Source organism: Scyliorhinus canicula, chromosome 6 (assembly GCF_902713615.1).
Source record: "Scyliorhinus canicula chromosome 6, sScyCan1.1, whole genome shotgun sequence".
In the NCBI taxonomy this organism is placed as follows: Eukaryota; Metazoa; Chordata; class Chondrichthyes; order Carcharhiniformes; family Scyliorhinidae; genus Scyliorhinus; species Scyliorhinus canicula.
The window spans coordinates 30007876-30296233 of NC_052151.1; the positions used below are offsets into that span (position 1 = coordinate 30007876).

At 47.6% G+C, this 288358-nt stretch overlaps 2 protein-coding genes across 2 annotated transcripts in view; both read left to right on the forward strand.

Moving 5' to 3' along the window:
• The first annotated feature begins 9788 nt into the window (after window positions 1–9788).
• Window positions 9789–191537, forward strand: mertka (c-mer proto-oncogene tyrosine kinase a). Its single transcript, XM_038799109.1, has 19 exons — window positions 9789–10432; window positions 39394–39730; window positions 40641–40741; window positions 47237–47410; window positions 79978–80064; window positions 83136–83251; window positions 89606–89795; window positions 96393–96538; window positions 125152–125311; window positions 128855–129014; window positions 152594–152682; window positions 155795–155890; window positions 159130–159210; window positions 160955–161047; window positions 161593–161714; window positions 166821–166930; window positions 174725–174884; window positions 187263–187399; window positions 190009–191537. Exons 1-19 carry the CDS (start codon window positions 10375–10377, stop codon window positions 190469–190471), a joined length of 2880 nt encoding a protein of 959 aa, XP_038655037.1. The 5' UTR covers window positions 9789–10374; the 3' UTR covers window positions 190472–191537.
• A 56505-nt stretch (window positions 191538–248042) lies between these two features.
• The window catches only part of anapc1 (anaphase promoting complex subunit 1), a 309365-nt gene continuing 269049 nt past the window's right edge, over window positions 248043–288358 (forward strand). The window contains exons 1-12 of the mRNA XM_038799110.1: window positions 248043–248220; window positions 249922–250158; window positions 253252–253413; window positions 258838–258889; window positions 260356–260456; window positions 261118–261200; window positions 268857–268930; window positions 271435–271583; window positions 275659–275885; window positions 278168–278377; window positions 284012–284107; window positions 285160–285250. Of these exons, the coding sequence (XP_038655038.1) occupies window positions 249946–250158; window positions 253252–253413; window positions 258838–258889; window positions 260356–260456; window positions 261118–261200; window positions 268857–268930; window positions 271435–271583; window positions 275659–275885; window positions 278168–278377; window positions 284012–284107; window positions 285160–285250 (1458 nt within the window). The 5' untranslated portion in view covers window positions 248043–248220; window positions 249922–249945. The remainder of the gene's footprint in view (window positions 248221–249921; window positions 250159–253251; window positions 253414–258837; window positions 258890–260355; window positions 260457–261117; window positions 261201–268856; window positions 268931–271434; window positions 271584–275658; window positions 275886–278167; window positions 278378–284011; window positions 284108–285159; window positions 285251–288358) is intronic.

The window sequence follows — 288358 nt, forward strand, 5'->3', positions numbered from 1 at the left end:
AAAATACATGCATCTAAATATTGGCCAGGAAGCTAGAGATAACTCCCCAGCACTCCTTCGAAACAGCACGATGGGACCTTTTGCATCCACCGAGCAAGCAAATAGGGCCTCAATTTAACAATTAATCAATTCATCAAAAATGACACCTCCAATAATACAGCATTTCCTCAGTACTGCACTGGAGGGTCAGCTGTGCCTTTTGTGCTCAAGCCCTGAAGTGGGAATTGATTCAAAGGTGAGTGAACCACAGCTGACACAAGGGAAAAAAGTAATGCTGACTCAACCAAGTAACTATACACAAACAATAGAATAGATGCGAACAAGATTGCAGACCTGGAGATGGTTCATGATGGTGAACATAATATATCCTTAATTATTTGGATTTCTGTTTGTGTTTTTTGTTCGTAAAGTGCTGAGAAACTATGGAACAGCTCCAGGGACCCCGGGTTCAATTCCGGTCTTGGGTCACTGTCCGTGTGGAGTTTGCACATTCTCCCCGTGTCTGGGTGGGTCTCACCCCCACAACCCAAAGATGTGCAGGTTAGGTGGATTGGCCACGCTAATTGCCCCTTCATTGGAAAAATATAATTGGGTCCTCCAAATTAAAACAAAACACACAATTTTACCACAACGTTTGTAATGGTCCAGCTTTTGGGATTGGATCCTGTATATGCACCTCTCAATGATTCAGGCAAGGATTTGACATGTTAGTTGAAGGATTGACTTCCTTCTGCCGGTGCATCAGTGAGTTGTTGTCTTTCTCCTGGTAATTTGGAGGATTTATCTTGCTTGTCAATATTGTACTTTACTACTATTCAGTAACTACGTAGGCAATTTCTCATCAAGCTTCAGAAGCGTAGCTTATAACTGTCCAATCTACACCACCATATATCCAAAACCAAAATCACTCTAACCTCAATGATTGAGCTTCAGTATGCAGGTGACACTGTGAGTGCACCCACTCAGGAACTGAGCTCTCGGTCATTGGCAATTCCTACTCTAAAGCATATGAAAACATGGGCTTTTACAAAACCTAGGTCCTCTTCCAACCAGCTCCCATTGTACCAATATTTTGGAAAGGAGTAAAAGCAACAGGGTTGTTGTGATGGGAGACTTTAACTTCCCCAATATTGATTGGGACTCACTTAGTGCTGGGGGCTTGGACGGGTCAGAGTTTGTAAGGAACATCCAGTAGGGCTTCTTAAAACAATATGTAGATAGTCCAATTAGGGAAGAAGCTGTACTGGACCTGGTATTAGGGAATGAGCCCGGCCAGGTGGTAGAAGTTTAATCAGGGGAGCATTTTGGGAACAGTGACCACAATTCAGTAAGTTTTAAAGTGCTGGTGGACAAGGATAAGAGTGGTCCTAGGGTGAATGTGCTAAATTGGGGGAAGGCTAATTATAACAATATTAGGCGGGAACTGAAAAACCTAGTTTGGGGGCGGATGTTTGAGGGTAAATCAATATCTGACATGTGGAAGACTTTCAAATGTCAGTTGAAAGGAATTCAGGACCGGCATGTTCCTGTGAGGAAGAAGGATAAATACAGCAAATTTTGGGAACATTGGATAACGAGAGATATTGTAGGCCTCGTCAAAAAGAAAAAGGAGGCATTTGTCAGGGCTAGAAGGCTGGGAACAGACAAAACCTGTGTGGAATATAAGGAAAGTAGGAAGGAACTTAAGCAAGGAGTCAGGAGAGCTGAAAGGGGTCATTGGCAAATAGGGTTAATGAAAATCCCAAGGCTTTTTACACGTACATAAAAAGCAAGAGGGTAGCCAGGGAAAGAGTTGGCCCACTGAAGGACAGGGGAGGGAATCTATGTGTAGAGCCAGAGGAAATCGGCGAGGTACTAAATGAATACTTTGCATCAGTAATCACCAGAGAAGGAATTGGTGGATGTAGAGTCTGGAGAAGGGTATGTAGATAGCCTGGGTTACATTGAGATCCAAAAAGACGAGTGTGTTGGGCGTCTTGAAAATATTAAGGAAGTGGCGTGCAGAGGGGGGGGGGGGGGGGGGGGGGGGGGGGGGCGACGGTGCTTGGCCCCGGGCATCCATTGGATGGGGCATCCAATCAGAGAAGGAAATAATTTTTTTTTTTTTTAATTTAGATAACCCAATTATTTGTTTCAATTAAGGGGCAATTTAGCGTGGCCAATCCACCTACTCTGCACATTTTTGGGTTGTGGGGGCGAAACCCACGCAGACACGGGGAGAATGTGCAAACTCCACACGGACAGTGACCCAGAGCCGGGATCGAACCTGGGACCTCAGTTCCGTGAGGCGGTTGTGCTAACCACTAGGTGCTGCCCCAGAGAAGGAAATAAGATAGTAATTTTTAAATTTCAGCAGTGATAAATCAATTTTTGGAGGCTCACCACACTGCAGAGGCAGTTGTTAGCCCTTTATTCCTTTAACATGGTGTACCCTTTCTGTCTAGAGAAAATGGTGATTCTCCCCATCCCCCCACATGCATGCGCATAATGTACGTGGTGCAACCATCAAAAGCAACAAGCAGACGTGGCTGTTCGTTCCTGCGTTTCCTCGAGTCATAACTCGTCTTTTCTTCAGCTTTTTGTGCATCTAGATTAGTTCTTTTACCTACTCAGGTCAGTGAACAGCTCTAGAACAGGTGCAACTACGTTTTTAATAGGTTTTTTGGTGATATTTAATGAAATATTTACGTGGGATGTAGTAAGAGTGAAGCCTGGATGATCAGAGGACTGCTATGGCATTTAATCTCGGAATAGGAGACATTTATTCCTTAACATGCTAATATTCGAATACAGATACCACTAATTTGCAAGTCTATGATATAAATTGCACAAAATTATCAGTGGAGAATCAGTGTGAAATAATTTGATACGAAGGAACAAAGAAATGAAATATGGTTTATCCGTCTGCAACTGACCGATTGTTTACCATTTTCTTCCCATTTTCTCATGCGTCTTACGGTTTTTGAGATAGAAAATGAAATGTTACGAGTATTTCGTTGTACAACCGAGTGGAGCACAGAACAGGAAAAAAAGAGGGCCAGAGTCGAAGAAGAGTCCCATCAAAGAGGGGCATTAGATGCATGGATAAAAAGAAGTAAAGAAGAAGTAGGAGAACCTGGAGAAGTAAAAGATGATGTGGGTGCAGAGAAGGATTTTTCTGATACGGATTCAGCTCGGTCAGAACATAATACTCTCTCTCCTCAGTCTCGTTGTCAGGATGATGATCCATGTGAAGAAAATAAAGAAGATTTTAGCATATTTTTGCAAAGAAGCGATTTTGGCTGTTTGAAGAAACCGATTCCAGATCATTTGAAGATGACAATATTACAACATGGCCCTGAAAGATATCAGAATAAAAGTGGTCCATTTGCTGAGAAGGATGGGAGATCATTTTCCAAACAGTGGTTTGATAAAGTTTCCACAAACGGAGAAATTGTGGAGAGAAAATGGTTGTTATCCTCTCCATATCGGAAAGCATGCTACTGTTTTGTTTGCTTTTTGTTTTCAAAGGAGCATTTGTCGTCTGTGTCAAACTTTGGAAAGGAAGACGGTTTCTCCACTTGGAGAAAATTAAATCCAACAATACCTGACCATGATAAAAGCCCTTCTCATAGAGCTCACATGAGGGAATACCTGAACCTCGTAGTTCGACTCCATCATTCAACTACGATAGATGCTGAACTTCAACAGCAAATGTCTGCTGAAAATAAAAGATGGAAGCTATAACTGAACGGATTGTCGAGGTTATATCCTTTCTGGCAAAACAGAATCTGGCCTATCGTGGACATCGAGGAGAAGGAATATCTGGGTTATCAGAGCCAGGGGAGACAGTCAGTGAAAATACAGGAAACTTTCTAGCAACAATCAGACTTTTGGCCAAATATGATGACATCTTAGCAAAACACTTGCAGAGAGGGAAAGAGAAACCAAAAAGTGTCACCTACTTGTCCAACAGAATTTAAAACGAAATAATCAATCTTCTTGGTGAAACTGTCAAGAAAAATATAATTTCCGAAATTAAGGACGCAAAATATTTTAGCATAATGCTGGATTCAACTCCAGATATTGCTCATGAAGATCAGGTTTCTGAAATTCTGCGTTACGTTCATATTGATGAAAACAGAAAAGTAGAAATAAAGGAGACATTTCTGGGATTTTTTCAAGTCAACAAGAAAGATGCAGTCAGCCTGGTAAATAAAATTCAGGAAAAATTGGAAGAAGACAAAATTTCCATGAATGACTGTCGTGGTCAAGCATATGATAACGCAGCAGTTATGGCTGGAGTGAGAGGAGGTGTTCAACAAAAAATTCTTGACGTTAACCCAAAAGCTGTGTTTGTGAACTGCAAGAACCACAGCCTCAATTTGGCCTGTGTCCATGCAAGTGAGGTGCAGCCTGTTGTTGTTACATTTTTTGGCATTCTAGAAAAACTCTTTACTTTTTTTTCTTCATCTACTTCTCGTTGGGAAGTGTTAAAATCATTTGTCACTCAGACTGTGAAAAGACAGCGTGACACAAGATGGAGTTCCAGCCATGATGCTGTGCAAGTAATCCACGAAGAGTGTGACAACGCTATTGCAAGCCTTCAATACCTGCTGGAAGGAGAATTTTCAAGGGAAACTAAATCTGATGCAGGATCACTACTGAACTCTATTCAACAGTTCCCGTTTATAGCTTTATTAAATTTTTGGTAATCAGTTTTATCATCAGTGGAGAAAGTCTCAAAACGTTTACAGGATCCGAAAATGGGGTTACATGAAGCTTCTTGTGATCTGAGAGGACTTATTCATATCTTGAATTTGAAGAATGACGAAATTATCCACAATGCAATAGATTTAGCCAATGAATATTGTGAAAATTGGGGAATACCAATTGCACGAACAAGGAGAAGAAGAATAATGCCTGGAGAGTCAGCAAGAGATAGTGGACTGACGACACAAGAAGAAATGAATAGAGTAATGGTAGAGATTGTGAACAGATTAAAAACTGAAATTGAAGACTGCAGTGTCCATCTTCAAATACTCAGTGACCGATTTTCTTTTCTTCTGAACTTGAATTCAGTAGTGATTGAAGATGAACAAGAAAGAGAGAAATTAAAAAAGGAATGTTCAGACTTTGCAAATTATTATGACAATGATGTGGTTGCAATTCAGTTATATGACAAAATTATTGATTTTGTGATGCTCCTTCGAGCTGGAGGGAATAGAGTTCCCCCTGATCCTAAAGATGCTCTGGAGTCTTTACTGCAGTATGGGAGGGATGTCTTTCCGACGCTGTGTGTTTCATACAGATTACTGCTTACAATCGCATTTTCAGTCGCAAGCTGTGAAAGGTCATTTTCAAAACTGAAATTAATAAAAACATATCTGAGGTCTTCTATGTCACAGGAGCGACTGACCAACCTGGCTTTAGTAAGCATTGAAAAAGAATTTCTCACAGCTGATGTAAAAAGTGAAGTAGTTCAGGTGTTTTGTGACAGGAGGTATCATTTGGGGAAAAGAACTTAATACATTTGATTGATTTATATTAAAATCGAATAAAACGTTTATTTCATGTTTCATCTGTGTTTATATATTCAAAATGTTTTCCTTTCTCATAATATTTCTCAGTATATTAGGCCTTATACTTGCGTCTTTGGGGCATACAATCAAGATTTGCCCCGGGCATCACCAGACCTCTGCACGCCACTGGTTGAGAACCAAATGACACCAACTGAAATTGATTGGCAAAAGAACCAAAAGCGACATGAGGGCAAATTTTATGCAGTGAGTGTCTCAGAGCTGGAATGTACAGCCCGAGAGTCTTGTGGTGGCAGATTCAATCGTGGTCTTCAAATGGAAATGAATAAGCACCTGAAGAGAAAGAAATAGCAGAGCAGCAGAGTAAGTGGATCAGCTGAGTGGCTCTTGCAGAAAGGGCTAAATGGCCTCCTTCTGTGATGTAACCAATCTGTGTCAGCCAGGGTGGCAGATAGGTGAAAAATAGAAGGTAACTGAAGATGGTGTCTCCAGAAATAAGAGAGCAGAAATAAATATCATAGCATAAGATTTTATGGTTCGGACTGAACAGATGTAATTTCCAAACCATTTTGTTGTGACTGTCATCCTTTTATGTTCGATCATTTCTGCCTACTACTCTATTACAGACCTTCCCATTTGTTCTTTCCCAGTCTCTGTATTTGCTTGAAACCTATAGGCTCTGACAAGAAAAGGAGGACTTGTGATGCTGTGGTAGTGTCTTAACTCTGAGTCAGCAACTTTGGGTTCAAGTCTCACTTCAGGACTTGATGTGGACTATATAAGGTTGATTATCATCCTGTAAATCCTTCTAATATGTAAGAAAGTAACAGGGGAGTTTCTTGGTCAACTGCTCTGTCAGCAGAAGGCAAACAACTGCGTATTTTGCCAAGCATAATCATGGACCAATCCTACAGTGGTCACCTCTGAGCATGGTACCTTGGAGAGCACATTCTGAAGAAATACAATCTCTGCTTCTCTCTTTAACAACAACAAAATCAGAAAATACTGGACAATCATGGCAGGTCTGATAGCATCTGTGGAGGGAGAACGTTTCGAGTCTTGATGACTCTTTGTTAAAGCTAGAGAGAACTGGAAATAGGATCAGATTTATACTGTTGGATTGGATTTGTTTATTGTCACGTGTACCGAGGTACAGTGAAAAGCATTTTTCTGCGAGCAGCTCAACAGATCATTAAGTACATGGGAAGAAAAGGGAATAAAAGAAAATACATAATAGGGCAACACAAGATATACAATGTAACTACATAAGCACTGGCATGGGATGAAGCATAGGGTGTAGTGTTAATGAGGTCAGTCCATAAGAGGGTCATTTAGGAATCTGGTGACAGTGGGGAAGAAGCTGTTTTTGAGTCTGTTTGTACATGTTCTCAGACTTCTGTATCTCCTGCCCGATGGAAGAAGTTGGAAGAGTGAGTAAGTCGGGTGGGAGGGATCTTTGATTATGCTGCCTGCTATCCCCAGGCAGTGGGTGGTGTAGATGGAGTCAATGGATGGGAGGCAGGCTTGTGTGATGGACTGGGATGTGTTCATGACTCTCTGAAATTTCTTACGGTCTTGGGCCGAGCAGTTGCCATACCAGGCTGTGATGCAGCCCGATAGGATGCTTTCTATGGTGCATCTGTAAACATTGGTAAGGGTTAATGTGGACATGCCAAATTTCCTTAGTTTCCTGAGGATGTATAGGCGCTGTTGTGCTTTCTTGGTGGTAGCGTCGACGTGGGTGGACCAGGACAGATTTTTGGAGATGTGCACCCCTAGGAATTTGAAACTGCTAACCATCTCCACCTCGGCTCCGTTGATGCTGCCAGGGGTGTGTACAGTACTTTGCTTGACCAGCTCTTTAGTTTTGCTGGCATTGAGGGAGAGATTGTTGTCGCTACACCACTCCACTAGGTCCTCTATCTCCCTCCTCTATTCTGTCTCGTCGTTATTCGAGATCCGGCCCACTATGGTTGTATCGTCAGCAAACTTGTAGATGGAGTTGGAACCAAGTTTTGCCACGTGTCGTGTGTGTACAGGGAGTAGAGTAGGGGGTTAAGTACGCAGCCTTGCGGTGCCCCGATATTGAGGACTATTGTGGAGGAGGTGTTGTTGTTCATTCTTACTGATTGTGGTCTGTTGGTCAGAAAATCGAGGATCCAGTTGCTGAGTGGAGAGCCAAGTCCTAGGTTTTGGAGCTTTGATATGAGCTTGGCTGGGATTATCGTGTTGAAGGCGAATCTGTAGTCAATAAATAGAAGTCTGATGTAGGAGTTCTTGTTTTCGAGATGCTCTAGGGATGAGTGTAGGGACAGGGAAATGGCATCTGATGTGGACCAGTTGCAACGGTATGCGAATTGCAGTGGATCAAGGCGTTCTGGGAGTATGGAGGTGATGCGCTTCATGATCAACCTCTCGAAGCACTTCATTGCGACTGAAGTCAGGGCCACCGGACGGTAGTCATTGAGGCACGTTGCCTGGTTCTTCTTTGGTACTGGTATGATGGTGGTGGTCTTGAAGTAGGAGGGGACCTCGGAGTGGATTAGGGACAGGTTAAAGATGTCGGTGAATACCTCTGCCAGATGGTCCGCGCAGGCTCTTGAGTGCACGACCAGGGATCCCGTCCGGGCCCGTCGCCTTCCGAGATTTCACTTTCAGGAAGGCCGATCTGATTTCAGAAGCCGTGATGGTGGGTATGGGTGAATTATGGGCTGCTGGGGCACTCAACAGCGGATTGTTGGTTACCTGTGTGGGGAGAGGGGGGGGGGGGGGGTGGGTTGTGGAACAGTGGGGCTGGACAGAGGGCCAGTGACAGGTGGAGATTGACAAAGATGTTGTGGACAGAAAGACAAAGGCAATCTAAATGTACCGGCTGAGTATTTCTGAGTAGGGGCTGGTTCAGCTCACCAGGCTAAATCGCTGGCTTTTAAAGCAGACCAAGCAGGCCAGCAGCACGGTTCGATTCCCGTACCAGGCGCCGGAATGTGGCGACTAGGGGCTTTTCACAGTAACTTCATTGAAGCCTACTCGTGACAATAAGCGATTTTCATTTCATTTCTGGCTGGTTTACTGGGGACTAGTTTAGTTCTGTCGGCTGGACAGTTGGTTTGTGACGCAGTGCCAGGCCAACAGTGTGGGTTCAATTCCGTACCGGCTGAGGTGAGTCATGAAGGATCCACCATCTCAACCTTGCTCCTCACCTGAGATGTGGGGATCCTCAGGTTAAATCACCACCTGTCAGCTCTCTTCTTGAAAGTGGAAAGCAACCTCTGAGACTACGGCGCCTATTTTATTCCTGGCATTTTTGCATTTATTTCAAGTCTCCTGAATATGCAATATTTTGCTTCTGTTCATTGCTGTTGGTTTCAAAGTAGTTTAATTCAAACGGATTTGTTAAATCGCTGATTGGGATCGGTAACAAAATACGTTATACTGTAGTCCAGAAATGTTGATTCAAAAATGCAATTCCAATAAAGCGATTTAAACAAATCATCAGAAAAGCTATTAACGGTATTAACACGAATTACTGGACATCCGGATTTTTGAATGAACAATTACCAGTCTATAATGTATTTTGTTACCAAGACTGTACCGCGCAGCGCTTTAAATCTCCCAGCGATGTTTTGTTTTTACAGATCTCCCCCTTTCGTACGAAATTCCTCTGGCCGCTCTGAACCTGTTTATTTGAGAGGAATTAATAACTCGGGCCATACAGGACACGGATGTGTGCGTGTGTTTTTTTAAAGTTCAGTGTGCAGCGAGAGGTTTATTTTGGTCAGTCATGTGCATTTGTAATCTTTATTGCTGCAGTGACTGGCCTCCTTCCAGTCACCACATTCCTTATCCATACCCTGTCGCCACGTGTCTCGCTGATCTGAAAGGTTTCCCATCCTTCCTTCATCTCTAACGTGTGGAATCTCTTTGATCCCCTGATCTCTGTGCATGGAGCGGTGATCGGGACACGGAATTCCGATGGAAAAAAAAGCCAAAAAAAATCTGAAATGACTCTTGAAATCTTAACACACCGAAATTCGATTTCACTTTTATTTGCCGAAAGAGGCGGGCTACAATATCATTTGCACGAGTGTTCCCTGGAATCTGAAATAAAAACAGTGAAGTGTGCCAATAAAGCACCGTACACTGGGAAGATAGAACTCTCCACAGGTTTGCTGTCAGAGCCGGGAGAGTTTCTCCCGCACTTTTCAATCTCAGTCAGCGGTGCCAGGGCCCCCAGGGGAGGAATCGCTGACCCAGGTTAGCAGCTTGACCCAGATCTGCAGAGAGAGGGTGCACAGAGAGAGGGGGGTTTAACCAGCAATCCGGATTGATTGCAAACAACAATTTGTGGAGAAGCACACCATTGCTCAGTGCAATTCCAGCCAACTTCATATCCACTGTGCTCTCCTTATCCGCGAGTACGTGCGGGTACATCATTCCCAACTCACACCCTGGGCTGGGATCACGTGAATTTGCAGAGCCGCCTCTCTCGCCCCGGCGATAGTTGTGTTGCATTGAGAGGGTGAGAAAAAGCAGCATTCGCACAAACAGCGACCCAGCAGCGTTACGTTATAGTTGCTGCCTCGTCAGATGAGAGGGGAAAGGAGCAATCCCCACCCGGTGAGGAACGTTGGGACAAGTCTTTACTTTTTTCATCAAAAATAGGCGAAACCCAGAGGTTGTGAGGTGAAAAGTTTGGATTTTGCTGCATGTGAGTGATCGGTGCTGGGGGGAGGTTCTGTGCAGCTGGCTCAGGAGCCCCCAAGCGGCGGCGGTGGCTTGCGGTGTAGCCCTCCTCCCCCCAGCAAGTCAACCCAATCCGGGAGAGCGGCTGCGGGCAAACTCTCTCTCGCCCAAGATGAAACGCTCCAACCTCTGGACACTTACTTTGCTCCTTCACTTCGCCCGCGGATCCGGTGAGTTGCTGAGTTAAGATGTTTTCTTAAAGCTGAGTGGATTTTCCCTCTTTAAAAGTTTTCACCTGAGGCAGGGGAGTTATGCAGTGTGTGGAGTTTAAACTGCTGTTGGGTACTGTTATTAATGAATAAACCGCAGTAAGTGGGGAAGGGGAACGCCATCTCGATTTGAATTCAGATGTATCACTGTTAAATAAGAGAATAGAAAGAAATTTCAGTGTGTTCTCCAATGAATTTCCAGTGTGATTGATGGGGTGGTGACCTCGCTTATTTGAACTTAGGTTTTTATAATGGTCTTTTGTTTCTACCGCCTCTCCCACCGATCTGCAGGTTTGACATTAAAACATCAAAAAAATGCTGACCCCCACATTCAAGTTCTCCAAATCTTTTACCCTTTTTCGGATGCTGGCAGATCTGTTTTTATACAGCGCATTAACTTGGTGGAGCGTTTTTTTTCAAAACATCTGGTTGAAAAGTTTCACCACCACCTCTCTGGCTGTCCTCACTTGTTGATTTTAAGTTAGGGATATATTGCAGCAGTACGTTTTGCATTCCTGGACGAAAGCATTGCTCCACTTTCTGGATTTTGTTTTAATCGCTGGGAATGTGTTTAGATGGCTCCAACATTTGTTTGGGGGGAGTGGGGGGAGGTTAGCGAGGGCAGGAATCTGAATGAAAACATTGGAAGCCCATGCTTATGGTACACTACGACGTGTTGTGTGACTGACAGCAGTTAAGTGCCTGCAATGGGGGAGGGCGACTCCCGTTTGTTTCTTTGCTTGTTACAGAAGGCACGACTTGCCCCTTTCATGGCCTCCGGAATCCCCAAGGGTTTTGGACCCAATGAAGTAAATGTGAGCGTCGTCAGTGTTACATAGGGGAACCCAGCAGCTGATTTGAATGTAGGAAGGTCCCACAAGACAGCGGTGAAATGGAAAGCAACTAATAATAATCTTTATTGGTCACAAGTAGGCTTACATTAACACTGCAGTGAAGTTACTGTGAAAATCCCCTAGTGTCCACAGTCCGGCATCTGGTCGGGTACATGGAGGGAGAATTCGGAATGTCCAAATTACCTAACAGCACGTCTTTCTGGACTTGTGTGAGGAAACCGGAGCACCCGGAGGAAACCCACGCAGACACAGGGAGAACGTGCAGACTCCGGACAAACAGTGACCCGAGCCAGGAATCAAACCAGGGTCCCTGGCGCTGTGAAGCAACTGTGTTAACCACTGTGTTACCATGAATCATGTCAGGGTGCCTGTCCAGATAAAACCACATCATCTGTTTTAGCTGCTTGAGGGGTAAATGTTGTCCAGGTCCTCTGTTTTTCTTTGGGATCTTTATGCTCACCTGTGAGAGCAGTCAAAGCCTTGGTTGCACATTGCTCTCAAAATATGGTATCTTTGACAGTGCAACACTCCCTCAACATGGCATTGGAGTGTTAGCCCAGATTATATGCTCAAATCCCTGCAGTGTTTCTGACTGGAGGCACAATCTCTGAATTATGGAGGCATTGAACTGACAATGTGTATTTCAATGGGCTAACCACTGATGGTACCCAGCCTTTGGCATATTCTTGTAGCCATGGTATTTATGTAACTGGTTCAGTTTCTGGTCAATGATAACTCCCAGGATGTTGATAATAGGGGATTCCATTGAATGTCAAGGGCAGAAGGTTGGGTCCTCTCTTGTTGGAGATGGTAATTGTCTGGCACTTGTGTGGTGTGAATGTAACTTGCCACTTATTAGCCCAAGCCTGAACATTGTTCAGGTCTTGCTGTATATGGCATGGATTGCTGCAGTATCTGAGGAGCCATGAATGGTGCTGAACGCTGAACAATCACCAGCGAACATCCTCACTTCTGACCTTATGATGGAGGAACGGTAACTAAAGCAGCTGAAGATGGTTGGGCCTAGGGCACTACCCCGAGAAACTCTTTGGTGATGTTCTCGGACTGCAATGATTGACCGCCAACAATCACAACTGTCTTCCTTTGTGCTAGGTATGACTCCAACCAGTGGGAGCTTTACGATTCCCATTGACTTTCAGCTTTGCTTGAGCTTCTTGAGGCCACATTTGGTCAAATACTGCCTCAGTCACAGTCTCACTCACCTCGAGAGATCAGTTCATTTGTCCATATTTGGACCCAGGCTGTAATGAGGTCAGGAGCTGAATGACGTTTGTAGAACTCAAACTGAGCATCAGTGAGCAGGTTATTGCTGAGTAAGTGCTGCTTGATAGCACTGTCAACGGCATTTTGCCAAACCTCCAGAGTAGACTGATGGGGCAGTAATTGGCCGGGTTGAATTTGACTGACCTTTTGTGGACAGGACATACCTGGGCAATATGCAACATTGCCAGGTAGATGCCTGTGTCATGGCTGTACTAGAACAGCTTGGGTTAGGGGCGAGGCAAGTTTTGGAGTACAAGACCCCTATTTCTACCTCACTCACCACTGCCAAAACATTTTTGAACCAGCCATCACTGAGATGCTGCATTCCTCCTTCCTTGCTTCTATTCTCCACAAACCGCAGCGTATACAGTTTTACCTCTATCCTTCCACCATTTCCATTCTTCTGAAGTTCAATGACTCATTTTGAAATTACTATGCCCTGTCCAGTCTCCCAGTGCTTTCAAAAGCTTTACAAAAAAAAACTTTCCAAAAAAATAAACCCCATTCATGCTTTCAAAGTCCCCTCTTCATTTCTATCTTCTTTCTGCCCTGCTCTGTCATTCTTCTGTCTGCTCTGGAAAGCTGTCTGAGAAAGGTTTATCTCCCAGTGTAGAAATACTAGTTACGGTTGCTGAGGTGTCAGCAAGGTGTTTTATTTTCAAGCTAACGGGTTGTCTTTTCTGTCTCAACAAAGCTGCAGCGTTACCTTTTTAAAAAAAAATATTTATTGCAAATATCAAATTCTGACATAGAAAGACTACGTATCCTTTCTGCCGCATCATATCTCGCATGTCTGGTTCCAGGTGATCAGGAAGCTGATGGCTTCACACACTTAATTCCTGTCTGCGATAATCCTCACGAGGACCATGGGGGAATCATTGATTGATCTCCCCATGGGCTTCATTGGACACGAGTTCCCGTGGTGTGCGGGCAGGGTCCCGCCCAGCTAGGGCTAGTTAACGGGACCTTTTTAAGCGTGGCTCCCAGACCTGAACCGTCATTTCCCGATAGTCCTGGGCTGGGATGTTTGTTTTGTGTACTATGGTAGTGCCTTTTTTTTCAGTTTAAAATAAACCAGTTTGGTCTTCCTCACTACGCCTCCTGGAATTACTACATCGGCGACGAGAATCGAGCACGGGATTCTGAGCTGCCTTGAAACTCCTCAACGACAACTCCGATAAACAAAGCAAAAAGAAAAACCCGGAAATGCCCTTGTTTAGTAACCTCAAGCCTTACGATGTGGACATGTAGCACAGGCTCAAGCATGCCCAACGAATGTGCTATTTCTTCCAAGCCAGCGGCATAGAAGAACATAGAACATACAGTAGGAACATACAGAAGGAGGCCATTCGGCCCATCGAGAATGCACCGACCCACTTAAGACCTCACTTCCACCCTATCCCAATAACCCCGCCTCACCTTTTTTTTGGACACTAAGGGCAAATTAGCATGGCCAATCCACCTAACCTGCACGTCTTTGGATTGTGGGAGGAAACCGGAGCACCAGGAGGAAATCCACACAGACACGGGAGAAAGTGAAAATTCCACACAGACAGTCACCCAAGACCAGAATTGAACCCGGGAAGTCGGAAGTTGGAATTCAGAATGTCCAATTCACCTAACAAGCACGTCTTTCGGGACTTGTGGGAAGAAACCGGAGTACCCGGAGGAAACCCACGCGGACACTGGGAGAACGTACAGACTCTGCACAGACTGACCTAAGTGGAAATCGAACCTGGGACCCTGGTGCTGTAAAGCAACAGTGCTAACCACTGTGTTACCATGCTGCCTACAGTAGAGCATGTAGAGAGCAAAACAATGCAACTAAACTGCATCATCACCCCTAAGGTTCCCCAATAAAGGTAACACTCTTTGTCAATGGCCATTCTCTTGAAAATGGAGGTGGATACGGGAGCTGCCGTCTCCATCATCGGGCAACCGAATTCCGGCATCTCCGAAGGGGCATGTTGCCCCATATGCCTCCGAGACACCAGGGCCAGGTTGGCTACGTATACAGGGGAATCGTTGAAGATTATGGGGACCACTATGACCCTGGTTATCTATGGGCACCAGATGGTCCAGCTCCCACTCATAATTATATGAGGACCAGGAGCCAGCCTCTTATGACGGAGACTGACTCCAGTTCAAATATTCAAAAGAGAAATGAAGAAACAGCCTGCTGGTTCCCTGGATATGAAATTGGCCCAGTTCCTGTTTGATTATAGAACCATACCGCACATGATGATGGGAGTCGCACCAGCAGAATTGTTAATGGGCACCAGACTCAACCTGCTGTTTCACAACTTCCCAACAGTCATATTGATACTGTGGCTACCAGGGCAGGTCAAAGGCTAGGAATCCTATGGCGAGGAACCCGCCTCCTGACCCCCCAAAACTTGTCCACCATCTACAAAGTACAAGTCAGGAGTGTAATGGAATACTCTCCACTTGCCTGGGTGAGTGCAGCTCCAACAACACTTAGGAAGCTCGACACCATCCAGGACAAAGCAGCCGGCTTGATTACCCCCCCCCCCCCCTTCCACAAACATTCAAATCGTCCATCACGACGAACAGTGACAACCTTGTGTACCATCTACAAGAGGCACGGCAGTAACTCAAGGTTCCTTAGACAGAACCTTCCAAACCCAAGACCACGACCATCTCAAAGGACGAGCAACAGATAACTGGGAACCTCACCAACTGGAGTTTCCCCTCCAAGTCATTCATCACCATTCTTTCACTGTCACTGGGGCAACATCCTGGAACACTGTGGGTGTACCTCGCCTGAAGGACTGGAACGGTTCAGAAGGCAACTCATCACCATCTTGAGGGGAACTAGGGAGGCCGATAAATGCTGGCCTAACCAGCGATGTCTACATACCGCAAATGAATTTTTAAAAACATTGTGGGGGGGGGGTGTGTGTGTGTGTGTGTGTGTGTGTGTGTGTGTGTGTGTGTGGGGGGGGGGGGGGGGGGGGGGGAGGTGGAGTCAAAGCAGAAGACCCAAAAACGGAACTATGCACCAGAAGACCCAAAAGGAACTTCAGAACAGGAAATTGTGCAGACTTTGTGCAGAACATTGGAGATAGCTCCCAGGAATCATGCTGGAAATGGCTGGTCCAGTTTCTGACAAACTCAAAGCCCAAAGGAAGGTCGCTGTTTAAAAAAGGAGGTAGGCAGAGAGCGGCTAATTATAGGCCAGTGAGCTTAACTTCAGTAGTAGGGAAGATGCTGGAATCTATCATCAAGGAAGAAATAGCGAGGCATCTGGATAGAAATTGTCCCATTGGGCAGACGCAGCATGGGTTCGTAAAGGGCAGGTCGTGCCTAACTAATTTAGTGGAATTTTTTGAGGACATTACCAGTGCAGTAGATAACGGGGAGCCAATGGATGTGGTGTATCTGGATTTCCAGAAAGCCTTTGACAAGGTGCACACAAAAGGTTGCTGCATAAGATAAAGCTGCATGGCATTAAGGGTAAAGTAGTAGCATGGATAGAGGATTCGTTAATTAATAGAAAGCAAAGAGTGGGGATTAATGGGTGATTCTCTGGTTGGCAATCAGTAGCTAGTGGTGTCCCTCAGGGATCCGTGTTGGGCCCACAATTGTTCACAATTTACATAGATGATTTGGGGACCAAGGGCAATGTGTCCAAGTTTGCAGATGACACTAAGATAAGTGGTAAAGCGAAAAGTGCAGAGGATACTGGAAGTCTGCAGAGGGATTTGGATAGGTTAAGTGAATGGGCTAGGGTTTGGCAGAAGGAATACAATGTTGACAAATGTGAGGTTATCCATTTTGGTAGGAATAACAGCAAACGGGATTATTATTTAAATGACAAAATATTAAAACATGCTGCTGTGCAGAGAGACCTGGGTGTGCTAGTGCATGAGTCACAAAGTTGGTTTACAGGTGCAACAGGTGATTAAGAAGGCAAATGGAATTTTGTCTTTTATTGCTAGAGGGATGGAGTTTAAGACTAGGGAGGTTATGCTGGAATTGTATAAGGTGTTAGTGAGGCCACACCTGGAGTATTGTGTTCAGTTTTGGTCTCCTTACTTGAGAAAGGACATACTGGCACTGGAGGGTGTGCAGAGGAGATTCACTAGGTTAATCCTGGAGCTGAAGGGGTTGGATTACAAGGAGAGGTTGAGTAGACTGGGACTGTACTCGTTGGAATTTAGAAGGATGCGGGGGATCTTATAGAAACATATAAAATTATGAAGGGAATAGATAGGATAGATTTAGGACTGAGTATAGGAGGAACTTCTTCACCCAAAGGGCTGTGAATCTATGGAATTCTTTGCCCAGTGAAGCAGTTGAGGCTCCTTCATTAAATGTTTTTATGGTAAAGATAGATAGTTTTTTGAAGAATAAAGGGATTAAGGGTTATGGTGTTCAGGCCGTAAAGTGGAGCTGAGTCCACAAAAGATCAGCCATGATCTCATTGAATGGCGGAGCAGGCTCGAGGGGCCAGATGGCCTACTCCTGCTCCTAGTTCTTATGCTCTTATGAAAAAACACCTGAACCATCTGAGGAGCAGGAAACCCAGTCTAGCAGAGACAATGTCAGCAGAGATTATATTCTTGACGCCCGTTGCAAATAACTCCAACAAGGAGATCCATTCCGTCCAACGATTAAGATTTGGAGTCCGAAATGGAGACAGAGGAGATTGATCCTACGCCGATGGTCAGGATGGTGTTGGCTTGGAGTGGAACGTCCGCCTAGAGCAGCACAGTGAGTAGCACTGTTGCTTTACAGCTCCAGGGTCTCGGCTTGGGTCACTGTCTGTGTGGAGTCTGCACGTTCTTCCTGTGTCTGCATGGGTTTCCTCCGGGTGCTCTGGTTTCCTCCCACAAGTCCCGAAAGACGTGCTGTTAGGTAATTTGAACATTCTGAATTCTCCCTCCGTGCACCCGAACAGGCGCCGGAATGTGGTGACTAAGGGCTTTTCGCAGTAACTTCATTGCAGTGTTACATGTAAGCCTACTTGTGACAATAAAGATTATTAATTATTAGAAGTTGGAGGTGAATAATCATTTTCCTTCTCTGACATACTATCATCTGTTGAACCTCTGCTCAAAGGAAGAACTCCAGATTTCATTCCCTACTTCTCTTTGAAATAATCAGTGGTGTGATTACTAACTCTGTAACCTCTGTTCCTCTCCTCAACTTATTGGTCCAGCAAGGGGAGCCATTTTAGTGCAAAGGAGGAGGAGCAGGTATGTGGGCTTCATTTTAGAGTTCTTTTAAAAAATATATAAATTTGAGTACCCAATTCTTTTTTTCCAATTAAAGGACAATTTAGCGTGGCTAATTCACCTGCCGTGCACATCTTTTTGGTCTGTGGGGGTGAGACCCACACGGACAGTGACCCGGGGCCAGGATCGAACCCGGGTCCTTGGCGCCGTGAATTGTATGTTTCTTTCAAAGTATTATTAAGCATAATGCAGCATATAACTTCCATCTGTGTTCTATACAATCTGATTTGTTTACGTGTCAATTGACCCTGAATCAGCTACTTTGTCTGAGACTCTGTTATGTGTGCCTGCCAGGAAATGGATCAGCAAAAAGTGTTTCTTTCCCATTTTATCTTTGCTTATAAATATTACTTTTGTGTCATCCACCCTGAACATATTTCCCATTGAATCTCTTGCTTCCTGAAGTAATTTCATTCTACAACAGATGAAATGAGAGTACGCAAGCAGTGAAGTTAATAGAATCAGAATAGTATTTACAATACAATGCAATACAAAGCTGCTGGGAATTCTAAAACCTTGAGCTTTTAAATACAAATGTAGCTATAACATTTAAAGAGTGACAGGAAGCTCTATTTCTTTTTTTTTAGAAATGCTTTTCAGTGGGATTTTGAACAAAGTATATTTACCGTTATGTACACAAAATAGAATACATAAATATACATAGAAGAGAAGGGAACACGCACAAAAAACAAAACAAGCAACAACAACAAAAAAGTTAGAATAAAATAACTGGTAGGGTATTATGTGCTAGCTCAACAACAGCAGCTCTGTACAATTGTCAATATTGTTTTTAAGCACATAAGTAGGCATCTGTTTGTGGGGTGGGGGAAACTGGGGGGTACATATACATTTGGTGTCGGGGAAACAAGTACAGAACAATTACAGAGGGCAATACGCGAATGGATCTGGTGTTGGTGTTGTTGCTTGCTTCTCGCGGATGGTTTTCGCTGCCGTTGTCGTCTCGCGATTCTTTTGTTATACTCTTGACGTAGCATAAGCTGCTTCCTTGATGCGCACTCTGACAAAGGAAGGTTCAGACTTGGAGATAGCTTTAACACATTTATTGAACTGTTATCAATTCTCCTACTTGGATTCGACTCTCCTGTTAATCCTGCTATAGCTACTCAGACGGACGAACCAGTCTGCTACAATCCAGGTGGTGGGTGTGATGTTAAATTAATCCTGTGTCTATACTCACTGACTGTCTCCACTGGAAAGAGGAAGATCATGTGTGCTGTGCCCTTTTATATGGGTTGGTGTAATGCCCCCATGTGGTAGTGTCACCTCTGTGTGTATCGTGAATGCCCATTGGTCGTGTCCTATCTTACTGACCTATTGGTTGAATGTCTGTGTGTCATGTCTCTGGTTCTCCCTCTAGTGTCTAGCTAGTCTACGTGTATTTAGATTAACCACTTGTGTATTGACAGTGATGCATATCTCTCTTTGGAGAGATTCTGAGTGGTCGGACAGTCAGTCTGCAGCTTTGGGTGGTTCTGCTGACCGCCAGCCGAACAGGATTCTACGGTGGGCGATCAGGGAGGCAAAGGCAAGAGCATCCGCCCTCCCCAGGAATAGATCTGGCTGGTCTGATACCCCAAAGACCGCCACTTTTTGGCATGGCTCCACCCTCACCCCCACCACTTTGGACATTGCCTCGAAGAAGGCTGTGCAGTACCCTGCAGATCTGGGGTAAGACCAGAACATGTGGGCATGGTTGCCCGGGTCTCCTTGGCACCGTTCACATCTATCCTCCACCTCCGGGAAGAACGTACTCATACGAGTTCTTGTTAAGTGGGCTCTATGTACCACTTTTAGTTGCGTCAGACAGAGCCTTGCGCACGTGTAGGTGAAGTTAACCCTATGCAGTCCTCACCCTATTTCAATCCCCAGGTCTTCCTCCCATTTCTTTCTTGTAGCGCCAGTACGGTGTCAGCCCTTTTTACCAGTCGGTCATACATGTCGCTACAGTTCCATTTATCTGGGATGCTTGTGTCCAGTAACTCTTCCAGTAATGTCTGTCGTGGTTGTTGTGGATACGTCCTTGTCTCCTTTCGAAGGAAGTTTTTGAGTTGCAGGTACCTTAGCTCGTTCCCCCTGGCTAGCTGGAATTTCTCTGTCAGTTCGTCCATTGATGCAACCCTGCTGTCTGTGTATAGGTCCCTGACTGTCAGTGTCCCTCTGTCCTGTCCCCACTTTTGAAGGTGGCGTCAGTCAGCGCTGGTGTGAACCTATGGTTGTTGCAGATGGGAACTTTGTCCAACATTTTGGTCAGGCCAAATTGCTGCCGCAGTTGGTTCCAGAACTGGAGGGTGGCTGTCACCACCGGGCTGCTGGAGTGTTTTTTGGATGGGGATGGGAATGCTGCCGTGGTGAGGGCCCAGAGGGAGGTCCCCTTGCAGGAGGCCTCTTCCGCTCGCACCCACTCGGCTTCTGGCTCCTTGATCCATCCCCTTATTCACTCGGCCGTTGCCGCCCAGTGGTAGAATTGTAGGTTTGGGAGGGCTAGCCCCCCTCTGGATTTAGTTTCTTGTAGGACCTTCTTTGGGATCCAACATTCTTCCCTCCCCCCATACGAACGCCATGATTAGTTTGTCTAGTGCTTTGAAAAAGGCCTTGGGGATGTAGATCGGGATGGATCTAAGTAGGGAGAGGTACCTGGGCAGTACGTTCATTTTGATCGTCTGGACTCTCCCCGCGAGGGAGAGTGGGAGTCTGTTCCATCTTTGCAGGTCCTTTTTTACTTCCTCTGTCAGACTGGTGAGGTTCCATTTGTGGATCAGTTTCCAGTCATGGGCTATTTGGATCCCCAGGTAGCGGAATTTGTGTCGGGCTTGTTTAAATTACAGTCCTGTCTCACCTCCTTGTGGGTGAACCGGGAAGATCTCGCTTTTGCTCATGTTGAGTTTGTAGCCCGAGAAGGAGCCAAACACTTTCAGGAGTGCGATGATTCCGTCCATGCTACTTTGTGGGTCCGAAATGTGGAGGAGCAGGTCATCTGCATAGAGTGAGACTCTGTGCTCTCTGCCACCCATTTGGATCACCCTCCAGCTTTTTGCTCTGAGAGCAATTGCTAATGGTTTGATCGCGAGAGCGAACAGCAGCGGGGACAGTGGCCATCCTTGTCTGGTGCCCCTGTGCAGCTGGAAGTATAGGGCATTGGAGTTGGTCCGTGGGAGCGTTGTATAGGAGTTTTACCCAGGAGGTGAACCCTGTTCCAAGCCTGAACTGCTCCGGTACTGCTTTTCTGCGTCAAGGGAGACGATCACCTCTGGTGTTCTCTCCCCGGATGGGGTCATTATCACGTTTAGCAGGCGCCTGATGTTCGACGTTAACTGCCTACCTTTGACAAAACCCGTCTGGAGGAAGCTCTATTTCTGCATGTTGTTTTGGCAAGAGTAGTGAACCTCTCTTCAGAATGAAAGGCCTGTCATGGCCTTTCAACCAGCATTAAAGTGAAGATTTTTTAAATACAAAAATGTGCCCAAAGTTGTCGTCGAAACCTGAACCTAACAGTAATGTTATTACGTAGAGTGAATTCACACCTTCCATCCTCTCGAGCATGTCCTCTGACATAGACAGGAAGAAACTGTGTTTGCATATTACCTCCCTCAGGACATCTGAAAAGACAAGTGCAATTGCAGTTCTTATGCAGGCACATACACTTGCATGGTTTGATGGCCCATATGTTTGTGGGAGGCACAGTGGTTAGCACTGCTGCATCACAGTGCCAGGGACCTGGGTTCAATTCCGATCTCGGGTGGACTGTGTGGAGTTTGCACATACTAGCTATGCCTGCTTGGGTTTCCTCTTATAATCCAAAAATGTGCAGATTAGGTGGATTGGCCTTGCTAAAAAATTGCACCTTTAGTGTCCAAAGATGTGCAGGTTCGGTGTGCTGATGGGAATAGGGTGGGGGAATGGATTGGATTGGTTATTGTCACATGTACTGAGGTACAGTGTAAAGTACTGTTCTGCGTGCAGCTCAAACAGATCATTTAGTACAGGAAAAGAAAATACATAATAGGGCAAACATAAAATACACAATAGACACAGGTATCGGGTGAAGATGTGTGAAGAGATCAGATCAGTCCATCGGTCCATAAGAGGGTCATTCAGGAGTCTGGTAACAGCGGGGAAGGAGCTGCTTTTGAATCTGTTGGTGCGTGTTCCCAGACTTTTGTATCTTCTGCCCGATGGAAGAAGTTGAAAGAGTGAGTAAGCCGGGTGGGAGGGGTCTTTAATTATGCTGCCCGCTTTCCCCAGGCAGCGGGAGGTGTTGACAGAGTTAATGGATGGGAGACGGGTTTGTGTGATGGACTGGGCAGTGTTCACGACTCTCTGTATCTTCTGATCTTGGGCTGAGTGGGCCTAGGTAGGGGGCTCTTGGTAGGGTCCGTGCAGACCCAATGGCCGAATGGTCTCCTGCACTGTAGGGGTCCTATGGATTCTCTGGGGGGTGGTGCCTTTTAGAACTAGACTTTGCTGAAAGATGATTTCTTGTAAACTTGCTTCCACGAACTGACTATGTGATCAAGCTGCCTGGGAGGTAACATCAAATAAAAATAAACAAGCCTGGAGGACAAAAGCAGCCCACTTGATTTCTACCCGTTCCACAATAAGAACATAAGAACTCTGAGCAGGAGTAGCCCATCTGGCCCTTCAAGCCTGCTCCGCCATTCAATGAGATCATGGCTGTGGATACAGGTCCACTTTCCCGCCCAAACACCATAATCCTTTATTCTTCAAAAAAACATTTATCTTTATCTTGAAAAGGTTTCATGAAGGAGCCTCAACTGCTTCACTGAGCAGGGAATTCCATAGATTCACAATCCTTTGGGTGAAGAAGTTCCTCCTAACCTCAGTCCTAAATCTACACTAATATTCACTCCCTCCACTAATGGCAGCTGTGTGTGTTATCTACAGGATGCACGCCAAGATTCATTAGGCAGCAACTTCCAACCACACAACCACTGCCATCTTGAAGGACAAGAGCACCAGATGCCTGGGAACCCCACCACCTGGAGGTTCATTCTAAATCGCTCACTATCCTGACTCAGAAATATATCGCCCACTGTCGCTGGGTCAAAATCCTGGAACTCCCTCCCTAACGGTACAGTGAGTGTACCTACACAACAGGGGCTACAGCAGTTCAAGAACCACCACCATCTCGTGGACAACTAGGGATGGGCAAAGAACAATACAGCCCAGGAACAGGCCCTTCGGCCCTCCAAGCCTGTACCGGTCATGATACCAACCTTTGCCAAAACCCTCAGCACTTCCTTGTGCTGTATCCGTCTATACCCAACCTATATATGTGTTGGTCAAGATGCCTTTTGAACGCTGTTAATGTATCTGCTTCCACAACCTCCCCGGCAATGCATACCAGTCACTCACCACCCTCTGCGTAAAAAACATGCCTTGTACATCTCTAAACTGTGCCCTAAGGACCTTAAACCTATGCCCGCTGGTGACTGACCCCTTCACCCTTGGAAAGTGCAAGCCCATCCACTCTATCCATGCCCCTCATAATCTTGTAGACCTTTATCAGGTCGCCCCTCAATCTCCATCTTTCTAATGAAAACAGTCCGAGTCTATTCAGCCTCTCCACATAGCTAACACCCTCCAGACCAGGCAACATCCTGGTAAACCTCCTCTGCACCCTTTCCAAAGCCTCCACATCCTTCTGATAGTGTGGCGACCAGAATTGTGTCCACTATTCCAAGTGCGGCCTCATTAAGGTTCTATACAACTTTGGCATGACCTGCCAGTTTTTATACTCTGGATAAAAGCTTTGACAAAGAGTCATCGGACTCTAAACGTTAGCTCTTTTCTCTCCCTACAGATGCTGCCAGACTTGCTGAGATTTTCCAGCATTTCCCCTTCAGTTTTTATACTCGATGCCCCGTCCAATGAAGGCAACCATTCCGTATGCTTTCTTGACTACCGTGTCAATTTGTGTTGCCACCTTCAAAGATCTGTGGACCTGCACGCCCAGACCTCTGTGACTTTCTATATTCCTAAGAGTTTTGTCATTTACGGTATATTTCCCTTCTATGTTAGACCTAAAAGTGCATTACCTCACATTTGTGCAGATTAAACTCCCATTTGCCATTTCTCTGCCCAAGTCTCCAACCTATCTATGTCCTGCTGTATCTTCTGACAATCCTCAACACTATCTGCCACTCCACCAACCTTGGTGTCATCCGCGAATTTACTAATCAGACCGGCCACATTTTCCTCCAAATCGCTTATGTACACTACAAACAACAGAGGCCCAGATCCCTATGGAACACCAGTTGTCACAACTTTCCATTCAGAAAAACACCCTTCTACTGCTACCCTTTGCCTTCTGTGACCGAGCCAGTTCTGTATCCATCTTACCACCTCACCTCTGATCCGTGTGACCTTTTGTACCAGTCTGCCTTGTCAATGGCTTTACTAAAGTCCATGTAAACAACATCCACCGCCTTCCCTGCATCAATCATCTTTGTCACCTCCTCAAAAAACTCGATCAAGTTAGTGAGGCACGATCTCCTTCTCAAAACCATGCTGTCTATCGCTTATGAGTCCATTTGTTTCCAAATGGGTATAAACCCTGTCTCTCCAGTAATTTACCTACAACCGACGTGAGGTCCACCGGCCTATAGTTTCTAGGATTATCCGTGCTACCTTTCTTAAACAGCGGTACCACATTAGCTATTCTCCAGTCCTCTGGGATCTCACCTGTTGCCAATGAGGATACAAAAATGTCAGTGAAGTCCCCAGCAATTTCCTCCCTTGCATCCCTCAGTGTTCTGGGGTAAATCCCATTCGGCCCAGGATACGTATCTACCTCAGTGACTTTTAAAAGACCCAATACCTCCTGCAATAAATGGAGAAGGAAGCTGGCCAGGATTTCTTTACACCTTGAATATCACAGGATCTTTAACATCCGTTGGGAGCAAAATCTGAAGATTGTCGCTTATGACCAAGCAACACTCCTTTTGTATTATATACAAAAGTAGTTGGACTTAAGCCTACAATTTTCTGTTTTGGAGGCAAGACCATCTGAGCTAGACTGACCAAGAGAAATTGGCCCTTTTTAAAAATTCTACCTTTTTTCAAGTTCTTTGATAGGAAGATCTCTAAAATGGACTCCGGGTTCTATATTTTACTGTAACACAATTGGGAATTAAAAATATTAAATGCACGGAAACATAGAATTGTAAAAATCCAAAGGAAAATTCCATATTACGGAAACTCAACCAAATGTATTTTACTGTGTAAATTTCTTCATAGGTTTGATTCCCTAATGACTGGAACCTATTCCAGTGACTAGTTGAAACCTTTTTTAAAGAAGTATATTTATTGAGATTTTACAATTGAGAGAATATCGCGATAAAGTTACAAAGTAATACATCCCTATGCATAGGAAGAAGAAACCCTCTTAATATACATGAGTACAGACAGAGTGGAATATCACAATCTACTCAATACAATCATTAGACAGGATTAGATGTTCATATAACCCCACCAGAGACCAAGGGATAAACAGGATAAAGTCATAAAAACATGACAAAACGGTGCAATCCCTCCCATGCCACAGGCCTACAATCACCACAAAAAAAATCATAATAATAATAATCGCTTATTGTCACGAGTAGGCTTCAAATGAACTTGCTGTGAAAAGCCCCTAGTCGCCACATTCCGGCGCCTGTTTGGGGACGCCGGTAGGGGAATTGAACCCGCGCTGCTGGCATTGTTCTGCATTACAAGCCAGCTGTTTAGCCCACTGTGCTTAACCAGCCCAAGCGGCCCACAGCCTAGGCCCTGGGGAATGACTCAACCGGCGTGGCCACCTCCAAACTCTCATAATCATAGAGAACAGGATAATAAAGGACCAGTGATCGATGGGCCAACTGACCCCTGGTCTCGAAGACATGATATGTTGTGCTCCATCGAATGCCTCCAAATCAAGATTCCCAAAGCATGGCAGCCAATTTTCAAACTCAGCCGGGAACTCACCTCCCGCTTCTCGGCAGGCACTGGGCCGAGATCCTCAGTCAAGGCAACATCTTCAATGGTGGCCATCATCCTGATGCAGGCAGCACTTCAAAGTGAGAGACCGCTCAGCAGTAACTACGCCACTGCCCCACCCCGACTGCCACCAACAGACAAAGATTTAAAGATTTTATCTCAGCTCTTCCTCACAGAAACACCAATCAGGAACATCCAGTTACATGACATAAATGCCTTGTACCCCAGAAAAAGACAAAATGAAGTCTGCACCAGAGTAAAATGACAGATTAAAAGAGCAGAGCTGGAGCTCGTGGAAATATGATTGCTCCCCTAGTTGAAAGTGTAGCACTCCCCTCAGATTGAGTAGCACTCAATCTTCAGTCTGCGTTAAGTTAGTTAATCTCAGTTGGGGCACGTTTGGAAAATGAGGTTTTGCCCCCGCATGAGGGATGATTTGAGGGAAAGATCAACCAATGTGTCCACCTGAGAATCACACCCCTTCTCCCTCAAACATTGAAAGTACTTGTTTGGTTGTGAAGTGAAAATGGGATCAGGATGGCTGTACTGCCCTCACTATTAATTGTCTGGTGTCATCCGCTATCTAGGTTCATACTCCTTGTGTCGTGCTCACAAAGCAACAACAACGTATGCACAAAGCAAAATACTATGGATGTCGGAAATCTAAAATAAAAACAGAAAATGTTGGAAATACTCAGCAGCTCTGGCAGCATCTATAGAAAGAGGGACAGGACAGAATTTATTAGTGGCAGCATGGGTCCCTCGCACTGGTTGGAGATCTGGTAGGCGCCCCATGTTGCCTTTCCAGGGGAAGTCCAGTGCTGTCCTGAGGTAAACGAGCAGTTACTTGGCTTGTGTCAGACCTTCTATTGAATTACGACCCAGTAGGGCAGTAATCCCGCTCTGAAGCTGCTGTCCAATCAGAGGCTGGCCGTTCTGGAAGTGGTGGCCACTGCTGACATTGCACTGGGATCTGCACAGAGTTTTGGCAATGGATCCTCCAGAGTCTGGTAAATTGGGTGACATGGGAGAGGGCCAACAGCAAGGGCCAGGAGGTGGCTTCCTACAGACCCCCCTGACCTCCTCCCCTTCCCGATGCTGGGTCCCTCAATTGGGCATGAAGTGCCGTTGAACGTGGGACACCCTCCACCAGAAGCCTGGGCATCTGCCCCGAATGGCAAGTAACATGCTGGCTAAATATGATCGGTGGTGGGATGAGGTCCTTAGGTGGCCTTCAAGGTCTCCAATTGGCCTTGGTGAGGGGTTGGGGGGTGGGGGGTCCCTCCCTGGACTTAATCAGAGGGAGGCGGTGGGATCTCTGGGCTGTGCAGGATACCAAATTGGGGGAGAGCAGAGACCGTGAAGGTATTTGGGGCTGGATGAAGTTAGGTAGGTAGGGAGCGGCAAAACCATGTTTAACATGTCTTGTGCCCTTTAAATCAGTTCAGTTATTAAAAAAAAAAATTAAAATGCAGAAATAATTGTTCTATTTCTCACATGACATGTCAACAATAGTCATTTTATTGTCACACAGGAGCTTTATTTGTCTTTTGTCTCCTTTTTAAAAATGGGTTAAGAATATTTGGTCTGCAGAAGAGACAACACATTATTGTCCTGTTCTCAATCTCTCCGTTCTGGGAAAACCTGTAACAAGTGGTAACTGGCAAGCAAGGCTATAAAAACTATTAGCAAACTCTGAAAGAATGTGAAGTTTAATCCATTAGAAAGCTCTAAATTAATGAGGCTGCTTCCGAGCAGGATTGCTTTTTCCATCAATTTTCACCCATTCACCTGAGAATTGACCCAAGTTGAGGCTTGGATGCTAATCTTCATCCAATCAGATAGCTTACCACGACCTGCGTATACGCTTAGCTAATTTTAGCAGCAGAGTTTCGAGTCACAGGTGCATAAAGAAAATAAGAAACACTTGCATTTTTGAGTCCACAACCTTTTGACTTCCAAGATCAGAGTGTTGGCCCCCTGATAGCCGGCTTCACAGCCAAGCTCCCTCTACTCTTCGCTCGTGTCCATATACACATCCTTTAAACAGACATGAGTAGCTAGTAATCAATGGTGCACACTCTGGAAACACTCCCCCTCTCTAAACCAGAAACACTGAGTTGAATTCAAGTGCACCTGTTCCTGCTATACTGAGAACAACTAACCCAGCCAAGACCGAGATCAAACCCGGTACTCAAGGCCCACTAGTTAAACTCGCTGAATTGGAAATCAAGCAACCAAATTTACAGTGTAAGCCACGGCTCAGCTGGTGGCACACTCGTCTCTGAGTTTGAAGGTGTGGATTCAAGTCCCACTCCAGGGCTTGAGCACAAAATGAAGGCTGCCGGTCAAGGTAAATACTGAAGGAGTGCCGCAGTATTAGAAATGCCATCTTTTAGGCAGGGGGAGTTGGGCAAGGTAGGGGTAGGTCGGTGGGGAATTGTTGTTGGAGTGTTGTTTATGTAAGATATGTTGGCTGGGTTTTTTCCCCTTGGTGTGCGGTTGTTTATTGTGTTACAATTTCTTTTTTTTTTAATAAACAATTTTATTGAGGTAGTTTTTGGCTTTATAAACAGTTACAGACATCATCAGAAAGGAAGCAAAAAAGGCAAAAATGTGCAAACATCCACGTACTTTCAATACTTCCATCATACCGTATTGCACAAGCCCGCTCCCCTCCCACCCGTACTACCCGCCATATTTTCCCTCCTACTCTACTCTACCCCCCCCCCCCCCTCCCCCCCCCCCCCCTGCTGACGCTCACTCTCCCGCAAAGAAGTCAATAAATGGTTGCCACCTCCGGGTGAACCCCTGCACAGATCCCCTCAAGGCGAACTTAATTTTTTCCATCCCCAGGAAACTTGACATGTCCGCAAGCCACCACTCAGTCTTCGGGGGCTTTGAGTCCCTCCACGCCAATAATATTCGTCGCCGGGCTATCAGGGAAGCAAAGGCCAGCACATCGGCCGCTTTCTCCCCCTGGACGCCCGGGTCTTCCGAAACCCCAAAAATTGCCACCCCTGGACTCATCACCACCCTTGTTTTTAGCACCTGGGCCATGACCCCCGCAAATCCCTCCCAGTACCCCCTCAGCTCAGGGCATGCCCAAAACATGTGCACATGGTTCGCTGGTCCTCCCGCGCACCTAGCGCATTTGTCCTCTATCCCGAAAAATTTGCTCATCCGAGCCACCGTCATATGGGCCCGGTGAACGACCTTAAATTGGATCAGCCCGAGCCTTGCACATGTCGCGGTCGAGTTTACCCTACTCAGGGCCTCTGCCCACAGCCCATCCTCCATTTCCCCGCCTAGCTCCTCCTCCCATTTAAGTTTCAGTTCCTCTGTCTGGGACCCTTCCTCCCTCATGAGCACCTTATAAATACCTGAGACTCTACCCTCCCCTTCGTCCCTCCCAGAGACTATTCTGTCTAGGATCCCCATTGGCGGGAGGCGCGGGAAAGATGGGACCTGTCTACGAACAAAGTCCCGCAGCTGTAGGTATCTAAAATCATTTCCCCCTACCAACCCAAATTTCTCCTCCAAGCTCCTCAAACTCGCGAAGCTCCCTTCCAGGAACATATCACCCACCCTTCCCGCCCCTGCTCGCCGCCATACTCGGAACCCCCCATCCATACTGCCGGGGGCAAACCGATGGTTGTCGCAGATTGGCGCCCAGACAGACGCCCCCATCTCCCCCACATGCCTCCTCCACTGGCCCCATATCCGCAGGGTCGCCACCACTACCGGGCTGGTGGTGTACTTGGCCGGCGGCAGCGGTAGAGGAGCCGTGACCAGGGCTTCCAAACTGGAGCCCCTGCACGAAGCCGCCTCCACTCGCTCCCAAATAGACCCCGTACCCACCATCCACTTCCTTATCATAGCGATGTTGGCTGCCCAGTAATAATTGACCAGACTCGGCAACGCCAGCCCTCCCTCGCTGCGGTTCCTCTCCAACATCGCCTTCTTCACCCGCGGAGACTTTCCCGCCCAGACAAAGCTCATGATCAGCCCGTTAACTCTTTTGAAGAAGGACTGTGGGATAAAGATCGGGAGGCACTGAAAAATAAACAAAAATCGAGGGAGGATTGTCATCTTTACAGTCTGCACCCTCCCTGCCAGCGACAGCGGGAGTGCATCCCATCTCCGAAACTCTCCCTTCATTTGCTCCACCACCCTGGCCAAATTTAACTTGTGCAGCCTGCCCCAGTCTCGCGCCACCTGGATTCCCAAATACCGGAAATTTTCCTCAACTAACCTAAACGGTAGCCCTCTCAATCTGTTCTCCTGGCCCCTTGCCTGTACCACAAACATTTCACTCTTGACCGTATTTAATTTGTATCCTGAGAACTGGCCGAACTCCCTCAGCATTCCCAGTATAGTTCCCATCCCGGCCACTGGGTCCGACACGTACAGGAGCAGGTCGTCTGCATAAAGAGAAACCCTATGTTCAACCCCGCCCCTCACCATCCCCTTCCAACCCTCTGCGGCTCTCAGCGCAATCGCCAGCGGCTCTATGGCCAGCGCAAACAGCAGCGGGGAGAGCGGGCAGCCCTGCCTGGTCCCTCGGTACAACCTAAAGTACTCCGACACTTCTCTGTTGGTCCTGACGCTGGCCCTCGGGGCCTGATATAATAATTTGATCCAATCCACCAATCCCTCCCCGAACCCAAACCGTCCGAGCACCTCCCATAGATATTCCCACTCCACCCGGTCAAAGGCCTTCTCGGCGTCCATAGCCACCACTACCTCCACCTCTCTACCCGCCGGGGGCATCATTATCACATTGAGCAATCTCCTCAGATTGGCCGCCAGCTGCCTACCTTTCACGAACCCCGTTTGATCCTCCCCAATCACCTCCGGTACACAGTCCTCCATTCTACCCGCCAGTACCTTTGCCAGGAGCTTGGCATCTACATTAATCAGGGAGATTGGCCTGTAGGACCCGCACACCTCCGGGTCTTTACCCCGCTTTAATATCAGAGATATGGTGGCTTGTGACATCGTCGGCGGCAGGGTCCCTCTGTCCCTTGCCTCATTGAAAACCCTCGCCAAGACCGGGCCCACCAGCTCAGAGAACTTCCTATAAAACTCTACTGGGTATCCATCCGGCCCCGGGGACTTCCCCGATTGCATGGCCTTTAGGCCCCCCAATACCTCCTCTACTCTAATCGGGGCCCCCAGCTCTTCCACTCGCCCCCCCCCAACTGTTGGGAATGTTAACCCATCCAGAAACCTTTTCATCCCCTCCGGTTCTTCTGGCGGCTCCGAAGTATACAGCTTACGATAGAAGTCCCGGAATACCCTATTCAATTCTGCCGGATCCTCCACTTTGTGCCCCCCCTCGTCCCTCACTCTACCTATTTCCCTGGCCGCCTCCCTCCTCCTAAGTTGCTGCGCTAACAGTCTGCTAGCCTTTTCCCCATACTCGTACACCACTCCCCTCGCCTTCCTAAGCTGTTCCACGGCCCTGCTCGTGGATAGTGCCCCCAGTTCCGCCTGTAGCCTCTGCCTTTCCCTGAGTAAAACCTCCCCCGGGGACTCCGCGTGCTCTTCATCTATCCGGCCCATTTCCCTGACCAATCTATCCATCTCTGCCCGGTCTGCCTTGGCTCTATGGGCCCCAATTGAAATCAGCTCCCCCCGCACTACTGCCTTTAGCGCCTCCCACACGGTCGCCGCTGAGACCTCCCCAGTGTCATTCACCTGCAGGTAATTTTTTATACATTTCCGAAGCCTCTCGCAGATCCCCTCCTCCGACAGCAGTCCCACATCTAGCCTCCATTGCGGGCGTTGATACCTCGCTCCCCCGAACTGCAGGACCACCCAATGCGGGGCATGGTCTGAAATGGTAATTGCTGAGTATTCCGTGTTCTTTACCTCCCCCCTACAGTCCCTGCTTAGCACAAAGAAATCTATCCTGGAATATACTTTGTGGACGTGCGAGTAGAACGAGTAGCCCCTTCCTGTTGGCTGTCCCTCCCTCCAGGGGTCCACTGCCCCCATTTGCTCCATAAACCCTTTCAGCTCCCTTGCCATTGCTGAGAGCCTACCCGTTCTGGGACACGACCGATCCAAAGTCGGGTCAAGGACCATGTTAAAGTCCCCTCCCATTATTAGCCTGCGAGAATCCAAGTCCGGGATCTTCCCCAGCACTCTTTTAATGAAGTCCACGTCATCCCAGTTCGGGGCATATATATTCACCAGCACCACTCTTCTCCCCTCCAGCCTGCGTGTTACAATTTCTAATATAAATGCCTCAATAAAATATTTTTCAAAAAGAAAAGTGCCATCTTTTGGATGAGTTGCTAAACTGAGACTCCCATCTACACTTCCAGGTAGATGTCAAAAATAGCCTATCGCAGTATTTCAAAGAAAAATGGGGAAATTATTCAGAGTGTCCCAGACAATATTTATCCCTCAATCAACATTGCAAAGGCAGATTATTTTGTCATCATCATATTACTGCTTGTGGGAGCTTGCTGTGTGCAAATTGGCTCTCGTGCTTTGTACATCAAAACAGTGAATACATTTCAAAAGTGCTTTTGGCTGTAAAGTGCTTGAAAATGTCCTCTTCGAGCACCGTGAAGACACTACAAATGAAATATTTAAAAAAAAGTTTAGATATAATCCAACCAAGGTTCAAAACAAGTTTTAAATGCCAGGCACAGTCCGGGCCTCCATATTACAAAGGCACTGGTGAAATTGTGAAGGAGAGTCACAATGATGATACCATAATTGAGAGGTTATACTTACCAGAAAACATTGAAAGGTTATGCTGTTAAGAGGTGTGAGAGAGCTTGTGTGAAGTATGTGGGTGATTTGTGGCCAAATGCATGTCTCAATCAAGCGGGCTGCTTTGCCCTGGAAGTTGTCAAACTGTTTGAGTGTTGTTGGAGCTGCACTCATCCAGGCACGGGGAGAGTATTGGTGAGGCACACATCCAAAGGTTGAAGAACAGATGTCAGACCCCTGGTATAAAATGCAATTTAAGGTGTTATTCCTTCAGCCTCCTTGTAATATCAGTGACCATAATAGAGCTGAACATGTCCCACATGATAAGCTGTGTTCTTTGAGTATGCCATTGGGAAACCTATTCCACACATCAGTCTGCAACTTCACTCCATCCACATCAACTCCATGAATATGCACAAATTCTATGGCCGGGAACTTAATTTTCCATCAGCTTTAATTTGATTTCATTGGCTGAACAGGCAAGTATCATCGTGTCTTTTATCTTCTTGTGTACTGTGGTTTTCACGAGAACTGTTCTTCAACGTTTCCATGCCACAGTTCTGTTGCTGAGCATATCGAGAGGCGTCGTCAGTTTCATCCATGCTGTTCATGTGACATAATGGGTAGGCCTGTGATGCACTATCAATTACGAGAAGACGAGAGTAGAATGTAATCGAGGCTTTATTACACTGAGATGTGTGGCCTCCGACAGCAGCTGACGAAATGGCTGCTGTATGGGGGAGCACACATATTTATACTCCGCCTACTGGGCGGAGCCAGCAGGCAGGGATCTATCCCCGTACCTATATTACTTACCGTAAATATATATATATACATCAGTGGTGACTAGGCCTGTTTGTGCTGCTGCCTGATGATAAATCACAACTAGACGCTGGTAGTTTTTAGCATTGACAATTTTTAACAGGCTCTGAGTGATCTTGGATCGCTGGAAAGCTAGAAATTTCCATCCATAAAGATGCTGCACCAGCCAGCAGTTGCTCTAAAATCTTTACTGGACTCAGGGTTTCATTTGGCCTGTATTGCATTTCTGGTGATGATGATGTAAATATTGTGACAATTTCAGAGGACCCATTCCTTTACCTGCTTCTCTGGATTAGGCCATTAACTACTTCCTGTCCTCATGGCCAATTTTTGGCCTTGGGCAGCTTCTTTACAGCACATTCCTCCTGTTACCACGCAAGCTTTTCACTTACGCTGAATTCCCTCGCCATGGCAAATGAGTAAATGTTACGGCTTCTATTATGAAAGCAGCTTCGTATTTACAGGGGCTATATACAGGGGCTGTTTAGCACAGAGCTAAATCGCTGGCTTTGAAAGCAGACCAAGCAGGCCAGCAGCACGGTTCGATTCCCGTAACAGCCTCCCCGAACAGGCGCCGGAATGTGGCGACTAGGGGCTTTTCACAGTAACTTCATTGAAGCCTACTCGTGACAATAAGCAATTTTCATTTCATATTTCCTACTTTTTGCCAAATGACCCATTTTTGCTCGTCATTACCCACCTGGACGTGAATTAAACTCCCATGTTTGATAATAGCAGCATGGCCTATATCACTCTCTTGATCCCATGCGTTGACTTATAAGGTGACTAAAACATGAATTCCTGAGATGAAAAATGGATGCCCTCTCTAATCCGAGTACAGCATTTCTTTTACCAGGAAAGGAGACTTGTGTGGAAGAAGATCTGCTTGTATGCTGAGTATGGGCCTAAATATGATTTTTGGCACAAAACATTGGGTCATTTTTTTATGGTGGGCCACCTTGTATGGCACATACAGTTTGCTGATGCAAAATAGTGTCAGTGTATTTCTTTTTGAGTGGACCTTTTATTTTCTCCCTTTGGGTTGTGTGAAATCTTATTTTCTTACCAGTCCCCTTTAGTCTCTTTGGGCTCATGTTTCATCAGGCAGATGGGCTGGCTACTGGCCTTTACTGGTGCTTAGGAATTAGTTCCCCCCTGAACTTTAACCCCCCACAGTCCAAATCAGCAATCTTTCTAACATTGGCAGGAACTCCAGAAAGTTGCTAATGTTTGGCAACTTGCAGGTATTTGGAAAATTTCACAAAAACATAGCTGTTTTGCAACTGATGAAGCAAATCCCTTTCTCTACTTGTATAGAGGGTTTACTGTGTGTAGCTGTTACTCTATGGAATGTTCTTCACTGATCAGTCATGCATAATTGTTCACAAGAATACGGACAAGCCTAACGTGTATTGTGCCAAGTCTCTTGCTTTCAAGTAGATCCTCAATCTGAGAATATTGTACCATTGTGTCTCAGTCCTACAACCTGTAATGTTTGGTGCTGTAGATGTAGTCCATGTTTTATAAATTCTGATTGGTGTGGTCTTGTGACACATACATGTTTGTCTGAACTGTCAATTGCTGATGAACCATAGAATAGAATTACTACAGTGCAGGAGGTGGCCATTCAGCCCTATTAAATCTGTACCGACTCTCTGAAATAGCACCCTACCTAGGCCCATTCCCCTGCCCTATCCCTATAACCCTGTGACCCCACCTAACCTGCCCATCAATGGATGACTGAAGGACAATTTAGCATGGCCAGTCCACCTAATCTACACTTCCTTGGACTGTGGGAGGAAACTGGAGCATCCGGAGGAAACCCACGGGGAGAACGTACAAACCACACAGTCACCCAAGGTCGGAATTGAACCCGGGCCCCTAGTGCTGTGAGGCAGCAGTGCTAACCGCGGTGCTACTGTGCTGTGGCTAAATTGCAAATATACTCCAGAAGGTGCAGCATTAATACCTTGTCTTTATTTCAATTTAGAGTACCCAATTTTTTTTTTCCAATTAGGGGAAATTTAGCTTGGCCAATCCACCTACCCTGCACAAGTTTGAGTTGTGGGGGTGAGACCCACGCAGACAAGGTGAGAATGTGCAATCTAGGTGATGCACTTTCTTGAGTGGTAAAGGCTGGAGTAAATAAGGAAGGTGATTGAAACTATTATAGGTAATAAAGATTTAAGGAAAGAAATTATTTAGTGACATTATACTATTAAAAATCATATAATTACCATGACAGCAGAAAATTCTGAGAGCATGGGAAAAGATCTGATAAGAAAGTCAGTATTCAAACTGACTATCCGTGTTGCAGAATAGACTCATTGGGTGGGATTCTCCGAAATGGAGGCAGAGTGTCCGCGCCGTCGTGAACGCCATCGCATTGCACGATGGCGTGAAACGGGCGCGGGCACTACCGACTCTGGCCCCCATAGGGGGCCAGCATGGCGCTGGAGCGGTTCACGCCGCACCAGCCTCCCTTCCCGGTGCTGTGCCGGGGCCACGCCAACCTGCGTGTGCGCAGGGGACTTCCCCAACGCGCCAGCCCCGATGCAACATGGCGCGGGGGTTTAGGGGCCGGCCGCGTAACAAAACAGGGCCGGGGCTGGAGAGGCCGGCCCGCTGATTGTTGGGCCCCGATCATGGGCCAGACCCCCTCGGAGTCCCCTCCCGGGTGAAGGAGACCCCACCCACCACAGGTCGCCCCTCCTACCCTACGTGCAGATTTCCTGCCGGCTGTGAGCAGGTGTGGACGGCGCCGGTGGGACTCTGCCGTTTCCGATCGGCCCATCAAGGCTGGAGAATCGGTGGCCCGGCCGCGGACAGCGACCGGCGCCGCGCCAGCACAAATGGTGCCGATTCTTCGCTCCTCGGAGAATCGCGTGCCGGTGTCGGGGCGGCGTGGTGCGATTGCGGTGATTCTCCGGCTTGGCGCGGGGCTTGGAGAATCCCGTCCCTGGTTATTACTGGGCAAACATCCCAGTTCTGGAGAATATGGTGGGAAATGGGTGGTTCATTCACACCATATTATAGAAACATAGAGAAGTTTTCCCGTGCCATATTATCTCTTAAAACTTGGTAGACAGACATTTCGGTCAATTAGATGAATAATAATTATATTCACCCAATCACAGTCAGAAAGGGGACAGAACCTAAAAAAGATTATGATTTCCTTATGAGACAGAGAGAGAACCTTTTTTGCTCTCTCCAAAATCTCTCTTTCCATCTCTCTCTGAATTTATCTTTAACCTAACCGTTGAAACATATTTCTACTTTGCTTTGCAAACAGCTATGTACTTTCGTTTCATTTTTGTATCATGCACTTTGATCTGAAGAAATTATCCCGAACTAAATTGTATCTTGAATTCATCTCAACCATCTGTATTTGCATTGGACAAACAACCTTTTAGATTCTGTATTCGTATAAAATTTGACTTGATCAATAGACTTTGAAAGTGACATAAATAAAGATACACTTGACTTCACCCAAGAAGCTGAGTCTCGAGTTCTGTAAGATTGACATATAGTGCGGCAACACATAAAGATATTAACAAAATACAGATCCATCAGAAGGCATCTGGGATTTTCATCCAAACAATTCCCAACACTTGGTGCTGAGCCACAACTGGAAACTTTATCCTCTGTGCAAAAGGTTTCACATTATCACACATTCACTGACCTAGTCATTTCCTATGTAGGTGTGGTTTGAACAGGGTTTCAGATAGCTGTAGAATCTTTACACCTTGTATTCTAGTCCTTTCGATTTAAAGGCCTTCTTAATTATTTTCTGAACTTGTTCAGTAGAATTTAAGGATCACTGCACTGGGACCGTCAAGAATATTCTAGCTTTTCACCATTTGAAGCGTACTATGGTTTAACAAAGTGGATGACCACCCATTTCCTTACATTGGTATCCATTTGACACAGTTTTACTTAATTTATCAATATCTCTTTGTGATCAATCTATGCTGGTAATAGTCCCACTACCATTGAGTTAACAGCAAATTTAGATATGTGGATTTCTAATCCATCACCTTTAATAAAGCCTTTAATAAACACAATGGCCGCGATTCTGTAGGTCCACCCACCAGAATCGAGATTCACGATTGGGTGGAGAATAGCATGTCACTTCAAAAATGGGATTGGTGTTGGACTGGTTGCAAGTCTGTGGTCTGCCCCACCAGCCATAATTGGGCTTCCCACCCAAAGTGGGAACCTGGTTATTCTGCAACCCCCTTTTCTTTACGTGTAACTAGTGAGCTGTGGTACAGGTCCTGACAGGTGTGGACCTAGCGCATTGGACCCTGGGGCGGTGGGGGGGAGGGGTGTGTGGTGGTCAGGAGGTAAGTCCATTCGATCCCGGTCACTGTCTGTGTGGCGTTTGCACATTCTCCCGTGTCTGCGCGGGTCTCACCCCTACAAACCAAAGATGTGCAGGCTAAGTGGATTGGCCACGCTAAATTGCCCCTTAATTGGAAAACAAAGAATTGGGTACTCTAAATGTATAAAAAGGAAAGGAGGCAAGTCCAGTGCCCATTCTTGTTCTGACTGACAGCTGCAGGCAACTTCAAAACAGTTCATTGCTTTCAGTTCTAACTGCAATGTTTGGATGTTTAGAAACATTACAGTTTAACAATGATGGGTATCTCAGATGCTTTCAATCATGAAGGGAAAAATGAATGAACAAAAGTCCTGCCTGCTGTGTAAAAACTATTCAGCTATCAATCAATGGTTAGGTAAAGGTCTGGACCATAAAATTGAATGAAAACATAGGTTTTCAAGGGATTTCAAAGGGTTTCAAAGTTTTTGAGCTTTCTATGAAGGCTCAGAGACCCTTGAAAAAAAAAACTAGTGTTAAAAGCATAAAGTTTGGCAGCGGGACATGGGCACTGGATGCACCTTCTTAACTCCCCCCCCACCCCCCAGGGTCCAATGTGCCAAACCAGGGTGTCAGTGCCAGGGGGCAGTGCACTGTGGCACTGCGAAGTGGAGTGGGAATGGGGTTTGGTCATCCACATGTCTGCATGATGTGGCGGGACCGGGGGGAGAGGATGTCCCTTTTTGCTGAGGGGTTGGGGGGGGGCTCCTTTCGTCTCCGATTAATTTCCGTTGGGGGTGGGCGTTATCCGTGAATGCTGGAATCGCAGCGTCCTTTTAAAATGGCCTCCTGAAATCTGCGAGGGCGGGCTGGTTAGCGTGCTCCCCTATGTGCATATTTTAAATAATAAAGGTGGGTGAATCCCATTTGGGAGGCACTCCTACCGCCAGCAGGAAGCACTCCAGTTTTCCCACTGGTGGGAGCACTTAGTCTGCTAATGGAGAATCGTGCCCAATGTATATTTGAGGCCCCAGTGCCGATCCTTGCAAGACACCACTAGTCCTATGCAGAAATTTGAGTACCTGTCTATTATCCCCACTTCCTGTCTCCTCCCAGCCAGTTTATTGACCAGGGCAATAAGTTGCCTTTAATTCCATGCCCTTCAGTCGCTCAGGGACTTTGTGAAACGCTTGCTGGAAATCTCATGAATAATATCTGTAGACATTCCCTGTCCATTAATTCGGCCGTATCTTCAAAACATTCAAATGATTTTGTCGGATATGATCTATCCTCTACTAATCCATGCTGGCTGAGCAGTTGGAAAGATTCCAGGTGGTCAGTCACTCTCTCCTTGATTAACTGTGGAAATTATTAGAGTTTATATTAGATGAACTGGTCTATAATTCCCTGGTTTCCCTCAGTCGTCTTTCTGAAATATCAGTGACATGCACAATTTGCTCCTCTTTAAGGGCCCAATTCCCAGATACTTGAGCAAGGTCACGAATTTTTACCTTTCGGAAGTTAACTTTGACTGACATACTTTGTGCAACATATTTGGTGTCTGTGTCAGATTCCTAATGAAAGAAGACGTATTGAATTAATTATTAAAGAATGCAATTTGTTGTCCACCAGTTGTTCACCGTGTGTCTCCCTTAACCGATGTGCCACGGGTGAATGTGCCAACGCCAGGTGGAGAACTGCAAGTTGCTGCTCAAAGCAGGAGTGACGTTCTGATTGCAGCAAAGGTTCGTGAACAGATTAGCTTCAAGCCTGGAGCAGCAAACATTCTAATATCTCAAGGCAACCCTGTAAACTTCAACTGTTCCATTGATGTACCCAGTGCCCACCAGTATCTGCCTATTCAGTGGCTGAAGAATGGTAACGAACTAATGGATGGCCTCCGTTGTTACTACAAAGGGATTGCTTTTGCTGTCAGTGAAAGCAGATCCAGGATTCTCAGCAGCTGCAGGTATAGGAATGTTTTATTTTGGTTTTAGAAAGTGGCATTCTTTGTATTAAATCTCTCCCTCAATATTTTACATCACTCTGTTTAAAAAAAGAACTGGTGATTTTTTTCAGCAAGACAGCTTGTAGTGTTGTCTATTATTTCTCGCCTGAAGCCTCTTTTGGGATCTCTCTTGGAGTCTAATAGACTGTGCCCTGAGATTTCCGCACACACAAATTCCTACATCTGAAGCAATGTTAGGCTGAAGCCAGGTACAGCATTATAACAAGCTTGGGAGCAAGGAGGGGGAACAGTTAGGGAGGAGGTGGTCAGGGTATGAGCAATTTCTTGGGCAATAGAACGACGAGCCATGATTAGGAATATTAAGGAACAAAGGGTGATCGTTTCACTTTCAAGTAATGTTGATGTTGCAGAACATGTCCAATTTTGTGGGGATAAATGCAGGGTTCATGCTGAATTGCTCCACATGGCACAGTACAGTGAGAAAGTACATTACTTGTGGTAAATGGTATTTAGGTAAGACTCCCAATTTAAATTACTTGGCTGTGCAAGATCTTTTTTTTTCTTAAATTTAGAGTACCCAATTATTTTTTCCAATTAAGGGGCAATTTAGAGTGGCCAATCTACCTATCCTGCACATCTTTGGGTTGTGGGGGTGAAACCCACTCAGACACGGGGAGAATGTGCAAACGCCACACGGACAGTGACCCAGGGCCGGGATTCGAACCCGGGTCCTCAGCGCCGTAGGCAGCAATGCTAACCACTGCACCACCGTGCTGCCCCAAGTGCAAGATCTTTATTGTATTTCCTGAAGTGGAGAGTGCGTGAACTTCGAAGCAGGGATAGGAATGCTTTTGTAAAAATCAAGTTCGGTGCATCTTGAGAACAACCTATGCTCTTTATTTATCCACAGCATCGACAGAGTACAGCATTCTGATGCAGGTGCCTACAACTGTAGGATAATAATCTCCAACGTATCCATTGAATCAGAGATAATCAATCTTCAGATAGAAGGTATGACTTTCACTACAGTACATCACCTTGGAACCATCATGGGTGCTTGGTCAGTGATTTGTAATGACTTTCCGATCAGATGGAAAAAAGGGAATGGGGCATTTAATAATTGACGAAATGGTACCAGAAATCAAGTTATAGTTATGAGGAGAGATGTGAGGTGTAGCAGTCATCTCCATTTGGTTGGCGAAGACTCAGACTATTTAGTCAGGGCTTTTAAATTGTGGTGGATTTTGATGAGGTGAATGGGCAATATATTTATGTTTGGGATGTCATCGATGAACATCAGGTTTGTTAATTGAGAATGATCACCTAAGATTGAGGAGAGAGGTTGAAGACTTTCTTTGACAAAATGTGGAATGCTTTGCCGCAGGGAATGGTCGAGGAAACTGTTGTTGCATCTCTTAAAGGGACAGTTGCTTTAAAAAAAATTGCAGCTGAAAGAAATACAGGATACTGGAGTGCGCAGAGCAGTGGAATTGGTCTTCAATTGCTTTGGATAAGGGCAGGTACAAATATGAGAGGCTGAATAGCTTCCCTTTAGACTGTAAACTTCCGGCTTCGACAGATGTGCATTTTGAAGTTGACTACCATCCGCAATGGAGCTTAACTCACTAAAATCATGTTGCAGATACCATACTAAAATGCACTGCACTGACAGATTTGATTGTACAGTTATCATCATGTGCGGAATTCTAAATGTGAACCTCTGTTCTCTTGTACATTCATAGAAATTTATGGCACATCAGGATGTCATTCAGCAAATCAAGTCTGTGCTGGTCGAAAAGAAGTTATCCAGGTTGGTGCTGACTTGATGGGCTGAATGGCCTCCTTCTGCACTGTAGAGATTCTATAATTCTAACCCCACGATTCAGCTCTTGGCCCATACTGTGAAGCTACTGTGCTGCCCCTTTAGAAGAGATGCAACAACAGTTGCCTCGACCATTCCCTGTGGCAAAGCATTCCACATTTTGTCAAAGAAGTTCTTCACCCTCTCTCCTCAACCTTAGGTGATTGTTCTAAATTGACAAACCTGATGTTCTGGGCAAGTGCCAGTAAGTGTATATTGTCTCTACCTATTCTGTCACCTGAGGACGGCATTCATCCGAGGAAGGAGCAGTGCTCCAAAAGCTGGTGACGTGAAACAAACTAGCTTGACTTTAACCTGGTGTTGTAAGACTGTATTCTGTCACCATTCTCTGAATTTGCTGCACTCTCCTGCCTATTCAGTAGCCTATCCATGTCCTATTGCAGTCAACTGGAGGTATCATCCTCAACGTTTGTCACCTCTCCAAGTTGTGCAGTTTTATTCTATATTTCAATATGTACGGGCAGAATTTTATTGTTTCCCCCGTCAGTGTTCGCAAAGGGATGATAACGTTGGGAGATCCACAATGTTTCCCAGAGGTCTTCCAACCACTTTCCTGCCTGCCCTAACCTGCCCACAGTTTTACAGTTGAACAGGCCAGGCCTAGGCTGGCATTTGCCCAGTTGAGGCCCTCAAGTGGGAAATTTTCAGGGTGATGGGAGGGATTCGGGAGCAGAGGATTCCTGGCATGTTACTCTACTCTGCAGGCAGGAAGGGGAGGGTTGCTTCTTACAACAACGTACCTCTTTCCACTTCAGGTGCTCCCGCTTCCATTATCTGGGTGCTCGCCCCCAGACCACTCGATCAGGACCCCACTCAATCTCCTCACCACTCCACCTTGCTGTGAGACCAGCCACATATACCTGATCCAGGACTCTGGAATTCAGACCCTGGGGAGAGAGCTTGTAATCCCAGTCCTGGCCACTGCTGCTATTGACATTGCTGGGTCAACAGATTTGCTGGCAGCTCTCTGAGGTGTAGGCTGGGGTTCTCCGAGACCCCGCCCCGAAATCGCACTTGGGTCGGAGAATGGGGACTCAGATTGGGTCCAATGCCGGGAAGCGTTTTTCCACAGACCGGAAAATTACCACCAGCCGGGCATGCGCGGTCGACACGGCGCCGGGCGGGGGCCATTGAAGGAGGCCTCGTTCCGCCGGCGTGGTTCCAACATGGTTCCACCTGGCGGGAGCTCGGACTCGTGGCCGCGGTGGCCGCCCTGATGGGGGGAGCAGGGGATCAGACTCTGGGGGGGGGGCTCCTCGATGGCCAGGCCCGCGATCGGGGGCTACTGATCGGCGGGCGTGCGCGATCTCGGGGCGGGGGGGGGGGCCTTATCTTCTTCTGCACCAGTCCGCTGTGTGGCTCTGCCATTTTCCAGCACTTGATCCGTGCATTGAATGCAATTCAATGGCTTATCAAGTGCGAGTATAAATGCTTCTTAAATGTTGAGGGTTCCATCTCTACCACCCTTTCACGCAGTTCCAGATTCTCACCACCCTCTGGATGAAAATGATTTCCTGAAATCCCCTCTAAATCTCCTGCCCCTTATCTTAAGTCTTAATAACCTCCTGGTTATTGACCTCTCTACTAAGGGGAAAGGTTTCTTCCTATCTACCCGATCTATGTCCCTCAGAATTTTGTAAACCCTGATCATGTCCCTCATCAGCCTTCTCTGCTCAAAGGCAACTGCCTCTCTTCATAGAGGAAACGCTCCAGCCCAGGCGACTTCCTGGTGAATCTCCTCTGCACCCTTTTTAGTGCAATTTTGGACTCGACTTGCCATTTTCCCTTTGATCCAAAGGGCTTTTTCCTTTCCGTCCAGTCTGCCTTGTGGATCCTTGTTAAAATCTATGTTGACTGCACTAGACACACTTCAACTCATTGTTACCACAGATTAATGCTCTGAACGAGCTTGTGCCTCTGTCAGTTTAACCATTAAGCAGCAACTCTCTTCATTGAACAAATTAGGTTTGTATACTTATTTCCTGCCAAGTCAATGTGACAATATTAGGAGGGAAATATATGACTGAGCAAGCAGAACAGAGAGATTCTGAAAAGAAGGGGAAGGATCGAAGGGGAAAGTCTCCAAAGGTTCTTGTTCATTTGCTGTGAGGGACATTTGACTCAGAATTTGTGTTTCACTTCCCCTTCCTGTCATGGGTTATTTTCTATACTCAAATAACAAATCTCAGCAACAGGAATTGGAAATGCTGTTTGGTGGAGTCAGAAGACCGTGGGATCATTGAGGCAGATATTAGAAATAATTCTTGCAATTCTTTGTGAATAAGACTTTGGTGGTGAAGGTATTGGAGGTTGCTAATAGCTGTAGTGCTGTACCCCAGCATGAATTTGTGCCTTCTGATATAAGAGAGGAGAGAAGAACATTCAAACAATCTTTAATGGCCTTGTTCTGTGTTCAGTTGCCTGTATGGCGTGGAACCGCAGCTGCCTTCTCTGATTCTATGTTGTTTTGTAATTTTAGTGGACTCCACGACTCCCATGGACTCCCATGCAGACATGGTCGTCGTTGCAGAATCTTAGAATCTTACAGCACAGAAGGAAGCCGTTCACTGCATCACGTGTGTGCTGGCTCTTTGAATGAGGTGTTTAATCCTCGCCCTCCGACCCAGCTTTTTCCTCCATAAACCTGCAAAACTATTTCTCAACCATAACAACTTATCATAGAACCCCAAAGTGCTGAAAGGGGACATTGGGCCCATTGATTCTGCACCGAGCCTCTGAACGAGAGCCCCACCTCGGCCCACTCCTCCACCCTATCCCCGTAATCCCACTAACCTGCACATCTTTGGACTGTGGCAGGAAACCGGAGCACTAGGAGGAAACCCACGCAGACACAGACGAAATTGCAAACTCCACACAGTCACCCAAGGCCGGAATTGAACCTGGGTCCCTGGTGAGGCAGCAGTGCTACCGACTGTGTCAATAGTGCCAGTTAAGATAACGCAACATCCCAAGGTGCTTCACGGGCACAGCATGAGGCGCCACGGTACAACAGTGGTTAGCACTGTTGCTTCACAATGCCAGGGACACGGGTTCGATTCCCGGCTTGGGTCACTGTCTGTGTGGAGTCTGCACGATCTCCCCGTGTCTGCATGGGTTTCCTCTGGTGCTCCGGTTTCCACCGACAAGTCTCGAAGGACGTGCATGTTCGGTGAATTGGACATCTGGGCCGGGATTCTCCCCTACCCGGCGGGGTGGGGGGGGTGTCCCCGGGTCCCCGGCGTGTTGGAGTGACGTGAACCACTCCGGCGTCTGGCCTTCCCAAAGGTGCGGAATTCTCTATTGGTGGGCCCCGATCGCGGGCCAGGCCACCGGGGTCAGATTGCCTGCGCCCCCCCCCCCCCAGGACCCCGGAGCCCGCACGCGCCGCCAATCCCGCCGGTACCAGAGGTGGTTTAACTTTAAACCATGCCGGCGGGAAAAGCCGGCAGCGGCGGGACTTCGGCCCATTGTGGGCCGGAGAATCGCCGCAGGAGGCCCACGACCGGCGCAGCACCATTCCCGCCCTCGCCGGATCTCGGGGGGTGGAGAATTCGGGACATGGCGGGGGTAGGATTGACGCCGGCCCCTGAAAACGCACCAGAGTGTGGCGACTAGCATTACTTCATTGCAGTGTTAATGTAAACTTAATTGTGACAATAATAAAGATTGTTAAAACTAGAAAACTAAGTATGACACCGAGGAGTTATGAATTCCAATGATCAAATGCTTGATCAAAAAGGTAGGTTTCAAGAAGCTTCGTAAGGAGAGACAGAGAGGTGTATAGAGGTAATTCCTGAACTTGGAGCCTAAGCAACTTGGAATATCGACAGCAGTGGTGGAGTCATCATAGTTGGGCGTGCACAAAAGGCCAGTTAGCGGAGCTTATTTCTGCAAGTACTTGGGCGGGATTCTCCGACCCTCCGCCAGGTCGGAGAATCGCCCGGGGCCGGCGTCAATCCCGCCCCCGCCGTGTCCCGAATTCTCCGCCCCCCGAGATTCGCCGGGGGCGGGAATCCCCGCCAGTCGGCGGGCCCCCTGCGGCGATTCTCCAGCCCGCGATGGGCCGAAGTCCCGCCGCTGACAGGCCTCCCGCCGGCGTGGATTAAACCACCTACCTGATCGGCGGGATGCGCGGCGTGGCGGGCGCCGGGGTTCGGGGGGGGGGGCGGGGTGATCTAACCCCAGGGGGTGCCTCCACGGTGGCTTGGCCCGCGATTGGGGCCCACCGATCGGCGGGCAGCCCTGTGCCGTGGGGGCACTCTTTTTCTTTTGCCTTCATCATGGTCTTCACCATGGCAGAGGCGGAAGAGACCCCCTCCCCTGCGCATCTGCCGGTATGATGTCAGCAGCCGCTGACGCTCCGGCGCATGTGGGATGTACGCCAGCCGGTGAAGTCCTTTCTGCCCAGGCTGGTGTGGCGCCAAAGACCGTTCACGCCAGCCGGCGGAGTGGGAGCCACTCCGGCGCGGGCCTAGCCTGTCAATGTGAGGGTTTGGCCCCTAAAGGTGCGGAGACGTCCGGAGACTTCTGCACCTTTGGGGCGGCCCGACGCCGGAGTGGTTCATGCCACTCCAACACGCCGGGACCCCCCCACCTCGCTAGGTAGGGGAGAATCCCGGCCCTTGTCGAGTTGCCTGTTGAATGATCTTGTATCATTCATCACCGGTTCCAGAAGTGTTCCCAATCATAATTACTTATCATTTCTCCTGTAGTTCTTTTGTCAAATATTTTAACTTGCTGACCCGTTTGTAGAGCTGCTTCTCCCAACTTGCTCTATCAAGGTCCCTTATTTTGATTACGTGTATTGTGCTGATTTGAAAACATTCCCTGCTTCTCCAATCTCGCCACGTAACTGAATTCCCTCATCTCTGCTATCATCTTGGCAAACCTGCCCTGTATCCACTCCAAGGTGTTGACATCCTCCTTTCGAAAACGGACTTGGCCTCACCAGTGATTTGAAAAGGTTTCCTTTGTTTTTGTATTAAACATACCAATTTACAGAGCCAACTATTACACATGCTTTCTTACCGCCTCACTTTTGCTTTTCCACTTTCAAGGATTTGTGAATATATGCAGCACGGTAGCATTATGGATAGCACAATTGTTTCACAGCTCCAGTGTCCCAGGTTCGATTCCGGCTTGGGTCACTGTCTGTGCGGAGTCTGCACATCCTCCCCGTGTGTGCGTGGGTTTCCTCCGGGTGCTCCGGTTTCCTCCCACAGCCCAAAGATGTGCAGGTTAGGTGGATTGGCCATGATAAATTGCCCTTAGTGTCCAAAATTGCCCTTAGTGTTGGGTGGGGTTACTAGGTTATGGGGATAGGGTGGAGGTGTTAACCTTGGGTAGGGTGCTCTTTCCAAGAGCCGGTGCAGACTCGATGGGCCGAATGGCCTCCTTCTGCACTTTAAATTCTATGATTCTATGAATTACAAATGAACAGCCCTCATGATGAATACAGAGTCATAATGGGTAGATTTTAGGGCACAATTAGGTAATTCCAATGGGCTCAGGGCACAGTTAGCGTATGTTATGGATAATAAGGTTTTGACTACATTATGCACAGAATGTGCATTTAGGGTATCTCATTGTTAACTGATTTCATTTTTGCATGTTGCCACTTGCAGGATTGCCAAGTTTTATTGAAGAGCCTGAATCAAAGAATGCCACAAGAAATGAAGCTTTCAATCTCACTTGCAAGGCAGTGGGCCCACCATATCCTGTGGATATTTACTGGTTACAAAATGGCAATAAGATAAAAACGGTTGCAGACAGTTCCCCTTCTGTTCTTACCGTAGCAGGTAAATTGTCGTCAAGGACACTTTATTTTTCTATTTCTTGATTAATTTTGTTGGCAGCTATGTCTGATTGGATTCTGTAGCTTTACACACTTGTTTACTGTGAAAGATGCGAAGGAGCACAGTATTTCACTTTCCCAAGTGGCTGTTTTGTGAGCTGTAACCAGATCCAGCTTAATTGACACATTCAAAAAGGGGGACTACATGATTGGCGATGAGAACAATGGTTGCAAGAAAAACTACAGACTAGTGGCTGAATACACCACAGGATACAAAGGTTTCTGTGCTGTTGTAGGGAGGGTGACCAGTGTCTGTGACACACATGTGGTGTAGATGGATACATTTTGCAATTATCCTCCACTATTGTCATTGAGATTTGAGCAGAAAATGAAAGAATGGTAGATTGCATTACATCGAAGCATTGGAAATTGTGAACACGAGTGTGTCTTTTCTTATACTCTAGTCTTTTTTGTGTTCTTAATGTGGCCTCTTCGCAGTAATTACTGTGTATATTTTAGGAAGGCAACATTCGTGGCATAAACCTGGGATGTAAACTTGTGTGAAGCATATATTTGCCCTTAACATGTTAGTGGAATGAAGCTTTTGGGAGAACTTTCCTATGAACTGGCCAGACTCTCAACTGATTTATCAGTGCTTACAAACAATATCACAACTTTAATACATGTATGTGGAAAGAAACTAAAAAGGTATTCTCATTTTTAGTCACCAAAGCATAATTCTGTTGAGGTTTCTATTTAAATCATATTTTAAAAATAAATAACTTCCCTTTTTGAGTTGTCAAATGAGGAGTCCGTAGTACTGCCCTGGTTGGAAAACTGTTATAGGTGCAGATCTGTAACTGCCCTTTGAAAAGGTACAAATGCGCAGCCTTGGTGAAATTTGTATTGGAGTTTTCATCTCTGTGGGAAATGCCCCAGTGTACACTTGGAGCTCCAACAAAAATGTCTGTTTCTCATCAGATTTCTTCCCTCATGTTTTCTGGAAGAAATTAACTTGCTCAGCTGTCAAAGAAAACAACTTCTGAAAATTGATTTATTTCTCTGACACTCCAGTGTAGCAATGAGAGAGTAGTGCACAATTCGGCCGTAGCACAGAGAGAGTGCTGCACAATTGGAGCGTAGCACTGAGAGAGTGCTGCACAATTGGAGCACAGCACTGAGAGAGTGCTGCACAATTGGAGCGTAGCACAGAGTACTGCACAATTGGAGCACAGCACTGAGAGAGTGCTGCACAATTGGAGCACAGCACTGAGAGAGTGCTGCACAATTGGAGCGTAGCACAGAGTACTGCACAATTGGAGCACAGCACAGAGAGAGTGCTGCACAATTGGAGCGTAGCACAGAGTACTGCACAATTGGAGCACAGCACTGAGAGAGTGCTGCACAATTGGAGCACAGCACTGAGAGAGTGCTGCACAATTGGAGCATAGCACTGAGAGAGTGCTGCACAATTGGAGCGCAGCACTGAGAGAGTGCTGCACAATTGGAGCATAGCACTGAGAGAGTGCTGCACAATTGGAGCATAGCACTGAGAGAGTGCTGTACAATTGGAGCGCAGCACTGAGAGAGTGCGGCACAATTGGAGCACAGCACTGAGAGAGTGCTGCACAATTGGAGCACAGCACTGAGAGAGTGCTGCACAATTGGAGCACAGCACTGAGAGAGTGCTGCACAATTGGAGCATAGCACTGAGAGTGCTGCACAATTGGAGCACAGCACAGAGAGAGTGCTGCACAATTGGTGCGTAGCACTGAGAGAGTGCTGCACAATTGGAGCACAGCACTGAGAGAGTGCTGCACAATTGGAGCGTAGCACAGAGAGAGTGCTGCACAATTGGAGCATAGCACTGAGAGAGTGCTACACAATTGGAGCATAGCACTGAGATAGTGCTGCACAATTGGGGGTAGCACTGAGAGAGTGCTACACAATTGGAGCGTAGCACTGAGAGAGTGCTGCACAATTGGAGCGTAGCACAGAGAGAGTGCGGCACAATTGGAGCGTAGCAGAGAGAGAGTGCGGCACAATTGGAGCGTAGCACAGAGAGATTGCTGCACAATTGGGGGTAGCACTGAGAGAGTGCTGCACAATTGGTGCGTAGCACTGAGAGAGTGCGGCACAATTGGAGCGTAGCTCTGAGAGAGTGCGGCACAATTGGGGGTAGCTCTGAGAGAGTGCTGCACAATTGGAGCGTAGCAGAGAGAGAGTGCGGCACAATTGGTGCGTAGCACTGAGAGAGTGCGGCACAATTGGGGGTAGCACTGAGAGAGTGCGGCACAATTGGTGCGTAGCACTGAGAGAGTGCGGCACAATTGGTGCGTAGCACTGAGATAGTGCTGCACAATTGGAGCGTAGCACTGAGAGAGTGCTGCACAATTGGAGCGTAGCACTGAGAGAGTGCTGCACAATTGGAGCGTAGCACTGAGAGAGTGCTGCACAATTGGAGCGTAGCACTGAGAGAGTGCGGCACAATTGGAGCGTAGCACAGAGTGCTGCACAATTGGAGCGTAGCACTGAGAGAGTGCTGCACAATTGGAGCGTAGCACTGAGAGAGTGCTGCACAATTGGAGCGTAGCACTGAGAGAGTGCGGCACAATTGGAGCGTAGCACAGAGTACTGCACAATTGGAGCATAGCACAGAGATAGTGCTGCACAATTGGAGGGGTCGACTTTCAAATGAGATGTTGAACTGAGGTCCCCTCTGCCCCCATGGGCAGATGTAAAAGATTCCAGGCATTATTTCAAAAAGAAACGGAGGGTTATCCCTGGTTTCTTGGCCAATATGTAGCCCGCTGCCAACACCTCAAAACACATTATCTGGGTGATTATCTGGTATTACTGTTTGTTTAGTCCTGACGTGTGCTGCTGAGTTTCTTCTATGACAACAGTGACAAAAATGTTACAGTGGCTGTAAACATTCCCAAAGCTAGGGTAAATGAGGAGGTTTCTGGGATATGTGATAAACATAATTAATGAAGATGTGCTGGAAAGACTGGCTGTCTTTAAAAAGCCAATAGGTCACCTGTTTTGGATGGGATGCATCTTGGGCTGCTGCAAAAAATTGGAGTTAAAATTGTGGAGGTGCCGGTTTCGATCTTCCAATCCTGCAGGTCTGGCCAAAGGACGGAAGGATTGTCAATGTTGCACTGTTCTTCCAAAAATGAGTGCGAAGAATGAACCAGTCAGTTTAATGGTGGTGTTAGAATGTGGCAGCGTAAGCTCTCAAATGGTTACAGCACAGAAGGAAACCACTTGATCTTTCCTCCTTTTCTGCAGGAGTATTAACTCAACCAACCCTGTTCTAGGGCACTCCTGCTATAGCCGAACAATTATGAATGACTTTGACTTTGTTTGGGATGGAGTTGGGTGGGGGGTGCAGGGGGAGGGTGGTGGAATGTTCCGCTGACATGAATTCTGGAAGTGTAACAAACTGTGTGGAAAGTAGTAATCAACTCATCGAGGGGGAGGGGGCAAGGACGAATCCAACCTTCCATCTCCGAAGTCGGGCACGGAGGAAGGCTAGTGCTGAGGTGGACTGGTAGGAAAGGTTATGTAATTAATTAGATTTTAAGTAGCTGTGGCCCAAGCATCGATCCGTTCTGTACTCCACTTGCAGCAGCTTGTCAATGTGAAACTGACCTGTTTATTACTGTTTGCTGTCCATTCTTGCTAATATATTGTCCCCAACACCCAACTTGTTCAACAGCCTATTAAGTGGCACCTCAATGAATCCTTTTGAAAATCCACATCCAGGTTTCCCTATGGTTACATTCTCAAAAAACCTGAGTAGATTTGTCAAGCACAATTTCCGTCTCATAAAACCTCACCAACTTTTGATTATCTGAGTACCCTATGACCACTTCCTTAATAGATTCCAACACTTTCCTGATGACGATGTTCGGCTAACTGGCTCGCAGTTTCCTGTTTTCCGTCTCCCTCCTTTCCAGCATAACGTTGTTACATTTGCTACTTTTCAATCCACAGGAACTATCCCAGATTGTAAGGAAATCTGGGCAATCACAAGCAGTGTACCCAGTATCTCTGTCGCCAACTCTTTTACCTGGAATTTAAACCATCAGGTCCAAGGCCTGCTGTTCATTTTGCCTCTAAACCCCAGTCCTCAGACTAGCTACCGCTCTGGGTAATATTGTAAACCTCTGCTTTTAATGCCGTATTACCGTTAATCTTGCTACGCATAGATGGATCGCTTTTCCCAGGGAGTATATTTTTCCAATGGAACATTTTGAGAATTGTGAAACATTTCTTCAAAGTACTACTTATCTACTGTCATATCTTTTAACCATAAATTCCCAATCCACCTTAACCAATCAGCCCCTCGTATCCCTGTATTTGGCTCTATCTAAGTTTAATGCTCTGGTTTTGCCCAGGAGTGTAAAGGCTCTCCTCCTGACCTGGCAAACCCGCGCCCAGATGCGGCCGAGTTTCAGTTGAAGATGAAAATCTGAACAATAGTGAGGCATGCAACCGTATCGGATTTAACTTGCCAACATTTCACAATGGAACTGCTTGCACGCCCACCCACCTTGGTTAATAATCAGAAGGGAGCGATTGGAGACTCTGATCAGGCACCTGGGGCGGGATTCTCCCCTACCCGGCGTGACGGGGGGTCCCGGCGTAGGGGAGTGGCGCCAACCACTCCGGGGTCGGGCCTCCCCAAAGGTGGGGAATTCTCCGCACCTTTGGGGGTCAGCCCCGTGCCGGAGCGGTTGGCACCAGAAGACTGGCGCAAAAAACCGGCGGCAGCGGGGCTGGCCGAAAGGCTTTCGCCGGTCGGCGCATGCGCCCCCCCCCCCCCCCCCCCAAGGACCCCGGGGGCCCAGTCGCGCCGCCACCAGAGGTGGTTCAAACCTCGGCGGCGGGAGAGGCCTCCCAGCGGCGGGACTTGGCCCATCGCGGGCCGGAGAATCGCCGCAGGGGCCTCGCCGATCGGAGTGGCGTGAATCCCGCCTCTGCCACTTCCCGGGTGGCGGAGAATCTCTGCCACGGAGGGGGCGGGATTTTCGGCGGCCCCAGGCGATTCTCCAACCCTGCTGGGGGTCGGAGAATTTCGCCCCTGATTTTTAAAGAAGACTTTTAAACCCTCCACCTCACTCTTCCTCGCCCCCCAGCTTCAAACTTAAAATTTGTGTTTAAATGTTTACATGAAGAACTGGCTTGAAATAGTTAACGGGCTAGATTTCGGAATAGCTGCTCTGCCATTACCAAGCACTGTAATTATGTGGTGATCCTGTCTGTATGTGTTCAGTGTGACTGAACATGGTCGATGGCATTCTGAGCAAATAGAGCTCGCTGTTTGCAGCAAATCCCTCAATGCACTCAAAGACCTTTCTATTTTCAGTCCTCAAAATAGCCTTTATTTTTAAAAGTTGTCTGAATTTTATATCCATGAAGAGTAAGAAGATCGTATCACTGCTGAGGCTTACAAACAAACATACGAATTAGGAGCAGGAGTAGGCCACTCGGCCCCTCGAGCATGCTCCACCATTCACTAAGATCATGGCTGATCTAATTTTAACCTAAACTTCACGCTCCTGCCTACCCCCAATCACCCACTTGCTTATCAAGATCTACTTCTGCCTTAAAAGATATTCAAAGGCTCTGCCTCAACCATTTTTTGAGGAAAGAGAATTCCAAAGTCTCAAAACCCTCTGAGAGAAAATTATTTTCTTCATCTCTGTCTTAAATGGGCGGCGCCATATTTTTAAACAGTGGACCCCTCGTGCTAGATTCTCCCGCAAGATTCCCGTACCAGCCTCCCCGGACAGGCGCCGGAATGTGGCAACTAGGGGCTTTTCACAGTAACTTCATTGAAGCCTACTCGTGACAATAAGCGATTTTCATTTCATTTCATTTCAAGAGGAAGCATCCTTTCCACACCCACTCTTCAAGACCCCTCAAACGCATTTTTGCTAATTTTTTCAGTGTGCATCACTGACACAAAACGGAAACATTAGGGACCTTCAAGCGGCTATTGGATAGGTACATGAATTACGGTAGAATAATGGAGTGTAGATTAATTTGTTTTTAAGGGCAGCACGGTTAGCACAACTGCTTCACAGCTCCAGGGTCCCAGGTTCGATTCTGGCTTGGGTCACTGTCTGTGTGGAGTCTGCACATCCTCCCCGTGTGTGCGTGGGTTTCCTCCGGGTGCTCCGGTTTCCTCCCACAGTCCAAAGATGTGCAGGTTAGGTGGATTGGCCATGATAAATTGCCCATTATGTCCAAAATTGCCCTTAGTGTTGGGTGGGGTTACTAGGCTATGGGGATAGGGTGGAGGTGTTGACCTTGGGTAGGGTGTTCTTTCCAAGAGTCGGTGCAGACTCGATGGGCCGAATGGCCTCCTTCTGCACTGTAAATTCTGTGATAATCTATGATTAATCTAGGACAAAGGTTCGGCATAACATTGTGGGCCGAAGGGCCTGTTCTGTGCTGTATTTTTCTATGTTTTATGTTCTAAAACTTGCGTGATCCAATGTACATCCCTTCCTGAATCGCTTTGATCACCAGCAACCCTGTGACAAGGGTGAGATTGCCATGAATGGAGGATAGTTACTATCTGTACAGTTTTTAACTAGAGAACCTGGTTGAGAGGTGGTGGGGTAGGGGAAGGCTGTTGGTGTCTAATTTGAAGAAATGAAAAGATAGAGATCCAGTTTTCCAAAAGGGCCTCTTAAAAATGGCTGTGTACATTTAAAGATAAAAACTGTCTACTTAAAACTTGCTTGCACAGTACAAAATAGGTCTGAGTTCATGTGTGTGTAAACAAGGCCGTCGTACATGTACACATACATCTCTTGTTTCAGTTACTGGCGATCAAGTCACCCGTTTTAATACCCGCACCTGGGGGAACAGCTAGTTATCCTTGAATTATAGACAGTTTTGTATGTGGGCTCAGGGCCCTCAAGCTGAGACTGCTGATATCCTTGTCATTGTTGCAAATCATCTCCTGGTGCCTGAGGCCTTCTTCCTGTGACACTCAATTGGACACGGGCTAAAAGTACAAAGGTGAAAACTAAGCATTTTAACATCTGTTTTTATACAATCATAGAATTCCTACAAGTGTAGTAGGAGGCCATTCAACCCATCAACTCTGCGCCAACCATCCAAAAGAAATGTTCGGGAACGCCGGGTTGACTGAGAGGGAGCGTTGAAGGAACAGAACAACTGGAGAAATGGTGTTAGGGAAATTGATAGGATTAAAGGCCGTTATTTTCCCCAGGGCCTGATAATTTGCATCCCAGAGTACTTCAGAAAGTGGCCCTAGAAATAGCGGATGCATAGGCAGTCATCTTCCAAGATTTTATAGACTCTGGAACAGTTCCAGAGGACAGCTAATATAACCCCACTATTTAAAAAGGGAGATATGGGGTGAAAAAGGGAATTATAGATCAGTCAGCCTGACCTCGGTAGTGGGGAAAATTCTAGCGCATTATCAAAAATATTATAGCAGAGCTCTTGGGAATGCACTTGAGCATAGATTTGCAAACGGGAAATCTGCTTGATAAATCTACTGGAATTCTTCAAGGTCTAACTAGTAGAGTTGATGAGGGGGAGCCATTGGATGTTGTTTATTTGGACTTTCAGAAGGCTGTCAACAAAGTCCCACGTAAGAGGTTGCCGCGTAAAAATAAGTGCATGAGGGTAGAACGGTGGCACAGTGGTTAGCACTGCTGCCTCACGGCGCCGAGGTCCCAGGTTCGATCCCGGCTCTGGGTCACTGTCCGTGTGGAGTTTGCACATTCTCCCCGTGTTTGCGTGGGTTTCGCCAACACAACCCAAAGATGTGCAGGGGCGGTGGCTTGGACACGCCAAATTGCCCCTTAATTGGAAAAAATTAATTGGGTACTTTAAATTTATTTTTAAAAAGTGTACGGAATTTGGGGTAGTGTATTGAGATGGATAGAAAACTGGTTGACAGCCCGGATCAAAGAGTAGGAATAAATGTGTCTTTTTCCGAATAGCAGACCGTGGCTAGTGAGGTACTGCAGAGATCGGTGCTAGGACCCCAGCTATTCACAACATATATTAATGATTTTGGATGAGGGAACTAAATATAATGCCTCCGAAATTGCTGATGACACAAAGTTGGGTGGGTGGGTGAGCTGTGAAGAGGATGCAGAGATCCTTCAGTGTGATTTAGACAAGCTGAGTGAGTGGGCTGATGCAGTGTAATGTGGATAAACGCGTGGTTATCGACTTTGGTATCAAAAACAGAAAGACAGATTATTATCTGAAGTGCTATAAAGTAAGACAGGGGAACGAGACCTGGGTATGCCAGTCACTGACGGTAAGCATGCAGGTGCAGCAGACGGTAAAGAAGGCAAATGGTATGTTGGCCTTCATTGCGAGAGGATTAGAGTACAGGAGCAGGGAGTCTTTCTGCAATTGTACAGCCCCTTTGCTGAGGCCACACCTGGAATATTGCACCCAGTTTTTGTCTCCTTATCTGAGGAAGAATGTTTTTGCTGTAAGAGGGTGTAATAGAACATAGAACATTACAGCGCAGTACAGGCCATTCGGCCCTCGATGTTGCGCCGACCTGTGAAACCACTCTAAAGCCCATCTGCACTATTCCCTTATCATCCATATGTTTATCCAATGACAATTTGAATGCCCTTAGTGTTGGCGAGTTCACTACTGTTGCAGGTAGGGCATTCCACGCCCTTACTACTCTCTGAGTAAAGAACCTACCTCTGACATCTGTCCTATATCTATCTCCCCTCAATTTAAAGCTATGCCCTCTCGTGCTAGCCATCACCATCCGAGGAAAAAGGCTCTCACGGTCCACCCTATCTAATCCTCTGATCATCTTGTATGCCTCAATTAAGTTACCTCTTAACCTTCTCTCTACCGAAAACAGCCTCAAGTCCCTCAGCCTTTCCTCATATGATCTTCCCTCCATACCAGGCAACATCCTGGTAAATCTCCTCTGCACCCTTTCCAATGCTCCCACATCCTTCCTATGATGCGGCGAGCAGAACTGCACGCAATACTCCAAATGCGGCCGCACCAGAGTTTTGTACAGCTGCAACATGACCTCATGGCTCTGAAACTCAATCCCTCTATCAATAAAAGCTAACACACCGTACGCCTTCTTAACAACCCTCAAGAGACCCATGGGGACGACCCGATTGATCTCCCCATGGGGAATACGAGTTCCTACGCTAATGAGCAGAGGCCAATCAGCTGGGGCTCATAGAAATCTCCGCCAAAACAGCGGTTCGGGGGGGGGGGCGGCATGGCGGCGCAGTGGTTAGCACTGCTGCCTCACCGTGCTGAGGACCCGGGTTCGATCCTGCCACACCCGGGTCACTGTCTGTGTGGAGTTTGTGCATTCTCCTGTGTTTGTATGGATCTCATCCCATCAACCCAAAGGTGCACAGGGTATGTGAACTGGCCACGCCAAATTGCCCCTAAATTGGAAAAAGAAAGAATGAAATGAATGAATGAAAATGAAAATCGCTTATTGTCACGAGTAGGCTTCAATGAAGTTACTGTGAAAAGCCCCTAGTCGCCACATTCCGGCGCCTGTCCGGGGAGGCTGGTACGGGAATCGAACCGTGCTGCTGGCCTGCTTGGTCTGCTTTAAAAGCCAGCGATTTAGCCTGGTGAGCTAAACCAGCCCCTATTGGGTACCCTAGGGGTACCAGCCCCTATTGAAAGAATTGGGTACTTTAAATTTATTGAATAAAATAAAAGCCGGCCCGGATTGGTGTCGGCATGATGGATAGTCCCGGTTGGGATCTTCGTGCCGTGTGCCACGTTGTGGCCTTTCGGCAGGAAATAAATTATTGTTTAGATTTGCCTTCTTGGCTCTCCTTTTATAGAGAGAGTGCAGAGAAGATTTACCAGATTGATTCCTGGGATGGTGGGACTGGTGTACAAGGAGAGATTGAGTCGGTTAGGATTAGGTTCACTGGAGTTCAGGAGAATGATGGGGCGGGGGGGAGAGAGCTCATCGAAATCTGTAAAATTGTAACTGGATTGACAGGGTAGATGCAGGAAGGATGTTCCCAATGGCAGGAGTTTCCAGAATCGGGGATCACAGTCTAAGGATACGGTGTAAACCTTTTTTTTTTTTAAATTTAGAGTACCCAATTATTTTTTCCAATTAAGGGGCAATTTAGCATGGCCAATCCACCTACTCTGCACATTTTTGGGTTGTGGGGGCGAAACCCACGCAGACACGGGGAGAATGTGCAAACTCCACACGGACAGTGACCCAGAGCCGGGATCGAACCTGGGACCTCAGCGCCGTGAGGCGGTTGTGCTAACCACTAGGCCACCGTGCTGCCCTTGGTGTAAACCTTTTAGGACTGAGATGAGAAATTTCTTCACCGAGAATGTGGTAAGCATGTGGAATTTGCTACCACAGGAAACAGTTGAGTCCAAAAAATACTATTTGTTTTCAAGAAGCAGTTAGATATACGCTTGGGGCGAAGGGGATGAAAGGATATGGGAGACAGCGGGATCAGGCTATTGAGTTGGATGATCAACCATGATCATGTTGAATGGTGGAGCGGGCTCGAAGGGCCGAATGGCATACTTCTCTTATTTCCTATGTGTCTATCACTGAGATGAGCTTTCAATTCCAGATTTATTAATTAAATAATAATTTGAGCCCCATGCCCCTAGAGCAATAGCCTGGGCCTCTGGATTACTAGTCCATTCACCACACAACTAGCTTCCCAATGCATTTTGGGTAATACGGGGAGGACATATTTCAATTTGTAGAAGTGTAAACTTCCTATGGATGTTGGCTTTTGTTTTGAGCATGTTTTTGGAGGTCGGGAGTCCCAAGTTGTAACAACGACAACTCTCACAATGCATCAGGTCTGCATCAGTGTGTCAGCATCGACTCTCGGCTGAAGGCTGACTTCACGTTTCGAGTGCAGTCAATTGAGCAGGCTACTGCTTGCCATGCCAAATACATTTTTTTGTGCTAGTTTTGTTGCGTTCTCTTTGCAATACAATTCTATTTTGAAGCTGGTACACAGTAGGCAGTGTGGTTGACCTCTGACCTCAGTTGTGTTTTGGCTTGAGGCCCATCAAGGAAAGCGCAGTCATCTGGGACAGATGAGGCGAAAATGATTGCAGGAAGACTGAAGACTTCAGCTTGATCGGAAACAGATGACCAAAGTGCCGAGCACGTGCGTATCATGTCTGCACTTTGAAATTGAAGCCAAGTGCTGAAGTCTTGGTTAAATAAGAAAGATTATTATTATTAAAAGCAGTGAAATGCAGAACATTGAAAGAGAGAATTTTTGCATATTGCTGAACAGACATGGTGCCAAAGCTTTTTAGCTTGCGCTCGTCAGGACACATGCAAGAATGCCTTGAATGTGGCACTCTCTTGTTTGTCCTTTTTAAAAAGTAATTTTACGGGATGTGGGTGTTGCTGGTTAGGTCAGCATTTATTGCCCATCCCTAGATGCTCTTCAGAAGGCAATGATGAGCTGCCTTCTTGAACAGATGCAGTTCCTGCAGTGTAGGTACACCCACAGTGCTGTTAGAGAGGGAATTCCAGGATTTTGACCCAGTCACAGTGAAGGTACGGTGATATATATCAGTGACTTGGAGGGGAACCTCCAGGCCGTGGTGTTCCCATGTGGCTGCTGCCCTTGTCCTTCGAGATGGTAGTGGTCATAGGTTTGGAAGGTGCTGTCTGGATGATGAGTTCTTTGGCAGCAGGCCGCTTCTGCAACATTAAAAAATAAATTTAAACCAAGAGATGGAAATTGCAGGAAAATAATGGCGCGTTCACAGTATCTGTCATTCTATGTTCACGAAAATATTCGCAATTTGTGGTGAAGACATGAGCTCTGATTCTCCATAAATTGTTGGGTGAACTATTGGAATTTTGAATGAAATTTTGGATGAATTAGAACAATGAAAGTCTGGTGCCTCATTCCTGCAGTTAGCAAACGATTCCAAGCAGTTGGTTCAATGTTTAATATTTAAATTTTATTTACTCTTTTTTTTTTTCTCGGCCGACTTTCTCTTGTTGCCTCTTTCGATCTGATTCATTTTAATTACTTCTCCATTGTTAACTTTGTTTCTCCATTGTTAAATTTAATTTGTTAAGTTAATAGACCATCGAATATTCGGTTGGGCCCAGACACCCTGTTGACCTCTCATTTTCAGCACTGCAATAACACGAACTGTACCTGAAGTCAACCTCTGAACCCTCTACGCAGACTGCAGTCATAGAAGCTCATACAGCTGCCATTAATGGATATACAAGGAGCACGCGTAGACTATTCAGCGCCTCGGCCTGCTCCACCATTTAATAAGATCATGGCTGATCTGATCGTAACCTCAAATCTGCATTCCTGCTACCCCTGATAACCTTTCATCCCCTCGCATATCCACCTCTGACTTAAAATATTCAAAGACTCTGCTTCCACCACCTTTTCAGGAAGAGTTCCACCGATTCACGGTAACTCTGAGAGAGAGGTTTTTTGGCCACATCTGTTTTAATGGGTGATGCCTTGGGGGCTGGATTCTCCGATTTTGAGGCTATGTCCAGAGGAAGTGTCTAGTTCTACGATGAAAGAAATCGGCGAGGCCCCAGCACCGACCCTCCGATCGGTGAGGAGCGAGCAGCCGCCCCACATAAAACACGACATGGCGTTTATGAAATAAACAGCCGGAGAATTGCAGGGTCCGTGGCCACGCATGCGCATGGCGACGACCTGCAGCGGTCGTACCGTACAACATGGCCCTGGTCTGCGTGGACCCTATCTGCCAGATAGTGCCCTCCTGGCCACCCCCACCAGACCCTACAACCTTCGCTGAAGCCGGCCATCCCAACGGCATGTGGCGCACTCCCCAATGCCACCATTTTGGAGGGGCCGGAGCATCTGAAAACAGGCGCTGTCCCCGATTAGGCCATAAACAGGGATTCTCTGCCGGATCGGCAATTACAAAATCGGCGTTGGGAAATGGAGAATCTCGCCTCTTATGTTTAAACTGTGATCTCTAGTTCTAGATTCTCCCACAAGAGGAAACGCCCTCTTCACATCCACCCTGTCAAGACCCCTCAGTATCTTATGTTTCAATCAAGCCACCTCTTACTCTTCGAAGATCCAGCAGATACAAACCTAACCTGTCCAACCTTTTCAGTTATTTAGTCTGGTAAACTTTATTTGAACTGCTTCTAATGCATTAGCATCTTTCCTCAAAGAAAGTGAACAGTACTGTACTCAGCAATCCAAATGTGCGGCTGGATTCTCTGCCCTGTAGATTTGAGTTATTGGATGAATTTAATTTTCTGGATTTGGTCATCATGAAATGAGGTCAAGGAAGGCAGTGGACATGGTGTTTTTCGGGAGTGTGGGACTGTTGGTGCTTTTGGTGATCACAGTAAGAAGTCTTACAACACCAGGTTAAAGTACAACAGGTTTGTTTCAAACACGAGCTTTCGGAGCGCTGCTCCTTCCTCAGGATGAATGGAGAGGTATGTTCCAGAAACATTTATATAGACAAAGTCAAAGATGCCAGACAATGCTTGGAATGCGAGCATTTGCGGGTAATCAAATCATTACAGATCCAGAGATATGGGGCGATCCCAGGTTAATGAGGAGTGAATTGTCTCAAGCCAGGACAGTTGGTAGGATTTTGCAAGTCCAGGCCAGATGGTGGGGGGTGAATGTAATGCGACATGAATCCAAGATCCCGGTTGAGGCCGCACTCATGCGTGCGGAACTTAGCTATAAGTTTTTGCTTGGCAATTCTGCGTTGTCACGTGTCCTGAAGGCTGCCTTGGAGAACGCTTACCCGGAGATCAGAGGCTGAATGCCCTTGACTGCTGAAATGTTCCCCGACTGAAAGGGAACATTCCTGCCTGGTGATTGTCGCACGATGCCCGTTCATTCGTTGTCGCAGCATCTGCATGGTCTCGCCAATGTACCACGCTTCGGGACATCCTTTCCTGCAGCGTATGAGGTAGACAACGTTGGTCGAGTCGCACGAGTATGTACCGCGTACCTGGTGGGTGGTGTTTCCACGTGTAATGGTGGTATCCATGTCGATGATCTGGCATGTCTTGCAGAGATTGCCGTGGCAGGGTTGTGTGGTGTCGTGGCCGTTGTTCTGAAGGCTGGGTAATTTGCTGCAAACAATGGTTTGTTTAAGGTTGCGCAGTTGTTTGAAGGCAAGTAGTGGGGGTGTGGGGATGACCTTGCCAAGATGTTCATCAGAGGAGGATCTGCTCAGACGAGGAGGAGCGTAAAAGACATCTACAGACACTGAAAGATGCCCTCGTACGAACAGGATATGGCGCTCGACTCATCGATCGACACTTCCAATGCGCCACAGCAAAAAACCGCACCAACCTCCTCAGAAGACAAATACGGGACACAACTGACAGAGTACCCTTCGTCGTCCAGTACTTTCCTGGGGCGGAGAAACTACGACATCTTCTTCGCATCCTTCAACACATCATCAATTAAGATGAACATCTTGCCAAGGTCATCCCCACACCCCCACTACTTGCCTTTAAACAACCGCGCAACCTCAAACAAACCATTGTTTGCAGCAAATTACCCAGCCTTCAGAACAGCGATCACAACACCACACAACCCTGCCATGGCAATCTCTGCAAGACATGCCAGATCATCGACATGGGTACCACCATTACACATGGAAACACCACCCACCAGGTACGTGGCACATACTCGTGCGACTCGACCAACGTTGTCTATCTCATACGCTGCAGGAAAGGATGTCCCGAAGCGTGGTACATTGGCGAGACCATGCAGACACTGCGATAATGAATGAACGGGCATCGTGCGACAATCACCAGGCAGGAATGTTCCCTTCCAGTCGGGGAACACTTCAGCAGTCAATGGCATTCAGCCTCTGATCTCCGGGTAAGCGTTCTCCAAGGCAGTCTTCAGGACATGCGACAATGCAGAATTGCCGAGCAAAAACTTATAGCCAAGTTCCGCACGCGTGAGTGCGGCCTCAACCGGGATCTTGGATTCATGTCGCATTACATTCATCCCCCACCATCTGGCCTGGGCTTGCAAAATCCTACCAACTGTCGTGGCTTGAGACAATTCACACTTCATTAACCTGGGATCACCCCCTATCTCTGGATCTGTAATGATTTGATTACCCGCAAATGCTCACATTCCAAGCATTGTCTGGCATCTCTGACTTTGTCTACATAAATGTTTCTGGAACATACCTCTCCATTCACCTGAGGAAGGAGCTGCGCTCCGAAAGTTTGTGTTTGAAACAAACCTGTTGGACTTTAACCTGGTGTTGTAAGACTTCTTACTGTGCTCACCCCAGTCCAACGCCGGCATCTCCACATCATAGCTTTTGGTGATGGGAAGGATAGATCGCATGAAGTTCGCTGGGGTGAGTTGGCCGTGCGTCATTCTAGCAGTTTGGACACTGGTATTTGACAGAGAATCTGCTCTTCCCCCTACTCATTTTGTATTTCCCTATGGTTGTTGCTGTCCCAGTGGTGGCAAGAGTTTGTTCCTCATTAGTGTAAAGTTATGTAGCTCACTGCCACATAGACAGTCAATGCTGTAACTGCAAAACCTTACTGTATGGCATTGTTCGAGGATACCAGCTGACACTGCCATGTATCTGGTGGCCGCATGCTCTCATTGGTCATTCAGATTTGCAGTTTTGCCCGGGTCCATGACTGGATTCATTATCCACGTATGTAAGCAAGCGCCCATGTTGTCCAGGAATGAAACTTATGACCCAGCTGGAATAAAGACAACACGGAGAATTGGCACAGTTTCATTGCACTATGAATGCAATCCAAAAACAGGGAACAGACTGGCAGGATGTGCTGCAGGGTCACAAACAAGCTGGGCATTGAGGGAGTAGAATCTCTTTCAATTTAGAAAGACACCAGGATGACGATTGGGCAGTGTGCAGGGCAATAGGGGAAAGAACTACAGAACTGTAGACCCTGGTAAGGCCAGACAGTAATTAATGCAAAGTCTACTGCTCTCTTACCCAGCTGTGCTCTGTCTATTGGCAAAGTGATGTTGATGTTCCTCCTACTGTAGAAAGCTTTAACCACCCTCTTACAACAGAAAACAGCAAGCTCGGGGATGTTACTGATGTCACCTGCTGCAGCCTGGAAGCAGCCTATTCCATTAAAAGCTAAGGGCCATGGTGACCTTGACAGCTCCAGGAAATATTCCCCATGTCCTGGTCCAATGCTGGAGCAATGATGTGGTTCAGTGACAGCCTTGGGCAAGCAAACGTGTCTCCTGCATTTTCTGCTCAGTAATGTGCAGGTGAGAGGAGGTGCCGAAAGATCTGTTATGGGTCTTGTTCCCTGCCTGTATTGTCCCCTGGCCCCACCTCATACACCCTGCTCTCTCTTTTGTTGCTCTGCCTTGACCCCCAGACCCAGCAAACTAACCGAAGACAGCAACCAGTCCAGCACCAGAAAAATATTGTTCGCGGAAGTCTGGATTCGGGTGGAACTCATTAAACAGGCAACCAAAAGCTGTGAAATTAATAAACACTTGAAATAATGCTGAAATTTGCTTTAGTGAGTTTATCATGCGGTGAGCTAAATGCCTAGAGTTGGCCAGTTTCACAACAGAGTCCTACACAAATGCAGTACATTTTCGGAAATATTAAAATGACCGCATTTAATCCTTCCAGCGCCCAGTCTAATATGGTCAACAACATGCCTTCAGCATGGGATGAATGCATACATTTCATACATGAATTGATCGGCACAGTAGCAGTGGTTAACACCGTTGTTTCACAGCACCAGGGTCCCAGGTTTGATTCGCGCTTGGGTCACTGTGTGGAATCTGCACGTTCTCCCCGTGTCTGCGTGGGTTTCCTCCGGGTGCTCCGATTTCCTCCTTGTTAGGTGAATTGGACATTCTGAATTCTCCTTCTGTGTACCCGAACAGGCGCCTGAATGTGGCGACTAGGGGCTTTTCATGGTAACTTCATTGCAGTGTTAATGTATGCCTACTTGTGACAATAATAAAGATTACTGTTATTAGACAGGTGCACACCAGTCATGTGCACTACTCAGTGCCACGAAAATGTTGATTCCTTGTTGGCACAGGAAGAAAGGACAGAAAATTGGGGAGGAAAATGGAAATGGAAAACAGGGTTCCAGAGTAAATGATACAGAGTATTACAAGTCCAGAAAGAGACCCTTTGGCCCATCATGTCTGCGCTGGCCATCAAGAATCTTATCTATTCTAATCCCATTTTCCAGCTCTTGGTCTGTAGCCTTGTAGCTATGGCGTTTCAAGTGATCATCCAAATGCTTCTTAAATGCTGTGAGGTTTCTCGGCTCTACCACCTTTGCAGGCAATACGTTCCAGATTTCCCTCTGGTGAAAAGGTTTTTCCTCATATCCCCTCTAAATCTCCTTCCTCTTACCTTAAATCTATGCTCCCTGTTTATTGACCCCTCTACTGAGTGGAAACGTTCCTTTTCGTCGAACCAATCTTGTGTCCCTCAATTTTATACACCTCGATGGGGTCCCTCCTCAGCCTTCTCTGCCCGAAGGAAGACAACCAGCCTATCTTTGTAACTGAAACACTTCAGCCCAGGCAACATCCTGATGAATCTCATTTGCATCCTCTCTAGCGCAATCACATCCTTCTTTAGACGGCAGAGTGGTGAGCACAGATGCCACACAGCACCAGGGACCCAGGTTCAATTTCAGCCTTGGGTGACTGTGTGAACATTACATGTTCTCCTGTGTCTGCGTGGGTCATAATAATAATCTTTATTAGTGTCACAAGTAGGCTTACATTAACACTGCAATGAGGTTACTGCGAAAAGTATCGTCACACGACGGCATCTCCCCGTCACACAGAGGGAGAATTCAGAATGTCCATATCACTGAACAGCTCGTCTTTAAGGCTTGTGGTAGGAAACCGGAGCACCCGGAGAAATCCCACGCAGACACAGGAAGAACGTGCAGATCCTGCACAGACAGTGACTCAAGCCGGGAATAGAACCAAGATCCCTGGTGCTGTGAAGTAACTGGATTGGATTGGATTTTGTTTATTGTCACGTGTACCGAGGTACAGAGAAAAGTATTTTTCTGAGAGCAGCTCAAACAGATCGTTTAGTACATGGAAATAAAATAAAATAAAAAGAAAATATATAATAGGGCAACTGTGCTACCGTGCTGCCCTCCGCTCTCCGGTTTCCTCCCTCAGTCCAAAGGTGTGCAGGTTAGGTGGGTTTACGGGGATAAGGCAGGGGGCCTCAGTAATGTGCTCTGTCAGAGGGTCAGTAAGACACGATGGGCCGAATGGCCTCCTTCTGCACTGTAGGGATTCTATAGATTCCTACAATGTGATGATCAGAATTCCACACAGTACTCCATCAAAACCTCCCTGCTCTTATATTCTATGCTGATAAAGACAAATATTCTAGAGTAATAATGATCTGACAAATGAAGCCATAAGAATAGACCAAATGTTGCAGTAAACCCTCCTGTTACATTAAGCTCAGTCTGGCAAGTCAGTTATGGAATGGGAACATGTCAGGGCAAGAGAATCCAGGAAAATCCACAATTGGATGCGCAATCCAAAAGGTTGAAGATAAAATGGCACATGTTCAGCCCAGTTCACTCCTTGCAATCCTGCTGTTTTTCAGATCGGTGTTTAGCCAATTTTCTTGCCCTTTCAGGCTCTCTCTAGTTACCCAAAGCGAATGCTGTGTTGGTGACAGTGTTTAGAATTGATATGTGAGCCTTGGCTGAAAATTATATTACCCCAGTATCTCCTTAGATAGAAGTTGTGTTGTCCTGTTCCACATTTCTGTATATTTTGTCCTCGTGTAGCCATGACGCAGTAGATGATAGCCATGATGTGGAGATGCCGGCGTTGGACTGGGGTGAGCACAGTAAGAAGTCTTGCAACGGCAGGTTAAAGTCCAACAGGTTTGTTTCAAACACTAGCTTTTGGAGCACTGCTCCTTCCTCAGGTGAATGAAGAGGTATTACCCGGGTATTACCTCTTCATTCACCTGAGGAAGGAGCAGTGCTCCGAAAGCTAGTGTTTGAAACAAACATGTTGGACTCAGTAGATGGTGTTATTTACCTCTGCGTTACACGTTTCTGGGGTTGAGTCTCACTCCAGGGAATGAACACACAAATCAAGGCTCTAGTTCCAATGCAGTATTGAAGGAGTGCTGCACTGTCAGCGATGCTGTCTTATCGACGAGATGCTAAACCAAGGCCCCATCTGCTGCCTTCTCAGACCGATGTCAAAGATCCCACTGCACGATTTTGAAGGAGAGCAGGGAAGTTATTTTCTGTTTCCTGAGTCCCTCAATTACCATCGCAAAAACAGATGATCTGGTCATTATCGCATTGCGAGTTTGTTGTATGCAACTTGCGTATCTTACATAACAAAAATGAATACACTTTAAAAGGTTTTCCATTGGCTTTGAGACGTCCATTGATTGTACATGCAACCTCTCTGGGCTCTACACTAAGGGCGGTGTCAAGCTCTCTGGTAATACCCCATCGACAGGAACTTGCGGCAGAATTTGACCAATCGCATCTTCCCCCATATTTCCCTCTCCGACCTGCTCTCCACCGTGAAATAAATATGTACAAGCACACCCTGTGTGATCTCTGCCTTCAGTCGTGTCACAGGTTTCTCCAGCCTCTGGGTTAAATGCAGACCTTGAAACTAGTGACTAGTGCAATCAAGTCTCAATGCATTGCTCCCTTTACTAATTTAATGAGAAGAATGAGCAGAAATGTGGCTTATCAAACCTTAGAAATTGAATAGTCTTCCCAAGATCCAATATTGTAAACTAGTTAACCAGATTATAAATTTGACAATGGAATAAATGGACTGCAAATTGGTCCGGAAAAGATTATCATCAACTGTAGCAGTTTAAGGTGAATAGCATTTTCCAGGCAAAGCTGCTATTTTAAATTATTTCAGACTAGTTTCCCCAAAATAGCTTGTAAACCCATACTCCTTATAGTTGGCAGGCTATTGTATCCCTCTATGTTTCATTCATATAGCTGGGGAAGCAGTTAAGTTTAATGTCGTGGGGTGGCGCAGTGGTTAGCACTGCTATCTCACGGCATTGAGGACCCGGGTTCGACTCCACCCCCGGGTCACTGTCCGTGTGGAGTTTGCACATTCTCCACGTGTCTGCGTGGGTCTCACCCCCACAACCCAAAAATGTGCAAGGTAGGTGAGTCAGCCATGCTAAATTGCCCCTTAATTGGGGAAAAAAAACAATAATTGGGTACTCTAAATCTATTGAAGTTTGATGTTGTGGTCGACAATTGGCTTCAGCTGATGCAGTGTGAATGGTTGTGCTGCCACCAAAAATGGACAACTCCGAGCAGACGTTCAGTGTATAGGGGATGGCCTGGCCACTGTCACAATTTGAGCTGCTCTTTCAGGCTCCACTGGTGGAGCACGTGGCCGCATCATGCCTGGCCCATCTTCAACCAGTTGAGGATTGTCTGCATTTTCTGTGGAAGGTTGAAACCTGGCACTTCACCACCTGGATTGTGTCTGGTGATGTCTGCAGCCAACCAGGAGGTGCACCATCGAGAGGCGGAGCTGTCATCTGTTTGGTTGGTGTGGAATGTGTTCCAGTAGCAAATATGGGATTTCCGATGCATGTGTGGGGTTTTCTGAGGTCCCATTTGGGAGTGCTTCATTACCAGTCAGCCAGCGGTGTTCTCTGAGGAGGATGTTTTTCCCTGTGGAAATCAGGAGGTTCAGTATGCGCTCACACAGGAAGGCAGTCGAGCTATGTTGGTCTCAACATCCCAGAAATAATCCTCGTAGCTTCCCGGAAATGGATATCTACCATGTTAGTGTGGCTGCTCCTGAGCCAGCTTGTGCAGCAATACCTGGCTGAAGGTGCATACTGGGAGAAAACACAATTCTTCATTTAATGCAACTCATTAGATCTGCTGAAGACTGACATTTTGTTCATTTCTTTATTTCGAGTCTCGAGATAGCTCCAGGCTTACAACAGTGTTGCCTTTGTGTTGAAATCAACCTTCCAATTCCCACTCCGCCACAGCAAAGGTCATATTTCAACTCTGTTATATAGCTGATTACTGGCAGAAATGTGATGACAAAGAACCCCATTCACGCTCTGCCCACGACCTACCTATCCGAACACATTCTCCCTGAAAAAGTATTTTTTGCCATGTAAATTAACTCCACTGAGATACAATTTGAAACAAAAGATCTGTTCCGTGGCTTTTCCCCATATCCTGGCAGGTTTTCAAAGATCCCCCACTCAGCAAGAAAATGTGAAGCTTTTGGCGATAGTTTAAATCCGCTGCATTAACATAGATTCAATTAAGTCAAGGCTGCATTTAAATCTGGGATTCCGATTTTGAAATGAGCAAGGAAAGTTGTTGAAAAGCTGCGCTGATATCCGAAGATAAATGTGTTTGATTGCAACGCCCATTCAGATTTGAATGGGGAAGAGATGGCCTTGGCAGCAAGTAGTGAGCCTTTGCTCCCAGCAGAATGTATAAAGGATTCTGCTCGAGATCAAAATGTTTTAAAAAAGTGTTTTGACTTCTATGTTTCACTGAAGCTGTTCTTTCGAGGAGGATAAAGTGGTGCCAATTTTTACACAACTGTTCATGAAGTAGTCATCCCTTGAAGGCGTCTGGGATGTAATGCTAACCTCAAATCATTTTTATTTTCGTAACTGAAAATGCTGCCTACAGCCAAATTGCACTTTAAATCTGCCTACAGTTCAACAAGAATTGCTATCTATTTTTGATTGGTTTCTGAGACATGTGATCCAACAGGAAAACAAACATTTCCTTCATTTCTTTCCGCATGTTACTCATGATAACTTGGCAAATCCGACTTCTATTCTCTCTTCTTATGTATAACTTGACTTGCATTGCATCCTGATATTTATCATGACAAATGCACGTGGCATTTACCTAGTATTACATTTTTCTAAACCCATGTCAGCCCTCTGAAGGGTCCCTAGTGTTTTTGATGGTTTGTGCTTTTGGGCTGCAAAGAATTTGTCCTGCGGTTAGGTAATGTCCATTCACCGTTGGACAGCAAGTTTCCGAGACTGAAATTTTCTTTTGAGTTGCTGCTGTAACTTCAGTATGCAGGGGGGTTGGCCTTCACCATGGCGGAGGCGGAAGAGACTCCCTCCCCTGCGCATGCGCCGGTATGACGTCAGCAGCTGCTGACGCTCCGGCACATGCGCGGACGTACGCTGGCCGGCGAAGTCCTTTCGGCCCCGGCTGGCGTGGCGCCAAAGGCCGTTTACACCAGCCGATGGAGTGGGAACCACTCTGGCAGGGGCCTATCCCCTCAATGTGAGGGCTTGGCCCCTAAAGGTGTGGAGAATTCCGCACCTTTGGGGCGGCCCGACACCGGAGTGGTTCACGCCACTCTGACACACCGGGACCTCCCGCCCGCCGGGTAGGGAGCATCCCGGCTCCTGTTTATCCTTGGAAAGGTTTTTGCTGTATATCCAGGGGAGGTTCTGACAGTAGAGCAGGAGGGAAGTTTCCAGCCAGTCATTCAGATGTGTGTGGAGAACCTCGTACAAGTGTCTCAACTGGCATATCCACTAATGCTAATTGATTCATGCTAACAATTTGATACCATGGACCAAATAGATTATTGCACAAGGCAGATCCCTATGCGCCCCCACCCCTTCATGTAACAACAATATGTCTTGTTTTCAGAAATACTCCGGTTCTGTGCTACTAAACTATTATTCAGTTAATTTGTTTGGCACAACCTCCTATCCATAATTCCACACTAATTTGCTCTTGCCGTATCCAAGTGTGGCAGTGTCTCCATCTTTAACTGAAAACGATGAAAGAGTCGCAGGCTGAAGTTCCTTGGGCATCTCATCTTTTTAAAGATAGATGTTTAATAGATTGCACCCTGCAGACTTTGTCAGGAACGGGTATTTATTAACAAGAAAAAAGGGTGCAGAAGTTAGCAGGCCCCTGCTGTCCTGGAGCAGCAGCCCCTGCTCGAGGTGAACAAATTTCTCCTCATCTCAGTCCGAAAAGGTTTGCCCCTTATCCTCAAACTAAGTCCCCTAGTTCTGGACTCCCCCACCATTGGGAACATTTTTTCTGAATCTACCCTGTCTAATCCTGTTAGAATTTTCTAAGTTTCTATGAGATCCCCTCTCGCTCTTCTAAACTCCAATGAATATAATCCTAACCGACTTAGTCTCTCCTCAAATGACAGTCCCGCCATCCCAGGAATCCTCCTGTTAAACCTTTGCTGCACTCCCTCTATAGTAAGAATATGCTTCCTCAGATCAGGACACCAAAAGTACACACAGTATTCCAGATGTGGCCTTACCTACACAATTGCAGTAAAACGCCCCTATTCCGATACTCAAATCCTCTCGCTATGAAGGTCAACATACCATTTGCCTTCTTTACTGCCTGCTGTTCCTGCGTGCTTACTTTCAGCGACTGATGCACGAGGACACCAAGGTCTCGCTGAGTATCCACCTCTCTCAATTTACACCCATTAAAATAATAATCTACCTTCCTATTTTTGATACCGAAATGGATGACGTCACATTTGTCCACATTCTACTGCATCCGCCGTGTCCAAATCACGCTGAGGCATCTCTGCAGCCTCCTCACAGCTCACTCTCCCATTTAACTTCGTATTATCTGAAAATTTGAAGATAATGGGCAGAATTCTCCGCTCCCCACGCCGGGTGGGAGAATCGCGGGAGGGCCGGGCGACTCACGACACGTCCCCCTGGCACACACACACACACACACACACACACACACCCCCCCCGCTCGCAGAATAGCCACTCGCCTGCACGGCGACCGGCGATTCTCCGGCCCGGATGGGCCGAGCGGCCTGATGTTCTTGACCGGTTCATGACGGCGGCAACCACACCTGGTCGCTGCCGTTGTGAACATGGGCGGTTTGTGGCTTGTGGGGGGCGGAGAGGGGAGTGAGCACCATGCCCGTGCTCACGGTGCCCACCGATCGTCGGGCCGGCGTCTCCAAGCGATGCACTCTTTCCCCTCCGCCGCCCCGCAAGATCAAGCCGCCACGTCTTGCGGGGCAGCGGAGGGGAAGACGGCAACCACGCATGCGTGGGTTGGAGCCGTCAGCTGTCGTGACGTCAGCCGCGCTTGCGCGGGTTGGAGCCAGCCAACCTGCGCATACGCGGCTGACGTCACTTAGGCGTTGCCGTTGCGTCATTCTCGGCGCGCCGCCTTGACGCAAGCGTCAAGGCCCGGCGGCCGAGAGTTACGGAGCGTCGCTCCTAGCCCCTAGTGGGGGTGAATACGGTGCGAGTAGCGGCCTCCGAGGCTATCGTGAAACTCAGCCGAGTTCACGACGGCCTTCCCGATTCCGCGCGAGAGCGGAGAATTCCGCCCAATACATTTACTTCCCTCACCCAAATCATGAGTATATAACGTTAGCAGATGCCCCACCAGTCACTGCCTGCCAGTTGGAAAAAGACCCATTTATTCCAACTCTTTGCTTCCTTGTCTGCTAACCTGCACCCTCTCCATCTCTGGACACCACCCAAAATCCCATGCACTTTAACTTAATATAGCAATCTATTCTGTGAGACCTTGTCAAAAGCCTTCTGAAAGTCTAAATAAACCACATCCACCGATTCTCCCTGGTCGACTTTACTGGTTACATGTTCAAAGAATTCCAGTAGATTTGAACCCATGATTTCCCTTTTGTAAATTCATGCTGACTGTGTCTGATTATATCTCCGCTTTCCAAATGCTGTGCTATGAAGTCCTTGATCATGGGCTCTAGAAACTTCCCTGCTACTGACATTAGGCTCACTGGTCTATAGTTTTCTCCATTTTCTCTGCCTCCTTTTTTGAAAAGAAGGCTTACATTAGCTACCCTCCAGTCTGTAGGAACCATTGCAGAATCCAAAGAAATTTGAAAAATTACCACCAATGGATCTACTATTTCTAGTACCACTTCCTTACGTGCTCTGGAATGAAGATTATCAGGCCCTGGAGATTTATCCACCTTAATTTCCCATCAATTTCCCCCAAACCATTTATTTTCTAATACTGATTTCCTTCCTTCCTGAACACATCGGAGTTCTTCCTCAATCAGTGTAGTTTTTTCCCTGCCATAATAACTTTCTCTTGCCAAGAGGAATCACAATCATTCCTTTTTAAAAAAAATTTAAAGTACCCAATTATTTTTTCGAATTAAGGGGCAATTTAGCATGGTCAATCCATCTACCCTGCACATCTTTTGGGTTGTGGGGGTGAAACCCACGCAGACACGGGGAGAATGTGCAAACTCCACACGGACAGTGTTCGGACAGTCGGGATTTGAACCCGGGTCCTCAGCACCGTAGGCAGCAATGCTAACCACTGTGCCACCGTGCTGCCCCATCACAAACATTCCTTGTGTTCAATAGTTCGTAGTTTCCTTTTGAAGCCATTAAATTTTGCGTTTCTTCCAAGGTGAATCCATCGTGTTCTTAACGGACAGAAACATTTTACAAATGGAATCTTAATTTCTACTGGTCTTAACTTTAGCCAAACGCCTTAACTTCAATCAAATACAGGTCGGTCTCAGACAGAGTGTTTGACTTGTTTCTATTCTGCAATTCTCTTGTTACTCTTCATTTGTGTTTTTCATGTCTTTTGGTGCCCCACTCCTGGTGTCTTTTGGTGCCCCACTCCTGATGTCTTTTGGTGTGTCCCTTTCCTCTTGGGGGCTTTGGGTGCCCCCCCTCTTCCCGGCATCTTTTTGTGCCTCCCCTCCTCCTGGCCACTTTGGGTGCCCTCCTCCTGGGGTCCTCCATTGCTTCCCCTGAGGTCTCCCGTTGTCTACAATTTTCCTGTCCATTTTCTTGTTTCTTCTTGTGGTTGCTGCATTAAATGCGTTACCACTTCAAATGCAATACCACTTTAAGACTGTCGGCTTTGGAAAATAGTCACAATTTTTCCATGTATGGAATGATTTACCTGGACGGTACTCAGAACAATACTTTCACTGTACCTCGTACACGGGACAATAAATCAAATCCAATCCAACAATGTCTATCTCCTGTATCATTTTTACTACTCTCACTATTTGACCATTTTCCATCTCTGTTATGGTTTCTCCCCTCTGTCCATCCTTGGTATTTTAAATCCACCTCAATGCTTTGCAAGTATATTGCTATTGAAGTTTTGGTGGGAACCCGCAGATCCTCTTTTCCAAAACCTCCAAAACCTCTCTCCCCTGGTGGAAAGTCTTTCCAGCAATCTCTGCAGTTTTTCTTTCTCTTTGGGATGCATGGAGAGTCCAATCTTTCCGATGTGCCCATTTTTGGTCGATTTTCACTGGAGGCCCGGTTTTTAAAACACTTTTATCTTCTTTTCTTTGAACAGGTTGGGGACTTCTCTTCTCCCCCAGAACTTCTCTGCTGCAAGTCCCTCAGTGCAGAGATCACTATCACAGACACCCCCCCCCCCCCCCCCCCCCCCCCCCCCACCCCCCAAACTTGCTGCAACTCCTTGGGACACGTTTCCCTGTCACTTAAAACACTGCTCTCTGTTCTCTCCTTTAAATAAAACTTTATAGCAGCACTTGGTCTTTTTTTAAACTCCAACCGGGTTATTCTCTCTTCCAACTTCTTCATCGGGCAGGAGATACAAAAGTCTGAGAACGTGCACCAAAAGGTTCAAAAACAGCTTCTTCCCTGCTGTTACCAGTTTCCTGAATGACCCTGTTATGGACTGAACTGATCTCCTCACACATCACCTCGACTGAGTAGTACTGCACTGCTTCACCCGATGCCTGTGGCTATGTATTTACATTGTGTATTTATGTGTGTCCTATGTTTTTCCTGTCCGGAATGATTTATCTGGACTGTACACAGAGCAATACTTTTCACTGTACCTCGGTACACGTGACAATATGTCAAATCCAAACCAAAAATGCCTAACTCCTGTATCATTTTTGCTACTCTCTCTATTTGACCATTTTCTATCTCTGCTATGTTTTCTCCCCTCTGTCCGTCCTTGTTATTTTAAATCCACCCCAATTTCTTTGCAATTATATTGCCCTCGCTCCATAACCCCCATAACCCTTCATCCCGCTACTAATTAAAAACCTATCTCTCTCCTCAAATCTGTTTCGTGTTCTGGTGTCCACTTGTTCTTCTAGATCAGGGGTGGGCAAACTACGGCCCGCGGGCCGCATGCGGCCCGCCAAAGGTCTTTATGCGGCCCACCAAGATCAAGTCATTAAAAAAAAATGTTTTTTTATTTAAAAATTATTTTTAAATTTTTTTTTATAAAGTTAATGGGGGGGGGGGGGGCTGTTGGGTTACTGGTATAGGGTGGATACGTTGACTTGAGTAGGGTGATCATTGCTCGGCACAACATCGAGGGCCGAAGGGCCTGTTCTGTGCTGTACTGTTCTATGTTCTATATGAGGCGCCCAGAATCATAACTGGGTGAAGCGCCATTTTTGAAAAGTAGAGAAAAAGAGGGCTAAAGGCAGGATGCCGCCGGGGGAAGCGCTGAGATATATGCCGCACGCTAATTGGTTACAACCGGGACTATTAATTAATATACTATGCGGCCCTTTAAAATTGTGAATTTCTGAATGTGGCCCTTGCACGGAAAAGTTTGCCCACCCCTGTTCTAGATGATAGAAGTCACAGTTTTGGAAGGTGCTCGCAAATGAACCTTGGTGAGTTGCAGCAGTGCATCTTGTAGATGGTAAACACAGGTTATTTATGCAGGCCCCGCCTTCTCAACCTTGCTCTCGCCTCAGGTGTGGTGATCTCAAATTTAATCACCACCGGTCAGCTCTCCCCGTCAAAAGGGGAAAGCAGCCTATGGTCATCTGGGACTCTGGCGACTTTAACTCCTGCCATTGTGTGTCTGTGTTGGAGAGAATTGAATGGTTAAGGTGGTGGAGGACTTGAATGTTTGTGGAAGGGGCTACCAGTCAGGCTGGTTGCTTTGTCCTGGATGATGTCAAGTTCCTTGAGTTTTGTTGGCCCTGCACTCAACCAGGCAAGAGGAGAGCATTCCATCCCACTCCTGTCTTGTAGATGGTGGGCAGGCTTTGGGGAGTCCGGGGGTGAGTTACTCACTCCAGTTCCATCTGCCCATTTCTCATGATGTTTTTCTGTATGTGGTGGTGCATCTGTTATTTCTTTCTAACTACTTTTTAGTATGTGTCAATGTAATCCATCCGGATCAGGGATATTATCTCTCAAAATTTGACTGGTGAGTACTGATCGCTTTTCCCACCAACCTCACCGTACATCTTGACTCCCTTCATATCTTTTTTTGTTCTTTTCTAATGTTGTGTATGCCATGTTAGTCTCCCCGATAAATACAGAGCTAAAGTTACTATTTTATATTTTTGCCACTATGAATTTATCATGTGTGTACCTAATCTATTTATGTGTCTGTCTTAAGATCTTAAGATATATCTTAAGATATAAGAATATATCTTACATATGTTTAATTTTCAGTTTTACTTTTCTTTCCTAATTTTTTTGACTTAATTCCTCACCGTTTCATTTTACACTTTATTATCTTCCCCTTTTGCCTATATACTTAGCATGTGTTTTTTTTCCCCCAAGTTTCAATTTTGTTTCTTCATTCATGGTGAGGTCATTCTGGGATGAGTTGTGGTGTAGTGGTGATGTCACTGGACTAGTTATCTAGAGGCCCAGGCAGATGTCTCTGGGACATGGGTTCAAATCCCCCATGGCAGATGGTGGAATATCATGGTAACAATTGTTGGGGGTTGCATGCTGGCGCACTGCAGCCTCACTGTGCCGAGGAGCTGGGTTTGATCCTAGCCCCGGGCCACTGGCCATGTGGAGTTTGCACATTCTTCGTGTCTGTGGGTTTCACCCCGCAAAGCTAAAGATGGTAGCGTAGGTAGATTGGCCACATTAAATTGTCCCTTAATTGGAAGAAAAAATTAATTGGTTACTCTAAAAAATTTTTAAAAAAATGATGACAACTATCGTCGATTGTTGTTAAAAACCCATCTGGTTGGTTAGGGAAGGAAATCTGCCATCCTGCCAGCAGGTGTGCTGTTTGGTTTGGCCTCTGGTGACCTCCAGTATCAGTGCTATTTGGTCTGGCCCAGTGATGACCTATTTTGTTGGACTTGGCTGGCAGCCAAATGGCGACTTTGATTTCCTGGGACTTGATTGGCTCTCGATGGTGATTAGTTATGATGTTGCGTAATGTAAAGCCAAAGTCAGACAGGCTCCATTTTGTAGAGTGCAGCACACTTTTGATCAAGATGCCTGAAGAGGCATTGGTCTAATTTCTCTCTCTCCTGAGGACTTCTCAAAGGTTTTGAAGAAAAAGCCTTTCTCTCTCTCTCGCCACAGCCAGTTAAACCTGCAAGAAGATCCAGACCAGCAGCGGGCTGGCTGGGTAATTTGAAAACGTCCTTTTAATATCCGATAATTGGAGAACTCTAATCTTACCTCATTGATGTTGTTAATTGCGAGTTCTAGCTGAATGCACATGTCAGAAGATCCAATCCAACTGGTGGTTTTCAACACTCCGCATCCTGTGAAGGTAGCTGACAACAAAGACTTCAACATCAGCAACAAGAACATATCTCTCTGACTCCCATATTTTAATCACCTATCATTTTACCCTTTCCCGTACTCTGTGTGTGCCTGTCTTATGTGCATTTAGGGTAGAGGGCGGGATGGTCAAAGAGTAAAGTAATAGTTTAGCAGGCCTTTATTCTAGTTTAATCATTGTATATTTTACCTCCTTACTGTAAATAAACAGTTATTGTGTTTATTACTTCCAAATCTGGTGCCTGTGAGTATTGGAGCCGTCTAGGGCCAAAGATCTTGAAAACTTTACAAGAATTATTAGTTAATTCACTTATGTTGCGACTCCAGGTTAAGGCGGGTTGGAATTGACCACACCCGAGCCCAGATTCTCGTAACAGTCTGAAAGTGGTTTCGGTTGCAGAGAGAAAATCCCAAGCTGTTACATTGCATAGTCTCCATGCAAAGTCTCTGTGAACTCAGCTCTATTAAAATGAAAACTTGGGCTGACTGGAATTCATAAGAAATAAGAACAGTTCCTTTTAATGAAATAGTGTTATCGTGAAACTAGTAATTTTGAAACTGAAAGCATGCTTTTTGAAGTAAAGAGACAACAATGCTGTAAGTAACCATTGTCCTTGGTCATTGTGAGTTCACCCCCTTATTCTCAAGAAGTTAAAATGACCATGAAACTGTCGGATTATTCTACAGGACAGGAAACCTGTCTGTATGGAGTTCCAATCCCATACCAATGTGGTTTATACTTAGCACGCCAAAACATGTAGCAAGCCACCCATCAAATCTGTGAAGAAGGCACACCAGCACCGTCTAAGGTTGATGATGTATGGACAACAGATGCCAGCATTTGTCAATGTTATCCAAATCCTGAGAACAAGAAATAATATTGGGGGGAAAACACAGCAGCACTGCTGTGGTTCCCTGTCGGTAGAAATTAATGGACAGAAAATCAAAGGCAGTGCACTGTGGAATCGTGCAGAGTACTGGTGCTGGCTTTGTGGTGTTTGTCTGTATGGCGTTGGGTGACCTGATCATTAAGTAACTGAGCCATGAATACTTTAAATTGAACACTGACATGGAATAAAGTCGCATTGTCCAATTCTCACAGCGTTTGTAATTGCTTTTGTGAAAATTGCTTCACTTTGAGTTTTATTTTCAATCAAAGTCTGAAGCCATCTAATTAGATTTGAGCCCTACTCTTCTGAGAAATTCTGAGAATTCTCTGGTAATGAGAAATCGCCAATACCTCATTTAGGAGGAAAATGGTTCCTTTCCTTTTAGAGGAAAATAGTTCCTGGGCGGGATTCTCCCATCCCATGGCAGAGTGTCCATGGCGTCGTAAACGCCGTCGCGTTTTACGAATACGTGAACGGGCTGCTCTCACGACTAATTCTGGCCCCTAAAGGGAGCAGCACGGTGCTGGAGTGGTTCGTGCCGCTCCAGCTGCAGATCCCGGCGCGAACTGTGCGCTGCGGAAGGACATACACAGTGGCACCGGCGCCAACCACGCATGCGAAGTGGCCTCCTTCAACGTGCCGGCCCCGACACAACATGGCGCAGGACTACAGGGGCCGGTGCGTAGGAAATGAGGCCCCCAGCCACAGAGGCCGACCAGCCAATCGCGGGCCAGGCCACGTCGGAGCCCCCCCCCCCCCCCCCCCCGGGGGGTTAGACTCCCCCCTCCTCCCCCCAAAGGCCGACACCCGACCCTTAAACGCCGAGGACCCGCCAGCCCAGAGCAGGTTAAAACGGCGCCGGCGGGACTCGGCTCTTTTCTTACGGCCGCTCGGCCCATCCGGGCCGTAGAACCAGCAGGCCGGCCACGTAGAGCGGCCCGCAACCAGGGCCGCGTCAACCATGCTGGCGCCAATGATTCTCCAACCAGGCGCGGGGTCGGAGAATCCCGCCCCCATTCTCTGAGAGGGGAATTCATAACTTAATTATGTTGCAAGATATTTCTGGTCACTGTTATTTGCTTCTTTTGTCACTGGAAAATGTTAATGCTTGCGTTATAATGAAAATAATGTTAGTTGTAGCTCCACTGATGAATGAGCAAGTCATAGCAAGCAGGAAGGTCCTAGCTTCAATCCTAGGTCTGCGTGACGTTAACAGCTCTCAGCTGGCTAGCATTAAGGGTCAGACAATCAACGGCCGTGTCCCTGAGATATGGAAGGAGAAAAACAGCCAAGGTTCCCGTTCCTGATGGTGCCCAGGGACCTCTGATTGAAGTAGCTGTGGATGGGCAAGTGAGGACAAGATGGAGATTTTCTGTCAAAGCCACACCTACGTGAATGACCAAGAACCAGAAGTTAACATTTACATGTCAGAAAAAAAGGAATATAAATTGACAGAGAAAAATCTATTTAAAAAAATTGTAAATGAAAATATATCTGGTTAACCTGATCCCTAAAGGTTGGCCCATGTGATGTGGTTGTACATCATATACGTGTCCTTCACCGGACATGTGTGTGTGTGTGTGTGCGCCCATGTGTGAGCGTGTGTCAAAAAAAAACATTCTTCTTTGTTAATCTGCTGGACCCCTTTCTGATCATTGGGAAAATGGGCGAAAGGAACCTGGGACAATATATTTTTGTTTTCTCCCGCAGACAGGTGTATGATCTTTCTTGAGTGACTGGCTTGATCCGTTCAAAGATTTACTTTGATGCAGGTATATACGCGATTAACACTTGGCCTTTGTCAGAATTCCCTGGTTTCAACTTCCCTACATAAAATTTTTTTTTAGAGTACGCGATTCATTTTTTCCAATTAAGGGGCAATTTAGCGTGGCCAATCCACCTAACCTGCACATCTTTGGGTTGTGGGGGAGAAACCCACACAACACTGAGATAATGTGCAAACTCCACAAGGATCAACTTCCCTACTTAAAGCAATGGTTCTGTTGACATCCATCCTGATTTTTTTACATGGATAAAATGCTCAGAAAGGGTCAATTAATTTTGTTGTTTTTTTCCAAATCAGGAATTAGTCGAAGGACGAGATATAGCTGTGAAGCTCACAATCCAAAAGGAGTAGCAGTTTCAAAGGAAGCCCAGGTTAACATCAAGGGTATGTACCATGGGCAGCAATTATTGTTAGTCTCTCTTTCTTCGGCGATGGTCTGATTTCAGGATGTTGTCTGTAAATTATCAGACACTTTGACCAGTTTATTAGTGAAACGTTTTACCCAGGTGCCCTTATTTGCCAGGTGAGCAAAGGACAGACGCAGGTTCGCAGTTCAACCCGAGTTTATTTTCAAACAAAATAAACAATTCTCTGACCCTCAGCCAATGAGGTCGCTGGGCGGGGGTCACAACACCTAATGAAGTTGCCGATTGCAACTCTATAGGCAGCATGGTAGCACAGTGGATAGCACTGTTGCTTCACAGCTCCAGGGGCTCAGGTTTGATTCCCGGCTTAGGGTCACTGCCTGTGTGGATCTCCACGTTCTTCCCGTGTCTGCATGGGTTTACTCCGGGTGCTCCGGTTTCCTCCCACAAGTCCCGAAAGATGTGCTGTTAGGTGATTGGACATTCTGAATTCTCCCCCTGTGTACCCGAACAGGTGTCGGAGTGGCGACTAGAGGCTTTTCACAGTTACTTCATTGCAATGTTAATGGAAGCCTACTTGTGACAATAAAGATTATTATAGCACATGAGTTCCTTTCCCCAGAGGTCCATCCTTGGGTGCATTATCTGCACGTAACTTTAACCCATATCAGGTGATCTAGGTGCTAGGGAGGTTTCATCCGGGAAATCCACAATAATCAATCTATTATCTTCCGATGAGGACAAGCCCAGATTGTTCCCGGCTGTCTGTCTCTGTCCAGTTTGTTCGAGTTTGGCTGTTTGATTTCCCATCAGACCTGTCTGTGGTTCTGACTGTGGCTTTTATTCTTCCTTCATAGCAACTTCTTTGCAGTGTTAATGTAAGCCTACTTGTGACAATAATGATTATTATTAATTTAAAGTGTCCAATTCTGTATCAGACCTAAGATTCAGGGCATTGGCCCTTTAACCACAAGGGGCAATGACTGCTTGAGCTATCTCAGCAGCAACAACATCATTTTGCATCAATATTACTTGCAAAGGAATGCTTTGCAACACTGTCAAAAGGGTAAATTGGTGACCAAGCTGAAGTTTAAAAGAAAATTGGAGAGCTGGGTGTGGAAGGTACCAAAGAGGCTTTTCAAAGAGGCTATTGAAGGCAGTGAGGGAGGGTTGGAGGTAACAAGGCAAAGTTATTTTGCAAGAGAGATGCTGATGGTCAAAAGGTCAGCCTTTTTGGAATCACAGGGAATAGGGGAACCAAAGAAAAAAAAGAGTATGGATTCAGATTGTTTTTCCTTAATTTAGAGTACCCAATTCTTTTTTTCCAATTAAGGGGCAATTTAGCGTGGCCAATTCACCTACCCTACTCATCTTTTGGGTTGTGGGGGTGAGACTCCACACGGACAGTGACCTGGGGCCGGGATCGAACCCGGGTTCTCATCGCCATGAGGCAGCAGTGCTAACCACTGCATCGCCGTGCTGCTGTCAGATTGTTGCTTCGCGAGGATTTCACAAGTAAGGAGGATTGAGATGGCAGAGAGATTAAATGGCATTTTTGGGGGGCCATGATGTGGAGATGCTGGCGTTGGACTGGGGTGAGTTGAGCACAGTATGAATTCGTACAATACCAGGTTAAAGTCCAACAGGTTTGTTTTGAATTACTAGCTTTCGGAGCACAGCTCCTTCATCAAGTGAATTTTTTTCGGGGACAGTAGAGGACTCGAAAGCTGAGTCTGGATTAGTTGAAAATAAAATGAAATGAAAATAGCTTATTGTCACAAGTAGGCTTCAAATGAAGTTACTGTGAAATGCCCCAAGTCGCCACATTCCGGCGCCTGTTCGGGGAGGCTGGTACGGGAATTGAGCTGTGCTGCTGGCCTGCTTTGGTCTGCTTTCAAAGCCAGCCATTTAGCCCTCAGCTAAACCAGCCCCATAAACCAGATTTATGGAGGGCAGCGATGGGATGGCTCATAAGGGGAAAGCATTCGGAAAGTCCATCATGGCGATGATGATTTAGATAGAGTAAGAAGTCTTACAACACCAGGTTAAAGTCCAACAGGTTTATTTGGAATCACGAGCTTTTGGAGCATCGCTCTTTCATCAGGTGACTCACCTGATGAAGGACTACGTCCCGAATGCTTGTGATTCCAAATAAACCTGTTGGACTTTAACCTGGTGTTGTAAGACACCCCAGTCCAATGCTAGCAGTTCCACATCATGATTTCGATAGGTCATGGGATGGGGGGGCCCTCCAAAATTGAAGTTGAACTTCAGTCAGTTCCTTATAGGTGAGCCTGCTGGTGACTATCTGCCATGGTGGCATTTGAACCCGGGTCCCTGGAGCGTTATCCTGGGTCTCTGGATTACTCGTCCAGCGATAATACCACTACACCATGACCTCCACTACCCCATGACCTCCCCCTTTGGGCTGGTGGAGTCTTGGTACCAGATGTTATTTGAAGATAGATTCACTGGCCTAGATCACCCTTGTGAGGCCATTGAACCTCATGCGACATTGCTGCCAAATCATCTGAGCCAGATTCCAGAACTTGACCTCGCTGATACCTGATCCCATTCCATGCTGAGGGCTTCCTAGCTCACGTAACATCTCTCTCCTGCTGCTGGCCTAGACTAATGCCCCCCCCACTTCATCCAAGAACCCAGCGGTCTTTTTCTTGCTCAGTGATTCACTTGGTGTTCATCTTCTTCCAGTCACTTGGACTACATACAGTTTTCAGCAATTTCACTGTGACCAGCGCAGATTTCCCCTTTGTCAGCTATAGACTGTCTTTAAAAGATTCAGTCAGGGTGGACCACAGTCTAGCCATGCCCATCGCAGCAGTCACCCAGCTCGGCTGAGCACTGCAGCCATTCAGATGGTGAAGCAGAAGGTGGTTTGTGTGCCGACTGTCCCTATGCAACCGCATGAAGGTTAATTGCGAATTGTGGCCCCCCCACACCTGAAAATGGAAGCAGTGCCATTTTTAGTCAGGCAGGTTTATAACTGGAACATAAATTACATGTGCATCCAAATATATGTCCTATTCGGCAAGTGTTATAATGTTATAATGTACTTTTTGTCCTGATTAGAGACCCCACATGCACCAGTTGACCTACGGATTAAGAACCAAACTGCTCACATTATTGTAGTGTCTTGGGAGTCTGGTTTTGATGGATACTCCCCTCTCAGCATTTGCCAAATCCAGGTAAATTTCACTTTCACTAAAGTGCAGTTACTGCAGAGACTGAGCAATGGTAACATGAGGCGGGATTCTCCCGAATCGGCGCGTTGACCCGACCCTGCTGTAAGAAACGGGGCGAACCATTCCGGCGTTGGGCCATTCTCCGCAGTTCTGGGGGCTAGGCCGGCGGCGCAGGGGTTGGCGCCAAGCCAGCGGGCACCGAAGGGACTGTGCGAGTTAGCACATGCGCAGAACCGCCGGCGTGGTTCAGCGCATGCGCAGACCGACGGCATATTCTGGCGCATGCGCAGGGGGTGTCGTCTCTGCGTCGGCCATGGCGGAGCGCTACAGGGGCTGGCGCGGAAGGAAGGAGTGCCCCCACGGCACAGGCCCGCTCGCATCAATCGCGGGCCAGGCCACCGTGCCCCTCGCCGCGAGGACCGCACCAGCTAACCTACCTACCAGGTCCCACCATGTGGGATCAGGTCCAATCCACGCCGGCGGGACTGGCCTGAAACCGATGGCTGCTCGGCCCAGGGGAGCCACTGCCAACGGTCCCCGACTGGCGTGGCGTGATCCCCGCCTGAAAACCGCGCCGGAGAATACGGCGGCGGGGCGGGATTTAGGCCCCCGCCCCCTCCCCGGGGATTCTCCGACCCGGCAGGGGGGTCGGAGATTCCCGTCCATGCTGTTTTAGACCGTCTGCTCTTCTCCGAGCCACATACAGACGTGGCAGAGTTTCGTCAGGTTTAGTACCAAGAGATTGCAATTTGCTGGCTGTGACTTTACATTTACTGAATCATGTATACTGCAAAGCCATAGCAGATTGTTAATCAGCGTGAACAGGTCATTTGCTTTCATGGACTGCATACCTAATGGCCTAAAATGTGTATTGACTCATACTGGTTTTGGCAGCAGAAGTATTTTATCTGGCAAAGTCTTTGAATGGCAGAGTGCCTTATTTATCAGTGATGACATTTAGTGATTTCAGCAGGTAATTATTACTCACTACTTTTGTTTTTAAAAACGAAGAGTCAAGTTAGGTTCATCTTCCTGAGAACCACTACTTCTCTCAGCCAAGTCCTGGAAAGTTTGTTTTTCCAAAGCCCTCTCTTTCCCTTCTCCTGAAGCTGTTGTCTTCTGCAGTGGAGGTCGATGCGGCTTCACAGGCAAGATTGTCCTCCTTTGAGGGCAGCACGGTGGCCTAGTGGTTAGCACAACCGCCTCACGGCGCTGAGGTCCCAGGTTTGATCCCGGCTCTGGGTCACTGTCCGTGTGGAGTTTGCACATTCTCCCCGTGTCTGCGTGGGTTTCACTCCCACAACCCAAAGATGTGCAGGGTAGGTGGATTGGCCACGCTAAATTGCCCCTTAATTGGAAAAAATAATTGGGTAATCTAAATTTATTAAAAAAAAGATTGTCCTCCTTTACTCAACTGGCCATTTCTTCCTTTGTGAATGCTGGTGCACCATTCAGCTGGAACAAAGATTTTTTTTTTTTTTTTTAAATTTAGATTACCCAATTATTTTTTCCAATTAAGGGGCAATTTAGTATGGCCAATCCACCTACTCTGCACATTTTTGGGTTGTGGGGGCGAAACCCACGCAGACACGGGGAGAATGTGCAAACTCCACACAGACAGTGACCCAGGGCCGGGATTCGAACCTGGGACCTCAGCGCCGTGAGGCGGTTGTGCTAACCACTAGGCCACCGTGCTGCCCCAGCTGTGACAAAGATAGTAGTGTGAGATTATAATCATAGAATTTACAGTGCAGAAGGGGGTCATTCGGCAAATCGAGTCTGCAACCTGTGTTCATGTCACCTCTAGGGCAGTTTGCAACAGGAGCCATTGGGCAGCGATGAGCGTGATGATTTTTTGATTTGATTTATTGTCACATGTACCGAAGTACAGTGAAAAGTATTTTTCTGCGGCCGAGGGAACGTACATAGTAGACAAAAAGAATAATCAATAGAGTACATTGACAAATGGTACATCGACAAACAGTGATTGGTTGCAGTGCAGAACATGGGCCAAAACAAAGCAAATACATGAGCAAGAGCAACATAGGGCATCGTGAATAGTGTTCTTACAGGGAACAGCAGGCCGAGGGGGAGTCATTGTGGAGTTGTGTAGCTGTGGGGAAGAAGCTGTTCTTATGTCTGGATGTGTGGGCCTTCAGACTTCTGTATCTTCTGCCTGATGGAAGGGTCTGGAAGAAGGCAATGCCTGGGTGGGAGGGGTCTCTGATAATGCTGTCTGCCTTCCTGAGGCAGCGGGAGGTGTAGACAGAATCAATGTGGGGCTGGCAAGCTTGTGTGATGCGTTAGGCTGAGTTCACCACACTCTGCAGTTTCTTGCGACCTTGGGCCGAGCAGTTGCCATACCAAGCTTGTGATACAGCCGGATAGGATGCTCTCTATCACACATCTGCAGAAGCTTATGAGAGTTGATGCAGACATGCCAAATTTCATTAGCTTCCGTAGGAAGTAGAGACGTTGTTGGGCTTTCTTAACTGTTGCATCAACGTGAGTGGACCAGGACAGACTGTTGGTGATGGTGACCCCCCAGGAACTTAAAGCTGTTGACCATCTCCATTTTGGAGCCATTGATGCAGACGAGAGTGTGTGTCGTGCTGTGCTTCCTGAAGTCGATGATCAGTTCCTTGGTCTTTCCAACATTTAGAGAGGTTGTTTTCGGTACAACATACAATCGAGTGATTTATCTCCCTCCTGTAGTCTGATTTGTCGTTGTTTGAGAGACGGCCACCACAGTTGTATCATCCGCGAACTTATAGATTGTAGATGGCATCTGGCTGATCTTCGCCTGTACTTTCACTGAAATTATGGTGGCGGAGCAGATGAAGCCGCAGGGAACATTGCCCCTATAGTAACATCTCTGGCGGAAGACCCAAAACTCCTGATTTTATTACCATGTTCCTTACATCAACCTTTAAGAATTCTGAATCCTGCCCATTTCATAGATCATAGAATTTACAGTGCAGAAGGAGGCCATTCGACCCATCGAGTCGGCACCGGCTCCTGGAAAGAGCACTGTAGTAATCCACGGGAGGCAGGAGTTCCGTCACCACACCAATATTTATTTACAATAACGATATTACAGGAGCAGCTACAAACAGTGCTGCTAGCAGTCCAGTCAACTTAAGACTGGCTCACAAAGCCTACACAGGTGATTATATGGGCCCCCTCAATGAGCTATCATTGAGGGAGCTCATACTCCAATTGGCCAACCAATAAAGCCAATTGGAGTTCATTACAAGCACCCTACCCAAGGTTAACACCTCCACCCTATCCCCATAACTCAGTAACCCCACCCAACACTAAGGGCAATTTTGGACACTAAGGGCAATTTATCATGTCCAATCCACCTAACCTGCACATCTTTGGACTGTGGGAGGAAACCGGAGCACCCGCAGGAAACCCACGCACACACGGGGAGGATGTGCAGACTCCACACAGACAGTGACCCAAGCCGGAATCGAACCTGGGACCCTGGAGCTGTGAAGCGATTGTGCTATCCACAATGCTACCGTGCTGCCCTTGCTTAAGTTTTACATGTCTTGCCTAATGCAGCAATAAATAGGATTGCGGGAGATAATCCAGGTTTTCATGTCAGGCAACACAAAACCAAAGCTTGTTGTGCTCACGATCATTATGCGGTGGCTTGGCTTCTGTACTTAACCACTTCTGACAGCACGTCCACCACTGGCAGTTTTATATTAACTATAAAACACAGCTTAATTTGCCGCACTGCAAATGGACTGCTAGTCGCTGAACAGAAAAGTAAGTTTACAACAAATATCCAATCCGATCTGTGAAGTCACTTACTCCTTCGGGAGTATGCACAATATTGCAAATAAGTGTGAAGGGAAAAATGTTATACTGTATGTTTTCCTGAGAGCAAGGATGGTATTCAGGACTTTGATTAAGTAAATGAGGAAGAAACAGTTTCCAATCACAGATGTTTCGGGAACCAGAGATTGAATAGGATTAGGTTTTTAAAAAAAAAACAGAAGCAACATGAGGATTTATTTTTGCGATCAGGAATGGCTTCCCTGAAAGGATGGCGGAAGCAGATTCAAACTCAAGTTTCAAAAGATAAATGGATAAAACCTGAAAGGAAAAATATTCCAGGGCCCCGGAAAAAGAACAGAGGAGTGGGATTAATTGGATAGCTCTTACAAAATGCCGGCATAGGCATGATGCTTTAAATCACTGCTTCCTACCGTCTATGATTCTACAATAATTTCTGCAATGCCTATTTCAATTTTGTTACAGGATGTGGGCTTCGTTGGCTAGGCCAACATTTGTTGGGCAGCATGGTAGTACAGTGGTTAGCACAGTTGCTTCACAGCTCCAGGGTCCCAGGTTCGATTCCCGGCTTGGGTCGCTTACATTGTGAAGTCTGCACGTTCTCCCCGTGTGTGGGTGGATTTCCTCCGGGTGCTCCGGTTTCCTCCCACAGTCCAAAGATGTGCAGGTTAGGTGGATTGACCATGATAAATTGCCCTTAATGTCCAAAAAGGTTAGGTGGTGTTACTGGGTTAAGGGGATAGGGTTGAAGCATGGGCTTAAGTAGGATGCTCTTTCCGAGGACTGGTGCAGACTTGATGGGCCGACTGGCCTCCTTCTGCACTGTAAATTCTATGTTGCCCATCTTTTTTTAATATATATATATATTTTTTTAAATTTAGAGTACCTAATTATTGTTTTCCCAATTAAGGGGTAATTTAGCAGAGCCAATCCACCTAACCAGCACATCTTTGGGTTGTGGGGGTGAAACCCACGCAGATACGGGGAGACTATGTTGCCCATCTAATTGACTTCTTGAAACTGGTGGTGAGCTGCCTTCTTGAAGTCCATATGGCGCAGTCACTCTTATAGTGCTAGTGCGAAGAGAGCCAACCTCCCTTCCCAACAGCACTGTGCGTATACTTGCACCAGATAGACTACAGCGGTTCAAGAAGGCAACCCACCGCCACCTTCTCGAGAGCAATTAAGGATGGGCAACAAATGGTCATCTTGACAGTGACGTCCATATTCCCGAATGAGCCTTTGACCTTCCATTCACCATGATATTCCTGCAGTTATCAATCTGCTGAGACATCCTAATACCTCTTGCCTTGGCATTGTCTTCAATAACATTCCTAATCTTATAGCCTAGTTAGACCCAACAATTCCCCAGTATGACAAATATATATCTAACGGAAATTGAGATAGTTGAGCACATAGGGGGCTGGATTCTTCCGCTCCGCCCACCGCAAGAACGCCACGGGCGAGACGCGGACAATGGAGAAGTCCATTGACCTCGGGCGGGATTCTCCGGTCGCCGGGCGGACGTGGCCGGAGAATCCTGCCCATGCAATGGGAACGAGGATCATAGGCTGCAACATGTGAGTGGGATAATCAAGTACATAGATAACAGGAGTGAAATTCCACGATCTTGTCATACGATACTGGAATTCCAATAGTAAATGACTAACTTTTAAGACATTTGTGAGATGTGCATAGGAGTGTGATAGATTGAATCTAAGGTTGAATTCTTTAGGTGTTGGCAGGATGATGGTTTATTTTAAAAATAATGAAGTGATGCTTGTTGATTCTAATTGTTTAAATTATTTTGATGTTGAACGTCCTATTGAGCAGAAGGGTTCTTGACCAGTAATATCTAAAATACAGCTAATAAATGATTTTGTGTTTGCTGGGGAAACACTTTGATTTTCCACACTCCTAATTCTCAGCATTAGAAGTTGATAATTCTGTAACTGAGCCTGGACTTTGTAACTCTTCCCCCACCTCCCCGCCCCCACCAACTCGCTTGCCTGGGCTATCTCTTACCCTAGCTTCTAAAGTTTCCTCAACAACAGCGTTGGTCGCTAATCATAACTTTCTCGCTATCTAACTTTCTCCAAGGTGTAGGATGTTCTGCTTTGTTCGGGACACTATACAACTCTCACTTGTTACTGTTCAGCTTTGTTAACCTTGTATTATGAAAGCTTGTGAATTGTCACAGTACTGGAAGCAGATTTGCCAGGGGATCATACAGTAAAGAAGGAGACCAGCCATGCCATTGTGGTGCTTCTCCTGGTACCTTGCCAAGAGCTTATCCAATTAGCCCCACTCATCTGCTGCTTTCCCATTGATATATATCCAATTTCCTTTTGCTGGTTTCTTGAATCTACTTCCACCAGCCTTTCAAGCTGTGCATTTCAAATCATAACTCATCACCTGAGCAAAATTCTCCTCATCTCTCGCCCAGTAACGTTTTGCCAATTATCTGAAATACCTGCTGACAGTGACGCTGTGAATTCAACAAGTTCTTTGTGTCAGGCTGAATTTGCTTTATGTTTTTCTGATCAGGTTGAGGAAGTTGGGTACGATAAAAACATGATTGGTCCAGTGCTTACCTATGAAACTAAAGTTCCACCATTCCAGTATAGCATCCTTCAGCTGCAAGCCATGACTTCCTACCATATTTGTGTCTCTTGTAAGAATGAAGTTGGATGGTCCCTACAGTGCTCTGGGATCCAAGCCAAAACAACAGAAGGAGGTACGTTTTTTTTCTTTCTTGGCAATTTACAATGTTCTGAGACCTTTTTCCCTTTGCTGCATCTCTTATATCTTCAAAAGTCTCTTATCAAATTGACTTCTCAAGAGTTGTGAAAGTAAACGGGGTCCTTTAGAGGCTGAGATGGGAGACATTGCGATGGAGAATAAGGAAATAACAGAGGAAGCAAACTTTTTTTTGCTTGCCAAGGATATAATGAGCGTGAGGAACTTGAGTTAAAAATAAATGTTGATTAGTATTAGTAAAGAAAATGTACTAAAGAAAAGAAAGAAAAATAAATTATTGAGACTAAAGGTTGACAAATCTCTTGGACCCGATTGACTACATCGGGGGATTTTGTATGAGGTGGATGTAGTGCTGGTGATCTTCCAAAATCTTCTACGTTCCGGAACAGTTCCAGAGGATTGGAAGTTGGCAAATGTAACATCACTATTCAAGGAAGGAGAGATATAAAACATAAAAGTACAGATCCGTTAGCTTGACATAAATTGGGAAAATGCTGGAATCCATTTTTCATAGAATTTACAGTGCAGAAGGAGGCCATTCGGCCCATCGAGTCTGCACCGGCTCTTGGAAAGAGCACCCTACTCAAGCCCACACCTCCACCCTATTCCCGTAACTCAGTAACCCCACTTATCCTTTTTGGACACTAAAGGCAATTTAGCATGGCCAATCCACCTAACCCGCACATCTTTGGACTGTGGGAGGAAACCGGAGCCCCCGGAGGAAACCCATGCACAAATGGGGAGAACATGCAGACTCCACACAGACAGTGACCCAAGCCGGGAATCGAACCTGGGACCCTGGAGCTGTGAAGCAACTGTGCTAACCACTATGCTACCGTGCTGCTGTATTAAGGAGATCCTAATCAGAGACTTAGAAAATCATCACATGATTACATCGAATCAATTAATTTTTGAAAGGAAAATGTTGTTTGATAAATCCATGCAATTAGTCGAGTAGATAAGAGGAAACAGAGCAGAATTCTCCGCTCCCGTGCGGAATCGGGAAGGCCGTCGTGAACTCGGCCGAGTTTTTCGACGGCCCCGGAGGCTGCTCCTCGCACTCTATTCACCCCCCCAGGGGGCTAGGAGTCGCACTCCGTAAATCTTGGTCGCCGGGCCTTGACACTTGCATCAAGGCGGCGCGCCGAGAATGATGTGACGGCGGCGCCTAAGTGACGTCAGCCACGCATGCGCAGGTTGGCCGGCTCCAACCCGTGCATGCGCGGTTGCCGTCTTCCCCTCCGCTGCCCCACAAGACGTGGCGGCTTGATCTTGCGGGGCGGCGGAGGGGAAAGAGTGCGTCGCTTGGAGGCGCCGGCCCGACGATCGGTGGGCACCGATCGCGGGCCAGTCCCCTCCTGAGCACGGCCGTGGTGCTCAATCCCCTCTCCGCCCCCCACAAGCCACAAACGAGCATTTGGCACCCATGTTCACGACGGCAGCGACCAGGTATGGTTGCCGCCGTCGGGAACATCAGGCCGCTCGGCCCATCCGGGCCGGAGAATCGCCGGTTGCCGTGAAAAACGGCGAGTGGCGATTCATCCGAGCGGTGGGTGCCTGGGCGGTGTGTCGTGAGTCGCCTGGCCCTCCCGCGATTCTCCCACCCGGCGTGGGGAGCGGAGAGTGGATCTAGAATATTTTGTTTTTAAAAGCTGTTTGTTTAGGTGCCACATGAAAGGCTGTTGCACAGGATAAGGGCTCATGGGTTTGGGGTAATATATTAGCAAGGTAAGAGAATTGGTTAAAGGATTGGAATAAATGGTAATTGTCAGATTGACAGGTGGTTGCTACTGAGGTATCACAAGGATCAGTGCTGGATCTCAGCTATGTACAATTTATATTAATGTAACAGCCTCCCCGAACAGGCGCCGGAATGTGGCGACTAGGGGCTTTTCACAGTAACTTCATTGAAGCCTATTTGTGACAATAAGCGATTTTCATTTCATTTCATTTCATTTCATTAATTCGTTGAAGGGGTTAAGAAGTGTTAATGATACAAAGCTGGATGGAACAGTAAACATGCAAATCTGTGAAGGGATACAGATACTGGGCACAGTTCTCTGTTTGGAAGGCGAAGGGCACGATCTTCCGGTCATACTGCACCGGAAAAGTATCTCGCTGTGGTTCAGCGTGGCCGGTGAAAACCAGGAGACCCCACTCCGGGATACACATCGCCCGCAACGCCTCGCAAGACGTTGCGAGGAGAATCCCGCCCACAATGGGCAGGATCACTTTTTGGCAAATCTGCATATTAGAGCAAGACCGTTAGCCTTACTCTAATGTGCAGATTTTCACGGTACCCGACGCTTTGGGATTCGATCCCTTCGCCTTGGAGACCTCGGGCGAGCGCCGTTCAGCACTGTTCCCCACAAACAGACACCAGATGGAACAGCACTCATGGGGGTCTCCAAGGGGATTGGAGGCCCCCAACTGTATCCCCTTTGAGCAGGGTGGTCCTCTGGCACTGCTGGTGCCACCTGGGTACCCTGGCAGTGCCAGCCTGACACCCTGGCAGTGCCAGCTTGGCCATCCTGGCACTGCCAATGTGCCCACGTGGCAGTACCAGCTGGCTGGGGCACTGCCATGGTGCCAAGTTGGCACTGCCTTCCTATGCTGTGTTCGGGCTGGGGGGGAGTTTGGGGATTTTATTTGTGGGTCTCGGAGATCGGGACGCCATTTCTAAATTTCCCGATCTCTCGCTCCAACGGGTAGAGCTCCCCGTTATAATGAAACAGGTTTAGGTGCAGCCTCGGCCGTGTGTTCCTGGTTCAGGCCCATTACTCAACACAGGTAGTGTTGAATAGCCATGTGTTTCTCGGCACAGAGTGTCGGGAAACACGCAGCTAAACGCGCTCGCTAGGGGACTTTGTTCCCTTTTGGGAAGATCGCGCCTTAAGCGTTGATGACAGGACTGAATTGCGTTTGGTTCACGTTCCCATTGGAATGTTATTTGGGGAGCAATTCAGGACATTCTAATGGGCCAGGACTCTGCTGGCATGAATCCCGACAAATTCCCAGCCCAGTGGGCATTGTAACCGCTGGGACAGGAGTTAGCGCCAAGGAGCCTGGCAGTTGGAGCTGTTTTTAAGCACTCCGCTTACCACACTCACTGCAGCCACCAAGGTGGCTCACAGAAGACCTGCCCCCAAATATCAGCAGTCCAAGGCAATAATTTTTTTAAAATAAATAAATTTAGAGTATCCAATTATTTCTTTTTCCAATTAAGAGGCAATTTAGTGTGGCCATTCTACCTAACCTGCACATCTTTGGGTTGTGGGGGTGAAACCCACGTAGACACGGGGAGAATGTGCAAACTCCACACGGACAGTGACCCAGGGCCGGGATTCAAACCCGGGTCCTCAGCGCCGTGGGCAGCAATGCTAACCACTGTGCCTAGTGCTGGAAATGCAAGGTCATGATAATCTTTATTATTACTGCTGCTAGGGGCCCTATAAACTACTTCCCCCAGAGTTTTCCAACCCTTGTTTTTCACCAACCTCCACAAATATCGATTCTGCCACCTGATATAATAATCTTTATTAGTGTCGCAAGTAGGCTTACATTAACACTGCAATGAAGTTACGGTTAAAATCCCTTGGTCGCCACACTACTATCCTGTTCAGGTACACTGAGGGAGAATTCAGAATAGCCTTGGACTTGTGGGAGGAAACCGGAGCACCCGGAGGAAACCCACGCAGACACTGGGAGAACGTGCAGACTTTGCACAGACAGTGACCCAAGTCGGGAATCGAACCCTGGTCCCTAGCGCCTAGAAGCAACATTGCCAACCACCGTGCTACCGTTCCACTTCTTAGGTGGACCCTTAGCTCCATGCCAGTGAGGAGCGGAGAGACAACCTCTTCTGAAAGGTGGGTCACAGAGTCAGGTATGCCCTGCTGAACTCTGCCTGGTAGGTGGTGGCAGGGGTCACCTCTGCCAGGGGGAGACAGCTCGTGAGCTGGAGGGGTGGTGGTCACTGGTGAGTCCACTACCCTGAGATGGGCAGGTAACCAGGGAGGGTTCCAACGGCTGCAGTGCAGTTGTCCTTGGTTGGGGTGAGCTCTGCAGTGGGCAGCGCTTCTGAGAAGTGCAAACACCAGATGGGCTCCTGATTGAGCTTGGCCCTTAATTACACAGCTGGGTATGGGGGTGTCCAGAGGGGCGTGCTGGACGTGCTCCCAGATGACCAGAGGCCTGAGCATTTACAGGACCTAGGCAGCACTCAGCAGTGTGACCAGCCAGGAGCCAGTACGTAACACCAAAGTGTACATTCAAAAGACAGACTAAAGCAACGGTGGTCTGACGTTGGCTCTTTTCTCTCTCGACAGATGCTGCCAGACCTGCTGAGATTTTCCAGCATTTTCTCTTGTGGTCTGAACCAGCCCACCCCGATCCCGAGGGGGGACATCTGCACCAAGTCATTACCCGCTACTGCCCTCGGCCCAGGCAGCCATCTCCCAGCAAGCAATGTTTTTTAAGCCTCCCGCTCCCCCTCCGCACCCATGTCGCCGAGTCGATGTTTGTCAATACTTGTAGCCTGTGTGACTTCCACTAGAGAGGAGTGGAGCATCACGGCAAGGTGGAGCATACTGTGTTCCATCCGCTAATCACATTTGTATGCATGCAGATGCCGGTGTTGCACTCAGGCGCTGGGCGCAAACCTTGTTATCACCACCAGCGAGGGACCGGAGCATGGCGTCCGAATTGGCGCCGGGCGCGGACCTCGATTTTGCCGATCCTATGCAAGATTGCGGTTTGTGACGTCGCGAGATGGAGAATTTCGCCCACTGCATGATCAGTAATTGTTCAGGAAGATGGCAGGTGAAGCGTAATGTGGAGAAATGCAGGGTTATTCACTTTGGCAGGAACAGTGCAAAAAGAGAAGAGTTTTAAATGGTGAGAAACTATTGAATGTTGGTGTCCGGAGGCATTTGGGTGTCCTTGTACACAAAACAGAAAGTAGAGCACAAATGTAACATGCAGATCAAGCTAGTAATTGGGACGGCAAATACGGTAAATTGGCTTTTTTGACTGGGAATTGATTGGAGTACCATAGGAAGTCTTGTTGTGATTCTGCTGGTCTTGGATGATATCACCCCTGGAGCACTATGTGCATCTTTGTTTCTTTACCTACGGAAGGATACACGTGCTTCGAATTGCTGTTGAGCAAACTCAGTAAGTGACTCCTGGACACAGCGGGGTGTCCTTTGAGGAGAAATTGAGGAGATTGGGTTCCTAATATCTGTAATTTAGAAGAATGAGAGGTGCTCTCATTGAAATACAGAGTGCTTGACAAGGTGAACGTTCAGGAGATATTTTCCCGGCCGGTGAATCTAGAACTTGGTCTCAGGGTAAAGGCATTGGACATTTAGAACTGAGGTAAGAAGAAACATCTTCACACAAAGGGTTGTGAATCTTTGACATTTTCTGCCCCAGCTAATAGTGGATGGATGTTGTTGAAGATTTTAAAGGTGGCGATCAATAGATCTTCAGACTTTTAAGGTGGTCAACAGATAAGGGGATTGTGAGGACAAAGTGGAATTGAGATAAAGGATCAGACATGATGTAACTAAATGGTGAAGCACAATCAAGTGGCTGCTCTTGCTCCTATTTCAAACTTAGGTAACACCTCTCCATCCTCTTCTTCCTATCGCAGTATCAATCCAAAGCCTCCATTCTATGAAGTGTAAGTTGCTGTGCATTCATTTTGTGCAGCAAAACTGTAAATATGTCCTGGAAGGCTTCTTCCCCATCTAAATCTGTCAGCATAATCCTCTTCTCCATTATACGCTTGCCTAACCTTCCCTGAAATAACATCTGTACCAATCACTTCAACTGCTCTGTACTTTAGCGAGTTCCATTCATCACCTGTAGGGTGAAGAGGTTTGTTTTGAATTTCCTATTCAGGGTTTGATCCCGGCCCCGGGACACTGTCCGTGTGGAGTTTGCACATTCTCCCTGTGTCTGCGTGGGTTTCACCCCCATAATAATAATAATAATAATAATCGCTTATTGTCACAAGTAGGCTTCAAAGAAGTTACTGTGAAAAGCCCCTAGTCGCCACATTCCGGTGCCTGTACCCAAAGATGATCAGGTCACGTGGATTGGCCACGCTAAATTGCCCCTTAATGGGAAAGAAAATAATTGGGTACTCTAAATTTTTGTTTTAAAAAAAAGAATTTCCTATTTGATTACTTAGTGACCATCTTACATTGATGGCTTTTAGCTCTGCCCTTGACAACAAGTGGAAACATTATCTCAGTATCCACTTTCATTCTGTACTATTGGTTGAGGTAGAAAATTCCATTTTCTTCCGGTTTGGTTAAACATGCACCGCTACCTCGCGCCTTGGAATGTTGGCTCACGTTTGGCTCCATCAAATTCTCCCTCTTCACCAATTCACTAACAACGCTACATTCCTCCTCCTCCTCCCCGGCCCCCAACCGCCACCACCACCGAACATGTTCCACATATTTTGATAGATTTGGGGTTATTTTTGTACAAAGGAAATTAAGTGCAGCAACGTACAAGCAGTTTGGAGACAAAATGACTCATGCATTTCTTTCCTTTGCAGTCCCAACGGCCCCCCCTCATATTGTCAGCACACACGTGAATGTTTCCACGTTGACGGTCGAATGGGTTGGACCTCCGGAGGAGGAAGTTAATGGTATCCTGCTGGGTTACATGTTGCGCTACGATTGGGAAGGTGGTAATTCCCCTGTAAGTACATTTGAAACGCTTTCAAGTAAATAAAAAGAAATGGACACGTTTAATGGGCTGGCACTTTGCTGGAGAACAGCTGATGTTTGTGGAGTCATACGGACTAAGTAAATCATAGGATCAACTGATTCCAATTATATTGTGGCTCGTGGGAAACACACATCCAAAGGTGGACATTATTCAATTGCTGTGGCAACCTGTTGTTTTTACTGCTCTCTTTAGCAATCACAATCTAGTTCAGTAACCCCTTGTAATTATTTCCCCTATTGAGCTCACCAACTTTCAATATTACATATCAGAATATGAAATCATGATTTATCCTTTTTCAATTGTTTTCGATTCTTTTCAAATTAAAAAGTTTTATTTATGAAGATTCTGTGACTTTTCTGCTCATTAAAGTTATAGGAAGTTACTGCTGGGGAATGGAAAATTTGCCATTTGGGCTCATGGTGCCAATACTACAGAGCAACATGAAATTAGAATGAAACTCCCTTACTTTGCAACAATGAACTCCCAGTCCTGAACCCAGAGCACCTTTACTGCACCAGCCTGCTTCATACCAATCATCCTGTTTTTGCTGTGCAATTGCCAGTTATCACCAATTTAATTACCGTTTTTTATTGACAGAACACTACAGTTAACATTTAACATTGCTTAAGTTTATTTCAATCAGGAATGATAATAGCCCCGTGTCTGCGTGGGTTTCGCCCCCACAACCCAAAAATGTGCAGAGTAGGTGGATTGGCCATGCTAAATTGCCCCTTAATTGGAAAAAATAATTGGGTAATCTAAATTTATTTTAAAAAAAGGAATGATAATAGCCACGAGGCAGAGGAGATTTTCGTTCCATCAGTGCTTGCTCTGTAGCTGAGTAACTTCCAAGCGGCTTCAAAACAGAAAGAAAGGGATAGACAGAACAGTTTATGGAACGTGGGTGTTGTCGGCAAGGCCATATTTATTGCCCATCTCCAGTTGCCCTCAAAGGTATGGTGCATCACATTCTTGAACCGCTGCAGTTTGTCTTGTGCAGATAATGCTGTTGGACAGGGAATTCCTGGACGTAGGATGAAGGAATGGCGATTATAGTTCCAAGTCAGGATAATTTGTGACTTGGAGAGGTACTTGTAGATGTTTTTTCCCCGCATATGTCGGTTGCCTTTGTTCTAGGTAGTAGAGGTCCCCCATTTGGAAGGTACTGTTGAAGTCCAAGTGGCACTGAGGTAGATGATCAACCATGATTTAATTGAATGGCTGAGCAGGCTCGATGGGAAGAATGGCCTATTTCTGTCCCTATGTTCCTAAGTAGCGTGGCAAATTGTTGCAGTGCTTGTAGATAGTGCACTAGTGGTAAAAGAGTGAATATTTACAAAGGTGAATGCGGAGCCAATCAAGCGGGCTGCTTTGTTCTGGATAGTGTCTAGCTTCTTGAGTGTTGTTGGAGCTGGAGTCTGGAACATTGAGAGGTATAATTCTGTGAGCATGACAAGCCCTCGGATGTTAATGAGGAGGACTTCGCTGGGTTGACTGTGTTTGGCAGGGTATGCCTTTGATGTATTCAGGTGAGCCGTCCAGTTTTATTCTAATTATACTGTTCTGCAGAGCTTTGATACAATTGCATAGCTTGCCAGGCCATTTCGGAGGCAGCTAGGGATCAACAACTGTCCCACCACTCTCACTTGCATAAATTTTCATTCTGTGCATCTGCAGTCACACATGAGCCGGAGTGGGTCAGGATGAAAGATTTCCTTTCCTAAAGGACATTAGAGAATCAAACAGGGTTTTACATCGATCAGGTATTTTCTTAATCACCCTTTACTGAGAGTTGCCTTTTAATTCCAGCTTTATTTAACTAATTTAAATTCCCCCAGCTAGCGTGGCGCGATTTGATTCCAGGTTTCCAGATCATAAGTTCAGAGCTCTAATATTCCAGTAATATTATCACAATGTTACTGTACCCAGGTTGGCAGACATTATGGGCAGTTCAGCACACCCAGTTGCACTCCAACTTCCTTCTGATTAGATCTCCAAGAAATTGCAGAGTAAATACAATTAGAGTAAAAATAACAACGCAGTCAATAAGTTTACTGTTAGTTAAAGATATCAAGGGATCGATGATTAACCATGACTGAATTGAATGGTGGGACAGGCTCAAAAGGATACTTGGGCCTACTCCTGTGTAACATGCCTTAAACAGGATGTGGACACTATTGTTCTGTTGGTATCATAGCATTCCCTGTCAAATTTATTTGAAAAGTTCATCTATTTTAAGAGCAAGTTCACATTGAACTCAAGGTGGCTCAGGCAAGTACTTAAATTTGCTCGGGGAAGCTATGATATCTTGATAATTTTGACTGGTAGAAGTTATATGAAGAGATTCTTCTAATCTTGTACTTATGATCACTATAAAATCTGCGTTTTGATTAATGGTCCCTTGGACTTTCGCAAAACTTGATGTAAAAAGTATTACTTACAAGTTAGGAGAAACTTGCTTTGAGGTTCAGAACTCAGTAGTATAACTTGGTTGCTACTTTATTTCGTACAGAGTTAACACTTCTTAATCTGTGACTGCTGCAAATGAACTACCTCCCGCTGGCTCGAATCAGAACTTGCCAAAAGGAAAACAGTTATTGGAACTTAGTCCCTTTCGCTGCAGGACATAGCTGCCCTAGGCTCAGCCATTTTCTGCTGCTTCCCTCCATCATGAGGTTACATAACGAAAGGACCACAGCATGTATTTATATGGTGCTGTTAACATAATAAAATGTTCCAAGGTGCTTCACAGGACCATTATAAAATATATGATGTGGGCCACATATTCAGGCAGATGACCATAACCTTTAGAAATGGATAGGCTTGAAGGGGTATCCTATTAAGTAAATAAGCTGTTACTGAGGTAAATTCCAGAGCTTAGAGCCCCGGCAGCTGAAGGCACAGCCACCAGTGAAAGTGTGATTAAAATCGGGGATGTTTATGGGACCAGAATTAAAGGAGTGTAGATATCTCGGAAGGATTGTGGGTCTGGAGGAAATTGCAAAGACAAGCAGGTGAGGTCATGGCTAATTTTTAAATTTTAAATTAATTTTTAATGCAGGACAATTTTAAAATTATCAGAGTGCTTAACATGAGTCAGGGTAGGGGCAGTGAGAAAAGGAGGGATAGATGGATGAATAAGGCTTGGTGCGAGTTGCAACATGAGCAGCAGAGTTTTGGATCTCCTCAAGTTTACGGAAGGTAGACCATACTGGACCTACTGGGGCTGTTTAGCACAGGGCTAAATCGCTGGCTTTGAAAGCAGACCAAGCAGGCCAGCAGCACGGTTCGATTCCCGTAACAGCCTCCCCGAACAGGCGCCGGAATGTGGCGACTAGGGGCTTTTCACAGTAACTTCACTTGAAGCCTACTCGTGACAATAAGCGATTTTCATTTCATTTTTCATTTCATTTCATAGGCAGCAGGCCAGTCAGTCCTAGAGGTATCAAAGGGGCCGGGGTGACGGTTTCAGCAGCAGTTTATGCCTGCCTGTGGTAAGACCTGGCCAACATTCAGGCTTCAGCTGATAAGTGGCAAGCCAGATGACCTGACACTTGTTTTTAGGAGAACTTGAGGCTGGGATGCCACCAGGAGCTTGCCCAGGATCTCTGCACCTTGTGCAACCAAAATAAAAAAGGATGCGCTTCCTTCTAAAGAAAGCGCACATCAGAGACGGCGAGAAAATGCAAGAAGAGGAAATCCCCAGCCACCAACTCATCCAAAATTCAATTACCTGTGGTATCCTGTCCTGTTTGCAGCATAACTTCCCAGTTGCAAATCAGCCTCAGCAATGACCTATGTACATATTGGAACCTACCTAACACCCCAGGTGATGAACATGGTCACCTTCACCTTGAAGGATGAACAAGGGGGGCAAACAGCATTTATGCCAGAGGTTCCCGAATTGAGGGTCATAATCCTCAGTGGGGTTTTGAGATGGAATTCCTAATTGGGGTTGCAAGTTCTGAGGCAGCAACAGTGTCTATGGAGCGGAGACTCTGCTGTGAACTCGAATCAGTTCTGAGTACCGTTTAAATGTGTGCACATCTGCTGGTGGACATAGCCTAATGAAATGAACTCTGAGGCCTGGTTGTTGGCAATAGGGCCAGCAAAATGTAGGTATCTCTTTTTTTTTGTCTGCCTCACCTCTGCTGTCTGAACTCTTTTCCTTCCTCATCTGTTCCACTGAACAACTCCTGCCACCTTCCCCTATCAACATGTGCCTCTCCCCTGGGTCACCTGACCACAGGCTGAATAATAGGAAGCAGAATGGGTATTGTTCAGGCTGGAGGAATGTTTGTAGTGACGTTCCCTAGGAGTTGGTATTGGGAGCCTTGCTTTTCCTAATATATGTTGGTGATCTAGATCTGGGTGTGCAGGGGACAAGTTCAAACTTTGTGGATGATACAAAACTTGGAAATATTGTAAACTGTGACTGTTGCTACGTTGCCTGCTGTTGTGACACAGCAGCTGTGTTGGCATATAATATTTAGTTCCATGGGGTGGACAGCCTGCCCTATGGATGTGAAAATCGCCCATTACTGCTGCTGATTTCAGCGTTGCTGTTAGTGGCCAACGTGTTTTGCAATAGAAAGGGTGAAGAGATCTGAAATGATGGCGAGAATTATATTTGTATTCCAGTTTGACGAGTGAACCTCTATTATTTAATTCTGAGGAATTTATATCAAAGTTTTGGGTTTGCTGTCAGCTAGATTTTTATGGTGGTTACTCTGATTAGGGTCGCACGATCTAACATCTTGAATGCTGCATTTGGATGCTCCTTATTGGCCTAAATATTCTGCTGGTATGTTAGCTATTGGCATTGCGCCAAGGTTGGAGTTTTGTTTAGAAAAGCTGCACCTTGACCCTTGCCAATTTTCAGTTGTCAGGGACGTCAAATAACTGTCCGGGTTTCCAGCCTCCACTGAGGCCTATTGTGAAAGTAGATATGCAAAATGACTGCAACAGGCCTTGGAGGCTTGCTACACTACAGCTTCTTGTGTGCTGTGGAAGCCTTTATTTTTTTTTAATTGCTTATAATGCAGCAAGTAATTGAGTGCCCTGCAATTAATTGAAAAAGCATTTGTTCATCAAAATATTAAACCTGCTGCCATAGTAACACTGGATGGTGGGGATAAAATTGCACCTCTTGCAACCACTCATTTCCCCCAATACCCATATGGTTGTCTGTACATGGGCAGATATATAGTACATTGGCCATCACCTTTTTTAAAAAATAATTTTTATTCAGATTTTCACAAAATATCAATAAGAGAAAATATGAACAAAAAAAATATTAACAACTAAGAAAAGCAAGAAAGAACAACCCCCCCCCCCCCCCCCCCCCGTTAAATACAAAAAGAAGAAAGAGATTAACACCCGTCATAACCAAAGAACACATGTACACGCCCCTTCAACCCAACCCACCGAAACGACCCCCCACCCGGGCTGCTGCTGGCCTTTTTTCCCTACCGTTATGCCAGGAAATCTAGGAAAGGCTGCGACCGCCTGAAAAACCCCTGTACTGATCCCCTCAGGGCAAATTTCACCCTCTCCAATTTGATAAACCCCGCCATATCATTGATCCAGGCCTCCACGCTTGGGGGCCTCGCATCCTTCCACTGAAGAAGAATCCTTCGCCGGGCTACTAGGGACGCAAAGGCCAGAACACCGGCCTCTTTCGCCTCCTGCACTCCCGGCTCCACTGCAACCCCAAATATTGCGAGTCCCCAGCCTGGCTTAACCCTGGATCCTACCATCCTCGACACCGTGCTTGCTACCCCCTTCCAAAACGCCCCCAGCGCTGGGCATGCCCAGAACATATGGGCATGGTTCGCTGGGCTCCCCGAGCACCTAGTACACCTGTCTTCGCCCCCAAAGAACCTACTCATCCTCGTCCCGGTTATATGAGCCCTATGTAGCACCTTGAACTGTATGAGGCTAAGCCTTGCACATGAAGAGGAGGAGTTCACTCTTTCCAGAGCATCCGCCCATGTCCCCTCCTCAATCTCCTCACCCAGCTCCTCCTCCCATTTACCCTTCAGCTCCTCCACCGAGGCCTCGTCTACCTCCTGCATCGTTTGGTACATGTCCGAAATCCTCCCCCCTCCAACCCACACCCCCGAGAGCACCCTGTCCTGGACCCCACGTGGGGGCAACAGAGGGAACCCCGCCACCTGCCGCCTGGCAAACGCCCTTACCTGCATATACCTTAAAATGTTCCCCGGGGGAAGCCCGAAATTCTCCTCTAACTCACCCAGGCTCGCAAACTTCCCATCTACAAACAGGTCCCACAACCTCCTAACACCTGCCCTGTGCCAACTCAGGAACCCGCCATCGATTCTCCCTGGAATAAACCGGTGGTTCCCCCGTATCGGGGACCCCATCGAGACCCCCACCTCCCCCCTGTGCCATCTCCATTGCCCCCAAATTTTGAGGGTAGCCGCCACCACCGGGCTCGTGGTATACCTCGTTGGAGGGAGCAGCAACAGCGCCTTTACAAGCACCTCCAGGCTCGTGTCCACACAGGACGCCATCTCCATCCTCTTCCATGCTGCCCTTTCCCCGTCCATTACCCACTTACGCACCATCGCTGCGTTGGCAGCCCAATAGTACCCACAGAGGCTGGGTAGCGCCAGCCCCCTCCTATCCCAGCCCCGCTCCAAAAACACCCTTCTCACCCTCGGGGTCCCGTGCGCCCATACAAATCCCGTAATACTCCTGTTGACCTTCCTAAAAAAGGCCTTCGGGATAAGGATGGGGAGGCACTGGAACAGGAACAAAAACCTCAGGAGCACCGTCATCTTGACTGACTGCGCCCTGCCCGCCAGCGACAGCGGCAACATGTCCCATCTTTTAAACTCCTCCTCCATTTGCTCCACCAGCCTTGTAAGGTTATGTTTGTGTAGGGCCCCCCAGCTCCTGGCCACCTGGACTCCCAGGTACCTAAAGCTCCTCTCCACCCTTTTTAGTGGGAGCCAACCAATCCCCTCCTCCTGGTCCCCCGGGTGCACGACAAACAGCTCGCTCTTACCCAGGTTGAGCTTATACCCTGAGAAGTCCCCAAATTCCCTGAGAATCTTCATCACCTCCGGCACTCCCCCCACTGGGTCCGCCACATATAGCAATAAGTCATCCGCATAAAGCGACACTCGGTGCTCCTCCCCACCCTGCACCAGTCCCCTCCAGTTCCTCAACTCCCTCAACGCCATGGCCAGGGGTTCAATTGCCAACGCAAAGAGCAAGGGGGACAAGGGACACCCCTGTCTCGTCCCTCGGTATAACCAAAAGTACTCCGATCTCCTCCTATTCGTGGCCACGCTCGCCATCGGAGCCTCATATAGCAACCTCGCCCATCTGACAAACCCCTCCCCAAACCCAAACCTTTCCAGCACCTCCCACAAGTACCCCCACTCAACCCTATCAAAGGCCTTCTCTGCGTCTAGCGCCACCACTATCTCCGCTTCCCCCGCTACCGCCGGCATCATAATAACATTCAAGAGCCTCCGTATGTTGGTGTTCAGCTGCCTTCCCTTCACGAACCCCGTCTGGTCTTCGTGGATGACCCACGGCACACAGTCCTCTATCCTTGTGGCCAAGATTTTTGCCAACAGCTTGGCGTCTACATTTAACAGCGAGATCGGCCTGTATGACCCACACTGCAGGGGGTCCTTGTCCCGCTTAAGGATCAAGGAAATCAGCGCCCGGGACGTAGTCGGGGGCAAAGCCCTCCCCCTCTCCCTTGCCTCGTTAAAGGTCCTAACCAACAGGTCTGCGTACATTTTATAGAATTCGACCGGGAACCCATCCGGCCCCGGCGCCTTCCCCGACTGCATGCTCCCTATCCCTTTGACCAGCTCTTCCAGCTCAATCGGCGCCTCCAGTCCCTCCACCTGCCCCTCCTCCACCTTCGGGAATCTCAGCCAGTCCAAGAAGCGCCCCATTCCCCCCCCCCCCCCCCCCCCCCTCCGCTGGGGGTTCAGACCGATACAAGTCCCTGAAGACCCCATTGATGTCTACCCCCCTTCGCACCACATTCCCTCCCCTATCCTTAACTCCACCAATCTCCCTGGCCGCATCCCGCTTACGGAGCTGATGCGCCAGCATCCTACTCGCCTTCTCCCCATATTCATAAACCGCTCTTTGTGCCTTCCTCCACTGAGCTTCCGCCTTTCTGGTGGTCAGTGAGTCGAACTTGGCCTGAAGACTACGCCACTCCCCCAGCAATCCCTCCTCCGGAGCCTCCGCGTATCTCCTATCCACTCACCAACTCCCCCACCAGCCTCTCCCTCTCTCTCTGCTCTCTCCTCTCCCTATGGGCTCGGATGGAGATCAACTCCCTTCTAATCACCACCTTCAATGCCTCCTTCTGCTGCCGGCATCATTATCACATTTAGCAGCCTTCGCACGTTAGTGTTCAGCTGTCTCCCCTTCACAAAACCCGTCTGATCTTCATGTATCACCCCCGGCACACAGTCCTCTATTTTAGTGGCCAAGATCTTCGCCAGCAGCTTGGCGTCCACATTCAGCAGTGAAATTGGCCTATATGATCCGCACTGCAAGGGGTCCTTATTTCGCTTCAGGATCAGGGAAATCAGCGCCCGTGACATCGTCGGGGGCAAAACACCCCCCTCCCATGCCTCGTTAAAGGTCCGAACCAACAGGGGGCCCAACAGGTCCGCGTATTACCCATCAGCGAATTCAGCAGGACGACCACGTAGGCCCCCAGGTCCGACCCCTCTAGCCCCTCCGGGAGGCCCAGGATCCGCAAATTTTTCCGCCTCGACCGGTTCTCCATCTCCTCGAACCGCTCCTGCCACTTCTTATGGAGCGCCTCATGCATCTCCACCTTTACCGTGAGGGCTGTGGCCTCATCCTCTCTTTCAGAGGCCTGCTGTCGGATCTCCCGGATTGCCACCCCCTGGGCTGTCTGAGTCTCCAGCAGCTTGTCGATGGAAGCCTTCAACGGCTCTAGCAGCTCCGCTTTGAGCTCCCGAAAGCAGCGCTGGAGAGTCTCCTGCTGCTCCTGCGCCCACTGCCTCCATTCCTCTAGGTCTCCGTCGGATGCCATCTTGTGCTTCTTCCCTCGCTTTTTCTTTGGCGCTGCCACCGCTATCTTGCTTGTCCCACTCCTGGTCCAGGCCATATACCGATGGGGAACTGCTGCTGACTCCTTCCCACATCGGGAATCGTCGAATAAGTACCGCTGGGGGGCCTAAAAAGAGCCCAAAAGTCCGTTCCTGGCGGGAGCTGCCGAACGTGCGGCTTAGCTCCGCATAGCCGCAACCGGAAGTCATTGGCCATCACCTTCAAAGAACAAAAAGAAGTACAGCACAGGAACAGGCCCTTTGAAATGAAAAAATCGCTTATTGTCACAAGCAGTGTTCAAATGAAGTTACTGTGAAAAGCCCCTAGTCGCCACATTCCGGCGCCTGTTCGGGGAGGCTGGTACGGGGAGGCTGGCCCTCCAAGTCTGCGCCGACCATGCTGCCTGTCGAACCTAAAATGTTCTACACGTTCCGGGGTCTGTATCCCTCTATTCCCATCCCACTCATGTATTTGTCAAGACGCCCCTTGAACATCACTATCACACCTGCTTCCACCACCTCCTCCGCAAGCGAGTTCCAGGCACCCACTACCCTCTGTGTGAAAAAAAACCTCCCTCACACATCGAAACTTTGCCCCTCGCACCTTAAACCCATCTCCCCTAGTAATTGACTCTTCAACTCTGGAGGAAAAAGCTACATGGCCGGAAATCCCAGAACTAGTGGAGGGAGACCAGGAAGTCTGCGGGGCAGCTCCCAAAGAATGTCAGAACACAATCTAACCTGTTTTCATATAATGAGGGCAAACTCTAGCCCATTGGCTCCTTGTTATGATAACACCATTAATATGTTGAGTGTTTCCATTGAGGCAATTACTTTTAGGTAGAAAATACCAGATGATATTTTCTTGTCTTGAGGTTTGGGTGAACCTGGAGCAAATTGACTGACTTGGATTAGTCTGGTCAGTTTTCCAGAAAGACATTTGTCTGCTCCTGTGCATGCTTCCCCTGTTCATTTGGCCGTTTGTGCCTTGAAATGACTCTCACCCATTGAGAACTGCAATGAGGCCTGGGGAAGACTTTATCCAAAGTAAATTAATCTGAGAATCCAAACCTTGTTCTGCGAGTGTTATCCCTCTCAATAGGCCCAGAGATTGTTCACTGCTGGTTCCAATTTGGGTGGCTGTGGGTTCCACTTGAACTGATGGACGAAGCCTGTTGGAAGTCCCCCACAGCTCCACCATAGATTGCGTCTGTCTGGTCAATTCAGTCTGTGAATTTATTTTAATTGATCAGAGATTATCATAGAATTTACAGTGCAGAAGGAGGCCATTCAGCCCATCGAGTCTGCACCGGCTCTTGGAAAGAGCACCCTACCCAAGGTCAACACCTCCACCCTATCCTCATAACCCAGTAACCCCATCCAACACTAAGGGCAATTTTGGACACCAAGGGCAATTTATCATGGCCAATCCACCTAACCTGCACATCTTTGGACTGTGGGAGGAAACCGGAGCACCCGGAGGAAACCCACGCACGCACGGGGAGGATGTGTAGACTCCGCAGAGACAGTGTCCCAAGCCGGAATCGAACCTGGGACCCTGGAGCTGTGAAGCAATTGTGCTGTCCACAATGCTACCGTGCTGCCCATCCGTGGGATGTGGGCGTCACTGGCAAGGCCCATCCCTGACTGTCTTTGAACTGAGTGGCTTGCTCAGCCATTTCAGAGGACATTTAAGAGTCAACCACACTTCTGTGGATCTGCAGTCACGTGTAGGCCAGACCGGGTAAGGATGGCAGATTTCCTTCCCTAAAGTAATTAGTGATCCAGATGGGTTTTGCAACAATCAAAAATGGTTTGTTTCTTGCTCATCATCGGGCTTTTAATTCCAGATTTTGTATTGAATTCAAGTTCCACCTTGGTGGGATTTGAACCCGGGTCCACAGAACATTACCCCACACCTCTGGATTACTAGTCCAGTGACAACATTATTACACCTCCACCTCCACCATCAGCTGCTTTAGAAAAAGCGGCAGGCGCAGTCAGAGTTTTACAAGTTAAAACTGACTTCTACGGCGGCACAGTGGTTAGCACTGCGGCACTGAGGACCCGGGTTCGATCCTGGCCCTGGGTCACTGTCCGTGTGGAGTTTGCACATTCTCCCCGTGTCTGCGTGGGTTTCGCCCCCACAACCCAAAGATGTATAGGATAGGTGGATTGGCCAGACTAAATTGCCCCTTAATTGGAAAAAAATAATTGGATATTCTAAATTTACAAAAAAAATTGACTTCTAACTATTTTTGAAACTTAAATGTGCGAAAATAATTTTTAAATATTGAGGTGAGTTTTGGGAAACACTGCTCCACGATGTCAGTGGCGGAGAATGAAGTAAAGGATTGGTTAGACGGAAGCAATCTCAAACAATCACTAAATTTCAAAAGGATGTTTCCCTCAGAAAATGAAAATGTGAATCCAATTTTGGCACTTTGCTCTTCTCAAAATACAGATTGTTTATTGGTGTTTAAATCCACTGGCACTGTTCACCCTCCTGGTATATTGGCCAAGCGAATGTTCACATGCTAGGCTTGACAAAAAATTAAATTAACGGGACTGTAAAGCCTGATCCAGATTTCAGCCAGTGCGTGTTTCTGGGCAGTGGTCAGGAGAGAACACCCTTACTGATCTCTTATTGTCCTACGTCAGGGCCCGGAGACCAATTGTAACATTTCACTTACCAGCGAGGATCAGCTAACTCAGTTCACGGCATTTATCAAACCTGAGAGTTAGCTCGCCTCCACAGCTCACCTCCCTGAATATACACGGGAAACCACGAAGGGCAAAGGATTTCAGTGACCAACAGGAAGATGAATTGAACAGCAGAGGAGCTGCTTCGTACCAACCATCAAACTCAATATATTAACAGTGGGATGAATAGTTGCTAACATCAGGGGTTAAATGCCAAATGTGGCAGGGTGGAATTAACAACAGCTACACTGCATTTAAGAGCTGCCTGACTTTTATTGAATTTGAAGGAACAACACACCATCATAGTGAACTAAAAACCCAACAGGTTCAGTGGATTTTGTGAGGGCCGTAAAGAATCTGGCACGGGTTTGTACAGTCAAACAGAAAGCAACTTTATTTACAACAATATGTACACAGTACCAGCAGTTCACTACTAGTTTCCTTTCCAGCCACTTCCACATTGGCCATCACTATTTATACAGCTGCACTGCCAGTGATTGCCCCACCCCGATTGGGGGAGGTCATATTCCTCCAGGAACATCGAGTAACCAATTGTCCCCAGCCAACAGGATTCGGGCAATTTGTGGGAAAACATCTGCATCCTGCCTGCCTCTGATAGCCTTGATCATCCCCTTGCTATGGGTGGCACATGGGGTTAGCACTGCTGCCTCATTGTGCCAGGGATCCTGGTTCAATTCCAACCTTGGGTGACTGCCTTTATGGATTCTGCACGTTCTCCCCATGTCTGCGTGGGTTTCCTCCCACAGTCCAAAGATGTGCTGCTTAGGTGGATTGGCTTTGCTAAAAATTGCCCCTTTGTCCAGAGTTATGGGGACAGGGCGGGGCAGTGGGCCTAACTTGTGTGGCTCGTGCAGAGGTTCAGTTCAGACTCGATGGGCTGAATTGCCTCCTTCTGCACTGCAGGAATTCTATGATTCTATTCTTAACAAAAAAATGCTGATGGAGTGTTAGTTGTGTGAAGGCTGTCAGTGTGGTTCATTCTTTCAGTTCTCAGTTTGCTTCCAAATATGTTAATGTGATTTTAACAGTGACACTGCTTCAGCAGTAACATCCTTATTATAACCGAGTTAATTTTTGGCTGAAAAATGCCACGTCCAAAATAAGGAACTGGATTCTCCCAAAATGAGGCTAAGTTTTGATACCGGCATAAAAACGGTGGAATTTTACTCCCGGATTTCCCAGAAAAAAGCTGACCTAATTCAATGCCCTGCATGGGGCTAGCAGGGACCCGGAGTAAATCTCACAGCTTTAGCTGCGGATACGAGCCCCTGCACTTCCGGTTCGGAGTCTGCGCATGCGCGCAGCGGCGAACACCATGGTGGACTCGGACCGCGGAGCCACACATAGAAAGGAGACCACCCCGATTGACCGCACGCCCGAGCATCTAAACCCGCAGATCTACTCCCGATTTTCGGGCCCCGGAGGAACGGCGCCAGGCCTGATCACGGCGTGAAAGTGGATTCTCTGCCCCCGCCCCGGCCGCGATTTTGGCGCAGGGCTGCGGAGAATCCAGCCCAAGGTTTGTTTTGGTTTAAAGCTTGTAGTGCTAATGTAACATGAGAATTAATTTCTTCAAAGGAACTTCCCTACTCTTCATTCAAATTGCTCGGGTGGGACCTTTTAAATCACCTTGAGAGGGAAAATTGAGCCTCAGTTACCACATCATCCAAAAGTCAGCATTGAAGTGTCAATCCCAAAAACTTTCTGGTCAGCTGAAAATATTACTATTTTTAATGGTTACCACAGCCTTTAGTGGCAGTCAATCTGGCATCAACTGCGATTTAAGGAAGTCAGTTCTAAACTTGTGCCACCTTTGTATGTCGAACTTTTAGGTTATGACCCTGATACTATGAGCAGAGGGATCTCGGTGTCCATGTACATAGATCCCTGAAAGTTGCCACCCAGGTTGATAGGGTTGTGAAGAAGGCCTATGGTGTGATGGCCTTTATTGGTAGAGGGATTGAGTTCCGGAGCCATCAGGTCATGTTGCAGTTGTACAAAACTCTAGTACGGCCGCATTTGGAGTATTGCGTACAGTTCTGGTCGCCTCATTATAGGAAGGACGTGGAAGCTTTGGAACGGGTGCAGAGGAGATTTACCAGGATGTTGCCTGGTATGGAGGGAAAATCTTATGAGGAAAGGCTGATGGACTTGAGGTTGTTTTCGTTAGAGAGAAGAAGGTTAAGAGGTGACTTAATAGAGGCATACAAAATGATCAGAGGGTTAGATAGGGTGGACAGCGAGAGCCTTCTCCCGCGGATGGAGGTGGCTAGCACGAGTGGACATAGCCTTAAATTGAGGGGTAATAGATATAGGACAGAGGTCAGAGGTGGGTTTTTTACGCAAAGAGTGGTGAGGCCGTGGAATGCCCTACCTGCAACAGTAGTGAACTCGCCAACATTGAGGGCATTTAAAAATTTATTGGATAAGCATATGGATGATAAGGGCATAGTGTAGGTTAGATGGCCTTTAGTTTTTTTTCCATGTCGGTGCAACATCGAGGGCCGAAGGGCCTGTACTGCGCTGTATCGTTCTATGTCCTATACTAGGCTGCCAGCCCATTGGTAAATTTTCTTTTATTTTCTCTGCCTTATTTATTCCCTTAATGTCCCATGAACTGCTAAATTCTGGAAAATACAAACTTAGTTTGTGTTATCTCTCCTCGTGTTTTAACCGGTGATGAGAGCGCCACAAAAGGTGAGAATGGCTGTGGAAGAAGAACTGATGAGATACCCTCGATCATGTCATTCCTGTTGCACTTCCATCCCAAAGGAATTTTGAATCCTAAAATCTGGAAATATGGCTTGGAAGATCTCGCTGAAGTGTGTAACATGACAATTGGTACAGATAGGATTTTGCTTCAGTTTAAAGCAGGAATGTCAAGAGGATATCAATTTAAATTGATAATCTCTCCCTCAGTGCCAGCAAAACTAAAGAGCTGGTCATTGACTTCAGAAAGCAAAATACTGTACACACCCCTGTCAGCATCAACAGGGCCGAGGTGGAGATGGTTAGCAGTTTCAAATTCCGAGGGGTACACATCTGCAAAAACCTGTCCTGGTCCACCCAAGTCAACGCTACCACCAAGAAAGCACAACAGCGTCTATACTTCCTCAGGAAACTAAAGAAATTCAGCATGTCCACATCAATTCTGACCAACTTTACAGATGCACCATAGAAAGCATCCTATCTGGCTGCATCATAGCCTGGTATGGCAACTGCTCAGCCCAAGACCGTAAGAAATTTCAGACAGTCGTGAACACATCCCAGTCCATCACACAAACCTGCCTCCCATCCATTGACTTCATCTACACCTCCCGCTGCCTGGGGAAAGCGGGCAGCATAATCAAAGACCCCTCCCACCTGGCTTACTCACTCTTCAAACTTCTTCCATCGGGCAGGAGATTCAGAAGTCTGAGAACACGCACGAATAGACTTAAAAACAGCTTCTTCCCCGCTGTTACCAGACTCCTAAACGACCCTCTTATGGACTAACCTCATTAACGCTACACCCCTGTTTGCTTCACCCGATGTCGGTGTTATCTAGTTACATTATGTACCTTGTGTTGCCCTGTTATGTATTTTCTTTTATTTCCTTTTCTTTTCATGTACTTAATGATCTGTTGAGCTGCTCACAGAAAAGTACTTTTCACTGTACCTCGGTACATGTGACAATAAACAAATCCAACCCAATCCAAATTTGAGAAATAATTTTAAAGATTATTTCAGGAAGGATTTCTTTATTTTAGAGTGCTAATCATAGAATCATGCAGTACAAAAGAGGCCCTTCTGCCCGTCAAGCCTACACCCGACAGAAAAGCTACTCTAATCCACACTAATCCCACTTCCCAGCACTTGGCCCATAGCCTTGAATGTTATGACATTTTGGCTGCTCATCCATGTACCTTTTAAAGTTATAAAGTTTCCTCCCTCAACTACCCTCCCAGGCGGTGCATTCCAGATTCCCACCACCCTCTGGGTGAAAAATATTTCCCTCAAATCCCATCCAAACCTCCTGCCTTTCACCTTAAAATTATGCCCTCTTGTTATTGACCCTTCAACTAAGGGGATCAGTTGCTATCTATACATCGTGCCCATGGCCCTCATAATCTTATTCATCTCAACCAGGTCTCCTCCACCTTCTCTTATCCAAAGAAAACAACCCGAGTTTATCCAGCCTCTCTGCAGAGCTCAGATGCTCCACCTCGGGCAACATCCTGGTGAATCCCCTCTGCACCTCTCGAGTGCAATCACATCCTTCCTATACTGCGGTGACAGAACTGAATACAGTACTCCAGCCGTGGTCTAACCAAAGTCCTGTACATCTCGAAAATAACCTCCCTGTTCTTATAATCTAATGTTTGGAATAATCATTTTGTATTGGATGTGTATCGAGGCCAACAATTATTTTCCACCCCTAACTGCCCTGAAGGTAATGGCGGGTTGCCTCCTTAAACTGTCACACTCTATTTGGTGTCGGTACACCCACATTCTTGTTTGTCCTTCAAGGCAAAGGTGACTACATTCATAATCTGGAGTGTTTTAAATGGTTCCAGTGGCCATCTATGATGACTACGAAGGCCAATCTGCACCCAAAAGGTTCTACTGCAAAAAGGACAGCATACCGCAGACGATCTGATAGTGCTGTTAGAAAGGGTGCTCCAGGACTTTGACCCAGTAACTATGAAGGAACGGCCATGTAGTTCCAAGTCAGGATTATTTCTGACTAGGAGGAAAACTGGCAGGTGGTGGTTGAGCTCACCGGTTTGGAAGGTGCAGTCAAAGGAGCTACTCACTGTTGACTTCGTGTCTCGGTGGTACAGGGAGTGAATGTTAAAGGTGGTGGATGGGGAGCCAGTCAAACGGTCTACTTTGTTCTGGATGGTCTTGAATCTTCTTGGAGCTACACTCATCCAGGCAAGTGGAGAATATTCCATCATGTTCAGGACATTATGTCTGAATCAGGAGGTAAATTACTCATCCCAGAATTCCCAGACTCTGACCTCTTTTTAAAAAATATCTCATGAGATGTGGACGTCACTGGCAATCCCAAATTGCCTGGGAAATGCGTGACTTTCTCGGCCATTTCAGAGGACAGTTAAGAGTCAACAACATTGCTGTGGCTCTGGAGTCACATTTTGGCCAGACCAGATAAGGATGGCAGATTTATTTATTTCTTATTCATTTACAGGATGTGGGTGTCAGTTATTGCCCATCCCTAGTTGCCCTTCAGAAGGTGGTGGTGAGCTGCCTTCTTGAAACGCTGCAGTCCCTGAGGTGTAAGTACACCCACAGTGCTATTAGGGAGGAGTACCAGGATGTTGCCCCAATGACAGTGAAGGAACGGTGATATATTTCCAAGTCAGGGAGGTGAGTGACTTGGAGGGGAACCTCCAGGTGCTGGGGTTCCCAGGTATCTGCTACTTATGATAAATTGCCCTTAGTGACCAAAAAGAAAGGTTAGGAGGGGTTATTGAGTTACGGGGATAGGGTGGAAGTGAGGGCTTAAATGGGTTGGTGCAGACTCAATGGGCCAAATGGCCTCCTTCTGCACTGTATGTTCTATGTATATCTTTGTATATGTACTTTTGTCCATCTGGATAGTAATGGTTGTGGGTTTGGAAGGTGCTGTCTCAGGGACCTTGGTGAGTTACTGCAGTGCATCTTATAGATGGTACATAAGGCTGCTACTGTTCGTCGGTGGTGGAGGGTTTGAATGCTTGTGGAAGGGGAAGCAATCAAGTGGGCTGCTTGTTCTGGATGGTGTTGAGCTTCTTGAGTGTTGTTGGAGCTTCACTCATCCAGGCAAGTGGGGAGTATTCCATTACACTCCTGACTTGTGCCTTGTAGTTGGTGGACAGGCTTTGGGGAGGTCTGAGGTGAGTTACTTACCATAGGATTCCCAGCCCTTGATCTGCTCTGGCAGCCACAGTATTAATATGGCCAGTCCTGCTCAGTTTCTGATCAATAGTAGCCCCCAGGATATCGATTGTAGGAGATTTAACAATGGTGATGACATTGAATGTCAAGGGACGATGGTTAGGTCCTGTCTTATAGGAGATGGTCATTGCCTGGCACTTATGTGGCACAAATGTAACTTGTCACTTGGCAGCCCAAGCCTGGATATTGTCCAGGTCTTGCTGCATTTGGACATGTATTGCGTCATTATCTGAGGAGTCACGAATGGTGCTGAACATTATGCAGTCATCCACAAACATCCCCACCTCTGACCTTATGATGGAAGGGTGGTCATTGATGAAGCAGCTGAAGATGGTTTGGCCTAAGACTCTACCCTGCTTCTTCCCTATTGCCATCAGACAGCTTCTTCCCTACTGCCATCAGACAGTTTCTTCCCTATTGCCATCAGACAGCTTCTTCCTTACTGCCATCAGACTTTTGAATGGACCTACCTCGTATTAAGTTGATCTTTTCTCGACACCTTGCTATAAATGTAACATATTCTGCAGTTTCTCCTTCCTTCCCTAAGTATGATATGTATTGTTTGTACAGCATGCAAGAAACAATACTTTTCACAGTATACTAATACATGTGACAATAATAAATCAAATCAAATTAAACCCTGAGAAACTCCTGCAGTGATACCCTGGAGCTGAGATGATTGACTTCCAACCACCACAACCATCTTCCTTTGTGCCAGGTATGACTCCAGCCAGCGAAGAGTTTTCCCTTGATTCCCATTGACCCCAGTTTAGCTAGGGATCCTTGATGACATTCTCGGTCAAATGCTTCCTTGAAGTCAAGGGCAGTCACTCTCCCTTCACCTCTGGCACAAGGACATTAGTGAACCAGATTATTTTTTTACGACAATTGATGGTCGTTTTATGGTCACCATTACTGAGACAAGTTTTATATTCCAGAATTATTAACTGAATTTAAATTCCACCAGCCACCATGGTAGGATTTGAACCTGTCCTTGAAGATTTAACCCAAGCATTGGATTACTAGGCCAGTGACGTTACCACTTGGCCCCCATCTCCCCTTGTCGTCACAGTATTTATGTGGTCCAATTAGGTTTCTAGCTAAAAGTAACCCGACAGGATGTTGCTTGGGGTGGGGAAGCAGCTTTAGGAATACCATTGATGAACAAGCAGAGACGCTTAAATTTTCTCTTGCTGGAGAAGTTTAGTCGAGGCGACTTGATTGAAACCTTTAGTACCTGAGGGGCGCTGACAAGATGGATTCTCTTGTCGGAGAATCTAGAACTCGGGGTCACTTTAAAAAATAAGGGGTCACCCATTTAAGATGGAGATGAGGAGAATTTATTTCTTAAAGGCTCATGAATCTTTGGAACTCTCTTCCTCAAAAGGCAGTGGAAGCAGAATCTTTGAATATTTGTGAGGCAGAGCTGGATAAATTCTTGATTAACAAGGGGGTGAAAGATTATCGGGGGTGGCCAAGAATGTGGGATTGAGGTTAAAATCACATCAGCCATGATCTTACTGAATGGCAGAAGAGGTTTGAGAGGCTGAGTGGCCTAATCCTGCTCCTAGTTCGTATGTACATAAATTTTACTTGCCTGTGCAAGATGGAGCAGCAAACAAACCTTCGGGAGGTAGGTCCAAATGAGGCTGGTACAACAATACTTGATGCCAATCACGTGCAATGTGTGCCGCGAGCCAGCATGAAGGAGCACTGATGCTTGAGAATTTTACGTAGATCAGCGAATGGATAGACAAAGCAGCTTACATTAGGAATTAAAATACGCAAAATACTGCGGATGTTGGAATCTGAAACAAGATTAGATAATGCTGGAAAAACCCAGCAGGTCAGCCAGCATCTGTAAGGAGAGAAAGCAGAGATAACAGGAGGGCTTTTCTGGCCACTCCCGCACCGAGGCCAGAAATTCCTGCCCAAGATCCGTCAAAGACTCGAAGATTTACCCCACTGCTTCGAGTCCTTTTGGCTCTTTGTCAGAACTAAAGAGATGGCGAATGTTTTAGACATTGAAGTGTAGCTGTAACAGATTGTAATAAAAAGTAACAACTTATTTCTCATAGCTACACTTTAATACCTAACACATTCTCCCTCTCTTCAATACTGATAATGGGCAATAGGTCCTGCCAGATCTGCAGAGTTTCTCCAGCATCCTCTGTTCTTGTTACATCAGGAGTTGATGGTTTTAAAAGATATATTCCAAGACCCTGGCCAGATTGGATGTGTGCTTGGGGTAAATATCTTTCACAAGTCACTAAATATTACAGCTTATTTACATCCATAGAATCCCAACAATGCTAAAGGAGGCCATTCGGTCCGTCAAATCTGCAGCCACCCTCTGAAAGAGCACTCTGACCGTGACCCATTCCCCCACCCAATCCCCGTAACCCTACCTAACCTGCACATCATTTGACACTAAGAGGCAATTTAGCATGGCCCATCCACCTAACCTGCACATCATTTGGACTGTGGGAGGAAACCAGAGCACCCGGAGGAAACCCACACAAACAATGGGAGAACATGTAAATGCCACACACACCCAAGGTCGGAATCAATCCTGGGTCCTGCTGCTGGGAGGCAGCGATGCTAACCTCTGTGCCACCGTGCCATTCTGCGTCTCTGGATGTGATGCTGACAGGCACAGTACATATCATACACTTGTTTACATTTTACTTCCATTGTATGTCGAAGTGACCATTATTCTCAGTTTGTACTATTTTTGCAAATGGATTAATTGCTTCAGCTGCTGCCTGCTTTTGGTGGGCTGCCAATTCAGCCACCACCCATTCTTACTCTGAAAGGAAGTCCTTTTAGAGTATATACAAGATGGAAACACATTGTAACTTTAAAGAAATGTTTGTCATATTTCGTTCAATTGTTCAAAAACCAAACCAAAACAGAATTGCCTGATCAAAAAGAATCAAAAGACATTTCAGTCACTGCAGTAAGTCTACCGCTGTCACTTTTGTGAACTGAATCATTTTCGTTGTCAGAACTGGATGTCCTGGGAAAAGCGGAGTTGTGAGAGGGATTTTATTTTACTTATCCCCATTGCCTTTTTGTCACAGTGCATAGATAGATTCTTGAGTTGGTAAAAAGAACTGAACGTCAAGAACTTGTACAAAACAAAAGTCCAGCACTGGATTTTTTTTTCCCTGATCAGTCCATTGACTTTGTTTCTTGGGTCTTGATATACTGGGGGAAGAATGCATTCGCGGGTGAATGCAGCATGCCAGATGGGTCATGTGAGTAACAGCCTTTCAATACTGCCTGTCCTTTCGGACCTGGCACAGTGCAGCCCTATGGAAACCAATTCCACTTTGCCAATCACTGTTTGTTGAGTAATTTAAAAAACTAAAATTATTGATGTGAACTTGAAGGATTGTATCGCATTTGGGGGGAGGGAAAAAATAAAATTTTATTGCAGGCAAAACTGGAAGAAAAATCAAGTTTAGGACAACTGTGGGCTGAAATTGCACTGAGAGATATGAGTGTCATTAACCTTCCCACACGGGACCCTATGGTGATCAAATTAGATAGACACAGTGTCAAATCAGCCTGTGCCCATTCTTTCCAAAGTAGGCAGGGTGCAAATTTCAGGATACCTGCTGCTCAACGATAGGAGCTCGCAGCCCGGCACTAAACACATTCACCGCGATCTATAGGCCTCGTCAGGCCCAGCTTGTGATGCAACAAGGCTGTTAAATCTCGCGAGATGTACTTGGAAGTTGGGGGGGGGGGGGGGGGGGGGGGGGGGGGGGGGGGGGGGGGGGGGGGGGGGGGGGGGGATCCCCAGGCAATTGTGAGCCCCTGGGTGGTCGGCTCTGGGCAAAGTGATACCCTGCCACCCCTGATGTCACCTGGACATTGTAGCACTGGTACCCTGGGAATGCTACTCAGCACCCTGGCAGTGCCACCCAGGTGGAACCTGGTACTGCAAGGGTGTGAAACTGGCAGTACCAAGGTGCCTGTGTGGCATCTTGCCCGTTTCGAGACCGGGCCTGGTGGTTCCTTGCCCTCATGAGGTGGGGTGCGGGACTTGAGGATCCCCTCCCCCCAACTAAGTTGGGGCATTGGAGGGGTCTGGAGGCGGTCATGGGAGATTTAGAGATCGGGACAGCATTTAAAAATGGCACCCTGACCTCTTCCTGCACTGGCGAGAAGAGCTAAGTGCGGCCCTGGCGGGATGTTCCTCTCCGAAGACCAGAAAGGAAGCAGAGTCCCATTTAAGAGTGAGGCAGTGCCATGAAACACCCGGCTAAACACGCCCAATGCTGGATTCTGTTTCATTTCTGTTAAATCGTGCCCTGTCTAAATGGCGATGGACTTCAGCAGTGAAGCAAAGTTCATTTGTGCACTATTTAAAGCTATCTTGCACTTCTGCAACTCAACCTCTTAAAGGGGAAGTACACCTCTGCTTTTGGAAAGACATTCTGAGCAGCAGGATAGACCATGTGAACATAAAAAATATAGGAGCATGAGTAGGTCTTTCAGCCCTTCGAGCCCACTCTGCCATTCAGTGAGATCGTAGCTGATCTTCCACTTCAACTGCATTTCCCTGCAGTATTCCTTCATGTTTTTAATATGTTGAAATTTACCTATCTCAGTATTGGGAACATTCTCAACGACTGAACCTCCACAACCCCTGTGGCAAAAAATTCCAAACATTCACTGCCCTCTGACTGAAGAAACATCTCCTCATCTCAGTCCAAAATGTCCTGAGACTGTACCCGTCTGAAAATCTAAATAGAACACATCCACCTGATGTATTCTGGTGGTTATGTCCTCAAAACCCCAGTAGGTTTGTCAAACAAGATTTCCCTTTCATAAATCTGTTTACACGTTGTCTAATCCTGCTGATATTGGTGTCCTGTTATAACATCCTTTATTATAGATTTTAATATTTTCCCTACTACTGATGTCAGGCTAACCAGTTTGTAGTTGCCTGTTTTCCCTTTCCCTCCTTTCTTAAATAGTGGAGTTATGTTTGCCACCTCCCAATCTGCAGGAACTATTTTAGAGTCCGTAGAACTTTGAAAGATGACCAATGCATCTGTTACCTCTGCTGACATCTCTTTCAACACTCTGGGATGTAGATCAGCAGGTCCAGGGGATTTATCTACCTCAAGTCCCATTAGTTTCTCTCGTTTTTTCCCCTCATATTAATACCTTGCACATGTCCCTCAATTCTCCATTATTTCTGGGAGATTTTTCTCCATGAAGACAGACACAAAATATTTGTTTAGTTTATCTGCTATTTCCTTATTCCCCGTTATGAATTTTCCTGATTCTTGTAATGGACCTACATGTGTTTTTCCTTCTCTTTTCCATTTTACATACGTGTAGAAGTTTTTACAGGTCTGTATGTTTCTCGTTCGATTACTCTCCTATTGTATTTTCCCTTTCTTAATCTTCTGCGTGTCCCCCTTTGCAGAATTCTAAAATGCTCCAATTCTCAGGATTACCGATTTTATTCACAGCTTTATATGCCTTTTCCTTTGATTTAATGCAACCCTTGAATTCTGACGTTAGCCATGATGGGGAACACTCCTTCTGGGTTTTTCTGCATTAGAGGAATGTATTAAAGAAATGTATTTTTGTTGTGAAACTGTGTTCTTTAAAAGTTGACCATTACCTGTCTACGATCATACTTTTTCACGTAGTTTCCCAATCTACCATAATTAATTTGTCCCTTATATCTTTATAATTCCCTTTGTTAGATTTTAAACCAGAGTGTCTCATTTACATCACTTTCAAGCTTAATGTAAAATGCTGTCATATTATGGTTACTATTTATTAAAGGCTCCTTTACAACAAGATTATTGCTTATCCTTGTTTCATTCCACAATACTGGATCTGAAATTGCCCAATCCCTAATTGGTTCCTCAACATACTGCTTTAGAAAACTATCTTGCATATATTCCAAAAATGTATCCGTTGCAACATTAGTACTAATTAGGTTTGCGCACTTGAAATGTAGAGTGAAATGCCCCAGCATTATTGTATTACCCTTGTTACATGCTCTAAGTTTGTGATTTTTGCTTTGATTTACATGTTTGGTGGCCTATAAACTAGTTGCACCAGTGTTTTCTACCCCTTGCTGTTTCTTAGTTCCACCCAAACTGATTCTATATCTTGCCCTTTCAAACTAAGTTCATCTCTCGCCGATGTACTAATGCCCTCTTTAATTAACAGAGCTACCTCACCATTGTTTCCCAGCTTTCTGTCCTTTCTGAATATCACATTCCTTTGGATATTCGGGGGTGACAGCTTTGGTTTCATTGTTGCCACGTCTCTGTAATTGCTACCGGGTCATACATGGGAGCTGACAATCCATCTGTTTTATTGGGAATGTTACAGGCATTCACACTGCCAACTACTCAACTGTGACAGTCATGTTACACAAACACTTTGCAGCACACTCGCTGGCGCACCTCTCTTTGGCTGGGTAAGGTGGCAGATATGCACAAGCTTATTTGTTGACAGCATGCCCTCATCCAAAGGAGGAGATTGTACTCACAATCGTTAGAATGTCCATGACTGAGGCCAGTGGCAGGGCTGAAACTGTGGCAAACTTTGCTTTGTTTCCATGCAATCCTCCACACTTCCTACTCCTCCTCACCCACCATATCTTTTTTAAATTACAAGCTGCAGATGATGTAAAGCATGCACCTCTTGCTTCCTCCCCTCTAATTCCTCACTGCAACTCTTATGCTTGAGCCTTCATTACAACTGACAGCACCATCCTCGCCCTGCTCTGAGGTTGTAGGTCCTCCCACAAGAAGTGGCAGACTTCAGTGAGCTCCTGCTTTGTAAAATGGAGATGTCTCACACACCCACTCTGTTGATCTCAAAGATTGAAGTTAAAGAAATGTTCCCTCAAGACTTTGGGTGGATAAGACCTTCTGCTAAGAACCTTTCTCTCCTTCATCTTGCAAGTAGCTGATCTGTTCAATTTCCTTGGTATGCACCCGATCGTGGTGGTGTTGGGAATTATGATGAGAACAGGTGGTCTGATCAGAAAGCTTGAAGTCAGAACCAAGGCATTTACCATTTACAACTTCTTGTCCATTTCACTTTCAAGTAGTAATAGGAAGCACCCAACAGTTCTACAACTCAGTAGAAATCAATCCGTAATTAGCATGATGATCGCTTTAAATAGTGCTGGGTCCTTCCTGCTGCAGGACTGTGTTCAGCTGTGTAAGATTAAGAGAGGACATGAGGTCAAAAATGGCAGTGGGCTGATGTCAGGCCAGTGCTGCGTGCTGACTGACGCCACAAACTGCCTACTCTGCATGTAGCTGACATGCTATTAATGCTGTCACAAAAATGGTACCTGGCATGATTCGTGTCAGAAGTGTCATTGGCATGGAAAGACAGTTGTTATAGATCCAACTTTATATCTATGTCTGTTATTTGAATGAAGAAACCAGCTTAAGGGGCAGGTTAATTCCTTACTTTTAAATGATGGTCATGGTTTTATACCAGGCCGACATTATTCATTGCATAGCGCAATTTATCTGCTGGTACCTTTTTGAATATCTTTCTGTGGATTGGTGAATCCCTGACCTTTTTTCTGCTGTGTTTTGGGAAGCAAGATGCTGATTCATTTATGTAATGTAAATCCACTGATGTGAGGGAGCCACGGTTACTGATAATTTTTGTTAAAGATATTAAGGGATATGGGCCAAACGCAGGTATATGGCGTTAGGTCGCACATCAGTCAAGGTCTCATTGAATGGTGGGACAGGCTCAAGGGGCTGAATGGCCCACTCCTGTTCCCATGCAATGCTGAATGCAAAACCCAAATTACTGTTCTAATGAGAGAGAGCAGTAGAATGGATTGATTCGCTTCTTTATAGTTTTGCAATAAGTATACATTTTTAAAAACTGATTTAAGCAGCAGTGATGAGAGAAGCTTAACCCGTCAGAAATTCTTTTGCACTCGCACTGTAGTCATTATTCCTTCAGACTTGCCTGGTGAATGGGCATATTGTAAAGTTAATAATAAGTCTTGTATCTCCAGTTGAAATGTCATTGTGCAGGCTTGCACTTTGCAACTAAATGTCACTCTGTGCACAAGGCGATTTGCTGCTCATTACGAAAGGTTGAGCTTCCAGTAAGCACCTAGCTAGATGGTATTCTGTCTGTCAGCCAGTATTTGTGGAAGTGAGTAATATGACTCATCAGCAAGTGACTTTTTGGGAAGCTGCTTAGGATGTCTTGGTTTCCTCAATGCTAACATTGTTCAGACGCCAAGTGTGTCTTTTGTCATATGACCATCGCAAATTGGACTTGCAGCCAGAGTAGTTAATATTTGTATGTATTGTTCAACAGTTGAATAGTATGTCATCACCTTGAAATATCATAAAGTTGCTTCGTACAGACTATTTTGCAGGCAAAAACAGGCATTAATATCCTGTGTATTGACAGCTGCATGCAACACAATGTTCACTTACGCTATCTTGACTAATTCAGATAAGTGAGTAAATGCAGCTGCTGTATTGCTGAGTGTACCCTGTCTTCAAAACAGCTGTACTTTTACACAAGCTGTGCGCTCACGATGAATCGTCACAGAAACACATGGCACGCGTTTGCTATTGCCGTGGAGTATGCATATAGCTTTGAATTGAAGCCTGTTCCATGAGTTGGCTTTACAGGAAATCCTGGTGATGGGGCTAGAACTGAGTTAGTCTACTGAATGAGGTTTTCCACACCTGCTGATGTGTGAACGCTAGTTAAATTTTACTTGACCATGCTCTATCAGTTTTCAATAATCAGCCAGCAAGCCCGCAGGAAATCCAATTTAATGGTGCCTAACTGCTATTTCATAATTGAAATAATATTCAAAACAATGATTCATTGTATTTTTTAAAAAGTACTTTTATTCAGAAACTAGCTCGTAAGACGTTGTAAGGCCTTAAACTGGCTATAGCAGGACAGAAAGTAACTTTAAAATGTTGATTATATACTAAGAACATGGTATTGCTTTTGTTTTAAACCCAGGGAGTAAATTCAGGTCCTCAATAAGTTGCAGATAATTCACAGCCAAAGAGTTGCTTTTTAAAGCGTGTTTTTTGTGGGCAAAGGTCACGGCTAATTTGAGCACCGCAAGATCCCACCGACAACAACTTATCAAGTCACTTTTGATTGAAAGATGTTGGCCTGGACTTGGGGCAAACACGTGCTCCTCTTCATGGCGCTGAGGGGATCTTTTCTGTTGAGTTACGCCCCATCTGCTTGTCTAACATGGCAGCCAGAGCCAGACCTAAGACAATGCTGAATGCTCTCCGTATTGGATTGAAGAGCCAGCATAATTTATTTGACTCCAGTCAATCACTCAATTAGCATGACATATGGTTGAGATTTCTTTCTGCAAGGAAATAATTTGTGTTATATTTTTGATTGATTCTCCTGAAGGTAAAGACAAATATATAGAACAGTACAGCACAGAACAGGCCCTTCAGCCCTCAATGTTGTGCCGAGCCATGATCACCCTACTCAAACCCACATATCCACCCTATACCCGTAACCCAACAACCGCCCCCCTTAACCTTACATTTATTAGGACACTACGGCCAATCCACCTAACCCGCACATCTTTGGACTGTGGGAGGAAACCGGAGCACCCGGAGGAAGCCCACGCACACAGGGGGAGGACGTGCAGACTCCACACAGACAGTGACCCAGCCGGGAATCGAACCTGGGACCCTGGAGCTGTGAAGCATTTATGCTAACCACCATGCTACCCTGCTGCCCCTTGCTACCCTGCTGCCCCTATGCTTTAACGTTTCAACTTTTCTGTTTCTGGTGATACGTAGGTGATCGTGGAAGTGGGAAGAGGGAGAGAAAGATGTCTAGCATTAGAAATGAAAAATGAGTAATATTGTTGAGGTTTTTGTGTGAAAGAAAAACCTTCACTGTGTCACCACCTCTGGACTCATTGCAAACAAGAGGTGTCTGTCAACTTGAGCTCCTTTGTCCCTTTATCCTGTTTCAAGAAAAGGTTTTGACTGCTAATTTAACACCAGTACTAACCTGCCTTTGCAATGTTTGACTTGGTTTGTATTCCGGCCAATCCTTCCCAAACAGAAGGTTGTGGATTCAAGTTCCACTGGGCTTTTGCATGTAATCTAGTCTGCTGCTTTCCCGCGACATTGTCAGACAAGCCGTCCTTTGGATAAATTGGGAGAAGATTGGGTTGGCTTCATAAATTTCATTCCATTGCCCATGTCCTTATGCATAACCAAGTCCATTTACTCAAGCCCCTGTGCTTGGGCTCCCGAAAAATGTCACCACCATCCTCGTTTTGAAGCCCCCTCCACAACTTTGCCCCTCCCCAACTCTGTAATGCCCTCCAGTTCTGCAACCCTACATCGTACCTGTGCTCATCTAATTCTAGCGCCTTCATGTTTCCATCATTGGTGGTGCCTTCAATCACATTGGCCCTAAACCCTGGTATTCCGCCCCACTCCCACCAACCCTCTTTGATCTCCCACCACTCTCTCCTCATTTAAGAGAATCCTTCAGACATACTTATTTGACCAAGTATTTGGCAATTATGTGGCTCGGTGTCCAATTTTGGAGCATTTTGGGATGATACACTATGTTACAAGTGACATTTAAATAGAAGTTGTTGTATTTTAGAGGGAAGGAGTCAAAGGGTCTTTATCCAAACTTATGATGCCTGACTTTTTGCTTCTTTTCAGAATGTGTCTTCATAGCTTACAAGTTGGATATTCTTGTTATAAGTCCTTAAGGATCTCAATATATAATAATTATTGTTACGCCATTTTAATTTGTTGTTTTTCTTTCCAGGTCGTGAAATCACTTGAACTGTGTTGCAATCAGACAGTTAACAGGACCATTATTGATGTTGTGGCAACTAATGCTACTTATAAGGTGCAAGTGGCAGCCTATACCAGCACTGGAACTGGGCCATACAGTGATCCAACATATGTGTTTGTTGAAAGCAGAGGTAATTATTGGTGTGTATTGCAGAAAATGTGAGTACCATCTGGCAGGTGAAATGGTGATATTCTGAATTGTTAAGAAGCTTTTTGAAATATCAAGTCTTGTTCATTAAGTTATATTTTAATTACTTTACAAGAATGCCAACATTGCTTATTTTGAATGAATGGGAATGGATGCAAAGATTTGACTTTTTAAACTGCTCTTGCGAGGATTAACAAAGGCCAGAATTTTGAATCACTTGATCCATCTGTTAGTTTAGTACTCTCATTCAGTCAGACCCTGAGTTGAGCATTTGTGCAATTTTGAAAACTTGCTTCTGAAAGATGGCCTAAGCACCAATCCGTTAGCTGGAGCTATAATTTGTGATTTCATCCAGAAGTTCCCCACATAGTGAAGTTTCCAATCTTGGCTACTTCCCGACAGCAATCTCCTTATCCCATGCAGTGCATTAGTTGATAATGTTCTCACGAGCTTGTCCAACCTCTTGCCTTGGAGAATGGTGGGTGCAATTCTCCGACCCTGTTGCGACCTCGCTGGACTGAAACAAGGCAGGCGAATCGTAACAGAGGCCGAAAACGAGAACCGCGCCAGGCGCCAGTCTGTGGTGCAACTGGCCCACTCCCACAGGCAAAACCGAGATCCCGCCGTAGCGTGACGAGAAATCAATTATAACCACTTAAGCCCTATTTCCATACAATTAACAGGAACAACCCCATATCCCCACAGCCTCCTGTCATTCATTGGCTTCCCACCAGCAAGTGGTCAGGCTGCCGCCGATTATTACTCCTTTTGAAAAATGTGAACCTGGCGGAAGGGCTTCTGTGGGGAGCCGAGGAGGTGATTGGCCATCTTTGCTCACAGAGCCCAGGGGTTCTGGTCTTGCCACCCTAGTGCTCGGCGGAGGGTGGGGGGACCGTCAGCTGGGTGGGGGGATGAGTGGCACCCTGCGGAGGGGTGGGCCCGCCATTGAGGGGGGTTAGGCACTGAAGGGCGGCATGACAACCCCTGGGCCGTGTATACCCTAGCCCCTGCCCATCTGCTCCACTGACCATCCATAACCTCTACCGACTGTGAAGGCCTCTGGCTGTGAGGCTGAAGGCTAATAGAAAATTGGCTATCGTGATTAAGTGAGCATTCACACAACCCAAATGGATTCCCGTGGGTGGGCGGGCCACGTAGTATGTGGGAGCCATCGCCTAGCATCCCAATCACACCTTGATGCATGGACATTGTGCCTGAACACTGCGGGAGACAACACCACACATGCAGCAGCCAATATCTGAACCCCAGGGATTAGGATACAGCTGCAGGGACATGTCCACGGCCGGAGGGTGGGTGAGTGCTGCGGGGAACGGGAGATGCCTGGAGCGATGGGCCAAGAGTTCAGAGGTCGGGCCGCATTGCGGAAGAAAGTGACAGAAACGTTGTACTGATTGTGGTCAATGGTGTTTATTGTGTTTTACAATTCCCCACACTCCTGATGGATTCTTAAGTCAGACATGCCTCCGCCACTCAGGGCCCTCTCCCGGTGATTGTGGGAGAGCTTTTCCTGAGGAGGCACAGAGAGGGCATCGTTAGCCACATGGGTGGTTCAAAGTGGTGGGAAGGGGGCTGTGAAGGAAGAGTTGGGGGTGTGGTTGTGGGTTGATGGGACGGCTGGGGGGGGCACATGGCGAGTTGGGGAGGGTGGATACTCGCATGGGGTTGAAAGGTCGGGGGGGTGGCGTTGGTGTCTACTTACGCTGCCTAGTGTAGGTCATTGACCTTTTTTCGGCACTGGAGGCCAATTCTCCTGGTCACACTCCCCGAGCTTAAACCTGCCACCACCTCATCCTATGCAACGCTAGTTGCCCCGTGCCTGACCTCCCGAGACCCTTGGGAACAGGACATACCTCCTGGCCTCCACCGCATCTAGGAGCCTCCCCAGGTCTTTGAAAGCAGACCAGGGCAGGCCAGCAGCACGGTTCAATTCCCGTAACAGCCTCCCCAAACAGGCGCCGGAATGTGGCGACTAGGGGCTTTTCACAGTAACTTCATTTGAAGCCTACTTGTGACAATAAGCGATTTTCATTTCATTTCATTTTTCAATAATTCTGGAATTGAAGGGCAGCACAGTGGCGCAGTTGGTTAGCCCTGTCGCCTCACAGCGCCGAGGACCAGGTTCGATCCTGGCTCTGGGTCACTGTCCGTGTGGAGTTTGCACATTCTCCCCGTGTCTGCGTGGGTTTCGCCCCCACAACCTAAAGATGTGCAGCGTTGGTGGATTGGCCATGCTAAATTGCCCCTTAATTGGAAACAATGAATTGGGTACTCTAAATTTTTTTTTAAAAGTCTGGAATTGAAAGCTACTCTCAGTAGCTACAATCGATTTTGTAAAAACCCATTTAATTCACAAATGTCCTTTCGGGCTGGTTAGACCTACGTGTGACTCCAGACCCACAACAGCATGGTTGACTTTTAACTGCCCTCTGAAATGGACCAGCAAGCCACTCGGTTCAAGGACAGTTAGGGATGGGCAACAAATATTGGCCTTGCCAGCGATGCCATCACAGGAAAGAAAAAAGAAGGTTGGTACCTCACTAAGAGGCTTGTGTGGTTGAACATAAACTGTTTATTAGTAACAGGAACTATACTCATATCTCCAAGGTATAGCCCTGACTAGGTGCTATCTCCATGCTGACTTCTACCAGATTCTGTCTACCCACGGTTTACCAACATGTGACTCTACATCATCATATGTGCTGCACCCTTTCTCCAATCCCACATTAACCTGTACTAACCCGAACACCCTAATACTACACCTCACTCCACAGCTCACCGACCCTACTGCAAATGTCCCGGGTTCCAGACAGCGCTCTAGTCCACTTGCAGCAGGGAGGACAACATGAATAGATTCAGATGCTGCAGAAGGCTGTTCTGTTGGAAAGGCTATGTTCAGTTCAGATCTGATGGGTTTTTTTGTGACTTCAAATCTGTAGCGTGGTCCCAAATCAAAATCATTCACAATTCCACCAAGTGGCATCTTCTCTCTTCGGGTAGAGAAATGCCAATCTATTGAACATTGCTGAGAAAATGAGCTGGGCCCGAAGTCTTTTCAGCATTGAGATTTACCTTGTCTCTGATGCCCACTGATGTCCAAAGTTGTGTATCATCCTGGTTGGACCTGGTTTCAAATATTGTTGCTCTCTACCATAACAGGAATATCTCAATGCCATATCTTTTGGAAAATGTGCCGTGATACCTTCGAAAAGGTCTCTTCAAGACTTGTCTCGTCAACCATTCTATTGATTTGCCCCGCCTCGATCTTCCCTGTTATCTGCATTGTTGTGCCATTACCCTCCTGTCAAGTGCTCAGAAGATGTTGTTCTGCATCATGGGTGATAGAAAAAATGCAAGCTATCATCACATTGCAGTCTTCCAGAAGTTAACAAAAAACAAAACATAGCCCTTTTTAAAACTACTGTGCACTTGTACGTGAATAATTTGCATGAATTTATTAGTTACGTGAATCCAAATCTAATTTTTCCATGTACTTCTTTCCTTGCAGGTGAGGTATCTCCGATCTCAACTATTGCAACTACTGTTGGCAATAAGCACGAGCTTTTCCTCATGGTGGTAATTGGAGTAGTTTGCATCAGCGGCATTAGTATTTTAGCAGCATTCATCTATAGAGCCACGAAAAAGCGGATGATGGAGACTAGGTTTGGGTCAGTATTGTTGGCTTCAACCATTCAAAACTTTCCCACATTTCTAAAAATGTCTTGTGAAAGAAAGAGAAATGATCTTAACTATTACACAGATGCTCAGTACTAAGAAATGTGGAGGTGGTGTCTGACGATTCCCCAGACCAGGTTTCAGTATTCTTAGTTTCTTAGCCACCTCAAAAAGAGGTGGCTAAGAAACTAAGGCTGCACCAGCCTCAGAAAGAGCATCCTACTTAAGCCCACACCTCCACTCTATCCCAGTAACCCCACCTAACCTTTATTTGGACACTAAAGGCAATTTAGCATGGCCAATCCATCTAACCTGGACTGTGGGAGGAAACCGGAGCACCCGGAGGAAACCCACGCAGACACGGGGAGAACGTGCAGACTCCGCACAGACAGTGACCCAAGCTGGGAATCGAACATGGATTCAGCATCAAAAGGAATAAAAAAGTAGGCAGAAAATAATTTAACTAAAAAAAGTTAAAGCCTCTCGTGTTAAAATGTGAGCTGTGAAGCGCCAGTGCTAACCACTGTCCTACCGTGCCTCCCATGATGGGCCAAATGGCTTACGCCTGAACTGCAAAGCTTGATGGTCCTTGACTCGACTGAACAAAGGTCTGAAATGTTCCCTCGGAGTTCCAGTAATTGGATTTCTCTCGTTTTTTGTATGTCCCAAAGGAGAAATTAACAGGGTGTTACTCTTATTTCTTTGAACAAAACAATATGTTTTGAGATGATTGAAGCTATTGCAATGTTGGGACAATGAAAGTAGAACCAGAGGACAAAATATAAAAACCTGGACCCCTCCCCGATACAGGATAATAGCGTGTAGAAAAGATCGATAGAAAGTTAAACCAAAAGAGAAAATGCTGGAAAATCTCAGCAGGTCTGGCAGCATCTGTAGGGAGCGAAAAGAACTGACATTTCGAGTCCAGGTGACCCTTTGTCATCTGAGCTTTGACAAAGGGTCATTTGGACTCGAAACGTTGGCTCTTTTCTCTCCCGACACACGCTGCCAGACCTGCTGAGATTTTCCAGCATTTTCTCTTTGGTTTCAGATTGAAGCATCTGCAGTAATTTGCTTTTATCCAAAGAACGTTAAGTCTCATCATTACAAGCTTGTGCACGTTTTAACACAAGAGGCTTTAACTTTTTTTAGTTAAATTATTTTCTGCCTACTTTTTTATTCCTTTTGATGCTGAATTCATCCCCTTTAATTAATTTCAATTCTTTTTTTTAATAAGCAATTTTAATGAGGTATTTTTTTGGCATTGTAAACAGTAGAATTACAGAACGAGAAAACAAAAGGACTGTACAATTAACAAAGTACATAGTGCAATTGCCGTAGCTCGTCCCACCCAGATCTGCCTAATTGACCCCCTATACTACATTCCCCTAACTCCAAGCCCAGGAAACTCGCCATGTCTGACAGCCAAGCTTCTGACTTCAGGGGGCTTTGAGTCCCTCCAAGCTAGGAGTATCCGTCTCTGGGCTACTAGGGAAGCAAAACGTTGACCTCTTTCTCCCCCCCGGACTTCCGGGGCCTCTGAAACCCCAAAAATCACCACCTCTGAACTCATTGCCACCCTTGTGTTCAGTACTCTAGACATGACGTCCTCGAACCCTTGCCACTATCTCCTAACTTTTGGACACACCCAAAACATGTGGACATGGTCTGCCGGTCCTCTCAGACACTTTACACACCTGTCCACTACGCCGAAGAATCTGCTCATCCGGGACACTGTCATGTGGGCCCGGTGGACGACCTTAAACTGAATCAGGCTGAGCCTGGCACATGTTGCAGTCCCATTAACCCTGTTCAGCGCGTCCGCCCACAGGTCCTCCCCAATCTCCTCCCAACTCCTCCTCCCATTTATGCCTCAGTTCCTCGGTCTGCGTCTCCTCCACCTCATGAGCTCCTTGTAAATATCCGAGACACTTCCCTCCCCCACCCATCCTCTAGACGCTACCCTATCCTGGATCCCCCTTAGTGGCAAGAGTGGAAAAGATGGCACCTGCCTGCGCAAAAAATCCCGCACCTGAATATACCGGAATTAATTCCCCCTCGTCAACCCAAAAGTGGCCTCAAGCTAGGGAAGCTCCCTTCCAAGAACAAATCTCCCATCCGCTCAATCCCCGCCCTCTGCCATACCCGAACCCCCCCCCCCCCCCCCCCCCCCCGTCCAACCTCCCCGGGGCAAACCGATGATTGTATTAATTTCAATTCTTGATCCCTTTTTGTGTTTATATACTTATCCTTTAATCTGATCGGTCAAGGAGATGTCCTGTTAGAACCAGAGAAATTATATAGCACAGAAGGGGGCCCGTTCAGCCCATCTTGTTAATGCCGGCCCAAAGAACCCAGGTGCCCTTTCTAATCCCATCTTCCTGCACATGGCCATAGTCCTGCAGGTTACAACAGTTAAGGTGAAGAACAGTTTAGGGTCTGCATCCACCACCAACTCAGGCAGCGAATTCCAGACATTCACCACCCTCTGCGTAAAAAAACCTTTTTCCTCAACTTCTCTCCAATCCTCCTGTCACTTCGCTTGAATCTATCACCACTCAACCTTCTCTGTTCCAAGGAGAACAACCCCAACCTCTCCAATGTCTTTGTAGCTACAATTCTCCAGCCCTGGCAACATTGACTCAGACCCTCGATACTCTCTTCCCTTGTCGTGTTGGCACTGACACCAACTTTGTGGACAAAACCTTTTGGAGCTGAACATTTCGGGGCAAATTTAGCTCACAGCAAATGGTTTCAATATGCCATGTTACAGCAAAAACCTGGACCTTTGTTTACTTGTGCTCTTGGCAGAATGGCACGCCCAGGATTTCCTTCTCTTTTGTCATTCTGCTGAGCGTTTTGATTCTTCCATTGCCAAGAATTTTAGGAATTTCTCCTGACTAAGCCAGGCAGATATGGCTTCAGTTTCAAAGGAACAGGTTAACACTTGGACTGCCAACAACTCCCATGGAATATATCTTGACTCACTAATTATCACGTAGTGAGATGTTAAAAATAAGGCATTACAGCCACAAGTTTACAGTCCCATTACCCGAATGTTAACTGTAAGCTGCCAAACTAAACACTGGAGAACAGGAATAGGTTATTCACTCCCTTGAGTCTGTTGCACTATTCATGGCTGATCTGCATCTTAGCTTCATCTAGGCACCTTGGTTTCGTAAGCTCCTTAACACCATTGTGTAGTGAAACACTCTGGGCGCGATTCTCCCAGAGAGGGAGAAATCGTACGGCTGGCGTCAAATCCGGGCGGGTTTGACGCCAGCCTCCCTCTCCCCGACCGGGAACCGATTCTGGTCCCCGGTCGGGGCTAGCATGCCGACGCCGTAAACTCCGGCATCGCGGGCTTAACAAATTTCGTTAAGCCCGCTTGCCAGAGTTTGCGCCAGCTGACGCGTCACATGACGTCAGCTGCGCATGCGCGGATTGGGAGACTCCAGCCCGCGCATGCGCGGATGACGTCATCGCACATTTGCGCGAAACCCGCGCATGCGCGGGCCGGGATGCCCCTCAGCCGCCCCGCGAAGTGATACAGCGGGGCGGCGGAAGGACAAAGAGTGCGCGGGTATCGGACCCGCTGCCCGCGATCGGTGCCCACCGATCGCGGGCCCATGGCATCCTTGGCACGGCCGTGGTACTGCCGTGCCAATCGGTGCCATGGTTTTAAAAATCGGCACTTTACGGCCGTTTTTAAGAACGGCCAGACCAGGTGTGTTTGCCGTTCGTAAAAACAGCCGTAAAGGGCTTGGAACTCGGCCCATCGGCCAGCTGAGAATCGCTGCTGGCCGTAAAAAAACGGCGGCAGCGATTCGTATCGGGAGTCGGGCGTGGGGGGGGGGGGGGGGGCAGAATAGCAGGAGGGCGTCAGACTAGCGTGCCCGTAAAATTTTACGAACCCCGCTATTCTCCGCACCGTCGTGAGTGCGGAGAATTGCGCCCTCTATCCATATTACCCAGAATATGGTTGGATTGAAGATACCAAGTTTGTGAGGATTTAAGTGAAACTGGAAGATTTGTTTAGCTTTGAATAGAGGGAGGAATCTCCAGGGCAACCATCAGTTCAAGGATCAGAAGTTATCTGGTTGGAAACGAAGTCAAGCAAGCAGGAGCTGAGAACATCTTTGGACTGGTTCCTGCCAAGAATGATTCTGGAAGGGAATTTTCAGCGAATTTAACAGTTAAATGGGAAAACTTTTCGGTCACTTGAGTATACGTTGCCTAATGAAATAGCGTTTAGTTTTTGCTACAGTAAAGTCTTATAACTTGACATTGTGTTGAGTAATCCTTTCAGTCAGTCATTGGATTTTTAGGTATCTTTTGGGGATCCACTATCCATAATCTCCTTCAGCCCCACAACCCTGAGATATCTACGCTCCTTTATTTCAATCCTTTTGAACATCTCCCGTTTGAATTGCTTCTTCACTGGTGGTCATACCTTCGGCGGCCGAGGTTCCTAAGCTGTAAAATTCCTTCATTAAGCTTTCTCTGTCTTTCGATCTCTCTTTCCTGCTTTAATTTGCTTTTTAAATCCTACTTCTTAGCACTAAAATCAAATTCTCAAATATGTTTAGAAGAAACATTTGAAGGAATTCCTCCTCATCTCTGTCCTAAATGGCCCTCCCCTTATTCGGAGACTGTGTTGCCTGGTTGTCGATCTGCCAGCCAAGGAAAATATCCTTCCTGCATCTACCCAGTTGAGTCCTGTAAGAATTTCGGTGCAGGTTAGGTGGATTGGCCATGCTAAGTTGTCTTTAGTGTTCAAAAAGATTGGATGGGGTTGCTGGGTTACAGGGATGGGGTGGAGGTGTGGGCTTAGGTAGGGTGCTCTTTCCAAGGGCCGATGCAGACTCGATGGGCCGAATGGCCTCCTTCTGCACTGCAAATTCTACGATTCTATGAAGAGAGGTGATTTCATTCAAACTTACAAAATTCTTACAGGACTCAACTGGGTAGATGCAGGAAGGATATTTTCCTTGGCTGGCAGGTCCAGAGCCAGGCGACACAGTCTCCGAATAAGGGGAGGGCCATTTAGGACAGAGATGAGGAGGAATTTCTTCACATTTCAGAGGGTGGAATTCTCTGCCATGGAGGTTTGTGGAGGCTCGGTCACTGAGTATGTTGAAGACTGAGCTCGATAGATTCTTACATATTAAAGACATCAAGGGATACTGGGAGAGTGCAGGAAAATGGTCTTGAAACAGAAGAGCAGCCATGATCGCTTTCAAATGGCGGAGCAAGTTCGAAAGGCTGAAAGCCTACCTCCTCCTATTCCTTACGTTTTTTTGTCATATTTCTTGGGATTCTCCATTGCCCGAGAATCCACTCCGACGCCGAAATTGGAGTCGGCTTGATGCCGGTCAGCGTGCTCTGCCCCCTCTGAAGTGGTGTAATGACATCGCATGCCGTTGCAACGGCATTGCCACATCTTCGGCAGGCCCTCCCGCGATACTCCACCCCGATGGGCCGTGTTCCCGACCACGCGGGGGATGTGTGGTCTCGCTGGTCGGAAACCCAGTGTAGTGGCTGCGGACTGTGTCCAACGGCGCCACACTCTGCGTGCCGCTGGCCGGGGGGGGGGGGGGCTTCCGCGAGGGCTGGGGGTACAGGTGGAGAGTGGCCTGTGGGGTCGTGGATGGCGGGTCGGGTTCGCGCACAGCCGGCGCCATGTTGTACAGCGTGACTGCTGCAGGTCGTCGCCGTGCACATGCTCGGCCAGGGATTCAGCCATTCTCCGGCCGTTTTCGGCGTGAGAGCCGGGAATTTCACCTAGTGCCGATGCTAGCCCGTCACTGATTCTGGAATGTTTGACGGTTCGGCGCTGATTTTTGGGTTGTAAAACACCCACAAATTCTCCGTTTGAGCCTGCCTCTTGTCTTTAATTCTGCATTTAGTGTCCAATCCAAACTAATCACCCTTTTATAACTTTTATTATTCTAAAAAAATTGAAATGTAACATTTATTATTTAATTTATTTTTCCACCTGTCTTGAACTCCCTATTTAGGAGGGGGGGGATAAGCTTTTAAATCGGGATTGTTTCAAGGTTTCTTTCCAGCCGACTGAAAGCTCCCAATTGTTTGAAGCCACACATCATTGAAAGCTGCTGACCCTAAAAACTGGACCAAGTCAAAACGGGAGAAGGAGAAAAAAACCTGGCTCAGCGTCAGCTCAAGGTTCTTTCCGATGTTTCCACACCATCGTTGCTGCAAGTATGACACAGGCCGAATGTCGGCCAAGCTGAAAATCGAGTTGACCTCAATTCTGAGAAATTAAATTTAGAAATTTGTCATTTGGCAGATTTTAAAACCACGGAACGTAAATGTACTTGTCTGTGGCCATCGCAGTTTGTTGGTGCTCAGCAATGCTGAGAAACCAGGACTTGCGCAGTGATTTGAGGATTTGTTCAGCAGAATTAGAGCAGTTGGACTGCAACTCAGCCCTTTTAAGTGTGAGCACGAATGAAATGTTGCTCCCTTTCCCCTGCCACCCCTCGGGTATCATGCCCCGCTGATCACTTAAGCGATGAACGGCAACAGATATCAAGTGAGTTTTTTGCCCTTTGCACCTCCACCCACCCACCCTCCTCTTCACTCCAAACACTCTTCACTCAGGGCTAATTTTCAGCTTGACTGGGGTTTGTTTGGATTGTGTCACTTTTGTTCCATTGACAACTTGAGCTGAAACTGAGCCAGGGCTTTGCACTCTATTCACATCATTCCCCCCAACCCCTCTGCCCCCCGCTTTGACGAGACAGGATTTAGGGTCAGCAGCTTTCGTTGATAAGCAGCTCAAAACAGTTGGAATTCGCACTCTGTTCATCACTGATAACAGTAGTTTCCAGGGTGTGTCCCGTTGTTATGTTGTATTTCCTTTGGTTTGTCACTGCTGACGAAGCCACAGATGTGTTAGCTTGAATAATGTGACAGGGAAAAGAAATTCTCAAGGTGGCTTTTCCAAACAATTACATCTACTGTGTAGCCCATGTCATGGCCCTGCTATGAAATGGGCGTACAGAGGTTAGCACCAAGTAGCACAGAGGTTAGCACTGTCACTTCACAGCGCCAGGGGACCGGGTTTGATTCCCGGCTTGGGTCACTGTCTGTGCAGAGTCTGCACATTCTCCCCGTGTCTGCGTGGGTTTCCTCCGGGTGCTCTGGTTTCCTTCCACAGTCCAAGGATGTGCTTGTTAGGTGAATTGGACATTCTGAATTCTCCCTCAGTGCACCCGAACAGGCGCCGGAATGTGGCGATGAGGGGATTTTCACAGTAACCTCATTGCAGTGTTAATGTAAGCCTACTTGTGACACTAATAAAGATTAGTATTATTACTTCTAACTTTTAATCACTAATTTGCAAAGACTACTCTATATTTTTATTTCCCCCTAAAAGATGTTCTGCATAGACTGAAGTACCTTTGTTTCTGCAAAGGAAAAGAGAATGTGTGTGCAAGATGTTTGGGGAAAAAAAAGCTTCGGACCAATTTCAGAAAGGTCCTCTTTTAAAGTGACCAACACTTGGCTTGGGAGGCAGTATTGCATTGGGAGGAAAAACTTATTATTTAAATGAACAATGCCGGAGTGGTGACGGTGAGGCAGTTCTGGGCTGCAGAGAGTTGACAGATTTGCTAGATTAATGCTGTAAATTGGGTCAAATTTCCTCCTGCATCATTGCCCATTTTCTGATTTTGGAAAGACTTAATAACAATAATCTTTATTAGTGTCACAAGTAGGTTTACAATACCACTGCAATTAAGTTACTATGAAAATCTGTGAAAAAAGTATTGGTGCTGACAATTTTCTTGGGAGCTTCTTCCAATCGGTTGCTGTAATTTAGGCAGAGGAATCCTTGTTTAGGCATCTATTTGGGGTTTCTATAAATCTGGGAAATTCCCTCAAAAAGAATCCCAGCATTTTATTTTATTCATTTCTGGGATGTGGGCTTCGCTGGTTGGGACAGCATTTATTGCCCATTCTTAGTTGCCCTTGAAATGGTGGTTGTGAGCTGCCTTCTTGAACTGCTGTAATCCCTGAGGTATAGGTACACTTAGAACTGTAAGGGAGAGAGGTCCAAGATTTTGACACAGCAGCAGTGTAGGAACAGTGATATATTTCCAAGTTTCGAGTGATTTTGAGGAGAACCTCAGGTGCCGGTGTTCCCAGGTGTCTGCTGTTCTTGTGTATTTATCGTATGTCCTGTGTTTTCACGTACGGAACGACCTGCCTGGACTGTATGCAGAACAATGCTTTTCACTACCTCGGTACATATGACAAATCAAAAACTAAATCTCGTGTCCTTCTAGATAGTAGTGGTCGTGGGTTTGGAAGGTGCTGCCTGAGGAACTTTGGTGAGTTACTGCATCTTCTATATGGTGCATATGGGCTGCCACTGTTCATCGGTGGTGAAGGGATTGAATGTTTGTGGAAGGGGTATTAATCAAGTGGGCTGCTTTGTCATGGATGGTGTTGAACTTAAGAGTGTTGTTGGTGCTGCACTCATCCAGGCAAGTGGAGAGTATTTCATTACACTCCTGATTTATGTCTTGTTGATGGTGGACAGGCTTTGACAGTGGGGGCTTGTCAAGAGTGAGGCACTCCCCGAAGGACTCCTAGCCTTTGACTTCTCTGGTAGACACAGTAGTTATATGGCTAGTCCAGTTCAGTTTCTGGTCAATGGTAACCCGCAGGATGTTGATAGTGGGGGATTCAGTGATGGCAATGCCATTGAATGTCAAGGATGATGTTGGATCCTCATTTGTTTGAGATGGTCATAGCCTGGCACTTGTGTGGCACAAATATTACTTGCCACTTGTCAGCTCAAGCCTGGATATTGTCCAGGTCTTGCTGCATTTGGACATTGACTGCTTCATTATCTGGGTAGTCGTGAATTATGCTGAACATTGTGCAGTCATCAGTGAACATCCCCACTTCTGACCTTAAGGTAGAAGGAAGGTCATTGATGAAGCAGCTGAAGATTGTTGGGCCTAGAACACTATCCTGAGGAATTCCTACAGTGCTATCCTGAGCTGAGAAAATTGACTTCCAAACGCCACACCCATCTTCCTTTGTGCCAGGTATGATTCCAACCAGCGGAGAGTTTTCCCCGGATTCCCATTGACTCCAGTTTTGCTTGGACTTCTTGATACCATACTCAATCAAATGCTGCCTTGGAATCGAGGGCAGTCACACTCAACCTCACCTCTGACATTCATCTGTATTGTCCATGGTTGAACCAATGCTGTAATGAGGTCAGGAGCTGAATGTCTCTGGCAGAACAACAAACTGAGTGTCTGTGAGCAGGTTACTGCTGAGTGTTAGGGGAAAAAAGGTAGTTTTATGGGATTTATCTTTATGTTGGTAATCATTAGAAATAAGGTAGTTTTAAGTCCGCTTAATTTACTATTTCTGTGCCTGGAAGGGTAATCACAGTTAGATTCATGTTCGGGAACAGTATTTGTATGTGTGGGTTTGGTTAAGTGTAATGATTTCGGCCAGGCCTTTGAGATTGGCCAATTAGAATACGAGTTCCCTGAATAGTGGCCCAATCAGAGAACCCCTTTCTGTGTATATAACAGGGAGTGTCAGATCCTCTGCACTCCCGGTGTAGACAGCAGACTGAATGGTCATGGTCGTTCAGCTGTTGGGTTTGTAAATAGAAGGAATTCTGGTGATGGGACTTCTGCCTCCGTGGACGTATTACAGTGGCGACGAGGAAAACGGAATGACCAAAGAAACCTGCTCGTCAGCAGCCTATTCGCTCGTCGCATATTGAGGGTAAGCCACTGACAGGCAAAATGCCTTTACTGGGAAAGATGGACTCTTTTGACCCTGGAAAACTGAGCCCAATATGTAGAGTGGATGAAGTACTTCTTTGGAGCAAATGATATAATTCCGGATGAAAAGCAACGGGTCATTCAGCTGACCGTGTGTGGGCCTTTGCCATTATGCGCAGTCTCACTTTTCCGGAGGCACCGGACACGAAAACTTTCCAGGAATTGACGGACTTGGTTAAAGAGTACTATGACTCGAAACCACCTCTGATCCTGCGAAGGTTCCGGTTTTACTCAGCATTCCGAGACACTGGGGAGTCGGCTACAAACTTTTTAACAAGGTTAAGGCGATTAGCAGAGGCTTGCGAATTTGGCCTGATGCTAAATGAGATGCTCCGAGACCGGTTGGTGTGTGGAATAAATAATTTAGCAATACAGAAACGTCTGTTAGCAGAGGCCGAGCTGGATTGCAAACAAGCATTGCCGCTGGCTTTGTCCTTAGAAAAAGCGGCAAGCGGAGCGCATGAGTTACAGGGTACTCCTCCGATGGAGGTAGATGCCCATACCAGTGAAACTGAGTTAAGGAACTACCGCTGGGGGATAGGCAACTGCATAGCCACCCTCAGGAACGACTCGGATACTTAGTTAACCAGACCCACACAGAAGCCCTCCCAAACAAGGGAAAATTAGGTCCAGACAGACAGCAGCCCCTGCAGCCTTTTGCCCGGCAAAATATTGTAGTTGCCAGAGATCCGAGCCAGAAAGGAGAAATAGAAGCTCAAAACCATCATCCTGGAGAAGGTCACACAAGCCGGGGTACAGGAGAATGCATACCGTAGAAGCCCCACCTACCTCTGACGAGGAACAACTAAATTATGTAACGAAGGTGAAATCAAGACCCATTAAATTATCCATAAGGTTGAATGGACGTCCCACACTGATGGAAGTCGACCCTGGAGCAGCCGTATCAATGATAGGGGAAACAGTATTCAATAAAATTCGCACTGGACTCCAACCCATTCCGAACCAGGACCTCGCCAAAACTGAGGACTTACCCAGAGTTTTCCGAGAAGGGTTCGGAACAATAAAGGGAGCAACAGCAACATTGTATGTAGATCCAGAGGCAGTCCCAACATTCTCCAAGACCCGACCAGTACCCTTCGCATTAAGGCAGAAAGTCGTTATGGAAATGAAATGATTAGAGCGTGAGGGAATAATAAAACCGGTCCAGTTTGCAGAGTGGGCGGCACCCGTGGTGCCTATCCTTAAGCCGGATGGCTCAGTCTGCCTTTATGGAGATTTCAAACAAATGATTAATCGCTACTCACTACTGGACAAATCCCCAATTCCCCGGATTGAGGATTTGTATGCAAAGCTGGCTGGAGGACTCCGATTCTCAAAGCTGGAATCTTTGGCGCTTGGAGGTGGGGCTGCTGGCGGACGAGGAGGTGGGCAGGCGGGTTCGGGGTTGTATCGAGAGGTACCTGGAGGCCAATGACAATGGGGAGGTCCGAGTGGGGATTGTCTGGGAGGCGCTGAAGGTGGTGGTTAGGGGGGAGTTGATCTCCATTCGAGCCCACAGGGAGAGCAGAGAGCAGAGAGAGAGGGAGAGGCTGGTGGGGGAGTTGGTGAGAGTGGATAGGAGATACGCAGAGGCTCCGGAGGAGGGATTGCTGAAGGAGCGACGTAGTCTCCAGGCTGCGTTCGACTTGCTAACCACCAGAAAGGCGGAAGCTCAGTGGAGGAAGGCACAGGGAGCAGTGTATGAATATGGGGAGAAGGCGAGCAGGATGCTGGCGCACCAGCTCCGTAAGCGGGATGCGGCCAGGGAGATTGGTGGAGTTAAGGATAGGGGAGGAAATGTGGTGCGAAGGGGGGTAGACATTAATGGGGTCTTCAGGGACTTTTATGAGGAACTGTATCGGTCCGAACCCCCAGCGGAGGAATGGGGGGGGATGGGGCGCTTTTTGGACCGGCTGAGATTTCCGAAGGTGGAGGAGGGGCAAGTGGAGGGACTGGGGGCGCCGGTTGAGCTGGAGGAGCTGGTCAAAGGAATTGGGAGCATGCAGTCGGGGAAGGCGCCGGGGTTGGATGGGTTCCCGGCGAATTCTATAAAATGTATGCAGACCTGTTGGGCCCCCTGTTGGTTAGGACCTTCAACGAGGTAAGGGAAGGGGGGGCTCTGCTTCCGACGATGTCTCGGGCACTGATTTCCTTGATCCTTAAGCGGGACAAGGATCCCCTGCAGTGTGGGTCATACAGGCCGATCTCACTCTTAAATGTAGACGGCAAGCTGTTGGCGAAGATTTTAGCCACGAGGATAGAGGACTGTGTGCCGCAGGTTATCCACGAGGATCAAACGGGTTTCGTGAAGGGGAGGCAGCTGAACACTAGCATACGGAGGCTCTTGAATGTTATAATGATGTCGGTGGTAGAAGGGGAGGCGGAGATAGTGGTGGCGTTAGACGCGGAGAAGGCCTTTGATAGGGTTGAGTGGGGGTACTTGTGGGAGGTGCTGGAAAGGTTTGGGGAGGTGTCCCTTGTCCCCCCTGCTTTTTGTGCTGGCAATTGAACCCCTGGCCATGGCGCTGAGGGAGTCGAGGAACTGGAGGGGGCTGGTGCGGGGTGGGGAGGAGCACCGAGTGTCGCTCTATGCGGATGACCTATTGTTGTATGTGGCGGACCCGGTGGGGGGAATGCCGGAGGTGATGAGGATTCTCCGGGAATTTGGGGATTTCTCGGGGTACAAGCTCAACTTGGGGAAGAGCGAGCTGTTCGTTGTACACCCGGGGGACCAGGAAGGGGAGATTGGTAGGCTCCCATTAAAAAGGGCGGAGAGGAGCTTCAGGTACTTGGGGGTCCAGGTGGCCAGTAGCTGGGGGGCCTTGCATAAGCTTAACCTCACAAGGCTGGTGAAGCAAATGGAGCAGGAGTTCAAGAGATGCAACATGTTGCCGCTGTCTCTGGCGGGAAGGGTGCAATCAGGCAAGATGACGGTGCTCCCGAGATTTCTGTTCCTGTTTCACTGCCTCCCCATCCTTATGGCGAAGGCCTTTTTCAGGCGGGTTAACAGGAGCATTACGGGGTTTGTGTGGGCGCACGGGATCCCGAGGGTGAGAAGGGTGTTCTTGGAGCGGGGCAGGGATAGGGGGGTGCTGGCGCTGCCCAACCTCTGTGGGTATTACTGGGCTGCCAACGCAGCGATGGTGCGTAAGTGGGTAATGGACGGGAAAGGGGCAGCATGAAAGAGGATGGAGATGGCGTCCTGTGTGGCCACGAGCCTGGAGGCGCTGGTAATGGCGCCGCTGCCGCTCCCTCCAGCGAGGTATACCACGAGCCCGGTGGTGGCGGCTACCCTCAAAATTTGGGGGCAATGGAGACGGCACAGGGGGAGGTGGGGGCTTCGATGGGGTCCCCGATACGGGGGAACCACCGGTTTGTCCCGGGGAGATTTGATGACGGGTTCCTGAGTTGGCACAGGGCAGGTGTTAGGAGGTTGAGGGACCTGTTTGTAGACGAGAAGTTTGCGAGTCTGGGTGAGATGGAAGGGAAGTTCGGGCTCCCCCGGGGAACACCTTTAGGTGCATGCAGGTAAGGGCGTTTGTCAGGTGGCGGAGTTCCCTCTGCTGCCGCCGCGTGGGGTCCAGGACAGGGTGCTCTCGGGGGTGTGGGTTGGAGAGGGGAGGATCTTGGCAACGTACCAAGTGATGCAGGAGGTAGACGAGGCCTCGGTGGAGGAGCTGAAGGGTAAATGGGAGGAGGAGCTAGGTGAGGAGATTGAGATGGGGACGTGGGCGGATGCCCTAGGAAGGGTGAACTCCTCCTCCTCTTGTGCGAGGCTTAGCCTCATACAATTTAAGGTGCTGCATAGGGCTCACATGACCGGGACAAGGATGAGCCGGTTCTTTGGGAGTGAGGACAGGTGTATTAGGTGCTCAGGGAGCCCAGCAAACCATGCCCATATGTTCTGGGCATGCCCAGGGCTGGGGGAATTTTGGAAGGGGGTAGCAAGGACGGTGTCGAGGGTGGTAGGATCCAGGGTCAAACCGGGCTGGGGGCTCCCAATATTTGGGGTTGCAGAGGAGCCGGGAGTGCAGAAGGCGAAAGAGGCCGGCATTCTGGCCTTTGCGTCCCTAGTAGCCCGGCGGAGGATTCTTCTTCAGTGGAAGGATGTGAGGCCCCCAGGCGTGGAGGCCTGGATCAACGATATGGCAGGGTTTATTAGAGAGGGTGAAATTTACCCTAAGGAGATCAGTGCAGGGGTTCTTCAGGAGGTGGCAACCATTCCTGGATTTCCTGGCAGAATGGTAGAAAAAGGCAAGCAGCAACAGCAACCCGGGGAGGGGGGGGGGGGTCTCTTTGTTTTGGGCTGAAGGGACGTGTATATTTGTTCTTTGCTAATGACGGGCGTCAATTTATTTCTTCTTTTTTGTATACATGGTTGGGGGGGGGGGTTGTTCTTTCTGTTCTTAGTATTTTCTGTTATTGATATTTTGTGAAAATATGAATAAAATTATTTTTTTTTAAAAAAGGAAGATGCTGGCCAGAAGCTATATGTGGTGGCTGGGCCTTGACACAGACATAGCGGCATTGGTAGATTGGTGCCAAGAATGCCAACAAGGGCAGAAGGTGCCACCGGCAGCCCCGCTGCCCCCATGGGAATGACCAGGTAGACCATGGTCGTGACTTCATGTCGATTTTGCAGGCCCGTTTATAGGTTCAATGTTTTTTATAATAGTAGACGTCCATTCCAAATGGCTAGACGTCTACAAAATTAACTCTGCAAATTCAGTAACTACCATTGAAAAACTCCGCACCTCGTTCACAACTCATGGTATCCCAGAGGTATTAGTTTTGGATAATGGATCGGTTTTCACCAGCCAGGACTAAACAAAATTTATGAAGCCTAATGGCATTCGGCACATAAGGACGGCACCATACCGGGCATCGAATGGTTTGGAGGAGAGAGCCGTCCAGACCTCCAGTCGGGTTGAAGAAACCGTCAGCAGCATCATTGGACACCAAACTGTCACGCTGGCTATTTGACTACAGAACAACCCCACACACCATAACGGGAATAGCACCGGCGGAGCTACTCGTGGGCAGACGACGCCGAACCCGGCTAAGTCTACTATTCCTGAATTTAGGTGGCAGATCAGAGCGACACCAAGTGGCCCAATGCAGGGGCCACGACAACACTCACCGAGAAAGGCAGTTCAACGCGGGTGAAAATGTATGGGTCAGAAATTATGCAACTGGCCCCACATGGGTAGCAGGAATAGTCAAGATCAGGACAGGACCTGTGTCGTATGAGATACCTGTGGGAAAACATGTCATAAAGAAACACCTGGGCCAGATGCGGGCTTCAGATTTGTTTCCTCCTCCGGAGCTGACTCAGACCAGCATACAAAGGATCGTGGAGTGTCCTCCCCGACAAAGTATTCACGCCCCTCCGACACCACTGGTGAGGACATCGGACTCGGATATGGACACTATGGATGGATCCCTGCCACCGGAGTAAAGGGGCGAACCAACCCTCAGGCGCTCACATGGGAAAAGACGGGCGCCTAGCTGTTATACCTCCCCTACGTCGGAGGCCAAAGTGGAGGCGCCGGACCCAACGTTAAAACAAAGCAGCAGATCCATGAGTCACGAGGACCACAGGAGCTCCTTGGACCTTTTTGGGGGAGGGGGGGGGGGGGGGGGGGTGTAATGACTTAGGCCAGGCCTTTGAGATTGCCCAATTAGAATATGAGTTCCCTGATTAGTGGCCCAATCAGGGAACCCCTTTCTGTGTATATAACAGGGAGGGTCAGATCCTCTGCACTCCCGGTGTAGACAGCAGACTGAATGGTCATGGTTGTTCAGCTGTTGGGTTTGTAAATAAAAGGAATTCTGGTGATGGGACTTCTGCCTCCGTGGACTTATTACATTAAGTTTCAATTGTGTTTCTATTGTTGTTAGCAAGGGGCTACGGCGTGAAAAATAAATAAACCATCGTTGGTTGTTTAGCAACTGCTGCCTTGTAGAGAACCTTTTAAATTTTAGTTTAGTTAATTTAATTGTAGTTAAAGGTAGTGAGAGAATGCAGCTCTCACAGCTCTGCTGGAAGTAGTTGGTTCAGAAGACTAGCGAGGGAACATCTCTCTCAGCTTTACGAGAAGAAAAGCCATACCATGGAACAATGTTGGGCAGTAGAGACAACCCTGGTAATTATAGACCTGTGAGCCTTACTTCGGTTGTGGGTAAAATGTTGGAAAAGGTTTTAAGAGATAGGGTTTATAATCATCTTGAAAAGAACAAGTTGATTAGCAATAGTCAACACGGTTTTGTGAAGGGTAGGTCATGCCTCACAAACCTTATTGAGTTTTTTGAGAAGGTGACCAAACAGGTGGATCAGGGTAAAGCTGTTGATGTGGTGTATATGGATTTCAGTAAGGCGTTTGATAAGGTTCCCGATGGTAGGCTATTGATGTTCATCCTGGAGTTCAGTTACTAGTGGTGTACCGCAAGGATCTGTTTTGGGGCCACTGCTGTTTGTCATTTTTATAAATGACCTGGAAGAGGGTGTAGAAGGATGGGTTAGTAAATTTGCAGATGACACGAAGGTCGGTGGAGTTGTGGATAGTGCTGAAGGATGTTGTAGGATACAGAGGGACATAGATAAGCTGCAGAGCTGGGCTGAGAGGTGGCAGATGGAGTTTAATGCGGAAAAGTGTGAGGTGGTTCACTTTGGAAGGAGTGACAGGAATGCAGACTACTGGGCTAATGGCAAGATTCTTGGTAGTGTAAATGAACAGAGAGATCTCGGCATCCAGGTACATAAATCCCTGAAAGTTGCCACCCAGGTTAATAGGGCTGTTAAGAAGGCATATGGTGTGCTAGCCTTTATAAGCAGGGGGATTGAGTTTCGGAACCACAAGGTCATGCTGCAGCTGTACATAACTCTGGTGCGGCCGCACCTGGAGTACTGCGTGCAGTTCTGGTCACCACATTATAGGAAGGATGTGGAAGCTTTGGAAAGGGTTCAGAGGAGATTTACTAGGATGTTGCCTGGTATGGAGGGAAGGTCTTACGAGGAAAGGCTCAGGGAATTGATGTTGTTTTCGTTAGAGAGGAGAAGGCTGAGAGGTGACTTAATAGAGACATATTAGATAGTCAGAGGGTTAGATAGGGTGGACAGTGAGAGTCTTTCTCCTCGGATGGTGATGACCAACACGAGGGGACATAGCTTTAAATTGAGGGGTGGTAGATATAGGACAGATATCAGAGGCAGTTTCTTTACTCAGAGAGTAGTAGGGGTGTGGAACGCCCAGCCTGCAACAGTAGTAGACTCGCCAACTTTAAGGGCATTTAAGTGGTCACTGGATAGACATATGGATGAAAATGGAATAGTGTAGGTCAGATAGGCATCAGATGGTTTCACAGGTCGGCGCAACATTGAGGGCCGAAGGGCCCGTACTGCGCTGTAGTGTTCTATGTTCTATGTAAAGGGGCTGGTGCAAAACCCTGGATTGGATTCACTATTAAAAAGAGTGGAAGCTTTGTTCAAGTGTCATTTGGAAAACCTGGTCTGGAGTTTGGACTGCATTCCACCAAGGGAAAGTATTGTTATGAGAGAAGATTTCAAAGCTTGGGTTAATGGGACCATTGCAGATTAAGATGTATTTTGTAATCCATGTTTATCCAGAAACCCGTATATAATTGCTAAATTTGGTTTTTTGGGGGGGGGGGGGGGGGGGGGGGGGGAAGCACATTGAATCATAATCCAAAGTTTTTCATGTTTTGTTTTTAATAAATTTAGAGTACCCAATTTTTTTTTTCTAATTAAGGGGAAATTTAGTGTGGTCAATCCACCTAGCCTGCACATCTTTGGGTTGTGGGGGTGAAACTCACTGACATGGGGAGAATGGGCAAACTCCACACGGACAGTAACCCAGAGCCAAGATTCGAACCGGGGTCCTCAGCGCCTCAGTCGCAATGTTTTCATGTTTGAGAAATGCTTTTTTTTCTTGTTAAAACTAATTAGCGGTCCTGTGACTCTTTCCTCTACGTTTAATAAATAAAATTAAAGTTATGGTCTTTTGAGCCAGGGTTCCATTCTGGGTTGTAACATCAACTGGAATTGTAAGACTGTGTAAGTGCCCTTTGATAGAGCTGTTGATGACCCCTTCCATCATTTTGCTGATGATCGAGAGTAGGCTGATGGGGCAGTAATTGGCTGGATTGGATTTGCCCTGAGTAAATGACAGCATTGTAGCTGTTCCAGAACTGCTTTGCTCGGGGTGCGACAGGTTCTGGAACACAAGTCTTCAGGGCTATTGCTGGAATATTGTCAGGGTCATAAAGAACAAGGAAAAGTACAGCACAGGAACAGGCCCTTCGGCCCTCCAAGCCCGTGCCGACCATGCTGCCCGTCTAAACTAAAATCTTCTGCACTTCCTGGGTCGTTATCCCTCTATACTCATCCTGTTCATGTATTTGTCAAGACGCCCCTTAAATGTGATTATCGTCGCTGCTTCCACCACCTCCTCTGGCAGCGAGTTCCAGGGACCCACTACCCTCTGTGTAAAAAAACTTGCCTCGTACATCTCCTCCAAGCCTTACCCCTCGCACCTTAAACTTATGCCCCCTAGTAATTGACCCCTCTACCCTGGGAAAAAGCCTATTACTATCCACTCTGTCTATGCCCCTCATAATTTTGTAGATCTCTATCAGGTCGCCCCTCAACCTCCGTCGTTCCAGTGAGAACAAACCGAGTTTATTCAACCGCTCCTCATAGCTAATGCCCTCCATACCAGGCAACATCCTGGTAAATCTCTTCTGTACCCTCTCTAAAGCCTCCACATCCTTCTGGTAGTGTGGCGACCAGAATTGAACACTATACTCCCAAGTGTGGCCGAACTAAGGTTCTATACAGCTGCAACATGACTTGCCAATTCTTATACTCAATGCCCCGGCCAATAAAGGCAAGCATGCTGTATGCCTTCTTGACTACCTTCTCCACCTGTGTTGCCCCTTTCAGTGACCTGTGGACCTATACACCTAGCTCTCTGACTTTCAATACTCTTGAGGGTCGCTACCTGCATTAGACCTTCCAAAGTGCATTACCTCACATTTGTCTGGATTAAACTCCATCTGCCATCTCTCCGCCCAAGTCTCCAAACGATCTAAATCCTGCTGTACCCTCTGAAAGTCCTCATTGCTATCCGCAATTCCACCAACCTTTGTGTCATCTGCAAACCTACTAATCAGACCAGTTACATTTGCCTCCAAATCATTTATATATACTACGAACAGCAAAGGTCCCAGCACTGATCCCTGCGGAACACCACTAGTCACAGCCCTCCAATTAGAAAGGCACCCTTCCATTGCTACTCTCTGCCTTCTATGACCTAGCTAGTTTTGTATCCACCTTACCAGCTCACCCCTGATCCCGTGTGACTTCACCTTTTGTACCAGTCTACCATGAGGGACCTTGTCAAAGGCCTTACTGAAGTCCATATAGACAACATCCACTGCCCTACCTGCATCAATCATCTTTGTGACCTCTTTGAAAAACTCTATCAAGTTAGTGAGACACGACCTCCTCTTCACAAAACCATGCTGCCTCTCACTAATAGGTCCATTTGCTTCCAAATGGGAGTAGACCCTGTCTCGAAGAATTCTCTCCAGTAATTTCCCTACCACTGACGTAAGGCTCACCGGCCTGTAGTTCCCTGGATTATCCTTGCTACCCTTCTTAAACAAAGGAACAGCATTGGCTATTCTCCAGTCCTCCGGGACATCACCTGAAGACGGTGAGGATCCAAAGATTTCTGTCAAGGCCTCAGCAATTTTCTCTCTAGCCTCTTTCAGTATTCTGGGGTAGATCCCATCCGGCCCTGGGGACTTATCTACCTTAATATTTTTCAAGACGCCCAACACCTCGTCTTTTTGGATCTCAATGTAACCCAAGCTACCTACACACCCTTCTCCAGGCTCAACATCCACCAATTCCTTCTCTTTGGTGAATACTGATGCAAAGTATTCATTTAATACCGTGCCCATTTCCTCTGGCTCCACACATAGATTCCCTTGCCTATCCTCCAGTGGGCCAACCCTTTCCCTGGCTATCAATAGCCTTTGCAGTATACCGTACTTTCAGCTATTTCTTGACATCACAGAGTGAATTGAATTGGCTGAAGACTGATATCTATCTGTGATGCTGGTGACCTCCGGAGCCTAGATGATCATCTACTCGGCACTTCTGGCTGAAGATGGTTGCGAATGCCTGAGCCTTTGTTTTGCACACAAATGTGCTGGGCTCTTCCATCATTGAGAATTGGGTATTTGTGGAGCCTTCTCCTGCAGTGAGTTGTTTAATTGTACACCTCCATTCTCGGCTGGATACGGCAGGACTGCAGAGCTTAGATCTTATCATATCATAGAATTTACAGAAGGAGGCCATTCAGCCCATCGAGTCTGCACAGGCTCTTGGAAAGAGCACCCTACCCAAGGTCAACACCTCCACCCTATCCCCATAACCCAGTAACCCCACCCAACACTAAGGGCAATTTTTGGACACTAAGGGCAATTTATCATGGCCAATCCACCTAACCTACACATCTTTTGGACTGTGGGAGGAACCCGGAGCACCCAGAGGAAACCCACGCACACACGGGGAGGATGTGCAGACTCCGCAAAGACAGTGACCCAAGCCGGAATCGAACCTGGGACCCTGGAGCTGTGAAGCGATTGTGCTATCCACAATGCTACCATGCTGCCCTGATCCAGTGCAGCTCTTGTCATTAACATGCTACGTTACTTTTGTAAAGTTTAGGAATTATTCATTGCACCAATTTCAGATAGGATGGGCATTTGAATCATGAATGTTTTCCATTGTGTGAAATGCAATAATTGCCTTTAGGAAACCAGTCAGCAGGATCAGTTTACTTTGGCGTTAGGTTGCATTTTTCTGCTTGTTTGCAATCAATGGGAAGATCTAGCTATCACTGGTGAACTTTCAAAATGGACATGAAAGCAAAGCTTTCTTTTTGAAATAATCAAGTGTAGCTGACGATATCTAGAAATATCTATTTGGTTCAAGTGCATTTGAACACCACATGTTGATTTAACAATGGATGGATTCTTTCTTCTTTTTAAAAAAAATTTAGAGTACCCAATTATTTTTTCCAATTAAGGGGCAATTTAGTGTGGCCAATCCACCTACCCTGCACATCTTTGGATTGTGGTGATGAAACCCAAGCAGACACGGGGAGAACTTGCAAAGTCCACACGGACAGTGGCCCAGAGCCGGGATTCAAACCCGGGTCCTCAGCACCATAGGCACTGTGCCACTGGGCTGCCCTTCAATGGATGGATTCTCGGGAGTGCTGCTATTCTTTTGAGTACCAAGCAACCATAAACAGTGAAGAGTACATGTTGGTCTTTTGTAGGATTTCAAATAGCCTTGGTGGGGTAATGCTCTACGTATTGTCTAGCTAACCCTTACTAAAGCTTATCTTTACAAATTACTTTTTATCACTTTCAAATGGAAATTGGATAAGTATTCGAGGGCAGCACGGTGACACAGTGGTTAGCATTGTTACGTCACGGCGCTGAGGACCCAGGTTCTATCCTGGCCCCAGGTCACTGTGTGGAGCTTGCACATTCGCCCCGTGTATGCATGGGTCCCACCCCCACAACCAGATGTGCCTGGAAAAGAATTTGGTACTCTAAATTTTTTTTTTAAAGGATATGTATTTGAAGGGGAGAAATTTGCAGGATTAGTGGGATTAATTAATTAATTCTTGCAGGTATCCATTGCAGGCACAATGGCCTTTTGAGTCACATATTTATATGGCTTGCCAGGTTGATTTATGCTGTCATAATTGACAATTGGAACAATGATTTGGATGAAGGGACTGAATGTATGGTAGCTATATTTGCTGATGACTCCAAGGTAGGTAAGAAGGTAAGTTGTCAAGGGGAGGTTGAGAGTCTGCAAAGTATTGTAGACCGGTTAAGTGACTGGGAAAAAAATGTCAGATGTATTATAAGGTGGGAACTTTCCATTTTGGCTGGAAGAATACAAAAGCAGCATACTATTTAAATAGTGAGATTGCAGAACCCTGTAGTACAGAGGGATCTGGGTGTCCTGGTATATGAATCACAAAATGTCAGTATGCAGGTACAGCAAATCGTTAGGAAGGTAAATGGAATCTTGGTGTTTATTGCAAGAGGAATGGAATATAAAAGACAACTGTAGAATACAAAGTCATGTTTTAGTATCCTTGTTTGATATAATTGTGTTAGAAACACTACAGAGAAGGTTCACTTGACTCATTCCTGGGATAAAGGGCTTATCCTACGAAAAAAGGTAGCAACAGGTTCAGCCTATTCCCATTGGAGTTTAAAAGATTGAGCGGTAATCTTATTGAATACTGAGCTGACTTGACCGTGTAGATATCACGGGGATGTTTCCGCTCGTAGGGGAGACTAGCACTAGTTTAGGAATAAACGGTCCCCTTTTTAAGACTGAGATGAGAATAATTTTCTTCTCTGAGATTGTTAAGTCTGTGGAATTCTCTTTGCCAGAGAGAAGTGGAAGCTGGGTCCATTGAATTTATTCAAGGCAAAGTTACACAGATTTTTGATAGTCAAGAGAGTTGGGGGTTACAGGGGACAGATGGCAAAGTGGAGTTGAGACTACAAACAGATCAGCTTATTGGATAACGGATCAGGCTTGAAGTACCACATGGCCTACTCCTGCTCCTCAGTCCTATGTTCCGATAGCAAGATACTGAGGTAAAAGAGGTGTCCCCATTGCCAGCAACAGCTGATACTGGTAGAAATGTTTGCAGCTAGGAGAACTTGAGCTGGTCATAGAAGTGAGTAATATTTTTGTGAAACGTTTTTTTGGATTGCTTTTGCATTCTTTCACGTTTCATTGTCAAAGAAAATAAAATTCAGATATAAAATCGGATGCTGACGAGCTAACTTGCTGACGCTGCACTTGCATTATTGCACCAATTCACGGTGTACCTTATTGTATTGTAACAGAAATAGATAACACAACAATGGATAGCACTGTGGAATAATGGAGCATAGGCTTCTGTTATACTCATTGTTCCCCCAACGTCACTTTAGTTTCCAGTTTCGGTCTTGTCCTTGAGTGGGAACACTGATGCCTTCCCCATTTGAATGGACTGGAAATTATGTATCATCCACTGGCCTGCAGCAGTTCCCTCACCCTATCAATTGTAGATAACTTTGGGAAACTTGCAAAATGATTGCAAAATAACTGATTTACTTTTCAGAAAGATTTTGGATGTTGGTTTTTCAACAAAAAAAAAGCAAGCTTCAAGAATCTTTAGTGTGACAAGAGTAGTGTTGTCAAATACATATATGGGGGACACATGATAGCACCGTGTTAGCACTGTTGCTTCACAGCTCCAGGGTCCCAGGTTCGAAACCCGGCTTGGGTCACTGTCTGTGTGGAGTTTGTACTTTCTCCCCGCGTCTGCATGTGTTTCCTCTGGGTGCTCCAGTTTCCTCCCACAGTCCAAAAAAGTGCAGGTTGGGTGAATTGGCAATGCTAAATTGCCCTCAGTGTCCAAAAAAAACAGGTTAAGTGGGGTTATGGGGAGAGGGTGTGGGGGAGTGTTCTTAGGTAGGGTGCTCGTTCGAAGGGCCGGTGCAGACCCAATGGGCTGAATGGCCTCCTGCACTGTAAATTCTATTATACTGTGATATAGATGTGTTATTTTTGCACATTAACCATATTGCTTCATTTTTGTTGAATGCAGGAATGCGTTCAATGATGGAGGAGACGCTGAACCAATTGTTCACTACAGAGCGAGGAAAACCTACTTGCGCAGAGTAGTCGAGGTTACACGTAAGCCCTCTATCTTTACAATTTATTGCTTCTTTAAAGTAATGGTGAAATTGTCAAAACTATGATCTATGACGATCAGACACACATGTTCTGTACCATGGGGTTCTGTACCTTTTGCGTGGAAGTTAATACATTCAAAATAGGGGGGCAGCACAGTGGGTTAGCCCTGCTGTCTCACGGCGCTGAGGTCCCAGGTTCGATCCCGGCTCTGGGTCACTATCCGTGTGGAGTTTGCACATTCTCCCCGTGTTTGCATGGATTTCACCCCCACAACCCAAAGATGTGCAGGACAGGTGAATTAGCCAAGCTAAATTGCCCCTTAATTGGAAAAAATCAATTGGGTATTCTAAATTTATTTTTAAAAATACATTCAAAATAGGACAGTTGAAATCTATCTAACAATAAAATACATGGAAATGTAGTAGATGTTAAGCATTCATATTTGATCTTGGATATCAGAATTTCTCCCCTGTAATACAAAAATCATGTAACAGTCAAGTATTATTGGTAGAAACAGGAGTATTGGCAGAAAGCGAGCTGCAGTGAACCATATGGAAATGCCTGCAAGGGAGGTTTTCACAGCGCTACTGACTGCGGATGTATTTTCTTAACAACAACGGGGTATTTTATCCTAGCTCACCCAAGATCAGATTGACCACTTGTTCTACATCATATCTATGATCTGAATTTTGCATTCCAAATGGTGGATGATTGCATCCCATCAATTTGCTGCCAGAATAGTGAACATAGGAAATAGGAGCAGGAAAAGACCATTCAGCCCTTCAAGCCTGCTCTGCCATTCATATTGATCAGGGCTGATCATCCAACTCAATAACTGAATCCCGCCTTCCCCCATAACCTTTGATCCCCTTTTCTCCAAATGCTACATCTAACTACTTCTTCAAACCACACGATGTTTTGACCTCAACTAGTTTCTGTGGTAATGAATTCCACAGGCTCGCCATTCTCTGGGTAAAGAAATGTCTAATTATCTCTATCCTAAATGGCCTACCCCATATCCTCAGGCTGTAACCCCTGGTTCTGACACCCCCACCATCAGGAACATCCTTCTTGCATCTCCCCTGTCTAGTCCTGTTAGAGTTTTATAGGTTTCTATGAGATTTCCCCCTCATTCTTCTGAATTCCAAAGAATAAAATCCGAACCCACTCAATCTCTCCTCATATATAGGTCAACCCAGGAATCCGTCTGATAAACCTTCGCTTCACTCCCTCCAGAGCAAGAATATCCTTCCTCAGATAAAGAGACCAAAACTGGACACACTATTCCAGATGTGGTCTCACCAAAGCTCTGTATAATTCAGCAAGGCAATCCTGCCTCTGCACTCGAATCCTCTTGCAATGAAGGCTAGCACATCATTTGACTTCTTTACTGCTTGCTGCACTTGTGTGCTTACAAGGACGCTGAGATCTTGTTGCACATTCCCCCCTCCTAATTTATGGCCATTCAGATAATAGTCTGCCTTCCTGTTTTTGCTACCAAAGTGGATAACCTTGCATTTATCCAAATTATTTAGCATTTGCGATTCATTTGCCCACTCACTCAACTTGTCCAAGTCACACTGAAGGATCTCTGCATCCTCCTCACAGCTCACCCTCCCACCCAACTTTGTGTCATCTGCAAATTTGGTGATATTATTTAATTCCCTCATCCAAATCATTAATATATATTGGGAATAGCTGGGTCCCAGCACCGATCCCTGTGGTACCCCACTGCCTGCAGTTGGAAGAAGACCTTTTAATTCCTAGTTTGTTTCCTGTCTGCCAACCAGTTTTCTATCCATGTCAATACACTATCCCCAATCTCATGTGCTTTAATTTTACGCACTAATCTTTTATGCAGGCCTTTGGCGAAAGCCTTCTGAAAGTCCAAATAAACCACATCCACTCGGTCCTCCTCATCAACTCTACTAGTTACATCCTCGAAGAATCCCAGTAGATTTGTCGAGCATGATTTCCCCTTCATAGATCCTTGCTGACTATGCACGATTCTGCCACTGTTTTCTAAGTGCTGTGCTATAAAATCTTTCATAATGGATTCTCAGATTTTCCCCACTGCTGACTTCAGACTCACTGGTCCGCAATTCCCTGTTTTCTCTCTGCCTCCCTTTTTTAAATGGTGGGGTTACATTAGCTACCCTCCAATATGTAGGAACTGTTCCAGAGTCTATAGAATTTTGAAAGATGACCACCAATGCATCCACCATCTCTGGAGCCACTTGTACATTATCAGGTCCTGGGGATTTATCAGCCTTCAATCCCATCAATTTCCCCAACAACATTTCTCTGCTTATCTTGCAACTTTTATCCTTAAACTTAAAAGTTATCATTAGCCCCATAAAGCCTACATTAAGAAAGCTCCACCCATAGCCACCAGCTTTGTACAAATTAATAATTTACAGGATTAAAGTCATCAACAAGAAGGAACTCAGACTTTGCAACAAACTGAAAAGTAAATTACCTGGATATATATTCTAATTTTCTTCCTTGACCCCTTCTCTCCTGATGCTAATATAGCAACCCTCTAGTATCTCGAATGAATGTCCACATATTAACAGTGTGAGCTGAAGCAATGACTGTTTGACTGCGTGTTTGGGGTTCCAGCTGTCACCCCCTGTTGGCTACTTGTTCACTCTCACATGAATGTTCTAACTCTTCCTGATTGATTTCCCCCCCCCCCCCCCCCCCCCCCCCCCCCCCACACACACACCACCGTCTCCCATCATGCAGCCAAGCTCTAATTATACTGTCCGTCCATTCACGCCCGTTGGAGGTGATCTAACACCCTATATACCAGACCCTGAGACAGGTAATTCCCCTGCAGCCTCTGAATTTGCCTGTGCACCAGCAGAGTAGCAGTGACTTACTTGCAACATTTTATTTGTAAATCAGAAAGCAGAGCACAATAATATAGAAATAATAATATCAGAATTTCTGAAAGGAAGGTCGGGGCCTGAATTATTAAAGGGAACAGGAGAGTGCGGTTAGAGCAAGTGGCTCATGTAGGAAATCACCAGCACAGACCTGTTCCGGTGTTGTGAAACAGTGTGATTCCATTAACTATTTTTAATTCTTCACCTATTTCTTTTCACAGTCGATAATTTGGGAATCCGTGAAGAGCTGAAAGAGAAGCTGCAGGATGTTATGACTGACAGGCAGCTATTGACTCTGGGTAAAGCTCTGGGAGAAGGTAAGTGCATGAACTGAAGCTTGCAAATCCCTGCCTCCCATAAATGGCATGTGAGAGCAGGATAGCCATTCTAAAATGTGGGCTCTTTCCCTCCACTCCAGAGGTTTAAACACTGCCTTGTGCATTTGACTTGTCTTCCTTTCGCCATTCTTCTGTTTTGTGGCAGCAATCAGTTAAATTGTCAGATTTGCAACACGTAACGCCTGTATTAACCTGCTTTCTGTAACTGTTGCACCATCAACTGTTGCTATTCTTGTGCTCCTGTGATATTATTGTCAGGTTTTTATTCCATAACGCTTTAAATAATTAAACTGGGTGCTCCGGTTTCCTCCCACAGTCCAAAAGATGTGCAGGTTAGGTGGATTGGCCATGATAAATTGCCCTTAGTGTCCAAAATTGCCCTTAGTGTTGGGTGGGGTTACTGGGTTATGGGGATAGGCTGGAGGTGTTGACCTTGGGTAGGGTGCTCTTCCTAAGAGCCGGTGCAGACTCGATGGGCCGAATGGCTTCCTTCTGCACTGTAAATTCTATGAAAGACCACACTGGAAGAAATGGGCTTTCAACAACTTGTTAAAAGCTGGAGTGGAAAAGTCAGAATGAGCTTCATATTTTCTTTTGATTAATGTATTTTTTTTAATCGGTAGAAACCCTAACCGGGATACTTTAATTAGTTATGAAAATGATGCAAGGATGAAAGTTGCAAGATTAAAATTAATTGAAGCTGCATTATCACCATTGTTAGAAACATGGTAATAGGAATGACTGGATTGGTTCTAGAAGTTCACAGGTATCTCCTGACTGTCAAGTCAGCTGAGACAAAATATATATACAAACTACTACCTGTTAAGGGTGAGCCTGAGACAGGTACAAACTGTCCTACCTGTTAAGGGTGAGCCTGAGACAGGTACAAACTGTCCTACCTGTTAAGGGTGAGCCTGAGACAGGTACAAACTGTCCTACCTGTTAAGAGTGAGTCTGAGACAGGTACAAACTGTCCTACCTGTTAAGGGTGAGCCTGAGACAGGTACAAACTGTCCTACCTGTTAAGAGTGAGCCTGAGACAGGTACAAACTGTACTACTTGTAAGGAAAACCATAGAACTCTTCTGCAGCAAGGATTGGTGACATTGTTGGTACTGGGGAGATAAAAGTATTGCATTACGTTTATGGCTTAACTAGTTAAACTACTTTAACTACAGGTAATAATTGAGAGGTATTTCTAAACTTGAAACCTAATTAGTTAAATAAAACACGATAAAGATGGCAAGGCAGTATGTTGTTGCAGCTATAGCATGTGGACACAAGTGTGGTCCTAAGCAAACAAATCTGCACTAACCTGAATCTTGAGAATCAAAGTTAATAAGCTGGAGCCTGAGCTTCGAAGACTGCAATACGGCTGGGATGGGGACTGTTGTCTGGATGCTTTGTTCCAAGGAGGCAGCCAGACTACTTATGATAAGTACTTCAGATTTGGTCCATGGTCGGGGACAGGAAAGGATGACTGTGCGTGAAGCAAGTATGAAGATCCAGAAGTTAGCAATGAAGGATCCTCAGCCCCGTGCAATTGTCCAACAGGTTTGTAGTTCTTGCAGCTTGTTGGGACAAGAACCGGAACTGCAGGGTGAATGAGCAAATTGACCATGGCATTGTGTGCAGAAGCCTTCCAAGTGTGGGGAGTAAAAAACGAACGCAGGCGTTGTAGGAGACGGCACAGTAAGTGGGTAGATATCGTTCTCTGTAGCTGAGACCATGAGTTCCGAAGACTCTGTTGCCTAGGCGGTGCTAGCTTTGAGGGCATCTCCTCCAATCTGAAGAGGATCTTGGAGTGGGAGATGCACCATGATTTAGGATTAAGACAGACATTTTGCTGAGGGAATATTAGCATCCAGGGATCAAATTAAAAATCAGAGCATGGTAAAGGTGGTAACACCAACGTTGCTGCTGGAGCCACGTGCAAATTAACATAGTATAAATAAGATTAGGGAGTTGAATGTGCGGGAATGTTGTGGGAGAAACGGGTTCCAGTTTTTGAGGCACTGGTAGCCGTACTAGGGAAAGAAGGCTGTACTGGTGGGATGGTCTTCATCTGGACTGTGCTTGAACCAATGTGCTAGCAAGTGGTACAACCCGTTCTGTAGAGAGGAGTTTGAGCTAAATAATAGAGGGGTGGGGGGGTGGATTTGAAAAGTTAAAGAGAAAGGACAGTAGGAGGGAGTGCAGCAAAGGTTTTTACCTGGCTGATTCCTGGGATGATGGGACTGTCATATGAGGAGACGCTAAATCGGTTATGATTATATTCATTGGAGTTTAGAAGAGTGCGGGGGGCTCTCATAGAAACTAACAAAACTCTAACAGGATTATACAGGGTACATTCAGAAAGAATGTTCCCAGTGGTGGGGGAGTCCACAACTAGGGGTCATGGTTTGAGGCTATGGGGTAAACCTTTTCGGACTGAGGCGAGGAGAAATTTCTTCACCCAGAGAGTGGGGAATCTGTGGAATTCACTACCACAAAAAGTAGTTGAGGCATAAATCTTGTGTAATTTCAAGAAGGAATTAGATCTAGCTCTTGGGGCTGAAGGGATCAACGGATATGGGGGAAGATGGGGTCAGGGTATTGAACTTGATGATCAGCCATGGTCATAACGAATGGTGGAGCAGGCTCGAAGGGCTGAATGCCTCCTCCTCCTATTTTCTATGTATGTTTCTATTATTATAATAATAATAATCCAAGAGTTGTGGATTTACAGATGCACCATCATTGAATATATTTAAGGCTCCGATAAACAGACGTTTTGTGCATGAGGGAATTAATGGATGTGAGGAGTAGGCAGGAAAGTGGTGTTGACGTCCCAAGATCAACCATGTTCATATTGAATGTTGGAGCAGGCTTGATGGGCTGTATGATCTTCTCCTATTTCTTATGTTGGAGCAGAGTCAAAAAGAGATTTACTCTACTGCTAGGGATGTTTGATGATGTGAACATCTGACAAGTGTTTTTTTACATATTGTATTAACATAATAGCACTTGATTTGGAAAGATGACACAGTTAAAGATCTGCAGCTGAAGTGGCTGGTAAAGTAGCTTGATTAAGCAGGACAAAAATAAGCCTATTTCACATTGTGGGGTAACTTTTGCTCTGTTCCCGAATGTAAACAAAACTAGCCAATGTGAGCAGTTTTAAACCCTGAATGTGGAAACCCAACAACTAACTACTGTTTATATTCCATTTTCTTCCAGGAGAATTTGGCTCTGTCATGGAGGGACACATTAAACAGGCTGATGGCACCAGTCAGAAAGTAGCTGTTAAAACCATGAAATGTAAGGATACCACTGATGCAATAAATAATAGAAATAAAGAAAGATCCAATATTTATTCATATCGCCTGTATTGCCTCTAACATGTTGGGGCGGCACAGTGGTTAGCACTGCTGCCTCACAGCACCAGGGACCCAGGTTCGATTCCAGCCTTGCATCTCTCTCTGTGTGCAGTTTGCACGTTCTCTCCGTGTCTGCATGGGTTTCCTTCGGGTTCTCCGGTTTCCTCCATCATCTGTAGGTGTGCATATTAGGTGGATTGGCCATGTTAAATTTCCACTTGGTGTCCAAAAAAACGATGCGTAGGTTAGGTTAAGGAGTTATTGAGATAGGGTGTGGGACTAAGCTTGGGTGGAGTTCTCTTTCAGAGAGTCGGTGTGGACTCGATTGACCGAATGGCCTCCTTCTGCACTGTAGGGATTCTATGGATTCCAGCCCTGTGAAGAGAACAAAGATGAATAACCTACTTGGTCACAATTAGATAGGGCATTTCCAAGACAGTCTTGTTGCTGTGAGTAGGGTTTAAAATAGACAGAAACCAGGCCAATAGGGCTTGAATAGGAATTAGAAGAGACACGAACACCGAATTGGGAAGCGGTGCAATGTTCAAGGACTTTAAGGGGTGCAAGCAGCTGAATTGTTGATGCTAATGAAATATGCGTTTATGTTGTCACTCATTGTGCAATCAAGAATTTTTAAGCACATTAAAACATATGTAGGAACAGAAAGAGGCTGTTCAATCCCTCAAGACTTTCAATAAAATCATGATTGATGATCCACCTCAGTTACACCTTTCTGCACTATCTCCATTTCTCTTAATTCCATGAGCATCCAAAAACTGTCTAAGCATTCAAAGCTCTCTGGGATAGAGGAAACCAAAGATTAACAACCTTTGGGGTGAAGAGATTACTCTTCATCTCTGTCCCAAATAGCTGACCCGTTATTCTGAAACTGTGACCCCGCGTTCATGATTCTCCAGCCAGGGGGAAAGTTCCTCCCTGAAACAGTTCTCTCATTCCACTGCAGAATTTTACAAATGAGATCACCTCTCGACAACTCAATTTCTCCTTGTAGAACAATTCCAGGAGTCAGTCCAGTGATAAGTACAATGAATTATTATGAAATGTGGTCACTGCTGTTACACAGGTGACCAGTTATTCTGTGCACATTAAAGTCCTACAAAACATCATCTGATTGACCAAATTTTGCACTGTCATTGAGGCTAAAATACTAACTCAGACTTTGAGAGAATTCCCTACTCTTTGCTGTCTGGATAATCTTAGCAAAGAAGGAGTGTCAGTTGAATGTCCCTTTAAAGGATGCCTTCTCAGAAATGCAGTATTCGCTCCGTACTATACTTGTTTATCAGCCCATATGATAATCGTGAACACGTAACCCTGGCCGGGATTTTCCGGCCCTTTCCGCCAGTGAGATCTTCGGCGGCAGGACAGGCAAGCTGTGCAATTCCTGCAGACATCGGCAGGACCGGAATATTCCTCCAGTGGCCAATGGCGAGCCTCTTACGCTGCCAGAAAACACGCAGGGGCGGGGGGTTGGTAGACCTCTCTCCCCACCCTCTCCGAGTTGACAAAACAATTGACTGAACCCAAACGCTTCGTGAGACTTAGTTTGCTGTTATACTGATTGAACCCAATCCAATATTTTATTGTTATTACAGTATCGTGACTCTTCTGAAAGAGAAATTATGCTTAATTGTGGAAATAAAATCATCCTGTTTTTATTCCAGTGGATAACTTCTCACAAAGGGAGATTGAAGAATTCCTGAGTGAAGCCGCTTGCATGAAAGATTTTGATCACCCAAATGTCATTAAATTGTTAGGTACGTATAACCTGTAATGCACATCCATGTTGTATAATGGTCGCATAATGTACATGATTGGGGCTGGTTTAGCTCACTGGGCTAAATCGCTGGCTTTGAAAACAGACCCAGGCAGGCCAGCAGCACAGTTCAATTCCCGTACCAGCCTCCCTGAACAGGCGCCGGAATGTGGCGACCAGGGGCTTTTCACAGTAACTTCATTTGAAGCCTACTTGTGACAATCAGCGATTTTCATTTATTTCATTCATGATTGGGCATTATTCTTATTCCATTTCATTAAGCATGTATTAGTTTGAAATAGAGTGCCCTGGTACTGGTTTGTTTTTGGCTCTTGAGAAATAATAATAATTGTATACACTTGAATTATGTGCCCCTTGTAACTCTGTCAATAACCTGAAAATCGTGTTGCGCATAAATATGTCGAAGCCTAAAGTGGGTTGTGGGGGTGCCGGTGGCGTGTATAAACAAATTGAGGCTAGGATGGAAGAAAATGCGTGTGCAGTAAGTGAAGAACTGTAAGTAGATTTGACTGTTCTTTTCTTTAGGTGTCTGCTTGGAACTGAGCTCGAGGGAGGCGATTGCCAAACCTATGGTCATTCTGCCCTTCATGAAACATGGTGACTTGCACAGCTTCCTACTGCACTCAAGGCTTGAAGAAAATGCTGAAGTAAGTAAGGGAGTGTATAGAAAAATAATAAGTTGTCAGCTACACTGATTACATGAAGCTCTTGTGTTTTTGAAACCACAGTTTTTAGCTGATTCCTGAATAGGTCCATTGTGCCACTTGGAAGGCAGCGATTAAGTCCATAAATCTCATTTGTGTATTTCCAGGAAATTCTCTGTGTGCTGATTGTTCAAGCTACTTTCTGGTTTATATAGTAAATAAGCTGTGTGAAGGGTTTGATGAAGGAGGATTGTAAATGGCCAATAGAAGAAACAGGGTTAATGTTGCAGAATCCTGAAGGAACCTTTGATAAAATATTCTTACTGATATATCTTCATTGTTTTTTTGCCTCTGTGCCTCTGTACCAATTGACTTATCCTCTGTGATTCAGATTCCATTTCAATTCATCCTGCTGTCCTTGTTCACTGCCCTTGTATCCTTTCTTAATCTCTCCTCTATGCAAACACCATATTCACAGCCACCCCCCTTGACTTGGCCATCTCATGTGGCCTTGTTGTTCCCAATATATCACAGATAAAGCCATTGCAATCATTTTCTTGTATCGCTGCACCCGTGTCCCCTTTTCCTCCCAATCTCATTTCCTTCTAAATCTGCCCCAGACAATCTCTTGTCAAGTTTACTTACAGCTGCAATTTCAAAATCGCTGTCTCGCTAACCTATTGACCTCTGTACACCACAGCATTTCTGCAACCACCGATCCACTTAATCACACCCTCACTTTTAAGTCTGATGCCTTAGCCTCCATTAAAGCTGTTACTCTCTCTCACCTTGAAGACAGCAGGATAGGTAGATAAGGTGGTTAAGAAGGCATATGTGAGACTTGCCTTTACACGGTAGCATAGTGGTTAGCACAATTGCTTCACAGCTCCAGGGTCCCAGGTTCGATTCCATGCTTGGATCATTGTCTGTGTGGAGTCTGCACGTTCTCCCCGTGTGTGCATAGGTTTCCGCCAGGCGCTCCGGTTTCCTCCCACAGTCCAAAGATGCGCAGGTTAAGTGGATTGGCCATGCTAAATTGCCCTGAGTGTCCAAAACTGCCCTTAGTGTTGGGTGGGGTTACTGGGCTATGGGGATGGGATGGAGGTGTGGGTTGTGCTCTTTCCAAGAGCCGGTGCAGACTCGATGGGCCGAATGGTCTCCTTCTGCACTGTAAATTCTATGAAATCTAGTCAAGGCATAGAATAAAAGAGAAGGGAGGATATGATGGAGCTGTATAAAACACCGATTAAGCACAGCTAGAGTACCAAATGCAGTTCTGGTCGCCGCACTATAAAACAAATGTGATTCACCAGAGAGGGTAAAGAGGAGATTCAACAGGATCTTGCCAGGGCTGGAGCATTTTGGGTATGAAGAGAGGCTGGTGTAGCCAAGAGTTGTTTTCCTTAGAGCAGAAAAAGCTGAGGGGCGACCTGATCGATGTGTACAAGATTATACGGGACACAGATAAGATAGATAGGAAGGAATTTTTCTCCTTAGTCGAGGGGTTGGTCAATGACCAGCAGGCATGGATAAAAGCTAAGGGGCAGGAGATTTAGAGGGGATTTGAGGAAAAATCTTTTCACCAAAGGTTGACAGGAATCTGGGCCTCACTGCCTGGAAGGGTGGTAGAAGCAGGAACCCGCACAACATTTAAGAAGTATTTCGATCAGCACTTGAAATGCCAGAGTACACAAGGCTATGGACCAAGTGGTGGAAAATGGGATTAGAATAGATAGGCACTTGATGGCCAGCATAGACAATCTTATTCCTCAAATCCAAGGGATGTAGACATAAATGTCTATGACTGATTCATCACTAGATCTGGCTGGACCACCTAAAGTATTATAATATCCTGCTCATTATTCCAGGGTCATTTTGGAAAGCAAAGATTCTCCCTGGCTTCTTTGCTCTTGTTAAACCTCCTGAGACCTTCCCACCCCTTCGACCCTCCCCCCCTCCAGTAAGTATGAGGACCATAGTATGGTCGGAGTAGTGTACAGACCTCTAAAGAGTACCCAGACTGTAGGAAAGAGTATAAATCAAAGAATAGGAGCATGTAAAAAGAATAGAGCAATAATTATCAATGACTTTAATCTTCATGTTGACTGGGTTAATCAAGTTGGAAAGGATAGCTGTGACAATTAATTCACAGAGTACATTAGGGATAGTTTCCCAGAGCAATATGCCACGGAGCCAACCAGGAAACAGGCCATCTTGGATCTGTAATGGAGCAGGTTTAATAAGTGACCTTGAGTAAAAGATCCCCTAGGAACTGGTGATCATAGCATGATGGAAAGTAATAATCAGTTTGAGAGTGAGAAATTTGAGTCAGAAACAACCTTGTACTTAAATAAAGGGAATTACAATGAAATTAGGAAAGAGTTAGCTAAAATGGACTGGATGGATGGCAGGTAAGACTGAAAACAAGCAGTGGCAGATATTTAAGGAGGTAATTCATAACTTTCAGCAAAAATATATCCCAGTAAGGAGGAAAGATTCTAAGAGAGGCATAAACCAACAATGGCTGACCACGGAAATTAAGGAGAGTATTAATTTGAAAGAAAAAGCAAACAAGGAGGCAAACGTCAGTGATAGCCCTGAAGACTGGGATAAATTCACAGTGCAGCAAAGGATGATTATAAAGATAATAAAGAGAGAAAATAAACTACAAGGTCAAACTAGCAAGGAATATCAAAACTAATAATGAGAGCTTAAATATATAAAAAGGAAGAGAGAAGTTGAAGTGAAAATTGGCCTCTTAGAAAAGGAATCTTGGGAGATAGGGGAACAAGGAAATGGCAAAGGAGTTGAACAGATATTTTACATCAGTCTTTATAGTGGAAGATACTTCAAACATCCTATTAATGCTAAAGAATATCGGGGGGGAATTAAAAACCATTGCCATCACTAAAGAAGTAGTATTAGACACAAACTAATGGCAGATCAGCCCCTTGGCCATGATGCCTTGCATTGTAGGATCGTAAAATAAGCAGCTACAGATGTTGTGGATGCATTGATTGTAATTTTCCAAAAACCCTTGGATTCTGGGTTTATCGGAGTGTGATGCACAGCGCAATCACAGCACAGGCGGCAACATAGGGCTCGTCGGTGGCATCATCAGCCAGGGCATCCCTTATCCCCCAAGAGCCAATTCATCATCCTGGGGTGGCCCTCGAAGATGCCGGGATCTCGGAGTGTCCCAGGATGTAGCTATCATGCCCAGTCCCTGGGAAGCGTGCACACACATGCATAATCCAGAGGTGGTGGTCGCACATGAGTTGAACATTCAGGGAGTGGAATCCATCTTATTAATGAAGGGCACTCCATAATGTCCCCAGTGCATGCAAGGCAACATGAATGCCATCAATTACCCCGTGGACCTGGGGCATCCCGTTGATTACGGGGAATCCTGCTGCCCGGGTGGGCCTGAACCAGCTTATTACGATTCTAGACCAGACCCCAGCAGTTGCTAGGATACTGGACCAAAATCCCAATATTTTACTTTCTTTTAAGACTATGTGGAACAAATGATTCGCTCGGGAGTGATTGCATCAAAAAATAGGGCTTTAGTATTTCTAAAACAAAATTTTATTATGATTACAATATTAAACTTTTTAACTTCACACCTGAGAACAGCTTGCAGTTACCCCTTAACACTACTATACAATTTCCCGTTAAACAACAAGAAAAGAAGCATTCAGCTCTTCATTCAGCTTAAACAATCAGCAAGGCATAGAGTAATACTTGCTTTATAGAACAGATTTGGGCCCCGGTTGGAACCCCTTCAGACTCTGACTGAATATCTTGAAATAGCTGCTTCAACCAAGTTGTTTCAGCCTCTTCCTTGTCTTCAGACAAGATTGCTCTGCGTTAAAATATTATTACTCTATTTTTAAACTATCCTCCTGGTAAAGAATTGTGGACTCAGTGTCAGGCAGATCAGAATTCAGCTCCTCTCTCGCTCTCAAAGCTTCGCCAAACTCTCTGCCTCTGCATTTCTGGGTTGCACCAAGCAATGACCTCACCTTCTCGAGCTGAAAATCAAATTATCTCTGCAGGTTGCAAAAGCGCATTAACTCCCCAGGGACCATCCAGGCATAACCCAATCCTCTGGTCAATTTCACCTGCTGCTGCTTTGCAGAACAAAACTGTTTTTAAAACATGACCATTGCAGTCAAACACACCATACCCCCCAGGCCTTTAACCCTTAACTTGTCCCAATATTTAGAAGCCAATATTCCTAAAAATTCTTCAATTGTCACGAGCTCAAATGTGATACAGTCATGCCAGGCATACAGAGCATACGTGACCTCACAGATGCATTTGTGGACTGTATCTTGTGAAATGCAGCACAAGTTCCCGCTCGAGCCCTGAAGTGAATTGGTGGCATAGACGTTCAGGTCTATGGTGACCTTCACAGTCACCGGGAGCAGGTGACCTCCTCCTCCACAGAGTGCCAGTCCGCAAGGACATGGCACGGGTGCTGCACTGTCTCTTTATTGAGACAGTCACCTGCAGCACGTTCTGTCTGTCATGTGCTGTAAAGACCAATGGCAGCTGTACACCTCGGGCCATCGCTGACGGCCCTGTTTGGATACCTCCTCGGCCTGATGGACAGCCAGGTCTTCAGGGTGTGCGGTGGCCCCCTGCACATGGGAAGTCCATGCTCAGGTGCCCTCCCCTGATCCACATACTCACCCTTTGATCACGAGGATATCCCCAGTGCTGATGCCCAGCTCTATTTGATTATTAGCTGCTGCCCCTGTGGTGCTCATCTTCTAGAGGTCAGGCAAACTGATCAGACTTCAAAATTTGATTGAAATGTGAAGCAATAATCATCGTCTGTCCCCATGAGAATTCACTTGGTGGCAGTGTCTTCTGCTGCTGAGGCTCAAAGATCTAAAATTGTCTCCTTAAACCTCTCCACCTCTCTTTTCCTTCATTAGGATGCCAAAGCATACCTCTTTGACCATATTTTTCGTGGTCTATGTTAATAACTCATTAAATTGCTCTGCGTTCTATTTTTATTTTGTGACACTCCTGTAAAGTCTCTTCCCTACATAAATGCTTTGTTGTTTTAAACCTTTTGCTCTAACATTTTGTTTCCAGTATTTTCCACAGCAGTCTTTGCTGAAATTCATGATTGACATTGCCAGTGGAATGGAGTACCTCAGTAAGAGGAATTTTCTGCACCGAGATCTAGCAGCCAGAAACTGCATGTGAGTGAAGTTTACAGTGATATAAGTATGTCCTTATTTTGTGTTTAATTACTTATGTATATCGTTACATGTTTACCACTGCCTAACTCCCCCAATGGCCGGGATTTTCCCCGGCCCCCCACACTGAGGTGTGTTTTGCGAAGGGAGCATGCCATTGGCCGGCTGCGGGATCCTCTGGTTCCGATGCTGTCAACGGGATTTCCTGTTGTTCGTACCCTCTGCCACCAGGGAACCCATCGATGAAACCCGGAAAATCGCACCTGCCTAATGTGTTTATAAAATCTAAACACACACAATTTCTGTACCTTTCATTAATTTACTCATTCACTCATGCAGTCATTCATTCAATGATTTGTTTTTAATCATCAAGTTCTATTTTTAAACAGTAATGTGTGCAGGGAAATTAAAGCAACTGCTTCTCTTGCTACTAGCCTTGAACGTTAAAAGCTTTAAGCCAGTGGTGGTCAACCTGAGCCTGTGGGTCATGTGCAGCCAATCCGAGTTCAGAGTGCAGCCCACGAGACATTTTTTTTTACTGTTCCCACACACAAGGTTGCCAGCTTCTGCTAGTTTCTGTCTGCATAGTTTTCTTCCTTATGTGATACATAAAGTGATACGCACGCAAAGAAAAGCCATGTGAAGTGAGGTGCAGGTCTGATTGCACACAGCGTTGACTGTGAGCATCGTGCACTCCCTCTGCGTCCAATCAAATCGTAGCTACTTATTTTGTGTATGCCATTTGAAGTTGGTAGTTCTATTAATATATGAATGATAAATCATTTTCTTCAACTCATTATGAAATATTTGGCATGTATTTAGCGTGTTCAATTTCATTCATGGGGCGATGGTTCCTGAACATTCCAGATTTCAATCTTGCAGCACACTGAGATGAAGGAGGGCCTCTCAGGCGGCCCACTCCCTAATCGAGGTTGCCAATTATTGCCTTAAGCCCTTTCTGACTCCTTCACTCGCTTCTGAATTGTGACATTCTGTGAAAACAATTTTCCTGCTTTTTAACACACATTGCTTTTACTCCAACAGCCCCATTCAGTTGCTGTTAATTTCTTGGTCACCACGTGACTACTGCCCCACAAAGTTGTCCTTTAACTGAACTGGCTTGCATAGGCAATAGTACACATTCATCATGGTACCATATAGGTGCATTCACGCCATGTATTATGTAAAGGATTTCTTTCCACTGCAGAGCTTGTGACTCTACAAGGGGGAACTTCAAAATTATTTACTCAAGATCTTTTATTTTCCTCCTCCTATTTCCTTTCTTCTAGCGCTTTCTGTCCAAGAATTATCTTTATTAATGTCACAAGTAGGCTTACATTAACACTGTAAGGAGTCTTACAACACCAGGTTAAAGTCCAACAGGTTTGGATACACTGAGGGAGAATTCAGAATGTCCAATTCACCTAAACAAGCATGCCATTTCGGGACTTGTGGGAGGAAACCGGAGCTCCCAAAGGAAACCCACGCAGTCACCGGGCGGGATTCTCCGACCCATCGCCGGGTCGGTGAATCGCTGGGGGGTCGGCGTGAATTCCGCCCCCTCTGTCCTCCAATTCTCTGGCCACCCAAAAATCAGCCCGGTGTGAATCATACCGCCCGCCTCGCAGAATGACGGGGACCGGCGTGACTCGATGGGCCCTGTGGCTGCCCGAATTCTCCGGCCCACAATGGGCCAAAGTCCCGCCCGTTTTTTTTTTGCCAGTCCTGCCGGCGTAAATTGTAGTAGGTCCTTACCGGCAGGACCTGACGGCGCGGGCGGCCTCCGGGGTTCTTGGGGGCGCGCGGGGGGATCTGGCCCCGGGAGGTGCTCGCACCGTGGCCTGGCCCGTCATTGGGGCCCACCAATCCGTGGGCGGCCTTGCGCCGTGGGGGCACTCTATTGTTCCACACCGGCGGCTGCAGCAGTCCGCCTTTGCTGGTGCGGAAACAAAGCCCTCTGCGCATGTGCCAACTCGCGCCGGTTGGCATGGCGCCAAGCCCCTTTCCCGCCGGCCTGCAGGGCGCAAACCACTCCAGAGCGGGCCTAGCCCCGAAGGAGGATTCCGCACCTTTGGGGCGGCCCGAAGCCGGAGTGGTTCACGCCACTCCGTCCCGCCGGAGTTGTCCACCCTGCCGAGAACGTGCAGACTCCACACGGACAGTGACCCAAACTGGGAATCCAAACCCGGGTACCTGTCACTGTGAAGCAACAGTGCTAAGGCGAGGCAGTCAGATTATTTCATGACCCCTGGTCATCTCAAAGAACTTTACAAAGAAGTGTTTTAAAAGTACGGTCACTGTGGTAATAGAGGAAACACAACAACCGATTTGTGCACAGGAAGCTCCCAGAGATACCTTTATTTATGATATTTACCAGATAATATGTTTTGTCATGTTGATTTGAGGGATAAATATTGGCCATAACACTAAGAATAACTGCCCTGCTATTCTTCGAAATCGTGCCACGGAATCTATTGTGTCCATTAGGGAGGGAAGATGTCCTCTGTTTCATGTCTCATCTGAAAGTTGGCAGCCTTGACACTGTCAGACTCCCTCAGCTTTGTCATTAAAGGATGGCATAAGGACAGTAGCGAGAGATGACCTTGGCCCGAAGGAGCAGGATGTAAAACCAGTTTGGGTAGAGTTAAGAAATAGTAAAGATATGAGGGAGTCGTTTATAGGTCCCCTAACAGAATGTAGTAATCCACGGGAGGCAGGAGTTCCGTCACCACACCAATATTTATTTACAATAACGATATTACAGGAGCAGCTACAAACAGTGCTGCTAGCAGTCTAGTCAACTTAAGACTGCCTCACAAAGCCTAAACAGGTGCTTATATGGGCCCCCTCATTGAGCTATCATTGAGGGACCTCATACTCCAATTGGCCAACCAATAAAGCCAATTGGAGTTCATTACACCCCTCCCCCCCAAGGTCCGAGGAATTCCTGCCAGCTGGCATTCCTCTGAGCTTCTTCCTGCTCTTCATGTTTGGGTCTGTCACCTCTGTGTCGTCCGCCGGGTCGTTCTCCGAAGTGGCGGGGTGTACCTCATAGGTGCCCGTCTTTTCCTTGACGACCTCCTTGGAAGTTGTTCTTTTTCCTCCTTGGGGAGAGGTGTCGCGGCGGCCTCGTCGAACGTGTCCATCTTCGACTCTGACGACTGGATGACGGGGTCTGGAGAAATTGCTCGGGGCTGGTCTGTGTTTAGCAGTGAGATGGGTCTGTATGACCCACATTCCGTTGGGTCTTTGTCTTTCTTAGGTATCAGCGAGATTGAGCCCTGTACTAGCGTGGGGGGCAGTGTGCCCCTAGCTAGTGAGTCTGTGAGCACCTCCTGCAGGTGCGAGGCTAGCGCTGTCGTGAATTTTATGTAGAAGTCCGCCGGGAATCCGTCCGGTCCTGGCGCCTTCCCCGTCTGCATGGAGCTAATGCTCTCCATGATCTCTCCCAGTGCTAGTGGTGCTTCCAGGCCCCGTTTTCTGCCCTCCCCCACGACTGGAATGTCCAGTCCATCAAGGAACCATTTCATCCTAGACTCCCCCCTTGGGGGCTCTGAGGTGTACAGCTCTTGGTAGAAGGTCTTGAAGGTTTTGTTAATCTTTTCTGGTTCTGTTTGTAACGTGCCTCTGGTACCCCTGATTTGTGCAATTTCTCTGGTGGCTGCCTGCTTTCTCAACTGGTGTTCGTACAGGGTCCCACGCGCCTGGCGGAGTTGGTGTACTGCTTTCCTGGTGGAGAGCAGGTCAAAGTTCCTTTGTAGCTCTTTCCTCTCCGCCTGGAGCTCTACGGTCGGGGCCTCGGAGTATTTACGGTCTACCTCCAGTATGGAGTCGACCAGCTGCTGCCTAGCCACCACTTCCTCCCTATCTCTTCGCGCTTTGAAAGCGATGATTTCCCCTCTTAGTACGGCTTTTAGCGCTTCCCAGAACGTGGAGGGTGAGACCTCCCCATTCTGGTTGTTCTCCGTGTACTCTGCTATGGCCTGTGCTATCCTTTCGCTGAAGGCCTTGTCAGCTAGTACGGCACCGTCCAACCTCCATGTGGGGCGTTGGGCCCTTCCCGTCTCTAACCGCACGTCCATGTAGTGTGGAGCATGGTCAGATATCACAATTGCGGAGTATTCCACTTTGTCTATCCCTGGAAGCACCGTTTTCCCCACCACAAAGAAGTCAATTCTGGTGTATACGTTGTGTACTGGGGAGAAGAAGGAGAATTCCTTCTCCCCCGGGTGGGCGAACCTCCAGGGGTCCACTGCTCCCATCTGCTCCATATAGTGATTGAGTTCCCTTGCCTTGCTTGAGGTTTTCCCCGTTTTGGGGTTTGATCTGTCTGTCTTTGGATCCTGTACACAGTTGAAGCCCCCCCCCCCCCCCCCCCCCCCCCCATGATTAGTCGGTGCGTCGCTATGTCCGGGATTTCTGCCATCGTCTTCTTGATGAAGCTCGTGTCGTCCCAGTTGGGTGCGTGCACGTTGACTAGTGCCACCGGTGCCCCATCCAGGGCCCCGCTGACCATGACGTACCGTCGTCCCGGGTCCGTAACCGTCTTTGTCGCCCTATACATTGTCCTCTTGCCGATCAATATCGCCACCCCCTGGCCTTTGTTCCATAGCAGGAATGGTAGATTTGTCCCACCCAGCCCTTCCTTACCCGCAGTCGGTCCTGCTCCCTCAGGTGTGTCTCTTGGAGGAAGAATATGCCGGCCCTCATATTTCTCAGGTGGGTGAGGACTCTGGATCTCTTCACTGGGCCGTTGAGTCCTCTTACATTCCAGGTGACTATCCTGGTGGGGGGCTTCTGCCCCCTCGCTCCTGTGGGATTAACCATTCTTATCTGGTGGGCGCACCCCTGCCCTCCGGGGTTTCCCTTTGTTAGGGGGCTGTCCAGGATGGCCGCTGTCGCTGCTCTCTCCATGCGGTCGGGTCCCTGCACTCCGGGGTTTCCCTTTGTCCCGGGGGCACCCGCCATGGCCGCCCACTGTGTGTCCGACACGCGGGTAGTCCCCTGCACTCTGGGGTCTCCCTTCGCCCAGAGACTGTACTGGGTGGGTGCTTGCAGCGGTTCCATGTTTCGAGCCCTTGGTTGTGGCACTTTGTAGCCCTGTTCCTTTTCTAGCCTCTTTTGTCCCTCCTTCCCTGCATCCCCCCTCCCCGGTCTCTCGCTCCCTGTGTACCCCCTGCCCCCGGTCTCTCCCTTTTCCCTCCTCCCCAGTATACCCCTCCTTTGTCCCTCTTTCCCTGTTCCTGTCCCCGTTTGCTCTCCCGACTCTGATGGGTGTTCCCCCCCATCCCCCCTGCCTGGTGCCTTCCCCCCTGTTGGGGGCGCGCTGCGGCCCTGCTTTGTTGCGTGCCCCCGGCACTAGCTTTCTTGCTAGTACGGTGGCCCCCCTCTCGGGAGTTACTGTCTCGCTTCTCCTCTGCCTGGCCTCTGCGGTTTTCTGCCCGCTCTTCCCCCATCCTACCCTGAACCCCTCTCGCTTGCTCTCCCTTCTCCATTACTCTCGTTCCCTCGTGCTGGGGCTTGGCCTCCCACCTGGAGCGGTCCCTCGGGCAGTGGTTTGCTCTTTTTGAAGGGTGCTCTTGCCATGGCGGGGGCGGGGGGGCCTGGCATTGCCTCACCCCCCACTCCCCCCCCCCCCCCCCCCCCCCCCCCCCCCCCGTCGGCGTGTCGTTGCCCCTTGCCAGGGGCCCCTCGTCCCTACCCTCGGTGGTGGTTTTCCAGCCCGTGTTCCTCAACAAACCTGTTTGCCTCAGCGGGGGCTGTAAAGAAGTATTCTCTGTATGGTATGTGACCCAGAGTTTCGCTGGGTACAGCATACCAAAACGCACGTTGCTCCTGTGAAGAGCTGCTTTCGCTCTATTGAACTCTGCCCGTCTCCTGGCTATATCTGCCCTAATATCCTCATAAATTCGAATGGCGTGACCTTCCCATTTGCAGGCTCTATTATTCCTGGCCCAGCGCAGGATTGTGAGCTGTGGTTAAAAGTAAATTAATCAGGGTAGCACAGTGGCACAGTGGGTTAGCCCTGCTGCCTCACGGCACCAAGGTCCCAGGTTCGATCCCAGCTCTGGGTCACTGTCCGTGTGGAGTTTGCACATTCTCCCCGTGTCTGCGTGGGTTTCGCCCCCACAACCCCAAAGATGTGCAGTGTAGGTGGATTAGCCATGCTAAAAGTTGCCCCTTAATTGGAAAAAAATAATTGGGTACTCTAAATTTATTAAAAAAACAAAACAAAAAAAACAAAAATAAGTGAATGAATCAGTGATTTTTGCAGGGGAACTGTTTTGCTAATAGATATTAAAAACCATTTAGCTGTTTGGCGATAAAGAGCTAATGTAATGTTGTGACAGTTTGAGCCTGGCTAAACAAATCAAGGCACATCTTGTAACGAAACAAAAGAATGCTGTATGCTTTGAGTGCCGCTGGAGTAGCTAAAGGGAGGGGCCAGGTCTGGTTGCTTCGTGAGCTCTAAGGTGAGCAGAAAATTTTCCACTTGGTCCAAAAAAAGGTTTCTCTCTCCAAGGACTCTGCACCAAGATAAACAAATAAAACCTGATTGTCAACTTTATACATAAGTGGTATTTGAAATATATGGGTTGCTTAATTGGAGGCAGCTTTCAGGAATCAAGCTAAGGTGTTGCAACTGTTTCCTGTAAAGCTATTTATTTGTTGCTAATGTGCTAATTCTCTTTTCAAATTAAAGATTGTTTTTAATGTAAAAGAGTTCAATTGGTCGGTGTTAACACTCCTGTGGTGCAGTAACACTTCCTCACAGCTTTTCCAAATGCAAATGGTTGGGCTGTAAAATATAATTATGTTAGGAGCAGTCCAGAAAAGCTTCACTCGACTCATTGCTGGAATGAGGGGCTTTTTGTATGAACAAAGGGTATAAACAGGTCAGGTCTGCACACATTGGAGTTGAGAGGATAGACAGGTGATCCTATTGAAATATGTAAGAATCTGAGCAGATTTGATAAGGTGGATACCACAAGGAATATTTCTACTTTTGGGGCAGACTCAAACCAAACGGACAGAGTTTAATACGAGGTCCATCGCTCAGGACAGCAATTGAGGGGATTATTTTTCTGAAGGTCATTAGTCTGTGGAAGTCTCTTTCCCCGAAAGCTGTGGAGGCTGGATCATATTTAAGGCAGAAGTGGACAGATTTTTGACAGGAAGCTGAGGGTTATCGGGAGGCAGGCAAGAAAGTGGAGTTGATACCACAATCCGATCAGCCATGATCTTATTGAATAGCAGAGCAGGATCAAAGGGCTGAATGGCCTACTCCTGCTGCAGGTCCAATGTTCCTATTGGGTCCTTTTAGTTAGGTCATCAAGATCGGCACAGGCTTGGAGGGCCGAAGGGCCTGTTCCTGTGCTGTACTTTTCTTTGCTCTTTGTTTTTTATTACACTGTGTGACAATCTTGATTTCTGTGCCCAAGTTATAGAGAGAGGCTTGAACCCTGAACCTCTCACTGGGGTGTGGCTACCAAATGAGCCACAGTTTTTAAAAAAATATAGTGTATCCAATTCATTTTTTCCAATTAAGGGGCAATTTAGTGTGGCCAATCCACCTACGCTGCACATCGTTGAACTGAGCCACAGTTAATCTGTTAGCTCGAGCTACAGAAGCGACTGCTCCCTGATTGTAAAGAGTTGCTTGACGGCTGATTTATGACCACAGATGTCCCTCCGAGTTTATATCTAACAGAACTGAGTTGATTAGCCAATTGTTATCGATCCCATGCATGTGATAAACAACTATTCATGTTTTTCTGTTATGTAATGATTCAACAGGTTACGCACTGATATGACGGTATGTGTGGCGGACTTTGGCTTATCTAAGAAGATTTACAGTGGGGACTATTACAGACAGGGGCGGATTGCTAAGATGCCAGTCAAATGGATTGCTCTCGAGAGCCTTGCTGATCGAGTTTTCACGGTTAAAAGCGATGTGGTATGTTTCCAATATGTGTGTCTTATATATAAAAATAATATATACTATTATTATTCTATTATACTATTTATTATACTATTAATTATTATTCTTAAAATATTGTTTAATTGTATAATTTGTGCTATATCATTCTCTTTAGATATTTACTGTCCCAAAACAAGTCACGACTGGCATTCTCTGTGACTGTGATCTCTTTGCTTCCTTAACTTGTTTGCAGTTATTGACATGACTGACCCTTAACACCTTGCCTTTTGTTGCCCAGCTTACTTATCCAATGTTTCTATCAATTCTTCACCCCTGCATTGTCATCTCTCTGCTGCCATAGGACCTCTCCTTGACCCTGCACTTCTTCGACTTCGACTGCATACTACCCCATTGCAACCCTGTCCACACACAGGAGGTTATCTTTCACGTAATCATCTGTCCATTGCATATCTCTCTCAGCCGATCCGCTGCCTCAATATCGTCAAGTTGTTTGTCAGATATTCAATCCTGGAAGAATTGTAACTTCCTCCACCTACATTTTTTTTTTATTCGTTCATGGGATGGGGTTGTCGCTGACTGCCCATCGCTGAGGGAATTTTTCTAACAGTCAACCACATTGCTGGGGATGTAGGCCAGACCAGGTAAGGATGGCAGATTTCCTTCCCTAAAGGGCATTAGTGAACCAGATGGGTTTTTATGACAATTGACTTATTGTCATCGTCATCATGTGACTTGAAATTCCAGTTTTTTATTGAATTAAAATTTCACCATCTGCAGTGGTGGGATTTGATCCCGAATTATCAAAGCATTACCCTGGGTCTCTGGATTACTAGTTCAGCAACAATACCACTAGGCCACAGCTTCCCCAAGACCACAACAATTGTCTGTGGCCTCAGTAATTCTTACCATTTATTCCATTTCCCTCCCTGCCCTCTGATTCCGACTATGTCAAGCTGTTTGGAACCTCTGTGTCCTATTTGACCTGGAACTGAACTGCTGACCCTGTGATGTACGATCAATAACTACTGAAATGAGGATGTAGTCCGAATTGAAGGCTTTAATTAACAAGATGTTTCCCCAGCAGCTCGAGTACAGAAAGAAGGCCAGCTGCTGGGAAACACGGGTTTTTATACCTCGCCTCTCTGGGCGGAGCTACCTTACGTTCCGACCAATGAAATGCAAACACTTGGGCCAATGAGCAGCGAGCCTCCCAGGTACCGTAGTACCTCTAGTCATACTACCACACCATGCAACCTCTGTCCTATTTGACCTGGAACTGAACTGCTGACCCTGCAACCTCTACAAAGACCGCTTACTCCCAAATCTATGGCATCACTTGCTTCTACTCATACTTCTGTTTGTCTGTAACTGAAAGCTTTAATCTGTTCCTGTCTGCCACTTCTGGACATGATTGTTCGCGCAATCTCCACACTTGTCTCCATTCCTTCGCTCTCTGTGAAATAATAATCGCTTATTGTCACTAGTAGGCTTCAATGATGTTACTGTGAAAAGCCCCTAGTCGCCACATTCCGGCACCTTTTTGGGGAGGCCGGTACGGGAATTGAACCCGCAGCTGCTGGCCTTGTTCTGCATTACAAGCCAGCTGTTTAGCCCTCTGTGCTAAACCAGCCCCAGCCCAGAACTTTGGCTAATCCAAAAATTCTGCTGCCTATATTCTCTACCACATTGACTCCTGTTCACTCATCATGCATATCCTCATTGCCCAACATTGGCACCTGGTCCTCCAACACCTCCTCATTCAAAATTCTCATCCTTGGTGATATTGTTACCTTCTAATCTCTAAGTTCTTTGAAAGTACACCCTAGTCTCCGCCCCACCCGCTCGCTACCACCTTCTCCCCCACCCTGGCCCCGCTCGCTGCTTCCTCCCCCCCGGCCCCGCTCGCTGCTTCCTGCCCCCCTCCCCTGCTCCAATCGCTGCTTCTCCCCCTCCCACCGCAGCAACCCCCCTCCCTCCACAACAGCCCCCACTCCCGCCACAGCAGCCCCCCTACCGCCACAGAAGTCCCCCTCCCGCAGCAGCAGCCTCCCCTCCCGCCACAGCAGCCCCCCTCTCCTGCCACAGCAGGCCCCCCCTCCACAGCAGACCCTCTCCCGCCACAGCAGCCCGCTTCTCCCACCAGAGCAGCCCCACTCACCCGCCACAGCAGGCCCCCCCTCCACAGCAGACCCTCTCCCGCCACAGCAGCCCCCTTCTCCCGCCAGAGCAGCCCCACTCACCCGCCACAGCAGCCCCCCTCCCTCCGCAGCAATCCCCCCTCCCGCCACAGCAGCCCCCCTCCCTCCGCAGCAATCCCCCCTCCCTCCACAGCAACCCCCCCTCCCTCCACAGCAACCCCCCCGTCCCGCCATAGCAGCCCACCCGCCACAGCAGCCCACCCGCCACAGCAGCACCCACCTCCCGCCACAGCAGCCCCCACCTCCCGCCACAGCAGCCCCCACCTCCCGCAACAGCAGCCCCCCTCTCCCGCCACAGCAGCCCCCACCACCCGCCACAGCAGCCCCCCTCTCCCGCCACAGCAGCCCCCACCTCCCACCGCAGCAGCCCCCCTCCCACCGCAGCAGCCCCCCCACCGCAGCAACCCGCCCCCCCGCCGCAGCAGCCCCCCCTCCCGCCACAGCAGCCCCCACCTCCCGCTGCAATAGCCCCCCCTCCCGCCGCAGCAGCCCCCACCTCCCGCCGCAATAGCCCCCCTCTCCCGCTGCAGCAACCCGCCCCCCCCGCCGCAGCAACCCGCCCTCCCGCCGCAGCAACCCGCCCCCCCACCGCAGAAGCCCCCCCATCCTGCCACAGCAGCCCCCCCCCTCCCGCCACAGCAGCCCCCCCCTCCCGCCACAGCAGCCCCCCCTCCCACCGCAGCAACCCGCCCTCCCACCGCAGCAGCCCCCCCATCCTGCCACAGCAGCCCCCCCTCCCGCCACAGCACCCCCCCCCCCCCCCGCCACAGCAGCCCCCCCTCCCACCGCAGCAACCCGCCCTCCCGCCGCAGCAACCCGCCCTCCCACCGCAGCAACCCGCCCTCCCGCCACAGCAGCCCCCCCTCCCACCGCAGCAACCCGCCCTCCCGCCGCAGCAACCCGCCCTCCCACCGCAGCAACCCGCCCTCCCATCGCAGCAACCCCCCCCTCCCATCGCAGCAACCCGCCCTCCCATCGCAGCAGCCCCCCCTCACATCGCAGCAACCCGCCCTCCCATCGCAGCAGCCCCCCCTCACATCGCAGCAGCCCCCCCTCCCATCGCAGCAGCCCCCCCTCCCATCGCAGCAGCCCCCCCTCCCATCGCAGCAGCCCCCCCTCACATCGCAGCAGCCCCCCCTCCCATCGCAGCAGCCCCCCCTCCCATCGCAGCAACCCGCCCTCCCACCGCAGCAACCCGCCCTCCCACCGCAGCAGCCCCCCCTCCCATCGCAGCAACCCGCCCTCCCACCGCAGCAACCCGCCCTCCCACCGCAGCAACCCCCCTCCCATCGCAGCAACCCGCCCTCCCATCGCAGCAACCCACCCTCCACCGCAGCAACCCGCCCTCCCATCGCAGCAACCCCCCCTCTCCATCGCAGCAACCCGCCCTCCCATCTGCAGCAACCCCCCTCCCATCGCAGCAACCCGCCCTCCCACCGCAGCAACCCCCCTCCCATCGCAGCAACCTCCCTCCCATCGCAGCAAACCCGCCCTCCCACCGCAGCACCCACCCTCCCACCGCAGCAGCCCCCCTCCCATCGCAGCAACCCGCCTCCCACCGCAGCAGCCCCCCCGTCCCATCGCAGCAACCCCCCGCCCATCGCAGCAACCCCCCTCCCATCGACAGCAACCCCCCTCCATCGCAGCAGACCCCCCTCCCATCGCATCAACACCCCCTCCCACCGCAGCAACCCCCCTCCCATCGCAGCAACCCGCCCTCCCATCGCAGCAACCCCCCTCCCATCGCAGCAACCCGCCCTCCCATCGCAGCAACCCGCCCTCCCGCCACAGCAGCCCCCCCTCCCACCGCAGCAACCCGCCCTCCCACCGCAGCAACCCGCCCTCCCACCGCAGCAACCCCCCTCCCATCGCAGCAACCCCCCTCCCATCGCAGCAACCCGCCCTCCCATCGCAGCAACCCCCTCCCACCGCAGCAGCCCCCCCCACCGCAGCAACCCGCCCTCCCATCGCAGCAACCCCCCTCCCATCGCAGCAACCCGCCCTCCCATCGCAGCAACCCGCCCTCCCATCGCAGCAACCCGCCCTCCCATCGCAGCAACCCCCCTCCCATCGCAGCAACCCGCCCTCCCATCGCAGCAACCCGCCCTCCCGCCGCAGCAACCCGCCCTCCCATCGCAGCAACCCGCCCTCCCATCGCAGCAACCCGCCCTCCCATCGCAGCAACCCGCCCTCCCATCGCAGCAACCCGCCCTCCCATCGCAGCAACCCCCCTCCCATCGCAGCAACCCCCCTCCCATCGCAGCAACCCGCCCTCCCATCGCAGCAACCCGCCCTCCCATCGCAGCAACCCGCCCTCCCATCGCAGCAACCCGCCCTCCCATCGCAGCAACCCCCCTCCCATCGCAGCAACCCGCCTCCCATCGCAGCAACCCCCCTCCCATCGCAGCAACCCCCCTCCCATCGCAGCAACCCGCCCTCCCACCGCAGCAGCTCCCCCTCCCACCGCAGCAACCCGCCCTCCCACCGCAGCAGCTCCCCCTCCCACCGCAGCAACCCGCCCCCCCACCGCAGCAACCCGCCCTCCCACCGCAGCATTCCCCCCCTCCCATCGCAGCAGCCCCCCCTCCCATCGCAGCAACCCGCCCTCCCATCGCAGCAACCCCCCTCCCATCGCAGCAACCCCCCTCCCATCGCAGCAACCCGCCCTCCCACCGCAGCAGCTCCCCCTCCCACCGCAGCAACCCGCCCTCCCACCGCAGCAGCTCCCCCTCCCACCGCAGCAACCCGCCCCCCCACCGCAGCAACCCGCCCTCCCACCGCAGCACCCCCCCCTCCCATCGCAGCAGCCCCCCCCTCCCATCGCAGCAACCCCCCCTCCCATCGCAGCAACCCCCCTCCCACCGCAGCAACCCGCCCTCCCACCGCAGCAACCCGCCCTCCCACCGCAGCAGCTCCCCCTCCCACCGCAGCAGCCCCCCCGCCGCAGCAACCCGCCCACCCACCGCAGCAGCCCCCCCTCCCACCGCAGCAGCTCCCCCTCCCACCGCAGCAGCCCCCCTCCCGCCGCAGCAACCCGCCCTCCCATCGCAGCAACCCGCCCTCCCACCGCAGCAACCCGCCCTCCCATCGCAGCAACCCGCCCTCCCATCGCAGCAACCCGCCCTCCCATCGCAGCAGCCCCCCCTCCCGCCGCAGCAACCCCCCTCCCATCGCAGCAACCCCCCTCCCACCGCAGCAACCCCCCTCCCAACGCAGCAACCCTCCCTCCCACCGCAGCAACCTGCCCTCCCATCGCAGCAACCCGCCCTCCCATCGCAGCAACCCGCCCTCCCGCCGCAGCCCCCCACTCCCATCGCAGCAACCCGCCCTCCCACCGCAGCTACCCGCCCTCCCGCCGCAGCCCCCCCTCCCATCGCAGCAACCCGCCCTCCCACCGCAGCTACCCGCCCCCCCACCGCTGCAACCCGCCCTCCCACCGCAGCAACCCGCCCTCCCACCGCAGCAACCCGCCCTCCCATCGCAGCAACCCCCCTCCCAACGCAGCAACCCGCCCTCCCATCGCAGCAACCCGCCCTCCCATCGCAGCAACCCCCCTCCCAACGCAGCAACCCGCCCTCCCACCGCAGCAACCCGCCCTCCCAGCGCAGCAACCCGCCCTCCCATCGCAGCAACCCCCCTCCCACCGCAGCAACCTGCCCTCCCACCGCAGCAGCACCCCCATCCTGCCACAGCAGCCCCCCCTCCCACCGCAGCAACCCCCCCTCCCACCGCAGCAACCCGCCCTCCCATCGCAGCAGCCCCCCGTCCCATCGCAGCAACCCGCCCTCCCACCGCAGCAGCCCCCCCTCCCATCGCAGCAACCCGCCCTCCCACCGCAGCAGCCCCCCCTCCCATCGCAGCAACCCGCCCTCCCATCGCAGCAGCCCCCCGTCCCATCGCAGCAACCCGCCCTCCCACCGCAGCAACCCGCCCTCCCACCGCAGCAACCCGCCCTCCCGCCGCAGCAACCCGCCCTCCCACCGCAGCAACCCCCCTCCCATCGCAGCAACCCGCCCTCCCACCGCAGCAACCCGCCCTCCCGCCACAGCAGCCCCCCTTCCCGCCGCAGCAGCCTCCCCTCCCGCCGCAGCAGCCTCCCCTCCCGCCGCAGCAGCCCCCCATCGCAGAAGTCCCCCCCCCGTCCCACCGCAGCAGTCCCCCCTCCTGCCGCAGCATTCCCCCCCCCCCCCCCCCCCCCCCCCCCCCCCCGCCACAGCAGCATCCCCTCAGCCATTTGCAGTGCAGCTTCCGCCACTTGAATCTCACTCTGTGGAATTCTATCCCTGAGCTCCTCCCCTCCTCCTGAATGCACACCTTAAAAAAACACTTCTGCACAGGGTCCTGATCTCTCCGCTACTCTGCAGACAGGGTCACTGTGACCTTGTGGTAGGTTGGCTCAAGCAGTGAGGGATGGTGTGGGAAACCTAAAAACTGAAGCAAGTGTTTACTTTATGCTGGGTTTTGATGATCTTGGAATGATTCGAGGCAATATTTTCATTGAAGGGTCAAATTACATCTTTGTGTTTTTTTTACCAAGATTAGATTGCTTCCTTGAAGTCACTTTGTGCTCATTTTAAAACCCATTATTCTGCTGCTTTTAATTTGATGGTAGGTTTTGATATTCTTTTTATGGCATTTTTGGAAGAGATTTTCCATCACACCCTTCAAGGCAAACAGCAAAATGAGCAGTGCAAGTCAACAGATCATATTGGCCTCTGTACAGTCCTCATTGCAACATCCAGCTGATTTTAATAAGGTTCCACATAACCATTCCACACTTTGTATGAAGGAGAACCTCTGACTAAGAAACTCTAAATTTGTCTTTCATCTGTTTATCCTTTGGCTTTTTGTCTCGCATTCATGATTCACTTTGAAGTTATGCTCCATCTTCAATTGGACATGGCCAGGCAGCGCTACAGCTTCAAACTCCACTCACCGTCAAAATCCTTGTTATTCTTATCAGTATTCAATCATTGAGAAGCAGGGCAACTCATGTTTCTGGGTTGTCGAGACAACATGGGACTATTCACAATGCAGATTGAACTATTATAAAGGTGGTGAGAATGGGGCAGCTCGGTAGCATAGTGGTTAGCACAATTGCTTCACAGCTCCAGGGTCCCAGGTTCGATTCCCGGTGAGGTGTCTGCACGTTCTCCCCGTGTGTGCGTGGGTTTCCTCCGGGTGCTCTGGTTTCCTCCCAAGATGTCCAAAGATGTGCAGGTTAGGTGGATTGGCCATGCTAAATTGCCCTGAGTGTGTCCAAAATTGCCCTTAGTGTTGGGTGGGGTTACTGGGTTATGGGGATAGGGTAGAGGTACTCTTTCCAAGAGCCGGTGCAGACTCGATGGGCCGAATAGCCTCCTTCACTGGACCTAGTGAATCCCCTATTTCCGGCTCGAACGGTCAGAATGGTTCTGTCACTTATTTGTCTTTGACCTCGCTGCTGAAAAGGGCTGGGATTGATTTTCTGCCTATCATTTAATGTTGTGCAGCCATCTGTCAATCACTGCACTTAGCTAGAGAATGTGTATTTTGTAACATTCACCACCCACTGCACTTTGTTCACAAAGTCACTGTTTTTATTAGGAGAAATTACTTCAATTTCAGTCATGACTTCAGTTTGCTGTAGTTACTGGAGACTTTTTAAATAGACCGTGTAAATAGGCTTTGCTGGTTGTTGTAAAATACACTTGTGTTCTGTGAGTCCTGCCATTATGTACGGGTCCCACCTCACCGACAGCTTATTAAGTGACGCAGTGATGTCAATAGACACTCAGGCCATAATTCTCCGATCTGAATTGCCCCCCGCCACCGCTGCCTGCAAGAACGGAGAATTTGACGCTTAGCCAAAGTTCCATTCACTGCAGCGGGACCGGAGAATCTCTCCAGCGTGAAAGGGCGGAGAATTCGGGTGGTTAGCACTGCTGCCTCACGGCACCAAGGACCTGGGCTCAGTCCCGACCCTGGGTCACTGTCTGTGTGGAGTTTGAACGTTCTCCCCGTGTCCCACCCCCACAATTCAAAGATGTGCAGGGTAGGCAAATTGGCCAGGCTAAGATTACCCCTTAATTGGAAAAAAAAAATTGGGTACATTGAATTTATTAAATAAAATGATGGAGAATTCCGGCTTTGGGTTTTATAATGCCGTTTCAATTAACTAAACAGGGAAATGGGTCTCAGCATCCTGCTATATCACCTACACATCAGTTCTAAATCAAAGAATCTTTACAGTGCAGAAGGAGGCCATTTGGCCCATCGGATCTGCACTTGCTGTCTGAAAGAGCATTCTACCTGGTCCCACTCTCTTGCCTTATCCCCGTAACCTTGCGCATTCATTCTTTTCAGATAGAAATCCATTTCCTTTTTGAATACTTTGCTCAAGCCTGCCTCCGCCATCCTCTCAGGAAGTTTGTTCCAGACTCCAACCACCCTCTGGGTGAAAAAGCATTGAATGCTGCAGATTACCAAAACAATGAGCATGTGTAGACTATCGAGACTGCAGCAATGCTGAAACACAGGACAAGCTCGGAACTAATGAACAGGGGGAGGGGGAGGTCAGGTAAAGGTAGATTTAGGAATCCAAAGAGAGAGAGAGGTCAAGGCAAGCAGTAGCAATTTACATACAGGCAACCTGAGTGGGACACGGAGGGGTGGGGGGGGGGGGGGGCAAAGAGTCCAATGGTAATAGTGCATCAGTGAATGGGGGCCATGAAACAAATAGTTTTAAAAACACTTTCTAAAAGAATGTCTGAAGCATTTGTAATAAGATGGATGAACAAATGGCACAAATAGTGATAATTGCCACTGCAGAGAAATGGCCACTAGGTGACCAGAGTTGGCAAATAAATATTCTGGCGTACGCAGTCTATTGAAAATACAGGAAGAATGGAGGAGTAGCTTTGATAGTAAAGGATAACTTTACTATGATAACGGGGGCTGGTTTAGCACAATAGGCTAAATAGCTGGCTTGTAATGCAGAACAAGGCGCGGGTTCAATTCCCATACCAGCCTTCCCGAACAGGCACCGGGAACTTCATTGAAGCCTACTTGTGACAATAAGTGATTATTATTATAACATGAGTACATTAGTGAGAAAGGGTTTTCGTTCAGAATATGTGGTTAGCACTGTTGTTTCGCAGCACCAGGGTCCCAGATTCCATTCCCGGCTTGGGTCACTGTCTGTGTGGAGTCTGCACCTTCTCCCTGTGACCGTTTCTTCTGGGTGTCCCGGTTTCCGAAGACATGCTTGTTGGGTGAATTGGATATTCTGAATTCTCCCTTAGTTTACCCAAACCGGTGTGGTGACTAAGGGTGACTTCATTGCAGTGTTAATGAAAGTCTACTTGTGACACTAATAAAGATTATTATTAATATTATATCAGGTGGTAGAATCTGTATTTGTGGAGGTTGGCGAAAAACAAGGGTCAGAAAATGCTGATGGAAGAATTTGTTACGGCCCCTAGCAGCACTTACAATATTGCACTGAGCATTAAGCAAGAAATTATCGGTGCTTGTAACAAAGGCAATGTAACTATTGTGAGTGGCTTAAATCCTCTCCTAGATTAGACAAATCAAATTGGCAAAGGCAGTCGGTGAGATGTGTATGTAGAACTTTTTGCAACGCTTTAAATAAAATTTAGAGTACCCAATTCTTTTTTTCCCAATTAAGGGGCAATTTAGCATGGCCAATCCACCTACCCTGTACATCTTTTTGGTTGTGGCGCTGACACCCATGCAGACACTGGGAGAATGTGCAAACTCCACACGGACAGTGGGCTGGGATCAAACCTCGGTCCTTGGCACCGTGAGGCATCGGTGCTAACCACTGTGTCGTACATTTGTGACAGCTTTCTGGAATAATTTATTCTGGAACCAACTAGGGATAAAGACCTAGTATTATATGATAGGGCAGGTTTAATTATTAACCTCATATTAATCAAGCCTCTGAGAAGAAATAATCGTAATTGAATTACAAATTGCAGTGGACAGAGGTGAGTGCAGTGACCATTACTAAGGAAAAGGTTCTGGGGAAACTGAAAGGTCTGAAGGTGGATAAATCACCTGGACCGGATGGACTTCACCCCGGGGTTCTAAAAGAGATAGCGGAGGAAATTGTGGAGGCATTGGTGATGATCTTTCAGGAACCATTGGAGGCAGGAAGGGTCTCAGAGGACTGGAAAGTAGCTAATGTAACACCACTGTTTATTTAGGGAGGGAGGCAGAAGGCAGGAAATTATAGGCCGGTTAGCCTGACTTCGCTCATTGGTAAGATTTTAGAGCTGAGATCGCAGAGTACTTGGAAGTGCATGATAAAATAGGACTGAGTCAACACGGCTTATCAAGGGGAGGTCATGTCTGACAAATCTGTTGAGTTTTTTGAGGAGGTAACAAGGAAGTTAGATAAAGGAGAACCAGGGGACATGATTTATTTAGATTTCCAGAAGGCCTTTGAAAAGGTGCCCCAGAGAACAGTGTTCCACTTTCCTCAGAGCTGGACTGATGGTTCAACCACTGGGCACCGTCTGGCTAGCTCTTCCAAGTATGGCTTGTGTTTGTGGACACACTGTCAATCTTCTGTTGCTACCCAGAGGTTGATTCCCCTCCAGCTCCCAGGTTAATTTTGAGGCAGTCACGGTGAGAAATTGACCCCATGACAAACTTTAAATTAACTCAGAAGTACATCCCTGGTCTTGTATTTTAGCCCTCTCGACATGAATGCTAACATTGCATTTGCCTTCCTAACTGCCAACTGAACCTGCATGTTAACCTTAAGAGAATCGTGAACAAGGACTCCCAAGTTTCTTTCTGCTTCTGATTTCCTAAGCATTTCCCTATTTAGAAAATAGTCTATGCCTCCATCCCTCCTTCCAAAATGCATAACCTCACACTTTTCCACATTGTATTCCATCTGGGGAAACTGAAAGGGCAGCACAGTAGCATAGTGGTTAGCACAACTGCTTCACAGCTCCAGGGTCCCGGGTTCGAATCCCGGCTTGGGTCACTGTCTGTGGAGTCTGCACGTTCTTCCCGTGTGTGTGTGGGTTTCCTCCGGGTGCTCCGGTTTCCTCCCACAAACCAAAGATGTGCAGGTTAGGTAAATTGGCCAGGCTAAATTACCCTCAGGGTCCAAATTGCCCTTAGTGTTAGGTGGGGTTACTGGGTTATGGGGATAGGGTGGAGGTATGAGCTTGGGTAGGGTGCTCTTTCCAAGAGCCAGTGCAGACTCGATGGGCCGAATGGCCTCCTTCTGCACTGTAAATTCTATGAAATCTGCCACTGCTTTGCCCACTCTCCTAGCCTGTCCAAGTCCTTCTGCAGCCCGCCTACTTCCTCAATACTACCTGTTCCTCTACAGATCTTTGTATCCTCTGCAAACTTAGCAACAGTGCCTTCAGCTCCTTCTTCCAGATCATTAATATATACTTGTGAAAGGTTGTGGTCCCAGCACCGACCCCTGAGGCTCACCACTAGTCACCGGCTGCCATCCTGAAAAAGACCCCTTTATCCCCACTCTCTGCCTTCTGCCAGTCCGCCAATCCTCTATCCATGCCATGATCTTACCCTTAACACCATGGGCTCTGAACTTATTTAAGATGGAATTTAACATTGAGAAGTGTGAAGTAATGCATTTTGGCAGAAGGGATAGGGCAAGGCAACGTAGACTTAATGGCACAAACTCTATAACTCTGATGAAGAGAAATTTCTTCACTCAGTTGTGAATCTTTGGCATGGTCTTTGTAGGGATTTGAAAGCTTATTCTTGAATATATTTAAATCGGAGACAGATTTTTGATATCTCAGGGAGTTGAGCAACATGAGGAATCAACATGTAAACAGAATTGAGGCAGAAGATCAGTCATGATTGTATTGAATGGTGGAGCAGCCTGGAGGGACTGTGTGGTCAGTTCTGTTCCTATTTCTCGAGTTCTCTCATGTTCTTAAGTAATGAAATTTAAAAGAACAATTAGTTTTTAACCCTGGAAATATGAAACTTGTTGGGCACACAAATACAATTTTTGTTCATTTTATCTTTCAGTTATATTAATATAGGTAAATTTCCTGTCACTACAGTGTGATGACGTGGTATGTTCCTGAAGGCTACAGCAAGTCATAAACTGTCTATATTTTACAGCTTACAAAGGAAATGAATCACTGTTGTGACACTGTTTCAATTACTCCCTTTTGTCTGTTCCTAGTGGGCTTTTGGAGTTACAATGTGGGAGATAGTTACCCGAGGGATGACCCCTTACCCAGGAGTCCAGAATCATGAAATTTATGACTATCTGCAAGCAGGTCACAGGTTGAAACAGCCTTCAGACTGCTTGGATGAGATGTGAGTATTTCACATAACTGTAGCCTGTACGTTTTGTTTTCACAAGAGGTAAACTGACCTCCATTAATCCCATATGTCCACTAAGCGGCTTTAAAGAACTTATGACACATTTAGAGTTTCGTCTCTCTGTTGCACCAAAGCGCAGTACAGTCAACAAGATGAGACTCAAATTTAACGTCATTCAGAGAGGATCGGATAAATTCTCTCATCTGGTATTGCCAATAAAACGCTCATCACCAAAGCTGAGCCGACAACACTGCACTGCTAATTCTGTGATTGGTGCTTCTTTCTGACATTCCTAGGGTCTGGATTTTGCCATTATGCCTGTAAAATGCGATGGGGTTAGGGGTGAAAATAGCATATTTTTCCTGCAATTTGATAATAGCAGGGAAGGTGGCAGCTGGCCAGTCCATCCACTTAAGTGGGTGGGCCCTCTGCTGCATGGGGAGACCATTTTGTGAACCCTGGTGGCTTCCCTACTGGCTTGGTGGCAGATGGGCCCTCAGTGGGCATCCCCATGGTTAGATCTATCTCAGCCCTCAACAACTCCCTGACACCTCCTTTCCAAGGCCTGTCTTACTGACTCTGGCTACCCCTAACCCCACTTGCCTTGCTGCAAGAGCGGTGTCCATTGCTACATCTTCTTGGCTGGGTGCAGTTCCAGCATTGGCCATCACTCCCAGTGGTGTTGCTGGTTCCGAGGAGCTGCCGTCCCTCCAACTGGCCAGCAGTTGCTGGAAGTGGGTTCTCACCCCTTAAGGAGTTGACCTAATATGTGGCCAGAGTCCTTCAAATGATTTTGTTGGCATTGCCCCACACTTCCAACTTTCTGGCCTGTCATCGGGACCCCCAGCTCTCCCAAAAAGATTGATTGTTAAGTGTGTGAGGGTGGTGACTTCCAATTGCCAATCATTACCCATTCTGATGACATCTGGCAATCAATAAAGGAAATAGAACAGTACAGCACAGAACAGGCCCTTCGGCCCTCGATGTTGTGCCGAGCAATGATCACCCTACTTAAACCCACGTAACCCGTATACCCGTAACCCAACAATCCCCCCATTAACCTTACACTACGGGCAATTTAGCATGGCCAATCCACCTAACCCGCACATCTTTGGACTGTGGGAGGAAACCGGAGCACCCGGAGGAAACCCACGCACACACAGGGAGGACGTGCAGACTCCACACAGACAGTGACCCAGCCGGGAATCGAACCTGGGACCCTGGAGCTGTGAAGCATTGATGCTAACCACCATGCTACCGTGAGGCCCGAATGTTAGCAGTACATGAATTGATGGCCAACATGAGCATGGCAAGGTCCCAAAGATAGCAAATGAAATAAATGACCAGTTAATTTGTTTTTGTGGTGCTAACTGGGAGTGAACTGTTGATCACAACACTAGGAGAACTTTACCTTTTTTCAATCCAAATTGGATACAACTGACCAAACCTTTCTGAAAGACATGGGGCGGGACGGCGGGGCGGGCAACTCCAGCGGGAAGGAGTGGCGTGAACCACTCCGGCGTCGGGCCGTCCCAAAGGTGCAGAATCCTCCGCACCTTCAGGGGCTAGGCCGGCCACGGATTGGTTTGCGCCCCGCCGGCCGGCGGGGAAGTGGCTTGGCGCCACGCCAAACGGTGCCGAAGGGCCTCCGCCGGCCGACGCAAGTTGGCGCATGCGCGGGAGCGCCAGCGTATGCTGGCATCATCCCAGCGCCTGCGCAGAGGGCTTCATCTCCACACCGGCCATGGTGGACCACAACAGCCGCCGGTGCAGAAGAATAGAGTACCCCCACGGCACAGGCCCGCCCGCGGGCCGGTGGGCCCCGATCGCAGGCCAGGCCACCGTGGGGGCACCTCCTGGGGCCAGATTCCCCCCACACCCCTCCCTTGGATCCCGGAGGCTGCCTGCGCCGCCAGGTCCCGCCGCTGAGGACCTATTCGAATTTACGCCGGCAGGACCGGCAAAAAAACGGGCGGCCACTTGATCCATTGCGGGCCAGTGTATCACCGGGGGGGGGGGGCGCGATTCCCGCCCCCACCAAATCTCCGGCGCTGGAGAATTCGGCAGCCGGCGGGGTGGGATTCACGCCCCCCCCCCCCGGCGATTCGCTGACTCGGTGGGAGGTCAGAGAATCCCGCGCATGATCTCTGACAATGCATCACTCCCTCGGATTTGCGCTGATGTATCAGTCCACGTTAAGTACCCAAGTTCTGGAGTGGGGCTTGAACCTGCAGCCTTTCCAATGCAAAGGCACAAGTGCAGATGCAGGTCAGGCTAATACTTCTATTGACTGACCTTTGATGAAGAGTCATAATTCATAGTGCAGGAAACTGCTCGAAGGGAAAAGGAAGGAAAAATAAAGTAAATCAAGAAACCATGGCCTGTAAGCTACCGCTTAGATTTTAACATCCTCTAGGTTATTAAAGGAACAGAGTACGGGTAGGAAGAAAAACGTGTTGGACTAAGCTAGGTACAAATTTAGAAATGGCCCTAAATCAGTTTGCATCAATTGGACTATCCCCTCGAATATGAGTAAATAATTGGATATTGCCAAAAATTGTGTTTACTTCAAATCTTAAAGAATTTTGTCTGTTCATTTTCAGGTATGAGATTATGTATTCCTGTTGGCGAACTGATCCTGCAGATAGGCCGACGTTTACCAATTTAAAAGTGTTTCTCACCAAATTTTTAGAACGTTTGCCTGAAGTCCGAAGCAAAGAAGACATCATTTACGTCAATACAGGTATGCCTAAAGAGGAGAGGCAGCTGACTGAAGACACTGTATTCTCCGAAGTGGACTTATGCGATTCTAATGAAGCAGCATCCTGTAGTCCAGGGCCTGCAGACGCCACTGTCACCGTGGAAATTCATGGCGCGGTGCAGATGGAAGACAGATATATCATATCTGGGGTATCTGAAGAGAAGTTGAACACATTAGATGGAAAAACACCTTTGTTGCATGGAGTTGCCCAGAATAATGGGACGACGTTGCCTACAACTGGACCCCACTCTGGGGATATTCCATATGCTGATGATTCATCTGACGACTCCGTTATGATGCTATGAAGGAAAAAGGTGTGCTTGTCACAATTTGTGACCATTCTGCTTGTTGCTGGACAGACCTAAAATTCTGCCTCTACAAGTGCAGCCAGACCCAAGTATATTTTCCTACTTTTTTTGAACAAAGAAAGGAATCAACAGATGTTGATACTGTTATGAATTCCACAAGTGCGCTTTTAAATAGTTGTTCGCTCATCCAAGTGCAGTCTTTTCACCAGTCCAATGTTTGGGCCTTGGTGTTGAATCAGGGAGCAACTTGAAGATGTCTATATTTGTGCTCCTTTCCTTACTGGTTCTGAGGATTTTCAGGGCATTGAAATGAATTATAGAGTGCTTGAACGGTCTAACATTTTTTTTAAAATCCCGTACTTGCTATTGGAGGTCTTGCAATATGTGAACTGTTTCACACGCGTAACTGAACTTGATTATGACCAGCATTGAATAAAGCAGTGACCATTTCTCATGACTGTAGCATAGGGAAAGAAGAGGAAGATCACTCAGCCCACCCTCGTTCATCTGCTCGTGTCAAAATCACCATTCCATCCTCCCCTTCCACTCCCCAACCACAGCATCCAATTACCTCATAAGTGACTCTGAGGTTTCTCTCTCACTTGCCCACCTGGAAATCCATACCAACTGTTTGCTTATTACTTGAGTGAAGAAGAAAGTCCTGATGCCAATCCCACGTTTCCCTTCTCAAGTTTGAATCTGAGCCTCTGAAGTTTACAGTCATAGTTTAACTTGAAGTATTATATAAAAAGTGTTAAATTCTTTTAATTAAGTTCTATTAGTTGATATATGTACTTCCATAAAAAGTAATTTTTTTTAGAGCAGGATTGCTTTATTTCCTCAAAGTTCCTTGGACCGGTGATCTTCCAATATTTGCTGCTTTTGAAATAGATAAATAGGTGGTCTTGTGAAAATACTGAAGAATCAGCCAAGTTAACAATACAAAAGGAGGTCATTCAGGTCATTGTTGGCCTTTATTGGTAGAGGGATTGAGTTCCAGAGCCATGAGGTCATGTTGCAGTTGTACAAAACTCTAGTACGGCCGCATTTGGAGTATTGCGTACAGTTCTGGTCGCCTCATTATAGGAAGGACGTGGAAGCCTTGGAAAGGGTGCAGAGGAGATTTACCAGGATGTTGCCTGGTATGCAGGGAAAATCTTATGAGGAAAGGCTGATGGACTTGAGGTTGTTTTCGTTAGAGAGAAGAAGGTTAAGAGGTGACTTAATAGAGGCATACAAAATGATCAGAGGGTTAGATAGGGTGGACAGCGAGAGCCTTCTCCCGCGGATGGAGGTGGCTAGCACGAGGGGACATAGCCTTAAATTGAGGGGTAATAGATATAGGACAGAGGTCAGAGGTGGGTTTTTTACGCAAAGAGTGGTGAGGCCGTGGAATGCCCTACCTGCAACAGTAGTGAACTCGCCAACATTGAGGGCATTTAAAAGTTTATTGGATAAGCATATGGATGATAAGGGCATAGTGTAGGTTAGATGGCCTTTAGTTTTTTTTCCATGTCGGTGCAACATCGAGGGCTGAAGGGCCTGTACTGCGCTGTATCGTTCTATGTTCTATGTTCTATTGTATTTGGACTATCTGGATGCTCGAGAAATCCAATTCTAATCCGTTGGCCCGATATAATACTAAGACATAAGGACCCAGGAAAGTAAGGTGAGAGTGACTGTGTTTGACGTCAAATCTGAATGGGTATAGCAATAAATATGACTTTTCCCACAAAATATAGTTAAATGTGTGAGGGAAAAATAAAAATCAATGTCAAAGCAATGAATTAGTAAGGTAATTAATAAAACACCAGTAGGAAGTGCCAAGCAGTAGAGGCAACTTTTGTGCCTTTTCGCTGAACAAGCCAAGCTAGACGAAGACAAACTAGGCCCAAGGCCTGGTCACCAGGAAAGGGCAGAAGTAGATGGAGTCTTGATTAGCAATGGTGTGAAAGGTTATCGGTGTTGGCAGGAAGTGGAGTTGAAGTTAGAATCCGATCAGCCGTGATCTTATTGAATGGCGGAGCAAGCTCAATGGGCTGTGTGGCCTACTCCTGCTCCTAATTCATATGTTCATATGGTACTGAGTGATGAGCCATCAATTGCACAAGAGACGAGTTGCTATACAAAAGTTAGGCTTTAATAAGCTAGAACTTAGCCCTGCGGTTGTCTACAATAAAATGGACGACCGCCGGGTGTTCCGACTATTTATACCTCGGTATTGAGGCGTGGTTAACTCAGCCTCTCGACCAATCGGAGAGCTGTCACATGACTGGTCTCAACCAATCGGTCGAGAGGCACATGACCGACCAGGGCCAATGGTAAGCCGGTGTTCTGCACCAATGGCAGACAGCTATGCAAATCATATCACCACACTGAGTTCACTGACAATCTAAAAATATTTTATCTGTCCCTGTTTTTGAATATGTGTCTATATACTTCACCAAAACATACTGGACAAGATTTACATTGTGGTGTCTGCTCACTGTCAAGTGTTCAGAACGTCTTGCAGCCCTGCAGTGCCATCTCGTGCTGTTCAGTAAAGTGATGTTGTGGGCAGTTGTATGACTTTCATTTACCTTTCTGTATGATTTTTGGACTCCGCACTGCTGAAAGCTTTGGTCCACATCCGGTCGAAATCTTTTGCCCAGAGTATTTTCTTCTTCCCTGTTATGTCTTTAGCTGATTCCTGCTGGTGGGACGGTCTCATTGAATGATGAGCACCTGAACTCAGGGGCTGGTTTAGCACACTGGGCTAAAGCGCTGGCTTTTAAAGCAGACCGAGGCAGGCCAGCAGCACAGTTCAATTCCCATACCAGCCTCCCCGAACAGGCGCCGGAATGTGGCGACTAGAGGCTTTTCACAGTAACTTCATTGAAGCCTACTCGTGACAATAAGCAATTTTCATTTCAGTTTTTTTTTCACAAGCGGTCAAATCTTCATTTGTGAGCCTCGATGATGAACGTCAGTGAAATCCAGTTATCGCTAGCTGGTGTTACTGAATAACAGCATCTGGCTGATTTTGCCCTCCCTCGCTTCGGAGCCCTCCGGCTCAGCGGTTTGTTGTTTGATCTATGTAAATAGCTGTTTAGCCCTCCCATTATGATCTCTACAGGTACTGGCAGTAGTAAAATATGCTACCTAAATAAAAATGTTTTCTACTTGCCATGACAGTAATAGGCACTTGTCTATAACCTCTCCTCTTCCTTGGTTGAGGTTTTATGAACAGCTATGAATGGTACTGTTCCTATTTTGCTAGCTGATGAAAAGACCTCATGTCACACTCCTTCCCACCACTGCAACGTATTGTCAGAATTACCCCCACCCCCACTGCCCAATGGACAACTTGGTGATGGATGACACAGTGGTTAGCACTGCTGCCTCACCCGAGTTGGATTCTGACATTGAGAGATTGTGTGGAGTCTGCACATTTTCCCAACGTCTAAGTGGGTTTCTTCCGTGTGCTCTAGTTTCCTCCCACAGTCTAAAGATGTGCAGGTTAGGTGGATTGTCCATGTTAAATTGTCCCTTAAGAGTCCAAAGATGTGTTGGTTAGGTTATGGGGTTGCGGGAGAGTGGGCTACAGTACGGCTTAGGAGATTCAGTGTAGATTTGATGGGCCGAATGGCCTCCTTCTGCACTGTAGGGATTCTATCTTTATTCAGTACAATAGATACGTTTGGATCATATTGAACCGTTCCCACACTGAATCTCAAAATTTGGTTTGGCAGTTATTATTCACCAGCTTTATGCCCTCTATGGGCTGAAATAATGAATTCCCATTCTAGTCACTGACAATTTCAAGACACAAAATATACCAATTTTTAAAAATGAAGAATATATGTGGCAAAATAGTTTGATGAAGCTAAAATCATTCAAGTGGGCATTTTTTAAATGATTGTGTTGCTTGCAGAGTTATACCGATACCAAGCCTGCCACTGTGGAAAATGAACGTTGTGTAAAGTTGAGGTTAGTGTGGATCCACTGCGAGACTCCTAAAACCCGACTTTTCAGAATTTGAGATTTTCATGTGAAGCTTTGCTCTGGTGCTTTGCACTGCCAAACAGAGAATGGCATTTTTTCTGACATGGATCTGGACTAGTTGGTTGTCTGACGTGTTAACCTTGTGCCCTCACCAGGCATTTCCTTTCGTCCAGCTGTTGTGTAACTTCCATTCTGTAACTTAATTTATTTCTTCCTCTTTCACTTCTTTCTTCCTTAATCACTTGCCCACATATGCGTTTTTCTCTGTGCATCCTGCACATTTACCCTCTTTTTGGTTGGGACTGTGGAGCCACAAATGAAAAAGCAGAGTAACTAAGCAGGTTTTATCTAAACCAAGCCAACCCCTCGACTGGAAGAGCTTGGATTCAAACCCTGCATTCAAAAACACCAGCGGGCAGCAGCAAATGACACATTTCGTTACTAAACCTGCTTCACGCAATGCACACAAATTGGGAACATTGTGTATTGAAGCTGGAGAGAAGCCATCCTTTGAGCATGATCCAATTCTATAACCACAATTTGGAGCTATTTTACATTGCCCGTAAAAGATCACTAACTACTTTTGGTCACACTGGTGCACAGTAAAACTGGAATCGCAGCCAAGAATCCAACTGGCCTGTCCAAGGAACTGAAAAGTGTTTTTATCATTTTTGTTAAAGGAGAAAGGCGAATGGTGGGGGAAGGAAGGCATGATGTTACAATATCAAGTTCCAAAGGAATTCCTAGTTGGCTGTTGTACTTGATTTCCCATTGTCGTCCTCTGTTTGTAGTATATGTTTATATGTCAAGTGAGCAATCAATTAACTTTTGAACAAGTTCTTATGTAAAAACAAAAAGCTGCTGAGAGCCTCTGGCCACTTTCAAGTGAAATGTAATTTTAGAGAAGCAATTTAATATTTTCAATTCTGCTCTTCGTTTTATTTAATTCATTGATTTAATCCCGTTTGGTTTGCTCTAATTGAATTACTTTGAAAGTTCACAATGTACGTTAAAAAAAAATCTTCTTTATAAAGCTGATGTCTTTTTATATAAAAATATCTTTTCAAAAACTATCCAAATGAAGTGGTTTCTGTTTCAGAAACAAATCATAATTGCTGAACGGACATTTACCAATTTTTGGGTGTCATGGATCTCGGGTTAAAATGTCCATGTCTTAACATTGAGACGGTTAAGAGAACTGACTGTTGCCACACAGTATGTTTTCAGTATCAGCTGGATCATTTGAGAGGATGAGTAAATCAGAGAGCAATAGCCAGTTTCAGGTTGCTTGCAGTCCTTTTAAAAAGAATGGTTAGGATGGCACAATTGAAAGCACTTAGGCTGATGAAGCAAAATATGCAAAAAGATTGAGTTTCATTCTTGACCGCTGCATTCAAAACTCCAGTCTTGTTATTGACACATCCGGGCACCCTCGGCACATCGTTTTGTTGCTCAACACACTCAAAAACCCTGATTTATCAATTGCAGAAAGCGGCTCTGGGGAGGGGCAATCATAGGATTTACAGTGCAGAAGGAGGCCATTCAATCCATTGAGTCTGAACTGACCCTTGGAAAGAGTATCCTACTTAAGCCCACGTCTCCACCCTATCCCAGTAACCCCACCTGATCTTTTGAACACTTAAGGGGCAATTTAGCATGGCCAATTCGCCTAACCTGCACATCTTTAGACTGGGAGGAAGCCGGAGCACCCGGAGGAAATCCACGCAGACACGGGGAGAAAGTGTAAATGCCACACCAACAGTTACCCGAGGCCGGAATTGAACCCAGGACCCTGGAGATGTGAGGCAGCAGTGCTAACCACTGAAGCACCGTGCCGCCATAGTGGAGAGAGAAATGTCTCGGGGAGGGAGAGCAATCTGCACTGTGGGGGGGGAAGGCTTGGGGGGGGGGAGGTATAATGGTTCAGGGGATGGGATGGAAGTGCAAAAGGAGTGTGTGGGAAGTGGAAATAGGAAAAGGCTTGGCGGGGAAGAGAAAAAGATGTGAGGGGTTATAGAAAAGGGCTCTGGTGAGAGCGTTGAGAGAAAACAGTCCTCATGAGGGTGAGAGAGGAAACAGCTGGGGGGTGGTGTGAGAGAGGGTTAGAGAAAACTGCTCAGGGGATGGAGAAAACTTCCGGGAGAGGGAAGCGGGTCGAAAAGTGTTTCAGGGCCAAGGGAAATCTGGGGTGAGGAAGAAGGTGCTGCATTCCGGAGAGAGAGGGCAAGAGCAGGGAGTTCAGAGGTTTCAGCGTAGAATGAGGATATTCGCCTGTCATGTCTGCATTGACACTCCGAATGAACAATTTACCCAGTGCCGTTACCCATCTTCTCCTTATAACCCTATACATGCTCCTTTCCCAATAAGTCAACCTATCTCCAGTCCCCAACCACTTGCCGTTTGCGAGTTTCTCCTTATATCACTTGCTTCTCTTGCCCATTACTTCAAAATGTACATAATAAACACAATCTTATAAAATAATTAACCAAAGTTACACAATAAAAGAACGAGACTAACGAGCAAAAGCACATATTAACTTAACCCCAAACAACTAAACAAAACCCCCTAACAGCTGACGGTGACTAGCTCCTTAAACATGAAAATAAATGGCTGCCATCTTAGGTAGAACCCTTCCACCGACCCTCTAATAGTGTGCTTAATCTTCTCCGAATGTAAGAATGATATGAGGTCACCCAACCAAGCCGAGGCATTGAGAGGAGTAGGAGACCTCCACTAAAGCAGAACTCGCTTCCGGGCTATTAAGGCAGGGACATCTGTCTTCACCCGCGTCTGAAGCACTGACGAGACTGATACCACAAAAATTGCCACCAGTAAACATGGATCCAAATCAACAGTGAGTATTTCCAACATAGTGTTGAAGAAAGAGGTCCAAAAGCTTACTAAATTGGTTAGCCGTCCCCCGAAAGCCATGCTCACACTTGTCCACCACCCAGAGAAAAATCCACTTATGCTTGCTTTATTAAACTGTGCCCTGTGCACCACCTTAAGAATCAGACTTAGCCGAGCACATGAAGACGTGGAGTTAACCTTGTGAAGGGCCTCAAGTCACCCTCCCATTTCACCCTCACCTCACTCAACTGAGCTGACTCCATTGGGAGGATATGGCCATAAATACAATAGTCCTCGCACCAGACTGGGCCAAACACAAAATCCTCTTGAACAGGGAAGAGGGTGATTCCAATGGAAAGGAGGGAAAAATATCGCACCAAAAAAAAACGCAAATCTGAAAGTATCTGAAAAGACTGGAACCAGGCAATTGGAATGTCTCTGTCAGCTCCTTAAAACTAGAAAACCTCTTCTCTGAAAACAAGCCTTCAAACCCTTCCCCTCCAATGACTTCAACGTCGAGTCCAAATCTGTTGGCAGGAAAAGGTGATTTGTGCAGATGGAGGCTAGCTAAGACTATGGGGGCGATTCTCTGAACCCCGCGCCGGGCAGGAGAATCAGCACAATCGCACCCCAACGCTGGCGTGCGATTCTCCTACGTGCGGAGAATCGGCGCCGTTTGCACCTGCTGGGCCGCTGGAATCGGCGGGGCCGCCAATTCTTCGGCCCGGATGGGCCGAGCAGCCGCGCCGATACAACAGAGTCCGGCTGGCGCCGTTCACCCCTGGTCGCTGCCAAAGGGAACTCTGAGGAAACGGTTGGGGGGGGGGGGGGGGGCTCCGATAAGGTCTGGCCCGCCGATTGGCGGGCCAGCCTCTTCTATAAGTCTGACGACATCATCAGCCAGATTAGTATATTTTAATTTATGAAGCGAGTCCCAATTGTGGGCCACCCGGACCCCCCGATAGTGAAAGCTAGTCTTGGCATGGCAAAGAGGTAGCATCCGGCCCCCAGGGTTCTCCTCCCTGGGGCGGGGTTGACTGGGTAGCATTCGCTCTTATCGATGTTCAACTTGTACCGGCAGAAGGAGCTAAAACTTCCAAGCAGCTTCATTATCTCGTCCTTGGAGGGTATTGGGTCCATAGTACAGAAAATCTGCATAAGGGGAGACCTAATGCTCCTCTCCTTTCTGTTTTATCCCCATCCACTTAACAGAGGACCTCAGCGCGACTGCAGTTCAATCTGCCCCTTCACCTGGACACAATAATTTGTTATGATCACCAATTATATGGCCGTGATGTACAGGTGCGGAATGTAGAGACAAGAATCACTGCTTCAAGAATATGGTCCAACATGGTTTGAAAGTTGCGTGTTGCAAGCTCCTGTTAGCCAAATCATGCCCCCCATCTCTCTAAATGTAATTTAGGTAACTAAATCTTTGTGATATAAGCAGCAGGAGGAAGACACCACGTTGCATTTATGTTGAACAGAAAAGTGTAAAGGGTTAATTTAAATATGTAAATAGTCACATCAAAGATGTAACATCATATGAGAACAGAGCATGCTGAGACAGTTCTATGTGACGCCTCGTGCTAAGCCTTATCCCTTGTATATAGTTAGAATGTTTTCATTAAAAGTAAATTTTACAAACAGCCTTGCCTCCAGCAGTCTATCAATTCTCACCAAGGACAACCACATGCGGCCCATCAGGGTTCTGAGTGCGGTCCACAAGGCATTTAGTTGACCCCATGCAGGGTTGCCAGATTCACCCACGCAAGTGATACACACGCAAATCTCGGGCACGTGAAGTGAGGTACATGGTGATGATTGCACACAACATTGGCTGGGAGAGCCATGCGCTCCCTCTGCATCCAATCAAAGCCTAGATATTTTTCTTTTTACCATTTGAAGTTGATGACAGTTCTATTCATTTTCTAGAATTCATTCTGAAATTTTTGGCATGTGTTAAATGTATTTAATCATTTCCATGGAGCTATGGTTTGTGAACAAGCCCGATTTTCAATCCTGCCACCCGTTGAGACGAAGGAGGGCCACTCATGTGGGTCACTCACTAGCCGTGGTTGCCCATCAGTGACCTAAGTTGAGACCCCAGATTGATAACAGATGATGGCAATGGAAAGAGCACAAATTAAAGAGGCCAGTGATTAGAAGAAGCAGCAGACAAAAAAACTGCATGGAAAGGACAGCGTGGGAAAAATGGCAATGGAACTCGAAGAAAGGTGAAGAAATGCCAGGGAGAAAATCCTACCCTTTACAGAGTGCTTCGAAAATGTGCAAGGCTTGGATCAAGCCAAGAAGTGTCAGAACCAGCGTTGCTGATTTACCAGGTACAGAACTGATTTGGGACCAGCAGAGAAGCCTAACAAGGAACAGATTAGTACCCTTCTCTACACCATAGGCAGTAGTGCAGATGTAATGATCAGACAGAGCACAAAGAAACAGCGACACATGAAGCTGTTCCAAAAGCTTTTGATATATATTCCAGCCTTGGAAAGATAACAATCTTAGATAGGGCAAAATTCAATAGGCATATGCTAAGAGCACGAGAGAGCATGGACTCCTTCCCAAATTATTTATATTGATTCGTTGAGAATTGAGAAGTTGGAGACTTGATGGACTAATTAATTCAGGATCTCATTGTTATAACTTTACCAGATTTCTTTGCAGCCAAGTGATGATTTAACACTATCCAAGGGTGGCACAGTGGCTAGCCCTACTCCCTCACGGCACCAAGGCTGTGTTGGAAATAGACGGAACCAAACAGTATCCAGCCAAAAACGTGGCGTATCATTTCTGTTGGAGGAGAGAATATATATTTTTTTAAATTTAGAGTCCCCAACTATTTTTTTCCAATGAAGGGGCAATTCAACAAGGCCAATCTACCTAACTTGCACATCATTTAGATTGTGGGGGGTGAAACCCATTCAGACACTGGGAACATGGCCAAACTCCCCATGGACAGTGACGTGGGGCCAGGATCGAACCCGGATCCTCATCGCCATACGCAGCAGTGCTAACCACTGCGCTGCCGTGCTGCCCCGGGAGGAGAGAATATTTTTAATGTGTATGCTGCAGCAAAAAACTCCCAAATCGGACATCTATGGAGAAACTGGTTAAAGCAGGTGGCATTCAAGAAATTGAGGATGCAAAAGTCAACAAGGTGCCATTCTTGGGGCAAATGACAGAGGGCGGGATTCTCCAACCACCCTCCGGGTCGGACAATCCCGCTGGCTGCCGAATTCTCTGGCGCTGGGGTTTTGGCGGGGGCGGGAATCGCACCGCGCCAGTCGGCGGCCGCTGGCAGCGGACCCCCCAGTGATTCTCTGGCCCGCGATGGGCTGAGTGGCCGCCCGTTTTCGGTGGTTCCCACTGGCGTCAATCACAACAGGTCCTGGCTCGACGGGCAGCCTGCAGAGTCCTTGAGGGGAGGGGGGGGCGGAATCTGGCCCAGAGGAGGGCGGGGGGCACAGTGGCCTGGCCCTGCGATTGGGGCCCACCGATCCGCGGGTGGGCCTGTGCTGTGGGGGCACTCTCCCTCCGCACCGGCTGCTGTCAACCTACTCCATGGCCGGTGCGGAGACGAACCCCCCTGCGCATGCGCTAGGACGGCGCCATCACACGCTGGCGTTCCCGTGCATGCGCCAACTCACTCTGGTTGGCATGGCGCCAAGCCCTTCTGCGCTGGCAGGCGCGGTGCCAAACACTCCGGTGCCGGCCTCGCCCTCCTCCACCCCTTCAGGGCGGCCCGACGCTGGAGTGGTTCACACCACTCCTCGGCACCAGAGTGGCCCGTCCCACCGGCTCGCGGAGCATCCCGCCCCTGATCTAGTTGGAACAATTGGAGCGCAGAGATTATGGTCAACAAGCATAAAACAACATCAAATCAGACATTGGAACAGACATTTCAGTTCTTTGAGACACGGAACAGTAGCTGAATCAAGACTCTCTCCAGTCATCGACCATATGGCACCATGGTCCAGGAGGTAGCCAATCAAAGGAAAAGGGACAATTAACTGCAATGCTTCCAGCGTAATGGAAGAGAAATCATGGAAACATTGTACGGAGGCGGAGCAGCGGCACAGTGGGTAGCACTGCTGCCTCACAGTGCCAGGGACCTGGGTTCAATTCCGGCCTTGGGTGACTGTAGAGTTTGCATGTTCTCCCATTGATTAAGTAAAGTTGCAGGAAGAGGGCTGGAGCCTGGATGGGTGCTCTTTCAGACGGTCTGTGCAAACTCGATGAATAGCCGCCTTGTGCACTGTAGTGATTTAATGATTCTATGATGCAAAGAGTGTTCACTGTGAAGCCAAATAGCTTGCACTGATCTGCAACTCATCTATAAGGTAGACAATTTGGGAAATAATATAAACTGAAAGAATTCAGGATAAGATGTCTAAATTTATTTAGAGGTCTTCATAGAATTATAATAGAATTTACAGTGCAGAAGGAGGCCATTCAGCCCATCGAGTCTGCACCGGCTCTTGGAAAGAGCACCCTACCCAAGGTCAACAACTCCACCCTATCCCCATAACCCAGTAACCCCAGCCAACACTAAGGGCAATTTATCATGGCCAATCCACCTAACCTGCACATCTTTGGACTGTGGGAGGAAACCGGAGCACCCGGAGGAAACCCACGCACACACGGGGTGGATGTGCAGACTCCGCACAGACAGTGACCCAAGTCGGAATCGAACCTGGGACCCTGGAGCTGTGAAGCAATTGTGCTAGCCACAATGCTACCGTGCTGCCCCTTCAGTCTTGAGAAGACTGAGACAAATACTCTGAGACAGAGGCACCAGAACCTAATTCGCACTGCTGCCTCACAGCGCCAGGGACCTGGGTTCAATTCCCGGCTTGGGTCACTGTCTGTGCGGAGTCTGCACGGTCTGCCCGTGTCTGCGTGGGTTTCCTCCGGGTGCTCCGGTTTCCTCCCACAGTCCAAAGATGTGCAGGTTAGGTGGATAGGCCACTCTAAATTTCCCCTTTGAGCCCAGGGATGTGCAGGTTAGATGGGGTTACGGGGATAGGGTGGGGGTGTGGCCTAGGTAGAGTGTTCTTTCAGAGGGTCGGTGCAGATTCAATGGGCTGAATTGCCTCCTTCTCCTTATGAGAACCATGTGTAAAACTCGAGAAAAGCAGGTGGAAGATGTCCCATGAACTGCCGGTGAAGGAACTACAACTTACTTGGAAGGGAAGCTTACATCGAACAAGAAACGGATGGACAAACCTGAGCAACGAAAACAACAGAAGACGCAATGTCACACATTTCTGTTGAGAAGCCTTAATGAGAGAACATAAATGTTGTCAAAGATACGGGGCGGGATTCTCCATCGGCTGTCGTCCTGGGGTAAATGATTGGGCATAGAATAGGTCCTGACGCTTGTGGTGAGTCGGTGGGTTCCCGCCAAATTGCAATTCTCCGGTGCTTCGACAGCAGCATCAATGCGTTCCACTCTCCACGTACTGTAAATGCCGTTTGCATATCATTAGCAGGCCTGACCTGATATTCTCCGGGGCCTCCGTGATGCTCCGTCTCCGCCAAGTGGAATTCCTGACAGTGAGGTTCACTTGTGCTTTTAAAAAATTGGAAACAGGCACCATCGCTGATGAGGGAGAGAGAGGAGGTAGGACATGCAGAGGCGCAACCGTGGCCTGCCGGTCCTGACACTTGCCGGGCTGGCTGAGAGGATGGAGAACCGGCTGCCCAACAGGCTGAGGAGGTGCAAAGAAGACGCCATATGAGGGCTCCTGTATAACTGGCACCATCTGTTATTCGAGGACCTGCCGGACCGGGCATGCCGTGGAAGACTCCGGCTGAGCAGGGAGTAAGTGCAACATATCTGCCAGATCATGCTGCACCTGGTACCGTGAGGGAATGGGGAAGACTCCCACTCCCGGAAACCGTGACGGTGGCCCCCAACGTTTACGCCGCGGGCTCCTTCCAGGCGCTGAGTAGGGACCTGTCCAGGATCTCACAGACCTCGGTGTACAGGTGCATCTGTGCCGTTATGGAGGCCCTATATGCCCAGTCAGCACAATACATCCATTTGAATGTGGACCGAGCCCACCAGGATGCCCAGGTTCACCAACATCACCGGGATACCCCAGGTCCAGGGGCTAATTGACACACATGCCATTGGGAACCATAACTCAGCGGGGTCTCACTTCCTTGCCCGGTGCTGACCTCCGCCCCAGCGACTTCCCTTTCTTCAGGCCCACTGATCACGTCCAATGCCCTCTGTTCTACTGCGGTGAGGGGGTGCAATTCTGGCGGTCCCACTCCAACCCTCTCCATCCCTTAGTGGCTGTGAGCAGCCATCTCCTAGGGGGAAACAGAAAACGCACAGCGTTAGACAGTCCGGCGATGCATGCAGCCCAGAGGGTGGGTAGCTGGTGGTTTCAGTGGCCAGGGCACCCGGCCATGGTGGCCAGTATGGGTGCCGGTATGCGGTGCAGGGTAGGGGTTTAGCCACCCTCCTGGTGGTGGTGGTGGGGGGGGGGGGGGGGGGGTAATGGGTGTGTGGGACGGGAGTTGGTGCCAGGGGTACAGTACTGCCTACTCACCCTGGCTGCCCTGAGGAGGTTGTGCAGTTTCTTTCGACACTGCTGGCCGGACCTCGTGATGTTGCCCACGGCGCAGACGACCTCTGACACCTGCGTCCATGCCCATCAAACATGTTGGCTGAGAGCCTCCTTCCCACCCTGGGGTGCAGGGTCGCCCGCCTCTCCTGCACAACGTCTCCGGTTCTGCCGCTCGTCTTGCTGCCAGCTTGTTGACTGGAATGAGTGTGCGTGGGGAGTGAAGCATGTACATGCGGCTGTAGTTTGTCAGTCTCCTGAGTGTCAATCTCGAACCCAGCGAATCCGGCGCTGTTTCTTATTGGAATCGATCATGTTCCACGTGGCCCTGGTGCTAGCCCCTTAACGGTCGTTGAGTTGGCCCAGGTGCGGCGCCAGTTTTGCTGTCGTAGAAGTCCACTAAACCTGCTCCGGCACCAACACTTCTCAGGAACGTCTCAGGAACGGAGAATCCGGCCCATGGAATCTTAAACATCATTGACCACAAAATAGCTACCAGCAACAAAACAGATGTCATATTAAATTCAAAAGGCAGGTGAAGAATGTGCAACAAAAGATGACCAGAAAATGTTCCGATTAACCTCATCTCAAAGCAATACTTTGAGCAACGAAGCTATCTCGGGTGTCATTGGTGCCTTGCAGATTTACGATGAGAGATCGTTCATAGCCAGAGCCCTCAGACTAGAACCCCTCAGAGAATACACCAAGGACACCTGGGTATTACCATAAGTAGCGGAGAGCGGAAAATTCCATTTGGTAGCCAGGGATCTCAAAACGATTGTCGGAAATGATTTCAAACTACATCACTTGTACAATCTTGTGCAAAGGGCTGGTTTAGCACAGTGGGCTAAGCAGCTGGCTTTTAAAGCAGACCAAGGCAGCAGCGCGGGTGCAATTCCAGTACCGGCCTCCCCGAACAGGCTCCGGATTGTGGCGACTAGGGGCTTTTCACAGTAACTTCATTGAAGCCTACTGGTGACAATAAGCAAAGGGAACCACTGATGGTGCCCTCACTTCCATCCAGAAGGTGAGAATTTCTTGGAATGGATCTCTTCAAGCTCAAAGGGGAGACGTTCCTCACAGCTGTTAGCTATTAGCCCAGATGTATTGGGGTCAAACATCAGCATGGACCCACCTCGGAAGCTGTCATAATGTTGCTCAAAGAATTGGCGATAACAGAACCTAAGCAAAATGACACAGGAATTCCTTCTATCCTGGGAGATATGCCAACTGTGGGGTTCACTGTGGCTTTCCACTTTGATGTAGGGTCTCTCCCTTCATGCCCTTTCCTATCACTGCCGTCCAATGTTGGACTGCGGCTCTCTTTTGTTCATCAGTGCCCACAGGAGCCTAATTGCACTTGCCTCAGTGATGACCAGAACGAGCACGAATGTCCGAATGGCCTCCTTCTGTGCTGTTGATGGCACCGTTTTGCAGAATCAGCACTCTGGTATCCTTGCAGTTGGCATCTGTTTTCACCGAACACGTCTTTCCCCTTTGCGATAACTATGAAGTTGGCGACTCTGCCAAAGCATTCTGACATCGATGAGCTACCTCAGAATGTTGCGCCTTCAGATTGTATTATCTGTTTGCCGGGATGAAAAAAATTAAACTTTTGCACAGTTTCTATAGACTCGGTGACCTTCAGATATACAGAAATGAAACAAAACGAAGCATTTTAGTGTCAGACCAGCAAGCTTCACCAAATTCTGCTGTTACCCTGTTTAACTCTTTCAGTTCAGGTTTATTTCATTGCCCCACATCCAGTGCTGTTTGAGCTTCAATTTTCTCCAGTTAAACGTCGGGCAGACTGACACCATTGCCTTCAGCCCCCATCACAAATACTATACTGTCACTGTTGATTCTATTTTGATGGAAACCAAAAAACTAAATAAAACTGAGGGACAAATTAAAAAGGGCAGCCCCTTAAAGGGATACTACGTTAAACAATAACAAATCACAAATGAAACTCAAAACATTGAAACTTAAATGTGATTTTAAGGGTCAGTAAAGCACCCCAGACCCTGCGGTGCCCACTGGGCACGGAAGGCCCCGATGGTGCTTACGGACATCGCGTGCTCCCTCTCCAGGAACACCAGGTCATGAGTGTAGCCCTGACTTGCTGGCAAAACTGGGATTCAGATATTCAGGCACCATTCTTAAAGGACGCCCTGGTCTCAAAATAAAGTTAAAGGCCCCCCTCCCCCACCCCCCGGACATTGGGACCTCCCTGCTCAAGGGGAACAGCTCCAATCCTCCAACACAAAGAGGTCCAACTTCCCCCTCCCCGACCCCACCACCACCTCACCACTCAATGCCAGGGAGCAGTTCCAGGGCACAGCCCAGCCATGTCCCTCAGCACCCAGGGGCTATACTCGGGCATCGATGCTCTGTTCATGCCAGCTCCAGCAGCCCTATGCAAATCCATGATTTTCATCGAGTTGACTACGATTAACAGGCTGGACACTTTCAAAACTTGTCAGCCTTGCTGCAGATTGCCTGCTTGGATCTCAGAGAGTACCGGGTGTGGTGATCACAAGTTAACTAGATGCAATACAACTGAGCAAACACTAGAGGGGGCACGGGAGAGCCATATAAATAGACGGGGACAGGAAGTGAGGACACACTTCACTAAGGGCAGAACTTGGAGCAACACAGACACAACACACACGCCAGCTAGGAACACTGAAGGTAACCTTAGGAAACAGCTCTGAAGAGAGAACGAACTCACAATAAAGCATCTTCTCCACATTTGAGACTACGAGCTTTATTAAGACACGAGTAACAACACATGGTACCAGGAGTGGCTTCAGACGCTTACTACAGGACAACTCAGTGGCAGATACAGAAAGCTCAAAATGGCATGGAAATCTCCTACTGGACATTTGACTTGGGAAGACATCGCTAATTCGAGGATGTGGATTGGATACCCAGAGCAGCTAGACCTGACTGGCAATGTAAGAGGTGTCTGGAAAAGGTTTAAACAAATGTTTGATTTTGATCTCGTAGCTAATGGGGTACAAGAAGCCTCCGACAACATTAAAATAGCAATTCTCACCGCAGGGCCTGTAAATAGGAAAGTGTATAATGGATTTAAATACTCAAAAGATGAAGACAGAAACAGCTTACAAACGTTACTAAACAAATTTGAAGAGTACTGTGAGAAATTTGAACAGCAAGACATACTCAGAGTCCAAACTGCACAGAGACTGAGTGATGCAAAACTTAAAAAATCACGAAAAGAACAAGAAATCGCGAATGAAAAGTACAGATCAAAAAGAAGAAATAACACGAATTTATCACAAAGCCAAAACGCTGAAACCCAGTCCAGATCGGAAAGAGAAGGTAACTTACAACTTTTAGAAATCCAGTCCAGATGGGACAGAAAAATCGCTGAAATCCGCGAAAAAATGGCGTCGGAGCACATTTTGCAGTCTCCGGTAAGCAAAGAACTACAAATTGCGTCTGCGCATGCGCCGGAACCGGAAGCCGCGCATGCGCAGTTTAAAAAATATCGCGGTGCCGATCGTTATGCGCATGCGCAAGCCGCGCATGCGCAGTCAAAAAAAGTTTTGGTCGCGGATCGTAATGCGCATGCGCACGCCGCGCATGCGCAATGGAAACAAAACCGCACAGTGAAGGAGGAAGGCCGATTTGCGCATGCGCAATGCATTCCTGCGCGTGACGTCATGACGTCTGAGCATTCCGACCACGCCCACTTAAAAAGGAAATGCCCGAAAATTGAAAATAAGACACTTAAAGTGGTAAACACAAATTTTCTTGCCTCAGAACACAGAAAAACGCCTGAACTTACACCAACAGTTAAAAACAACTTGCACAACACCCTGAAAAAAGCAGTCTGCACCACCCAAAGTGAAGAGAACAAAAAGAATTCCGAAACAACAAAAGATGATTTGTTTTTCGAAGAATACTACTCACACACAGCTGAGTCAGTCGGATATGCTTCTCACAGCATCAGCGACACGGTCGCAAAGTTCAACACGAATCAGCTTGTGGTAGAAGAAGCCAACGAAGATGAAATGGCTATCAAAGAATACTACTCAGACATGGAGGAGTTATTTGGACATGCTGATCACAGCATCAGCGACACCGTTGCAAAGCTCAACACGACTCTACTCATGGTAGATGAATCCAACACCATGAGGCCATGGCAGCTCGTCGATACATTGGATGACAGCAATACCCAAGACGAAGACGACGCCACACAGAGAGCACAGGAAGACTCCACAGAGCGAGCGATGACAGGCTCCACAGTGCGAGTAATGAAAGACTCCAAAAGGGATGCAAGTGTAGAAGTGGATTTCATTTGGAACTTCGCTGATAGGGTTAATATAACAGTTCTGAAAAGCTCTGTGAAAGAGATGTCAACAGGTCAAGGGATGAAATAAAGGGAGTGTGTCTGACCGGCATCTGTAAAAGCAAAGATGTCAGAAGGTTATGGGATGGAATATAGGGAGTGTGGCATTGGTACTAATTAATGTTCTGACCCGTATCTGTAAAAGCAGAGAGGTCAAAAAGGCAAAGAATGGAATGAATGGGAACCGTTACTTTATTGCAGAGATAACATAATTAAGCTCGTTTGACCAGTTGAAACAAATAAACATTGAAATGTAAAAGGAAGGGCCTTGGAATGAGATAAGCCAGATGGCCATGGGATACAAAAACCTTTGTATTAATATTGATAGTGACTTGTGCTAATGATTATGTCAAAAATAACCTCCCGACCTCGAAGAATAATTCCATATATGTACATGTTCTGGATCCTTGCCAAATCATAGGTGTATCTAGGAATTTAAAGGGACCTCCCCTAAGCTGTAAGATGTATAAAGATACCGTCCTTATTCTGGGATTTTGGCACTTCTCGAAGGTAGTTACCCGACTGCTTAGAGATTTGTCCCGGCCGTAAATAAACGAATATTCGTTACTGACGTGTTCGAGTGTTTTACTTCTGGACTGACGATCAGATACGTGAAAGTGCAATTCACATTTGGTGGCCAGTACGGGGATCTCCAGAGGGGTCTGCGCAACTAACCGGCGTAATTGACTGAGCTCGTTCAAAGTAGAGGACGAATTTGGCCCCCAACGTGAGTAAAAATTTGTTTTCCACCTTGGTATTCGCCTACTACCAGTTTGAACGTTGCTCAGCCTTGCCGTTGGTTTGTCGAGAAGCCTCTGCGAGATCCAGGTCAGTCCAGCGAACCCGTTTTAAAGAGGGTAAGTGAGTGAACCCTGTGGTTATCGTCTCTAGGGGCAGCCTGGGACTGCCGCCGTGATTCCAGGCAGCGTTCGCTGGAGTTACGGGCGGGGTTGCCAGGACTGCTGGGGGCAGCCTGAGGAGCCGCCGTGATTCCAGGCAGCGTTCGCTGGAGTTACGGGCGGGGTTCTCAGGATTGCTAGGGGGCGGTTAACGTGCTGTGGGCAGCCTGGGACTGCCGCCGTGATTCCAGGCAGCGTTCGCTGGAGTTACGGGCGGGGTTGCCAGGACTGCTAGAGGCAGCCTGAGGAGCCGCTGTGATTCCAGGCAGCGTTCGCTGGAGTTACGGGCGGGGTTCTCAGGATTGCTAGGGGACGGTTAACGGGCTGTGGGCTCCGGACGGGACTGCCGCCGTGATTCCAGGCAGCGTTCTCTGGAAGTTACGGGCGGGGTTCTCGGAGCCTATCCCCCGGTATAACCCATACCTTCACCGAAGAATTTTACCTACTTACCCCTTAATAGCATTGGTGTCCTGGGTCCTGTGTTATTAAGGAAGTGAAGTAAGCTAATAACCACTTAAAATCTGGTCTTCTTGAGTTGTATTAGCTGTTTAAATTTGGCTGCTTTCCTTGTCTATCCTAGTGGGTTACAGATTTCCTTGTCTTTCTCCAGCAGGCTGCGTCTCTCTCCCTCTCTCTCTCTCTCTCTCTCTCTCTCTCTCCTGTTGCTGTGACAGAGTGCTGCTGCTTCTGCTCCCTGGGTTTATATTCTCTCTCAAAGAGTTATTAAGTTCTAACGACTGTATTGTATATGGGCTTGTTTCATTTTGATAGTTTAAAAGTATCTTTGATGTCTGAAAAAATGCTTTTGTTTCAATAGTTAACTTTTATTTCTGTGGTTTCAAATCGTTTAATTTTCCAATTGTCCCCAGTTCATAACTTTGCCTTTGATTTTGACTTAAATGTTGTTTCTCGTAGCCAGGTCATCTCCAATTTTCTTTTAATTAACTTGATGTTCGTAGAATTTTACCCCTTAAATTGACACTAAAGTCGACTGAGCATCTTCCATTCTTTCCAGCTGTTTACTAAGAGAGTTTATTTCAGTTAAGGTGTGAAACTTTGCTCTTAGCTGTATGCTAAAATTTAACTTGGTTGTGACTTGAAAGACTTGCCTGTTTTAAACATTCGTCACTTAATGCAATTGAAACTCTCATCCATGCTTTTTCAGATGCTTTCTGAGATAGTTACATTCCATGAAGGTGTGAGCCATTGTTTTAGCTTACCACATGAAACCTGTGTGTCTGCTGAGGCCTGATTGTGAGCAAGAATCTGCATTTTATAACCCTGCTCTTTGCAGCTGCTATTAACCTTTTGTAGGATCTTTCCCTGTACCCTCTTAAACCAGATATTGCCAGACTTTCATGTTTCAAATGACACATTTTTCTGTATTATCAAGAACCCACCGCAAAGAAATTGATTGCCTTGTGGAGGGAATACTGTCAGTCATTGAAAGATGCATCTATACTGGCTAGCTGGCAGGCAAATGCCTCAAAATTGGGTATTGGCCTCACTGAAGGGGGAATTGTTAAAACAGTAGAGGTCTTAAAAAGGGAATGTAAAGAATATAAGAAACGTAAGAATGCTAATCCTACCCTGGCGCCGGTCAGCAATGCGAAGCAAGGTTGGGGGGAGGGGGACGATTAGGATGAGGAACATCTGTTCAATTGCGGGGGACGTCAAAAGCCCCCACAGCCCCCACAGCCCCCACAGCCTCCACAGCCCCCACAGCCACCTCCGCCACCGCCCCTGGAATGTGATCAGTATTATGAGTAACTCAGTATGTTCAGCACTACATTGGTCTCAGAATAAACAGATAAAGAATTTGTGCTGGGCAGTTTCGAAACTGCTGCGTTGAAATTGACACTGCATGGCTCCGCAGGGTCCTAGTGCCCGCTGATCACAAACAGTCACTAGCAGAACCGCCTCAAGGAGGCACTCCTCCAGGCCCCTGCCCTTGGTCGACCCTTATATGATCGCCCTTTTCAGCTCTATTGCACAGTCCTTGCCGACTGCGCCACAGCTGTCCTGACCCAACGCCACGGCGACCGCTGTCGCCCGGTTGCATACTACTCCTCTAAACTCGATCCGGTAGCCCTTGGCTATCCTATCTGTACCCAAATTCTTGCACCTATCTACAACAGCCTGCAATCGGCTGCTAATATTACCCTCCAACAAGATATCACTGTCTATAGTTCCCATTCTGTTACGGCCTTTTTGGGACAGCTACAGACTCAGCATCTCACGATGGCTCGTCAGAATAGATATGAGATTGCTCTCCTTAATAACCCGAAGATCCAGTTTGCCCACTGCACCACTATCAACCCTGCTAACTTTTTGACGCATCCTCCCACAGACATGCGCGACCCAACTCATGACTGTCTGCAACTGTTGCAGGAAGTCTCCTCGGTTCGAGACGACCTCTCCGATATACCCCTCCCAAGTGCAGATTGTTCCTTTTTCACCGATTAAAGTTCTTCCGTCGGCGTAACGGGGGATAGACAATCTGGCTATGCAATCATCGATCAAGACGGTGATGGAAAAACAGAGGATTTCTAACCTCCGCTGGTACACCCATCTCACACCAGCAGTTAGTAACCCAGTTATTGCAGGCCCTTATGCTCCCAGACAAGATAGCGGTGATAAAATGCGCAGCGCATACAAAAGGCACAGGACTGGTGGAAACGGGCAACAGGAGAGCGGACGAGAAGGCAAAAGAAATTTCTAAATCTGGCAAACTAATGGTGCCTAGAATGATGAGGCAGACTAAAACCCCCTCGGGAAAGTCCCCCTCTGAAAAACCTATGCCAACCATTGTTGACATAATCCAAATGCAGGAGGACGCTCCTGCAACTGCTGTAAATATGTGGAAAAACTTAGGATGTATATATGATATCGAAAATAAGCTGTGGGTCACCCCGGTAGGACAAACATGTATGACCGATGCATTAGCAGCCTGGGTGACCGAATGTGTACACTTTGCAACTCACTGTGGAGCTCGTGCCACAGGGGACATATTGTTAAAAAGCTGGTGGCACCCACGACTGCAAGAAATGGCCCAACAAATTAGCAGTCGGTGCCTAATCTGTCAACAGCACAACCCCGGTAAGGCCGTCCCCTGTGATCCTGGCACAACCCCCTTACCTGAGGGTCCATTTGAGACCCTGCAAATGGATTACATTGAGTTGGAAAGATGTCAATGCTATAAATATGTATTAGTCATTGTGGACACTTTTAGCAAATGGATCGAGGCCTACCCGACTACGGATAACAAGGCCTCGACAGTAGTTAAGGTGTTAATGCGAGAAATTGTTCCGCGATTTGGAATTCCAGCCCGGCTGAGCTCTGACAATGGTCCCCACTTCATAGGTCAGATCAATAAGGAATTCTGTGCTCTGCTAGGAATAAAGCAACAGTTTCATTGTGCCTACAGACCACAAGCCGCTGGAGTGGTGGAAAGGGCTAATCAGACTCTAAAGACTAAACTCGCTAAACTACAAGCAGACACTGGGGCCACTTGGCTCAAACTCCTGCCTTTAGCACTCTTCCAGCTACGTGCCACCCCCGCAGGAAAAACTCGCCTAAGCCCAGCGGAAATACTATATGGCAGACCCTTTCGAACGCCTTGGGACAGCAGTGTTCCACGGAATGTTCAATTCCATTACATGACTACCGAGATGGCTAATTATATATTAACACTAACTAGAATTTTGAAAGGATTACACTCCCGAGTTCGTGCCACCCAGGAAGAAGTCCCCTCCATTACTCATGACGTCTCCATCAACCCTGGGGATTATGTCCTAATTCGAAATTGGACACGTAAGGGTTTGGAACCTCGATGGGAGGGTCCCCTACAGGTTCTACTCACTACCCCCACTGCAGTAAAAGTGGAGGGCCGGAACGCATGGGTACATATGCACCATTGTAAGTTAATTAAGTATCCATGATGTTCTAAACTTTTCCTTTAAGTCCTAGGAACACGAGTACCAGGATGAAGTCCCTCTTCACCGTCACAATACTCGCCACCCTGCTCTCTCTCGCTGCATCCGGAAGAAGGAGATGCCCGTATGGAAGCCGACGTCCACCCCTGTGCCGAGAAGGAACCCCACGATGTGGAACAACGACAGGTCTCCGATGGATCACCACCCCTATCAACACCTGCCCGACCACCGTTCATCCCGACGACCAGAAGCCCCGATTCCTGACTACGTACATGGTTCTGATCTACGATCGCCGCACATGCCGGTGGAACCACCGGTGCATTGATAAGGACAGGGTACAAATTTTACCACCAAGGACTACTCACCCCTACTCGCCTTCCAGAAGGAAGCGGGCAACGCACCATGTAACGGCAAATTCATTTCTGTTTATGTCCTATGTCTATGCTAAGAAAGTGGGTGTCTCCTCTTGCTGGGTATGTACACAGGTCCCGACCCATGCCCGTGGAGGCGTTCCCTTGATATCTGTTCCTTTCTCGATCGAACAGACGGCTGCATGGGTTATATTCCAGACAGTTCAGAGAATATCACGCGTCTGGTAACCCATATCAGAGATGGAGTACAGCGCTTGCGACTCGCCGGTCAGGCTGACTGGTGGAGCTGGATGTGGTCCAATTCTTGGGCCACTTACCTATTCCATGGGCTCATTATCTTCGTTACCATCTGTTTGTTGCTCTGTATCATAGCTACTGGTGTGAAATGCCTATGCAACCGTTTGGGTGCCACTGCATTACCACAGATGCTTCAGAGATCCGCCCTAGACGAAAAAGAAACACTGGTTCCACCTACCCCTGACCTATATGAGGAAGTGGCATCCTGCCGGAGCCTAGTAGAGGAGGAGTACCTCCGCCTCGCTCTCATTTCCATCTAAAGTATCCTGAGTGTTATGTGATCAAGGAATGATCAAAGGGGGGAATGTAGAAGTGGATTTCATTTGGAACTTCGCTGATAGGGTTAATATAACAGTTCTGAAAAGCTCTGTGAAAGAGATGTCAACAGGTCAAGGGATGAAATAAAGGGAGTGTGTCTGACCGGCATCTGTAAAAGCAAAGATGTCAGAAGGTTATGGGATGGAATATAGGGAGTGTGGCATTGGTACTAATTAATGTTCTGACCCGTATCTGTAAAAGCAGAGAGGTCAAAAAGGCAAAGAATGGAATGAATGGGAACCGTTACTTTATTGTAGAGATAACATAATTAAGCTCGTTTGACCAGTTGGAACAAATAAACATTGAAATGTTAAAGGAAGGGCCTTGGAATGAGATAAGCCATATGGCCATGGGATAAGAAAGACCTTTGTGAACAGCATTAATAGTGACTTGTGCTAATGATTATGTCAAAAATAACCTCCCGACCTCGAAGAATAATTCCATATATGTACATGTTCTGGATCCTTGCCAAATCATAGGTGTATCTAGGAATTTAAAGGGACCACCTCTAAGCTGTGATTGTATAAAGAGACAGTCCATATTTTGGACTTTGGCACTTCTCGAAGGTGGTTACCCGACTGCTTAGAGATTTGTCCCGGCCGTAAATAAACGAATATTCGTTACTGACGTGTTCGAGTGTTTTACTTCTGGACTGACGATCAGATACGTGAAAGCGCAATTCACACAAGAAGAGGCCAGAAAGGATCAAATTCTTCACGAGGTGATGAGAAACATAGGAACATCAACTCACACTGGCCTGGAGATCAATGTATGGAGTTCTACAATATAAGATCTGAACCCAGTAACATTAAAGAAGTGGTACTTCGTTTGAACACTATAATCATACCTCAATCTCTTCGCAAGGATGTGCTAAAGAGGATACACAAAGGACATCTTGGGATTGAAAAATGTAAATGGAGAGCTCGTGACTCTGTTTACTGGCCAGGTATAAACCATGATATTGACAGGATGGTCAGTTGTGACACATGCCAGAGGTATCATTGCAAGCAAACACGAGAACCGAGGCAAATATCTGTGTTCTCTCCAGCACCATGGTAGAAAGTAGCAATGGATCCCTGTCACCTCCGAGGGAATGATTATTTAATGATCATGGACTATTTTTCAAACTATCCTGAAATGGCTCTATTGTCACGCATAATGGCAAGCAGTGTAATACTGTAAATCAAGTCAATTTTTGCTAGTCACGGAATTCCGCAAGTCATCGTCAGTGACAACGGTCCTTGTTTTAGCTGTAAAGAGTGGCAACAATTCGCAGTCACATATGATTTCAATCACCTCACGTCGAGTCTGTTGTACCCTCAAACCAATGGAAAAGCTGAAAAAATGTGTACATATTGTTAAGCAATTGTTGAAGAAAGCAATGGACAGTCAATCTGATCCATATCTCACACTATTGAGTTACAGACCTTCACCATTGTCACATGGCAGTTCACCAGCGGAGTTACTCATGAATAGAAGATTATGTACCACACTTCCATACTTGGCAAAAAAGGAGGAGAATGCAATGGTACTGCAGAAAATGCAAAACACTGAAGAGGAACAAAAGCAGTTCTATGATCAAGTGTCTCAAACTTTACCACCTCTGAGTAGTGATGGCATTGTGAGAATAGAAGATTCAGGCAATTGGTCGAAAAAAAACAATTGTACTTTAAAGTAGCACCTTGTTCGTACAATGTACAGACAGAGTATGGGCTGGTTTTAAGAAGAAATCATCACGCACTCTTGAAACCCAGAGAAGACTTTCACAGCAACTACCCCAAAGAACCTGCTCATCCGGGCCACTGTCATGTGGGCCCAGCGAATGACCTTAAACTGTATCAGGCTGAGCCTGCACATGTTGTGGACACGTTGACTCTACTCAACACGTCCGCCCAGAAATCATCCTCTATCTCTCCCCCTAACTCCTCTTCCCATTTGCGTTTCAGCTCCTCAGTCTGCATTTCCTCTGACCCCATGAGTTCCTTATAAATGTCCGAAACCCTCCCTTCTCCCACCCACATTCTGGAAACTACCCTGTCCTGTACCCCCTTGGTGGTAGGAGCGGGAAGGTTGAGACCTGCCTGCGTAGGAAGTCCCACACCTGTAGGTACCAAAACTCATTCCCTCCTGTCAATTCAAATTTCTCCTCCAACTCCCTCAGGCTGGAAAAGCTCCCCTTTATAAACATATCTCCCATCCTCTTGCTCTCTGCCATCTCCGGAACCCTCCAACTAGCCTCCCCAAGGCAAGCTGATGATTATTGCAGATTGGAGACCAGACCAATGCTCCCTCTGTCTCTTCCATTGCCCCCAGACTCTCAGAGCCACTACCACCACGGGACTGGTGGAGTACCATGCCGGCAGGAACGGCAGAGGCGCCGTTACCAATGCCCCAAAACTAGTGTCCCTACATGATGCCGCCTCTACTCCCACACCACCCCCCCCCCCCCCCCCCCCCCCCCCCCCCCCCCTCCCCACCTTCGCCGCCCAATAATAATTACTAAAGTTCGGCAGCGCCAACCCGCCCTCCCCTCGGTTGCGCTCCAGCATCCCCTTTTTTTACTCGCGGGATCTTACCTGCCCATGGCATCTTACATGACCATGGAATAAAGATGGGGAGACACTGAAACACAAACAGGAATCTTGGGAGGACCATCATTTTCACTGTCTCTACCCTCCCAGCTAGTGACAACGAGAGCATGTCCCACCTTTGGAAATCTCCCTTAATTTCGTCTACTAGTCGGGCCAGATTTAACTTGTGTAGCCGTTGCCATTCCCATGCCACCTGGATGCCCAGGTACCGAAAAGTTCCCCCTACCACTCTAAACGGCAGCTCCCCAATCGCCACTCCTGCCCCTTTGCCTGGATCATGAACCTCTCACTTTTCCCCATGTTCAATTTATAACACGAAAACTAGCCAAATTCCCCCAGTATCCTCATAATTTCTTCCATCCTTTCTAGTGGGTCCGAAACATATAGGAGCAAGTCATCTGCGTATCGCAAGACTCTGTGTTCCACCACCACCCCCCTCCCCGGAGCAGCCACTTCCAGCCCCTTGAGGCTCTCAACGCAATTGCCAGCGGCTCTATGGCCAGCGCAAACAGCAGTGGGGAGAGGGGGCACCCCTGCCTCATCCCCCGGTGCAGCCTAAAATAGCCCGATGTTAACCTGTTCATCCGTATGCTTACCACGGGAGCCTGATACAGCAGTCTGACCCAGTCCAAATCCAAACCGCCCCAGTACATCCCACAGATATTCCCATTCCACCCAATCAAATGCTTTCTTTGCTTCCATTGTGACCACTACCTCCACGCCCCTACCCTCTGGGGGCATCATGATCACATTCAGCAACCTTCTGAACCTTCTGATCACATTCAGCAACCTTGGGGGCAGCAGGGTAGCATGGTGGTTAGCATAAATGCTTCACAGCTCCAGGGTCCCAGGTTCGATTCCCGGCTGGGTCACTGTCTGTGTGGAGTCTGCACGTCCTCCCCCTGTGTGCGTGGGTTTCCTCCGGGTGCTCCAGTTTCCTCCCACAGTCCAAAGATGTGCGGGTTAGGTGGATTGGCCATGCTAAATTGCCCGTAGTGTCCTAATAAAAAAAAAAGTAAGGTTAAGGGGGGGTTGTTGGGTTACGGGTATAGGGTGGATACGTGGGTTTGAGTAGGGTGATCATGGCTCGGCACAACATTGAGGGCCGAAGGGCCTGTTCTGTGCTGTACTGTTCTATGTTCTATGTTCTTACGTTGTCCGCCAACTGCCTACCCTTAACGAATCCCATCTGGTCCTCCCCAATCAGGTCCGGAATGCAGTCTTCAATACCAGAGGACAAGATTTTGGCCAACAGTTTGCCGTCTACATTTAGCAGGGTGATCGGTCTGTAGGACCCGCATAGCTCCGAGTCCTTGTCCCACTGCAGGATCAATGGGATTTGTGGTCTGTGACATCGTCGGGGGAAGCGCCCCTCGCTCCCTTGCCTCATTTAATGTCCTCATCAGCAGCAACCCCAGTATCGCAGAGAACATTTTAATAAAACTCCACTGGGGACCCGTCCGGTCCCAGGGCCTTACCCGATTGCATGGCCTTCAGCCCATCTGCTATTTCCTCCAACCAAATCGGGGCCCCCAGCCCTTCTACAAACTGCTCGTCCACCTTCGGGAACCTCAGCCTCCCTAAGAATTGCCTCACCCCCTCCGGCCCAGCTGGGGGTTCTGACTCATACAGCCTGCTATAAAACTCCTTGAACGCCTTATTAACCCCTGCTGAATCTCCGACCAGGTTCCCATCCCCGTCCCTTACTTTCCCAATCTCCTTGGCTGCCTCCCTCCTTCTGAGCTGCTGCTCAAGCATTCTGCTGGCCTTCTCTCCTTATTCATAAATCACCCCCCTCGCCTTCCTCAGCTGCTCCACCGCATTCCTTGTAGTTAAGAGTCTCACTAATATATCAGTGAATGTTAGTCAGCTGGCCCCTCAGACTGGCTAGAGGAAATCAAAGAGAGACGCTGCTTCTGTTGTCTTGTATATAGTTTCCGCACAATTAAAGTTAATAAAAAGTTTGTAACCTTAACCACAAATGTTCTGGTCATAAATTAGGCCATCTAATGAGAACATTACACCGAGTACTGCAGGGCTCCTTCAAAAGAGTCCAGGAAGTGGAAGTATTGGATTCAGCATGATAATGGTCTGCTCTATCACATTTCATATGGCAGCATGGCGTTGATTGTATGCATGCTGCCCATGTGTGCATGGGTTGTGTGCCAGAGTCATGAGCCATGTGGATACTCCTTGTCCCCCTATAACCACACTTTGGTTTGTTATGGTGGGTCAAATGCAGCCAAAATAGTGGACTGCTGCAGAATGAAGGCATCATGACCTGCATGATTTTCTGCATATGGAAATGAAACAACCTTTCGGTTGTGATTCATCCCAGAGTAGACAACTGGTGCCCACAAAGTCATGTGTGCAGTCAATTGCATCCTGTACCAGAGGAAAGCCTCATGCATGCTCACACTACCTCATTCACTTTGGAAAGCAGCAATGAAGTCCATTCACCTCTCTTGGAATAAAGAACCTCAATGAGCTCCTTTAGAGCCATTATGGCAAAGAAAGAGGCATTTCAGCCTATTGAGTCAATGCTAGCTCCCTGCAGAGTAATCCAGTCAATCCATTCCCCTATTCTATCTCGATGGTCCTGCAATTTGATATCCATCAGGCGCCCATCCAATTAGGGGCTGGTAGCACAGGGCTAAATAGCTGGCTTTTAAAGCAGACCAAGGCAGGCCAGCAGCGCAGTTCAATTCCCGTACCAGCCTCCCCGAACAGGTGCCAGAATGTGCTGACTAGGGGCTTTTCACAGTAACTTCATTTGAAGCCTACTTGTGACAATAAGCGATTTTCATTTCATTTCATTTTCAATTTCCTTTGAACTCATTGATTGGCACCCTTCTGGGCCGCAAGTTCCATAAAACAAAAGATGAAAATTTGGGAAATGTTGCAAATGTCACCTGCTCAAGCCTGGCAGGAGACAGAGGCAGAATGGTTCATGGCCACGGTCACCTTTTTGTTTTTTAATCGCTTATTGTCACAAGTAGGCTTCAAATGAAGTTACCATGAAAAGCCCCCAGTTGCCACATTCCGCCGCCTGTTTGGGGAGGCTGGTACGGGTTGCAGCTATTAACAGTGCTACCCTTGCTTTGGGTTTGCAGTTGTGGGCGCACCAAGTGGCAGATTTCAGTAGGGGCATCCTCACTGAAACAGAAGCATTTGATACACTGCTCTGCACTGAGGTTCACCACCTCAAATAAATGTCGTCTGGAGCAGTTTTCAATGAAATTCGGTGCCTAGGTGTAGCCAAAATGGCACTCATAGTGCCACAAAATCTTAAGTCAAGGAGCCAAAGTTTGTGTCTGTGACATTATCATAAATGTAAGAACTGCAAGGGTTAATGAAATGTCTAACTCAACCACTAGAGGGAGCTACGTGTACAAGTATATAAGACATTGATGCTGAGCCTTAGGGGTGAGAGATTGAGGAGAAGGCGAGAGAACAGACTGAAGGAATGAGAGTGTTTGTGAGAGCAGATCATATTTAATGTTATAGTATAGAGATTAGTAGGAGATGATTGTAGATTACATGTTTATTATCAACTGTCTATTATCTAGCGGTAAGTGTTGAATCCAAATTAGTAGTGTTAATAAATTTATAGCTTTGTCTAATTTAAAGCTATTTTGTGGTCTTTGTCAACATTACGCCAACCATCCTAAATTTATTGCTGGCTATTAAAGCAGACCAAGCAGGCCAGCAGCATGGTTCGATTCCCGTACCAGCCTCCCCGGACAGGCGCTGGAATGTGGCGACTAGGGGCTTTTCACAGTAACTTCATTGAAGCCTACTCGTGACAATAAGCGATTTTCATTTCATTTTCATTTCATTTCATTTCTATTAGCAACACAAGGAACACCACAGTAACTAAAGGTTTGTGTCTAAAAGAATGATATCCCATCATTTGTCAACTGGCCTGAACTCAGGATGTGTAAACTTATTCATGAGAAAACCTCATCAAAGAGTCTGCTTGTGGGGAAAACAGTTTTGCTGCAATTGGTAGCCAAAGTTACTGATGTGTGTGTGTGTGTGCACCTTGATGCAGAATATTGAAAATTGGATTTGGATTTGTTTATTATCATGTAGGGCAATACAAGATACACAATGTAAATACATAGACACCGGCATTGGCTGAAGCATACAGGAATTAAGTATTGATCAGATCAGTCCATCAGAGGGAGATTTGCATACGTGCAGTGCGGTCAGCCTAAGTTGAAGGTGCACCTGCATCAGTGACCCGAGGAGTTCGACGGAAGGTGAGCATCCAGCAGAGGGCAGCAGAGCAGAGCTTCTGATTGGCTGTTCCGGGGAGATTTGCATACGTGCAGTGCGGTCAGCCTAAGTTGAAGGTGCACCTGCATCAGTGACCCGAGGAGTTCGACGGAAGGTGAGCATCCAGCAGAGGGCAGCAGAGCAGAGCTTCTGATTGGCTGTTCCGGGGAGATTTGCATACGTGCAGTGCGGTCAGCCTAAGTTGAAGGTGCACCTGCATCAGTGACCCGAGGAGTTCGACGGAAGGTGAGCATCCAGCAGAGGGCAGCAGAGCAGAGCTTCTGATTGGCTGTTCCGGGGAGATTTGCATACGTGCAGTGCGGTCAGCCTAAGCCCCGATTCCTGACTACGTACATGGTTCTGATCTACGATCGCCGCACATGCAGGTGGAACCACCGGTGCATTGATAAGGACAGGGTACAAATTTTACCATCAAGGACTACTCACCCCTACTCGCCTTCCAGAAGGAAGCGGGCAACGCACCATGTAACGGCGAATTCATTTCTGTTTATGTCCTATGTCTATGCTAAGAAAGTGGGTGTCTCCTCTTGCTGGGTATGTACACAGGTCCCGACCCATGCCCATGGAGGCGTTCCCTTGATATCTGTTCCTTTCTCGATCGAACAGACGGCTGCATGGGTTATATTCCAGACAGTTCAGAGAATATCACGCGTCTGGTAACCCATATCAGAGATGGAGTACAGCGCTTGCGACTCGCCGGTCAGGCTGACTGGTGGAGCTGGATGTGGTCCAATTCTTGGGCCACTTACCTATTCCATGGGCTCATTATCTTCGTTACCATCTGTTTGTTGCTCTGTATCATAGCTACTGGTGTGAAATGCCTATGCAACCGTTTGGGTGCCACTGCATTACCACAGATGCTTCAGAGATCCGCCCTAGACGAAAAAGAAACACTGGTTCCACCTACCCCTGACCTATATGAGGAAGTGGCATCCTGCCGGAGCCTAGTAGAGGAGGAGTACCTCCGCCTCGCTCTCATTTCCATCTAAAGTATCCTGAGTGTTATGTGATCAAGGAATGATCAAGGGGGGAATGTAGAAGTGGATTTCATTTGGAACTTCGCTGATAGGGTTAATATAACAGTTCTGAAAAGCTCTGTGAAAGAGATGTCAACAGGTCAAGGGATGAAATAAAGGGAGTGTGTCTGACCGGCATCTGTAAAAGCAAAGATGTCAGAAGGTTATGGGATGGAATATAGGGAGTGTGGCATTGGTACTAATTAATGTTCTGACCCGTATCTGTAAAAGCAGAGAGGTCAAAAAGGCAAAGAATGGAATGAATGGGAACCGTTACTTTATTGCAGAGATAACATAATTAAGCTCGTTTGACCAGTTGAAACAAATAAACATTGAAATGTAAAAGGAAGGGCCTTGGAATGAGATAAGCCAGATGGCCATGGGATACAAAAACCTTTGTATTAATATTGATAGTGACTTGTGCTAATGATTATGTCAAAAATAACCTCCCGACCTCGAAGAATAATTCCATATATGTACATGTTCTGGATCCTTGCCAAATCATAGGTGTATCTAGGAATTTAAAGGGACCTCCCCTAAGCTGTAAGATGTATAAAGATACCGTCCTTATTCTGGGATTTTGGCACTTCTCGAAGGTAGTTACCCGACTGCTTAGAGATTTGTCCCGGCCGTAAATAAACGAATATTCGTTACTGACGTGTTCGAGTGTTTTACTTCTGGACTGACGATCAGATACGTGAAAGCGCAATTCACACAAGCAAACACTCCCTGGCGAACACCATGCATGAACAAGACCATGCAGGTAAACCCGCAGTATCTGAGCGACCGCAAGCAGACTATGACAGTCTACCAAGCTCACAGGAACAAGAAGAAGACAACGTACATCTCACCACTGACACCATGCATGAACAAGACCATGAAGGTCAACCCGCAGTATCTGAGCAACCACAAGCAGACTATGAAAGTCTAACAAGCTCACATGAACAAGAAGAAGACAATGCACCTCTACCCACTGCATGCGAAGACAGTGACAAGATGATCACACTCGACGTACAGGATCACAGCGAGACTGACAGTTCTCAGCTTGTCTGTACCGACGCACAGAGCGAGAACAGTAACAAGGTGATCGCACTCGACGTACAGGATCACAGCGAGACTGACAGTTCTCAGCTTGTCTGTACAGAAGCACAGAGTCGGGCCACCCAACAGTCCAGAGCGACGATGCCGAAAGAAAACATGCAGATTTTGACCCCAGAAGAGGAGCACCTGGAGTCCAGAGAGACCAAGCCAAAAGAAATCATGCAGATTCTGACTCCAGACGAGGAGCACCTGGAGTCCAGAGAGACCAAGCCAGAAGAAACCATGCAGATTTTGACTCCAGAAGAGGAGCACCTGGAGTCCAGTGAGATAACATCAACGGAAATCATGAAGATTTCAACTCCAGAAGCGGAGCACCAAGAGTCCGGAGACACCACGTCAACTGAAATCATGCAGATTTGGACTCCAGAAGAGGAGCGCCAGAAGTCCACAGACATCACGTCAATTGTAATCATGGAAGTTTTGACTCCAGAAGAGGAGCGCCAAGAATCCAGAGACACCGCGTCAAATGAAATCGAGGAGAATTTGACTCCGGAAGAGGAGCACAACAAAAGCAAAGATGAGGAATCCAATTCTCCACAAATGATTGAGGTCACCTGCACCGATGCAACATCAGATCATTCGCACCACTCTCGAGACGAAATGCTCAATGACTCAAATTATCCACTCGGGACACGAATAGAGTATAACAAGAAAAACAAAAGTCAAAAGATGCACAGCAGAAACGGGACAAACAACAGCAAGAACAAAAGCAACATGAAACGCGACAAGACCAACAACAATAGCAAGAAGCACAGCAGAAACGAGAACGACAACAGAAAGAACAAAGGCAACATGAAGCGCGACAAGACAAACACCAAAGTCAGGCGCAAAGATAGCGACAACGACAGAGACAGAAACAACAAGAACGGCAACAAAAACAACAAAGTCAGGAACAAAGATAGCGACAACACCAAAGACAGAAACGACAAAAACAGCAACAAGTACGGCAACGAAAACAACAAAAACAGGAACGACAGAAACAACAGCAATGAAACAACGACTTGTACACAATGGTACTACTCGGCACATGAAGGACAATGCCACAGCACACTGCAAAACGATGACAAGACTACAAACATGTCATGGGATGACAACGAATCGCACAAACTCACGTCTGCTCCAGAACGAGCAAGCACACCAGCATCCAAGGCGGATGAGACAATAAATCAACACCACAAGCACAGAAAAAAGGCCATGCCAGTCAACATCAGTGAGGTGACCATGCAAACACCTCGGGATGATGCATTGGGTACTTAAAATAACAAGGAACACCAACAACATTCACAGCGGACTTGCAATATCAATATCACCACGTCATCAACAACAAAAAGAAAAAAAGCTCTGAACAAATTCATCAAGTTTGGACTCATAAATGTTTTTATTGAGATTGGACATATAACTACATTGGCTTTGTAAAATATGCAATAGCACCATCACCTGTGTAGATACGCATATCATAAGTAACTGTTTTCTACAATTTTCTTTAACGATGTACAGCAAATATGTAAAGAGAAAAAAGGGGGATGTGGTGATCACAAGTTTACTAGATACAAAACAACTGAGCAAACACCAGAGGGAGAGCTATAAATACACCGGGACAGGATGTACAATTTTCTTTAACGATGTACAGAAAATATGTAAAAAGAAAAAGGGGGATGTGGTGATCACAAGTTAACTAGATGCAATACAACTGAGCAAACACTAGAGGGGGCACGGGAGAGCCATATAAATAGACGGGGACAGGAAGTGAGGACACACTTCACTAAGGGCAGAACTTGGAGCAACACAGACACAACACACACGCCAGCTAGGAACACTGAAGGTAACCTTAGGAAACAGCTCTGAAGAGAGAACGAACTCACAATAAAGCATCTTCTCCACATTTGAGACTACGAGCTTTATTAAGACACGAGTAACAACACACCGGGGAATGACTTGGTGGCGAGTGTGTGGACTTGGGTGTCCATGCCCCCCTTGTATCATGGTGCCCTGGCTCAAACCCCCATTGCCGCATTATTTCATTTACACCCACCCCCTAGCTGCAACCTACAGGCCCCTGACTGTTGAGACTGCTGACAGTATGCTGTGTATGCTCAGAGGGCTTCTGGTCACCTGGAAACCCACCCAGCCCGCACCACTCCAGAAACCCTCATACACCAGCAGTATCATCAAGGGGATGGGCATGACCGAGCTCAAATGCCGGCCCACCAGGTGTTCGCGCTCCTCAATGTATTCATCAGAAGCGCAGCCCCCACTGCACAGGAAGCAGGGGATTAGCAGAGCTCACCCCAAACAAAGGACACATGTACCGTAGCCGCAGAAGCTGCCTGGCACATTGCCCCTCTCAGATCGGAAGCCTCACCAATGGCACTGTCAGTATCCAGCCAATGCTCTCGATGCCTCATTGTGAATGCGCAAACTTCTGCACTGCATCAATGTCCATTTGTATCCTGGACTGGGCGCTCCTGTTCAGTGCTTCAGCCATCGATTGCACAATATGTTTGTATGTAAGCACACCAGCGAATAAGTGATTGAGACCATTAAATGCATAAAGTATGCTGTTCACAAAGGGTAACTACAGAACCATTATCTGTGGTTTAAAAGACAGAGGGCCATTTGTTGCCCAGTTTAACGTATGCAGGGAGGATTTGAAATAAAAGATTCACACAGGCACTAAAATAATCCATTGCACCACATTTAAAATGGGCCCACTTCTACATCAGTCCCACTGTGAAATTCTTATATGAGAGGTGGACCAGTTATACATATCCAAAGCATTCTGTTTATTTTAGCAGTATTTTCCTTTTCTCTTCCCTCTAGCTCTCTCGGGTGTTGATCATGGTGGCACAGCGATTAGCACTGCTGCCTCACAGCACTGGGGTCCCGGGTTCAATTCCGACCTCAGGTCACTATCTGTGTGGAGTTTGCTTGTTCTCCCCATGTCTGTGTATGTTTCCTCCGGGTGCTATGGTTTCCTCCCATGGTTCAGAGATGTACCTTTTAGGTCGATTGGCCATACTAAATTGCCCCTTAGTGTCCATAGTTTAGGTGGGGTTACGGGGAGAAGGCAGAAGATTGGGCCTAGGTGGGGTGTCAGTGAAGGCTCGATGGGCTGAATGGCCTCTATCGGCACTGTAGGGATTCTATAAAGCTGTATGAACCACCAGTCACAGGATAGTTGCAAGCGACACTCAGGAGTGTGGTAAACCACTGTTAGTATATTATATGTATTGTGGTAAACTTACTATATTACATGTAAACCACTGCCTGATGGCTCCGCCTCCCCTTGGGCTCGGTATAAAGACGGCCGACTTCTGGCCCTGCCCCAGTTCGGGATCAGAGGTCAGGAGGCTTTCTGTTTAGCTTATTAAAGCCTCAGTTTCGTTCACCACTCGTCTTGTGTTGATTGATGGCACATCAAGGAGAAATCCCACAAAAGGCACGGAGATGAAGGCCCTGCCAGTTTAACAGGTTTAGCTAATTAAAACAATGTTGATAGTTTCTGTGGTAATGACCACTAACTGTATTAGATGTATATTAGTTGTAGTACAGTAAGACTCCTGTACTAGAGGTACAGGGGTAAATCCCTGCCTGCTGGCTCCTCCCAGTAGGTGGCGTATAAATGTGTGTGCTCGCCGGAGCTGCTCCCATTCTGGTCGCAGCGACAGGAGGCCACACATCTTTGCTCAATAAAGCCTCGATTATTCACTAATCTCGTCTTTGTCGTAATTGATAGTGCATCAATTTCTGAAATGCATGGGCGTGACTAGTCTCGAAAGGGTATTGGCCATGGTGATAGCAGTAGTCGCCATTGTTCAAAACAACTTTCGCCTTCTTTTTGGTGGTCATTTCGGCAGTTTGCACAACTTGAAAATAATTACTTGACAATTTAAGCATTTTTAGCATCTGTAGCGCTAGAAATGGCAGGCAAATCATTACCAAGTCTGCTCACAGCACCAGGGATTGCTCCTGAGTGTCAAATGCAACTACAGTATACTCACAAAACACCAGTCTGATTGAAGCAGCTATCAATCCACAATTTACAAATATAGATTCTACGAATCACTTTGATAGGCTGCAGGCAAGGCCAGCATTGATGCCCGTCCCTAATTGCCCTTGAACTGAGTGGCTTACTAAGCCACTTCAGTGGGCAGTTAAGAGTGAACCACATCACTGTGGGTCTGAATTCGTATGTCGGTCAGACCGGGGGTAAGGACGGCAGATTTCCTTCCCTGAAGGAGCTTTAGTGAACGAGATGGGTGTTCCCAGCAATGAATGATCGTTTTACGGTCGCCATTACTGAGGCTAGCTTTTAATTCCAGATTTAATTAGCTAAATTTGAATTACACCATCTGCCAGATTGGAATTTGAACCCCTGTCCCCAGCCTGGCTCTCTGGATGACTAGTCCAGTGACACCACCACCTGAGGTTAATGGTTATAGCAACAGTCTGTAACACTGTGAATCACAATTGAGGTTAACAATTGGAGCAGCAATCTAATACACGACAAATTGCTGTCAAGGCTCATGTTTAACGCAATAATCTATAATGTCACATTACTCTTGAGGTTAGCTACATCGCAAAGCACAGCCAGAGGTTCCAGCATCCAAGCAGCAAATAACGTCAGAGAACAACACAACCACAGCAGCATGAGCCTTTAGGCTTAGCAAGGCAATGTGCTTGGGCAGGCGGTTCCATCTGCTGTCGGTTCTCTGGAGTCTAGGCACACACACAACACGCCGGGTCCACATGAATAGTCTGGATCTGGGAGTGAGTGTGCAGGAAAAATGTAAAAAATCCAGAGTTGTCAGAGATCACGAGCGAGGCCGAATTTGACTTGAGGTGATCAATTCATGAGGATGGTTAATAATTGGTGTTATATTTAAGTCAATCTATGATAAGTAATTACCTCAGATTTCAGATAGTCACTGGTACACGATGTAACTTCATCAGATGCCGCCCTTATGTCGTCTGGCCTAAATGTGACTCCAGATCCACAGCAATATCGTTGAGTCTTAAATTCCCTCTGAAGTGTCTTAGCGAACTGCACAGTTGTATTAAACGCTAAAAAGTCTCAAAGGAATTATAGAATCCCTACAGTGCAGAAGGAGGTCATTCAGCCCATCGGGTCTGCACTGGCCCTCTGAGCACTCCACCCAAGCCAACTCCCCCGCCCTGTCCAGGTAACCTCTTTTTTTTTAATAAACATTTTATTGAGGAATTTTTGGTATTATAACAACATCAAAATAAACATTGTGCATGAAACTATAAACATAGTGCAAAAGCCGTCTCCCTTCCTTACAGGTCCCACCTTTATTAACCCCCCTACTCTAAGCTAAACTAACCCCTCCCCCCACTTCTGCTGATGATTAATTTTCCGCGAAGAAGTCGATGAACGGCTGCCACCTCCGGGTGAACCCTAACATTGACCCTCTCAAGGCGAACTTGATTTTCTCCAAACAGAGAAAGCTAGCCATGTCCGATAGCCAGGTCTCCGATTTCGGGGGCTTTGAGTCCCTCCATGCTAATAGTATCCGTCTCTGGACTACCAGGGAAGCAAAGGCCAGAATGTCTGCCTCTTTCTCCTCTTGGATTCCCGAATCTTCCGACACCCCGAAAATCACCACCTCTGGACTCAGCGCCACCCTTGTTTTTAACACCGTGGACACGACATCTGCAAACCCCTGCCAAAATCCCCAAAGCTTTGGACATGCCCAGAACATGTGGACATGGTTCACTGGTCCTCCCGCACATTGTACACACCTGTCTTCCACCCCTAAGAATCTGCTCATCCGGGCCACTGTCATGTGAGCCCGATGCACGACCTTGAATTGTACCAGGCTGAGCCTGGCACATGTTGCAGACGCGTTGACTCTGCTCAACGCGTCCGCCCATAGACCATCCTCTATCTCTCCTCCCAGCTCCTCCTCCCACTTGCGCTTCAGCTCCTCAGTCTGCGTCTCCTCTGACCCCATAAGTTCCTTGTAAATGTCAGAGATGCTCCCTTCGCCTACCCATCCTCTGGAAACTACCCTGTCCTGAATCCCCCTTAGCGGTAGGAGTAGGAAGTTGGCACCTGTTTACGTAGGAAGTCCCCCACCTGCAGATACCTGAATTTGTTTCCCCTCGCCAACCCAAACTTCTCCTCCAGCCCTCATGCATGGAAAGCTCCCTTCTATAAACATATTCCCCATCCTCTCAAACCCTGCTCTCCGCCATATCCGGAACCCCCCCCCATCCATACTTCCCGGGGCAAACCGGTGATTATTACAGATTGGGGACCAGACCGATGCTCCCTCTGCTCCCACATGTTTCCCCCATTGCCCCCAGACTCTCAGGGCTACCACCACCATAGGGCTGGTGGAGTACCGTGCCAGCGGGAACGGCACAGGTGCAGTTACCAACGCCCCCAGACTGGCGCCCTTGCATGATGCCGCCTCCATATGATCCCATGCTGACCCCTCCCCCACCACTCACTTCCTGATCATGGCTATATTCGCCACCCAGTAATAGTCACTGTGGTGAACGTATTGCTACTGCAATTCACCACTGTATTGTACTGTATTATGTTGATGCCCCTGTGGGTTCTGCCTGTGGCCCCCTTGGGGGTGGTTTTTAAACCTGCAGCCTGTAGGTGGTACTCAGTACAGAGCAATCGCAGGCAGGCACAGATCAAGCTTATTAAAACCACTGTTCACATTTGCTAATCGGTTTGTGTGAATTGATATCGCAATGGAAGCCGCCCTCAAAACTGATCGACTGGAACTCGACCCACAGGCAGCTGAAACCAAAGGAATCTTCTCACACTGGCTCCACTGCTTTGAGGCCTACCTCGCCTACTCCTCCTCGCCCGCCGTCACCGAGGCAGACAAGCTGAGTCTCCTCCATGCCCGGGTGAGCCACAGAATCTCTGTACTAATCGAGGACGCGACCATGTACGCAGACGCGGTCGCGATCCTGAAAAGACATGACGTGAGGCCGGTGAACGAAGTGTTCGCGCGACACCTCCTCACCACACGTCGTCGACGCCCCGGGGAATCGCTGGAGGAATATCTATGCGACCTGAGGGTACTCGCTCGTAACTGTAACTACAAGGACGTCACGGCCTTGCATCACTCGCCATCCGGGACACCTATGTGGCTGGAGTTCGGTCCAACTATGTCAGACAGCACCTGCTTGAAAAGGGCGCCCTCGACCTAGAAGAAACGGCAAAACTATCCACCTCATTAGAGGTAGCCTTCCAGAGTCTAAATGCTTTCCCCTCCGACCACGCGATTTCCTCGTGGGCATGGAGGCACGGCCCTCACCCGGCCCGAGGGTGTCCCAGGCCTGTGCCGCGTGGCTGCCCGCCCAACCCTGGGGGGCCGTCTTGCTATTTCTGCGGTCAGAACCAGCGCCCTCTCCCCGACTCCGCTCAAGCATTACCTTCCTTACTCGCGGGGTCTTGCCCACCCAAACAAAGCCAGTGATCACTTTGTTGACCTGTTTAAAAAAGGACCGCGGAATAAAGATGGGGAGACATTGAAACAGGAATCTCGGGAGGATCGTCTCCTTCACCGTCTGCACCCTCCCAGCTAATGACAACGGGAGCATGTCCCATTTCTGAAAATCGTCCTTCATTTGGTCTACTAGTCGGGCCAGATTTAATTTCTGCAGCCGGTCCCATTCCCGCGCCACTTGAATGCCGAGGTACCTAAAGCTTCCCCGACTAATCTAAATGGCAGCTCCCCCACTCGCCTCTCCTGTCCCCTCACCTGGTTCGCAAACATTTCACTTTTCCCCATATTTAGCTTACACCCCGAAAACTGGCCAAATTCCCCTAGAATCCTCATGATTTCTTCCATCCCCTCTATTGGGTCCAATACATACAGAAGCAGGTCGTCTGCATAGAGTGAGACTCTGTGCTCCACCACCTCTCCCCCGTCCCCCACTCCCGGACCAGTCCCTTTCAGTCCCTTGAGGCTCTCAGAGAAATTGCCAACGGCTCTATAGCTAGCGCGAACAACAGTGGGAGGAGAGGGGGCATCCCTGTCTCGTCCCCCGGTGCAGTCTAAAATAGTCCGATGTTGCCCTATCCGTCCGTACTCTTGCCACAGGAGCCTGATACAGCAACCTGACCCAGTTAATAAAGCCTGCCCAAACCTGAACCGTCCCAGTACCTCCCAAGGGATAATCCCATTCTACCCGATCAAAAGCCTTTTCTGCATCCATTACAATCACTGCCTCCACCTCCCTACCTTCCGGGGTCATCATGATCATGTTTAACAACCTTCTTACATTGGCCACCAACTGCCTACCCTTAACAAACCCCGTCTGGTCCTCCCGAATAACGTCCGGAACACAATCCTCAATCCTGCAGGACAAACTTTTGGCCAGCAGTTTGGCATCCATATTCAACAGGGATATCGGCCTGTAGGACTCACACAGCTCTGGGTCCTTGTCCCGATTTAGAATCAGCGAAATCGTGGCCTGTGACATCGTCGGGGGCAGCACCCCTCTTTCCCTTGCCTCGTTGAACATCCTCATCAACACCGGCCCCAATATCCCAAAGAACTTTTTGTAAAACTCCACTGGGTACCCGTCCAGCCCCGGGGCTTTACCCGCCTGCATGGCCTTCAGACCCTCCATTATCTCTTCCAGCCTGATCGGGGCCCCCAGCCCTTCTACCAGCTCCCCGTCCACCTTTGGGAAATTCAGCCCCCTCAGGAAGTGCCTCATCCCCTCCGCCCCCGTAGGGGTTCTGACCTATACAGCCTACTGTAGAAATCCCTAAACGCCTTATTCACAACTGCTGAATCTCCAACCAGGTTCCCATCTCCGTCATTTACTTTCCCTATCTCCCTGGCTGCCTCCCTCTTTCTAAGCTGCTGTGCAAGCATTCTGTTGGCCTTCTCTCCATACTCATAGATCTCCCCCCCTTGCCTTTCTCAGCTACTCCACCACCCTCCCTGTGGTTAACAAGTTGAACTCCGCCTGCAGTCTCCGCCGTTCCCTGAAAAGCCCTGCCTCTGGGGTCACCGCATACCTATCGATCTGTAGTATCTCCTTTACCAGTTGGTCCATCTCTGCCCTGTCCACCTTCTCCCTATGGGCCCGTATCGAGATCAGCTCCCCTCTGACCACCGCCTTCAGTGCTTCCCAGACCACCGCTGCTGAAATTTCCCCCGTGTCATTGACCTCCGGGTAATTCTGAATACATTTCCTCAGCCGTTTGCACACCTCTTCGTCAGCCAAAAGTCCCACATCCAACCTCCAGTGTGGGCGCTGGTTACTGTCTTTACTAACCTGCAGGTCAGACCAGTGCGGGGCATGGTCTGAGATTGTGATCGCCGAGTACCCCGTGTCCACCACCCCTGCCAGTAAGGCCCTGCTCAGAATGAAGAAATCAATCCGGGCGTACACTTTATGCACGTGTGAGTAGAAGGAGAACTCCTTCACCCTCAGGCTGCCCAAATCTCCATGGGTCCACACACACACACACACACACACACACACACCCCCCCCCCCCCCCCCCCCCCATCAGCTCCATGAACCCTTTTAGTTCCTTTGCCATTGCTGGCACCCTGCCCGTTTTCGAGCTTGACCAGTCCAAGCCAGGGTCAAGAACTGTGTTGAAGTCCCCTCCCATGACCAACCTATGCGAGTCCAGGTCCGGTAACTTCCCCAGCATCCTCTTTATAAACTCCACATCGTCCCAATTTGGCGCATACACATTTACTAATACCACCTCCAGTTTCCCACTGACCATAATGTACCGACCTCCCACATCCGAGACTATTCTACTCGTCTCAAACACCACCTGCTTATTGATCAGGATCGCGACCCCTCTAGTCTTTGAATCCAGGTCCGAGTGAAAGACCTGTCTGACCCAGCCTTTCCTCAATCTAATCTGGGCAGTTACTCTAAGGTGCGTCTCCTGCAACATTACCACATCCGCCTTCAGTCCCCTCAGATGCGCGAACACACATTCCCTCTTGACCGGCCCATTTAACCCTCAAACATTCCAGGTGATCAGCCTAGTTGGGGGGCTCATTGCCCCGCCCCCTTCACCGATTAACCATCCCCTTTTTTGGGCCCACCTCCAGCCCATGCTCCGCGCCTCCACCAGCCCGCCCCCAGGCAGCCTCTGCCCCCAATCTCCTCTCTGTCCCTTGGCCCAAGTCAGCAGAACATTTTACCCCCTCTCCCCCAGTTAGAACACTTTGTCACCCAATCCCTTTAATAAACCGAACATATGCACACCCCACTATGCGTCTTTGAGCTAGCAAGAAAATTTCTTTCTTGAGAGAAGAAATTTCTCCTCATCTCTGTCTTAATAGGTGACCCTTTATTCTGAGATTATGCTCTCTGGTTCTTGACACTCCCACAAGGAGTGACACTCGCACTCCAGACAAGTGCCAGGCAAATGACCCTCTCCAAATACCGAGTGTCTAACCATCACCCCTTAACATCACTGGAGCCTCCACTATCAACATCCAAGGGGTTATCATAATAAGAATATTTTAGTATTAATATCAATAATAATAACCGTTATTATTAATATTTATTACAATCATTGACGAGAAACGCAACTGGACTAGCCATATAAATAGTGTGGCTATTAGAGCAGATCAGAGGATAGGAATCCTGTGGTGAGTAACTCACGTCCTGACTCCCCAATTCCTATCTACAAGGCACAAGTCAGGAGTGTAATGGAATACTCTCCACTTGCCTGGATGAGTGCACCTCCAACAACACTCAAGAAGCTCGACACCATCCAGGACAAAGCAGCCGCTTGATTGCTCCCCCTTCCACAACTATTCACTCCCACCATCACTGACGCACAGTGACAGCCGTGTGTACCATCTACAAGATGAACTGCAGTAACTCACCAAGGCTTCTTAGGCAGCATCTTCCAAACCCATGACCATAAAAATCTAGAAAGACAAGGGCAGCAGGTACCTGGGAACAGCACCAACTGGAGGTTTCCCTTCAAGTCACTCACCATCCTGACTTGGTGACATATCACCATTTCTTCACTGTCACTGGGTCAAAATCCTGGAACTCACTCCCTGACTGCACTGTGGGTGTACCTACACCACATGGACTGCAGCGGTTCAAGAAGACAACTCACCACCACCTTTTAGAGGTCAATTAGGGATGACAATAAATGCTGCAAATTAGTCAATTGAAACAACTCAAAAGTCTACATGATTTCACGCTAGCAAAGGTTAGATCTCGCAATACTGAGTCTGTAGCATTTGGTGATTCAGGGTTTTTAGTTAAAGGACAAGTAAACATTTGAGGCCAACACGGTGAATCTTCGTGCAAGCTGGACTGCAAACTCATCAATATCGTATCAATACGCCCTCTGCTGGGCGGAGAGTGCTGCCTGGGCATGAACATCATAAAGCATACAGATAATAATGAAATGAATAGTGCACCATCTACTGGTTCACCAGTGAACACACTTAACACTACAAGCAACTGACGAAAAGTGTTTAAAATTCAGCATCAGTCTGGTCCCCAATCTGCGATAATCACCAGTTTGCCCCGGGGAGGATGGACGGGGGGGGGGGGGGGGGTTCCGAGTATGGCGGAGAGCGGGATTGAGAGGATGGGGGACTTGTTTATAGAGGGGAGTTTTCCCAGTATGAGGGCGCTGGAGGAGAAGTTTGCATTGGCGGGCGGGGAAACAAATTTCGATACCTGCAGGTGCGGGACTTTCTGCGTAAACAGGTACCAACCTTCCCACTCCTGCCACTAAGGGGGATTCAGGACAGGGTAGTTTCCAGGGGATGGATAGGGGAGGGGAGTGTTTCTGACATTTATAAGGAACTTATGGGATCAGAGGAGGCGCAGACTGAGGAGCTGAAGCGAAAGTGGGAGGAGGAGCTGGGAGGTGAGATAGAGGAGGGCCTTTGGGCGAACGCATTGAGCAGAGTCAACACGACCGCAACGTGTGCCAGGCTCAGCCTGATTCAATTCAAGGTCGTGCATCGGGCTCAGATGACAGTGGCAGATTCTTCGGGGTAGAAGAGAGGTGCGCAAAATGTGCAGGAGGACCAGCGAACCATTTCCACATGTTCTGGGCATGTCCAAACCTGAGGGGATTTTGGCAGGGGTTTGCTGACGTCATGACCAAGGTATTAAATACAAGGGTGGCATTGAGTCCAGAGGTGGCGATTTTCAGGGTGTCGCAGGATCCGGGAATCCAGGAGGAGAAAGAGGCAGACGTTCTGGCCTTTGCATCCCTGGTAGAACGGAGGACTATATTACTAGTATGGAGGGACTCAAGGCCCCCAAAATTGGAGACCTGACTATTGGACATGGCTGGCTTTCTCTGTCTGGAGAAAATTAAGTTTGCCTTGAGAGGGTCAATGTTAGGGTTCACCCGGAGGTGGCAACCGTTCGTCGACTTCTTCACGGAGAATTCTTCGTCAGCAGACGGGGGGTGGTTAGGTTAGCGTGGAGTAGGGGGTTAGTTAATGGTGGGACCTGTTGGGGAGGGAGGTGGTATTTACACTATGTTTATATTTTCATGTACATTGTTTATATTGCTGCTTTTACAATGCCAAAAAATACCTCAATAAAATGTTCATTTTTTAAAAAGTGTTTAAAATTCAAACATTCTTAGGTATTCAGTATTGGCTAGGACAAGTTGAGGTAGAACACTGAATAATGCTCGATATGGCAATGCATCTGGGTCCTTTGACAAGTACTCGTGGCTATTTTGCAAACTCTGAAGAAAACACGATAAATGCTGTCACCGACTGATTTAACAGAGATTGCCATTAGTGAGTTCCTCCCACAAACAGCAGATATCGTTAAAACACTTTGAAACTTGTCACAAAGGGACATAGAGTGGTTCTGGGGAGACCCATAAGAACTGGCATTGGAATGACTCAAAGTAGCGACCACCACCAGCCCTCCATTGTTGCAATCTCAAGGACAAAATCACCTCAATCTCAATGCTTGGAACAGTAATGAGGCACAATGGACAACCTAATTGTAAGCAGCAAAGGTAAGGTACATGCAGATTGAGGAAGATCGTGCTTATTGTCCACAATTAATTTGAAACCTGCATTTATGGTAGGGGTGTATGAAATGTTGAACAGATCAACATCCATTGCTATCACTTGTTCTGAAGCCATTAAATAGTGTATCTAATAGACCTCAAAGAATGTTGTGAAGTCTCCAAAAATACAGCTTGAAAGTTTTCTAAAAAGGGAGCCTCCCTGAACAGGCACCGGAATGTGGCGACTAGGGGCTTTTCACAGTAACTTCATTTGAAGCCTACTTATGACAATAAGCGATTTTCATTTCATTTCATTTCATTATAGGTGGTCTGAGAGGAACACATTGGATCATTACAAAGGGATCAGGGGTTATGGGGAGAAGGCAGGAGATGGGGGCTGGTTTAGCACAGGGCTAAATCGCTGGCTTTGAAAGCAGACCAAGGCAGGCCTGGTTCAATTCCCGTACCAGCCTCCCCGAACAGGCGCCGCAATGTGGCGACTAGGGGCTTTTCACAGTAACTTCATTTACTGAAGCCTACTTGTGACAATAAGCCATTTTCATTTCATTTACTTCATTTCGAATGGGGTTGAGAAAAATACCAGCCATGATTGAATGGCGGAGCAGACTCAATGGGCCGAGTGGCCACATGAACTGAAAGAAACTGATCATTGTGAATCAGGTGATTCACACTGGCGACAACTTTATCGTGCTGCAGTGGATAACCTGGTTCAAAACAAAACTTGTTATTCAGTAAAGCTGGGCTGTGATCAAGTCAGGGATACCTCAATGCCCATCATTACTTTGACTTTCGCGGTGATCTAGTGGTCTGAGGTGAATTGATATTCACCTCAGCGACAGCAACGTCTGGTGGCAGCTGAACTAAGTTCGGATCTATTTGACAATAGATCATTCAACGCACTCCGGCATAGATGCTTGTATTTGTGGGGTCCGCAATAGCCTCTATCGGCCCAGGCTGTCGTCAGACCTCAAACAATGTGTTCTGAAGTGTGAAGATCTGTTTGGCTCTTCCAAGTGAGTGATCACTTCTACAGCACGATTGTGGGTGGGCCTTGGTCGAAGGTTGGGACTGATTTTTGGAAGTTACATGGCCAGACCCTGCTCATCATGGGCGGCTGCGGCAGAAACTTTATTGCAGCAGCCAACCTTGCTTCAGATGCTGTTGCTGCTTTCAGAGAGGCCTGAAGCAAATGTTTGTGATATTAAGCCGAACAGACAACCTACCAATAGGTAAAGGTCCACAATTCATTCAAAACATTTGTAATGTTTGTCAAGACTGATCACTAAACTCACCACTGTTTACTGCAAAGCCGAAGATACTCTCCAGGCTACTGCTGAAAGGAGATACTGAAGCTCATTGTCGTGCACTCTTCAGGGCAAGAATACCAAATTTCAAATGATCGGAACAGTTTATACTACTACTACTAATAATAATCTTTATTATTGTCACAAGTAGGCTTACATTAACACTGCAATGAAGTTACTGTGAAAAGCCCCCAGTCGTCACATTGTGGCACCTGTTCAGGTACACAGAGGGAGAATTCAGAATGTCCAATTTACCTAACAGCACGCCTGTCAGGACTTGTGGGAGGAAACCGGAGTACCAGGTGGAAACCCACGCAGACATGGTGTGGTAGTCACCACTGATGTATATATTGTATATAGAGGATGTCGATGTAGGTGCTTTATGGTAAGGCCCTGTACTACAGGTACAGCGGTAGTTCCCTGCCTGCTGGCTCCACCCAGTAGGCGGAGTATAAATATGTGTGCTCCCTGTACAGCAGCCATTTCGCCAGCTGCTGTCGGAGGCCACACATCTGAGTGTAATAAAGCCTCGATTGCATCCAACTCTCGTCTTTGTGTAATTGATCGTGCATCAATTTATTTCACTAAGTTTTCAGAAGATGGACCTCCGCATCAAGCTGGATAGCCTGCAGCTGCATCCTCAAGCAGACAACGCCAAAAAGGACTTTCAACATTGGCTAGCCTGTTTTGAAGCGTACATCGGGTCTGCGCCAGACCCAATTCCTGAAGCACAGAAGATTCAGATCCTTTACACGCAGCTGAGATCCAACGTCTTTCCACTTATCCAGGACGCGCCGACCTACGCAGAAGCCATGGGGCTACTGAAGGAAAACTACGCCCAGCGGACTAACACACTCTACGCCAGGCACATCCTCTCCACTCGTCGTCAGCTTCCTGGTGAGTCAGTGGAAGATTTCTGGCGTGCCCTGGTTCCCCTCGTTAGAGACTGTGACTGTCAGGCCTTTTCGGCCACGGAACACTCGAATCTGCTCATGAGAGATGCTTTTGTCACAAGGATAGGGTCTGACTACATCCACCAGCGCCTCTGAGAAGGCCACGCTCGACCTCGCGGAAGCCAAAAAGCTAGCGCTCTCACTTACGGTCGCTTCACGCAACATTTAGGCCTACGCCCCCGACTGCGCAGCCGACCCCCCCTGTGCATTGTGGACTCCGCAGACGGCCGCCCCATCGTGGACCCCATCAGCGACCCCCCTCAGCCAACCCCATGCCCGTGCCGCGCGGCAGCCAACCAACCCCGCGGGGCCCAAATGTTACTTCTGTGGGCAGCTCAAACACCCCCGACAGCGCTGCCCGGCCAGAGCGCCCTGTGCAAGGCCTGTGGCAAGAAGGGACTCTTCGCTGTGGTGTGCCAGGCCCGCGCAGTCGCCCCTATTGTTCCGGCACCTCGCACGTGCGGCCAGTGGGCACCGCCATCTTCCACTCCTCGGACCACGTGCGGCCCATGGGCGCCGCCATCTTCCACTCCTCGGACCACGTGCGGCCCATGGGCGCCGCCATCTTCCCCTCCTCGGACCACGTGCGGCCCGTGGCCGTCGCCATCTTGTTCCCCCCAGGACCAACGGGCACCGCCATCTTGTTTTCCCCACGACAAGTGCGGCCAGTGGGCGCCGCCATCTTACCTGACCCAGGACCCATGCCCTCTGGGCACCTCACCTGGCCGGTCGTTGCCTGCAACCGCCGATGACCAGCCGCGTCTCACCTCGGTCACGATTGACCAGTCTGGCCCACACAATCTTACAACTGCTTCAACCAAAGTGAAGGTTGATGGGCACGAGATCTCCTGCCTGCTGGCCTCCAGGAGCACTGATAGCTTCATCCACCCTGATATGGTAAGGCGCTGCTCCCTCGCGGTACACCCCGCTAACCAGAGAATCTCCCTGGCCTCCGGGTCTCACTCCGTGGTGATCCGGGAGTACTGCATCGCCACCCTCACCGTCCAAGGCATGGTGTTCAGCGGCTTCCGCCTCTACGTCCTCCCCAACCTCTGCGCTGCCCTGCTACTCGGCCTGGACTTCCAGTGCAACCTCCAGAGCCTAACCCTGAAATTTGGCGGGCCCCTACCACCCCTTACTGTATGCAGCCTTGTGACCCTAAAGGTCGATCCACCTTCCCTATTTGCAAACCTAACCCCGGATTGCAAACCCGTTGCCACCAGGAGCAGACGGTACAGCGCCCAGGACAGGACCTTCATCAGGTCTGAAGTCCAGCGGCTGCTTCGGGAGGGTATTATCGAGGCCAGCAACAGCCCCTGGAGATCCCATGTGGTAGTGGTGAACACTGGCGAGAAACACAGGATGGTCGTGGACTGCAGCCAGACCATCAATCGGTACACGCAGCTCGACGCGTACCCCCTCCCTCGCATATCTGATATGGTCAATCAGATTGCACAGTACCGGGTCTTCTCAACTGTGGACCTGAAATCCGCCTACCACCAGCTCCCCATCCGCAAGGCGGGCCACCCATACACTGCCTTCGAGGCAGACGGCCACCTTTACCACTTTCTTAGGGTTCCCTTTGGCGTCACCAACGGGGTCTCGGTCTTCCAACAGAGATGGACCGAATGGTTGACCGGTACGGACTGCGAGCCAGTTTCCCGTACCTGGACAATGTTACCATCTGCGGCCACGATCAGCAGGACCATGATGCCAACCTTGCCAAATTTCTCCACACCGCCACTCTCCTAAACCTGACCTACAACAAGGAGACGTGTGTGTTCAGCATGAACCGCTTAGCACCCTCGGCTATGTGGTCCAGAATGGAGTTCTGGGGCCCGATCCCGACCGCATGTGCCCCCTCGTGGAACTCCCCCTTCCCCACTGACCCAAGGCCCTCAAACGATGCCTGGGGTTCTTTTCTTATTACGCCCAGTGGGTCCCAAACTACGCGGACAAGGCCCGCCCACTCATTCAGTCCACTATTTTTCCCCTGACGGCCAAGGCTCACCAGGCCTTCAACCGTATCAAGGCCGACATCGCCAAGGCCGCGATGTACGCGGTTGACGAGAGGTTATTGTGGTGAATTATAAACCTAGTAATTCACACTGTGTTCTATTATATGTATTGTGTCCTTGTGGGCTCTGTGTATGAGCCGTTGCGCGGCTCTGCCCCATAGGGGAAGATGAGGAATTTGTACTGGGCTCCACCTTAGCTCCGCCCATGGCTCCACCCATGGCTCCTCCCACTAACCGGAAGTATAAAGCTCTGCATTCGTGAGCCTGCTGCCAGTTCATCTCGTTGCAGGCACGCTCTGTTGTAAGATTATTAAAACCACTGTTCACTTCCAATCACGTGTCTTGTGAATTGATGGTCACATCAATTTAATAATCTTAGGAAACTTGAAGAAAACTACTATGGAATCAGCCCTCAAACCTGACCGACGAGAACTCGACCTGCAGGCTGCAGAGGTGAAAGAAATCTTTCTACACTGGCTCAGATGTTTCAAGGCCTACCTGGCTGAATCAAGCACTTCAGAAACTACGGAGGAGCAGAAACTCAGCCTACTGCACGCAAGGGTGAGCCACCGTATCTCTACTCAACTTAACAGTACTTCCTCGTATACGGAGGCCCTGGCCATGCTCGATCGAATGTACGTGAGGCCCATCAACGAGGTCTACGCGTGCCACATTTTTACAACCCGCCACCAGCGCCCCGCAGAGTCACTGGAAGAATTCCTGCGCGATTTAAAAGCTTTAGCTCGGGACTGCAATTATCAAGCTGTATCAGCCGCCCAACATAGGGAGCTCGCTGTCCGAGATGTATACGTGGCAGGGCTCAGGTCCAACTATGTGCGCCAGCGGTTGCTTGAAAAAGGGGCCCAGAACTTGGAGGACACTGTAGGGTTAGCTACAACTATGGAGGTCTCGTTCCGCAGCCTCACCTCATTCCCCACGGGCCAAGCGACCCCATCATGGGCCCCCGACCAGCGACTGCCCCAGTCCTGCACCGCACGGCCACCCACCCACTATGCAGCTCCAGTGTATCATTTTTGTGGGCAGCCCCAACACCCACGGCAGCACTGCCCGGCCCGCAACGCGACCTGCAGCAGCTGCGGTCGCAAAGGACACTATGCCCAGGTCTGCTTGGCGAAGAAAACCCGCACTCCAAACCCTCCTGCAGCCCAGAGCACTCGCTTCCTAAACTCGCAGGCCAGCAGGCCCCGAAATGCAGCAGCCTGTATGCCGACTCCGCTCCCACCTGACACGTGCGACTCATGGGGGCCGCCACCTTGGCAATCCTCCTTCACGCGTCTGGCCACGTGCGACTCATGGGGGCTGCCATCTTGGACGCCATCTTCCTCGCCGCCCGCCACCTGCGATCCACGGGGGCGGCCATCTTGGGATCCATCCTTTTCAACCTCTGAAACTCACCTCGAAGACTACGACCTCAGCGGACAGTCATCACGGGGCCACTCCAGCACAGCTGATCATGCCGCCGACTACCCACAACTCAGCGCGGTCACGTTGGACCAGTCGCGTCCGAAACACCTCCGCAACTTGATGGTGACAGTTGAAATCAACGGGTACAGTACACCGTGCCTCCTTGACTCCGGGAGCACCGAGTGCTTCGTACACCGAGATCTGGTAAGACGCTGTTTGCTCCCTATTCTCCCTGCACAGCAAACTATCTCCCTCGCTTCGGGCTCACACTCTGTTCACCTCCAAGGGTGCACCGCCGCGACCCTAATGATTCAGGGCGGCAGCTACTTGAACTTCCAGCTATACATACTCCCCGAACTCTGCGCCCCACTCTTACTGGGACTCGACTTCCAGTGCAACCTCAAAAGCCTCACACTCAGCTTCAGTGGGGCCCCTACCTCCACTCACTATCTGCAGCCTCGCTACGCTAAAAATCGACCCCTCGCCACTCTTTGCTAACCTCACTCCGGACTGCAAACCCGTAGCCACTCGCAGCAGGCGGTACAGCCTGCAGGATAGGGTGTTTATCAGAACCGAGGTCCATAGGCTCTTATGTGAGGGGATCATAGAGGCCAGTAACAGCCCCTGGAGAGCTCAGGTGGTGGTCGTCAAGACCGGGGAAAAATTCCGAATAGTAGTGGACTATAGCCAAACCATTAATCGGTTCACGCTCCTCGATGCGTACCCCCTTCCCAAGATTGCAGACATGGTTAATCAGATCGCCCAGTACCGCATTTTCTCCACGGTTGATCTGAAGTCTGCATATCACCAGCTCCCAATCAGCCCGGAGGATCGCCACTACACGGCATTCGAGGCAGATGGCCGCCTCTTCCATTTCCTCCGGGTCTCCTATGGCGTCACGAATGGGGTCTCGGTGTTCCAACGAGCAATGGACCGAATGGTGGACCAGTACGGGCTGCGGGCAACGTTTCCGTACTTGGATAACGTCACCACCTGCGGCCATGATCAGCAGGACCACGAAGCTAACCTCCATCGATTTCTCCAAACTGCCCAGAAACTTAATCTTACTTACAACACGGAGAAATGCGTTTTCCGCATGACCAGGCAAGCCATCCTCGGCTATGCCGTGGAAAACGGAGTCCTGCGCCCCGACCCGGACCGTATGCAACTCCCTCTCCCTCATTGTCCCAGGGCCCTCAAAAGGTGCCTGGGGTTTTTCTCCTATTATGCCCAGTGGGTCCCTCAGTATGCGGACAAAGCCCGCCCACTATTTAAGGCCACACTCTTTCCTCTGTCAGATGAGGCCCGCCAGGCCTTCACCTGCATCAAGGAGGACATCGCCAAAGCGGCCATGCGGGCGGTGGATGAATCCGTCCTCTTCCAGGTGGAGAGCGACGCCTCAGAGGTTGCTCTCGCAGCCACTCTGAATCAGGCAGGGAGCCCAGTCGCCTTCTTCTCCCGAACCCTCTCCACTTCGGAACTTCGACACTCCTCAGTCGAAAAGGAAGCACAAGCCATCGTGGAAGCTATACGACACTGGAGGCACTACCTCGCAGGTAGGAGGTTCACCCTCATCACCGACCAAAGATCGGTTGCCTTCATGTTTGATAACTCACAAAGGGGCAAAATTAAAAATGATAAAATCCTGCGGTGGAGGATCGAACTCTCCACCTACAAGTACGATATTATGTACCGACCGGGGAAGCTCAATGAGCCCCCAGATGCCCTGTCTCGCGGCACGTGCGCCAGCGCGCATGACGACCGCCTGAAAGCTATCCACAATGACCTCTGCCACCCGGGGGTCACCCGGCTCGCTCACTACATTAAAGCCCGAAATCTGCCTTTCTCCACCGAGGAGGTAAAAGCCATCACCAGGGTTGCCCGATCTGTGCGGAGTGCAAACCGCACTTCTATAGACCAGACAGGGCCCACCTGGTAAAGGCATCCCGGCCCTTTGAATGCCTGAGCATCGATTTCAAAGGGTCACTCCCCTCGACTAACAGGAATGTGTACTTCCTGAACGTCATCGACGAGTTCTACCGCTTCCCCTTTGCTATCCCGTGCCCTGATATGACCTCCCACACAGTCATCAGAGCTTTGCACAGTATCTTCCTGTTCGGGTTCCCCAGCTACATACACAGCGACAGGGGTTCGTCCTTTATGAGCGACGAGCTGCGTCAGTACCTGCTCGACAAGGGCATCACCTCGAGCAGGACTACCAGCTACAACCCCAGGGGGAACGGGCAGGTGGAGAGGGAGAATGTGACGGTCTGGAAGACCGTCCTACTGACCCTCCGGTCCAGGAATCTCCTGACCTCCCATTGGCCTCCTCCCCGACACGCTCCATGCTATTAGGTCCCTCATATGCACAGCCACCAACCAGACCCCGCACGAACAGCTATTTGTTTTTTCTAGGGGCACTACCACGGGGGTTTCGCTCCCGGCTTGGTTGAAGACACCGGGCCCGGTTCTCCTCCGGAAGCACATCCGGGCACACAAAACTGACCCACTCGTAGAAAGAGTGCTCCTACTCCACTCAAACCCCCAATACACTTTCATCGAATACCCTGACGGCCATCAGGACACTGTTTCCCTCCGGGGCGCCTGCAGGATCCAACTCCACCACCAGGGCCGCCAAGGTACCCCTCACACTACACCCCACACAACCCTCCGTGCCCTACGCCCCCGCACCTACAGGTTCACGGCCCGTGCTCCGCGCCCCCGCGCCTATAGGTTTCCTGCGCTCCCCGTCGCCCGTCAAACCAGTTGGGTACGAAGCTCGGACCGAATCACCCCCGGAGTTCACTATCGTACCCTCACCAACCGTCACCACCCAGCCACCCGAAGAGGCTGCAACCCGGTGCTTCGCCGATCCCAAAGGACGACTCGGCCGCCGGACCGGCTCAATTTGTAGACCCATCACCCCCGCCGGACTTGATTTTTATACAGGGGTTGAATGTGGTGAATTATAAACCTAGTAATTCACACTGTATTCTATGATATGTATTGTGCCCTTGTGGGCTCTGTCTACGAGCCGTTATGCGGCTCTGCCCATAGGGGGAGATGAGGAGTTTGTACTGGGCTCCAACCTTGGCTCCGCCCATGGCTCCTCCCACTAACCGGACGTATAAAACTCTGCAGTTGTGAGGCTGCTGCCAGTTCATCTCGTTGCAGGCAGGCTCTGTTGTAAGACTATTTAAATCACTGTTCACTTCCAATCACGTGTCTTGTGAATTGATGGTCACATCAGTTACCATTCCAAATCAAGAGCGATGCAATGCATCGGACGTCACTCTGGCCGCCACCCTCAACCAGGCAGGCAGACCCGTGGCATTCTTTTCCCGCACCCTCCAGAAGTTCGGCATTTCTCCGTCGAAAAAGAGGCCCAAACCATTGTTGAAGCTGTGCGACATTGGAGGCGTTATCTGGCCGGCAGGAGACTCACTCTCCTCACTAACCAACGGTCGGTTGCCTTCATGTTCAATAACACACAGAGGGGCAAGATCAAAAATGATAAAATCTTGAGGTGGAGGATCAGGCTCTCCACCTACAATTATGAGAATTTGTATCGCCCCGGTAAGCTCAACAAGCCCTCCAATGCCCTATCCCGAGGTACATGTGCCAGCGCACAGGTGGACCGACTCTGGACTCTGCACGACAACCTCTGTCATCCGGGGGTCACATGTTTTTACCATTTCATCAAGGCCCGCAACCTACCCTACTCCATCGAGGAAGTCAGGGCAATCACCAGAGACTGCCTGGTCTGCGCATAGTGTAAGCTGCATTTCTACCGGCCAGACCGTGCATGCCTGGTGAAGGCCGCCCGCCCCTTTGAACGCCTCAGCGTGGACTTCAAAGGGCCCCTCCCCTCCACCGACCGTAACACGTACTTTCTCAGTATGGTCGATGAATACTCCAGATTCCCCTTCGACATCCCATGGCCCGATATGATGTTTGCCACCGTCATCAAAGCCCTCAACACCATCTTCGCCCTGTACGGCTACCCTGCCTACGTCCACAGCGTCAGGGGATCCTCATTTGTGAGCGATGAGCTGCACCAGTTCCTGCTCAACAGGGGTATTGCCTCGAGCAGGACAATCAGCTACAATCCCCGGGGAAACTGGCAGGTGGAGAGGGAGAATGGGACGGTCTGGAAGGCAGTCCAACTGGCCCTACGGTCCAAAAATCTCCCGGCCTCCCGCTGGCAGGAGGTCCTCCCCGACGCCCTTCACTCCATTCGGTCGCTCCTGTGCACCGCGACTAATGAAACCCCCCCATGAACGTCTCATTACCTTCCCCAGGAGGTCCACCTCCAGGGTTTCACTCCCGACATGGCTGGCAGCTCCAGGACCCGTTCTCCTCCGCGGACACGTTCGACTCCACAAGGCGGACCCGTTGGTTGAGAGGGTACAGCTACTTTACGCCAACCTACAGTACATCTATGTAGCGAACCCCGACGACCGCCAAGATACCGTCTCCCTCAGGGACCTGGCATCAGCTGGTTCCACACACACACACCCCCCAACCCTGCGCCACCCGCCCCTCCCCCAGCGCACCCCATCGCAGCCCCGGCTCCAGGAAAATCCGTCCTCCCCCTGCTCACACCAGGGATGAAGAGGATTTTGACACGCTCCCGGAGTCATCAAAGACCAAACCGACGCCGGAGTTGCCGCCAGCACTGCGGCGCTCCCGACGGCAGATCAAGGCTCCAGGCCGCCTGAATTTGTATTATTATCTACTTTTAAAACACATCTTTCTGTATATAGTTCTCCACCACCCCCGCCGAACTCAATTATGTAACAGGGGGTGAATGTGGTAGTCACCACTGCTGTATATATTGTATATAGAGGATGTCGATGTAGGTGCTTTATGTGAAGGCCCTGTACTACAGGTATGGGGGTAGTTCCCTCCCTGTTGGCTCCGCCCAGTAGGCGGAGTATAAATATGTGTGCTCCCTGTACAGCAGCCATTTCGTCAGCCGCTGTCGGAGGCCACACAGCTTAGTGTAATAAAGCCTCGATTGCATCCAACTCTCGTCTTTGTGTAATTGACCGTGCATCACACGGGGAGAACGTGCAGACTCCTCACAGGTAGTGACCCAAGCCAGAAATCGAACCTGGGACCCTAGAGCTGTGAAGCAACAGTGCTAACCACTGTGCTACCATGCCCCCCTACAGGAGGTTGGGGTTGGTGAGACGGCTCTGATTGGCTGAGATATTGCCATGGTGAAGGTAACAGGGAACTATTGGTTCCTCACGCTTCCAGGTAATTTAAAAAAGGTGCAAATCTTGAACATATTTCTTTTGTTTATGAAAAACAGGACCCTACATATGACTGAAAGAAGAATACTGCGGATGCTGGAAATCTGGGCGGTACGGTAGCACAGTGGGTAGCACTGTTGATTCACAGCTCCAGGGTCCCAGGTTCGATTCCTGGCTTGGGTCACTGTCTGTGTGGAGTCTGTACGTTCTCCCTGTGTCAGTGTCGGTTTCCTCCGGGTGCTCTGATTTCCTCCCACAAGTCCCGAAATACGTGCTTGTTAGGTGAATTGGACATTCTGAATTCTCCCTCTGTGCACCCGAACAGGTGCCGGAATGTGGCGACTAGGGGCTTTCCACAGTAACTTCATTGCAGTGATAATGTAAGCCTACTTGTGACAATAAAATTATTATCTGAAATAAAAACAGAAAATGCTGGAAAAACTCAGCAGGTCTGGCAGCACCTGCGGAGAGAAACCGAGTTAACATTTATTTCAAGTCCAAAATTACTCTTCTTCAGAGTTCCCTCTGTATGAATAAATGTCGCTTCCAGCAAGCGTAAATGAGAGCCGTGAAGAGTTGGAGTGATTATCTTAAAAACATTTTTTAGTGCCACTATTAGCAGACTCAGGATTATTTGGCAAGTGTTGCCCTTCGTGGAATCTTTTATTTTCTTCATTCATGTGATGTGGGCATCACTGTCAAGACCAGCATTTATTGCCCATCCCGAATTGCCCTGGGCATGGTGGGGGTGAGCTGCTTAAACTGGCCTAACAGCAGCCTGTGAGGTGTAGGTACTTCCCCAAGCTCTGAGGGAGGGAGTTCCATGATTTCGAAACTCCCTCCATCAAATTGTGCACGGAAACGCTTTGCGGAGAGGATGTGCAGTGATAATCCAGTGCCAGGAGGCGGCGCTCTCTCGGGGCCTGACTGCGCCTGCGCTCCCTCAGCGCGGTGACCGATGGGAGAGCAAGATGGCGGCGCCCATCTGAGTTCTGAGATTCGGGCTTCAAATCAATTTGTTTTTTGGCGCGGATTCGAGCAAAGATTAAAGTCCCGGGTTTGGAATTTCAGCAGCGGATGGTCGCAGAGTATCTGTCGTTGGAAGTTTCACTTGTTATTTTAACAGGTCGATCCCATTGTCCTTTATAATTTGCAACACAACGATCCCCCCCCCCCCCCCTATTTCCTCCCCCCACCCTTCCCACGGCCCCCCTCCCCTGTATCCTCACCTTTGACAAGGTGACTACATGTGTACATGTTGATGTAGTCTACATGGACTACAATAAGGCTTTTGACAAGGTCTGGCATGGGAGACTGGTCAAGAGGTTCAGAGCCCATGGAATCCAGGGCAATTTGGCAAATTCAATCCAAAATTGGCTTAGCAGTAGGAGGCAGAAGGTTAAAAGTTGTTTTTGTGACTGGAAACCTGTGTTCAGTGGGATCAGTGCTGTGTATCTTGCTGTTTGTAGTGTACATTAATGATCTGGACTGAATGTAGGAGGTATGATCAGTACGTTTGCAAATGACACAAAAGTACCGTGGTAAATAGTGAGGTACCTTGGATGACTGGATGATATAGACGAGCTAGATAGATGCAGAAGAGTGGCAAATGGAATGTAACCCTGAAAAGCGTGAGGTGATGCATTTTGGGAAGACGAACAAGGCCATGTACTATACAATGAATGTTAGGAAGTACAGAGGATCAGAGGGACCTTGGTGTATATTTCCATATATCACTGAAGACAGCAGGGCAGTTAGATAAAGTGGTTAAGAGTGCCTTTATTAGCCGAGACATAAAATATAAGAGCAGGGAGGTTATAATGAGGCGCACGGTAACACAGTGGTTAACACTGTTGCTTCACAGCGCCTGGATCCCAGGTTTAATTCCCGGCTTCAGTCACTGTTTGTGTAGAGTCTGCACGTTCTCCCTGTGTCTGTGTGGTTTTCCTCCGGGTGCTCCGGTTTCCTCCCACAGTCCAAAGATGTGCAGGGTAGATAGATTGGACATTCTAAATTGCACTTAATGTCCAAAAAGGTTAGGTGGGGTTACGGGAATAGGGTGGCTGTGTGAACTTAAGTATGGTGCTCTTTCCAACGCCCGGTGCAGACTCGATGGGCCGAATGGGCTTCTGCACTGTAAATTCTATGATACTATAAAACGTTGATTGCCCCACAGCTGGAGTACTGTGTGCAGTTCTGGTCGCCACAAGGAACTGATTACAACAGAGAGAGTGCAGAGGAGAAACACCAGGATATTGCCTGGGTTGGAGCGTTTCAGCTATGCAAAGAGACTGGATAGTCTGGGGTGGTTTTCCATGGAGCAGATTAAGATGTGTAAAATTATGAGGTGTGTAGATTGAAAGGAACTTTTCCCCTTAGCGAAGGGGTCAATAACCAGGGGGGCATAGATTTAAGGTAATGGGCAGGGGATGTGTGGAAAAACGTTTTCACTCCGAGGGTGGTGGGAATCTGGAACTCACTGTCTGAAAGGGTGGTAGAGGCGGGACCCCTCACAACATTTAAGAAGTATTTAGATGAGCACTTGAAATGCCAGAGTAGACAATGCTCACGGGCCAAGTGTTGGAAAATGGGATTAGAGTAGATGGTCGGCACGGACACCTCTTTCCATTCTAAAACTCTATGACTCTCCCGCACCCCCATCATCCCAACTCTTGTACCCCCACTCTTGCGCCACTCCATCCCACGCCCCCACTTTCTCCATCTTGCCTGCCCTCCCTCTCCTCCCTCTCTACACCCTCCTCCCCCACCTGATCCAGTTTAATGTCTGCAGAGAGCATACTTTGAATTTTAGCCTTTCTTCAAGCAGAAATAATGCTGATATCTGGAACCCATGTCGAACGTCTATGAAGAGAGGGTAACGATGATTGCAGCAGGGGAAATGCAGGAGTTTGTTCCTTTTGGCCGTGACCACTGCAGGCGCCACCCTAGTGCCACGAACCTTCAGCTTCGGCAGCTGCAGCCTGCTTCAGAACTGTGGTCCTCCGATGGCGATGCGGGATTGGTGGGATCACTGAGGGAAGTTACAATCCATGAGAAACAGAAGGTACTGGATTGGGAATCTTATTAGAATAATGAGCTGCCTCTGACATTAGAGCAGGGGTGGGCAAACTTTTCCGTGCAAGGGCCACATTCAGAAATTCACAATTCACAAAGGGCCGCATAGTATATTAAGTAAAATAATTACTTCACCCGGTTATGATTCTGGGCGCCTCATATAGAACATAGAACAGTACAGCACAGAACAGGCCCTTCGGCCCTCGACGTTGTGCCGAGCAATGATCACTCTACTCAAGTCAACGTATCCACCCTATACCAGTAAGTAACCCAACAGCCCCCCCCCCCATTAACCTTAAAAATAAATTTAAAAAAAAATTAAAAAAAAAAAAAAATTTTTTTTTTTTTTTAATGACTTGGTGGGCCGCAGAAATACCTTCGGCCCGCGGGCCGTAGTTTTCCCACCCCTGCATTAGAGCTTTACCCCAGTGAAGGGTACAATATAGGATTTTGAAATGACAACGCATTGGGGTGAAGACACAGTTGGATTTGTGCATGTAGGTTTTGGGATGATTGAAAAAGAGATTTGTAACAGAAAGACTGCATTTATATCGCACCGTTTGCACCCTACATGTTCCCAAGCACTTTATTGCCAATGTTGCAATTCTAGGTTGCAAGCCATCAGGGCCAGGGGACCTACGGTAGCATGGTGGTTAGCATCAATGCTTCACAGCTCCAGGGTCCCAGGTTTGATTCCCGGCTGGGCCACTGTCTGTGTGGAGTCTGCACGTCCTCCCCGTGTGTGCGTGGGTTTCCTCCGGGTGCTCCGGTTTCCTCCCACAGTCCAAAGATGTGCGGGTTAGGTGGATTGGCCATGCTAAATTGCCCTTAGTGTAAGGTTAATGGGGGGATTTTTGGGATATGGGGATATGGGTATATGGGTTACGTGGGTTTAAGTGGGGTGATCATTGTTCGGCACAACATTGAGGGCCGAAGGGCCTGTTCTGTGCTGTACTGTTCTATGTTCTATGTTCTATCTGCCATTCGCCCCATTATTTTGTTGAATACTACTTCTCTAGAGACGGCATTTAAATGCTGCCCCATATTCTTTGATATTAATGGGATGTTTAAAGTATCATCCACTGTAAAGACTGATTTAAAAAAATTCTGTTTAACTCCTCTGCCAGTTCCTTGTTCCCCATAACTATCTCCCCAGATTCATTTTCTAAAGGGCCTATGTTCACTTTGACTCCTCTCTTCCACGGATTCACCCCTGTACTTACCGATTTGGATTGCCTTTCTGAGTGGCAAAGCCCCAGTTTTTAAAATCGCTTTCTTTTTCAAGTCATTCGCCCCTCTTCCCACCTCGGCAATCTCCTCCAGTCCTAAACTCAAGGGGGACAGCCACAAAAGTAGAGTTGAGGCCACAATCAAGTCATCTTCTAGAAAGGCGGAGCAGGCTTGATGGGCCGAGTGGCCTACCCCATCCTATTTCTTATGGTCTTATCTCTGCAGTCCTCTTCAGGTCTGTTGTGCGTCGGTGTTTTCATTGCTTCGTCATAAGCAGCCTTTAGCTATCTGGGCTCCAGATTTTCCCTCCAAAACCCTTTCTGCCCTCTCTAACTCTCTCCCCTCCTTAAGATGATTCCTAAAACCTACCTCCTTGACCAAGCTTTTGGTCATTTTTCTCCTTGTGTGGATTGGAGGTAAGTTTTGTTTGATAACATTTCTGTCATTACTGTGGGACATTTTCTTATATGAATGGCATTGCATCAATGTAAGTTGTTGTATGTAATGAAAATATCTTTCCATTGGTTCGCAAAATCAGTAACGAGGGGCATAAACCTGTAGTTAGCATTGAATACAAAAAGGGTGAGCACTTTCCCCTCTCCCACTTTGTGGATTTCCCTTAGCTATTCCCTCTTGATGCTGAAAGGCATTCTAAAAGAGAAATGATTCCAGTATAGCACTTGACGGTAGCATGTTTTTGTAAAGCATTTGGTAATTTTTAAAAAAATTTGGAGTACCCAATTCTTTTTTTCTAAAAGGGGCAATTTAGCGTGGCCATTTCACCTACCCTGCACACCTTTGGGTTTTGGGGCGAGACCCACGCAAACTTCGGGAGAATGTGCACACGGACAGTGACCCAGAGCCAGGATCCAACCCGGGTCCTCAGTGCTGTGAGGAAGCAGTGCTAACCACTGCGTCACCGCGCCGTCCCTCGTTTGTTAATAAGTTTATGAATTCCAGAATACATAGGGCTGTATAAAAGCTTGTTTCGCTTTTCTTCTGTGAGGATTTTCCGACCTTTTATAAGAACAAAAGAACAAAGAAAATTTCAGCACAGGAACAGGCCCTCCGGCCCTCCCAGCCTACGCCGATCCAGATCCTTTATCTAAATCTGTCGCCTATTTTCCAAGGATCTACTTCCCTCTGTTCCCCACCCATTCATATATCTATCGAGATATATCTTAAATGATATTGTGCCCACCTCTACCACCTCTGCTGGCAAAGCGTTCCAGGCACCCACCACCCTCTGCATAAAAAAACTTTCCACGCACATCTCCCTTAAACTTTCCCCCTCTCACCTTGAAATCGTGACCCCTTTGGTTCAGCTCCTCTCAGAACTATCAGAAAAACTTGTCGAAAGTCTTGAGTCCAACTTAAATAACCTCTTCCCAATGTATTTGAAATCCCATGTTCCTTTGCATTATTTAATTTAAAAAATTTTTTTTTTAATATAAATTTAGCGTACCCAATTATTTTTTCCAATTAAGGGGCAATTTAGCATGGCCAATCCACCTAACCTGCACATCTTTTGGGTTGTGGGGGTGAAACCCACGCAGGCATGGGGAGAATGTGCAAACTCCACACAGACAGTGACCCAGGGCCGGGATTCGAACCCGGGTCCTCAGTGCCATAGGCAGCAATGCTAACCATTGTGCCACCATGCTAACCACTGTGCCACCGTGCTGCCCTGCATTATTTAAATTTAAAAATCTTCTGAAGTCTTAGTTGTATAGAATCTATTGACTACCAAATCCAAAGCATTACCAGTTTGATTTAGAAGTGCTCAAAAGGGAAATTGTCTTTGAGTGTGAGTATGATTTGGTGAAAGCTGATGTTCCTTATCTTGTTGCAGGAGAGTTGGCATCTAAGGAAAGGTTCTTGTGACATTGGCGAGGAGCTTGACTACGATGAAGAACTGTATGTGACTGGTAACATGGTCATCTGGAGCAGAGGAAGTAAAAGCCATGCTTCTTCAGTTTATAAGGCCTTCACAGTAGACAGCCCCGTCCTGCAGGTAAGACAATGAAAATGAAATGAAATGAAAATCGCTTATTGTCACGAGTAGGCTTCAAATGAAGTTACTGTGAAAAGTCCCTAGTCGCCACATTCCGGCGCCTGTTCGAGGAGGCTGTTACGGGAATCGAACCGTGCTACTAGCTTGCCTTGGTCTGCCTTCAAAGCCAGCGATTAGCCCAGTGAGCTAAACAGCCCCCTAAACAATGATTTACACATATTCGCTAACCCACGTGATATAACCTTGCTTTTAAAAATTTATTTTATTCCAACAAAATTTTCATTGTGACAAACACAACAGAAATATAACCAACCCCAATCCTATCTTATTTCCAAAATGCACCCACCCAGTCCCCCTCAACCCCCCCAATAAAGAACACAAAATCGTAACAAACCCTAACCCCAACTAAAAAGATGACACTTCCCAACAGGTGACGGTAACCAGTTCTCTGAAAATAATAGTAATAATCTTTATTAATAGGCATACATTAACACTGCAATGAAGTTACTGTGAAAATCCCCTAGTCACCACATTCTGGCGCCTGTTCGGGGAGGCTGGTACGGGAATTGAACCGTGCTGCTGGCCTGCCTTGGTCTGCTTTCAAAGCCAGCGATTTAGCCCAGTGTGCTAAAGCAGCATGTTCGGGTGCACTGAGGGAGAATTCAGAATGTCCAATTCACCTAACAAGCACATCTTTCGGGACTTGTGGGAGGAAACCGGAGCACCCGGAGGAAACCCACGCAGGCACAGAGAGTGACCCAAGCCGGAATTGAACCCGGGACCCTGGAGCTGTGAAGCAACGGAAAAGGAGATGAAAGGCTGCCACCTTGGACAGAAGCCTTCCACTGACCCCCTCATGGTATACTTAATCTTTTCGAGGTATAAAAATCCCATCAGGTCCCCCAATCAAGCCGAGGCTTTCGGTGGCACCAGGGACCTTCGCTCAAGCAGAACTCGCCTCCGGGCTATTAGGCGAAGGCTAGGACATTTGCCTTCGTCCCTGCCTGCAGCACTAGCAAGTCCAATACTCCAAAAATGGCCACCAATGGGCACGGCTCCAGCTGAACCCCAAAATCCCCTGACTTTGTATCAAAAACGGTGATCCAGAAACTAACGAGCTTGGAGCAAGACCAAAACATGTGCGCATGATTTGCCGGCCCTCTGGAGGACTGCTCACACGTACCCTCCACCCTCGAGATGAACCCTTATACTCGCCCTGGCCAGGTGCGCCCTGTACACCACCTTGAACTGGATCAAGCTTAACCTGGCACATGAGGTGAAGTTGACCCTGTGAAGAGCCTCACTCTACGCTCCTTCCTCAAAGACCAAACCCAGCTCACCCTCCCACTTCCTCTTTACCTCCACCAACAACTGTTACCCTCCCCTAACTTGGCCATGGACAGAACCCTGTCCATAAGCGATGGCGACGGCACCAGAGGAAATGAAGATAGTTCCTCGTGTAAGAAATCGCCCTCCTGAAAGTACCCAAGTACAAGCCACCCACCATCCTTGGACTTGTCGTCATTCCTTCACTGTCGCTGGGACAAAATCCTGGAACTCCCTTCCCAACAGCACTGCGGATGTACCTACACCACAGGGACTGCAGCGGTTCAAGAAGGCAGCTCATGGGCAATTTTGGATGACCTTCTCATGGGCAATTTTGGATGGCCAATCAATGTTGCCCAGCCGCATTCCATGAATGAATAAAAAGTGCCCTGCAGCAGTTCCAAGAGAAGGCCTCCAACTACCTTCTCTGCACAATAGATGGGAGTAGAGATCGAGAATAAATGTGGCCTAGCCAGTGCTGCTGTCCACAGCCTGGGAACAAATCGAACGGAAGTTGATTATCTGAAAACTGCTGACCTTTGTGTTGTTTCATTGAGTGTCTGGACCTGGTAGTCAGGTGCACTTAAACATTTCGCCGTGAAAAATTAGAGAACCAATAGTTCTGGAATGTTTTCTCTCCTGACGTTTAGCCGCCTTCTGTAAGGAATTTTTTATCATTGGTAAGTTAACCTGAGGTGTTTTCCCTTCCCCTGCTCAGGTCTATGGTAATATCACTGGACTCGTAATCCCGAAGCCCAGACTCATGATCTGGAAACATGGGTTCAGCTGGTGAAATTTGAATTCACTTAATAATTTTAAGAAACTTTAATTTATGGGCATTATGTGGACATCGCTGACTTTATTGCCCATCCCGAACTGCCCTCCATTACAGCAGACATTTGAGAGTCAACCATATTGATCTGGATCTGGAGGCAAGGGTGGCAGATTTCCTTCCCTGAAGGACAGTGAAGGTGGGCGTTTACGGCAAACAACAATGGCCATCATTGGACTTTTCAATTCCAGATTTGAGTTCAAATTTCAGCATTGCGGTAGGATTTGAACCCGAGTCCCCATTTCTTGCCTTGCTTACTAGTCCAGTGGCAAAGCTCTATGCCACAGCCTCCCGTCTATGAGCAAGAGCATGGGAGATCCACTGCAGTAATTTGAACATTGTGCATCAATACACCAAGCAGCAAAACCCCATATATCACTAATTGCCTGGATGTAACTGTCTGCAGCATTCCTGAAACTGGAGCCGGAATATCTGTAACTTCCCAGTCGACTTCCCCACAAAGGAAGCAAAGGTTCTAATCTGCAGTCTGACCTCTGATTGATATCAGCATTCATTCATTCAGAAGATGATAGACACTGTGCAGCTAGAGAGAGAGAGATGCACACCCACGATCCTGCAGTAAAATGAGAAGTTTACACTACAGGAAACAATGCTTCTGCCCTCGAAAACAGTTCACTTAGCGTTGCAGGAGATTGACCATCTAAATTGAAATTCTAAAATTTGCTTCAAAAAAAATTTACGTTTAAAGCAGGAAACGTTAAAGACGGTTCCTCAGGTCAACTCTACCAATTCAGTTAAATCGCAGCTAATTGTATCCCCACTTTCGATCTGTATCCCTTCATACCCTGTGACTTTAAATATCTGCTTGGAATTCCCACCTGTCTGATTCACTTTGGAGAACTCCCTTTTTTTTTTTTCATGGGATATGGGCATTGCTGGCAAGGCCCATCCTTAATTTCCCTCGAGTGACTTGCTCGGCCATTTTGTTATCAAACACAATGCTGTGGATCCTGGAGTCACATGTCGGGTAAGAACTGGGTAAGGATGACAGATTTCCTTCTCTAAATGTCGTTGAATGATTGCTGTCATGGTAACCATTACTGAGACGAGCTTTATATTCCAGATTTATCTGCAGGTTGATATATGAAGACAGCTCAGTTGGCTCTGGGTTTGGGATGTTGCAGAGGGGGTTCTGTGCAGCCACCCAAGTTTGGGTTGGTGGATGAGGCAGTAGGATGTGTTGGGCGGTCTCCAAACTTGGGCCCTGAACTTCCACGGGGATGTCAAATGCGAGCCCCTCCAATTGGCAAACCCCCCCCACCACGCATCAAACGTGTTAGCTGTCTACATGGCTGCACTCGGTGGTTTCCGAGCTAGTCGCGAGAGTCACACAGGCCTGCTGATCCTGGAACAGGCCTCCCTCCATTCTCTGTAGCATTGAGCTAGCTCCTCTCTGAGCCTGGTGACATTCCTGGTGATCCTCTGGCAGCTTTCCCAGATGCCAGGCATGACCAGAATCCAAGGCTGAGAGTATATCCAGCAGTCACCTGCAATCGACAATTGAGATCAGAGGCCATTCAACCCTTCATCATACCTGCATTCTTTGAAAGAACATCAAATCCATCTCATTCCTTTGCTCTAATTTCGTCTCCCTGCAAGTTTTCCCCTTTTAAGTATTTATCCATTTCCATTTTGAAATGTATTCATGAATCTACTTGCACAAATCTTTCAGGCAGTGAATTCCAGATCACAACACATTGAGTAAAAATAGAAAATCTCCCCATCTTCCCCCTCGTTCTTTCACTAATTGTCTGTGCTCCCTAATTACTTATCTATTTGCCAATGAAAACTGTTATTTGGATTTCGGTTTGGGTTTATTGTCACGTGTACCGAGGTACAGTGAAAAGTATTGTTCTGTGGAGTCCAGACAGATTGTTCCATACATGAAAAACATAGGACCTACGATAGATACACAATGTAAATACATAGACACAAACATCGGGTGCAGCATACTCGGTAGCAAAGATGCATGGAGAGATCAGTTCAGTTCATAAGGGGGTCATTCAGGAGTCTGGTAACAGTGGGGAAGAAGTTATTCTTGTTACCCTATCTAAAACTCCAACCAATTTTAAACACATCTATTAAATCTCCTTCTCTGCTCTGATAACGAACCCAGTCTTTCCAGATTGCAAGTTCCTTATCCCTGAATGCATTCTAGTGAATCTCCACTGCAATCTCGCCTCGGTTCTGACATACTTGCCGATGCTCAAGACCATGAATAAATTGTTTTTCACCAGATTTTAAGTATGCACTGACAATTAATAGTAAATAGAATGAATCACTGAAGACTCAGAAGCGGCAAGTGCTTGGATTTATGAAGGGCCTAAATCATGCAAAGCACCTCAATTCCCTGATTTCATAGGGTGGCACGGTGGCCCTCATGGGCAGCTGGGTGGCGCAGTGGGTTAGCACTGCTGCCTCACGGCGCGGAGGTCCCAGGTTCGATCCCGGCTCTGGGTCACTGTCCGTGTGGAGTTTGCACATTCTCCCTGTGTTTGCGTGGGTTTCGCCCCCACAACCCAAAGATGTGCAGGGTAGGTGGATTGAACACATTAAATTGCCCCTTAATTGGAAAAAAATGAATAGGATACTCTAAATTTATAAAAAAAAAGAAAAAAAAGTACTGCTGCCTCACAGTGCCGAGGACCCGTGTTTGTTCCCAGCCCTGGGTCACTGTCCGTTTGCACATTCTCCCCGTGTCTGCGTGCGTCTCAACTCCACAACCCAAAAGATGAGCAGGCTAGGTGGATTGGCCATGCTAAATGCCCCTTAATTGGAAAAAATGAAAATAAATACTCTAATTTCATGTGCAGGGATGTTCTATAGACAAACCAGGACATTCCAAATGTGCAATGAGCAGTTTATCTAGTTTATAATTTAACATTAGTTACCCATGTAGCTCTTAGCAGGGACAAGAAAAATGGATACTGGCTACCTGTGCATTCTGGGCCAATGATCCACCAGCCTCTAACGCTGCTGAAGGAGATGGATTTGTAGCGCATCAGGAGTGTCACTTATAGTACTCGCCTCCTTCATTCCTCCAACACTTTCTCACCATTATTTGCCAGCACCCCTGTTGTGCCATCCACCTCCCCCTGAACTGAGCTGTGGCAGACTGCCAGTATTGTGAACTGGAACAGTGTGTTTGCATTAAATGATGTGGCTTTCAAGGTAAACTAATGGGGGGGAAAAAAACTCAGTCATGAACAGTTAACCAACAGCATCTTTTTTTGCCTTGATTGTAGGCACTATGGTGTGATTTCAACATTCCACAGGACAAGACCGAATGTATGGAAGGTAAATTTTCACTCGCTTCATTGCAGTATTAATGTGAGCCTACTTGTGACACTAATAAAGTTTATTCAAGACCGAAAGGCATTGCAATTCTGTTTAAAAGAAAAATAGAGAATTCTTGCTAATTTTCTCCACTCTCCAGCCTTCTGATACTTTCATTGTTCGCGAGGAGTAAATTAGAGATTGGGCATATTTCTAATAATTAACTGTTGTGAAAGTAATTGGTTTTAAATGACTTGTCTACCTCACATCTTCAACAACTTTGTTCTCACACTGTTGTTCAACAACTGCTGTTGTTCTGTTTCTATTCAGTGTCCAGCCTGAATACCTGTGAAGAAAGCGACCAGAAATGTATACTGTCACTCGCAAAATAGCCTTGATATTCAGGCTTCAGAATGGCTCGTCATTTTAATTTTCCGAAGTTTTTATTCTATATTAATTCCTAAGATGTGGGCGTCTCTTCATTTTATTGCCTATATCTAATTGCTCATGAGAAAGCCAAGTCTGCTTCTCCACCTCTCTCCTTTTACACTGATTCCTCATACCTTACCTCTCCTGCCAAGAATTTGGCCACTATCTTAATTTATCAAATTATGTTTAGTGCTGCTCCTCTGGATGTTTTGCTGTGTTACAGGAGCTATATAAATGCAAGTTGTTGTTGGGCCTAAGCAGTTGACCCTGGACTGGGTTAGTTACTGATCATCTCCCTGTTATTCTGAATGGAGATGCTTCCTGTATCAGAATGAACCTGCACAGAAGGAGGCTCAAAATGGTGTAGGCCTTTTGACCCTGATCGATATTGAGGGGAGTATTTTGAACGGGAAGTACAGCCTTTTAGCTTTTTTGCTTTGTCACTTTTCGGTGAGACATTCGTAATCTCTGTTCACTGATGGTTTCAGGAGGGCAAACTGACCAGCGGGGTTCCAGATAACTTGTAATTCAATGATTCACGTATACATGGCTGTAGCAGACTAGCTGTTTGGTGAGCTTACTTGGTTTTGACTGTACCTTTCACTTTACTTAAATATTCCAAATCCTTGCTTTTGTCAACCTATACTTGAATTTCCTGGTCCTGAGTAGGTAAACTGTGTCTCTCCAGGGAGTGTGTGCATTCTGTATTGGACAGGTGGAACCCCTCCTTATGTAGATTGTTTTGGAGTCTCTATGACCTGATTTTGACCTTCTGTCATACACCTGACAGGCCAAGCAAAACACTTATTCATTCATGGGATGTGGGTATTGCTGGTAAGACCAGCATTTATTTCCAGTCCTTAATTGCCCTTGAGAAGGTGGATGTTTGCCGCCACCGTGAGCTGCTACAATCCATGTTCACCCCAAATGTGCTTCTGAGCAACGTTGTTGTGACGATGGTTAAAGTTGCACTTGTCACTTGTGTTCTTGTTTCCCATTGCTGTGGGCCTGTTTGCTCTCTCGACTCATGAACTGTGATCAAACCCTTGCTCTTTCAGCTCAAGAGAAGACGGAGAAGTGCGTGTGTATTGTACAGAGATCGTGTGTGAATGTGCACACTGTTGATGGGAAGGACTACATTGCCCCGTTACCTTTTCAGGTGATCGCTTCTGTTCTTAAACATTTTCTGGCCAAAGATCTGGCCGCGACCAGCATCATTAAATATCGCTCGACCGGTCATTCAATCGCATTGCTGTTTGCGTGATTCCCCTGACTGTAACGTTCAGCTAGATAACAACAGTGATTGTTGCAACTCAGATAGAAAGCTGATAAAGGGTAGAACTGGAGCCAAGTCTTGAAACACGTAGAAGCTTTTATTCACAAGGAGACATGTTATATGTTGTACAGCTCCAACCCAACAACCAGTTTTAGCCTGCTCCTGAACATACACGAGCACAGGTGAGTCCCCAATTGATGCCCACCACCAGAATACAATCAGACACCCAATTAATATACAACTAATCGTGGCTGCACTTTGAAATAATTTTTTCTTAAATGAAATATTTTGGTGCATTGAGTGAAATGATTTAAAAAGCTATATGAATATAAGTTCTTTCTCTCTCAAATTACTCGTCTGAAAGGAAATAGCGCTGATCTTCGACAAGTTCAGACCATCTCATCAAGAAAATAAGCTGTCACTCTAATTTTGTAAATGTTGGCTCACGTTTTGATGCTCTGGAAACAAACTGGGTCAAAGCCTGGTTTAAAATAGGTCACTTGCAAATGAGTTACTTAACCAAAAATTTCCTGTCTCCTTTTAGGTTGCAGATGTTTGGGCAAACAAATATGGGCTAATTTTTGAGCGCAATAATCCTGTGCAAGAAGTACCTTTAAGTCCTCTGAGGTAGGCAACTGAAATAATACACTCAAGCCTGAGATTAACTCTGTTAAAATTGTTCTTGTAAGTTTGTCACTCTTGCAGTTTGACTTTGTTCTGACTTCAGAAGATAGATTTTGACCTCATTTTTGCAGAACGCCAATGCTGTCTTCTTACCATTTCTTTCAGTTAGTTGGAGGGCGCACCCTTATGTTGGACCCCAGTGATAACATCAGGGCTGCAGCGATTGAGCTTGGGGAAGGGTGTGCAGGGGAGGGCAGTGGATATATTTTGAGTGCGGAAGAAGTTTCTCAGCCAGTTTTGCTTTAATGTGCTCTGATCACAAGCCCCAAAAGCTGACCTATGTGAGGAAACCAAGCTGATAATTCAAGCCTGGTTTGTAATTCAAGTTTCATTTACTCCACTCACCTCCAGTCACTTATTTTGCTTTGAAATGGGTTACAATTTGCAACCCAGTTTAGTACAAAGCTGAGGTACAATTTAATGCCGTTGAATGTTATTTAAAAAAAACATTTAATTGAGGTACAGTATTTGCAAATTTTGATAACAGTAACATAAACAATGACATCAACAATTTGAAAAATAAACCCCCCCCCCCCCACATCCCAATCTTCACGCAGCTCAACCATACAACAACAATCCCCACCCCACCCCACCCCACCACCACCACCACCCCCCTCGCCCCGGAATACTGAATCTGCTGACATTTTAATTTTCCCTGAGAAAGTCGACGAGCGGCTGCCACCTCTGGGTGAACCCTAACATTGACCCTCTTAAAGCAAACTTTATCTTCTCGAGACTGAGAAACCCAGCCATGTCACTAACCCTGGTCTCTACACTCGGGGGCTTCGAGTCCCTCCACATGAATAAGATCCGTCTCCGGGCTACCAGGGAGGCAAAGGCCAAGACGTCGGCCTCTTTTGCCCTCTGAACTCCCGGATCGTCCGACACTCGACAGATCGCTACCTCCGGACTCAACACCACCCGTGTTTTTAGCACCGTGGACATTGCCTTGGCAAAACCGTGCAAAAACCCTCTAGCTTCGGGCATGCCCAAAACATGTGGACATGATTTGCTGGGCTTCCCGCGCACCTCGCACACCTATCCTCTATCCCGAAAAACTTGCTCATCCTGGCCACTGTCATGTGTGCCCGGTGGACTACCTTAAATTATATCAGGCTGAGCCTGGCACATGATGAGGAGGTATTAAACCTGCCATAGACCCGCCTCTATCTCTCCTTCTAGCTCGTCCTCCCACTTGCCCTTAAGCTCCTCCACCGGAGTTTCCTCTGCCTTCGAAAGCTCCTGGTAAATATCCGATACCTTCCCCTCTCCCACCCAGGTACTGGAGACTACTCTATCCTGTATCCCCCGTGGCGGCGGCAGCGGAAAGGGCGGCACCTGTTTTCTCAGGAAGTCTCACCTGCAAATACCTAAACCCATTCCCTGCTGGCAATTTAAATTTATCCTCCAAAGCTTTCAAGCTGGGAAAGCTCCCACTATAAATAGATCCCCCATCGTTCTAATTCCTGCCCTTTGCCATCTCAGAACCCACCATCTAGCCTACCCGGTATAAACCTATGGTTATTATAAATCGGGGTTCAAATCGTGCCAGCCTTCCCGAACAGGCGCCGGAATGTGGCGACTAGGGGCTTTTCACAGTAACTTAATTGAAGCCTACTCGTGACAATAAGCGATTTTCATTTCATTTCATTTCATTTTCAAATCGATGCTCCCTCAAATCTCCTCCATTGCCCCCAGATTCTCAGAGCGGCCACTACCACCGGACTTGTGGAGTATCGGGCCGGCGAGAACGGCAGAGGTGCCGTTACCAATGCTCCCAGATTGGTGTCTTTGCATGACGCCGCCTCCATCCGCTCCCACACCGACCCCTCCCCCACTACCCACTTCCTAATCATGGCTATATTAGCCGCCGAGTAATAATTGCAGAAGTTCGGCAGCGCTAACCCACCCTCCCCCCGACTGCGCTCCAGCACCACTTTCTTCTCTCGCAGGGTTTTACCCACCCACACAAAGCCCAAAATAACCTTATTCACCCACTTGAAAAAGGCCTTTGGGATGAATATGGGGAGGCACTGAAAGACAAACAGAAATCTGGGGAGGACCATCATTCTCACGATCTGTACCCTCCCCGCCAATGATAGCGGGAGCTTGTCCCATCTCTTCATAGTTATCTTTCATAGAATTTACAGTGCAGAAGGAGGCCATTCGGCCCATCGAGTCTGCACCGGCTCTTGGAAAGAGCACCCTACCCCCTACCCAAGATCAACACCTCCACCCTATCCCCATAACTCAGTAACCCCACCCAACACTAAGGGCAATTTTGGACACTAAGGGCAATTTATCATGGCCAATCCACCTAACCCGCACCTCTTTGGACTGTGGGAGGAAACCGGAGCACCCGGAGGAAACCCACGCACACACGGGGAGGATGTGCAGACTCCGCACAGACAGTGACCCAAGCCGGGAATCGAACCTGGGACCCTGGAGCTGTGAAGCGATTGTGCTATCCACAATGCTACCGTGCTGCCCCTTAAAGTCCCCTTCCATTTGTTCTACCAGCCGGGATAGGTTTAACTTGTGCAGTACCTCCCATTCCCAAGCCACCTGGATTCCCAGATATCGAAAGCTCTTCCCTACCATTCTAAGTGGCAGCTCTCCCTGTCTCTTCTCCTGCCCTCTAGCCTGGGTCGCAAACAACTTGCTTTTCCCCATGTTCAATTTATACACCGCAATATCCTTGTGGCCAGTATCTTAGCCAGCAGTTTGGCATCCACATTCAATAGAGAAATCGGCCTGCATGACCCGCATTGCTCCAGATCCTTGTCCCGTTTCAAGATCAATGAAATTGAAGCCTGCGACATTGTTGGGGGGAGGACTCCATTCTCTCTTGCTTTGTGAAATGTCCTCACCAGCAGTGGGCTCAATATCTCTGAAAACCTCTTATAGAATTCCACCGGGTAGCCGTCAGGCCCCGGGGCCTTGCCTGACTGCATGCCCTCCAGCTCCTTGATTATTTCCTCAATCTCAATTGGGGCTCCCAGCACTTCCACCAGATCCTCATCAACCCTCGGGAACCTCAACTGATCCAAAAAACTGCCTCATCCCCTCCGCTCCAGCTAGGGGTTCCGACTCATATAATTTACTACAGAAGTCCTTAAACACCTCGTTCACCCCCGCAAGGTCCAGGACAGTATTACCGTCTCTACTCTTTACTTTACCTATCTCCCTGGCTGCCTCCCTTTTCCTGAGCTGGTGCACCAACATTCTGCTTGCCTTTTCCCCGTACACATAGATCGCCACCCTTGCCTCCCTCAAATGTTCCACTGCTTTTCCTGTGGTCAACAGACCAAACTCCGCCTGTAACCTCCGCCGCTCCCTCAGTAGCCCCACGTCCGGGGCTTCCGAGTATCTCCTGTCTACCTAGAGCATCTCCTCAACTAACCTATCCCTCTCAGCCCGTTCTGCCTTTTCTCATACATTCCACGTTGTCCCAATTCGGAGCATATATGTTCACAAGTACCACCCACACCCCCTCCAGCTTCCCACTCACCATTATGTACCTACCCCCACCTTGTCTGACACGATTCTCCCTGCATCGAATGCCACTTGTTTGCTGATCAAGATCGCTACTCCCTGGTCTTTGAGTCCAGCCCTGAGTGGAATACTTGGCTGACCCACCCCGTACTCAATCTCGTCAATCTGTAACCTTTAGGTGTGTCTCGTAGCATTGCCACGTCCGCCTTCAGCCCCCTCAAATACGTGAACGCGCGAGCCCTCTTGACCGACCCATTCAATCCTCTGACGTTCCATGTGATCAGCCTGGACGGGGACTTCCAAACCCCCCCCCCCAGCCGACTAGCCATCACCCTTTTTCGGCCAGCCTCAAGCACGAGCCCTCCGCTTCCTCGAGTCCCCACTCGGGAAGTCGCCGTTCCCGACCTCCCATTTGTCCCCTTGTAACAGTTCCTCCCCTGTCAGCAAAGTAGCCCCCCCCCCCCCCCCCAGCAACAACACAAGAAACCCAATCCCCCAAGTCAAGCTCCACCTTAACACCTGCTCACCCCCCACTGCGCTTCTGAGAGTCAGCTGACCCATGCTGACTTGATAGCGCCCGCCCCAGGCACCAAGCAGTCTGTCTCCCTATTGTTCTCTCCCCTCTCCCCCCACATGAATCAACATTTTAAAAGCATCACTTTCTCCAGTAAGCAAACATCAGAAAAAACAGTGAAGAAACAGTCACTTTAGAAAAATAATCACCCAAAAAGCAGAACCAACCCCAAAGCCCATCCCCCCCTCTAACCAGCTCCCTGCACGACAAAGCAACCTTTAACCATCCACACAGCCCATTATTTCACATAGCGCTATTTAAATGTATATAGTCCAACACAACAAATCGCCGCCACAGTACTTCTCCAAGGCTTCAGTGTCTTTTAATTAGCCTCCAGCTTCATTTCTTTAATAAAAGTCCATACTTTGTCTGGTGTTTCAAAATAGAAGTCCTGTTCCTCATGTGTGACCCACAGACGGGATGGGTACAGCATCCTGAACTTCATCCCCTTCTGAAAGAGGGCTGTCTTTGCCCGATTAAACCCAGCTCGCCTCTTGGCCAGATCCGCGCCCAGGTCCTGATAGATGCGCAACTCTCAGTTCTCCCACTTGCTGCTCCGTTCTTTCTTGGCCCACCGCAAAACGTGTTCCTTGTCCATGAAACGGTGAAAGCGTACCACCAAGGCCCTCGGCGGCTCGTTCACCCGGGGCTTCCTTGCGAGGGCTCTGTCCAATTCCAGGGGCCGAGGGAACGCCCCAGCCCCCGTCAATTTCTCCAACATGTCCGTCACATAAGCCCTCGCATCCGATCCCTCACTGCCTTCAGGGAGGCCAACAATTCAGAGATTCTGCCTCCTGGACCTGTTCTCCAGGTCCTCCAGCTTCTCCTGCATTCTTCTCTGGCGGTCGTTCATCATCCCCACCTTGGTCTCCAGCACGGTTATGTATTCCTCGTGCTCGGACACCTTTTTCTCCACCTCCTGGTTCGCTCTCCCGTGGGTTTCCTGATTCTGAACCACTTGTTCAATCGAAGCCTTAATCGGGGCCAGCGTGTCCTTCTTCAGCTTGGCGAAGCAATCCTCGAAAACCTTCAGCTGTTCCGTCGACCACTGTGCTGTCTCCCCGCGGCCCTTGCTCTCCACCATGCTGTCCCGTGTTACCAGCTCTGCTTGCGTAACTTTATAGGACTTTGTTTTCTCACATGGTCACTTCTGGTCCAATTCTCCATACACCGGAGGGGGATTTCTCCTCACTGTCTCACTCCACCGATTTATCCCATAAAATCCAGAAAAAACCTGGGGGAAAAGGTCCAAAAGTCCGTTACAGGTGGGAGCTAGCAAATGTGCGACCTGCTCCTCTATGGCCGCCACCGGAAGTCGTTTCCATGTAATTTATAATAATGGTCTTGCTCCTATGCCAAACTAAATCTCAAATGAATCAACAATTCTTAGAAAATGGACGGTAGCGCGTGTCAGAAGGGTAGCATAGTGGATAGCACTGTGGCTTCACAGCGACAGGGTCCCAGGTTCGATTCCTTGCTGGGTCACTTTGTGTGCGGAGTCTGTACGTTTCCTCCGGGTGCTCCGGTTTCCTCCCACAGTCCAAAGATGTGCAGGTTAGGTGGATTGGCCATCATCCTTAGTGTCCAAAAGGTTAGGAGGGGTTATTGGGTTAGGAGGACAGGGTGGAAGTGAGGGCTGAAGTGGGTTGGTGCAGACTCGATGGGCCGAATGGCCTCCTTCTGCACTGTATGTTTTATGGTCTTATCGTTTTTTCACTTACCCGGGGAGGCGAGCCCTGAGGGGCTCTCGCTTCTGGTCGGAAGCGCCCGGGCGGAGAAATTGATAAATTCTTGATTTCTCGAGGAATTAAGGGCTATGGGGAGAGAGCGGGTAAATGGAGTTGAAATCAACCATGATTGAATGGTGGAGTGGACTCGATGGGCCGAATGGCCTTACTTCCACTCCTATGTCTTATGGTCTTATGGTCCATGAACGTATGTTATATGTTTAGTTTCCACATTGCTCCCAATTGACTGCCCCCCCCATCCTTTGGTAACTTATACTTGTGGTAGCAGAAATACTTGGGTACCACACTGAACTGATCATTCTGCTATTGTGAACAAATGGTGAGTGGAGGAATTTGCAATGGACATGACATGTTCTCATAAGTTTACAAGATGTAGGAGCAGAATTAGGCGACTCGGCCCATCGAGTCTGCTCCACCATTCTATCATGGCTGATATGTTCCTCATCTGCTACCTACAATGCTACAGACCAAGTGCTGGTTTGCAAAATCAGCCAGAGCATCTCCTCCCTAGAACACATGACCTAGGAGCAGGAGTCGGCAAGTTAGCCTCCTGAGCCTAACACCCTCAATGTGATCATGGCCGATCCCATCCTGACCTCAACTCCACCATTTTGTTCTTTCTCTGTCTGGTTTGTGTCCCCATACGTATAGCAGTAAAGGATGTGAGGGGGGTGGTGATCACCGGGTGGAGAACGGGGGTCTTAGTTCATTTCCTGGGCCTCCTCCTATATCCTGGGATATTCCGACTGCTATATTGGCTGAATTGAGAAGTCAGCGCACACCAGTGACTTGGTTTTTCTTTTTCACAATTATGTACCTTTTTGCGAATCCAAATATATTGAATCGTTTGTACAGTGAGCAATACGGAGCCCATCAAGCCAGGTTTCCCCGAGTTAAATGTAGAGCAAATTTATTAACCACTAAACCTGAGGGGGGAAAAATGAAATGTCACATGCACAGGTATCAAATAAGAGGGGTTAGAGTCCAATAGAAAAATGTTAAAATAATATAAGTTTAAGTTCCCTTTGATTTTCCTTGAGGCATAGATTCTTTTAAACATGGCCGATTTGGAACAGCTGGTTTCGTGGATGTGGTCAGATGTAGAAAATATTGTTATGCGATCTTGGTTTCCTGGTAGATTTCTAGTAAAGTTGACTTCCTAACTGGTCAATACATTTGTTCCAAAAGAGAGAGAGGGAGAGAGCCCAGAATTTCAGCCTCTTTCCTCTGCTGAAAACTTTCTCCACACTCTGCGTCATTTGCAAACACTGCTGTAGCTGCTGCCTGGCAGGTTATACTTCACCCATTTTATATTTCCAAGGGGCTTTGAGTGGGTGTGCCTGTGGCAGCCGTCGTTTCAACATCTAGCACTTGGCATTTTAACGTCTCTATCCTTAAACAGTGATCAGTTTTGATGGGTCTCCGATTATAGGAAATGTCCCTCCCTTCAGACTTCCCTCAGGGTGTCTTGCTTCATTTTTCATCTGGGAAGGTGGCCTTGCATTTTCCAGCAATGTGTTCTGCCTCATTTCAGATTGCAACGTTTTCAGTCAGTTGAAAGTTGAGAAGTAATATTTTCAAAAATAAAGGGACTTGGCCTTGTGACAGCATCAATGACTCAGGGACAGTTCACAGGTCACGGTGTAGTTGGAAGAATTACGGCGGGAAAATCTTGCTTCATTGTCTGCTCTTAACTCTCTCAGGTGATCTTCTTTGTGATGGGGGATATCATCTTGAATGATGGTGTGCCACTTTTGTTAATTGTTGTGTAACTGGTTGCAGGGAGCCGCTACCCACTATGTTCAGCATGCTGCACCCACTGGATGAAATCGCACCCCTTGTATGTAAGTCAACAGGTGAGGACGACATTGAGTAGCAAGTTACTTTGTGTGGCTGACTCTGAGAGGATTTGTGAATGGAAATGTCTGGGCTGATGATTGTTATTAAAGCATAATGATCAAAGAAAGAAACAGTGCCAGTCGGAGTAGTTGTAGTAACACAGGCACAGAAGTTGAATTCACCTCAAACGTCCCCCAGGTAGACAGTTCCCATTCTCAGTTTGGGAACAACTGGGGAGCTGCTTTCGTGGAGGGGGCAGCAAATGGGTGGTATGGTGGCACCGTGGTTAGCACTGTTGCTTCACAGCTCCAGGATCCCAGGTTCGATTCCGGGCTTGGGTCACTGTGCGGACTCTGCATGTCCTCCCCGTGTCTGCGTGGGTTTCTGCTGGGTGCTCCGGTTTCCTCCCACAAGTCCCGAAAGCCGTGCTTGTCAGGTGAATTGGACATTCTGAATTCTCCCTCAGTGTACCCGAACAGGCGCCGGAGTTGGGTGACTAGGGGATTTTCACACTAACTTCATTGCAGTGTTAATGTAAGTCTACTTGTGACAATAATAAAAGTTGTTATAAAAATGTGAAATGAATCTCCCACTGACTGGAGGGGGAGGAGGAACGATGAGCAGCAGGTGTATGTGTGGAGTGACAGGCGGAGGGAAGTAAAATATCACAAATTCATCGAGAAATTATAGCGCCTATAGTGTCTGCCAGTTTTTTGTGAGTGCTACCAAATTAATTCCGCTCCCTTGCACTTTCCCACTGGCTCTGCAATTGTTTTTCTCTTTCAAGTATATATTCCATTATCTTTTGAAAGTTATCATTGAATCCTCTTCCATCAACGCTTCTAAGTTTTTATTGTGGTGGCAGTGACATATTGCTAATCAGAGTCCCAGGCTAATGCTCTGTGGACATGGGTTCAAATTTGATCTTGGGAGCTATTTAGGTGAATTAAATGAACCTAGAATTTAAACCTCTCTATATATGACAATTATCATTGATTGTTGTAAAAACCCATCTGGTTCACTAATGTCCTTCAGGGAAAGAAATCAGCTGACCTTACCTGGCCTGGCCGACACGTGACTCCAGACTCACAGCAAAGTGGTTGATTCTCAAATGTCCTCTGCAATGACCGAACAAGCCACTCAGTTCAAGGGAAATTAGGTACGGGCAAAAGAATGGTTCCCTCGCCAGCAACGCCCACATGGCATGGAACAATAACATTTTCCTGGACACCCCCTCTTGTTTCTTGCCAATTATTTCAAATTTTATCCAGTTACTGACCCCCCCGCCCCCTCCCCCCCACCCATTACCCACCCACTAGTGGACATAGTTTCTCCCTATTTCTTCCATCAAACCCTCAAAATTGGACCATTTCTATTAAATCTCCCCTTAACTTTTTCTTTTCTAAGGATAACGATATGTTACCCTGTTTCAACTTAATCCATGCATTATTTGCAGTGGTCTGCACTGAGCACAATATAGATCTGATCATAGAGCTTGACTGTCCTGTTCATTCTGGACATACATCTATTGGTGACTGTGATGCTGCCATGTACATACGTTACATCCGTTAGCACTGCTGCCTCACAGCACCAAGGACCCGGGTTCGATCCCGGCCCTGGGTCGCTGTCCGTGTAGAGCTTGCACATTTCCCCGTGTCGGCGTGGGTCTCACCCCCACAACCCAAAGGTGCGCAGTGGAGGTGGATTGGCCACGCTAAATTGCCCCGTTTCATTTGTTCTGCTCAATTATGAGGTTCTTGGATATGCACGTGCTCTCAAGTTGTGAACTCTATTTTAACCAAATCATGCAAGCATTTAAACCATTGCCAGCTCAGACGCAATCCACATTGCTGAGAGAAGGACGGGACGGTGAGGAGTGACCAGCCACACGTTTGCTCTCCAAGAGAATCCTGGACTTCAACGTTTCCTGTCAGAATCTTCCATTCCTCCCCTTCCTTCCTATGAAAAATATAGACTATTCACATCGATTACCTTTATTAAAGGTGAAGCGGGAATTCAGTCATAGTTTGTGTCACCAGGGGTTCAGTGCATAATTTATACATATATGCATAGGTTTGATTTGAAGAGCCTTGCAGAAGCAAACCTAATTTAAAGGACCAGAAGCAATCACAGGAGGTTGTTAGCATTGAGTGCCAGGTTAACAAAGCTTGCAAGCCACATGTTAGAGAAGAAATAAACTTCAAATTCAAGTTGAGCAATCAAAACCCCAATAACTGTGCATCGTTAGTAGACTATTAACGTTAAATATTTTTGCATTTGGCTTATTGCAATGGGAAATTAACTGGAAGAAAATAACTTTTGGATTATTAATAATTATGCTAGTATGTTTTAAAAATATTATTTTGGGATCATGCGATGAACCTGTTGCCTGCCCTCGAGTTTGGTATCAAATATTATTAATAATAGTAGCAACAATATTGTCCCAATACATTACTGATGTCGCAATATGATTTGTACAATTCTTTCCAACAGAATTAATTTCTTCTTCTCTCCCATTCAGTCGCCGTGACCAATATAACAAGAGTACAGTACATTGCTGACTATACCCTGAAGATTGTTTTCTCCAGCTCGGCACCATCACTCATCATGACTTACGACACAGCACAGTGTCTGCATGCAGTTTGGGCATTACGCAAAATTAAAACTGAGGTACTTATTCCGTGGAGTTTAAACAAAACATTTATGCTTGCGTTCTGAACTTCTGGCTCGAGAAAGGTGGCGCCACAGATTCTGCTGTTGTTTTCTAGCGATCCCCAAAAGTGAAGACGCGCAGAGCTCCGAGCTGATTAAAGTTTGATTGCAAAATCAGAGAAAAATATCCGCATCTTACTTTTATATAGCGTAGAAAACTCAAGCCATGGGGCTTGATAGAGGTGTGAGATCCTGAACCAAAGAAGGAGGAGTTAAGAAAGTCACCAAAGTCTTGGTCAAAGTTATGGTATTTTGTTCAATAAATTTAGAGTACTGAATTCATTTTTCCAATTAAGGGGCAATTTAGTGTGGCCAATCCCCTCAGCTGCACATCTTTTGGGTTGTGGGGACGAAACCAGAAAACTAGAAGCAGAGGACACCATCTCAGACTAAAGGGACGATCCTTTAAAACTGAGATGAGGAGGAATTTCTTCAGCCAGAGGGTGGTGAATCTGTTGAACTCTTTGCCGCAGAAGGCTGTGGAGGCCAAATCACTGAGTGTCTTTAAGACAGGGATAGATAGGTTCTTGATTAATAAGGAGATCAGGGGTTATGGGGAGAAGGCAGGAGAATGGGGATGACAAAATATCAGCCATGATTGAATGGCGGAGCAGACTCGATGGGCCCATGTCTTATGGAAACCCGCGCAAACACGGGGAGAATGTGCAAACTCCACACGGACAGTGACCCAGAGCCAGAGCCTGGGATCGAACCTTGGACCTCGGCGCTGTAGGCTGCAGTGCTACCACTGTGCCACCATGCTGCCCTTAAGTTGTGGTGTTTTAAGGAGGTTCTCAGAGGGAGGTGCTGAGATGGTGAACTTAAAACCAACTGGACTATCAAGCCTGCCGTGCAATCGTGATGGCAGACGTTTTATGACTAAACACATCCTTCCGCTTTTCCTCTTCCCCTTCCTCCAGAGCCATGCAATGTCTCAGGTAGGGGCTGAGAAGGACAATGTTATGGCGAAGTAAGCAATCTTTCTAATCTATCCTTCGCCTGAGGAAGGAGCAGTGCTCCGAAAGCTCGTGTTTGTAACAAACCTGTTGGACTTTAACCTGGTGTTGTAAGACTTCTTACTGTGCTCACCCCAGTCCAACGCCGGCATCTCCGCATCTTTCTAGTAGTGATGATATTTGATCAGGATCCCAGCTCATGGTCACTTTGGATACCTTGAGGATCGGCAGTCTGAGATCACACTGATTTTCAGGCAGAGAGAGTGACAGGAACGGGGTTTGAGGTGCATCTGAAGATGAATTCAGTCTTTTCCGATGTTCATCTGGAAGATTAGGTATCCAATTTTAATGTGGCGCATAACATACATTACTCATATATTATATTACCAGGCCATTCATTCTGAGGCCTGAAATAATATATCTGGAGACATGGGTTCAAGTTCCCCATGGCAACTGGGGAATTTAAATTCCGTGAATTGAATAAATCTGTAATGGAAAGCTCGTCTCAATAACCATGACATTGAAACTGTTGGATTGTTGTAAAACCCACCGTATTCACTCATATCCTTTAAAGAATGAAATATCCTGTCCTGACTTAGTCTGGCCCACATGTGACTCCAAACTCACTGCAAAAAAACAAACAAGGGTTCACTCTTTAGGACATAAATCCGATACCAGAAATGTTGGAGAATGAAAGGTTTAGTGAGGGAAGAACTGAGGGAGATCAGCAGTAGTAGCAAAATGGTGCCGGGAAAATTCATGGGATTGAAGGTGGATAAATCCCCAGGGCCTGAAAATCTGCATCCCAGAGTGCTTAAGGAGGTGGCTCTGAAAACAGTGGATGTATTGGTGGTCATCTTTCGGGATTCTATAGACTCTGGAACAGTCCCTGCAGATTGGAGGGTAGCTCGCGTCACTCCAGTATTCAAAAAGGGAGGTAGAGAGAAAGCAGGGAATTATAGACCAGTAAGCCTAACATCGGTAGTGGAGAAAATTCTTGAATCCATTATCAAGGTCTTTATAGTGGAACATTTAGAAAGCAGTGGCAGGATCAGTCAGAGTCAGCATGGATTTATGAAGGGAAAATCATGCTTGACAAATCTGTTGGAATTCTTTGAAGATGTAACCAGTACAGTTGACAAGGGGGAGCCAGTCGATGTGGTATATTTGGACTTTCAGAAGGTATTTGACAAAGTCCCACATAAGAGGCTATTGTGTAAAATTAAAGTGCATGGGATTGGGGGAAATGTATTGAGGTGGATAGAAAATTAGTTGGCAGAGAGGAAACAAAGAGTAGGGATTAATGGGTCCTTTTCAAATTGGCAGACAGTAACAGTGGGGTACCACAGCGATCAGTGCTGGGACCCCAGCTATTCACAATATTTATTAATGATTTGGATGAGGGAACAAAATGTAACATCTCAAAGTTTTCAGATGATACCAAGTTGGGTGGGAGGGTGAACTGTGACGAGGATGCAGGGAAACCTACAGCATGATCTGGACAGGTTGGGCGAGTGGGCAAATCAATGGCAGATGCAGTATAATTTGGATTAGTCTGAGGTTATTCACTTTGGAAGCAAAAGCAGGAAGGCAGATTACTACCTGAACGGTTGTAAATTGGGAGAGGGGGAGTGTGCAGCGGGACCTGGGTGTCCTTGTGCACCAGTTGCTGAAAATAAGCATGCAGGTGCAGCAGGCGGTAAAGAAAGCTAATGGTATGTTGGCCTTCATTGCAAGAGGTTTCGAGTACAGAAACAGGGATGTTTTGCTGCAATTGTACAGGGCCTTGTTGAGGCCACATCTAGAATATTCTGTGCAGTTCTGAGGAAGGATGTTCTTGCTCTCGAGGGAGTGCAGCGAAGGTTTACCAGACTGATTCCAGGGATGGCGGGACTGTCATATGAGGAGAGATTGACTCAGTTGGGATTGTTCTCGCTGGAGTTCAGAAGAATGAGGGGGATCTCGTAGAGATTTATAAAATTCTAACAGGACGAGACAGGGTAGATGCAGGGAAGGTGTTCCCGATGGCGGGTGTGTCCAGAGCCAGGGGTCACAGCCTGAGGATTCAGGGTAAACCTGAGACATTTCTTCAGCCAAAGAGTGGTGAACCTGTGGAATTCATTACCACAGGAAGTAGTTGATGCTAAAACATTGAATATATTCAAGCGGCGGCTAGATATTGCACTTGGGGTGAATGGGATCAAAGGCTATGGGGAGAAAGCAGGATTAGGCTATTGAGTTGGCTGATCAGCCATGATCGTGATGAATGGCGGAGCAGACTTGAAGGGCCAAAAGGCCTCCTCCTGCTCCTATCTTCAATGTATCTATGTATTTACTGATCTCAGAAATGACCCCGAAAACACACTGCTGTCTCGGAACTGACAATTGCTGTCCTTGCACAGGACACCAACATTCCATGAATACATAAACACATAACTGAGACATAATATTTTCTCCTGCATTGTTCTCTCCCCCCCCCCATTAACCTGACTGTATTTAGAGATTCTTTCTTGCTCAAACTGTGTACCACTCTCTGATTGCCGCCCAGGCTATGTTGGAGCACAGCTGTCCCAGGGTACCTTTCATTTGAAGCACTTAAATCCTCGGTGGCAGATGAACCCTCCACAAATCTATGGCTAATGCACTGCTCAATCCCATCTCAATTAGGACGGCACGACGGCACAGTGGTTAGCACTGCTGCCTCACTGCGCCAGGAACCCGGGTTCAATTCAGGCCTTGGGTGACTGTGTGGAGTTTGCACTTTCTCCCCGTGTCTGCATGGGTTTCCTCCGGGTGCTCCAGTTTCTTCCCACAGTGCAAAGATGCACAGGTTTGGTGGGGTTACGGAGATAGGGTGGGGGGGGGGGGGGGCGGAGTTAGGGTGCTTTTTGAGAGAGTCAGTGAATTCTGTCGTACTGGGCAGTGACACGAACGCTCCCCAGTTTGTTTGCCCGTGGTCAGTGATGGAAAACAAATGTTAAATAATGTAATGTGTTCCAGCAGGCTGACCTTGGTTTTGACATGTATCTGCCATATCTCGTAATGCCAGGCCTGAATTCTTGTATGTCTCTCAACAGGAGCAAAACACCGTTCTAAGGTGTCCGAGCACGGCAGGAACCCCTCAGCAGATTGTCACCAGCAGTTCTCTGACTGCTCACCTCCGAAGTGTCTCAAAGGGAGAGTCACCTATAGCTTCTCCGTTCCAGAACTTCTCCTCCTTCCCTAATCCAAACCGATCTATAGTCTCTCCTGGTGCACACTCTCGCTCTCACTCCCCATCCATTTCAAATATGGCAGCTCTGAGGTGAGCACACAAGGGTTTCCATGGAATCTTTCGAGAAAATAATGGGAGTCTCACTGTTTGTTGCGCAAAGGAAATAAATCCTTTTAGTTCTTCTGGTTGTTAGTAATGTTGTTGAAGCCTATCTGTCGGGGTCTTAGATGTACCATCAAATTAAGAACGTGGTGGTATTGTATTGGGGGATGATCTCCACATTGTGAGAGTTCATGATACAATAGCTTTTATATTTTCTGTCACTTGGTAGCCCAGAACTTAAATATTGCTGAAACGAGTGACATGTTGCCAAACCTTTTCATCTTGCACCTATCAGGTCAAATGCAAGAATGCCAAATTTCAAACCTTTGCAACAATTTGTACAAAATGGTGTTGATTGGTTGACAATTCAAATCTGGCCAAGCCGTTGCCATGGAGAGAGGAATATATTCAAGCTGTGTGCCTTTTTTGAATGACCAGGGAGCTTGGTGAGCCGACAGTTTCCCCCATTCCTTTCTCCATGGCAACACCACGACCAATCAGATTCAGCTTGCTAACCAATCATCACCCTTGAAGTCTAAATTGTTGCGATTGTTACACCCGTACTCCTTTCCTTCCTTTATTTCCCTCCCTCCCTCCCTCCCTCCACTGTCCTATCTCCTCTCGATGTCGTCTCCACCCTCTTCCAGTGTTCTATTTAGATTTATTTCACATGACATTTCCTGACGAGCACTCTTTTAGGATTCCACCTTCCCTCATGCACTAGTATGTAAAAAAATAATTCGAAGAATTTTCTTTGTTAATCGTCCAATTTAAGATGCAGCATGTCATTCCTGTAACATTGTCTTGGTAGAAGCCAGTAAGTGGACAAAGATCATATACCCGTAAACCGCTGCTCAAGACCGTACTGCGTTACCAAAGATCATTGAGGAAACAGAACCATTGTTCCTCAGTTTCCAAGTGGGATACGGAAAATTAGTTGTGCCCAGCTTTGCCTGACTCTCCTTTTGTCAGGGTCAGGGTGAGGGCTTTTACCGAGTATCTAACCTCTCCTGAACTTCATATGGAACAGAGAAAAAAAACACAAAACTCACCAAGGCTCTTTCAACAGCACCTTCCAAACCCGTGACCTCCACCACCTGGAAGGACAAGGGCAGCAGACGCATGGGGAAGTGTCACTATCTGTAAGTTCCCTCCATGTTACGCACCATCGACCTGGACTCCAGTGGTACAAAGATGTGTCGGTTGGCTTGATTGGCCATGCTAAATTGTCCCTTAGTGTGCAAAGGATGGGTGGGCCCATCTGCAGAGGGGTGGGCCAAGGTGGAATGCTCTTTCAGAGGGTCGATGCAGACTCGATGGGCCGATGAATCCCACTGTAGGGATTCTATGAAAGGCAGCCGGCCACCACCACCTCAGGCAATTAGGGATGGGTAATAAAAATGCTGATGTAGCCAGTGAAGCCCACCTCCTAAGAAAGAGTTAAAAGAAAAATGCTCGCTTCTCCCCTTGCAGAATGATTTAAGCGTCGTACCAATGAGTTTCTTTGTAGCAGTGCTTCCCTCCTTCCTTACGGGCTTGCTTTATTTACCCAGAGCCAAGCTGACTGCTCATTAAAATCTCCTCTCCCCACCCCCACCTCCCTTCGGTGTACCCCAGGACCAGGAATTGTGCTGATGCTAAGCATTTGCTCTTCCGCGCTTTCTGACCACCTCATCCAGTTAACCGCTCACAGCCCCCTCTGCCCGACTCTTCCTTTATCATTTCTGCAACAGACACTTTATGCTGGACATCTACCCCACTCTATTTGTTTCTTTAATGAGTCCAATACCAGCAATGGCTCGTTGAAACATGCACACATTTAAAATACGGCTACCTTTCCAATGATGACCTGCATTTATCAACCCCCTCCCACCATTGTGCAGTGGGTGGGTGGGGGGAAGGTAATGCATTAATTAAGTATTAAATTATTCTATATCTTTAAAGAAAAGGGAAAAGTCAGTGAGAAGAGCCCCCCTGCCCCCAAGACCCTTGCTGCCCTCCCCCAAGTGTGAACTTGGCTAAACTATGTAGAGGTACAAAGGCATGTTGCCCATTCCTGTTGATGCATACAGACAGAATAACACCTTTTTGAGAGGGGTATCAGTGCGGAGAGCAAAGATTCTTTTTCCCAGTTTCCTGCATTATTGCTCTGAATCAGCAGCATGAGGATCATTAATGATGTCCTGTTTGAGATGCATTGCCAGATTTCCGTCTGTTTTCTCTCGTTTATGTCCACCCACTCATTTTGTTTCACTTCTTTGCCTTTCCAGTCGTTCTCATTCCCCATCCCTGGGAACGTCGTCATTTCCTGGCGTGCAGCGGTTCAACTTATCGACCAACACTCCGTCTCCAAAGCGTGGCCGAAATTCCCACTCTCCGAACAGTACCCTGAGTGACTCCTTGCTGGTTCCTGAAACTGAACCGGTCATTCCAGAGCTGTGCCTTGACCACTTATGGACTGAAAGCATGCTCAACATGAGGTCAGTCAAGCGCTTTTTGTTGCAGTTTTTTCCGCCCCCCCAGGCGAATGCTGTGGTAATGTCACACGGGACTAGTGATCCAGGCTAATTCTCTGCGGATAAAAGCAAATTACTGCGGATGCTGGAATCTGAAACAAAAACAGAAAACACTGGACAATCTCAGCAGGTCTGACAGCGTCTGTGGAGGGAGACGGGAGCAAACGTCTCGAATCCGGATGACTTTTTCTCAAAGCTAGAAGGGACTGGAAATAGGGTCGGATTTCTATTGTTGTGGGGGCATAGACCGTGGGGCTGGATAGGGAGTCAGCGATAGGTGGAGTTTGACAAAGGTGTCGTGGACAGTATTTTTTTAAATTTACAAATTTAAAATACCCAATTCATTTTTTCCCAATTAAAGGGCAATTTAGCGTGTCCAGTGGGCTGTGGGGATGAGACCCGCGCAGACAAGGGGAGAATGTGCAAACTCCACACAGACAGTGACCCAGGGCTGCTATCGAACCTGGGTCCTCGGCGTCATGGGGCAGCAGTGCTAACCACTGCGCCACCGTGCCGCCCCAGACAAAAGGAATGTAAATGGGGTGCCTCAGGCTAAGAAGGATGCCGATAGTGGCGCATAAAGAGATTAGAATGTGTGAATGGTGGAACAAAGCTGAGCATTGTGTCAAAGGGAAACTAGGAACAGGGAACAGATGGCCAAGTGGGGAGGGGGGAGGGTGAAACATTGGTGAGGGAAAAACAGATAATTGGAAACAAAGTAAATTGATATAAATAAAAATGGGGTGAAGGTGGAGGAGGGAGTTCACAGCCTAAAGTTGTTGAACTCAAATGTTAAGTCCAGAAGGCAGTAACATGCTGAATTGGAAGATCAGGTGGTGTTCTTCCAGTTTACGCTGGAACATTGCAGCAGACCAAGGATGGACATGTGAACGTGAGAGCAGGGCGTTGGGTTGAAATGGTAAGCGTCAGGAAGCTCTGGGTCCTGCTAGCAAACGGACCAAAGGTGTTCTGCAAAGCAATCACCGCATCTGTGTTTAGTGTCTCCTCCGCCTTCATCCCATTTTATTTCCATCCATTTATTTTCATTTCTTCCATTGATCTGCTTCTCATAAATTCATTGATTCCCGACAGTGCAGATTCGGCCCATCGAGTCTGTCCCAACCCTCTGAAAGAGCACCCCACCCTGGCCCATTCCACCACCCTATCCAGTAACCCCACCCAACCATTGCACACTAAGCGGCATCACCCCAGGCCGGAATTGAACCCCGGTCCCTGGCACTGTGAGGCAGCAGTGCTAACCACTGTGTCGCCGTGCAGTCAACTTTTTCCCTCACTATTGTTCGCCCCCCACCCCACTTGGGCAATCTGTTCCCAGTTGCCCTTTGACATAATGCTCACCTTTGTTCTGCCATTCACACATCCTAATCTCTATATGTGCCCCTGTCAATACTCTTCTTCGCCTGATGTGGAGATGCCGGCGTTGGACTGGGGTGAGCACAGTAAGAAGTCTTACAACACCAGGTTAAAGTCCAACATGTTTGTTTCAAACACTAGCTTTCGCAGCTCCTTCCTCAGGTGAAGGAATTTGGTCTTCACCTGAGGAAGGAGCAGTGCTCCGAAAGCTAGTGTTTGAAACAAATATGTTGGACTTTAACCTGGTGTTGGCAGACTTCTTACCCTTCTTAGCCTATCACCCCCATTTACATTGCTTTTGTCTTTCTGTCCACAACTTCCACTTATTGCTGGCCCCCAATTCAGCCCCACTGCTCCCTGATGCCCCCTCCCCATCCCCACAACAGCATAAATCTGACCCCATTTCCAGTTCTCTCTAACTTTGAGAAAAAGTCATCCAGGCATGAAACGTTAACTCCCTTAATTCTGGGGCGGCATGTGGCGCAGTGGTAAGCGTGGGGACTGCAGCGCTGAGGATCCGGGTTCAAATCCTGGCCCTGGATCAGTGTCCGTATGGAGTTTGCACATTCTCCCCATGTCTGCGTGGGTTTCGCCCCCACAACCCAAAGATGTGCAGGTTAGGTGGATTGGCCATGCTAAATTGCCCCTTAATTGGAAAAAATGAATGGGGTACATTAAATTTTTTTTTTTTAAACTCCCTTAATTCTCTGGCATGACTTCCAGTGACCGCGGGATGTTGGAGGGCTCCCATTCGGGAACGGCATTGTCGGGGTTTAACGCCTCCTCGGGGCAGCGAAGGCAGTAAAAGTCGGGAGAAAGCACAGTAAAGGGAAATGTCAAGGATCAGTAAAGAATCGTGAAAAAAGCAGCTGAAAGTTCGTCGGGGAGTGGAAAGGTCACCGCGGGGTCAGCAAGGAAAATGGAGGCGAGAGCACCAGGGGAGGCCACATTGCTTACAGCTGAAGAAATAACTAAGGTGATGGCCGTGGAATTCGAGAGGCAGTTTACAAAACACTTGGAGGCAATGAGAAAGGAGATGGGGGCGGTTTTGAAAGTGCTGGTGGAGGAGGCAATTTCCACGGTGAGGACGGCGGTGGGGGAGGTGCAGGAGCAAGGCAAGGCGCTGAAGGAAGTGGAAGAGAGATTATTGTAGCACGGTGATCAACTTACCTCGATGGGGAAGGAGATGTGGAAGGTGATAGATATCAATAAGAATCTGCGAGCCGAAATGGAAGACCTGGAAAACAGATCCAGACGACAGAATTTGAGGTTTGTGGGGCTGCCCGAAGGAGTGGAAGGCCCGAGGCCGACTGAGTATTTTACCACGATGTTGGCGCAACTATTGGGGGAGGGGGAGGATCCCTCCCGATATGAGCTGGATCGGGCTCATCGGTCGTGGAGGCCTGTACCGAGTGAGCCGCCAAGAGTATTGACTCTGTGCTTCCGTAGGTACAGTGTAAAGGAGAAGGTCCTGTGCTGGGCTAAGCAGAAGCGGGTGGTGCAGTGGGCTGGAGCTGGTATACGCGTATACCAGGAGTTTACAGTGGAGCTGGCGAGGGGGCGGGCTGCCTTCAACCGGGTGAAGAGGGTACTGTACATTAGCAAGGTATAGTGTGGCATTGTATATCCAGCGAAGCTGAGGGTGACCTACAAGTTCAAGGACTTTTATTTTGGGACGACGCAAGCAGCGGACGAGTTTGCGAAGGCAGAAGGACTGTGGCAGAATTGAGAAATGGTCATGTACCAATGTGGCGTCATGACTGTATTTTTTCTTTTTTGTTTCACTGCGTGCTGGTGTATGGGCTAAAGGAGCCAACGTTGTATATATTTGGACAAGGGAAGAGATGGGACTTTCACTCGCAATGAGGGTTCTTTGGGGTGTGGGTGTGTATGCGGGGTTTGTGTGCTAAAGGGGATTTCTGGGTTTTCCTGTGGCCAGGCAAGGGGGAAAGAGACCCGGGTGGGGGCCTCCACGCTGGCCGGTTTAAGCCGGCCTGTGAACGGGAGTGAGGTGGGGTTGGGGGTGCGGCCATCGGAGCCTGGCAGAACAGGGTCCTAGGGGTCTAGCCGGGGTGGAAAGTTGGGGGAAGGAACTGAGGTTGGGGGGGGGGGAGGAGTTTTTACAAGAAGAAGTGGAGGGGAGGAGTTGGGGAGGGGGGGAGTTTACAACTCTTGGGTGTCATTTACGGTACTCTTTTGGAGGTTGGATGGCATTGAGGGTCAGGGGTCGGGGAGACGGGACGGGGGTGACGGGGGGGACTCTAGATTAATGGTGACCATGGGCGGTCCCGGACTCCTTTTTCTTTTTCTCCTTTGTTTTTGTTTTCCACCGTGGGAGGGTTTGTTTTATTTGATGCATATGTTGACAGGTGGGCCGTTGATTGGGGTGGTGGGAGGGTGGGATCGTTATTGATGTGAAGGGTATTGATTTTTTATTTGTTACCGTTTACTGCTTGTTGGTGGGGTGTAAAATTTGAAGGAAAATGTGAAAATGGAGAATAAAAACACTTTATAAAAAAAAAAAATTCTCTGGTGGCACGGGTTCAAGTCCCTGGTGGAATTTAGATTCTGTGAATAAAAATCTGGACTATAAAGGTGGTGTCAATAAACTTATGACTGTAGCCACCATCGAAAAACCCACCTGGTTTGGAAAGGAAATGTGCCGTCCTTACCCGGTCTAGGGGCTGGTTTAGCACTGGGCTAAACAGCTGGCTTGTAATGCAGAACAAGGCCAGCAGCGCTGGTTCAATTCCCGTAACAGCCTCCCCGAACAGGCGCCGGAATGTGGCGACAAGGGGCTTTTCACAGTAACTTCATTGACGCCTACTGGTGACAATAAGCGATTATTATTATTATCTAACCTACCGATGACTCCTAATCCAAGCAATGTAATTGACTCTTAACTACCCTCTGAATTGGCCTAGCAAGCCACTCTGCTCAAAGGCAATTAGCAATGGGCAACATATGCTGGCACTGCCAGCGATGCTTGTATCCCATGAAAGAATTACAGGGGAACAATCCATCTATGGTCACTTTTAGAGACTAGGCCAAATCAGGGGGAGCAAAATAGCTCATGTAATAACTTTTCATGTTTTAGGGACATGAACGAGCTGCTTCACTCTTTGTGAATTGTTTCTGGCACCCAGATACTTTGGGTAAACACAGCAGCCAGCTTGTGCCTAGCATGAGATAAGTGACCTGTTAGAGGTGTTGGCTGAAGTATGGCTATTGGCCAAGAAAATGGGAAACTGCTTTTCTTCTGGAATACAAAAGCGTGGTTTACACCCATTTGAATGGGGCCTCTGCTTACTGCCTCATCTCTGATTGTGCAGCATCCGCTCAGTATTGAATGAAGACTCTGCCGAGATCTTGTGAAGTTTCTGCAGTGATGTTTCTGCAACTGTAAAATTAGAGGAGAAATTTCTATCACTGGGTCACAGCTGCACGAAGATGATTTTCTCTCAGCAAACGGTGTACCTTTTCATCTTTACTGTGAATTTGTGCTGTATAGAACCTTAGTTAGACCACACTTCAAGTATAGTGTTCAATTCTGGTCGCCACACTACCAGAAGGATGCGGAGGCTTTAGAGAAGGTGCAGAAGAGATTTACCAGGATGCTGCCTGATATGGAGGGCATTAGCTATGAGGAGAGGTTGAATAAACTCGGTTTGTTCTCACTGGAATGATGGAGGTTGAGGGGCGACCTGATCGAGATCTACAAAATTATGAGGGGCATAGACAGAGTGGATAGTCAGACGCTTTTTCCCAGGGTCGAGGGGTCAATTACTAGGGGGGGCATAGGTTTAAATGCGAGGGGCAAGGTTTAGAGGAGATGCACGAGGTAGGTTTTTTACACACAGGGTAGTGGGTGCCTGGAACTCGCTGCCGGAGGAGGTGGTGGAAGCAGGGACGATAGTCACATTTAAGGGGCATCTTGACAAATACATGAATAGGGTGGGAATAGAGGGATACGGACCCCGGAAGTGCAGAAGATTTTAGTTTAGACGAGCAGCATGGTCGGCGCAGGCTTGGAGGGCCGAAGGGCCTGTTCCTGTGCTGTACTTTTCTTTGTTCTTTGCTCCTGAAAGTGAGAGGCAGATCGGCAATTTGTAAGTGAACTCCTTATCAGAACTGCGGGGGAGTAATCTCGAAAGAACCGCCGAGACATTGCAGTAGACCTGCCTGCATTGCAGAAACCTCAAGTGTTGACTTCTATTTTCACAGAGAAAAGAATTCTCAGGCCGCAAAAGTATTTATTACCAGTGATCTCTGCGGTCAGAAGTTTTTATGCTACTTGGTGGAATCTCGCCATCAGCTGCGGTGAGTGTCAGCAGTGAAAACCTGCTCAAATTATAAACTAAAAGTTGAAATGTGCTGCGTTTGATCTTACTTTTAAAGGATTTTTACTGGTCGATGAGTGGACAGCCGGACTGTGTTTTTATAAAATGTAATTTAGGTGTTCGGATGCATATCCCGCTTTTGGCCACATTACTTGCCGTCGTCTGATATATTTGGGTGGAAATTGAAAGTGAGAACTTTCTCTCGTGCGTTCGTTCAGCCACCGTGCAGTAGCACAGTGGGTAGCACCGTTGCTTCACAGCTCCAGGTTCAATTCCCGGCTTGGGTCACTGTCTGTGCGGAGTCTGCACCTTCTCTCATGCTTGTTAGGTGAATTGAACATTCTGAATTCTCCCTCTGTGTACCCGAACAGGCGCCGGAATGTGGCGACTAGGGGATTTTCACAGTAACTTCATTGCGGTGTTAATGTAAGCCTACTTGTGACAATAAAGCGGAGTCGATGGTAGCCATGATGTGGAGATGCCGGCTTTGGACTGGGGTGGGCACAGTAAGAAGTCTTGCAACACCAGGGTTAAAGTCTGTTTCAAATCACTAGCTTTCGGAGAATTCACCTGAGGAACGAGCTGTGCACCGAAAGATTGTGATTCGAAACAAAGCTGTTGAACTTTAACCTGGTGTTGTCAGACTTCTTACTGTGACAATGAAGATTATTATTAAAAATATGATTTGCTCCCTGTCAATCCTTTCGGCTTTCCTTTCCTCAGCCTGTCGAATTTGTTTTTGCCAAGACGTTGGAAAGGCCTATTTGTCAATGGAAGGAGCTGTGTGTTGGTGCAGGGTAGCTTCTCCCCTTCCCCAACGTTCACATTCTGAATACCACCCTGTGCCGTCGCCTTGCATTGCAAATTCTAACCCGAGATTTTTCAACTTATTGAGAATTTGATTGAAGTTTCGATCTATTTTCTATGATGGGTGATTTGGTAAAAATGATGCGATGGCTTGCTTAGGCACCTGGTTGCATCTTCAGTGTTTGGAAAACTTTTCTCTACTGCTTCTATTTAAATCCTGAACAGATGTGTGAAATTTGAAGAAAGCAATGACTTGACTCAGCTGATTTTCGGAACAGTTACCGTCATACAGGCGAAAGATGCTGCCCCTGTGGAGGTGAGCTGGTATTTTAAACCCTGCAGCTGTTCAAACAGAACACATTTAAACAAGCTGTCTTTAAACAGCACCTTAAAGGTAATAAAATGACCAGAAACATCACGGAAACGATTCAAGCAAAATTTGACACTGAGTCACATGAGATATTAGGGTAGCTCAGGCAAAGATGTAGGATTTAAGGAGCGTCTTCACAGATGTAAGAGAGGTTTAGGGGGGGCGGGATTTGAGAGCTTGGGACCGAGTCAGCTGAAGGCACAATTGTGGAGTGGGAGACGTGCAAATAAGGATCATACAACATAGTTGGATTTATTGAGAATAGAAGTTAGGAGGCTGGCTGGATGAACATTGGAAGCATTGGAGGTAACAAAGGTGCTCCAGGCAGCATCATTACTGGCATAACAATTGAAATTCTCTTGGCAACATTTCCTATGGTTATGTTTTAAAAGCTGCTTACACCACTCATTACCAAGGTGTAGTTCAAACCAAATTAAGTGAGCCGGCTATTCCAGGATATTCAAGAAGCCATTTGGTGACTCTGGCTACCTCGAGAATTATAGAATCCCAACAGTGCAGAAGGAGACTATTCGGCCCATTGAGTCTGCCCCGACCCTCTGAAAGAGTGTTCCACTCAAGCTCACTTCCCCACCCTATCCCAATAACCCCTTAATCTAACCAACATCTTTTTTGGACACTTAAGGGGCAATTGGTCATGACCAATCCACCTAACCTGCACATTGGACTGTGGGAGGAAACCGGAGCACCCGGAGGAACCCATACAGACACTGGGAGGAAGTTCAAATGCCACACAGTCACCCAAGGCCGAATTGAACCCGGACCGTGGCACTGTGAGGCAGCGCTGCTAACTACTGTGCCACCGTGCTGCCTGTGTCCGCTGTCCACTCCCATTTACCCTGCAGGACTGTTCACAGGTCAGAGAGAGACCCCCCCCCCCCGGTTGCTGCTGCTGCTGACCCCGTACCCTATCGTTGAGTCAGAAAGTCGAGGAAAGGTTGCCACCGCCTAAATAATCCTTGTACCGACCCTCTCCGGGCGAATTTGACCTTCTCTAGCTTAATAAAACCCACCATGTTGTTGATCCAGGTCTCCACGCTTGGGGGTCTCGCATCTTTCCACTGTAGCAAGATCCTCCGCCGGGCTACTAGGGACGCAAAGGCCAGCACACCGGCCTCTTTCACCTCCTGCACTCCCGACTCCACCCCAACCCCAAAAATCGCGAGTCCCCAGCCTGGCTTGACCCTGGATCCTACTACCCTCGACACCGTCCTCGCCTCCCCCTTCCAGAACTCCTCCAGTGCCGGGCATGCCCAGAACATATGAGCATGGTTCGCTGGACTCCCCAAACACCTGACACACCTGTCTTTGCCCCCAAAGAACTTACTCATCCTAGACCCTGACATGTGGGCCCGGTGCAGCACCTTGAATTGGATGAGGCTAAGCCGCGCACATGAGGAGGAAGAATTAACCCTCTCCAGGGCATCAGCCCATGTTCCATCTTCGATCCGTTCCCCCAGTTCCCCCTCCCACTTAGCTTTCAGCTCCTCTACTGACGCCTCCTCCACCTCCTGCATTACCTTGTAGATATCAGATACCTTCCCCTCCCCAACCCAGACCCCCGAAAGCACCCTATCACTCACCCCCCTTGCGGGAAGCGAAGGGAATCCCTCCACCTGCCGCCTAGCAAACGCCTTTACCTGCAGATACCTGAACATGTTTCCCGGGGGGGCCCAAATTTGAGAACGTTACTTTTGAACAACGTGGTTCTTTTGCTAAGTTTTATTGACGACGCCTCATTATCTCGTACGTGGCAGTTATGTCTGCATAATCAGATAGTTCTATTTAGCATTTGGATTTGTTTAGCTGTGCTTCTGTAGATTGACCCTGTTTCTGTGCACAGCTTATTGGCATCTCACCTGTGTTTCACAATCATTTTTATTTTCTGTTGCAGAATCTGTTAAATTTTAATGAGATTGAAAGTCAGGCTAACACTTGTGCCTGCCTCCCACTGATCACCGTGTGGCTAGAGACTGGCTCAATTGGTGGATTTGATTTTTTAGTTTAGAGTACCCAATTCATTTTTTCCAGTTAAGGGGCAATTTAGCGTGGCCAATTCAACTACCCTGCACATGTTTGGGTTGTGGGGGCAAAACCTATGCAAACTCCACACGGGCAGTGACCCGGGGCCGGGATCGAACCCGGGTCCTCGGCACCGTGAGGCAGCAGTGCTAACCACTGCGCCACCTTGCCGCCTTGAAAATTGAAGTATTCTGCAGTTTGTGTTGTGGATATCTTTTTTTTGGCCCCCCCCCCCCCCAAACACTTTTACAACCAATGCAATGAGTTTTCTTTGGACGATAAATCTCACCCAATTGTGCAAGCGCACTGTGAAATGAAGGTTCTTCTGCCTCATTGCCTGCCCACTTCACAATGGGACGAAACTTGTACAGCTCCCAGTGCTTGACCACTGTAAACGCCAGCTCAGAGCATGAATCAATCCTCGACTGCTGAGAGTCACAAGTTGTTGGTATACTAATACCTTCTAATACCGTGTCGCCCGAATTTAAAAACCAGACGCCTGTGGAATAGCTTTTGTTATTATGCAGTAAAATGCAATGGTGGACAACTTGTAGTTAAAACCCCGAGAGACCTTGCCAGTATTGACTTCTGAGCAGAAATGAGCGACAACGATTGACTTGCTAGTAAATCATGCTGTCACCTTTGATTGGATCAGTGCTAAGTCTCCAATTCCGTGGAAAGATTTGTTTCTGTTAAAGCGAAAAACAATTTGTTTTAAACATTGGCACTTGACATTGAGAAGCAATGGCTAAAAATGAAATAAGCAACGAAAACAGCAAACACGATAAATATTAAAACCAATTGATTGGATGTGGTTTAGGGCACAACACATCTCATTGTTTTTTTGACCTTAATGAATTGATGTTGTTCAGAGCATCGTTTGAAGTATTAATGCCTGGAAACATACAGCAACTAATTTGTTTGCCTGACTATATCTGTCCATATGTTATAATGTGCTGCCCTTCTCAGATGTAATGTGTTTTGCAATTAGAAAAGATTCCCACGATCCAGTGA

What these genes read in the sequence shown, in the direction of transcription:
- mertka (XM_038799109.1), top strand. Translation starts at nt 10,375, where the DNA reads ATGAAACGCTCCAACCTCTGGACACTTACTTTGCTCCTTCACTTCGCC. An exon ending in AATCAATCTTCAGATAGAAG is followed by an intron (nt 40,742 to 47,236) that starts GTATGACTTTCA and finishes TGCCACTTGCAG; the next exon opens with GATTGCCAAGTTTTATTGAA. An exon ending in AGCCCAGGTTAACATCAAGG is followed by an intron (nt 80,065 to 83,135) that starts GTATGTACCATG and finishes TGTCCTGATTAG; the next exon opens with AGACCCCACATGCACCAGTT.